At 45.2% G+C, this 272162-nt stretch overlaps 31 protein-coding genes and 6 long non-coding RNA genes across 59 annotated transcripts; 15 read left to right on the forward strand and 22 right to left on the reverse strand.

Annotated features, from left to right (window-relative positions):
• Positions 1 to 768: 768 nt before the first annotated feature.
• LOC113140147 (low affinity immunoglobulin gamma Fc region receptor II-c-like) lies at positions 769 to 51991 on the reverse strand. Of its 3 annotated transcripts, none has more exons than XM_033325696.1 (8): positions 51774 to 51991; positions 4863 to 4898; positions 4238 to 4498; positions 3916 to 4158; positions 3535 to 3666; positions 3262 to 3336; positions 1886 to 1972; positions 769 to 1182 (listed from the first exon to the last, which is right to left on the reverse strand). In XM_033325696.1, the coding sequence occupies exons 1-8, from the start codon at positions 51802 to 51804 to the stop codon at positions 1139 to 1141; spliced, it is 909 nt and encodes a 302-aa protein (XP_033181587.1). In that variant the 5' UTR covers positions 51805 to 51991; the 3' UTR covers positions 769 to 1138. The 3 variants fall into 3 exon arrangements, with proteins under 3 accessions (XP_033181587.1, XP_026179687.1, XP_026179678.1); XM_026323902.1 differs by lacking the exon at positions 51774 to 51991 and adding an exon at positions 5678 to 5772; XM_026323893.2 differs by lacking the exons at positions 4863 to 4898; positions 51774 to 51991 and adding exons at positions 8117 to 8152; positions 23968 to 24047 and having other exon boundaries at positions 1124 to 1182.
• On the forward strand, positions 13079 to 17206 carry LOC113140375 (butyrophilin subfamily 1 member A1-like). Its single transcript, XM_026324149.2, has 4 exons — positions 13079 to 13183; positions 14089 to 14427; positions 14677 to 15003; positions 15223 to 17206. The coding sequence occupies exons 1-4, from the start codon at positions 13111 to 13113 to the stop codon at positions 15333 to 15335; spliced, it is 852 nt and encodes a 283-aa protein (XP_026179934.1). The 5' UTR covers positions 13079 to 13110; the 3' UTR covers positions 15336 to 17206.
• LOC113141941 (uncharacterized) lies at positions 17751 to 19859 on the reverse strand. Of its 2 annotated transcripts, none has more exons than XR_003296878.2 (5): positions 19800 to 19859; positions 19607 to 19711; positions 18941 to 18996; positions 18596 to 18776; positions 17751 to 18452 (listed from the first exon to the last, which is right to left on the reverse strand). It is a non-coding gene; the product is annotated as an uncharacterized LOC113141941 (long non-coding RNA). The 2 variants fall into 2 exon arrangements; XR_003296877.2 differs by having other exon boundaries at positions 18596 to 18790.
• On the reverse strand, positions 19855 to 23690 carry LOC113141938 (uncharacterized). Its single transcript, XR_003296876.1, has 6 exons — positions 23127 to 23690; positions 22944 to 23047; positions 21467 to 21656; positions 20409 to 20519; positions 20141 to 20188; positions 19855 to 20058 (listed from the first exon to the last, which is right to left on the reverse strand). It is a non-coding gene; the product is annotated as an uncharacterized LOC113141938 (long non-coding RNA).
• LOC113141900 (uncharacterized) lies at positions 28440 to 34298 on the reverse strand. The gene is made up of 2 exons (XR_003296859.2): positions 33986 to 34298; positions 28440 to 31315 (listed from the first exon to the last, which is right to left on the reverse strand). It is a non-coding gene; the product is annotated as an uncharacterized LOC113141900 (long non-coding RNA).
• LOC113139969 (coxsackievirus and adenovirus receptor homolog) lies at positions 34633 to 38890 on the reverse strand. 3 transcript variants are annotated; one of them, XM_026323637.2, is made up of 4 exons: positions 38701 to 38885; positions 37444 to 37782; positions 36884 to 37210; positions 34633 to 35317 (listed from the first exon to the last, which is right to left on the reverse strand). In XM_026323637.2, the coding sequence occupies exons 1-4, from the start codon at positions 38771 to 38773 to the stop codon at positions 35085 to 35087; spliced, it is 972 nt and encodes a 323-aa protein (XP_026179422.1). In that variant the 5' UTR covers positions 38774 to 38885; the 3' UTR covers positions 34633 to 35084. The 3 variants fall into 3 exon arrangements, with proteins under 3 accessions (XP_026179422.1, XP_026179413.1, XP_026179429.1); XM_026323628.2 differs by having other exon boundaries at positions 38692 to 38885; XM_026323644.2 differs by lacking the exon at positions 34633 to 35317 and adding an exon at positions 35453 to 36258 and having other exon boundaries at positions 38692 to 38890.
• LOC113140068 (uncharacterized) lies at positions 46422 to 48818 on the forward strand. Of its 3 annotated transcripts, XR_004463304.1 has the most exons (3): positions 46422 to 46589; positions 47217 to 47303; positions 47998 to 48175. It is a non-coding gene; the product is annotated as an uncharacterized LOC113140068 (long non-coding RNA). The 3 variants fall into 3 exon arrangements; XR_004463302.1 differs by lacking the exons at positions 46422 to 46589; positions 47998 to 48175 and adding an exon at positions 48319 to 48818 and having other exon boundaries at positions 46981 to 47303; XR_004463303.1 differs by lacking the exons at positions 46422 to 46589; positions 47217 to 47303; positions 47998 to 48175 and adding exons at positions 47733 to 47934; positions 48319 to 48818.
• Positions 51992 to 54221: 2230 nt separating the features above from the next.
• LOC113139918 (low affinity immunoglobulin gamma Fc region receptor II-like) lies at positions 54222 to 75848 on the reverse strand. 3 transcript variants are annotated; one of them, XM_026323561.2, is made up of 8 exons: positions 75803 to 75848; positions 75131 to 75166; positions 74764 to 75027; positions 74442 to 74684; positions 74107 to 74271; positions 73864 to 73971; positions 72310 to 72396; positions 54222 to 54413 (listed from the first exon to the last, which is right to left on the reverse strand). In XM_026323561.2, exons 1-8 carry the CDS (start codon positions 75831 to 75833, stop codon positions 54352 to 54354), a joined length of 996 nt encoding a protein of 331 aa, XP_026179346.1. In that variant the 5' UTR covers positions 75834 to 75848; the 3' UTR covers positions 54222 to 54351. The 3 variants fall into 3 exon arrangements, with proteins under 3 accessions (XP_026179346.1, XP_026179337.1, XP_033181586.1); XM_026323552.2 differs by having other exon boundaries at positions 54223 to 54413; positions 74415 to 74684; XM_033325695.1 differs by lacking the exon at positions 54222 to 54413 and adding an exon at positions 69888 to 70394 and having other exon boundaries at positions 74415 to 74684.
• Positions 64004 to 68568, reverse strand: LOC113140459 (Fc receptor-like B). 2 transcript variants are annotated; one of them, XM_026324271.1, is made up of 7 exons: positions 68523 to 68568; positions 67373 to 67408; positions 66927 to 67190; positions 66605 to 66847; positions 66371 to 66529; positions 66131 to 66242; positions 64004 to 64021 (listed from the first exon to the last, which is right to left on the reverse strand). In XM_026324271.1, exons 1-6 carry the CDS (start codon positions 68551 to 68553, stop codon positions 66142 to 66144), a joined length of 834 nt encoding a protein of 277 aa, XP_026180056.1. In that variant the 5' UTR covers positions 68554 to 68568; the 3' UTR covers positions 64004 to 64021; positions 66131 to 66141. The 2 variants fall into 2 exon arrangements, with proteins under 2 accessions (XP_026180056.1, XP_026180048.1); XM_026324263.1 differs by lacking the exon at positions 64004 to 64021 and having other exon boundaries at positions 65954 to 66242.
• Positions 75849 to 77855: 2007 nt separating the features above from the next.
• On the forward strand, positions 77856 to 80017 carry LOC113140091 (V-set and immunoglobulin domain-containing protein 8-like). The gene is made up of 3 exons (XM_033325705.1): positions 77856 to 78238; positions 78758 to 79114; positions 79334 to 80017. Exons 1-3 carry the CDS (start codon positions 78178 to 78180, stop codon positions 79489 to 79491), a joined length of 576 nt encoding a protein of 191 aa, XP_033181596.1. The 5' UTR covers positions 77856 to 78177; the 3' UTR covers positions 79492 to 80017.
• Positions 80018 to 82168: 2151 nt separating this feature from the next.
• LOC113140599 (low affinity immunoglobulin gamma Fc region receptor II-like) lies at positions 82169 to 88193 on the reverse strand. Its single transcript, XM_026324506.2, has 9 exons — positions 88015 to 88193; positions 87332 to 87367; positions 86968 to 87228; positions 86646 to 86888; positions 86376 to 86570; positions 85943 to 86192; positions 83932 to 83987; positions 82499 to 82834; positions 82169 to 82300 (listed from the first exon to the last, which is right to left on the reverse strand). The coding sequence occupies exons 1-6, from the start codon at positions 88043 to 88045 to the stop codon at positions 86179 to 86181; spliced, it is 780 nt and encodes a 259-aa protein (XP_026180291.1). The 5' UTR covers positions 88046 to 88193; the 3' UTR covers positions 82169 to 82300; positions 82499 to 82834; positions 83932 to 83987; positions 85943 to 86178.
• Positions 88194 to 90348: 2155 nt separating this feature from the next.
• Positions 90349 to 97688, forward strand: LOC113141252 (CD276 antigen homolog). Its single transcript, XM_026325555.1, has 3 exons — positions 90349 to 90370; positions 96438 to 96794; positions 97014 to 97688. The coding sequence occupies exons 1-3, from the start codon at positions 90364 to 90366 to the stop codon at positions 97166 to 97168; spliced, it is 519 nt and encodes a 172-aa protein (XP_026181340.1). The 5' UTR covers positions 90349 to 90363; the 3' UTR covers positions 97169 to 97688.
• A 2608-nt stretch (positions 97689 to 100296) lies between these two features.
• Positions 100297 to 108136, reverse strand: LOC113139143 (serrate RNA effector molecule homolog). Its single transcript, XM_026322157.1, has 21 exons — positions 107991 to 108136; positions 107125 to 107247; positions 106153 to 106263; positions 105939 to 106082; positions 105773 to 105833; positions 105321 to 105618; positions 104952 to 105175; positions 104412 to 104507; positions 104204 to 104336; positions 103958 to 104085; positions 103807 to 103868; positions 103475 to 103553; positions 103233 to 103397; positions 102648 to 102818; positions 102421 to 102574; positions 101901 to 102013; positions 101728 to 101808; positions 101495 to 101645; positions 101185 to 101286; positions 100695 to 100809; positions 100297 to 100616 (listed from the first exon to the last, which is right to left on the reverse strand). Exons 2-21 carry the CDS (start codon positions 107241 to 107243, stop codon positions 100541 to 100543), a joined length of 2583 nt encoding a protein of 860 aa, XP_026177942.1. The 5' UTR covers positions 107244 to 107247; positions 107991 to 108136; the 3' UTR covers positions 100297 to 100540.
• Positions 108137 to 108637: 501 nt separating this feature from the next.
• Positions 108638 to 112547, reverse strand: znhit1 (zinc finger, HIT-type containing 1). 3 transcript variants are annotated; one of them, XR_003296689.1, is made up of 9 exons: positions 112414 to 112547; positions 112127 to 112224; positions 111607 to 111838; positions 111359 to 111528; positions 110374 to 110958; positions 110000 to 110146; positions 109797 to 109919; positions 109319 to 109446; positions 108638 to 108848 (listed from the first exon to the last, which is right to left on the reverse strand). XR_003296689.1 is itself a non-coding variant. In XM_026324832.1 (6 exons), the coding sequence occupies exons 1-6, from the start codon at positions 112436 to 112438 to the stop codon at positions 110937 to 110939; spliced, it is 471 nt and encodes a 156-aa protein (XP_026180617.1). In that variant the 5' UTR covers positions 112439 to 112542; the 3' UTR covers positions 110795 to 110936. The 3 variants fall into 3 exon arrangements, 2 of the variants coding, with proteins under 2 accessions (XP_026180621.1, XP_026180617.1); XM_026324832.1 differs by lacking the exons at positions 108638 to 108848; positions 109319 to 109446; positions 109797 to 109919; positions 110000 to 110146 and having other exon boundaries at positions 110795 to 110958; positions 111607 to 111686; positions 111763 to 111838; positions 112414 to 112542; XM_026324836.1 differs by lacking the exons at positions 110374 to 110958; positions 111359 to 111528; positions 111607 to 111838; positions 112127 to 112224; positions 112414 to 112547 and adding an exon at positions 110269 to 110373.
• A 421-nt stretch (positions 112548 to 112968) lies between these two features.
• plod3 (procollagen-lysine, 2-oxoglutarate 5-dioxygenase 3) lies at positions 112969 to 121479 on the reverse strand. The gene is made up of 19 exons (XM_026322367.1): positions 121257 to 121479; positions 119437 to 119528; positions 118696 to 118832; positions 118037 to 118200; positions 117840 to 117952; positions 117691 to 117754; positions 117290 to 117387; positions 117060 to 117161; positions 116842 to 116973; positions 116626 to 116747; positions 116236 to 116340; positions 115937 to 116062; positions 115687 to 115828; positions 115491 to 115604; positions 115335 to 115406; positions 115148 to 115252; positions 114923 to 115069; positions 114323 to 114448; positions 112969 to 114152 (listed from the first exon to the last, which is right to left on the reverse strand). The coding sequence occupies exons 1-19, from the start codon at positions 121339 to 121341 to the stop codon at positions 113997 to 113999; spliced, it is 2202 nt and encodes a 733-aa protein (XP_026178152.1). The 5' UTR covers positions 121342 to 121479; the 3' UTR covers positions 112969 to 113996.
• Positions 121480 to 122774: 1295 nt separating this feature from the next.
• cyb5d1 (cytochrome b5 domain containing 1) lies at positions 122775 to 124107 on the forward strand. The gene is made up of 4 exons (XM_026324897.1): positions 122775 to 123007; positions 123153 to 123229; positions 123392 to 123610; positions 123719 to 124107. Exons 1-4 carry the CDS (start codon positions 122887 to 122889, stop codon positions 123947 to 123949), a joined length of 648 nt encoding a protein of 215 aa, XP_026180682.1. The 5' UTR covers positions 122775 to 122886; the 3' UTR covers positions 123950 to 124107.
• Positions 124108 to 124643: 536 nt separating this feature from the next.
• On the forward strand, positions 124644 to 128132 carry asgr1a (asialoglycoprotein receptor 1a). Its single transcript, XM_026324159.2, has 9 exons — positions 124644 to 124862; positions 125357 to 125432; positions 125538 to 125645; positions 125900 to 125998; positions 126481 to 126546; positions 126723 to 126815; positions 126897 to 127051; positions 127467 to 127576; positions 127746 to 128132. The coding sequence occupies exons 2-9, from the start codon at positions 125375 to 125377 to the stop codon at positions 127900 to 127902; spliced, it is 846 nt and encodes a 281-aa protein (XP_026179944.1). The 5' UTR covers positions 124644 to 124862; positions 125357 to 125374; the 3' UTR covers positions 127903 to 128132.
• A 285-nt stretch (positions 128133 to 128417) lies between these two features.
• Positions 128418 to 130903, forward strand: LOC113140000 (asialoglycoprotein receptor 1-like). The gene is given in 9 exon segments (XM_026323708.1): positions 128418 to 128597; positions 128759 to 128866; positions 129127 to 129216; positions 129306 to 129371; positions 129472 to 129564; positions 129798 to 129952; positions 130196 to 130305; positions 130577 to 130688; positions 130690 to 130903. Coding segments are annotated over 9 exon segments (975 nt in total). The 5' UTR covers positions 128418 to 128440; the 3' UTR covers positions 130774 to 130903.
• A 386-nt stretch (positions 130904 to 131289) lies between these two features.
• Positions 131290 to 137640, reverse strand: LOC113139184 (RPA-related protein RADX). Of its 3 annotated transcripts, none has more exons than XM_026322231.1 (19): positions 137557 to 137640; positions 136881 to 136992; positions 136577 to 136766; positions 136413 to 136501; positions 136044 to 136181; positions 135728 to 135894; positions 135487 to 135643; positions 135203 to 135311; positions 134790 to 134881; positions 134496 to 134612; positions 134112 to 134216; positions 133816 to 133989; positions 133410 to 133534; positions 132874 to 133109; positions 132742 to 132789; positions 132478 to 132521; positions 132112 to 132357; positions 131732 to 131866; positions 131290 to 131631 (listed from the first exon to the last, which is right to left on the reverse strand). In XM_026322231.1, the coding sequence occupies exons 1-19, from the start codon at positions 137617 to 137619 to the stop codon at positions 131504 to 131506; spliced, it is 2475 nt and encodes an 824-aa protein (XP_026178016.1). In that variant the 5' UTR covers positions 137620 to 137640; the 3' UTR covers positions 131290 to 131503. The 3 variants fall into 3 exon arrangements, with proteins under 3 accessions (XP_026178016.1, XP_026178008.1, XP_026178026.1); XM_026322223.1 differs by having other exon boundaries at positions 136413 to 136507; XM_026322241.1 differs by lacking the exon at positions 136044 to 136181 and having other exon boundaries at positions 136413 to 136507.
• Positions 137641 to 138096: 456 nt separating this feature from the next.
• ift46 (intraflagellar transport 46 homolog (Chlamydomonas)) lies at positions 138097 to 140525 on the reverse strand. Its single transcript, XM_026323572.1, has 5 exons — positions 140081 to 140525; positions 139616 to 139914; positions 139324 to 139417; positions 138913 to 139044; positions 138097 to 138706 (listed from the first exon to the last, which is right to left on the reverse strand). The coding sequence occupies exons 1-5, from the start codon at positions 140207 to 140209 to the stop codon at positions 138347 to 138349; spliced, it is 1014 nt and encodes a 337-aa protein (XP_026179357.1). The 5' UTR covers positions 140210 to 140525; the 3' UTR covers positions 138097 to 138346.
• Positions 140526 to 143007: 2482 nt separating this feature from the next.
• Positions 143008 to 162846, reverse strand: camta2 (calmodulin binding transcription activator 2). Of its 2 annotated transcripts, XM_026321748.1 has the most exons (25): positions 162811 to 162846; positions 161645 to 161736; positions 160869 to 160972; positions 160413 to 160480; positions 160195 to 160330; positions 159991 to 160062; positions 159573 to 159720; positions 159366 to 159494; positions 159077 to 159284; positions 158002 to 158992; positions 157213 to 157866; positions 156522 to 156648; positions 155950 to 156084; positions 151949 to 152109; positions 149197 to 149393; positions 148921 to 148999; positions 148519 to 148801; positions 148205 to 148438; positions 147929 to 148125; positions 147168 to 147349; positions 146857 to 147061; positions 146382 to 146453; positions 145588 to 145781; positions 145213 to 145287; positions 143008 to 145110 (listed from the first exon to the last, which is right to left on the reverse strand). In XM_026321748.1, the coding sequence occupies exons 2-25, from the start codon at positions 161676 to 161678 to the stop codon at positions 145056 to 145058; spliced, it is 4740 nt and encodes a 1579-aa protein (XP_026177533.1). In that variant the 5' UTR covers positions 161679 to 161736; positions 162811 to 162846; the 3' UTR covers positions 143008 to 145055. The 2 variants fall into 2 exon arrangements, with proteins under 2 accessions (XP_026177533.1, XP_026177543.1); XM_026321758.1 differs by lacking the exons at positions 160869 to 160972; positions 162811 to 162846.
• Positions 162847 to 165253: 2407 nt separating this feature from the next.
• LOC113141782 (stress-associated endoplasmic reticulum protein 1) lies at positions 165254 to 168685 on the reverse strand. The gene is made up of 3 exons (XM_026326323.1): positions 168414 to 168685; positions 167489 to 167564; positions 165254 to 166786 (listed from the first exon to the last, which is right to left on the reverse strand). Exons 1-3 carry the CDS (start codon positions 168495 to 168497, stop codon positions 166746 to 166748), a joined length of 201 nt encoding a protein of 66 aa, XP_026182108.1. The 5' UTR covers positions 168498 to 168685; the 3' UTR covers positions 165254 to 166745.
• Positions 168686 to 169781: 1096 nt separating this feature from the next.
• Positions 169782 to 170924, reverse strand: LOC113141625 (C-type natriuretic peptide 2-like). Its single transcript, XM_026326164.1, has 2 exons — positions 170820 to 170924; positions 169782 to 170154 (listed from the first exon to the last, which is right to left on the reverse strand). The coding sequence occupies exons 1-2, from the start codon at positions 170922 to 170924 to the stop codon at positions 169840 to 169842; spliced, it is 420 nt and encodes a 139-aa protein (XP_026181949.1). The 3' UTR covers positions 169782 to 169839.
• A 4807-nt stretch (positions 170925 to 175731) lies between these two features.
• On the reverse strand, positions 175732 to 181460 carry eno3 (enolase 3, (beta, muscle)). The gene is made up of 14 exons (XM_026323028.1): positions 181303 to 181460; positions 178561 to 178650; positions 178367 to 178462; positions 178226 to 178284; positions 178058 to 178127; positions 177846 to 177979; positions 177561 to 177677; positions 177338 to 177443; positions 177047 to 177244; positions 176760 to 176836; positions 176446 to 176570; positions 176248 to 176356; positions 176108 to 176166; positions 175732 to 175999 (listed from the first exon to the last, which is right to left on the reverse strand). The coding sequence occupies exons 2-14, from the start codon at positions 178643 to 178645 to the stop codon at positions 175930 to 175932; spliced, it is 1305 nt and encodes a 434-aa protein (XP_026178813.1). The 5' UTR covers positions 178646 to 178650; positions 181303 to 181460; the 3' UTR covers positions 175732 to 175929.
• A 1634-nt stretch (positions 181461 to 183094) lies between these two features.
• Positions 183095 to 187335, reverse strand: pfn1 (profilin 1). The gene is made up of 4 exons (XM_026326152.2): positions 187175 to 187335; positions 186879 to 187014; positions 184237 to 184426; positions 183095 to 183517 (listed from the first exon to the last, which is right to left on the reverse strand). Exons 2-4 carry the CDS (start codon positions 187011 to 187013, stop codon positions 183420 to 183422), a joined length of 423 nt encoding a protein of 140 aa, XP_026181937.1. The 5' UTR covers position 187014; positions 187175 to 187335; the 3' UTR covers positions 183095 to 183419.
• A 5615-nt stretch (positions 187336 to 192950) lies between these two features.
• On the reverse strand, positions 192951 to 197034 carry slc25a11 (solute carrier family 25 member 11). The gene is made up of 9 exons (XM_026323859.2): positions 196816 to 197034; positions 195435 to 195587; positions 195220 to 195337; positions 194951 to 195039; positions 194774 to 194864; positions 194374 to 194464; positions 194194 to 194293; positions 193932 to 193983; positions 192951 to 193573 (listed from the first exon to the last, which is right to left on the reverse strand). Exons 1-9 carry the CDS (start codon positions 196878 to 196880, stop codon positions 193418 to 193420), a joined length of 915 nt encoding a protein of 304 aa, XP_026179644.1. The 5' UTR covers positions 196881 to 197034; the 3' UTR covers positions 192951 to 193417.
• A 608-nt stretch (positions 197035 to 197642) lies between these two features.
• Positions 197643 to 200157, forward strand: LOC113140608 (motile sperm domain-containing protein 1-like). Its single transcript, XM_026324518.1, has 6 exons — positions 197643 to 197690; positions 198149 to 198474; positions 198603 to 198678; positions 198892 to 199166; positions 199539 to 199694; positions 199789 to 200157. The coding sequence occupies exons 2-6, from the start codon at positions 198237 to 198239 to the stop codon at positions 199815 to 199817; spliced, it is 774 nt and encodes a 257-aa protein (XP_026180303.1). The 5' UTR covers positions 197643 to 197690; positions 198149 to 198236; the 3' UTR covers positions 199818 to 200157.
• A 243-nt stretch (positions 200158 to 200400) lies between these two features.
• Positions 200401 to 217206, reverse strand: LOC113140351 (Fc receptor-like B). 3 transcript variants are annotated; one of them, XM_026324147.2, is made up of 7 exons: positions 203532 to 203768; positions 203011 to 203123; positions 202309 to 202350; positions 201672 to 201932; positions 201350 to 201592; positions 201118 to 201276; positions 200401 to 200723 (listed from the first exon to the last, which is right to left on the reverse strand). In XM_026324147.2, the coding sequence occupies exons 2-7, from the start codon at positions 203039 to 203041 to the stop codon at positions 200608 to 200610; spliced, it is 852 nt and encodes a 283-aa protein (XP_026179932.1). In that variant the 5' UTR covers positions 203042 to 203123; positions 203532 to 203768; the 3' UTR covers positions 200401 to 200607. The 3 variants fall into 3 exon arrangements, with proteins under 3 accessions (XP_026179932.1, XP_026179931.1, XP_026179933.1); XM_026324146.2 differs by having other exon boundaries at positions 203011 to 203127; XM_026324148.2 differs by lacking the exons at positions 202309 to 202350; positions 203011 to 203123; positions 203532 to 203768 and adding exons at positions 216053 to 216088; positions 217050 to 217206.
• LOC113140904 (uncharacterized) lies at positions 203874 to 207335 on the forward strand. Its single transcript, XM_026325020.1, has 4 exons — positions 203874 to 204092; positions 204506 to 204640; positions 205392 to 205649; positions 206185 to 207335. The coding sequence occupies exons 1-4, from the start codon at positions 204044 to 204046 to the stop codon at positions 206373 to 206375; spliced, it is 633 nt and encodes a 210-aa protein (XP_026180805.1). The 5' UTR covers positions 203874 to 204043; the 3' UTR covers positions 206376 to 207335.
• Positions 217207 to 218648: 1442 nt separating the features above from the next.
• On the forward strand, positions 218649 to 221331 carry LOC113141284 (butyrophilin-like protein 2). The gene is made up of 3 exons (XM_026325612.2): positions 218649 to 218789; positions 219832 to 220170; positions 220682 to 221331. Exons 1-3 carry the CDS (start codon positions 218729 to 218731, stop codon positions 220786 to 220788), a joined length of 507 nt encoding a protein of 168 aa, XP_026181397.1. The 5' UTR covers positions 218649 to 218728; the 3' UTR covers positions 220789 to 221331.
• A 1894-nt stretch (positions 221332 to 223225) lies between these two features.
• On the forward strand, positions 223226 to 225474 carry LOC113125542 (uncharacterized). The gene is made up of 5 exons (XM_026299064.1): positions 223226 to 223319; positions 223994 to 224059; positions 224426 to 224536; positions 224674 to 225021; positions 225332 to 225474. The coding sequence occupies exons 1-5, from the start codon at positions 223226 to 223228 to the stop codon at positions 225472 to 225474; spliced, it is 762 nt and encodes a 253-aa protein (XP_026154849.1).
• A 4607-nt stretch (positions 225475 to 230081) lies between these two features.
• Positions 230082 to 234113, forward strand: LOC113140690 (RLA class II histocompatibility antigen, DP alpha-1 chain-like). 3 transcript variants are annotated; one of them, XM_026324626.1, is made up of 4 exons: positions 230082 to 230221; positions 230300 to 230548; positions 232465 to 232749; positions 233035 to 234113. In XM_026324626.1, exons 1-4 carry the CDS (start codon positions 230149 to 230151, stop codon positions 233133 to 233135), a joined length of 708 nt encoding a protein of 235 aa, XP_026180411.1. In that variant the 5' UTR covers positions 230082 to 230148; the 3' UTR covers positions 233136 to 234113. The 3 variants fall into 3 exon arrangements, with proteins under 3 accessions (XP_026180411.1, XP_026180402.1, XP_026180421.1); XM_026324617.1 differs by having other exon boundaries at positions 233079 to 233328; XM_026324636.1 differs by having other exon boundaries at positions 230120 to 230221; positions 230327 to 230548; positions 233079 to 233328.
• Positions 234114 to 234896: 783 nt separating this feature from the next.
• On the forward strand, positions 234897 to 240237 carry LOC113140522 (H-2 class II histocompatibility antigen, E-S beta chain-like). Of its 4 annotated transcripts, none has more exons than XM_026324384.1 (6): positions 234937 to 235006; positions 237122 to 237394; positions 238267 to 238480; positions 238577 to 238644; positions 240003 to 240116; positions 240209 to 240237. In XM_026324384.1, the coding sequence occupies exons 1-6, from the start codon at positions 234952 to 234954 to the stop codon at positions 240220 to 240222; spliced, it is 738 nt and encodes a 245-aa protein (XP_026180169.1). In that variant the 5' UTR covers positions 234937 to 234951; the 3' UTR covers positions 240223 to 240237. The 4 variants fall into 4 exon arrangements, with proteins under 4 accessions (XP_026180193.1, XP_026180169.1, XP_026180179.1 ...); XM_026324394.1 differs by lacking the exon at positions 240209 to 240237 and adding an exon at positions 235137 to 235205 and having other exon boundaries at positions 240003 to 240163; XM_026324403.1 differs by lacking the exon at positions 240209 to 240237 and adding an exon at positions 235936 to 236001 and having other exon boundaries at positions 240003 to 240163.
• A 5767-nt stretch (positions 240238 to 246004) lies between these two features.
• On the forward strand, positions 246005 to 258756 carry LOC113138965 (transmembrane protease serine 9-like). Its single transcript, XM_026321879.2, has 17 exons — positions 246005 to 246056; positions 248335 to 248355; positions 248593 to 248755; positions 249010 to 249278; positions 250136 to 250281; positions 250377 to 250644; positions 250737 to 250899; positions 251610 to 251878; positions 251971 to 252116; positions 252212 to 252479; positions 252572 to 252734; positions 254990 to 255494; positions 255590 to 255830; positions 256077 to 256248; positions 256417 to 256670; positions 257508 to 257605; positions 257703 to 258756. The coding sequence occupies exons 1-17, from the start codon at positions 246005 to 246007 to the stop codon at positions 257982 to 257984; spliced, it is 3480 nt and encodes a 1159-aa protein (XP_026177664.1). The 3' UTR covers positions 257985 to 258756.
• Positions 258757 to 260788: 2032 nt separating this feature from the next.
• On the forward strand, positions 260789 to 261189 carry LOC117152759 (uncharacterized). The gene is made up of 2 exons (XR_004463293.1): positions 260789 to 261100; positions 261132 to 261189. It is a non-coding gene; the product is annotated as an uncharacterized LOC117152759 (long non-coding RNA).
• Positions 261003 to 263612, reverse strand: LOC117152760 (uncharacterized). The gene is made up of 2 exons (XR_004463295.1): positions 263288 to 263612; positions 261003 to 262387 (listed from the first exon to the last, which is right to left on the reverse strand). It is a non-coding gene; the product is annotated as an uncharacterized LOC117152760 (long non-coding RNA).
• Positions 263613 to 263954: 342 nt separating this feature from the next.
• On the reverse strand, positions 263955 to 270858 carry LOC113125545 (uncharacterized). Its single transcript, XM_026299067.1, has 6 exons — positions 270690 to 270858; positions 268803 to 269147; positions 267377 to 267490; positions 267207 to 267214; positions 264166 to 264397; positions 263955 to 263977 (listed from the first exon to the last, which is right to left on the reverse strand). The coding sequence occupies exons 1-6, from the start codon at positions 270724 to 270726 to the stop codon at positions 263955 to 263957; spliced, it is 759 nt and encodes a 252-aa protein (XP_026154852.1). The 5' UTR covers positions 270727 to 270858.
• Positions 270859 to 272162: the final 1304 nt, after the last annotated feature.

The raw sequence follows: 272162 nt of genomic DNA on the forward strand, positions 1-272162 counted from the left end.
TACTTTATATACCGCTGGGTAGCTGACGTTAACTACCTTATATACTTCTAATTTGAAGTACATTATATACCGCTGGGTAGCTGACATTAACTACCTTATATACTTCTAATTTGAAGTACTTTCCATACTGCTGGGTAGGTGACGTTAACTACCTTATATACTTCTAATTTGAAGTACTTTATATACCGCTGGGTAGCTGACGTTAACTACCTTATATACTTCTAATTTGAAGTACTTTATATACCGCTGGGTAGCTGACATTAACTACCTTATATACTTCTAATTTGAAGTACTTTCCATACTGCTGGGTATCTTGGGAATTTCCCCTCAGGGATCAATAAAGTTTGATGATCAGTCTGTATTTTGTTGGATCCATCTTATTCTGAAAAGGAACTAAAGTTATCAGATAAATGTAGAGCAGGAAAAAGTCCAAGGTTTGTCTCTGACATGGAGTGAAGTACAAGGATGAAGTAGCACAACATGGAAATACTCAAGTAAAGCACTAATACCTCAGAGTTGGACAGAAATATCAGTCTGTGGTCTCAGTTTTTACGTTTGTTCTTTTGTGCACAGCAGAGAGGTGTGGATCAGTTAGACACAACCAAACCAGAACAAGTCAAATTTTCCATCTGACGCCTTTATGAAACCCACAGAACCACACGAGAACAACAACAAAACCAGACCAAAGTTTAATGATCCTGCAGAGAAACCAGATCGCTGCTGCAGCAACAAGAACGTAGTCCAAAAACCATCAATAAAACATAAATAACAGTAAAGTCACTGAGGACATTATCCACAAAACAGCTGGATTTTATCATCAGATTCTGTTAAACAGGCTCATATGAATCAAAGTCTGACAAAACAAGTAACTTGATGTTGTCGTGCACCAAACTAAAACTGAAAGAGGCTGAGGGACTTAAAAATACTTTAACAGTTTCTTTAATCTTTGGTTTTAGTTTTTAGTTCCAGTGGTTTGTGCTGAAAAATGCATCTAAACGTTTCCAAAAATAAGAGACAACAACAACAAAACACACAACCTGTAAAATGTTTGAAAAAATGAATGGAGTCTGGTGTGAGAGTCTCTGGGCACCAGTTACAGACCAGCAGGACGTCAGTGGGTGGACTGGTGTCTGACAGTCTACCTCAAGGACGAGTAGACGACATCTGGCTCTGCCTGAAACTCTGACACACACACACACACACACAGTTCAATCCATATCCACCATCAGAGACAGCGTCCTAATGTGTCCTCACCTTCATTCATGTGTTCTGTGTATCTGGGTCTGGTCTATGGGCCAGAGGCTCCTTTAACAAACTGGTTTCCAGTGAACTGTCCAGACTCCAGTCACTACTAACTGCACACGTCACTGTGAAGGCTGGACTGAGCCACTATCCACCTGTTCAACGTGCACATTAAGACCTGAATGATCCACATTTGGTTTTGATGATTTTCTCTGACTTTGGTTCCAATTTGAGCTTCAGGTGGATGGAAACCAGACGACTGTCAGAGTAACCTCTGTTCTCATGGCACAGCACGTTTGGTATCATCACATTCACACTGAGCCTTTAAAGAACATTCCTGCTCTAATTAGATCTGAGCAGACAGAAACCTGTACAGGTCCAGACTCTCCTCAGGAATGATGCCAAGGTCTTTAAGGCCAAACTTCAGCTGACTGACACTTTTATGCTCCTGTTCTTCTCTAAATGAACAGCCCAACATTTCTGGGAAAAACAGTAGTTTTAGTTTCAGACCTGAGGGGACTCAATGAAAACCAGTCTCATGTGTGTGTGAAGTCCAGAGCTGGAGTCAGGATGCAGTTAGCTTAGCTTAGCATAAAGACTGGGAGCAGGGGGAAAGTGTTAGCCTGGCTCTGTCCACAGTTACCTCTGCTCCTGTTTGGTCCGATGACGATTTGTCCATAAGTGATGTCTTCAGTTCTCACTGCTGAGTAGACTGGAGCTGGATCTCTGTCTGCACAGGGAGCACATGGAGGTCACATGACTCATGCTGCTACAGGAACATGAAGTTATTTCTCAGGTACAGATATAAAGAGATGCAGTACTACTTCATAAATGGCAGCAGGGTTTAAGTATTTGTTTGTTCTTCACACCTCTGCTGAAACACAGTGAGACCAACCAGAGGTGGAGGGAACTGAACAGAAACAGGAAACTGTACGACCACAGAGCTGCTCACTGGTGTTAAAATAAACTGACACTTTTCACCACATGACTTAAAACAAACAAACCTGTTGTCACATCATGTTCACAGAATCATCCCCCACAGTGGAACATGCTATGGTCAGAAACCAGACCAAGGTTCAGGGGAACCAGCAGAAAGAAGCTGCTGCTGTGGTTTAACATGCAGAGTTAAAAACTACAAAGTTATGAACAGTGTTTTTGGTCAGTGTGAGATGCAGAAAACAAACAGTTGAGGATCTTTGTTTGTTGATTCTGTCTCAGATCAGAATCTATTTGTTTTATTAAAGGATTAGTCTGATGACTTTCTATGGTTTTCTTCTTCTGCAGAGTCAAACTGGTTCAGTTCAGAACCTTCACTTTGACTCAGCGACTGAATAAAATGGTCTGGAGTTAAACAGAGAAACCTGAGAACTGAGTCCTGCACCAACCAGATGAAAACACCAACAGCTGCCTAAATAACTCAGAGCCTGTTTCATTAACAGGCTCTGACAGTCTGTTGACCTGTGTCATCACAGGAAAGACTTTCTCTGAAACTGGATCAGCCTGATTCTTCCTCCCCTGTGTTCACAAACTCTCCAGCTCCAGGACCCTTTGGAGGACCCCACAAACAGCTGGGTCTTTGTTCTGCTGTGAAGCTTCCTGCTCCATGTTCAGCTGAAGCTTTGGTCCCAGACAGGAACCTGGACGACCACAGAGCTGTGAGCTTCTGTTAGCGGCTTCACCACAGGCTCAACTACACACTGACTGACACGCAAAGCTCAACACACACTGTGTGAGACCAGAATAGAACAACAGGTTTGAAGAGAAGCTTCAGGCTGGTTCACAAACATCACAACACTGATGTTAAAGCATCAGTCAAGGTCGTAAAGTGTCAAATCAAATGAGTCCAATGTCTTTGCTTTAAATACGACACATTTCACCGTCACAGTTTTATTACGTCCTAACAATCCATTGTATAATCCATCCTGCTGGGGAGTCCTGGGGTCTGGACTCACTGTGACGCTTCAGGACCGAACCAGGTTCTGATAAGATCCAAAGCCACACACACAAATACAGACTCACCTGTGATCCTCCTGACGGGCTGCTGTTGTTGACGTGTCTGACACGTTCGGACGTCACTGATCTGATCTTCTCCAGCTGCAACCAACCACAATGATCCACATCATCATCTACTCACTAACATTGTTATGGACATTTGAGCTCAGTGGAAAAATTCATACACAGTCAGGAAGAACCATAAACCTGAGGAACATAAATAACATGTTAAACACAACGTCCATGTTTTATTTTGAAAAACAAAAGCTTCAGTGGAAAATCCAGAAGTTTGTGTCTGACCTTTAGGTTTCCTCTGAACATGTCGTCTCACCAGGAGAACCAGTAACACCAGGAGAACCAGACCACAGACTGATGCTACAGGCAACACATAAGGAGGTGCAGTGGTTGGTGCTGGTGCAGTGGCTGGTTTCTCTAAAACGAAGCAGAAATAATGATGAAAACCATCAAAGGACAAAGCTTCAGTGATTTAGCTGCTCAGTGAAAAATGAGATGAAACAGAAACTGGAGTTTCTTCTTCTTCTGATCTTCTCCAACACATTGAACATGAATGAAGCTGCTGATTGTAAAGTTGAGAGAACGACGACGCCGATCAGAGCAGGAACCTGTTAACATCAGCACACACACATACACTGATTCAATGAGGAGTCTGTGACCTCTGACCTGTGACAGAGATCCAGCTGGGTGGAGACTCTCCATGGCCCCTGATGTTACACCTGTAGACGCCTTCATCGGCCTTGGAAACATGGAGGATGGTCACGTGACCCGTAGGCCGATCGATGATGAGGGAGCCGTGTTTATAGAAATCAGCCGGGAGGTCGGAGGATGTCTGGGTTCTACAGATCAGGGTGATGTTTTCTCCCTCCATCACAGGGAGGACAGGACTCTGCAGGATCACTGCTCCACCTCAACACAGAGACAAACTACAGCATTTCATCCATTTCCACACAGCTTCATCAATACTAACTCCACAGGCTCATCTTACCACTGACAGTGATGTTGATGCTCTGACTGGTTGCTCCCTCTCTGGACTCACACCAGTAAACTCCACTGTCTGATGGGACGATGTAGCTGATTTTACAGGAAGAACCATCTGATGTTCCCCAGCCAGCTCCACACTGAGTCCTCTGTTTGGTTGTGTTCCTCCTCAGGGTCCATCCAGCAGAGCTGTCGTCCTCCTCACAGCTCAGAGACACAAAGTCGTCTTTAAAAAACTGGGAGCTACTGGGACTCAGAGTCAGACGAGCTGTTCAACAACAACAACAACAACAACAACAACAACAACAACAACAACAACAACAACAACCTTAGTCTGTTAGTCTCTTAGTTCCTGCAGCAGAAAAAGTGTTTTAAAGCTGCAGCTGCTGAGTGAAGATCTTCATGTGTGTTTGGTGGATCAGACAGTTTCTCACAGCAGCGACTCTCCATCAGCTCAGAGTCAAAATTTAAGACTGAATGTAAAGTAATAGACAGTTTTTCTCCCCAACATCATCAGACAACAACAGGTTTTACAGACCAGGGTCAGACCAGGATCAGGGCTCTGACAGACTATCAGGACCAGCTGTCTGACCTCCATGTGTAAAGTCAGATGATCAGAGAAGCTCACTGACCTTGGTCTGTTGTGCAGCTCAGCACTGACAGCAAAGCTGCAGAGAAATGAGAGTCAGGTCAGTGTGAGGTTTAACATGGAGCAGAGACACAACTTTAACAATCACACACCAGATATTTACTGTCATTTATTATTAACAACAACAACAACAAGACAAAGATCATCCATCATTTTTAGATGTGAGTTTTTAATCAGTTCAGTTGATTCTCCAAACTGTTTCTATGAATGAACAGGAAGTGATGATAGTCTAAGAATAATAAAGATAATAATCATGGTGAGAACAGATTATTGTTGCCTGGAACTAAAAGAATCTTTCTGCATTAAGTTAATGAGTCAAAGAAATTTCTTCAAATGATGTTTTGTTCAATTTTCCTGCTGGTTTTCAAAAACCACCTCAGTGGATCAATGAACTAAAAACAGTAATCGATAAAACCTGATCCAGTCTAAGGTCTGACTGACACCAACATCCAACAGTCCTTTAATTCTTCCTCACAGATCAGTGTTAGTTTAACAGATTATTTGTTGATATTGATCATCAATGATCTGAACCATATTGATCTATTGATTTGGATCAAAGTCTATGTTCCAGGTGAAGTCTCAGCTTCTCACTGATCAATATTTCATGGACTGATGAGGGTTTTTCTGGCTGTTTGTTGTATTTCCCTCCAAACTAAAGTGGCTGTGTATTTTCTTTCAGCTGCCTGATCTTAAACCTCCCTCGGTTCGGTCCTGGCCTTTCATTAGTATCTGACTACAGTCCTACTGAGCTGCTCTAAAACAGAAGCTGGATCATTCAGACCAACAGACTGTACTTACAGAGCAGCAGCTGCAGAGACGTTTGGTCCATGGCCCCACTGATGCTATGAGACCAGCCTGAGTCTGGTCTCAGCAGTTAATCCCACTTCCTTCTTCTGCAGGTGACGATTTCACGTTTTGTGAAACACAAACAAAAAAAAAAAAAACCAAACACGTTTGGTGCAGCAGCAGCAGACGCCTCCTTCACTTTATATTATTACTACGTTATTTACTTTATTATTATTTATCATTGCTATTGTTTATATTGTTTCATTTATATTGTTTCTCACAGTCACGTCTTCATATATTGGGACAATGTTTTTTGTTTGTTTTTGCCATTTGGCCTGAATCCACAGTCACTTTGAACTGAAACTCTCAGGATGTGAATAAAGTGAAGACTTTCAGCTTTAATTCAGAGGGTTGGATAAACATGTGACAATAAACATTTAGGAATTACAGCTGTTTTATAGTTTTATTTTATATTATTATATTATTGTATTTATATTTTATATCTTTTTATATACCATTTTTGTGTCTCATGAATGATGAGACAAATGGCGGCCAAACAGTTTCCTGTTCCCATGAGGGTCCAGGACAAATCAGGCAGATGAAACAGGCACAAACTGACACAGTGTTGAATTAAAATAATTTATATGTGCACTTGTTTTATTTCAGCAGAGTTAGAGCTTCATTAATGTGTTTCACCACCTCCCTGCAACGACTGTCTGTTGACCCTGTAGGGGGCGTGGCTTATCCACACGTCACGCACACACGCCAAAGAGGAGCCAGGTGGACTGAGAGAAACCAGTGGTTTAGTAACGAGTAAGTCATTACGTGCAAAAAAGAAATAAGAAAAAGGCAAAAAACTCCCACACCTGCAGTACACCAGGCTGTTTTACTTCATTTGATGTTTTTTGTTTGGCAGACACAGCTGCCAGTTATGAGAAGATATTTGTACATATCCCCCTGAAAAGTGAGTTATTTTGAGGGGACAGCAAATTTACACTGTTATACAAGCTGCACACTCACTACTGTACATTGTAGCAAAGAGTCATTTCTTCAGTGTTGTCACATGAAAAGATAATGATAAACTATTTACTAAAATGTGACGGGTGGACTCACTTCTGTCAGATACTGTGAATATATATATATATATGTATATATATAGTGTGTGTGTGTGTATGTACCAGTATAATGTTTTGCCTAAACAGCTTCTAACAGTCAGTCTGTTAAGACTCGTACGAGTCTATGATAAAAGACGGACTCAAACACATCAGTTGTCTTTACATTATGTTACTGTCACTATGATAGTTCATGGTGTTTGGTTTAGCGTAGTGTGGTTTGTAAATGTGTAATGTGGTAAAGTGTGTTTTTGACCACCTGTTACAGTGACATGATTCTGTCTATTCAACATAATAGCTGTGTTTACTTTAGACACTGTGTGTGTGTGTGTGGTCACTTACAGCCATCATGATGTAACTGTTGTTTATCTACCATCAATGGTACATGAGTGTTAGTATTTGTTCTATTTAATCCATGTGGTTCAGTAAATGTGTTGTCATGTCCTGTAGTTGATGTGTATGTGAAGTTTATTGTACAGTATCTGGTTCATCAGTGAGTTCATTTGGGTCGTTGCTTCTTTATTGATGGGGCCAATGTCAGTTCAGTTTATTTGTATAGTGTCAAAATCACAATAAACAACCATCTCAGGACACTTTAGGAAAATCCAACATGGGAGACTGATCCTTCACATTTTCTCTCCTCTCTACTGATTCAATGAGGAGTCTGTGACCTCTGACCTGTGACAGAGATCCAGCTGGGTGGAGACTCCCCATGGCCCCTGATGTTACACCTGTAGACGCCTTCATCGGCCTTGGAAACATGGAGGATGGTCACGTGACCCGTAGGCCGATCGATGACGAGGGAGCCGTGTTTATAGAAATCAGCTGGGAGGTCGGAGGATGTCTGGGTTCTACAGATCAGGGTGATGTTTTCTCCCTCCATCACAGGGAGGACAGGACTCTGCAGGATCACTGCTCCACCTCAACACAGAGACAAACTACAGCATTTCATCCATTCCCACACAGCTTCATCAATACTAACTCCACAGGCTCATCTTACCACTGACAGTGATGTTGATGCTCTGACTGGTTGCTCCCTCTCTGGACTCACACCAGTAAACTCCACTGTCCCACAGTAGGACACCACTGAAGTTACAGGAAGAACCAGCTGATGTTCCCCAGTCAGGTCCACACTGAGTCCTGGTTTCTCTGGTTGTGTTCCTCCTCAGGCTCCATCCAGCAGAGCTGTCGTCCTCCTCCCAGCTCAGAGACAAAGAGTCTCCTTCAAAAAACTGGGAGCTGCTGGGACTCAGTCAGACGAACAATAGTCAACACTAACAATCCAATCAGGTTTGTAAATGACTTTACATTATAACTATCACAGTAACAGCTCACTGACCTTGGTCTGTTGTGCAGCTCAGCAGAGACGTCACAGCTGCAGAGAAATGAGAGTCAGGTCAGTGGGAAGTTTAACATGGAGCAGAGACAACTGGACCAACACTGGAGAGGGAACACAGCCATGCTGGTTTGGTCTGATGCCTGAAGTCTCATTGTCTCATGAACCAGGACTAAATCATTACCACCACACACAGCACAAGCTGCCATATCTGATAATGTCATCAAAATGTCATCAGGCTGAGTAAATTGTACCATTATAGAAATGTGACTGCACAAGGAACGTAGTAATTTAGGAGGTGAAAATACTGTGAAGGTTCCTACATGGGCCTACAAAAGGCAGGAAGTTCATCAGAGGAATCATCATGAAGAAACTATAACACCTGAACGTCTAGGAAACGTCAGTCCATAAAGCATTTTAAACAAAGGCACTTAGCCTACATTTGGAAACTACATTTTATTGGAACCATGAAGGAACGAAAATGCTGATTTTTCAATGAATAAAAACTTAGAGTGTGTGGGCTGCTTCTGGATTTGGAACTACCTCAATAATGAGGTCCAAGTTTAAGAACCCGTTAGGAGTCAAAATATCATGTAAATATATTTATTATGTCATGCATCAGTACACAACATTTTACTTTTACATCTACAATCCAGGGCGTGAACATCCAGCTGTGACCGCAGCTGGAGGGACTGGGCCGCCTGTGAGGACTTTGGGACGGGGAGGGAGTGTGAGAACTGTAGCAGTATAGACACATCAGAGTCTCCAAAAGTCTCCGGTAACACCGGAAATAGTCGCTTTGTTATAAATGTGTCGCTAGAGGGGTCTAAAAACCCGCTGAATATAAGTTAAGTTGGCGACACTGGGTGGAGCTCAGAGCTGGACTCCAGCTTGGACTCCTCCGTCATGTACAGTTTGAGTGGACACAGGCCAACCGCGTAAACCTCCGTGAAGAACCAAACCACCCCAACTTCGCAAAAATAGTCTCGTTTGTGCGGTTTTGGTTTTTTAGATATAAAAGATTTATTTAAAGGTCATTGTCCGGTCACTCAGCCCCCCACATGCTGCAAACTTACAACAACTAGTCTCAGTCGTTTGTGCTGCTTTTTATTTTGCTTTTATTTTGGGTTGCTCACTTGTTCACTTTCTTACCAACTTGTTTGTTTCTAGTGATGTTTTAATAGAACAATATCTTTGTAGTCGTTGTGTTTATTAAAAGCAGCTCAATGTTCATCTGCTGTCAGACTCTTTTTCTCTCACCGTCTTACTTAAAATAGATTTGTGCGACAGCGCCATCAAGTGGTGGCTTCATGTAACTTCAGCGCTTTAGTTCCCACCTGATTGACCTTATTGACCTTATTTACGAGGAGTATCGTCTGATACCACGAGGTTCAAGATGCTGTTGTGAAAGTCAAGTTAGAGGAAAAGTGGATAAAGTTACAAATAGTAATAAATATACAAATAATAAAAGTTATGGTACTTGGTTACTACTCTTACGATACTAAAACAAAGGTTGATTTTTCTAAGGGTAACTTCAAGAACAACGGTACAGAATTAGTGAGCTAAGATTTCCAATGTTTACTGAACAAAAACACATTGCTAACACTTATATCACTTATATCACAATTAAATGCTAATTACAGTTGTACATATGACCCATGTTAGTTTGAGAATATGTTCAACATTACTCTATTGTTAGTAATATGAGATATAACAGATTATTACTATATTGTCCTTATATTAGGGACAATACAGTAATACAGGTTTATACTATACATGACATTTTTGGAGTCAGGATTATTTAAGTGAGTAATTATGTTTTGCTTATGCCAGACGCCCAAGAAACCAGCAGTCCTGTGTTCATCAAAAGAGGCCACAGTCAAACATGGCAACACAGCTACTCCTGATCAAACATCTGGACAGAGCTTAGTGAGCAACTAGAGAACAGGATCACTGCAAAGGCTCCATACACACAACATCTGGACTGCTTTAGGGTTTACTCTTGAAAGTGATAGAAGTGATGAAACAAGTGTCAGTAGTGATGACACTGGTTTTGAGCCAGGGTCCCTTTCCCCCAGACCTAAAGAGTGCTGGACTTTTGATCTTGAAGTTCCATTTCAGAAATGGATTGAATTTATGCCTGAAACAGTTCAATACAAAAACAAGATCTCTAAGACCTTTAACAGAGCCAAGGTCTATCCATCAGCCACAGAGAGACACATAGAGATCAGAGGCAGGTGTAAGGAGTGTCAGCCCAATGTTGCTAAAGTGCTTCATGAAAAACACAGATGACTCCCTGCACACTGGCTGTTCCAAGCGTCCGATGTCTGGTAACCTGCGTGAGCAGATATCCAAAGACCTGTGTGGGGGTAGAATGGAACCCCATGTGTGGGGGGCACCGGAGGCAACAGAGCTGATGGATTTTGGAGATCCTGAGCCAAGCCATCTACCTAATTTGGCCACCCTGCACAAAGCAAAGCCAGAGAGAAATGCCCTAGAACTAGGTGACAAGGATCCTGTTTTGTCACTGCAGATGTTAAAGTACAGCCCACCTCACAGTGGTAGCATTAAAGACACTGGACTGGACAAGTCTTTCTGTCACTATTGGAGTCAAACACAAATGTATATGTACAAGTCATTATCAGAGACTTCTACTGACCCCACTGTGAGTTCTGATGCACCTGGCTCAGTAGTGAGGAAACTACAGAGACCAAACAGGATGTCAGGCCATGTCTTCTTATATCAGGGCGTTCTGGCAGGTAACGTGAGCTCAAGTGTCCCAGTCGTGCAAATGTTGTCAGAGAGACATGATGTTAATGCAGTAACACACTGGCTGACAGAATGGATACGTGCAGGTGCACCAACTCCAAAAGAGGTTTGCTCGGAGCTTTGGTCAAGGCTTTTACTTCTCATCCTGATCTGAAGACCTACATCAATGTGTGTGTTGTGGCGTCTTACTTGGTAAGTCTGCAAAAGTGCCACCTTGTTTTGTCCGGGCTTGAAGAAAAAAACACATCGCATTAAAGATTTCTTTGTGAGATCAATGGCACAGCTTCTTAAGTCACAGTCCATGGACGATGCTAAAGAGCTACTACTACGCAGCATTACCACTGTGGCTCTCAGTGAAGCAGAGGGCAAGGACGGCTCTGGAGTCCCCCTCATATCAGAAAGGTGCAAGAAATACCTGAAAGCCTGAAGTGCAGAAGAGTGTGTCATCATTCCAGATGTAGAGGGTGAGGAACTGGAAAAAGCAGGTCAAACGCAGTGGGTGGGCGACCAAACACAGACAGACCTATAGCAGTGGGTGACAGAAATATGTGAAGAAAGCAGGTCACTTGTCGTGGCTAATGGAGATGGTGATAATATGCACTTCCTCCCTGAGATCATTCCCAAAGTAATCTGGCTTGCAAGCTACTTACCACTCTGGACAGGGGTAATGATCCCTCACTGCCAAAGCACCAACATCATCACAAGTTCAGCCAATGTTGAAGCAGAGTTCAAAAACATCAAACGTGGTCTTTTCAAGCATGAAAACTTGCTGATTCGGGTGGATCGATTCATTGCTCGACAATTGTCCTTCATTGAAGGCAACATGCACATTTGTTATGCAAAACAAAAAAGTAAAGAGGGTGAAGAAGATGCAGCTGTTGCAACAGTGATTGTCAAAGAAGCCAATCAACTATCAGCCATAACTTGCAGTGTAGATGTAAAACCAGGAATGGATCCTTCCTGTTCTGGGAAGTCTGACTTTGTCACAAACATCCATCCAACAGAGGACGACTCTGTTGAAAACTGGAGAGGCCTAGCTCTTCCACCCAAAAAGAGAAAGAGGAATTCCTATCTCTCTCCTTGTCCTGAGTGGCTCCATGCAGATCCATCTGTGAGGGGGGAAAGACTGTCAGTGCTTATGGAAGCACTTGTGTGCTTGTGGAAGAAGGCCTTAACCTTCCGGAGTCCCCCTGCCTCAGGCCAGTCCAAAGTCCATCACAGTGTCCCTCTGCATTCAAGACAGACTCTACATCAGGACAAGAGGTCTGTGCAGGGAAAGTGTCTCACAGTTACAGTCTGGGAGAACTTCTGTGGATTGACACTGACCTGGGAAGTAATTCCATAGAATTTCCATTGAGTGAATTTCCCCCCAGTCTGATGCTCCAGGCAGAGAGACTTACTTTAAGGACAGTCATCGCTTTCAGAGGAGGCTTAACCCAGGCTAGTCTTGGACCTTATGTAGCCTACTGCAGGAGGTCTCCATGAGTCTGGGAGACTTATGATGACCTGAGAAGTGGAGTGACAGGAGTGTCAGAAAAAAACTAAATCTGCCCACATGCAGTGTAATACACAAAAGACTGACTGCACTGTTTACATTTAATCTCAAGTATTTTGTTATATGTCACCCTTGTTTTCCTTTTCCTGTTTGGAGAAGCTGTTTCTGCTCTTCAGGAAGTCAGTTTTGGTTTGAAGACAGTCATGGCCTGTCAGTGTTTTTAAGTGTTTAAAGGTCCATTATTTGTGTTAATGGATGTTAAGATGTTAGTTCACTTTAATTCAGTTTCACAGTAAAATCATTTTGGCTTAATTCATTGAGTCATGAGGTGCATTTCTACATACATGCATATAAAACACATACAAAGCTTATGTGTGTATAAGCACAGAGACACAGCAGACACATTGTATGACATGCTGTTGTTATTAACATAATGATATACAGTAAGAACATTTACCTTGGAGTTGGTGCTACAGTCCGTCTTCCGGTGAGTCGCTGTGTCTGCTATAAGTTGGAAACACACAGTCCATCGGTAACTTAACTAAGTTAGGATCCGTTTGGGTCTCACCTTGTTACTTCAACTGTACTAAGAAAAACCAAACCAGCACAAACGACTGAGACTGTTTCTGCGAAGTTTTGCGTTGGGTGGGGGGGGAAACTGCTCCTCAGGAGTTTGCGCAGTCCGACAACTTCCTGTTCCTGTATCAGCGATAACTAAACAACAACAGACAAGATGTCTGCCTGTCTAACATGGATGGTTTCTGTGGGTCTGATCAGATCCTTGGTGCTGGGTCCTGTCTATGGAGGTAAGCTGGGTCAGTGAATGCACCACGTTATTGACAGCTGTGTGCGGTTCGCCGGAGGCAGGGGCCGCTCATCGCCGCTTGTGACTATAATCCACTTTACATTTTCACTGACTGGGTCTGGACCCTTCACCCTGGCGGCTCCAGGACTGGGACCGACTGAGCTGCATTTCTGGGCCCCATTAAACCACGACAGGTTTAGAAGAAGTGCAGGTCAGAACCTGTAGAGCAGCTTCAGCAGCATCAGACTCACTGTCATTATATTATTCTGTTGTTGTTATCAGGCTCTTTTCATCAGGACCAGGTAGACATGTGGGTTTTTGGCTCTGACCTGTTCATGGACACTGACTGGACTGGTTTCTGGACTCTCCCACCAGGAGACAATCAATCAGATCCATGGACAATATTTTCCTATTGAACACATTATTAAAGGTTTCTAATGTACCCCCCTCTCAGTCCCATTGAAAAGTCCTGATCGGACCAGTCTGGACCCACTGAGGTGGTCCCATGATGCAGTTCTGATTATCAGGCTCCTGTTGGATGATGAGCCCAGTGAGTTTAGACTGTGGAACTGTCACATCTTATCAAAGCTGTTTCAGCTGCAGGTCCACCAGGGACCAGACTCCACCTCTGGATCTTCCTTTAGAGAAACTGCTACACCTGGTGGGGCCTGTTCTCCACTTCCCCTCAGGCTGTTTCTACAAACTCTGGTGTTCACACATGCACTTTTTTCTACTTCCAGTCATTTGTCGATTCTCTTAGAAACTCATAGGTTTGGTGTCAAACTCAGTTTAATGTGCACAGACTTGGTCCAGACAGCAGAGCTGTTTGATGAACAGATGAAGATAAAAATGTTTCCCAGAGAGCTGTGGTACTGATTCCTGCTTCTGTTTCCTTTTGTGGTCCAGACCCAGAACAGATCGAAGCCAAACCTGGAGAAGACGTCACTCTTCAGTGTCGAGGATCCAAAGATGATAATGTTGTAATGTTAAGGTGGGTCAGACCTGATCTGGAGTCACGGGGTTATGTCTTCGTCTTCAGAGACCACATGATAGATGAAGAAGCCCAATATGAAGCTTTTCGTGGTCGAGTGGATCTGAGAGATCCAGAGATGAAGGACGGAGACTTTTCTGTGATTCTGAAGAACGTCAGGATCAGTGACACTGGATCATATGAATGTTACGTTGGAACCAACGGAAACAAACCAAAGCTCGTCAACAACATCAGCCTGAAGGTGGAATATCCAGGTGAGTCCAGACTCAGGTGAGTTTAGAGTCCAGACTCAGGTGAGGGTGAATTGCAGTTTCTTCCTGTTTGATTTTGTTCAGGTCAGACTGAATAATTCAGATCCAGATCCAGTCCCTGCTGTCCCCTCTGACCCAGTTCAGCAGAGACTAATGTCCCCTCTCTGACAGCCCCTCACTCTGATTGGCTGCTGTGGAAGTTACACCTGGACCCTCTAACCTCTGGTCTCTGTCTGTTCCTCTGTTCTTCAGACATCACAGCTGAACCTGGAGACACTGTCACTCTGCCATGTCGAGCTCCCAGCAGCTCAGAGATCAGAACTGTGGAGTGGACCAGACCTGATCTGGATCCAGACTATGTGTTCTTGTACCGGAATGGGAGGTCTGACCCAGACAACCAGCATCCATCTTTTAAGGAGCGGGTGGAGCTGAAGGACTCACAGATGAAGGATGGAGACGTGTCTGTGACTCTGAAGGATGTGACGTTTACTGACACTGGGACATACGAGTGTCGTGTCTTCCAGGGTCAATCAAAAGCACCTGAACTCATCAGCACCGTCCACCTGAGAGTCTCAGCAGGTGAGTGTGTGTTTGTCTGAGCAGCAGAGCTGAAGCTGCTTCCTGGTTGTTGATGTGAGACCAGATGTTTGTGTTTTCTCCAGATGTTGTTGATGAGACTTTGTAGAAAACAGCTGGATGAGTGATGTGGTCAAAGTGCAGGAGATAATGTCTGACAGGAGTTTGTTCTGTTCTTCAGTCATCACCTACCTGACACCTCACACCTGTTCTCTCCTGCAGGTCACAGAGAAGATGGAGGAGACAAGGGTGGACATGTTGGACTGACTGTGGGTCTGACAGTCATTGTGTATTTTGCTTCTTGTTGCTGCTGTTGTTGCTTTTATGTTCTATAGAAAACGATGCAGACCCACAGACCAGAATCCAAACCCACGTCCTGAACAAACACCAGTGAACCCAAAGTGAACCAGGTCAGACCAGTTGGGTTCTGGTCCTGCTGTCAGGGACCAGTCCAACACAGTCAATGTTGAGAGCATGTGCTGACATCTGGTTATGATTATATGGTTCTGTCAACATGAGCAGACACGTCACCAGCAGGTATTTTTGTTTGAGGTGTGTCTGTGATTAGACAGTTCAAACAAGAAGCTTCTGTTCCCAGAAACGTCTCTGAAAGTGAAACTTACATGTTTTATATATTTGAAAATGTTTTGCATTTAGTCAAATCCCAGTTGGACCTGGAGTGAGTCCAAACTGAGCCAGTTTCTGTGCAGACCAACAAAGTGAACTGTCTGTTGTTCAGTCTGTGACTTTTCCTGGAGCTGCTGTGACTCAGTGTCTGTGATGATGGAGCTGATTGTTCTGGAAACTTCACATTTCTCATTTTCTCCTTCTGGGACCTTAAAGTGGCAGCACGGTGGTTCAGTGGTTAGCACTGTTACATCTGCCTGTCACCCAAAGAGAGCTGGGATAGGCTCCAGCAGGTCCCTGGGACCCTGGTTAGGACTAAGGGGGTACAGATGATGGATAGTTGGGCCCTTAAATGACTGAAGTGTCTGTGCTGCCCCCTGCTGGTTGGTCCTGGTCACTGTGTCCACCATGTTCACATGAAGCTTTTATCCATATTACATGATAATATTTCAGACCATGACTCTGTGTGATGCTCCATCATGTATTAGCTACATGGAAATATGAAATACATCCCATAATGCACAGCATGATACATATATGAAGACATTTATGTGAGGACTGACTGAGTGAAGACATGAGCTGTTGTTTCTTTAATCTGACCCAGCCTGCAGGTACCTGAGAGTCCACAGATTCAGATTAAACCTGTTTCCTGTACAGACTCAGAGAATCAGCCACCAGGTAAAACTTAAAGCTGCTGAGTGGACCACAAAGAAACGACACAACGACTAGAAAGAGACTGAAAACCCCCCAAAGATGATAAAATGACAGGAACACACTGAACAACATGAAGACACTGAACAACTGATGCAAAACAAACACAACCTGAGTCTGAACAGACAACATGATGAGAGATCATGTGGTTACTCAGGTGGGGGCTTATTCCAGGTCTCTGCCCTTAGTGGGACTGACTCATGGTGGAGCAGCTGCTCTTTTTGTTTTCACAGCAACAAAAGGGTTTGGATCTTTTTCTTTTCAGTGGGTTTCTGTCTCTGTCGTCTCTGGGTTCTTTGTTGTTCTGTGTCTTTGTGTGAACATGGTGGACACAGTGACCAGGACCAACCAGCAGGGGGCTTTAAAAGGCTGTTTCGGCAGCTCATGTGAATCCACAGATTAAACCTGTTTCCTGTACAGACTCAGACAATCAGCCGCCAGTGAAAACTTATTACAGACCGTCTGTGGATCAACAGGACCAGACGACAGAAGAGAAGATGAACAGTGGAACCATGTCCCTGCTCTTTGTTTGGTTTTCATTCTGTCTCCTGGTCTATGTGTCTGGAGGTGAGTCCAGTTGATTCACAGCCCTGAAAGTGTCACACATGGACTTTACTCTTTACCTTATTATGAGTTGAGGACAGTACTTCTTACTATTATTATTCATTAGTTGTAGGTGTTTGATTATTAGAATACTACAGTCTGAGCTGCTGGACTGTGCTGAACCTTAAAGTTTGATTCCTCCTAAAAGTCCTTCAGACCAACACTGCTGGCCCAGAGTCAAGATCCAGGGTGGTTTGACTCCTTTAAACTATGTTACTGTGGATGTTGAATGTAAAGCAGAAATAAATGTGAGGCTGTGCTGAAACTGTCCTCGTTGCTGTGTGAAAGGAGCCGTTCGTTAGGAAACTCTTTAGGATCAACAGCTGGTGACAGTGTTTTTATGTTTCCCACTGATGGAGGATCTGAGTCAGTCCTCCACAGTCCCTTTGTACTCTCAGACTAAAACAGGCCACTGTAACGTCTCTCGCCAACAAGCTGGATGAGATGAAGCTGCAGATTCATTGTGATGGACGATCACAGACCTGCCTCAGGAAACATCAAATACATGTTGGACGTGTGTCCGTCCACGTCGTTAGAAACTTAATGACTTTTTATAACTTTTATATTCTGTCTGTCTGACGAGGCCAAACCACACAAACCAACCAACCACACAAATAACTGCCCGACCAACACGACACACAGTCCGTCTGTCCAGTCACACCTGTAGCTGCTCAGGCTTTGGAGTCTGAGTGGATTATGGGAACAGGGTCTGCAGGACACAGCTGGACTTTTCTCTGACACTGCTGGTATTTCCCAAAGCATAAAGTCAAAGATGAGTCTCATACCCAGACCAGAGCAAACCAGCCTGTGGTCTCAGCAGCTGTACAGCTGTGTCCAGGTGTGACACCAAAGCTGGATTTGCATGTGAACATTTACACACAGTAGGTCTGGGTGCTGATGACTGACAGTTCATCAGCAGGAGACAACATCAAATCCTGCTCTATCGGTGAAAAGGGCCAGTCAGGATGATGCAGTCCACCTCAGAGTCCACAGTCATCTCGTTTTCTTCACACTGATGCTGGTCGTCCTTGCACCGAGTCCCCAGTTCATCTGGAGCTGAGTCCAGCTTGTTGCTATCGGAGGAGCAATAATGTAATTTGATGTGTTTACTAGGTGAAGGCCACACCTGTAAACTGAATCTGATTTAAATGTACAGGTGTGAGGGAGGGCCGTCTGAATCTTCCTGACACTGGACAGCAAACACCACATCGGTCCTCTTTGTTTTGGTATCTGGTCTTTAGGGTGAACCAGTCTCTGTCTCAGTGCGTTGTTGGGTTTGAAGTGGACTGGTATCTGATGTTTCCCAAAAATCCACTTAAGCCTCAGAAACACCTGCTACATATGGAATGACCAGGTTCTTTCTCTGTGGGTCTTGAGGCTCAGCTGTGTCTCTTGTTTTTCTGCCTCATGTGGATGTTGCCTTGTTGAAGGTCCACTTGGAACTTGGTCCAGACGAGTCTTTCCTAAGAAAAGGTCTGATGTGTGCAGCTTCAGTTTCAGCCTGATATGTCCTGGAAAGATTTATTTCAATAATAAATCAGCTCAGCTCAGACTCTGTGTCTTTCTGTCTGATTCACTGTCACTAACACACACAGATCATGTTTGGGTTTAGTTTTGTGCTGATGGACACAGACCAGTGGTACAGTCCACGTACCTGTGTGGACAGGTGAGTCTGAAGGAGTCTGTGTCTGTGGGAGCAAAATAAAAGCCTCAAGTCTCATCACTGGTGTTTATGTGCAGACACACAGGTGGAACCAAAATGTCCCAGGGGAAGAAACACTGCAGGGCGCTCAGGTCAAAGGTCACAGGTTACTCTGGTCCAGGAGTGCCCCCTGCTGGAATAGGTTTACTGAGGTAAAAGTACATGAATGTAAAAATGATCTTTTAAAGAAAAACTCCACAGAAGTATAATCAGAAAAAGTACTATTTGTTTAAAGTAAAAGTACTCATTGAGCAGTAAAGTAAAAGTACTCATTGAGCAGTAAAGTGTAGTAAGTACCTGCTTCTCTCTGACTTCATTCATCCTGAACCACCAACATCATTTCACTGCTGCAGCTGCAAAGGAGAGAAAATCAAAACACAAATTCAGATGAATTTTTCCTCCAATCTGATGTTGAAGCTGCAAAACTGTAAATTTTTGAAACATACCAACCGTTGCATTTTCTTAATCTTAGAATGAGCCTTTTAAATCTACATGAGGAGCGGGTCTCCTTTCATGGAGGCAGCCATGTTGCAGCTTCATGTTTCTACAGTAGCCCAGAAGGGACAAACCAAACTCTGGCTCTAGATTTTAACTTCAGACCGGAATGTGGTTTAACATTATTGTTTGATAGTTTCACACAGCACATATATCGTTTTCTATTATGTAACAAGCTACATAAGTTCATGAAAGCCCACCTTGATAGTTTTAGGTTCTAAGTAGTTCTCCAGTCTAACCTGAATGTGTTTAGTGGTACTCAGGAAGGATGACAATCCTGACAGTGTGTTTGTGCTCACCTCACTAATAACTAAAAACCTGAAAATCACCCAGAGTGTTGTTTCTAGTCAGGTCTGGAAACTCTACTTTGTGTAATTTATAATTTGTAGTGATATTTTTGTTTATCTTCATTCCAGGATACTACATGATTTTTTACTTTGTGTGTGCGTGTGTGTGTGTGTGTGTTACCTGGCGATGATCAGGGTCCAGTTGTATAAGACGGGGACGGTGATGACAAACAGCCAGTAGTAGTAGGTGTTTCCTGCCGGATCAATGACTGTGATCTCCTGAGGACTGGACCCAGAGACAATAATCACTTTGATTGATTAGAATTAACAGCTACAGTCTGCACAGCTCAGTGACTCATGAAAACCAAACCTACACCTCCACTTTGGCCTTCTTCTCTTTCTCCTCTTCCTTCTCCTTCTTCTCCTGTTTCTCCTTCCTGCCAGAGAAGAAGACTTTGTCAGTTTGTCTCCTCACTGGCTGATGAATTACCTGATGTTTTATTCACCAGAAACCTGAACAGACCTGACACAGCTGAGAAAACCTAAACCTGAACCTTTGAATCAGCAGAGAAGAAGAATCCAACTTACTCTTTTCTCTCCTTCTTCTCCTTCTTCTTTTTCTTCTTCTCCTCCCTGGAAGAAAACAGGACGTGCATCACACTGAGATGAGGCGTGTGCATGTGTGTCTACGTGCACGTGTTTGTGTGTTTCTTACTCGTTGTTGTTGACGTTGAACAGGAGTCCTGCTGCTGCTCCCTGGGCCCTGACGCACAGACACAAACACAGTCAGATAAAACACGTCACCAGCAGCTGAGTCCTTCACAGGAGCCTGGAACATGTGAGGGACTCCTGAAACCAGCAACAGAACACCCCCCACCCCCCAGCCACAGCTGCCTGACAGGCTGAATTCTGGGTAAATATATGAACATCTCCACAGACAGCCACAAATAACATTTTCAAGATGCTCTTCAACAGCCACTCACCTGTTCCCTTCCCTGACGTCACCTGGCTCCTGAAGAATGATGGTGGGCGGGGCTAACCTGGAGACAGGTGCAGGGACTGGCGGAGCTACTTTAGCCATGTTGGTGGACTTCCTGTGGGCACACAGACAGAAACTAACAGAGCTTCATGTTGATTTATCTAAAGTCTCCACCTGTGCATGGAATCACCATGGGACACTCAACAACTACAACTCCCATGATGCTTTCACAGCTCTCTGTAGAAACCACATGTTAGTCTGTAAGACAAGAGTCGGGTCTTGGGTGAATTTTTAACAGTTGTTAAAACAGCTGCTGGGTCTGATAAGATTTAAACACATCAGTCTGTTCCTGAGACTGGACCAGTACCTGACCAGTTTGACCAGCACCTGAAACAACACAGCCCAGTGTGTTTAAATGTGTGGCTCATGCTGACATTCAGCACCAGCTCTGCACAACAGTGACACGGACTCTGGAGGTCTCACTGATGGGTCCACATGAGACCTTCTGTCCACACGGAGGCGCTGCAGGTTCATCAGAGATGTGTTGTTGAGGACGAGCTTCACTGCTCCTCTTCATGGACGCATGAACGGCATTTTGTCAAAACATGGAGTTTTTATGCTGCTGGTGGAGACGGGAGGAGACATGTCTCAGATGAGTCACTGAATCAGGTCTGAACACAGGCTGCACTTGTTCTTCTTCTCTTTCAATCTGTGTCTCCTGAAAATCACCAGCTTTTATTCTTGAATTAAAATGTAAAACAATACATCACACATCCTGCACCTTTATTGTGAAAGGCACAGGAATCAGAGCAGCAGGTTAAAAGTGAAATCAATGTTTGGGGATCATTGTGTTGTTTGCAGTGAAATAAAAACCGTCACACAACAGATGGGAAAATGTAAAAAACTGAATTTGTAAACAAAACACACACACTCCAGTTATTTTAACACAATTAAACATCATTTAAATTAAAAGTCTTTTATTTTTTCTTTATTTATATGAATATTCTGATTATGGGCTGTATCATAATCACACCTGCATCCTCCACCAGCTTCCTTACTCACCTGCCAGCTGCCAGCTGATTATCCGTCGCCCTCGGTTACGTGTTCTAAATCCACCAACTGCCCATCAAACTCATCGCCATGGAAACAGGACACACACCTGGCCCCTTTAAATCCAGGTGTGTGTGTGTGTTTGGAGTCCAGAGAGAAACGAGGAGAAAGTGGACGGAGTGAAAGCGTCTCCTCCGTCACCCTGACAGGGATAAAGAGATTAGACAGAGATGATACGTCTGACCAACCTACACCTGGGCACACAGGTGGGGGAGGAGCCTAATTCATGTTTATCTCACCTGTTCTCCTGCTCAGCTGCAGTTTAACCTTAATTTTAAGGTCCTGCACATGTGCACAGTTCACAGCTGGAACATTTTATTCAACAGATTAAATGATAAAGGTGGTGATGATGAGGATGTAAAGGAAAGGAAACAAGGAAACACTGGAGGAATCAAGGGAAGGAGGAGGAGAGGAGTGAAGGGAAGACTGAGGAGGGAGCAGATTATGAACTGGTTTCCTCTGAGTCAGCAGACTGACCCTAATAACACACACACACACACACACACACACACACACACAGAGGCAGCTTTAATCAGATTATCAGAATTTACTCTGTAGGTGTTTGTGAGGACTCGTCTTCCACCTGAAGACCAACAACAAACGACTTATTAGTATTATTAATTTATTATTGTATAATATAATATTTATATTATACTATATTATATATATATTATATTATAATATTATAAATCATTAAACCACAGACTCAGTTTAAGGTTGTCTTTTATTTATTGTTGACTGTTCTTTGACTGTGTGTTAGTTTATATTTATTGTTGGGCCTCTTGTTGGTAAGGTTAGATGAAGGTTAGGGTGAGGTTAGGTCTGATGTCCTCAGATGGGACAAAAACAAGACTGTGTGTATTTATGTCTTTCTGTGTTTGTGTGGACAGACTTTAGCTGAAGACCATCATTGTGAGGACACGTAGGTGAGAACCAGGTTCAGTTTCAGACCAGTTTCAGATCAGGCTTAGGGTTATATGTATTTACTTATGATAGTTAACCTTTCAGGAGGCTTTGAAATAAATAGTAACATGCTAACAGTGACAATGCTAACATGCTAATGTTTAGCACCTGTAATGTTTATTGTGTTCACTCAGGCACATTAGCATGCTAACATGCTAACATTTGCTAACCAGCAGCAAACAGCTGAAGCTGATGGGAATAACATTAGTTTCACTCATATCTGGTCAAAAAGTAAATGTTATAAAGGTCAGAGGATCATCAGAGTTCAAAGTTCATCCTGGGAGGAACACGCAGAACACATCACTCAGTTACCAGTTTATTAGGTACACCTAGCTAACACTGGTATCTGGTCACAATAACTGAAGGTTTTTTTGTTGTTTATCATATCCTATTGATATAAACATGGTGTAAACACATTAGAGACACAATGAACATCCAGGTAAATAAACAAAATGAACTTTATCACCTTCATGGAGGAGGATCTTCTGCTGGATTAGCTTTAGCTGGGTTTTCTTAAAAAACAGGAAAATGTCACAGGGAGGACAGGACTCTGCAGGATCACTGCTCCACCTCAACACAGAGACAAACTACAGCATTTCATCCATTTCCACACAGCTTCATCAATACTAACTCCACAGGCTCATCTTACCACTGACAGTGATGTTGATGCTCTGACTGGTTGCTCCCTCTCTGGACTCACACCAGTAAACTCCACTGTCGGATGGGTCAATGTAGCTGATGTTACAGGAAGAACCAGCTGAGGTTCCCCAGTCAGCTCCACACTGAGTCCTCTGTCGTCTGGTTGTGTTCCTCCTCAGGGTCCATCCAGCAGAGCTGTCGTCCTCCTCACAGCTCAGAGACACAAAGTCGTCTTCAAAAAACTGGGAGCTGCTGGGACTCAGAGTCAGACGAGCTGTGGTGCAGACACAGTTTCAGTCCAACTAAACCTTTAATGACCTGCAGCTCAAACACTTTTACAAAAACTGATCAGTGGGTTTTCCTGGTTGGCTGCAGCCTGTCGTGGCCTTAATGGGTCTCCTGGACTCTGTCAGTACTAATGTAAACTGTGTCTGACTCATTGGCAGGTTGATATACTTTACATTATGAGGACTACATGGAACATCTACTGTATGTTGCTTTGAATGATGGGTAATCTCTGTCTAGTCCTCTGCCATGTGTTCTATGGGAGGTTCTCCTGCAGGTTCTATCAGAGATGAGGAACATTCTGGCTGGGAACCAATAAGTGCTCTGACACATGCAGCCTCCTCCAGAGTAACTCCACACTAACTGGGCTCTCAGGGGATCTTGGACAGAACCAGAGAGTCAGACTGGGACTAACAGACAAACTAGAACAAACTAGAACAGAAACATAAAAATGTTGTGCAGAGGAAAAGAGACAGAGAAGAAACTAAACATCAGGACTCCAGTCGTGTTGTGGTGGAATCTGAACTATCTGAAGTTATGAGACACAAACACAGAGAGTTACTCACAGAGCAGACGGAGCAGAGACGTGGCCTCCATCCTCAGTAGGTAACATGAGCTCTGATCTCAGATCAGGTTGGTGTCCCAGTTAAAGGCTGAGCCTTCCTGTGTGGTTGATGTGGTTTGAGTCGACTATGAGACACGTTTATGATTTAGACAAAAGTTTCTCTGTGGTGACGATGAAACTGAGACTGAGAAACAGAAGAAAGACAGAAACAAAATATGGAAACACTTTCCATGTTACACAGATACTGAGGAACAAAATAAAACAGTGAATGATTTAATTATTACCTGTATAATAGATGATGATGAGGGACGACAGGACAGACTGAGGTCATTTCATAATTTTATTGTTTTTATTTAATTTGTCTTTATGTTTAGTTGATTCATGCGTACAGCACTTTGTGTCAGTTGTTGCCTTATAAATAAAAGTAGTTAATAATTAGTTTAACCTGCTGGTCCACAGTGCGGACAACAAACTTAGTAGGTCTGTTGGTTGGACCCTGACTAGAGTCTGTAGGACTTAGGAAAACCAGTTCTTAGTGAAGCTACAGTCCCATAAAATATGAACTTTATAATTTCAGTGAGACATTTGTGTGAGACAGCTGCATCTTCCTGTAGAAGTGAGCTGTGGGTCGGCAGAGAGGAAGTGAGACCTGAGTGTCTGACGGTAACCACTGAACTAATGTGGGTGGAAAGAGACTGGACCCAGTCTCAGACTTTAACAGGAGGTGAATGTTCACAGTGATGATATTCAGTCATGAACATTTTAAACTCACTGTAGCTGAACTCACCTGATGTGACTGTCACCTCTTGGTTGTCTGGTTCTGACACTGATCGGATCACTGTGTGGTCCTGAGTCTCTGCTGCCATGTGCTGTTTCAGGCTAACCTGAGTCCAAAGTCCACTGGAGTCAGGAGCAGCTGCTGCCTCTGGGAACAAACGTGATGATGTGGTGAGGTCCCTCACAGCTTCACCTGTTCCCAGTCCACAGTCAGCAGGTTGTGTCAGTGGCTGCAGTGGAGCTCAGAGCTGGACTGGCAGCAACAGGGATCCTGTAGAGCTGATCTCTCTGCAGGATCCAACAGTCACCAGGTCTCTGTTCACCAAGTGTGCATGTGCCTGTAGGGAAACCAGCTGAGGACAGCAGAGATCACTGCAGCAGCAAAGTGTGGTCCTGGTTCAGATCCTTCAGGTTTCCTGTCCCTGGACCACATGGACATGAGTTCACACCCTGAGCTGACTGAAGCAAACTGCACTGCAATAAACAGGAAACTGTGTGTGTGATGGGTCATATGTGGCACAGTGACTTTATAACGTCCCATCATCATCATCATCATCAGAACCTGTTCAGCTCAGCTGTTTCCTGTAAACTCTGTTTCATTGTAAATCACGTGACTCCTCTGTCACGGTGGTTTGGGTGTGACGTAAACAAACCACATCAAGTCAAACTGCTGCTCAGGAAGTCAGCCAGTCTGACAGGATCTGGTCTCTGTGACTTTCTGCTGCACGTTGTTATTTTTCTGTCCAGATATCAGAGATAACTAAACAACAGACTGGATGTCTACCTGTCTAACATGGATGGTTTCTGTGGGTCTGATCAGATCCTCGGTGCTGGGTCCTGTCTATGGAGGTAAGCTGGGTCAGTGAATGCCCCACGTTATTGACTGTTGTTGTGCTGTTAGTTACTGAGCTGAAAGAAACCAGTTCCAGTGAAACAGGTTCAGGTCTGGGCTCAATGACTGGAGTTCCAGAACAATCTGGTATAAATCATTATCAACTGTTTATCGATGGTTCAGACTTTGTCCGTGTGTCTGCAACGGAGCAGAGACGTGTCTTCATTTCCTCTTTCCAACAGTCGATAATTAGACGCAAAGAAAACACATTTTCAGAAGTTTCTCTGAGGAGAAAACCTGAATCCTGTTAAATGTCAAATATTTTCTGAAAACTAACAGACTTCTGGTCTTACTGAGGTTTTATTCAGAGTGGGGGCCCTGAGTCATGGTCATGTCATGGGGCATTGTTGTTCTTCTCTTCCGCCTCTAAAGGCGGAGTTCATGTCGTTTACTCGAGCTGTAATGGAGGATGGTTCCTGTTGCCATAGTCCAGAGTCCGTGACCTGTTTTACAAAAACTGGATTGTTTTATCAGTTTGTTTGTGTAATGAGCAGTTTCTGACTCTGACCATCACTGTCCATACGTTTAATGTTGGTGTCTGAATAACAACCAAACTGTCCAGGCCCACATTTAATTGACACAGTGTGATGGTAGACCTGGGTCATACCACAGAATCTGGTTCTGGTCCGATACCAAGTGGGTCCAATAACAACACAATCAACAAGGCACTTTACAAAAAACAAAAACCCAACAAATCCCTTATGAGCAGCACTTGGTGACAGTGGAGAGGAAGAAAAAACCTCCAGCAGAGCCAGGAAGAGACAGTAGCAGTTCTAGGCCAGTTTTACTGTGGGGGCCTCTGGGGACCAGTGTTTAATCAGAAGGGCACGTTAAAAAATGCAAAGATGATATTTAAGCATTTGGAACTTTTATTTTACTTTATATTAAAATGTCACTTCAGTTTATTTTGAACCAAAATGCTTTGGTGCAATGAAATATACTTCTAATATGAAGTACTTTATATACCGCTGGTATGATGTTAACTGATGTTAACTACCTTATATACAGTGGGTACGGAAAGTATTCAGACCCCTTTAAATTTTTCACTCTTTGTGTCATTGCAGCCATTTGCCAAAATCAAAAAAGTTCATTTTATTTCTCATTAATGTACACTCAGCACCCCATCTTGACAGAAAAAAACAGAAATGTAGAAATTTTTTATTAATTTATTAAAAAAGAAAAACTGAAATATCACATGGTCATAAGTATTCAGACCCTGTGCTCCGTACTGAGTAGAAGCACCCTTTTGAGCTAGTACAGCCATGAGTCTTCTTGGGAATGATGCAACAAGTTTTTCACACCTGGATTTGGGGATCCTCTGCCATTCTTCCTTGCAGATCCTCTCCAGTTCTGTCAGGTTGGATGGTGAACGTTGGTGAACAGCCATTTTCAGGTCTCTCCAGAGATGCTCAATTGGGTTTAGGTCAGGGCTCTGGCTGGGCCAGTCAAGAACGGTCACAGAGTTGTTCCGAAGCCACTCCTTTGTTATTTTAGCTGTGTGCTTAGGGTCATTGTCCTGTTGAAAGGTGAACCTTCGGCCCAGTCTGAGGTCCTGAGCACTCTGGAAGAGGTTTTCTTCCAGGATATCTCTGTACTTGGCCACATTCATCTTTCCTTCAATTGCAACCAGTCGTCCTGTCCCTGCAGCTGAAAAACACCCCCACAACATGATGCTCCCACCACCATGTTTCACTGTAGGGATTGTATTGGGCAGGTGATGAGCAGTGCCTGGTTTTCTCCACACATACCGCTTAGAATTAACGCCAAAAAGTTCAATCTTGGTCTCATCAGACCAGAGAATCTTATTTCTCATAGTCTGGGAGTCCTTCATGTGTTTTTTGGCAAACTCTATGCGGGTTTTCATGTGTCTTGCACTGAGGAGAGGCTTCCGTCGGGCCACTAAGCCATAATGCCCCGACTGGTGGAGGGCTGCAGTGATAGTTGACTTTGTGGAACTTTCTCCCATCTCCCTACTGCATCTCTGGAGCTCAGCCACAGTGATCTTTGGGTTCTTCTTTACCTCTCTCACCAAGGCTCTTCTCCCACGATCGCTCAGTTTGGCTGGACGGCCAGGTCTAGGAAGAGTTGTGGTCGTCCCAAACTTTTTCCATTTTAGGATTATGGAGGCCACTGTGCTCTTAGGAACCTTGAGTGCTGCAGAAATTCTTTTGTAACCTTGGCCAGATCTGTGCCTTGCCACAGTTCTGTCTCTGAGCTCCTTGGGCAGTTCCTTCGACCTCATGATTCTCATTTGCTCTGACATGCACCGTGAGCTGTAAGGTCTTATATAGACAGGTGTGTGCCTTTCCTAATCAAGTCCAATCAGTTTAATTAAACACAGCTGGACTCCAATGAAGGAGCAGAACCATCTCAAGGAGGATCAGAAGAAATGGACAGCATGGGAGTTAAATATGAGTGTCACTGCAAAGGGTCTGAATACTTATGACCATGTGATATTTCAGTTTTTCTTTTTTAATAAATTTGCAAAAATTTCTACATTTCTGTTTTTTTCTGTCAAGATGGGGTGCTGAGTGTACATTAATGAGAAATAAAATGAACTTTTTTGATTTTGGCAAATGGCTGCAATGACACAAAGAGTGAAAAATTTAAAGGGGTCTGAATACTTTCCGTACCCACTGTACTTCTAATTTGAAGTACTTTATATACCGCTGGGTAGCTGACGTTAACTACCTTATATACTTCTAATTTGAAGTACCTTATATACCGCTGGGTAGCTGACGTTAACTAACCTATAACAGTTGTAAGCTCGTTCGTTTTCTGCAGTGAGGACTCGTCTCAATAAATCAATTCAGAAGATTTATTTGCGTTGAAGAATCATCATGTACATGAACTTCTCTTTGTCCATAAAATCGCAGCCTCCAACCAACTTCACAAAGAGAGAAGTGTCTAACTGAGCATTACACAAACTTATATATGGGAATGTGTTTCCATCTATTTAATCTAAACAGTTGGGGAGGCACCGTGGTTTAAACTCAGCCCTCCCATCGTGGTGGCCCCTCGGCACGATATGCATCCCACCCGATGAGCCTAGACCCTGTAGGTGGCTTCAGTCTTCTTCTGTCCATCAACCCTGTCAACTAGAACACTATGCATTCTAAGAAATGAATGCTAACTCCGTGTTCCACCCTATGGAGCAACAGTTCTAACTAGCTGGCTATAGCAGATTACACTAGTGAGACTACACCTTCCCTGTTTATGCCCTCACACAGGAGCTCACTGTTGACTGTTGCTTCCCTATGAACATCTATAGAGTTACTTAATACAATCAGTAACTTAATACTATTATGACCCCAACAAATCCCTCCTTTCACACTTTTCGGTGTGAATTCTATTTTTACTAAAGCAAATAAAGTAAGTGTATTCCTTCTTGAGGAGGCCCCCCGAAACTCCATCATTGTTCCACCCCAGTCACACCGTGGGGGCAGTGCTCTAAACCACTGATACTCTATGGGGCATGCAACTATGTCAGAGTATCCTCCTCAGCTACTGAGTCACCTGAACCATCTGAAGGGATAGCCTGTAGCAACGGCATCTGTATCGTAGACCTAGGCTCCCCTCCTTTAGTTACAAACTGCGGAGACAAGAGATACAGCAACAGCCACAACAAACAAGAATAGCAGCAAACACAGCTACTGACATTAACAGATAAAATCAAATTAGAATACTGACCAAATATACCCTGTATCCAGTTTGTAAAGGGGTCATCTATACCTGAGTTTCCAGCCAGCTCCTCAGACAGCACAGTGAGTCCCGCCAGCGCTTTGGTAACACTTCCATCTGGAGCAGTATTGTTTGGAATACAAGTGCAACAGAAGGCGCCAAACATTTTACACACCCCACCTTTCTCCGCCAATAACATATGTAGGGCCATACGATTTTGCCAAGTCATTAACGAAGTAGGCCCTAGCTGTTCAGCTAGTCCTCTTATGGCATCCCTGCAGTAGCTGACAAATCGTTGTTGATTATAATAGAGATAGTTAATCCAATCCACATTTTTGTTAATTGTGCTCCACCAAAAAAGCAAGGACTCAAACCCTGTGCTTATCTGATTTCGAGCCTTGAACTCGTCTGGAACTCCCTGTGGCACATCTATGGCATCTATATATATTCTACGATCAAAAGAGTCTCCTGGGTTCCCCACCGACCCTACCAATGGAAGCATTGCATAAAGCTTCAGTCCGCCACACAGCCACCACAGCTCAGCTCTTCCTGTTTTCTGATCAACAAAATCTTGTTTAGTTAAATTTGCATGGTTAGTTTTGAATTTAACATAGTGGGTGCAGTAGCTGTGGGGAAGGAAGCCCAATTTTGTCCCGTTGCCAGTCAAATTAAAACAGGTATAATTCACCTATAGCTCACCACAGAGGGCGGTATGGAGGCCTGTTTGGGGGAGATTGGTGGATAAAGATGCTGGAATGGCTGACAGGAGCCCATTCCTCCAGTGGGGTTGTGGAAAAGAGCTACAGCACACCTAAGACCTTCTGGGCTGGTGTTTTCATCTAATGGGTAGGGGGATGTGGATAGCTGCGGCCGAGCTGATGCACGTGCTATGCAATTACTAACATTAGTCCGTTTTGCTGTATACCCAACCCATTCCAACCACTCATTTCTATCAGTGTATCCAGTCTCTATGGCTAACACGTCTTCCTGGGTCAAATCTGTGAGGTATTTTACTGAATTAGAGATCCCTGGAATCAAACCTGGTGAGGGAGTAGAGGCAGGTGGTTTATTAGGCACTTGGGTGGCATTTTCAGTCACCTTAATATGAAACAACCCCAGCGGGTCGGTTCCTAAGACCCATACCTCCAATACATATGTTCCAGAGTCAGATAGTTTAGGTCTCCTTATAGTGATGATCAAGGGATTACAATTTTGGTCAGCACAGCTGGAGGTAGTACTGCTTGCTTTTATTACCGTCAGTCGTGGTTTCAAATCATCATCGAGATTATAACCCCAGTCCTGTTCACCCATATTGATATATTGATATATTCATACCCACTGCCATTCTGAACAATCACACCCCCAACTTTTCCACCCTCCTTCCTTCCAGTTTGTTTCAGAACACTTGAAACGTGTCACACATATATACTTGTCTGTCCACCACCACTGTGCCTGTCTGCCACTTCCACATTCCACTACACTACAAAGGTCTACCTGGGCTATGCAGTCCAGTCCCTCTATACATTTGATTTGCAACTTTCCCTTGCCCTCTACTTCTGATCCTGGTACAGATCGTTTGGACCGTGAATGATCGTTTTGCACCTGTTCCTTTCTCTCCTGTAGTTCCCACCACAACAAAGGCAACACTATTATTGTGGTGACCACTACCTGATGCCTAAAAGGATGCCATGGCTTTCCTTCAACTGTGGCCATGGTTGGGGTGGACGTGTGTTATTCCTGTCAATTTCCTACTGCTTTGGCGTCCTCCCCTACTTTTGCCAAGGGCGGAGATGCAGGTGCACAGTGTGTCAAGGTGGTGCCAACTGGCTCCAGCTTTACCTTTTACCTGGACCGCGTGTGAGGTTACCTCAACAACTTCATAGGGTCCGGTCCACCTGGGTTCAAGCCACTTTCTCTTGTGGACTTTGACACGCACCCAAGCTCCTACTCGTACAGCTGGAGTCTCAGTTGGAGTTGCTTCTGGCTCGGCCAGCTGCACCTGGGTAGACAAAACCCGAGTCAAATTATTCAGAGTGGTCATGTAATCATCACAACCTACTTGCCACACATCCAGAGAGGGCATATGACCTCCCTCCCTGGGTGGTCCAGGCATTGGCCTTCCGGTAAGCAACTCATGTAGTGTCAAATGTGTGTTTGGACCTGGAGAGTTCCTTATTGACATAAGAGCAAGGGGAAGTGCATCTACCCATCACAGCTTCGTGCCATGGCAAATCTTTGCAATCTTTCTCTTTAATGTCTGATTTGCTCTTTCCACTGTTCCCTGCGATGCTGGGTGGTACACTGCACCAAACGGTGAGTGATCTCTAGTGCTTTTTCTACTGCAGCTAGTTCCTTATTACTGAAATGTGACCCATTATCTGACCTAATGCTACGGGGAACCCCATGTCTAGGACTAAGTTCATTTCTTAGCCACTTAACTACAGTTTGTGCGTCTTCTTTTTTTCTTGGTATTGCTTCTACCCACTTTGTGAATCGGTCAACCATCACCAACATTTACAGTGGGGCAAAAAAGTATTTAGTCAGCCACCAATTGTGCAAGTTCTCCCACTTAAAAAGATGAGAGAGGCCTGTAATTTTCATCATAGGTCTACCTCAACTATGAGAGACAAAATGAGAAAAGAAATCCAGAAAATCACATTTTTTTAAAGAATTTATTATTTAGTATTTGGTCACCTACAAACAAGCAGGATTTCACAGTCCTGTAACTTCTTCTGTAAGAGGCTCCTCTGTCCTCCACTCGTTACCTGTATTAATGGCACCTGTTTGAACTCGTCATCAGTATAAAAGACACCTGTCCACAACCTCAAGCAGTCACACTCCAAACTCCACTATGGCCAAAACCAGAGAGCTGTCAAAGGACACCAGAAACAAAATTGTAGACCTGCACCAGGCTGGGAAGACTGAATCTGCAATAGGCAAGCAGCTTGGTGTGAAGAAATCAACTGTGGGAGCAATTATTAGAAAATGGAAGACATACAAGACCACTGATAATCTCCCTCGATCTGGGGCTCCACGCAAGATCTCACCCCGTGGGGTCAAATTGATCACAAGAACGGTGAGCAAAAATCCCAGAACCACACGGGGGGACCTAGTAAATGACCTGCAGAGAGCTGGGACCAAAATAACAAAGGCTACCATCAGTAACACACTATGCCGCCAGGGACTCAAATCCTGCAGTGCCAGACGTGTCCCCCTGTTTAAGCCAGTACATGTCCAGGCCCGTCTGACGTTTGCTAGAGAGCATTTGGATGATCCAGAAGAGGATTGGGAGAATGTCATATGGTCAGATGAAACCAAAATAGAACTTTTTGGTAAAAATTCTACTCGTCACATTTGGAGGAGAAAGAATGCTGAGTTGCATCCAAAGAACACCATACCTACTGTGGAGCATGGGGGTGGAAACATCATGCTTTGGGGCTGTTTTTCTGCAAAGGGACCAGGATGACTGATCCATGTAAAGGAAAGAATGAATGGGGCCATGTATCGTCAGATTTTGAGTGAAAATCTCCTTCCATCAGCAAGGACATTGAAGATGAAACGTGGCTGGGTCTTTCACCATGACAATGATCCCAAACACACCGCCCGGGTAACGAAGGAGTGGCTTCGTAAGAAGCATTTCAAGGTCCTGGAGTGGCCTAGCCAGTCTCCAGATCTCAACCCCATAGAAAATCTTTGGAGGGAGTTGAAAGTCCGTGTTGCCCGGCGACAGCCCCAAAACATCACTGCTCTAGAGGAGATCCACATGGAGGAATGGGCCAAAATACCAGCAACAGTGTGTGAAAACCTTGTGAAGACTTGGAGAAAACGTTTGATCTCTGTCGTTGCCAACAAAGGGAATATAACAACGTATTGAGATTAACTTTTGTTATTGACCAAATACTTATTTTCCACCATAATTTGCAAATAAATTCTTTAAAAATCAGACAATGTGGTTTTCTGGATTGTTTCTCTCATTTTGTCTCTCATAGTTGAGGTATAGCTATGATGGAAATTACAGGCCTCTGCTACATAGGAGGCAACACGTCCATGTTCCCCCTCAGTATAGAATGAGATATGTGTCTGCACCAGGTTTAGCGGACACTCTTCATTACCTTTGCGTCAAAGTTCCTTTTCCCAGGCTCCTCACTGGTGTTCGCCCATGCAATTTTAAAATTTACCCAATTTGCAATCACAACCAAACTTGTGCTGAGTTCGGCTGTTTCATGTGCACTTTAACTTTCACACTATAAATACAGGTTTAATGTACTTAAAGCAAACCTCAGTTAACCAGCATGGATATCCGGTGTACACTTAGACACTCAAGCCGTGCGTTTGTTTTCAATCAGGTTACTGGCAAACCTGAACTTCTCAAGGACTATAAGACCAGGACGACCGGCTGTTTCAATACAGCGATCTATAATCCGGTGTCAAACCAGTTTCCTATGTTCGATAACCTATTGTTATCAGGCAGTTTAACTCTTATCACTACTTTACTTTATTCTTCATTTTAAAATCCCACATATAGTTAGTTCTTCGATGCAGTACTCTCACATTATAAAATTAATCCCACGACAGTTTTGATCGTTCGCTCCAACACTCACTTATAATAATTTATCCATTGTCAATGCACAGAATTTGGTTCATTAGAACAACAGGTTCTGCCTCTTACCTTCTTCTTCTGTCCATCAACCCTGTCAACTAGAACACTATGTATTCTAAGAAATGAATGCTAACTCCGTGTTCCACCCTATGGAGCAACAGTTCTAACTAGCTGGCTATAGCAGATTACACTAGTGAGACTACACCTTCCCTGTTTATGTCCTCACACAGGAGCTCACTGTTGACTGTTGCTTCCCTATGAACATCTATAGAGTTACTTAATACAATCAGTAACTTCATACTATTATGACCCCAACACAGTCCAGTCCGATCCCACACAGCACAGGTGGATTGATGCATGTAATTATGATGGTCCTCACTTCTCCTACTCTCCTCACTGACCCTGAACGTCTCTGCACTGGAACCCATGAGGGACAAACTGCACGACTTTGATTCTGAGCAAAAACTCACTGCAAAGTTTGTCTGAGGCTCAAATGCAGCTTCTCTTGAGTCCGGATCTTCTGAGGCCGTGGTGCGTTTAGGACAAACTGGGACTTTCTCTTCCCTGAAGAACAAACCTACTTCTTTGCTGAGCACAAACTACAAGTAGGTCCAATCCCTCTGTCCCAGCTGGGTCCAGTACAAATGTTCCACCAGTTACTGGGTCACTACTGGACCAGAAAAAGCTGGATCAGACAGAAAGACCCAGAGTCAGAGCTGAGTCCAGTCAGACTTTATTAAAGAAAAGCTTTACAGACCATATCAGGCTGAAACTGAAGCTGCTCACATCAGATTCAAACATAAAGGACAGATTTAAAATAAAACATGGATTAAACAGACTGAAGTTTTCAACAGGTCATAGTTTGGACTTTAGACCAGCTGCTGGAATAAACAGCTCAGGACCTGCAGCAACATGTTCAGTCAACAGCTTTTAGGATCAAACCACATGGACCTGCATCATGAATAAAAACTGAATTTAGAAATAAAAACATTATTTACAGAGTTTTCAGCTTCATGTTGTGGTTAAAGCAACTGAAGCTTCAGAGCTTTGAAGTTAGAAAATGAAGCAGCTGAAACAAACAGTGAGTCTGACTCAGGAACATGCGTCTCATGTTAGTTCACGTCACAGTTGAGATAAATACACATGTTGATGTGTCTGCAGACTGAAGTCAAGACTCTGGGCTGACTGTGTTGGACTGGTCCCTGACAGCAGCAGGACCAGAGCCCAACTGGTCTGACCCAGTTCCCTTTGGGTTCATTGGTGTTTGTTCAGGACGTGGGTTTGGATTCTGGTCTGTGGGTCTGGATCGTTTTCTATAGAACATAAAACCAACAACAGCAGCAACAAGAAGCAAAATACCAACAACTGTCAGACCCACAGCCAGTCCAACATGTCCATGACCTGCAGGAGAGAACAGGTGTGAGGTGTCAGGTAGGTGATGACTGAAGAACAGAACAAACTCCTGTCAGACATTATCTCCTGCACTTTGACCACATCACTCATCCAGCTGTTTTCTACAAAGTCTCATCAACAACATCTGGAGAAAACACAAACATCTGGTCTCACATCAACAACCAGGAAGCAGCTTCAGCTCTGCTGCTCAGACAAACATGTAGCGATTTTGAATTTATTAATTTTCTTATCAATCATTTCTGAAAATCATCAACGAATTAGCTCGGAGCACCAAATCGTTTTCATGGCCTGGCCGTTTAAATTATATGAATGCAATTATCAATTTGGAAATCTGAAGAATGAGTTCGATACCCAACAGTGACCTTATATCTTCACAACCCACAGAGACCAGGAGAGAAGGACTGAGGTTTCCTCCATGTATTAAACTGAGCATAGATGATAGGATTGTATACTTCAAACGTTACTGCAAATAACATGAATAACAATTTAACTCATCTAATTCTAAGTGATTTTGATTGTTAGTAGTCAAAGTGGCAGTGTAGGTTGATCACTGACCCTGCAGAGGAACTAGTGACAGTAATTACTTAATAAACGTAGATACTTTGGAAAATGATTGGGTGCAGCAGTAAGTGAGACACCAGCTGATTCAGAGGATAGAGAGGCAGGTGCAGCCTACTTTGATGTCGTTTCGTGGAGGCTGGCTGACACCCCACGATGTCATCAGTCTGGTGTTCCCGAGGCGAACTTCTGGTTAACGAACCCGAAACGCCTCTTCGTCACACGGAGGATTAAAAAGGGGCCCGTAGATGCCTTGTGCCTGACGGTGCAGCTGCTGGAAACTCAGCTGGGCTGACGAGTTGCTGCTGTACGTCTTCAATTAGTGATTGAAAGGAATGCAAAGACTTTGCCATCTAACTTGTCACTGGTAACTTGAACATTAAAGAAAAATAAGTTATTTAAAGTTTGCACGCAAACGTACAAAAACTAAGTAAGAAAAAGGATCAAGAATTCAAATTGAAGCAAAACCGTAAAAAGAGAAATTGTTAAAAAATGAACGAGCAAAAAGCAGCAGAAAGATTCAGAGGGGAGAGCAGAGGACACAAAAAGAGAGTGAGAGCGAACACAGGTTTATCTACTTTTGCAGAGAGACGGGGAATTCAAAGTCATAAACTGAATCAGAGATTTGCCTACAGAGAGGGAAAATATTAATCCTTTGTCCAAAACTGTGGATTTCAGAGGATATCATTAAAGGCGTGATTACTTCACTGCCACCTTGACTGTACTTCATTACTTTCAGTACTTTCATTATCTCCTGTTCATGGACGCTGGTTCTGTGGTTATAGCTCGGTTAGAGTGTCTTGTTTCAGGTTTAGCTGGAGTTAGATAAGATAGTCCTTAGACTGTTTGCTTAAATTGAAATTTCTTGAAAATCACTCAGTTTGTGGTGTGTTTAAGGCAGGGGTCTGGATCCTGGAATGTTGAACCCCCACCACTTGGAATGTTTCAGGCCTAAATCAAAGTGGGGTTTTCCTTTTGCTACAAACACACACTCACCTGCTGAGACTCTCAGGTGGAAGATGCTGGTGAGTTCAGGTGCTTTTGATTGACCCTGGAAGACACGACACTCGTATGTCCCAGTGTCAGTAAACGTCACATCCTTCAGAGTCACAGACACGTCTCCATCCTTCATCTGTGAGTCCTTCAGCTCCACCCGCTCCTTAAAAGATGGATGCTGGTTGTCTGGGTCAAACCTCCTGTCCAGGTACACAAAGATTTCTTCTGGATCCAGATCAGGTCTGGTCCACTCCACAGTTCTGATCTCTGAGCTGCTGGGAGCTCGACATGGCAGAGTGACAGTCTGTCCAGGTTCAGCTGTGATGTCTGAAGAACAGAGGAACAGACAGAGACCAGAGGTTAGAGGGTCCAGGTGTAATTTCCACAGCAGCCAATCAGAGTGAGGGGCTGTCAGAGAGGGGACACTGGTCTCTGCTGAACTGGGTCAGAGAGGACAGCAGGGACTGGATCTGGATCTGAATTATTCAGTCTGACCTGAACAAAACCAACCAGAAAGAAACTGCAATTCACCCTCACCTGAGTCGGGACTCTAAACTCACCTGGATATTCCACCTTCAGGCTCATGTTGTTGATGAGCTTTGGTTTGTTTCCTTTGATTCCAACGTAACATTCATATGATCCAGTGTCGCTGATCCTGACTTTCTTCAGAATCACAGAAAAGTCTCCGTCCTTCATCTCAGGATCTCTCAGATCCACTCGACCATGAAAAGATTCATATTGGTGGTCTTCATTTCTGCGGTTCTCTCTGAAGTAGAAGACATAACCCCCTGACTTCAGATCAGGTCTGACCCACCTTAACATTACAATCTCATCATCTTTGGGTCCTCGACACTGAAGAGTGACGTTTTCTCCAGGTTTGGCTTCGATCTGTTCTGGGTCTGAACCATAAAAGGAAACAGAAGCAGGAATCAGTACCACAGCTCTCCGGGAAACATTTTTATCTTCATCTGTTCATCAAACAGCTCTGCTGTCTGGACAAAGTCTGAGCCAGGAGGCTGAGACAGTAAGGACATTAGAATCATTATTATTGGGTCAGTCCAGACTTTGGTCCAGACTGAAACAATTCAACAAAGAATTAATTTCTGACATTAATGAGGGAAACCCAGGGACTTTAATTCCAGGACAGTGAGACCAGTAAAGTTTTTCCTTCTCAAATTAACTCCCTTGTCCAACGCAGCCTGGGAGAGACTCAGGTTGGTCCAAGAACTTCTACGTCAAGTTGTTAACCTTGGATAATGTGTCCAATAGGAAAATATTGTCCATGGATCTGATTGATTGTGTCCTGGATCAGGACCATGTGGGAGAGTCCAGAAACCAGTCCAGTCAGTGTCCATGAACAGGTCAGAGCCAAAAACCCACATCTCTACCTGGTCCTGATGAAAAGAGCCTGATAACAACAACAGAATAATATAATGACAGTGAGTCTGATGCTGCTGAAGCTGCTCTACAGGTTCTGACCTGCACTTCTTCTAAACCTGTCGTGTTTTAATGGGGCCCAGAAATGCAGCTCAGTCGGTCCCAGTCCTGGAGCCGCCAGGGTGAAGGGTCCAGACCCAGTCGGTGAAAATGTAAAGTGAATTATTTCAGGGCTTGTTCTGCAGCTGACGCCATGACCGCAACAGAACAAAAACGACAGCACCCAAACCAGGAAGCAAAGACCAGCAGGACATGTGATGTGTCCAGTCCGTGTCTGAGCCCAGACCTGAACCTGTTTCACTGGAACTGGTTTCTTTCAGCTCAGTGACTAACAACACAACATCAGTCAATACCGTGGTGCATTCACTGACCCAGCTTACCTCCATAGACAGGACCCAGCACCGAGGATCCGATCAGACCCACAGAAACCATCCATGTGACACAGGCAGACATCCTGTCTCTGTTGTATAGTTATCGCTGACCCTGGACAAGAACAGGAAAACTGTCGGATTGCGGAAACTCCTGAGGACAAGGGCCTGTGTCCCACCCAAACTGTTCCGATTTTACGACATCCGGTCTGATACCTTTTTCCGGTCTTTTCGCGGGCATTGATGTTAGCGATGAACCGGTAAGTCATGAAACTATTTCTATGCCAAAGCCCATATGTCTTTATGGATCTGTTTCCCTGGTTAAAGTGCTAGTTACCTTTATTTTTGCTACACTCGGAAGATCTGCTCTCTGCATTTTGTAGCTTGAGGCCGTTTTGTCTTTAAAGCAGAGGATAAAGTCACATAAACCTGCTTGGAAACAAGTAGATGAGTAGGATGACTGGAGGAAGGTTCTTAAAGAATCCACCCACCTCCCTCACTGAGTCCAGAGGACAGCCTAGGACAGAGCTGGACTTCTTGACGACCTTGTCCAGCTTCTTCCTCTTCCTCTCCCTGATGCTGCTGCTCCAGCAGACCACACTGTAGAAGATGGCTGATGCCACCACAGAGTCATAGAAGGTCCTCAGGAGTGCCCCCTTCACCCCAAAAGACTGCGGTCTCCTCAGGAGGTAGAGTCGGCTCTGGTCCTTCCTGTACAGTGCATCTGTGTTATGAGTCCAGTCCAGTTTGTTGTTCAGGTGAACACCCAGGTACTTATAAGAGTCGACTCTCTCAGTGTCCATTCCCTGGATGTTCACTGATGAGGGGAGAGTAGACCAACATCTGTGTAAGTCCACCACCACCTCCTTGGTCTTCCCTGCGTTGATGAGGAGGTGGTTCTGCAGAAACCAGTCCACGAAGTCATGCATCAGTCCTCTGTATTCTGTGTCATCGTCATCAGCGATGAGCCCGACAATCACAGAGTCGTCAGAGAACTTCTGCAGAACACAGCCGTCCGTGTTGTTTCAGTCCCCTGGGGGGTGTCCAAAGGGTAAAGGGTGAAGAGGAAGGGGTCCAGGACAGTCCCCTGGGGGGCCCCCACACTGCAGGTCAGGATGGCAGACACACCGTCCTGGACTACCTCACAAACTGGGGCCAGTTTGTGAGGTAGTCCAGGATCCACTCCGCCAGGTCCAAGTCCACACCAGCCCTCTCCAGTTTGTCCCTTAGAAGGACCGGCTGTATGGTGTTGAAAGTGCTGGAGAAGTCAAAGAACAGGATTCTCACAGCACTGCCGGGCTTCTCCAGGTGGGCCAGAGCACGGTGAAGCAGGAAGATGATGGCGTCCTCCACTCCGATGCCGGGTCGGTAGGCGAACTGCAGCGGATTCATCCCTGAGCTCACCACGGAGCGGAGGTGGCCCAGGACCAGTCTCTCCAGTGTCTTCATCAGATGAGATGTGAGAGCCACCGGCCTGAAGCTGTTGAGGTCTTTAGTGTGCGGTGTCTCGGGCACTGGTACCACACAGGAAGTCTTCCAGAGCTGTGGTACCACCCTCAGCTTGAGGCTCAGGTTGAAGACATGCTCCATAACTCCACACAGTTCACCTGTGCAGGACTTAAGGAGCCTGGAGCTGATGCCATCTGGTACAGCTGCCTTTGTAGCCTTGATCATCCTCAGTTCACTTCTCACCTGGGCTGGTGTGAGGAACAGGGGGGGGGTGAGTCCATGGAGCTGTGAAGTGGTGGGTCCTTCAGAGAGAGCTTTGATATCAGGGATAATCCAGGGCTTTTGCTTTGAAAACACCGTCCGGGAGGGCACGGTGTTTTCAAAGCAAAAGCTTCTATAGTCCGTGATGCAGTCTGTGTATGAGGGTGTGTGTCTACTGTTTTTTCACAGAAGCATCAAGATGTTACTGAAACTAAAATGGACTCCTTTAAGTTAAACATCCACAGCTACTCTTGTGGTAAATATGGGGGCTGTGTTTGGTACTATTTAAAACTGTATTTGTCCATATACAGAACATGAATTTAGTCTTTTCACCAAAGTTTGTATTGTTCATTTATAGATGCCTAACATCCACCAGCTCAGGAAGAGGGAGAGGAAGACAAGGAAGTGGACTCTGGAGGCCATGGAACTGGTGTTACAGGAGGTGGAAGCAGGCAGGCTCAGTGTGAGGCAGGCAGCCAAACAGTTTGTCATTCCCAAGACCACCCTGAGAAACAGAGTCGATGGAAGGGTGTCCTCTGATTGTGCATCAGGACAGAGGACACTTCTCACCCCTGAAGATGAGAATTCCCAGGTGGAGTACTGTTTGTATTGTGCCAGTCATGGGTTTCCTCTGACAAAGCCTCAGGTGAGGAAGGTCGTGGCCCACGCTCTGGCCCTTTACAACCTCCACCACCCAGAGGCACCAAAAACGGCGCTTGGCCAGACGTGGTGGATTCATTTCAGGGAGCAGCATCACCATCGCCTTACATCCAGGACCCCAGGCATCATTGACCGTGGGAGGGCATCCTGTGCCAAGAGGGGGCCCATTGAATAGTACTTCAGCCTCCTCACCACCACCCTGGAGGAGCACGGGTTGAGGCACACCATCACCCATGAGCCTGCCTGCAGGAGATCCTCCATGTTTTCCACAGACCGTAAGTTACATCTGTTTTATGCTTTGGGGTATTTGATTATTCAAATCTAATAATATAAAGATGGATAACAATTAGCTACATGTTATTTTGAGTAATTGTTTGGATGTTAAAATATTAACTTTTTTCTTTTTACAGCCATCCACATCAGTGCAAACATGTGGTCTCCAGGGCTCACAAATGTCCTCCTCTCCCTCCCACCAACCTCCAGGAAGTTCAGAGGGATTGGTGTCCTGGGTCCAGTGTGACAACCGGCAGACATGGGAGCAGGAGGAGCTGGAACAGGGTTATTGGTGCTACTGGTGCCAGGACATTTAACCTTTTTTTAATTATTATTTTAGTTAGTATATTATTTTTTTTATATATTAATATATTAGTTTTTAAAGTCAAATTTTTAATAGAGTGTTTTTGATAAAAAGCTTCATGAGCCACTTTGGGACAGCTGTCCTGAAAACACAAACTGCTTCGAAGCCTTTGACAGTCAGAGAGTGACATCTGCTGGTTGTCTTTGAGAACTGCATCTTTTTATTTAGAAAAAGAATCATTTCTACAGTCTTGACTTTAATCTGCTCCTCTTGGGGCTCACTACCTCTCCAGCTTTGGAGAAGACCTGCTCACATGGCACTGATGGAGCTGCCATTTGAAGGTAGATCTTGGCCATCCCAAAAACATGGGGGTCCATAGCTGCAGGTGTAGCCCAGTAACCGAGCAGGTCTTCTCCTCTGGAGGGGTCGGACTCAGACGGGTAACAAAGGTCACAGTTCTTCCAGCTCTTGTTCTAATATCAGTTAATGCAGGAGTTTGTTCTGGGGCCTTTTTCACAACAAGCTGAAACTATGTGAAGAACATGGGACAGTCCTCACATTAAGAAGGTCAGCACCAAGAATCATATTGGACCATTATCTGTAATCAAGCAGTGGACTTCCATTTCCTTTATAAACATCTGTGATCCAGAACATATTTCACAGCCAACAGTCAGAAACGTGCCCCTTGCTCGGGTGTGTGCACTAACATCCACCTCCCTCTGTCCCACCATCCATGTCTCTGTGTGTGTATTAAACATTAAATGCATGCTCTCCTTTTTACAGTCAGTCTCATGGTCTCCTCCTTGGTGACAGAGATTCCCCTGGTCCATGCATGAAGACTCAGTATTCATATGTAAAACACAGGCGGTGACTTTGAACGAACCAGGTTCTGGTTCATTAAAAGTCACCGTGTGTGTCCCGAGACCAGCTGCTGGTGGAAGAGTCCAGGACTTAGCCAGACTCTTGTCTAAACATTATCAGGGTTTCTACTGTGAAAGTCCCAGTGACTGGCCCCGCCCCCTGACTTCCTTTATCCTTATTTTATATTGAGAACACGTGACAACTGTTTGCGTGGTACCAAGTTCCTCCCAGAAACAACAGCGTTAAAAAGGCATTACCCAAAGTCTGTTTTACATATGAATAATAAACTGCACTTCATGCACGGACCTACCCCTGCCAGACACATCCTTTAACACCTTACTACTGATCCTGCACCTCCTGGCCCACAGCAGGACACAGGCCAGAACTGAAATGATCATAGCCATAGTCAGGGCCCAGTTCCAGTGCCTTCACAGGCTCAGGGTCAGACCAGACAGGGCCTATCACATTACTGTTGTGTGTGTGGTTCTCCACAACATAGCAACAATGTGAAAAGAGCAATGTCCTGCACCAACAGGAAGTGAAACAGACTAACCTCCAGATGTGCCAGAGGGCAGGATAATTAGGGACATAATAAAATAAAGAGAACATGTATGTATGTATCAAGTCTTCTTTATTTCCTGTAAGTACAGATGCAATAAATGGTCATTTTATTAGGTTAAATCCATCATACACCACTTAACCACTGTTAACTAGTGTTCCAGCAGCTGGATTTGTAGTTGACATCAAACGTGAAACTGTTTTCCAGCCATTTGTCCCATCACTGACGAGGCTGATTCTATAAAATGGCTGTGATTGAATTAAAGCTTGAAACTTAAACTCAACTTAAACCTCCAAAGTCTTGTGTTTCAATTCAAAGTCAATGTGGTGACAGAAAGAGGCCAAATTCCAAATAACAACATCTCACTGCTCCAATAAATACAAACCTAAATGTAATAAAGATGAGATGAGCCTTTATTTGTCCCACAGTGAGGAAGTTACAGCAGGACATAAAGAACTCAAGAAAGAAAGAACAACAATACTTTAAAAGTAACCAGAAAGGTGTTTACAAGGTATACACAATAAGAATATAGAAAATAATAATAATAAATAGAATCAAATTAAGTAACAAAATATAATAAAAATAAACAAACACAATATAAAAATATTTTATATGAGATACATTTATGAAATAAAAATAAATGGGAACTAAGAATATATTTAGACAATGTAATAATATTGTGGATAATGCAGCAGTAATAAACAATATGAAGTAAATAATGCAGTAATGATGAATAATATAAAGTAGAAAATCTAGTAATAATAATATATACAAAATAACGTAGTAATGATATAAAGTGAAGGAGGCGTCTGCTGCTGCTGCTGCTGCTGCTGCTGCTATAAACCAACCCCATCAAGAACTACAGGCCACCGTCGTCAGCTACAGAAGAAGGAAGTGGGATTAACTGCTGAGACCAGACTCAGGCTGGTCTCATAGCATCAGTGGGGCCATGGACCAAACGTCTCTGCAGCTGCTGCTCTGTAAGTACAGTCTGTTGGTCTGAATGATCCAGCTTCTGTTTTAGAGCAGCTCAGTAGGACTGTAGTCAGATACTAATGAAAGGCCAGGACCGAACCGAGGGAGGTTTAAGATCAGGCAGCTGAAAGAAAATACACAGCCACTTTAGTTTGGAGGGAAATACAACAAACAGCCAGAAAAACCCTCATCAGTCCATGAAATATTGATCAGTGAGAAGCTGAGACTTCACCTGGAACATAGACTTTGATCCAAATCAATAGATCAATATGGTTCAGATCATTGATGATCAATATCAACAAATAATCTGTTAAACTAACACTGATCTGTGAGGAAGAATTAAAGGACTGTTGGATGTTGGTGTCAGTCAGACCTTAGACTGGATCAGGTTTTATCGATTACTGTTTTTTTATTCTACCTTCATAGAAACAGTTTGAGCTGAACTTATTTAAAAAACTCAACTATATTATTTTTATTGTTTCTCTGTCTCTGTTGTTACATGTCAAAGCTGATTGTCTTCAGTTGTAACTACAGAAAAACATCTGTGTTTCCAGTTATTTTCATAATAATAATAATAATAATCCATTTTATTTGAAGCACCTTTCAATAAACTTAAGGATGCTTTACAAAGACAATAAGAAACACGGATGAAACACAATAAAAGAAGAGTAAACATGGAGCAGAGCAGTTTCAGGGAATATGATATTTTGAACAGGTGAGTTTTGAGTCTGGATTTGAACAATGGAAGAGAGTTGATGTTGCGGATGTCCAAAGGTCGTGAGTTCCAGAGTTTGGGAGCAGAGTGACTGAAAGCTCATGTGCTGAGACGAGCAGAGAGCACAGTGAGGTGGATGGAGGAGGTCAGACAGAAAAGGGGGGGGCGAGGTTATGGATGGCCTTAAAGTTGTGTCTCTGCTCCATGTTAAACCTCACACTGACCTGACTCTCATTTCTCTGCAGCTTTGCTGTCAGTGCTGAGCTGCACAACAGACCAAGGTCAGTGAGCTTCTCCGATCATCTGACTTTACACATGGAGGTCAGACAGCTGGTCCTGACAGTCTGTCAGAGCCCTGATCCTGGTCTGACCCTGGTCTGTAAAACCTGTTGTTGTCTGATGATGTCATAGTGACATCATCACATTGACTTAGACTAACAGAAATCCTGAGTTTCAAAATGTGTGAAGTTTAATTTGTCTTGTCACAAAATATGTGATTAAAACACATATTAAAAACACATTTTTTGCAGCAGGACAACATGACTGTTTACATTTACATTGAACTGAACAGCTCGTCTGACTCTGAGTCCCAGCAGCTCCCAGTTTTTTGAAGGAGACTCTTTGTCTCTGAGCTGTGAGGAGGACGACAGCTCTGCTGGATGGACCCTGAGGAGGAACACAACCAAACAGAGGACTCAGTGTGGACCTGACTGGGGAACATCAGCTGGTTCTTCCTGTAACATCAGCTACATTGACACATTGGACAGTGGAGTTTACTGGTGTGAGTCCAGAGAGGGAGCAACCAGTCAGAGCATCAACATCACTGTCAGTGGTAAGATGAGCCTGTGGAGTTAGTATTGATGAAGCTGTGTGGAAATGGATGAAATGCTGTAGTTTGTCTCTGTGTTGAGGTGGAGCAGTGATCCTGCAGAGTCCTGTCCTCCCTGTGATGGAGGGAGAAAACATCACCCTGATCTGTAGAAACCAGACATCCTCTGACCTCCCGGCTGATTTCTATAAACAGGGCTCCCTCATCATCGATCGGCCTACGGGTCACGTGACCATCCTCCATGTTTCCAAGGCCGATGAAGGCGTCTACAGGTGTAACATCAGGGGCCATGGAGAGTCTCCACCCAGCTGGATCTCTGTCACAGGTCAGAGGTCACAGACTCCTCATTGAATCAGTGGATGTGTGTGTGCTGATGTTAACAGGTTCCTGCTCTGATCGGCGTCGTCGTTCTCTCAACTTTACAATCAGCAGCTTCATTCATGTTCAATGTGTTGGAGAAGATCAGAAGAAGAAGAAACTCCAGTTTCTGTTTCATCTCATTTTTCACTGAGCAGCTAAATCACTGAAGCTTTGTCCTTTGATGGTTTTCATCATTATTTCTGCTTCGTTTTAGAGAAACCAGCCACTGCACCTGCACCAACCACTACATCCACCTCTCCTCCTCCTCCTCCTCCTCCTCCTCTTCTCTATGTGTTGTTGCCTGTAGCATCAATCTGTGGTCTGGTTCTCCTGGTGTTACTGGTTCTACTGGTGAGACGACATGTTCAGAGGAAACCTAAAGGTCAGACACAAACTTCTGGATTTTACACTGAAGCTTTTGTTTTTCAAAATAAAACATGGACGTTGTGTTTAACATGTTATTTATGTTCCTCAGGTTTATGGTTCTTCCTGACTGTGTATGAATTTTTCCACTGAGCTCAAATGTCCATAACAATGTTAGTGAGTAGATGATGATGTGGATCATTGTGGTTGGTTGCAGCTGGAGAAGATCAGATCAGTGACGTCCGAATGTGTCAGACACGTCAACAACAGCAGCCCGTCAGGAGGATCACAGGTGAGTCTGTATTTGTGTGTGTGGCTTTGGATCTTATCAGAACCTGGTTCGGTCCTGAAGCGTCACAGTGAGTCCAGACCCCAGGACTCCCCAGCAGGATGGATTATACAGTGGATTGTTAGGACGTAATAAAACTGTGACGGTGAAATGTGTCGTATTTAAAGCAAAGACATTGGACTCATTTGATTTGACGCTTTACGACCTTGACTGATGCTTTAACATCAGTGTTGTGATGTTTGTGAACCAGCCTGAAGCTTCTCTTCAAACCTGTTGTTCTGTTCTGGTCTCACTCTGGTTTCTGACCATAGCATGTTCCACTGTGGGGGATGATTCTGTGAATATAATGTGACAACAGGTTTTTGTTTTAAGTCATGTCGTGAAAAGTGTCAGTTTATTTTAACACCAGTGAGCAGCTCTGTGGTCGTCCACTTTCCTGTTTCTGTTCAGTTCCCTCCACCTCTGGTTGGTCTCACTGTGTTTCAGCAGAGGTGTGAAGAACAAACAAATACTTAAACCCTGCTGCCATTTATGAAGTAGTACTGCATCTCTTTATATCTGTACCTGAGAAATAACTTCATGTTCCTGTAGCAGCAGGAGTCATGTGACCTCCATGTGCTCCCTGTGCAGACAGAGATCCAGCTCCAGTCTACTCAGCAGTGAGAACTGAAGACGTCACTTATGGAGAAATCGTCATCGGACCAAACAGGAGCAGAGGTAACTGTGGACAGAGCCAGGCTAACACTTTCCCCCTGCTCCCAGTCTTTATGCTAAGCTAAGCTAACTGCATCCTGACTCCAGCTCTGGACTTCACACACACATGAGACTGGTTTTCATTGTGTCCCCTCAGGTCTGAAACTAAAACTACTGTTTTTCCCAGAAATGTTGGGCTGTTCATTTAGAGAAGAACAGGAGCATAAAAATGTCAGTCAGCTGAAGTTTGGCCTTAAAGACCTTGGCATCATTCCTGAGGAGAGTCTGGACCTGTACAGGTTTCTGTCTGCTCAGATCTAATTAGAGCAGGAATGTTCTTTAAAGGCTCAGTGTGAATGTGATGATACCAAACGTGCTGTGCCATGAGAACAGAGGTCACTCTGACAGTCGTCTGGTTTCCATCCACCTGAAGCTCAAATTGGAACGAAAGTCAGAGAAAATCAGCAAAACCAAATGTGGATCATTCAGGTCTTAATGTGCACGTTGAACAGGTGGATAGTGGCTCAGTCCAGCCTTCACAGTGACGTGTGCAGTGAGTAGTGACTGGAGTCTGGACAGTTCACTGGAAACCAGTTTGTTAAAGGAGCCTCTGGCCCATAGACCAGACCCAGATACACAGAACACATGAATGAAGGTGAGGACACATTAGGACGCTGTCTCTGATGGTGTGTGTGTGTGTGTGTGTGTGTGTGTTCAGAATTTCAGGCAGAGCCAGATGTCGTCTACTCACCTTTGAGGTAGACCTTCAGACCTTCAGACCTTCAGAACTTCAGACCTTCAGAACTTCACACCTTCACACCTTCACACCTTCAGACACCAGTCCACCCACTGACATCCTGCTGGTCTGTAACTGGTGCCCAGAGACTCTCTCACCAGACTCCATTCATTTTTTCAATCATTTTACAGGTTGTGTGTTTTGTTGTTGTTGTCTCTTATTTTTGGAAACGTTTTGATGCATTTTTCAGCACAAACCACTGGAACTAAAAACTAAAACCAAACAGTAAAGAGTGTGTGTCAGAGTTTCAGGCAGAGCCAGATGTCGTCTACTCGTCCTTGAGGTAGACTGTCAGACACCAGTCCACCCACTGACGTCCTGCTGGTCTGTAACTGGTGCCCAGAGACTCTCTCACCAGACTCCATTCATTTTTTCAAACATTTTACAGGTTGTGTGTTTTGTTGTTGTTGTCTCTTATTTTTGGAAACGTTTAGATGCATTTTTCAGCACAAACCACTGAACTAAAACCAAAGATTAAAGAAACTGTTAAAGTATTTTTAAGTCCCTCAGCCTCTTTCAGTTTTAGTTTGGTGCACGACAACATCAAGTTACTTGTTTTGTCAGACTGTGATTCATATGAGCCTGTTTAACAGAATCTGATGATAAAATCCAGCTGTTTTGTGGATAATGTCCTCAGTGACTTTACTGTTATTTATATTTTATTGATGGTTTTTGGACCATGTTCTTGTTGTTGCAGCAGCGATCTGGTTTCTCTGCAGGATCATTAAACTTTGGTCTGGTTTTGTTGTTGTTCTCGTGTGGTTCTGTGGGTTTCATAAAGGTGTCAGATGGAAAATTTGACTTGTACCTGTCTGGTTGTGTCTAACTGATCCACACCTCTCTGCTGTGGACAGACATAAAAAGCATGTCCACAGACTGATCTTACCAAAAGTTACTGTGGCCACTTTGAAAACGAAGCTGAAGACGTTCTGGTTTGGTTGTGTCTAACTGATCCACACCTCTCTGCTGAGCACAAAAGAACAAACCGAGACTGCAGACTGCAGTCTGTGTTTGTATCTTTTTATTCTTCAATCAATGAAAAACTGAGCATCACAGATCAAAATAAGTCATTAGGTTGGTCAGTTTCCACATGGGGGGGGTCGAGATAAACTGTAACAGTCTCAAACTGGTCCTGAATCCTCACAGGGACAATCTGAGCAGGTTGGTGTCTTTTCTGCACAGACAGGATCATTTTTATTGAAGAACTTACTTAGCAGTAAAGTAAAAGTACTCATTGAGCAGTAAAGTAAAAGTACTCACTGATCAGTAAAGAAAGTACTTATTAAGAAGTAAAGTACTTATTAAGAAGTAAAGTAATAGTACTCATTGAGCAGTAAAGTAAAAGTACTTATTGAGCAGTAAACTAAAAGTACTCATTGGGCAGTAAAGTAAAATTACTCATGGAGCAGTAAAGTGTAGTAAGTACCTGCTTCTCTCTGACTTCATTCATCCTGAACCACCAACATCATTTCACTGCTGCAGCTGCAAAGGAGAGAAAATCAAAACACAAATTCAGATGAATTTTTCCTCCAATCTGATGTTGAAGCTGCAAAACTGTAAATTTTGAAACATACCAACCGTTGCATTTTCTTAATCTTAGAATGAGCCTTTTAAATCTACATGAGGAGCGGGTCTCCTTTCATGGAGGCAGCCATGTTGCAGCTTCATGTTTCTACAGTAGCCCAGAAGGGACAAACCAAACTCTGGCTCTAGGTTTTAATTTGGGGACTCTGGACCTGCTGCTTCACACTCCAGCTCAGCTGGTGGCAGTAAGGAGCTGCTGAAACAGTTCTACTCTGCCATCATCGAGTCCGTTCTGTGTCTGGTTTAGCTCAGCTACAAAAGTAGGCACCAAGATTACAGAGAACGGTTCGGACTGCCGAGAGGATTATTGGAGCTCCCCTGCCACCTTTCAAGAACTGTAAACAACCAGAGTGAGGAAAAGGGCTCAGAAAATCACTCTGGATGCTTCACATCCAAGTCGTCCCCTTTTCGAACTTTTGCCATCTGGCCAGCACTACAGAGTCCCATATACCAGGACAGCCAGGCACAAGAACAGTTTCTTCCCCCAGACAATCCACCTTATGAACAGTTAAATGTTCCCCCCATTATTCAACAGAAATGTACAATAACCTAATTTAACCTTATTTGTTACCACCTCCATCCTAGTACATCCCTGCATCTCTTTCTATTCTATTCCATTTTATCATCTATAGCACATCTGTACATACTGTTTATTTTTTGTCTATTTATATTTACATATGTGTATTTTATTATAATTGTTATTCTCATCTCATTTTTATTTTTATTGCCTGAGCGTTGTTGTTGTTGTCTCAGTGAACTGGAAGCTTATGACACCAAAACAAATTCCCTGTACACACAAACATTTTTGGCAATAAAACTGATTCTGATGTTTCCAGAGTGACTCTGCTTTCTGCTGGACAGGTACTTTGACCTTTAACCTTTAACTTCAAAAACAATCTGAGTGTGATTTAAATAGTGAATATAGAAACATAGGGAGGAGCTCATGGTGAACACAATGAGGTCGGGAAGATAAGGATCCATAAAGGTCCAGACTGGGTCTACTTGTTATTCATCCCCATGAAATCCAACCATCAGTGTCTGGGTCCGTGTTCAAAATGAACTTCCTGTTCAGTGTCATGTTCACCATGTCAGAGAGGATCCAGCAGGTGGTGCTGTTGTCTGACTGCTCACATGATGTGTTCAGCTCCACGATCAATAACCGATCAGAACACTGTGATCACACAGTTTGACAGAGACCTGGATTCTGTGTCCCTGTTCAGACAGATCATGGTTTATTTTTCAGATGATGCTCTGGTTTCTTTCAGGAACAAATACTGCAGTACTACCCTACTATTGTCAGTACTACTAATGTTGGCAAAGTACACTGAGAATACTGCAGTACTACCCTACTACTGTCAGTACTACTAATGTTGGCACAGTACACTGGGAATACTGCAGTAGTAGTAGCAGCAGTAGTACCACTACAGAGGAACATGAAGTTATTTCTCAGGTACAGATATAAAGAGAGGCAGTACCTTTCCTGCTGTAAACTGTTGGGTGGCTGAGTGGATGGAATTGGCCCCTTTTAGGTTCCGTAGTCCCATTAAAGAACCGACTATATTATTACATAAAGATCAGGCCTGGTTTAACATCCAGGTCCAGCTCGATGCTGGAAACAGCTGACCACATTTCACACAAATATGATAAAATTATGATGTTAGGACACTTTCCATCCAAGGTCAAAGGTCAGCTTCACTGGCAGCTGATTAAGCCTTTTCTGGCATCGTTCAGAAACACAAGGGGAGTCTGGGACCACATGGAGACCCTCAGCTTGGTGCCCCCACCTTGAAATTGCACTGACAGAATAAATTGTCTGTGCTGTGAAGTAAAAGTACTTCTGTTTTCTCAGTACAGCCAGAAAGGTTTCCTAGTTGTCGTCAGCAGCAGCTCACACTGTGTTTTCTGAGCCTCACAGTATTTTACATCTTCTTCAACTGACCAGAGCATTTCTCTTCCTGCATGTCGTCACATCTTTACACTTGAAGTCTTTTCCCCACACGAACCAATAAAATCAGATTTTTCTAGATGTTCTTTTATAATATTTGAAGCTCTGACCATGCAGCTCCGATCTAAGGCTGGAACGACTGAAGTGTGACAGAAACCACGGTACTCACAGATCAGACACTGAAGACGGGTTTGTCCCATTGCACCTCTTGGTCCTTTGACATCAAACTCTTCTCAGTCTGAGCAGTAAAAACCACAATTTCCTCCATGCAGGGCGGTGCAGCAGCTGTGTGGTTTCTCCTCCTGCAGCTGGAACATGGTCACTGATTTTTAGAATCACACAGATCCACATTAGTGAACGACCTCCTTCAATCCTCAGCCACAGTCAGACATTAGTTCTGTATCTAAACACAGTCAGTTGTCGTGAAAATGTGGAGAAGCTGTTCTCATCTGCAGGGACCAACGGCTGATCAGCTGATCATTTCTCCTGCTCTCATTGGCCACGACTGTCACCACGTACTGTGGAGTTAGAGCTGCCACAAAGATGGAGGATGTGACCTGAACCTGCCCACAGCACCTCTCTGGACATGTGTGCAGGTGATTACTGGGATCTTCTTGGTCTGAAGGTGAAATGTGTGTGGGAGTCTGGATCAAAGTCTCCTGCTGTGAGCCTGGATCCCTCAGTCCTGCTCTGTGCTGCTGTACTGACAGTAACTGTCCTGCAGAGGTCAGAGACACTCTGGGTCTTTTCCACACTGTCGGCCATGTTCTCTCTTCTATCGTGTGTCCAACGACCCACGGCCTCCTGGAACAGGTGCATGTGTCTCTGCCAGGTGACTGCACACACTCTAACATCTGGTCTCAGTCCCTACATGATAAAATGACTTTGTCCTGAGTCTTTGGTCCCCTTTACTGTGCTAATGCAGTATGTTTTAGTGTGCCTTGTTATCAGGCTTAAACTACAGAAAACCAGACTGGACCTCCCCTGACACGACAGCAGAACCACTGGAGCTACAGGAGAAACCATCAGAGCTGACATGAGCTGAGCTGGACCAGCACCACAGCTGGCAGACATTCCTCTGCACATTATTTCACCTGTTTAACAACAAAATGCTGCAGTTGATTTATTTCATAGACAAAGACAATTCAAAGAGCTTCACATAAAGCAAGAATAAACATCACCAAATCAACAAAAAGATAAAATGATGTAGAATAAAAGATAAAATGTAAAATAAAACTACAGATACAGAGATGGAAATTAGTTTAAAATGAAAAACAGTTGTCATGTTTTCATCTTCACATCGTTCAGAATTTAAAGGGGCCTGTTAGTTGAGACGCTGTAAAAAAAAAAAGAGAGACGTCTTCAGCTTCGTTTTTAAAGTGGCCACAGTAACTTTTGGTAAGATCAGTCTGTGGTCGTGTTTTTATGTCTGTCCACAGCAGAGAGGTGTGGATCAGTTAGACACAACCAAACAGGTACAAGTCAAATTTTCCACCTGACGCCTTTATGAAACCCACAGAACCACACGAGAACAACAACAAAACCAGACCAAAGTTTAATGATCCTGCAGAGAAACCAGATCACTGCTGCAGCAACAAGAACGTGGTCCAAAAACCATCAATAAAATATAAATAACAGTAAAGTCACTGAGGACATTATCCACAAAACAGCTGGATTTTATCATCAGATTCTGTTAAACAGGCTCATATGAATCAAAGTCTGACAAAACAAGTAACTTGATGTTGTCGTGCACCAAACTAAAACTGAAAGAGGCTGAGTGACTGAAAATACTTTAACAGTTTCTTTAGTCTTTGGTTTTAGTCTTTAGTTCCAGTGGTTTGTGCTGAAAAATGCATCTGAACGTTTCCAAAAATAGGAGACAACAACAACAAAACACACAACCTGTAAAATGTTTGAAAAAATGAATGGAGTCTGGTGTGAGAGTCTCTGGGCACCAGTTACAGACCAGCAGGACGTCAGTGGGTGGACTGGTGTCTGAAGGTGTGAAGGTGTGAAGTTCTGAAGGTGTGAAGGTCTGAAGGTCTACCTCAGTGGCGAGTAGATGACCTCTGTCCGAAACGCTGTACACACACAGACACACACACACACACACACACACACACACACACAGTTCAAACCATATCCACCATCAGAGACAGCGTCCTAATGTGTCCTCACCTTCATTCATGTGTTCTGTGTATCTGGGTCTGGTCTATGGGCCAGAGGCTCCTGTAACTAACTGGTTTCCAGTGAACTGTCCAGACTCCAGTCACTACTAACTGCACACGTCACTGTGAAGGCTGGACTGAGCCACTATCCACCTGTTCAACGTGCACATTAAGACCTGAATGATCCACATTTGGTTTTGCTGATTTTCTCTGACTTTCGTTCCAGTTTGAGCTTCAGGTGGATGGAAACCAGACGACTGTCAGAGTGACCTCTGTTCTCATGGCACAGCACGTTTGGTATCGTCACATTCACACTGAGCCTTTAAAGAACATTCCTGCTCTAATTAGATCTGAGCAGACAGAAACCTGTACAGGTCCAGACTCTCCTCAGGAATGATGCCAAGGTCTTTAAGGCCAAACTTCAGCTGACTGACATTTTTATGTTCCTATTCCTCTCTAAATGAACAGCCCAACATTTCTGGGAAAAACAGTAGTTTTAGTTTCAGACCTGAGGGGACACAATGAAAACCAGTCTCATGTGTGTGTGAAGTCCAGAGCTGGAGTCAGGATGCAGTTAGCTTAGCTTAGCATAAAGACTGGGAGCAGGGGGAAAGTGTTAGCCTGGCTCTGTCCACAGTTACCTCTGCTCCTGTTTGGTACAGATATGAAGAGATGCAGTACTACTTCATAAATGGCAGCAGGGTTTAAGTATTTGTTTGTTCTTCACACCTCTGCTGAAACACAGTGAGACCAACCAGAGGTGGAGGGACCTGAACAGAAACAGGAAAGCTGACGACCACAGAGCTGCTCACTGGAGCCAACGTGCTGCAACACTGTCACACCATTTTACACAGAATCATCACCTACAGCAGAACATGCAGTGAGAGGAGGCTGCTGCTTCAGCTTTGACATGCAGGGTCTGAACTGTGACCCTGTTAGTTGTGTTCAAGGTCAGTCTGAGGAGCTGAAAACACAGCGCTGAGTATCTTTAGTCTCTTTTTATACTCTGCAGTACTACACACCTTCATATTGTTGTTAAAATATAAAGTAGAATATCTGACTGTGACTGTTGTCCTGGTGACTTAGATCATGTGAGGTAAAAAGAAGATTTTATTAAAGATATGTACATTAAGGAGAAAATGTTATTTATCAGCCATCATCAGTTTCTTTTACATTTCCATGAGACTAAATTTGTGCTGTTCTTTTGTTTTGTGCAGCCCAAGTCTTTTCCCTGATGATTTTATTTTCACTTGAACTTAAATTGATGTATCACCTCTAAACAAACCTGCTTACACACTGGGTTTATAGTTTGGTCTGTAAATGTGTAAATGTGAATATTTCCATATGAATATAATTAAAAACAGATTTGTGCTGCCTTCCAGTCCCCCAGTACTTGATGTGATTTGATCATTTTATGTGGAAAATAATAAAGTTTTATATAAAGATTTAATTTCTACAGAAACTAATTACAGATTGTAAGTTCAGTTTAAATATTATATAAGCATTAACCTACTGTTATAGCTTTGGAAAATAAGGTATTTTGCATAAAACCTGCATTTTCTGTTTAACCAGGCCTAAGTAGTGATGTGTAGAGTCACAGCACCACAACATCTGGAATGTTTTCAACATCTGCTGTCTTTTAGTTTCCCATGAGCCTCGGCTGGACTTTGTGTTTCCTGCTAACCAGCTAAAGTTAGCATGCTAACATGGTGTAGACACATGAGCATGTCATCATGGCTGCAGACTGTAGTTCAGTTGATGGAGCCTGATGGAGCAGCAGGTCACATGACTCATAGTACTACTGTCAGTACTGCTACTGTTAGTACACGTACTGCTCGTACTACTGCAGCAGCCACTGTACAACCTGCTTATTGATGCTCCTGCTACAGTCACTGAAACTGCTGTTGTCAGTTCTTGTTTTCAAAGTTACTTTATTTTGTCGTCGTCTCTATTGGTGTAAAAAATATTTAAATATTTATAATAAAGTTTGATAAAACTGGGTCTAACCTGAACCTTAAACCAGGTGTGACCTCAGACAACATCAGTACCTCTGCTCCGTTTGATTGGCTGCTGTTGGCGACGATTCTGATTTAATATGCTGACATCACTGTATGTGACGTCACGTGTGATGTCATCACCACCTCCCGCTTCATTGGCTGAAATGGACCAATGGGAACAATCACTGACATTTAATGAATGAAACTCTTCAGACGTTGAACTTAAACCATGTTGAGCTGAACTTTCATCATTTAATAATTTATTATTCTGAAAAACAAAACCAGGGCACTAACCTTTGGGTTTCCTCTGAACACATCCCACCAGTACAACCAGTAACACCAGCAGAACCAGACCACAGACTGATGCTGCAGTCGACACCACATAGAGAAGAAGAAGAGGAGGAGAAGAGGTGGACGAGGAATTGGATGGAGAGGTGGGTGGAGGTGCAGTGATTGGTTTCTCTATAACGAACCAAAAATATTAATGAAAATCAATTTTAAAAAAATGACACATTCACTAATTTTACTGTTGAGACATTTAGAAAGTGAGAAACTGAAAACGCTTCTTTTGGTCTGAATTTAGTTAAAATATCAGCAGGAACCTGACCTGAATGAGGAGTCTGTGACCTCTGACCTGTGACAGAGATCCAGCTGGGTGGAGACTCTCCATGGCCCCTGATGTTACACCTGTAGACGCCTTCATCGGCCTTGGAAACATGGAGGATGGTCACGTGACCCGTAGGCCGATCGATGATGAGGGAGCCGTGTTTATAGAAATCAGCTGGGAGGTCGGAGGATGTCTGGGTTCTACAGATCAGGGTGATGTTTTCTCCCTCCATCACAGGGAGGACAGGACTCTGCAGGATCACTGCTCCACCTCAACACAGAGACAAACTACAGCATTTCATCCATTTCCACACAGCTTCATCAATACTAACTCCACAGGCTCATCTTACCACTGACAGTGATGTTGATGCTCTGACTGGTTGCTCCCTCTCTGGACTCACCCCAGTAAACTCCACTGTCCCAGGGGACTGTGAGACTGATGGTGCAAGAAGAACCAGCTGATGTTCCCCAGTCAGCTCCACACTGAGTCCTGGTTTCTCTGGTTGTGTTCCTCCTCAGGGTCCATCCAGCAGAGCTGTCGTCCTCCTCACAGCTCAGAGACAAAGAGTCTCCTTCAAAAAACTGGGAGCTGCTGGGACTCAGAGTCAGACGAGCTGTCAGGGTGAGAATCAAACACTGATCATCCTTTTTATTGTTGTCAAACTGAAATAGAGGAGAAACCTGTGAGGATCAGACAGAAGGGAACAGCTCACTGACCTTGGTCTGTTGTGCAGCTCAGCACTGACAGCACAGCTGCAGAGAAATGAGAGTCAGGTCAGTGGGAGTCAGTTCTGCACAAACACAAAAACACAAACATGATCCAGCATGAAGAACCAGGATGAACATGAGGCACCAGGTTCCTATAGCACACATGGGAACTGGGTTTTACTGCTGGTTTATAAATCCCTCAGTGATCTGGATCAGATCTCAGACCCAGCAGGACTCCACAGAGCCCGGGTCAAAACCAAAGTCAGATGGAAGCAGCTTTATGATGCTGCTGAATCAAAGTGACCAACGTTCAAAACCTGTTTTCCTGCCGTCGACTCATCAGTTTCTGTCTGATCCAACTGAACAGTAGAAAAGTCCAGACCTGCTAAATGTTGCTGGTCTGAAGGTGACCAGGTCTCCACGTTTGGGACAACGTCATGACATGAACTGAACTCACAGAAAAACCGCTTTCACCATCTTCCTAAAGTCTGAACGTCCTTCTCAATAACACAGACGAGTTTATTCCAAACTGACCCAGAAACATCAAGACTGACCTGAATATTTCAGACCTTTAACAGAGACGACACTGTGACGCCTTGAGTTTGTTAGAATGACAATAATTATCAGCAGCAGCAGCCGAGCTGTGAGCAGCAGAAGGTAAAACAGACAAAGTCTGGACTTACAGAGCAGAAAGTGCAGAGACGTCTCCTTCATTGTCCTGTTCCCTGATCACTGATCAGCTTTTTACATTTGTCTCAGTGACACCAGGGGATCCCGCCCACTTCCTGTGTGTCTCAGGCCTTTTCTCTTCTCCGGGTACAAACACCATGTTTCCTCACATGTCTCTAACATCCACCTCTAAGGTCCACCATAGATAAAGGTCCACCTTAAACCCAGGTCCACCTTAAACACAGCCATATAAAGACGTGCACATATAACCAGGGGTGAAGGGCTGTTTCCACAGGGTCCCAGCAGCTGCAGGACTTTATACCATGAACAGTGGATCACACAGAGGAAATGAGGAGAGATGCCAAACAAACAGACGTTGTAGTGAATGAGCCTGAAACTGTCGATATAATTCTTGTTGTAACACCATCTGAGTCCTCAAATGTTCAGTCCAAATGATCCAATCAGATGTGAACTACTTTGTCCAGCTGGTTTCTCAAAGTCCCTTTGCCCAGACGGTTTCAGCTGATGGTCAAGTTTGCTCTGATGTAAACAACATATTGTTCAGTTGTTGTAAATAAAAAACACTGTGCTGAGGACAGAAGTCAGCTGGATCTGGATTAATGAGTCCAGCAGAGGGAGCTGTTTGCTTAGAGACTGGTCTGTAGTCTATTATATTAAGAAACCCTGTGTCGGACCCAGTCAGTTTATTAGGAACCCCAGTGTCGGACCCAGTCGGTTAATTAGGAACCCCTGTGTCGGACCCAGTCGGTTAATTAGGAACCCCAGTGTCGGACCCAGTCGGTTTATCAGGAACCCCTGTGTCGGACCCAGTCGGTTTATCAGGAACCCCTGTGTCGGACCCAGTCGGTTTATCAGGAACCCCAGTGTCGGACCCAGTCGGTTTATTAGGAACCCCTGTATCAGACCCTACTCGGTTTATTAGGACCTCCTCTGTCGGACCCAGTTGGTTTATTAGGAACCCCTGTGTCGGACCCTTTTTATTAGGAACCCATGTGTCGGACCCAGTCGGTTTATTGAGACGTCCTCCTCCATTATTCCTCCATGGCTCTATGGAGCAGTGGAAACAGACCTAGGGTTATTAGAGAACAGGAAGCACAGGTTGGATAAGGACTCCTTCTGACTGGAGGACACCAAAGTCTGAAGATGCTCTGAGTGTGGTATCATTCAGCCATGCCAGGTAAGTCCTGTGTTGGTCTCAGACCTGTTCTGACGTCCATGCCCAGCTGTGTATTTGCTATAAACGAATCCCTGTGACAACAACACCTGTGTCTTTCATTACAAACACTGTCAGAGCATGGGGCCCATGTTTGAAGCTCTCATTACCAATAATCAGGCCCAGTCTGTGTTAGAGACCACTATAAAGACTAGGACTAGGACTGGTTACAACACTCAGCCTGCTAAAGGGGCTCAGCCCGACCTCGTGGCCTGTCTGGTCTCTCAATGGTCTGAGGTCCGTGCCGTGCTATCTGTGGTCCTGGTGGTTTGTGGCCTCTATATAAATGCATGTTATTGTGTTAAAACTCACAATGTGATGTCACACTAAGCAGGATTTCACAGACAGTCTGGTAACTGTGAATGTGAATTAGAACTAGACGCGTTTATAAGGACGGGCACTGGCAGGAAGTTCGTTATGACCCTGAGCCAGCACACATGGGGAAGACGACGCCAGCGTAACGCTCTACGTCAGAACTTTGACAAATGTGTTTCCATCTTCCATTAGTCGCATAAACCAAAAACACTTCATGCCAGCTGGAAACATTTTTGTGAATTAAGTTTTTTTCTTTAAATTTGGTGTTTCCATCATTTTTGATGTGAAACTTCAAAATGTGCATAAAAACAAGGCGATGGAAACCAGACTAGTGTTTGTGGGACCAACAGAAACCTAAACTAGATGGTGTCTGGAGACCAGACAATAAGGCAGACACAACTATATAACCACGGTTAATGCTATGAATATTACGTGATTCTGAATATTGGACTGATATAAACACCAGGAGGTTTGTTGCCATTGGAACCAGCTCAGACCACAGAACAGCTCCCCTAGAGTCGGTCCCTGTAATGGTCCGTGAAAATTATGAACAGACGTTTAAGTTACACCTTTTAAAAAAACATTCGGGGAGAGATAAATTAATTTTTACCACTAAATTATTAAAAGAACAAAAAAAACAAGGAAGGAACCGGAAGTGACGTCTACATGCGCCAGCAGCCCGTGTTACGTCATAATCTGCGACAGAGAAAAAGTAGTGGGTACAGGTCCGAAACTTAGATATTTGAGTCCAGTCTATATAGTACAGCAGTCTATATAGTGGACTATATAGTGACTGAGGGGTCGGGACTAGGGTGGACATTCAGACACAGCCCGTGTTACCGAAGGCTGACGGACGAGGCGTGTCCGGTTGGTCTTTCCTGTAGATATTATTAATCATATGAGCCACAGTTTGAGAAATATCACCGATAAACAACTTTCAGACGACAGAAGAGAAAATGGGGGTTAAAGAAACTGCGTCCCTGCTGAGTCTTTGTCTCCTGGTCTGTGTCTCTGAGGGTGAGTCCAGTTTATCCTCAGGCCTTTGTGCTGTTGGAAAACACTACCCTTTGGTTATGTTCGGGATGAAAACATCCGCTAAAATAAAGTGCTGTGAAAATATTTCAGATAAATCCCTTTTATATTGAAATATGTTCTATATTATTTATATCTACAGTAAAGTTGTGGCCACATTCACAGTGAAAAATGACCCTTGGTGGATGAAAACATCCCCAACAGCACATGAGGGTCACATGGATGTGGTCTGGGCCAGTCTTGGCTGATGAGGGGGCCGACCTCCAACTGTAGCCAGGCCCACTGCCATAGAAAACTGATGGGTCTAACAGTCAGATAGGTTCCTGTGTGAGGAACAGCTGGGCACTGTGTTGGAACGTTCCACGCTGATCTGAATCCTTCCTGTCCAACCACAGTCCCACTTTGGAGGAACACACATCAGGAATAACTTCATCATCTTTGCTCAGGCTGTAAACACATTTCATTGGATTTAGGCTGCTCTCTGTCTGTTCCTCTGTTCTTCAGGTCAGAGAACCATCACAGCTGAACCTGGACAGAACGTCACTCTGCCAGGTCGAGCTCCCAGCAGCACAAAGATCTTAGCTCTACAGTGGACCAGACCTGATCTGGATCCAGAATATGTCTTTGTGTACCGGGATGGAAAATTTGATCGGATAAACCAGCATCCATCTTTTAAGGAGCGGGTGGAGCTGAAGGACTCACAGATGAAGGATGGAGACGTGTCTGTGACTCTGAAGAATGTGACGTTTACTGACACTGGGACATACGAGTGTCGTGTCTTCCAGAGTCAAACAAAGCGCAGGAAGAGAGGTGTTTTAAAGACTGAGCCAATCAGCACCGTCCACCTGAGAGTCTCAGCAGGTGAGTGTGTGTTTGTCTGAGCAGCAGAGCTGAAGCTGCTTCCTGGTTGTTGATGTGAGACCAGATGTTTGTGTTTTCTGCAGATGTTGTTGATGAGACTTTGTAGAAAACAGCTGGATGAGTGATGTGGTCAAAGTGCAGGAGATAATGTCTGACAGGAGTTTGTTCTGTTCTTCAGTCATCACCTACCTGACACCTCACACCTGTTCTCTCCTGCAGGTCATGGACATGTTGGACTGGCTGTGGGTCTGACAGTTGTTGGTATTTTGCTTCTTGTTGCTGCTGTTGTTGGTTTTATGTTCTATAGAAAACGATGCAGACCCACAGACCAGAATCCAAACCCACGTCCTGAACGAAGACCAATGAACCCAAAGTGAACTGGGTCAGACCAGTTGGGTTCTGGTCCTGCTGCTGTCAGGGACCAGTCCAACACAGTCAGCCCAGAGACTGGACTTCAGTCTGCAGACACATCAACATGGTGTGTTGATCAGGTGGTTTATCCAAGAAGACTGGCAGCAGCACAGTGTGTGTGTGTTTTCATGTTGTTTGTGTTTGTCGTCTAAGTCCCATGTTCCTGTGTCAGACTCACTAACTGTCTCAGCAGCTGGTTTCAGCTTCATTATGTTACTCTGGCTTTAATATACTGACGTTTCCACGGCATGAAGGTCCAGCCTGATCATTTTTGGGTAATGGACAGGACCTCCTGCACTGACCTGGACTTCAGGAAGGTTCTGAGGTTCTGATCCATGTCCTGGCTCATCACGGTGTACAGTGGATTCACAGTAGGAGAATTCACGATATGTTTATGACACTAAAATCCATTTCTGCTAATAGTTCTGTCTAAATATGAGACTATGTCTGTAAAGCTTTTCTTTAATAAAGCCTGACTGGACTCAGCTCTGACTCTGTGTCTCTGTCTGATTCAGCTTTTCCTCATGGAGCCCAGAACAACAGGTGAACACATGTGATGAGTGTTTTCATTGACCTGTTACGTTTTTGGTCAAAGTTCAACCAAATGGATGAACATCCAGGCTCCGATCAGTTAAATAATTAACACAGGAACAGGAGAGGTGCATCGTGGGAAGTCCCCTCTAGTGGTCTGGATTTGGGACAGAGTGAGGATCTCCAAGAGGATCTTTGATAACGGTCCTGATCAGTGATTTCTGATCAGACTCTTTGGTTCATCTTTGTCTAAACTCTGTTGTGCAGCATGAAAACTTCAGGCTGTCACTTTGTTCCTGCAAAGACAAACTAAAGTCTGACCTCATGGGTCCAGAGAAGCTTTTGATTCTGCACACAGATGTTTGTGAGCAGCTGCAGCAGAATAAAACCAGCATCTCCTCACAAACTGTGCAGAAGAACAAACATTATTCCTCATATCAGTCAGAAAAAAAAACCCTGATGTGGATTTTTTATCATCCTAAAACCCAAACTCAGACAGAAGCAGAGACAGGAGGCGTTCACTGACCTTGCTCTGTCGTGCAGATCGGCACCGACACCACAACTGCAGAGAAATGAGAGTCAGGTTTTAGTGGAACAGAACAACTTTCTAGCAGAGAGAAAGTCCAGGCTGTGGGTGGAGTCGGCACTAAATCCTCTCAGCATGTTCAGCTGCTTCTCTCTCCTCTCTTGAAGAGAAGTGAGCTGGACTCATCATCCAGCCCTTTGGTCGGAGCTGGTACCACGTACACTTCCCATATTTCTGTGTTTCTTCAATTAAAAGCCCAAACCCATGCAGTCCACCTGAGAGGATGTGAAGAAAGAGCAGTTTCTAATCTCCAGGCCTGAGGGGAAGCAGCTGAAGGGGAAGTTTGAGACCACAAGCTGTTATTTTCCGTTAGGAGCTTCACTGCTAAAAACCCACAGACACACAAAGTCCTCATGAACAAAACAGACACACAAAGTCCTCATGAACCAAACAGACACATAAAGTCCTCATGAACCAAACAGACACATAAAGTCCTCATGAACCAAACAGACACACAAAGTCCTCATGAACCCAACAGACCCACGAAGTCCTCATGAACCCAACAGACACACAAAGTCCTCATGAACCTAACAGACACACAAAGTCCTCATGAACCCAACAGACACACAAAGTCCTCATGAACCCAACAGACACACAAAGTCCTCATGAAGCAAACAGACACCAGACTCACCTGTGTGGACAGGTGAGTCTGAAGGAGTCTGTGTCTGTGGGAGCAAAATAAAAGTCTCAAGTCTCATCGCTGGTGTTTATGTGCAGACACACAGGGGGAACCAAAATGTCCCAGGGGAAGAAATGCTGCAGGACACTCAGGTCAAAGGTCACAGGTTACTCTGGTTCAGCAGTGCCCCCTGCTGGAATAGGTTTACTGAGGTAAAAGTACATGAATGTTAAAATGATCTCTTAAAGAAAAACTCCACAGAAGTAAAAGTACTTATTATGTCTAAAGGAAAAATACTTATTAGGTCAAGAGTAAAAGTACTTATTGAACAATAAAGTAAAAGTACTCATTGAGCAGTAAAGTAAAAGTACTCATTGAGCAGTAAAGTCAAAGTACTCATTGAGCAGTAAAGTAAAAGTACTCATGGAGCAGTAAAGTCAAAGTACTCATTGAGCAGTAAAGTAAAAGTACTCATTGAGCAGTAAAGTAAAAGTACTCATTGAGCAGTAAAGTCAAAGTACTCATTGAGCAGTAAAGTAAAAGTACTCATTGAGCAGTAAAGTCAAAGTACTCATTGAGCAGTAAAGTAAAAGTACTCATTGAGCAGTAAAGTGTAGTAAGTACCTGCTTCTCTCTGACTTCATTCATCCTGAACCACCAACATCATTTCACTGCTGCAGCTGCAAAGGAGAGAAAATCAAAACACAAATTCAGATGAACTTTTCCTCCAATCTGATGTTGAAGCTGCAAAACTGTAAATTTTGAAACATACCAACCGTTGCATTTTCTTAATCTTAGAATGAGCCTTTTAAATCTACATGAGGAGCGGGTCTCCTTTCATGGAGGCAGCCATGTTGCAGCTTCATGTTTCTACAGTAGCCCAGAAGGGACAAACCAAACTCTGGCTCTAGATTTTAATTTGGGGACTCTGGACCTGCTGCTTCACACTCCAGCTCAGCTGGTGGCAGTAAGGAGCTGCTGAAACAGTTTAGCTCAGCTACAAAAGTAGGCACCAAGATTACAGAGAACAGTTCAGACTGCCGAGAGGATTATTGGAGCTCCCCTGCCACCCTTCAAGACCTGTAAACAACCAGAGTAAGGAAAAGGGCTCAGAAAATCACTATGGATGCTTCACATCCAAGTCGCCCCCTTTTCGAACTTTTGCCATCTGGCCAGCACTACAGAGTCCCATATACCAGGACAGCCAGGCACAAGAACAGTTTCTTCCCCCAGACAATCCACCTTATGAACAGTTAAATGTTCCCCCCATTATTCAACAGAAATGTACAATGACCTAATTTAACCTTATTTGTTCCCACCTCCATCCTAGTACATCCCTGCATCTCTTTCTATTCTATTCCATTTTATCATCTATAGCACATCTGTACATACTGTTTATTTTTTGTCTATTTATATTTACATATGTGTATTTTATTATAATTGTTATTCTCATCTCATTTTTATTTTTATTGCCTGAGCGTTGTTGTTGTTGTCTCAGTGAACTGGAAGCTTATGACACCAAAACAAATTCCCTGTACACACAAACATTTTTGGCAATAAAACTGATTCTGATGTTTCCAGAGTGACTCTGCTTTCTGCTGGACAGATACTTTGACCTTTAACCTTTAACTTCAAAAACAATCTGAGTGTGATTTAAATAGTGAATATAGAAACATAGGGAGGAGCTCATGGTGAACACAGTGAGGTCGGGAAGATAAGGATCCATAAAGATCCAGACTGGGTCTACTTGTTATTCATCCCCATGAAATCCAACCATCAGTTTCTGGGTCCATGTTCAAAATGAACTTCCTGCTCAGTGTCATGTTCACCATGTCAGAGAGGATCCAGCAGGTGGTGCTGTTGTCTGACTGCTCACATGATGTGTTCAGCTCCACGATCAATAACTGATCAGAACACTGTGATCACACAGTTTGACAGAGACCTGGATTCTGTGTCCCTGTTCAGACGGGTCATGGTTTATTTTTCAGATGATGCTCTGGTTTCTTTCAGGAACAAATACTGCAGTACTACCCTACTACTGTCAGTACTACTAATGTTGGCACAATATACTGAGAATACTGCAGTACTACCCTACTACTGTCAGTACTACTCATGTTGGCATGATACACTGAGAATACTGCAGTAGTAGTAGCAGCAGTAGTACCACTATAGAGGAACATGAAGTTATTTCTCAGGTACAGATATAAAGAGATGCAGTACTACTTCATAAATGGCAGCAGGGTTTAAGTATTTGTTTGTTCTTCACACCTCTGCTGAAACACAGTGAGACCAACCAGAGGTGGAGGGAACTGAACAGAAACAGGAAAGTGGACGACCACAGAGCTGCTCACTGGAGCCAACGTGCTGCAACACTGTCACACCATTTTACACAGAATCATCACCTACAGCAGAACATGCAGTGAGAGGAGGCTGCTGCTTCAGCTTTGACATGCAGGGTCTGAACTGTGACCCTGTTAGTTGTGTTCAAGGTCAGTCTGAGGAGCTGAAAACACAGCGCTGACCAGATCAGGCCTCTCAGGACCAAACTCCTCCAATAAAGCAAGAACCAACAGGCCTATCAGAACCAGAACAAAGGTCACTGACCTGAACACTTTCAATACACCAGCTACATTTTATTAATATTTTTATTGTCTCTTTCAGCTGCTGCTGCACCTCCATCATCTCCTTCAACAACAGGCCTGAGGACGAGACAGAGGTTCCCAATCAAATGTCCTGTATGGATGGATAGCTGAGGTCCAAAACACACTGAGGCTCAAACAGGTTCTGACCAGAGAGCCAATCAGAACTGATGCTCTGTGGTGACGTCATCATGGTCATCCTCCAATCCCTGCTCAGCATGGGTGGGCGGGGTCATCACCATGGAGACAGACAGGTGATTTCCTGCAGTCAGAGCAGGTGAGAAAGAAAATGGAGAATTTATCAACATTGGACACAAGAAGAGTCAGACAACTGGTATTGATGGATTGATTGATTGATTGATTGATTGATTGATTGATTCAGAGTGTTACCTGTGGGTCTGTGTCGATACAGAGACACCATGAGGACAGTGGAGATGACGTAGGGACAGAACACCACCAGGTAACGGACCACTGTGAACACCTGCTGGACGGGGGCGGGGTCTGGGGGTGGGGCTACAGTGGTGGGCGGGGCTGTGGTTGTAGGTGTTCCTGCAGACAGAAGCCCACCTGGTCAGATGAACATGTGGCTGAAATCAGAGTGTCAATCAAAGTGAAGCTGCTGACCTGTGACAGAGATCCAGCTGGGTGGAGACTCTCCATGGCCCCTGATGTTACACCTGTAGACGCCTTCATCGGCCTTGGAAACATGGAGGATGGTCACGTGACCCGTAGGCCGATCGATGACGAGGGAGCCGTGTTTATAGAAATCAGCTGGGAGGTCGGAGGATGTCTGGGTTCTACAGATCAGGGTGATGTTTTCTCCCTCCATCACAGGGAGGACAGGACTCTGCAGGATCACTGCTCCACCTCAACACAGAGACAAACTACAGCATTTCATCCATTTCCACACAGCTTCATCAATACTAACTCCACAGGCTCATCTTACCACTGACAGTGATGTTGATGCTCTGACTGGTTGCTCCCTCTCTGGACTCACACCAGTAAACTCCACTGTCCAAAGGGACTGTGAGACTGATGGTGCAGGACGAACCAGCTGATGTTCCCCAGTCAGGTCCACACTGAGTCCTGGTTTCTCTGGTTGTGTTCCTCCTCAGGGTCCATCCAGTAGAGCTGTCGTCCTCCTCACAGCTCAGAGACACAAAGTCTCCTTCAAAAAACTGGGAGCTGCTGGGACTCAGAGTCAGACGAGCTGTCAGGGTGAGAATCAAACACTGATCATCCTTTTTATTGTTGTCAAACTGAGTTTGTCATTTCCTGCTGTAAAGTTCAGGGTCTGAAACTTTATTGCTCCAAACCTTCTTTTTCACCAAGTTTCTATCAGAGTTTAAAACATCAGTTCTAATGAGGATCAAAAGGGAACAGCTCACTGACCTTGGTCTGTTGTGCAGCTCAGCACTGACAGCAAAGCTGCAGAGAAATGAGAGTCAGGCCAGTGGGAGGTTTTAGTGCAGTCACACAGGACTGTAGGAACCACATCATCAACTGAAACAGATTTTCTGTAGAAATTATACTGAGAAACTGTAAATGCAGATCAAAACGATAAAGTGTTATTCCATCCATCATCTACAGTTTTCCACTTAAAATGTCACAGGGAATTTATTATTATCATTATTAGTTTGACTCCAGGGTCATGTGATCATCATGTGACCAGGCCCTGTCCCTGTACTGCAGACCCACAACAGGAACTAGGTCGCAATGTGTCAGTCACTTTGTGGAAAGTTGTTAACTAGAAAATATTTCCATTAAGACCAGGAGGATCTCTTGCAATGCATGCTGGGATATCCTCCAGCAGCCCTGCAGGTACAGACACAGCTGAGACTGTTGGGTGGCTGAGTGGATGGAATTGGGACCTTTTAGGTTCCGTAGTCCCATTAAAGAACCGACTATATTATTACATAAAGATCAGGCCTGGTTAAACATCCAGGTCCAGGTCGGTGCTGGAAACAGCTGACCACATTTCACACAAATATGATAAAATGATGTTAAAACACTTTCCATCCAAAGGTCAAAGGTCAGCTTCATTGGGAGCTGATTAAGCCTTTTCTGGCATCGTTCAGGAACACAAGGGGAGTCTGGGACCACATGGAGACCCTCAGCTTGGTGCCCCCACCTTGAAACTGCACTGACGGAATAAATTGTCTGTGCTGTGAAGTAAAAATACAGCTGTTTTCACCGTACTCCACAGAATACTGGCACCACATACTGCAGTAGTGTTTGCTGCTGTTTGAAGTCGAGCTCCAAACAATAAAAAACTACACAGCCAGAAAAGTTTCCTAGATGTCGTCAGCAGCAGCTCACACTGTGTTTTCTGAGCCTCACAGTATTTTACATCTTCTTCAACTGACCAGAGCATTTCTCTTCCTGCATGTCGTCACATCTTTACACTTGATGTCTTTTCTCCACACGAACCAATAAAATCAGATTTTTCTAGATGTTCTTTTATAATATTTGAAGCTCTGACCGTTGCAGCTCCGATCTAAGGCTGGAACGACTGAAGTGTGACAGAAACCACGGTACTCACAGATCAGACACTGAAGACGGGTTTGTCCCATTGCACCTCTTGGTCCTTTGACATCAAACTCTTCTCAGTCTGAGCAGTGACAAACCACAACTTCCTCTGTGCAGGGCGGTGCAGCAGCTGCGTGGTTTCTCCTCCTGCAGCTGGAACATGGTCACTGATTTTTAGAATCACACAGATCCACATTAGTGAACGACCTCCTTCAGTCCTCAGCCACAGTCAGACATTAGTTCTGTATCTAAACACAGACAGTTGTGAAAATGTGGGGAAGCTGTTCTCATCTGCAGGGACCAACGGCTGATCAGCTGATCATTTCTCCTGCTCTCATTGGCCATGACTGTCACCACGTACTGTGGCGTTAGAGCTGCCACAAAGATGGAGGATGTGACCTGAGACTGCCCACAGCACCTCTCTGGACATGTGTGCAGCTGATTACTGGGATCTTCTTGGTCTGAAGGTGAAATGTGTGTGGGAGTCTGGATCAAAGTCTCCTGCTGTGAGCCTGGATCCCTCAGTCCTGCTCTGTGCTGCTGTACTGACAGTAACTGTCCTGCAGAGGTCAGAGACACTCTGGGTCTTTTCCACACTGTCGGCCATGTTCTCTCTTCTATCGTGTGTCCAACGACCCACGGCCTCCTGGAACAGGTGCATGTGTCTCTGCCAGGTGACTGCACACACTCTAACATCTGGTCTCAGTCCCTACATGATAAAATGACTTTGTCCTAAGTCTTTGGTCCCCTTTACTGTGGTAATGCAGTATGTTTTAGTGTGCCTTGTTATCAGGCTTAAACTACAGAAACCAGACTGGACCTCCCCTGACACCACAGCAGAACCACTGGAGCTACAGGAGAAACCATCAGAGCTGACGTGAGCTGAGCTGGACCAGCACCACAGCTGGCAGACATTCCTCTGCACATTATTTCACCTGTTTAACAACAAAATGCTGCAGTTGATTTATTTCACAGACAAAGACAATTCAAAGAGCTTCACATAAAGCAAGAATAAACATCACCAAATCAACAAAAAGATAAAATGATGTAGGATAAAAGATAAAATGTAAAATAAAACTACAGATACAGAGATGGAAATGAGTTTAAAACGAAAAACAATTGTCATGTTTTCATCTTCACATCGTTCAGAATTTAAAGGGGCCTGTTAGTTGAGACGCTGTAAAAAAAAGAGACGTCTTCAGCTTCGTTTTCAAAGTGGCCACAGTAACTTTTGGTAAGATCAGTCTGTGGTCGTGTTTTTTTATGTCTGTCCACAGCAGAGAGGTGTGGATCAGTTAGACACAACCAAACAGGTACAAGTCAAATTTTCCATCTGACGCCTTTATGAAACCCACAGAACCACACGAGAACAACAACAAAACCAGACCAAAGTTTAATGATCCTGCAGAGAAACCAGATGGCTGCTGCAGCAACAAGAACATGGTCCAAAAACCATCAATAAAATATAAATAACAGTAAAGTCACTGAGGACATTATCCACAAAACAGCTGGATTTTATCATCAGATTCTGTTAAACAGGCTCATATGAATCAAAGTCTGACAAAACAAGTAAGTTGATGTTGTCGTGCACCAAACTAAAACTGAAAGAGGCTGAGTGACTTAAAATACTTTAACAGTTTCTTTAATCTTTGGTTTTAGTTTTTAGTTCCAGTGGTTTGTGCTGAAAAATGCATCTAAACGTTTCCAAAAATAAGAGACAACAACAACAAAACACACAACCTGTAAAATGTTGGAAAAAATGAATGGAGTCTGGTGTGAGAGTCTCTGGGCACCAGTTACAGACCAGCAGGACGTCAGTGGGTGGACTGGTGTCTCACGGTCTACCTCAAGGATGAGTAGACGACATCTGGCTCTGCCTGAAACTCTGACACACACACACACAGACACACACACACACACACACACACACACACACAGTTCAAACCATATCCACCATCAGAGACATCCTGTCAAAAAGCCCAGAAAGATGAACGTTGATGATAAAACTGAATACATGCAGTATAAACCATGTACGCCTCAGAATGAAGAAGAGCAGCACTGTGGAACAAGTAGTAAGTGAAGATGGAGGTTAGATAGAAAAATAAATCAGAAATATTGATTAAAACCATGTAAAGTAAGGTTAAAGAGCTAATTTAAAGAGAGAAGACATGATTTCATAATAACTGCATCATGATTTAACTGTGAGTGACTGTATTATGATTTTATTGTGGTTGATTTCAGACATATAAATGTGATTAAATACAAGAACCAGTTTTACAGGGACATAAATCAATGTGTGAATGTGATAATGGAACTAAAACAAGTTGTGTCCACAGGTCAATAGGGAAGTGAAAGAAGACTGGATGAACAGATGGCTGGGAGGAAAAAGGGAAGTACCTAAACTAAAATAGCATCAATACAGGGAAATTATTAAGATCTGAAGTGTCACGTATTCAAGTTGTTGGCCACGCACTGATCACGCCATCTGACCAGACTTTCAACAACTAATTTTACCTTTTTGATTCTTCTACTCATCAACCAGCCCTGTTCTTCTCAGACCAAGGAGGTTGTGAGTAGGATGATAGTAAGACAGGGGAAGAATAGAGATTATTGATTTATTATTGAATTCTTGGTTTTTATTGATTTTTAATACATTTACTGATTTAAACACATTTATTGTTTGCTGTTGCTTTTGTATCTGCTAAATAAAGAACATCTGCAGTTAAAGTAAAAGCTTATTTGCTTTAATTGTAAATTAATGAGGTTTCTTTAAAGTGTCAGCAGCCTCTTGAGTGTGACTGAGTCAGGTTCACTAGATGAAGGCTCTAGTCGGTTTAGTCTAGACCCTGACATTAATCTCTCCTGAGCAGTAAAAGTATATTCACAGCTTAAATATCTTCCAGCAACCATAACAGCTGGTACTATAAGAAGGAAGCTGCTGTTAACCAGTGGGACTTCACCAGTATCTGTAGTTTCAGGTCTATGCAGGTGCTGGTGAGGAGGCAGCAGGGGAACGTTGGGATGAAGGTAGAAAACAGCTGGATGAATTTCTTTGCCCCAGTCTAGAGTAGAAACGTGATCCGTAGAACCTGAGGCAGACTGGTATTTACCACTTTAATGTGACGGCTGAACTGGACTCCTGGACTGGAGTGCCAGGGCGACAGTCCTCACCTTCATTCATGTATTCTGTGTATCTGGGTCTGGTCTATGGGCCAGAGGCTCCTTTAACAAACTGGTTTCCAGTGAACTGTCCAGACTCCAGTCACTACTCACTGCACACGTCACTGTGAAGGCTGGACTGAGCCACTATCCACCTGTTCAACGTGCACATTAAGACCTGAATGATCCACATTTGGTTTTGCTGATTTTCTCTGACTTTGGTTCCAATTTGAGCTTCAGGTGGATGGAAACCAGACGACTGTCAGAGTGACCTCTGTTCTCATGGCACAGCACGTTTGGTATCATCACATTCACACTGAGCCTTTAAAGAACATTCCTGCTCTAATTAGATCTGAGCAGACAGAAACCTGTACAGGTCCAGACTCTCCTCAGGAATGATGCCAAGGTCTTTAAGGCCAAACTTCAGCTGACTGACATTTTTATGCTCCTGTTCTTCTCTAAATGAACAGCCCAACATTTCTGGGAAAAACAGCAGTTTTAATTTCAGACCTGAGGGGACACAATGAAAACCAGTCTCATGTGTGTGAAGTCCAGAGCTGGAGTCAGGATGCAGTTAGCTTAGCTTAGCATAAAGACTGGGAGCAGGGGGAAAGTGTTAGCCTGGCTCTGTCCACAGTTACCTCTGCTCCTGTTTGGTCCGATGACGATTTGGCCATAAGTGACGTCTTCAGTTCTCACTGCTGAGTAGACTGGAGCTGGATCTCTGTCTGCACAGGGAGCACATGGAGGTCACATGACTCCTGCTGCTACAGGAACATGAAGTTATTTCTCAGGTACAGATATAAAGAGATGCAGTACTACTTCATAAATGGCAGCAGGGTTTAAGTATTTGTTTGTTCTTCACACCTCTGCTGAAACACAGTGAGACCAACCAGAGGTGGAGGGAACTGAACAGAAACAGGAAAGTGGACGACCACAGAGCTGCTCACTGGAGCCAACGTGCTGCAACACTGTCACACCATTTTACACAGAATCATCACCTACAGCAGAACATGCAGTGAGAGGAGGCTGCTGCTTCAGCTTTGACATGCAGGGTCTGAACTGTGACCCTGTTAGTTGTGTTCAAGGTCAGTCTGAGGAGCTGAAATCACAGCGCTGAGTATCTTTAGTCTCTTTTTATACTCTGCAGTACTACACACCTTCATATTGTTGTTAAAATATAAAGTAGAATATCTGACTGTGTCTTACTCTGTTGTCCTGGTGACTTAGATCATGTGAGGTAAAAAGAAGATTTTATTAAAGATATGTACATTAAGAAGGAGAAAATGTTATTTATCAGCCATCATCAGTTTCCTTTACATTTCCATGAGACTAAATTTGTGCTGTTCTTTTGTTTTGTGCAGCCCAAGTCTTTTCCCTGATGATTTTATTTTCACTTGAACTTAAATTGATGTATCATCTCTAAACAAACCTGCTGACACACTGGGTTTATAGTTTGGTCTGTAAATGTGTAAATGTGAATATTTCCATATGAATATAATTAAAAACAGATTTGTGCTGCCTTCCAGTCCCCCAGTACTTGATGTAATTTGATCATTTTATGTGTAAAATAATAAAGTTTTATATAAAGATTTAATTTCTATAGAAACTAATTACAGATTGTAAGTTCAGTTTAAATATTATATAAGCATTAACCTACTGTTATAGCTTTGGAAAATAAGCTATTTTGCATAAAACCTGCATTTTCTGTTTAACCAGGCCTAAGTAGTGATGTGTAGAGTCACAGCACCACAACATCTGGAATGTTTTCAACATCTGCTGTCTTTTAGTTTCCCATGAGCCTCGGCTGGACTTTGTGTTTCCTGCTAACCAGCTAAAGTTAGCATGCTAACATGGTGTAGACACATGAGCATGTCATCATGGCTGCAGACTGTAGTTCAGTTGATGGAGCCTGATGGAGCAGCAGGTCACATGACTCATAGTACTACTGTCAGTACTGCTACTGTTAGTACACGTACTGCTCGTACTACTGCAGCAGCCACTGTACAACCTGCTTATTGATGCTCCTGCTACAGTCACTGAAACTGCTGTTGTCAGTTCTTGTTTTCAAAATTACTTTATTTTGTCGTCATCTCTATTGGTGTAAAAAATATTTAAATATTTATAATAAAGTTTGATAAAACTGGGTCTAACCTGAACCTTAAACCAGCTGTGACCTCAGACAACATCAGTACCTCTGCTCCGTTTGATTGGCTGCTGTTGGCGACGATTCTGATTTAATATGCTGACATCACTGTATGTGACGTCACGTGTGATGTCATCACCACCTCCCGCTTCATTGGCTGAAATGAACCAATGGGAACAATCACTGACATTTAATGAATGAAACTCTTCAGATGTTGAACTTAAACCATGTTGAGCTGAACTTTCATCATTTAATAATTTATTATTCTGAAAAACAAAACCAGGGAACTGACCTTTGGGTTTCCTCTGAACACATCCCACCAGTACAACCAGTAACACCAGCAGAACCAGACCACAGACTGATGCTGCAGTCGACACCACATAGAGAAGAAGAGGAGGAGGAGAGGTGGACGAGGAATTGGTTGGAGAGGTGGGTGTAGATGTAGTCGTTGGTTTCTCTAAAACGAACCAAAAATATTAATGAAAATCAATTTAAAAAATAACACATTCACTAATTTTACTGTTGAGACATTTAGAAAGTGAGAAACTGAAAACGCTTCTTTTGGTCTGAATTTAGTTGAAATATCAGCAGGAACCTGACCTGAATGAGGAGTCTGTGACCTCTGACCTGTGACAGAGATCCAGCTGGGTGGAGACTCTCCATGGCCCCTGATGTTACACCTGTAGACGCCTTCATCGGCCTTGGAAACATGGAGGATGGTCACGTGACCCGTAGGCCGATCGATGATGAGGGAGCCCTGTTTATAGAAATCAGCTGGGAGGTCGGAGGATGTCTGGGTTCTACAGATCAGGGTGATGTTTTCTCCCTCCATCACAGGGAGGACAGGACTCTGCAGGATCACTGCTCCACCTCAACACAGAGACAAACTACAGCATTTCATCCATTTCCACACAGCTTCATCAATACTAACTCCACAGGCTCATCTTACCACTGACAGTGATGTTGATGCTCTGACTGGTTGCTCCCTCTCTGGACTCACACCAGTAAACTCCACTGTCTGATGGGACGATGTAGCTGATGTTACAGGAAGAACCAGCTGATGTTCCCCAGTCAGCTCCACACTGAGTCCTGGTTTCTCTGGTTGTGTTCCTCCTCAGGGTCCATCCAGCAGAGCTGTCGTCCTCCTCACAGCTCAGAGACAAAGAGTCTCTTTGGAAAAACTGGGAGCTGCTGGGACTCAGAGTCAGACGAGCTGTCAGGGTGAGAATCAAACACTGATCATCCTTTTTATTGTTGTCAAACTGAAATAGAGGAGAAACCTGTGAGGATCAGACAGAAGGGAACAGCTCACTGACCTTGGTCTGTTGTGCAGCTCAGCACTGACAGCACAGCTGCAGAGAAATGAGAGTCAGGTCAGTGGGAGTCAGTTCTGCACAAACACAAAAACACAAACATGATCCAGCATGAAGAACCAGGATGAACATGAGGCACCAGCTTCCTATAGAACACATGAGAACTGGGTTTTACTGCTGGTTTATAAATCCCTGTGATCTGGATCAGATCTCAGACCCAGCAGGACTCCACAGAGCCCGGGCCAAAACCAAAGTCAGATGGAAGCAGCTTTATGATGCTGCTGAATCAACGTGACCAACGTTCAAAACCTGTTTTCCTGCCGTCGACTCATCAGTTTCTGTCTGATCCAACTGAACAGTAGAAAAGTCCAGACCTGCTAAATGTTGCTGGTCTGAAGGTGACCAGGTCTCCACGTTTGGGACAACGTCATGACATGAACTGAACTCACAGACAAACCGCTTTCACCATCTTCCTAAAGTCTGAACGTCCTTCTCAATAACACAGACGAGTTTATTCCAAACTGACCCAGAAACATCAAGACTGACCTGAATATTTCAGACCTTTAACAGAGACGACACTGTGACGCCTTGAGTTTGTCAGAATGACAATAATTATCATCAGCAGCAGCCGAGCTGTGAGCAGCAGAAGGTAAAACAGACAAAGTCTGGACTTACAGAGCAGAAAGTGCAGAGACGTCTCCTTCATTGTCCTGTTCCCTGATCACTGATCAGCTTTTTACATTTGTCTCAGTGACACCAGGGGATCCCGCCCACTTCCTGTGTGTCTCAGGCCTTTTCTCTTCTCCGGGTACAAACACCATGTTTCCTCACATGTCTCTAACATCCACCTCTAAGGTCCACCCTAGATAAAGGTCCACCTTAAACACAGGTCCACCTTAAACACAGCCATATAAAGACGTGCACATATAACCAGGGGTGAAGGGCTGTTTCCACAGGGTCCCAGCAGCTGCAGGACTTTATACCATGAACAGTGGATCACACAGAGGAAATGAGGAGAGATGCCAAACAAACAGACGTTGTAGTGAATGAGCCTCAAACTGTCAATATAATTCTTGTTTTAACATCATCTGAGTCTTCAAATGTTCAGTCCAAATGATCCAATCAGATGTGAACTACTTTGTCCAGCTGGTTTCTCAAAGTCCAGCAGAGGGAGCTGTTTGCTTAGAGACTGTTCTGTAGTCTACTATATTAAGAACCCCTGTGTCTGACCCTTTTCATTAGGAACCCCTGTGTCAGACCCTTTTCATTAGGAACCCCTGTGTCGGACCCAGTCAGTTTATTTGGAACCTTAGAGTGGTTGGAGATACGTCATTATGGAAAGTCAGAGGTATGAGCAGGAAAACAGCAGATGAAGATCATGAAAAGGACTAAAGTGAATGAGTTTAGTTCTAGATCCAATCCAGAAAAACCAAGTGGAGTAAATAGGATTTTATTTAAGTATCTAGACAGAAAAGGTTTTGAGTGTTAGAATTTATATATTGGTCAATATTGGCCGTTGCCAACTGCTGTTGAAGAAGAAGAAGAAGAAGAAGAAGAAGGAGGAGGACTTCCTCCTCCATTATTCCTCCATGGCTCTATGGATGACTGGAAACAGACCTAAGGTTATTAGAGAACAGGAAGCACAGGTTGGATAAGGACTCCTTCTGACTGGAGGACACCAAAGTCTGAAGATGCTCTGAGTGTGGTATCATTCAGCCATGCCAGGTAAGTCCTGTGTTGGTCTCAGACCTGTTCTGACGTCCATGCCCAGCTGTGTATTTGCTATAAACGAATCCCTGTGACAACAACACCTGTGTCTTTCATTACAAACACTGTCAGAGCATGGGGCCCATGTTTGAAGCTCTCATTACCAATAATCAGGCCCAGTCTGTGTTAGAGACCACTATAAAGACTAGGACTAGGACTGGTTACAACACTCAGCCTGCTAAAGGGGCTCAGCCCGACCTCGTGGCCTGTCTGGTCTCTCAATGGTCTGAGGTCCGTGCCGTGCTATCTGTGGTCCTGGTGGTTTGTGGCCTCTATATAAATGCATGTTATTGTATTCAAACTCACAATGTGATGTCACACTAAGCAGGATTTCACTGACAGTCTGGTAACTGTGAATGTGAATTAGAATTAGACGCGTTTATAAGGACGGGCACTGGCAGGAAGTTCGTTATGACCCTGAGCCAGCACACATGGGGAAGACGACGCCAGCGTAACGCTCTACGTCAGAACTTTGACAAATGTGTTTCCATCTTCCATTAGTCGCATAAACCAAAAACACTTCAAGCCAGATGGAAACATTTTTGTGAATTAAGTTTTTTTCTTTAAATTTGGTGTTTCCATCATTTTTGATGTGAAACTTCAAAATGTGCATAAAAACAAGGTGATGGAAACCAGACTAGTGTTTGTGGGACCAACAGAGACCTAAACTAGATGGTGTCTGGAGACCAGACTATAAGGCAGACACAACTATATAACCACGGTTAATGCTATGAATATTACGTGATTCTGAATATTGGACTGATATAAACATCAGGAGGTTTGTTGCCATTGGAACCAGCTCAGACCACAGAACAGCTCCCCTAGAGTCGGTCCCTGTAATGGTCCGTGAAAATTATGAACAGACCTTTAAGTTACACCTTTTAGAAAAACATTCGGGGAGAGATAAATTAATTTTTACCACTAAATTATTAAAAGAAAAGAAAAAAACAAGGAACGAACCGGAAGTGACGTCTACATGCGCCAGCAGCCGTGTTACGTCATAATCTGCGACAGAGAAAAAGTAGTGGGTACAGGTCCGAAACTTAGATATTTGAGTCCAGTCTATATAGTACAGCAGTCTATATAGTACAGCAGTCTATATAGTGGACTATATAGTGACTGAGGGGTCCGGGACTAGGGTGGACATTCAGACACAGCCCGTGTTACCGAAGGCTGACGGACGAGGCGTGTCCGGTTGGTCTCTCCTGTCGATGTTATTAATCATATGAGCCACAGTTTGAGAAATATCACCGATAAACAACTTTCAGACGACAGAAGAGAAAATGGGGGTTAAAGAAACTGCGTCCCTGCTGAGTCTTTGTCTCCTGGTCTGTGTCTCTGAGGGTGAGTCCAGTTTATCCTCAGGCCTTTGTGCTGTTGGAAAACACTACCCTTTGGTTATGTTCGGGATGAAAACATCCGCTAAAATAAAGTGCTGTGAAAATATTTCAGATAAATCCCTTTTATATTGAAATATGTTCTATATTATTTATATCTACAGTAAAGTTGTGGCCACATTCACAGTGAAAAATGACCCTTGGTGGATGAAAACATCCCCAACAGCACTTGAGGATCACATGGATGTGGTCTGGGCCAGTCTTGGCTGATGAGGGGGCCGACCTCCAACTGTAGCCAGGCCCACTGCCATAGAAAACTGATGGGTCTAACAGTCAGATAGGTTCCTGTGTGAGGAACAGCTGGGCACAGTGTTGGAACGTTCCACGCTGATCTGAATCCTTCCTGTCCAACCACAGTCCCACTTTGGAGGAACACACATCAGGAATAACTTCATCATCTTTGCTCAGGCTGTAAACACATTTCTTTGGATTTAGGCTGCTCTCTGTCTGTTCCTCTGTTCTTCAGGTCAGAGAACCATCACAGCTGAACCTGGACAGAACGTCACTCTGCCAGGTCGAGCTCCCAGCAGCACAAAGATCTTAGCTCTACAGTGGACCAGACCTGATCTGGATCCAGACTATGTGTTTTTTTACCGGGATGGAAGATTTGATCGGATAAACCAGCATCCATCTTTTAAGGAGCGGGTGGAGCTGAAGGACTCACAGATGAAGGATGGAGACGTGTCTGTGACTCTGAAGGATGTGACGTTTACTGACACTGGGACATACGAGTGTCGTGTCGCCCAGAGTCAAACAAAGCGCAGGAAGAGAGGTGTTGTAGAGTCTGAGCCAATCAGCATCGTCCACCTGAGAGTCTCAGGAGGTGAGTGTGTGTTTGTCTGAGCAGCAGAGCTGAAGCTGCTTCCTGGTTGTTGATGTGAGACCAGATGTTTGTGTTTTCTCCAGATGTTGTTGATGAGACTTTGTAGAAAACAGCTGGATGAGTGATGTGGTCAAAGTGCAGGAGATAATGTCTGACAGGAGTTTGTTCTGTTCTTCAGTCATCACCTACCTGACACCTCACACCTGTTCTCTCCTGCAGGTCATGGACATGTTGGACTGGCTGTGGGTCTGACAGTTGTTGGTATTTTGCTTCTTGTTGCTGCTGTTGTTGGGTTTATGTTCTATAGAAAACGATGCAGACCCACAGACCAGAATCCAGACCCACGTCCTGAACGTAGACCAATGAACCCAAAGTGAACTGGGTCAGACCAGTTGGGTTCTGGTCCTGCTGCTGTCAGGGACCAGTCCAACACAGTCAGCCCAGAGACTTGACTTCAGTCTGCAGACACATCAACATGGTGTGTTGATCAGGTGGTTTATCCAAGAAGACTGGCAGCAGCACAGTGTGTGTGTGTTTTCATGTTGTTTGTGTTTGTCGTCTAAGTCCCATGTTCCTGTATCAGACTCACTAACTGTCTCAGCAGCTGGTTTCAGCTTCATTATGTTACTCTGGCTTTAATATACTGACGTTTCCACGGCATGAAGGTCCAGCCTGATCATTGTTGGGGCATGGACAGGACCTCCTGCACTGACCTGGACTTCAGGAAGGTTCTGAGGTTCTGATCCATGTCCTGGCTCATCACGGTATACAATGGATTCACAGTAGGAGAATTCACGACATGTTTATGACACTAAAATCCATTTCTGCTAATAGTTCTGTCTAAATATGAGACTATGTCTGTAAAGCTTTTCTTTAATAAAGCCTGACTGGACTCAGCTCTGACTCTGTGTCTCTGTCTGATTCAGCTTTTCCTCATGGAGCCCAGAACAACAGGTGAACACATGTGATGAGTGTTTTCATTGAACTGTTACGTTTTTGGTCAAAGTTCAACCAAATAATAATAATAATAGTAATACATTTTATTTCATGGCGCCTTTCAAAGTCTCAAGGTCACCTTACAGAGAGAAAAGAGTATCTAAGAAGTGGGTGATGTACAGTAAAAGTAAATTGAAACACAGAAACCCAGATGACAGAACAACAAATGTCAAACAATATTAAAACAATATTAAACAATATGAAATAGGCGGAGGGTGCTGAAGGATCTAGCGCCCATGGTGGCCAGGCGCACTGTAGGGGTGCAGAGGAGAGTGGAACTGGAGGAGCGGAGAGTACGAGGCGGAGAATAGATATGAAGTAGATCAGTGATGTATGGTGGGGCAATAAAGTGGAGGGCTTTGTAGGTGAGAAGGAGGATTTTATAGTTTATACGGAAGGACACAGGGAGCCAGTGAAGTTGTTTAACGACAGGGGTGATATGATGTGAGGATGGAGCTCTGGTGATGATTCGGGCAGCAGAGTTCTGGACAAGTTGAAGTTTATGAAGTGATTTGAGAGGTAGACCAGTGAGGAGTGAGTTACAGTAATCCAAACGAGAGGTGACAAAGGCATTAACGAGTATGGCCGTGCTATCGGTGGTGAGTGAAGAACGGATGCGGTTTATGTTTATGTTAAGATGGGAGTAGGCCGACCGGGTAGTGGTATTGATATGCTGAGTGAAGGAGAGGGTACCGTCTAGGATGACACCCAGGCTTTTAACTTGGGGGGAGGGGAGGACAGTGTTGTTGTCAATTTGAATGGAGAAGGTGCTGGTTTTAGAAAGGATGGATCTGGTGCACACGAGGAGAATTTCAGTTTTATTGGGGTTGAGTTTCAAAAAGTTATGGGTGAACCAGGATTTGATATTATGTAAGCAGGTAAGGAGGGAGGGAGGGGGGAGGGTAGAAGATGGAGCAGCAGAGAGGTAGAGCTGGGTGTCGTCTGCATAACAGTGGAAAGTGATGTTATGTTGCCTAAAGATATGTCCGAGAGGAAGGAGATAAATAATGAAGAGGAGGGGCCCCAGGACAGAGCCCTGGGGCACGCCACAACTGACAGTAGAGGGCTGGGAGTGGAAGTTCTGGAGATGGACGGACTGGGTGCGGTCAGAGAGGTAGGAGGTGAACCATGAGAGGACCGAGCCGGCTATGCCGATGGAAGCAAGGCGATGGAGGAGAATATTGTGCGAGATGGTGTCAAAAGCTGCAGTTAGGTCAAGGAGGATGAGGATGGAGACAAGGCCAGAGTCTGCGGCTAATAGGAGGTCATTGGTGATTTTGACCAGGGCAGTTTCAGTGCTGTGAAGTTGGCGGAAACCAGATTGAAAGTGTTCGTATAGGCTATTGGCGGAAAGGTGGGTATGGACCTGGTGCTGAACAACTTTTTCGAGAATTTTGGAAAGGAACGGGAGATTGGAGAACTAAACCAAAATGGATGAACATCCAGGCTCCGATCAGTTAAATAACTAACACAGTAATAGGAGAGGTGCATCGTGGGAAGTCCCCTCTAGTGGTCTGGATTTGGGACAGAGTGAGGATCTCCAAGAGGATCTTTGATAACGGTCCTGATCAGTGATTTCTGATCAGACTCTTTGGTTCATCTTTGTCTAAACTCTGTTGTGCAGCATGAAAACTTCAGGCTGTCACTTTGTTCCTGCAAAGACAAACTAAAGTCTGACCTCATGGGTCCAGAGAAGCTTTTAATTCTGCACACAGATGTTTGTGAGCAGCTGCAGCAGAATAAAACCAGCATCTCCTCACAAACTGTGCAGAAGAACAAACATTATTCCTCATATCAGTCTCTGTGAGCTCCTCATTTCAGGACTAAACCATTCAGCCAGCCCTTCAAATTAAAAGCCTCCAGAGTGACATCATGTCCCTCCATCACAGGGAGGACAGGACTCTGCAGGATCACTGCTCCACCTCAACACAGAGACAAACTACAGCATTTCATCCATTTCCACACAGCTTCATCAATACTAACTCCACAGGCTCATCTTACCACTGACAGTTATGTTGATGCTCTGACTGGTTGCTCCCTCTCTGGACTCACACCAGTAAACTCCACTGTCCCACAGCAGGACACCAGTGATGTTCCTGGAAGAACAAGCTGATGTTCCCCAGTCAGGTCCACACTGAGTCCTCTGTCGTCTGGTTCGTTCAGCTGAAGGTGAACTGGCTGTAATCTGGTCTGTGAGAAGTAGAAACACTGAGTCATTGAGATGTTGATGTGAGGAACGTTGCATATCCACACCTGTCTCTGCTTTGTTTATTTGACATATTTCACATAAACTAATTTCTTATCACAGAAAAAAAACCCTGATGTGGATTTTTTATCATCCTAAAACCCAAACTCAGACAGAAGCAGAGACAGGAGGCGTTCACTGACCTTGGTCTGTCGTGCAGATCGGCACCGACACCACAACTGCAGAGAAGTGAGAGTCAGGTTTTAGTGGAACAGAACAACTTTCTAGCAGAGAGAAAGTCCAGGCTGTGGGTGGAGTCAGCACTAAATCCTCTCAGCATGTTCAGCTGCTTCTCTCTCCTCTCTTGAAGAGAAGTGAGCTGGACTCATCATCCAGCCCTTGGTCCGAGCTGTTATCACGTACACTTCCCATATTTTTGTGTTGGTTGTTTCTTCAACTAAAAACCCAAACCCATGCAGTCCACCTGAGAGGATGTGAAGAAAGAGCAGTTTCTAATCTCCAGGCCTGAGGGGAAGCAGCTGAAGGGGAAGTTTGAGACCACAAGCTGTTATTTTCCGTTAGGAGCTTCACTGCCAAAAACCCAAAGACACACAAAGTCCTCATGAACCAAACAGACACACAAAGTCCACATGAACCTAACAGACACACAAAGTCCTCATGAACCCAACAGACACACAAAGTCCACATGAACCTAACAGACACACAAAGTCCTCATGAACCCAAAGACACACAAAGTCCTCATGAACCAAACAGACACACAAAGTCCTCATGAACCCAACAGACACACAAAGTCCTCATGAACCAAACAGACACATAAAGTCCTCGTGGACCAAACAGACACACAAAGTCCTCATCAAGCTGACACCAGGAGTCTGAAGGAGTCTGTGTCTGTGGGAGCAAGATAAAAGCCTCAAGTCTCATCACTGGTGTTTATGTGCAGACACACAGGTGGAACCAAATTGTCCCAGGGGAAGAAACGCTGCAGGACGCTCAGGTCAAAGGTCACAGGTTACTCTGGTTCAATAGCGCCCCCTGCTGGAATAGGTTTACTGAGGTAAAAGTACATGAATGTAAAAATGAACTTAAAGAAAAACTCCACAGAAGTAAAAGTACTTATTGTGTCTAAAGGAAAAGTATTTATTGAACAATAAAATGAAAGTACTTATTGAGCAGTAAAGTAATAGTACTCATTGAGCAGTAAAGTAAAAGTATTTATTGAACAATAAAATAAAAGTACTTATTGAACAATAAAATAAATGTACTCATTGACTAGTAAAGTAAAACTACTTATTGAGCAGTAAAGTATAAGTACTCATTGAGCCGTAAAGTAAAAGTACTCATTGAGCAGTAAAGTAAAAGTTCTCACTGAGCAGTAAAGTAAAAGTACTCATTGAGCAGTAAAGTAAAAGTACTCATTGAGCAGTAAAGTAAAAGTACTTATTGAACAGTAAAGTAAAAGTACTCATTGAGCAGTAAAGTAAAAGTACTTATTGAACAATAAAATAAAAGTACTTATTGAACAATAAAATAAAAGTACTCATTGAGCAGTAAAGTAAAAGTACTCATTAGGCAGTAAAGTAAAAGTACTCATTGAGCAGTAAAGTGTAGTAAGTACCTGCTTCTCTCTGACTTCATTCATCCTGAACCACCAACATCATTTCACTGCTGCAGCTGCAAAGGAAAGAAAATCAAAACACAAATTCAGATGAATTTTTCCTCCAATCTGATGTTGAAGCTGCAAAACTGTAAATTTTGAAACATACCAACCGTTGCATTTTCTTAATCTTAGAATGAGCCTTTTAAATCTACATGAGGAGCGGGTCTCCTTTCATGGAGGCAGCCATGTTGCAGCTTCATGTTTCTACAGTAGCCCAGAAGGGACAAACCAAACGCTGGCTCTAGATTTTAATTTGGGGACTCTGGACCTGCTGCTTCACACTCCAGCTCAGCTGGTGGCAGTAAGGAGCTGCTGAAACAGTTCTACTCTGCCATCATCGAGTCCGTTCTGTGTCTGATTTAGCTCAGCTACAAAAGTAGGAACCAAGATTACACTGAACGTTTCGGACTGCCGAGAGGATTATTGGAGCTCCCCTGCCACCCTTCAAGAACTGTAAACAACCAGAGTAAGGAAAAGGGCTCAGAAAATCACTATGGATGCTTCACATCCAAGTCGCCCCCTTTTCGAACTTTTGCCATCTGGCCAGCACTACAGAGTCCCATATACCAGGACAGCCAGGCACAAGAACAGTTTCTTCCCCCAGACAATCCACCTTATGAACAGTTAAATGTTCCCCCCATTATTCAATAGAAATGTACAATGACCTAATTTAACCTTATTTGTTACCACCTCCATCCTAGTACATCCCTGCATCTCTTTCTATTCTATTCCATTTTATCACTTATAGCACAACTGTACATACTGTTTATTTTTTGTCTATTTATATTTACATATGTGTATTTTATTATTAGTCTCATTTTTATTTTTATTGCCTGAGCACTGTTGTTGTTGTCTCAGTGAACTGGAAGCTTATGACACCAAAACAAATTCCCTGTACACACAAACATTTTTGGCAATAAAACTGATTCTGATGTTTCCAGAGTGACTCTGCTTTCTGCTGGACAGGTACTTTGACCTTTAACCTTTAACTTCAAAAACAATCTGAGTGTGATTTAAATAGTGAATATAGAAACATAGGGAGGAGCTCATGGTGAACACAGTGAGGTCGGGAAGATAAGGATCCATAAAGATCCAGACTGGGTCTACTTGTTATTCATCCCCATGAAATCCAACCATCAGTTTCTGGGTCCATGTTCAAAATGAACTTCCTGCTCAGTGTCATGTTCACCATGTCAGAGAGGATCCAGCAGGTGGTGCTGTTGTCTGACTGCTCACATGATGTGTTCAGCTCCACGATCAATAACCGATCAGAACACTGTGATCACACAGTTTGACAGAGACCTGGATTCTGTGTCCCTGTTCAGACGGGTCATGGTTTACTTCTCAGATGATGCTCTGGTTTCTTTCAGGAACAAATACTGCAGTACTACCCTACTATTGTCAGTACTACTAATGTTGGCACAGTACACTGAGAATACTGCAGTACTACCCTACTACTGTCAGTACCACTCATGTTGGCACAGTACAGTACACTGAGAATACTGCAGTAGTAGTAGCAGCAGTAGTACCACTATAGAGGAACATGAAGTTATTTCTCAGGTACAGATATAAAGAGATGCAGTACTACTTCATAAATGGCAGCAGGGTTTAAGTATTTGTTTGTTCTTCACACCTCTGCTGAAACACAGTGAGACCAACCAGAGGTGGAGGGAACTGAACAGAAACAGGAAAGTGGACGACCACAGAGCTGCTCACTGGAGCCAACGTGCTGCAACACTGTCACACCATTTTACACAGAATCATCACCTACAGCAGAACATGCAGTGAGAGGAGGCTGCTGCTTCAGCTTTGACATGCAGGGTCTGAACTGTGACCCTGTTAGTTGTGTTCAAGGTCAGTCTGAGGAGCTGAAAACACAGCGCTGACCAGATCAGGCCTCTCAGGACCAAACTCCTCCAATAAAGGAAGAACCAACAGGCCTATCAGAACCAGAACAAAGGTCACTGACCTGAACACTTTCAATACACCAGCTACATTTTATTAATATTTTTATTGTCTCTTTCAGCTGCTGCTGCTGCTGCACCTCCATCATCTCCTTCAACAACAGGCCTGAGGACGAGACAGACGTTCCCAATCAAATGTCCTGTATGGATGGACAGCTGAGGTCCAAAACACACTGAGGCTCAAACAGGTTCTGACCAGAGAGCCAATCAGAGCTGATGCTCTGTGGTGATGTCATCATGGTCATCCTCCAATCCCTGCTCAGCATGGGTGGGCGTGGTCATCACCATGGAGACAGACAGGTGATTTCCCGCAGTCAGAGCAGGTGAGAAAGAAAATGGAGAATTTATCAACATTGGACACAAGAAGAGTCAGAGACAACTGGTATTGATTGATTGATTGATTGATTGATTGATTGATTGATTGATTCAGAGTGTTACCTGTGGGTCTGTGTCGATACAGAGACACCAAGAGGACAGTGGAGATGACGTAGGGACAGAACACCACCAGGTAACGGACCACTGTGAACACCTGCTGGAGAGGGGCGGAGTCTGAGGGTGGGACTGCAGAGGAGGCTGTAGTTGGTTCTGGGGGTGGGACTGCAATGGTGGGCGGGGCTGTGGTTGTAGGTGTTCCTGCAGACAGAAGCCCACCTGGTCAGGTGAACATGTGGCTGAAATCAGAGTGTCAATCAAATTGAAGCTGCTGACCTGTGACAGAGATCCAGCCGGGTGGAGACTCTCCATGGCCCCTGATGTTACACCTGTAGACGCCTTCATCGGCCTTGGAAACATGGAGGATGGTCACGTGACCCGTAGGCCGATCGATGATGAGGGAGCCGTGTTTATAGAAATCAGCCGGGAGGTCGGAGGATGTCTGGGTTCTACAGATCAGGGTGATGTTTTCTCCCTCCATCACAGGGAGGACAGGACTCTGCAGGATCACTGCTCCACCTCAACACAGAGACAAACTACAGCATTTCATCCATTTCCACACAGCTTCATCAATACTAACTCCACAGGCTCATCTTACCACTGACAGTGATATTGATGCTCTGACTGGTTGCTCCCTCTCTGGACTCACACCAGTAAACTCCACTGTCTGATGGGAAGGAAAGGCTGATGTTACAGGAAGACCCAGCTGATGTTCCCCAGTCATCACACTGAGTCCTGGTTTCTCTGGTTGTGTTCCTTCTCAGGGTCCATCCAGCAGAGCTGTCGTCCTCCTCACAGCTCAGAGACAAAGAGTCTCCTTCAAAAAACTGGGAGCTGCTGGGACTCAGAGTCAGACGAGCTGTCAGGGTGAGAATCAAACACTGATCATCCTTTTTATTGTTGTCAAACTGAAATAGAGGAGAAACCTGTGAGGATCAGACAGAAGGGAACAGCTCACTGACCTTGGTCTGTTGTGCAGCTCAGCACTGACAGCACAGCTGCAGAGAAATGAGAGTCAGGTCAGTGGGAGTCAGTTCTGCACAAACACAAAAACACAAACATGATCCAGCAGGAAGAAGCAGGATGAACATGAGGCACCAGGTTCCTATAGAACACATTGGAACTAGGTTTTACTGCTGGTTTATAAATCCCTCAGTGATCTGGATCAGACCTCAGACCCAGCAGGACTCCACAGAGCCCGGGTCAAAACCAAAGTCAGATGGAAGCAGCTTTATGATGCTGCTGAATCAAAGTGACCAACGTTCAAAACCTGTTTTCCTGCCGTCGACTCATCAGTTTCTGTCTGATCCAACTGAACAGTAGAAAAGTCCAGACCTGCTAAATGTTGCTGGTCTGAAGGTGACCAGGTCTCCACGTTTGGGACAACGTCATGACATGAACTGAACTCACAGAAAAACCGCTTTCACCATCTTCCTAAAGTCTGAACGTCCTTCTCAACAACACAGACGAGTTTATTCCAAACTGACCCAGAAACATCAAGACTGACCTGAATATTTCAGACATTTAACAGAGACGACACTGTGACGCCTTGAGTTTGTTAGAATGACAATAATTATCAGTAGCAGCAGCAGCAGCAGCCGAGCTGTGAGCAGCAGAAGGTAAAACAGACAAAGTCTGGACTTACAGAGCAGAAAGTGCAGAGACGTCTCCTTCATTGTCCTGTTCCCTGATCACTGATCAGCTTTTTACATTTGTCTCAGTGACACCAGGGGAACCCGCCCACTTCCTGTGTGTCTCAGGCCTTTTCTCTTCTCCGGGTACAAACACCATGTTTCCTCACATGTCTCTAACATCCACCTCTAAGGTCCACCCTGATTACAGGTCCATCTTAAAAACAGGTCCACCTTATATAAAGGTTGACCTTAAACACAGGTCCACCTTAAACCCAGGTCCACCTTAAACGCAGCCATATAAAGACGTGCACATATAACCAGGGGTGAAGGGCTGTTTCCACAGGGTCCCAGCAGCTGCAGGACTTTATACCATGAACAGTGGATCACACAGAGGAAATGAGGAGAGATGCCAAACAAACAGACGTTGTAGTGAATGAGCCTGAAACTGTCGATATAATTCTTGTTTTAACATCATCTGAGTCTTCAAATGTTCAGTCCAAATGATCCAATCAGATGTGAACTACTTTGTCCAGCTGGTTTCTCAAAGTCCCTTTGCCCAGACGGTTTCAGCTGATGGTCAAGTTTGCTCTGATGTAAACAACATATTGTTCAGTTGTTGTAAATAACAAACACTGTGCTGAGGACAGAAGTCAGCTGGATCTGGATTAATGAGTCCAGCAGAGGGAGCTGTTTGCTTAGAGACTGGTCTGTAGTCTATTATATTAAGAACCCCTGTGTCGGACCCAGTCGGTTTATTAGGAACCTTAGAGTGGTTGGAGATACGTCATTATAGAAAATGAATGAGTTTAGTTCTAAACAGTGTTAATTTCGTTGACGAAGTATTTTCGTTATAATTTTCATCAACGACAAGTTTTCACTAACAAAAACGAGACGTTAACTAAATAAAAATTAAGTGATGATGAAATCTAAATAAAAATATATTGACATTTTCGTTGACTAATAAAAACAAGACGAAAATGTGAGTGAGGGACGTTTTTAGAAAAGATCCAATCAGAATTAATTTTCTTAGACGCACATTTGAAAAGTAACTGATCCACCTGGTGACGAGGGATGTGCGAGTACACGACATCACCATCATCACCATCACCATCATCATCATCATCATCATCACCATCACCATCATCATCATCATCATCATCATCACCATCATCATCATCATCATCATCACCATCACCATCACCATCATCATCATCATCATCATCATCATCACCATCACCATCACCATCATCATCACCATCACCATCATCATCACCATCACCATCATCATCATCATCATCACCATCACCATCATCATCACCATCACCATCATCATCATCATCACCATCATCATCATCATCACCATCACCATCACCATCATCATCATCACCATCACCATCATCATCATCATCATCATCATCATCACCATCACCATCATCATCATCATCATCACCATCACCATCATCATCATCATCATCATCACCATCACCATCATCATCACCATCACCATCACCATCACCATCATCACCATCACCATCATCATCACCATCACCATCATCATCATCATCATCATCATCATCATCATCATCATCATCATCATCATCATCATCATCATCATCATCATCATCATCACCATCATCATCATCATCATCATCATCATCATCATCACCATCATCATAGCCTACACTGGGTTTGTGTCTGACTTAAACTATAATGAAATGGAAACAGCTGGAGAAAACACAGAGAAGACATATGGGTGAGTTTCATGTTTGATGCAATGTCATTTCTGCCAAATACAGTTTTTCTCTTAAATATGTTGGAGTTGACCTTTGGCTTTAAAGAATGAAGAATATGCAGGTTATAAACGGTGCATATCTCATTTTTGGTCTTTTATGGAAAGACCATATTCCATATATATTTAATGAAACTTGTTTTTCTTTTAATTTTAATTTAGAATATTTTGTATATTACAATAGTTTAACTAAATTACACTTAAATTAAACCCAATAGATTTTAGTCGACTAAAACTAAATTAAAATCTGCTGTCAAAATTAACATTGGTTCTAAATCCAATCCAGAAATACCAAATGGAGTAAATAGGATTTTATTTAAGTATCTAGACAGAAAAGGTTTTGAGTGTTAGGATTTATATATTGGTCAATATTGACAGTTGCCAACTGCTGTTGAAGAAGAAGAAGAAGAAGAAGGAGGACTTCCTCCTCCATTATTCCTCCATGGCTCTATGGAGCAGCGGAAACAGACCTAAGGTGATTAGAGAACAGGAAGCACAGGTTGGATAAAGACTCCTTCTGACTGGAGGACACCAAAGTCTGAAGATGCTCTGAGTGTGGTATCATTCAGCCATGCCAGGTAAGTCGTGTGTTTGTCTTAGACCTGTTCTGACGTCCATGCCCAGCTGTGTATTTGCTATAAATGAATCCCTGTGTCTTTCATTACAAACACTGTCAGAGCATGGGGCCCATGTTTGAAGCTCTCATTACCAATAATCAGGCCCAGTCTGTGTTAGAGACCACTATAAAGACTAGGACTAGGACCGGTTACAACACTCAGCCTGCTAAAGGGGCTTAGCCCGACCTTGTGGCCTGTCTGGTCTCTCAATGGTTTGAGGTCGGTGCTGTGCTATAATAATGATAATAATACTAATAATAATAATAATAATACATTTTATTTCATGGCGCCTTTCAAACTCTCAAGGTCACCTTACAGAGAGAAAAGGAAGCATACAGCATGAAATACATAGAGTGCATTAAAACAACAGTAACAACAATGCATAAACAGAGGGAGAGAATGTAAAGGCAAAAGTGTAGAGTATCTAGGAAGTGGGCGAAGTACAGTAAAAGTAAATTGAAATACAGAAACCCAGATGACAGAACAACAAATATGAGACAATATGAGACAATATGAAATAGGCGGAGGGTGGTAGAACATCACGGGCTGCTTTGAGAAGTTGAGAGAGTTAGGTGAAAAACGCTATACGGAACAGATACGTTTTGAGTGATGATTTAAAAGTTGAAAAGTCCAGAGACGACCGGATGTGATGACGGAAAAATGTTCCAAAGGCGGGGCGCAGTGTGGCTGAAGGATCAAGCGCCCATGGTGGCCAGGCGCACTGTAGGGGTGCAGAGGAGAATGGAACTGGAGGAGCAGAGAGTACGAGGCGGAGAATAGATATGAAGTAGTTCAGTGATGTATGGTGGGGCAAAGTGGAAAGCTTTGTAGGTGAGAAGGAGGATTTTATAGTTTATACGGAAGGACACAGGGAGCCAGTGAAGTTGTTTAAGGACAGGGGTGATATGATGTGAGGATGGAGTTCTGGTGATGATTTGGGCAGCAGAGTTCTGGACAAGTTGGAGTTTGCGAAGTGAGAGGTAGACCAGTGAGGAGTGAGTTACAGTAATCCAAACGAGAGGTGACAAAGGCATTAACGAGTATGGCCGTGCTATCAGTGGTGAGTGAGGAACGGATGCGGTTTATGTTACGGAGATGGGAGTAGGCCGAACGGGTAGTGGTATTGATAGGATGATCTAGGATGACACCGAGGTTCTTAACTTGGGGGGAGGGGAGGACAGTATTGTTGTCAATTTGAATGGAGAAGATGCTGGTTTTAGAAAGGATGGATCTGGTGCCGACGAGGAGAGTGGAAGTTCTGGAGATGGACGGACTGGGTGCGGTCAGAGAGGTAGGAGATGAACCATGCGAGGACCGAGCCGGCTATGCCGATGGAAGCAAGGCGATGGAGGAGAATCTTGTGCGAGATGGTGTCAAAAGCTGCAGTTAGGTCAAGGAGGATGAGGATGGAGACAAGGCCAGAGTCTTTTGGAGAGGAACGAGAGATTGGAGAAAGGGCGGACGTTGTTAAGGTCGGCACAATTGAGACCAGGTTTTTTTAGAATTGGTGTGATGATGGCTGTCTTGAGTGATGGGGGTACGATGCCAGAATTGAGGGAAGTGTGAATAATGTGGGTAAGATGAGGAAGGAGAAAGGGGAGACAGAGCTTGACGAGGTTGGTTGGTAGGGGGTCAAGTTTGCAGGTTGAGGGTTTGGATTTGAGGATCAGGGAAGAGATAACCGTGGTGGGTGAAACGATAAAACTCGAGAGCAGGGAAGATACTGATGGACAGGGTAGGGGTAGGGTACAGAGGAGACAGTTCGCATTATCACAGATGGGGGGGGGGGGGAAGTGCTGGTGTATATTTTCGATTTTTGATGAGAAGAAATTCAGGAAGTTATTGCACAAGGTGGTGGAGAGTGAGGGGAAGAGAGGAGTATCGGGAGGGCCCAATAAATTTTTGACAGTGGAGAAGAGGGAACGCGTGGAGCCAGAGGCGGATACAATGAGAGAGGCATAGAAGTCAGATTTTGTTTGGGTAATGGTTTGCTTGTACTTCAGTATGTGGTTTAGGTATAAGTCCTTGTGGGTGGATAAACCGGTTTTTTTGAGGAGACGTTCAAGGCGACGGGCGTGGGTTTTGAGGAAGCGGAGTTCGGGTGTGTACCATGGAGCAGAGTGCGTAAAGGATACAGATCTAGTTTTGAGTGGGGCGAAGGTGTCGAGTAGATTACGTAACTCACAGTTGAAATTGGATAACGTTGGAGAGGGACGGTGTATAATTAGTACATGAAAGGTTGTTGAGAGCAGCAGTGAAGGAGGGGAGGTCGGTGTTCTTTAAGTTACGGAAAGTGATGGTGGGGGAGAGGTGGGTTTTGAAGAGAGGTAGTTTGAAGTTAAAGCAGACTAGTTTGTGGTCGGAGAAGAAGGTGTCGAAGGTAGAACATGACTGAGCTGTGACGCCAGAGCAGCAGACTAAGTCAAGGGTGTGGCCTAGAGAATGTGTTGGGGAGGTGATGTATTGTTGGAGCCCAAAGCTGTCCAGACAGGAAATGAAGTCTTTTGTTGTGGTGTTGTTGGGATTGTCGAAGTGGATGATAAAATCACGAAGAAGAATTATGTTGGCTGACAGAGAGATGAGGTTAGCTAAGAGGTCTGACAGTTCGTCCAGGAAGGTCGGGTTAGGTTTTGGTGGGCGGTAGATAGTGGCCAAGAAGGTTGGTGTGTGACCGTGAATACCTGCTATGAGAGCTTCGAAGGACTGGAAGGTGACAGTGGGGTGGATGGATATTTTGTATTTAAGGTTGAACAATATGGCGACAAGGCCAGACAAGGCATGTGGTCCTCGTGGTTTGTGGCCTCTATATACAGTGGGTACGGAAAGTATTCAGACCCCTTTAAATTTTTCACTCTTTGTGTCATTGCAGCCATTTGCCAAAATCCAAAAAGTTCATTTTATTTCTCATTAATGTACACTCAGCACCCCATCTTGACAGAAAAAAACAGAAATGTAGAAATTTTTGCAAATTTATTAAAAAAGAAAAACTGAAATATCACATGGTCATAAGTATTCAGACCCTTTGCAGTGACACTCATATTTAACTCACATGCTGTCCATTTCTTCTGATCCTCCTTGAGATGGTTCTGCTCCTTCATTGGAGTCCAGCTGTGTTTAATTAAACTGATTGGACTTGATTAGGAAAGGCGCACACCTGTCTATATAAGACCTTACAGCTCACAGTGCATGTCAGAGCAAATGAGAATCATGAGGTCGAAGGAACTGCCCAAGGAGCTCAGAGACAGAATTGTGGCAAGGCACAGATCTGGCCAAGGTTACAAAAGAATTTCTGCAGCACTCAAGGTTCCTAAGAGCACAGTGGCCTCCATAATCCTCAAATGGAAAAAGTTTGGGACGACCAGAACTCTTCCTAGACCTGGCCGTCCAGCCAAACTGAGCAATCGTGGGAGAAGAGCCTTGGTGAGAGAGGTAAAGAAGAACCCAAAGATCACTGTGGCTGAGCTCCAGAGATGCAGTAGGGAGATGGGAGAAAGTTCCACAAAGTCAACTATCACTGCAGCCCTCCACCAGTCGGGGCTTTATGGCAGAGTGGCCCGATGGAAGCCTCTCCTCAGTGCAAGACACATGAAAACCTGAATAGAGTTTGCCAAAAAACACATGAAAGACTCCCAGACTATGACAAATAAGATTCTCTGGTCTGATGAGACCAAGATTGAACTTTTTGGCGTTAATTCTAAGCGGTATGTGTGGAGAAAACCAGCCACTGCTCATCACCTGCCCAATACAATCCCTACAGTGAAACATGGTGGTGGGAGCATCATGTTGTGGCGGTGTTTTTCAGCTGCAGGGACAGGACGACTGGTTGCAATTGAAGGAAACATGAATGTGGCCAAGTACAGAGATATCCTGGAAGAAAACCTCTTCCAGAGTGCTCAGGACCTCAGACTGGGCCGAAGGTTCACCTTTCAACAGGACAATGACCCTAAGCACACAGCTAAAATAACAAAGGTGTGGCTTCGGAACAACTCTGTGACCGTTCTTGACTGGCCCAGCCAGAGCCCTGACCTAAACCCAATTGAGCATCTCTGGAGAGACCTGAAAATGGCTGTCCACCAACGTTCACCATCCAACCTGACAGAACTGGAGAGGATCTGCAAGGAAGAACAGCAGAGGATCCCCAAATCCAGGTGTGAAAAACTTGTTGCATCATTCCCAAGAAGACTCATGGCTGTACTAGCTCAAAAGGTGCTTCTACTCAATACTGAGCACAGGGTCTGAATACTTATGACCATGTGATATTTCAGTTTTTCTTTTTTAATAAATTTGCAAAAATTTCTACATTTCTGTTTTTTTCTGTCAAGATGGGGTGCTGAGTGTACATTAATGAGAAATAAAATGAACTTTTTGGATTTTGGCAAATGGCTGCAATGACACAAAGAGTGAAAAATTTAAAGGGGTCTGAATACTTTCCGTACCCACTGTAAATGCATGTTATTGTGTTAAAACTCACAATGTGATGTCACACTAAGCAGGATTTCACAGACAGTCTGGTAACTGTGAATGTGAATTAGAATTAGACGCGTTTATAAGGACGGGCACTGGCAGGAAGTTCGTTATGACCCTGAGCCAGCACACATGGGGAAGACGACGCCAGCGTAACGCTCTACGTCAGAACTTTGACAAATGTGTTTCCATCTTCCATTAGTCACATAAACCAAAAACACTTCAAACCAGCTGGAAACATTTTTTGTGAATTAAATTTTTATTCCTTAAATTTGGTGTTTCCATCGTTTTTGATGTGAAACTTCAAAATGTGCATAAAAACAAGGTGATGGAAACCAGACTAGTGTTTGTGGGACCAACAGAGACCTAAACTAGATGGTGTCTGGAGACCAGACTATAAGGCAGACACAACTATATAACCACGGTTAATGCTATGAATATTACGTGATTCTGAATATTGGACTGATATAAACATCAGGAGGTTTGTTGCCATTGGAACCAGCTCAGACCACAGAACAGCTCCCCTAGAGTCGGTCCCTGTAATGGTCCGTGAAAATTATGAACAGACCTTTAAGTTACACCTTTTAGAAAAACATTCGGGGAGAGATAAATTAATTTTTACCACTAAATTATTAAAAGAAAAAAAAACAAGGAAGGAACCGGAAGTGACGTCTACATGCGCCAGCAGCCCGTGTTACGTCATAATCTGCGACAGAGAAAAAGTAGTGGGTACAGGTCCGAAACTTAGATCTTTGAGTCCAGTCTATATAGTACAGCAGTCTATATAGTACAGCAGTCTATATAGTGGACTATATAGTGACCGAGGGGTCCGGGACTAGGGTGGACATTCAGACACAGCCCGTGTTACCGAAGGCTGACGAACGAGGCGTGTCCGGTTGGTCTCTCCTGTCGATGTTATTAATCATATGAGCCACAATTTGAGAAATATCACCGATAAACAACTTTCAGACAACAGAAGAGAAAATGGGGGTTAAAGAAACTGCGTCCCTGCTGAGTTTTTGTCTCCTGGTCTGTGTCTCTGAGGGTGAGTCCAGTTTATCCTCAGGCCTTTGTGCTGTTGGAAAACACTACCCTTTGGTTATGTTCGGGATGAAAACATCCGCTAAAATAAAGTGCTGTGAAAATATTTCAGATAAATCCCTTTTATATTGAAATATGTTCTATATTATTTATATCTACAGTAAAGTTGTGGCCACATTAACAGTGAAAAATGACCCTTGGTGGATGAAAACATCCCCAACAGCACATGAGGATCACATGGATGTGGTCTGGGCCAGTCTTGGCTGATGAGGGGGCCGACCTCCAACTGTAGCCAGGCCCACTGCCATAGAGAACTGATGGGTCTAACAGTCAGATAGGTTCCTGTGTGAGGAACAGCTGGGCACAGTGTTGGAACGTTCCACGCTGATCTGAATCCTTCCTGTCCAACCACAGTCCCACTTTGGAGGAACACACATCAGGAATAACTTCTTCATCTTTGCTCAGGCTGTAAACACATTTCTTTGGATTTAGGCTGCTCTCTGTCTGTTCCTCTGTTCTTCAGGTCAGAGAACCATCACAGCTGAACCTGGACAGAACGTCACTCTGCCAGGTCGAGCTCCCAGCAGCACAGAGATCTTAGCTCTACAGTGGACCAGACCTGATCTGGATCCAGAATATGTGTTCTTGTACCGGAATGGGAGGTTTGATCGGATAAACCAGCATCCATCTTTTAAGGAGCGGGTGGAGCTGAAGGACTCACAGATGAAGGATGGAGACGTGTCTGTGACTCTGAAGGATGTGACGTTTACTGACACTGGGACATACGAGTGTCGTGTCGCCCAGAGTCAAACAAAGCGCAGGAAGAGAGGTGTTTTAAAGACTGAGCCAATCAGCACCGTCCACCTGAGAGTCTCAGCAGGTGAGTGTGTGTTTGTCTGAGCAGCAGAGCTGAAGCTGCTTCCTGGTTGTTGATGTGAGACCAGATGTTTGTGTTTTCTCCAGATGTTGTTGATGAGACTTTGTAGAAAACAGCTGGATGAGTGATGTGGTCAAAGTGCAGGAGATAATGTCTGACAGGAGTTTGTTCTGTTCTTCAGTCATCACCTACCTGACACCTCACACCTGTTCTCTCCTGCAGGTCATGGACATGTTGGACTGGCTGTGGGTCTGACAGTTGTTGGTATTTTGCTTCTTGTTGCTGCTGTTGTTGGTTTTATGTTCTATAGAAAACGATGCAGACCCACAGACCAGAATCCAAACCCACGTGAACGAAGACCAATGAACCCAAAGTGAACTGGGTCAGACCAGGTGGGTTCTGGTCCTGCTGCTGTCAGGGACCAGTCCAACACAGTCAGCCCAGAGACTGGACTTCAGTCTGCAGACACATCAACATGGTGTGTTGATCAGGTGGTTTATCCAAGAAGACTGGCAGCAGCACAGTGTGTGTGTGTTTTCATGTTGTTTGTGTTTGTCGTCTAAGTCCCATGTTCCTGTGTCAGACTCACTAACTGTCTCAGCAGCTGGTTTCAGCTTCATTATGTTACTCTGGCTTTAATATACTGACGTTTCCACGGCATGAAGGTCCAGCCTGATCATTGTTGGGGCATGGACAGGACCTCCTGCACTGACCTGGACTTCAGGAAGGTTTTGAGGTTCTGATCCATGTCCTGGCTCATCACGGTGTACAGTGGATTCACAGTAGGAGAATTCACGACATGTTTATGACACTAAAATCCATTTCTGCTAATAGTTCTGTCTAAATATGAGACTATGTCTGTAAAGCTTTTCTTTAATAAAGCCGGACTGGACTCAGCTCTGACTCTGTGTCTCTGTCTGATTCAGCTTTTCCTCATGGAGCCCAGAACAACAGGTGAACACATGTGATGAGTGTTTTCATTGACCTGTTACGTTTTTGGTCAAAGTTCAACCAAATGGATGAACATCCAGGCTCCGATCAGTTAAATTATTAACACAGTAACAGGAGAGGTGCATTGTGGGAAGTCCCCTCTAGTGGTCTGGATTTGGGACAGAGTGAGGATCTCCAAGAGGATCTTTGATAACGGTCCTGATCAGTGATTTCTGATCAGACTCTTTGGTTCATCTTTGTCTAAACTCTGTTGTGCAGCATGAAAACTTCAGGCTGTCACTTTGTTCCTGCAAAGACAAACTAAAGTCTGACCTCATGGGTCCAGAGAAGCTTTTGATTCTGCACACAGATGTTTGTGAGCAGCTGCAGCAGAATAAAACCAGCATCTCCTCACAAACTGTGCAGAAGAACAAACATTATTCCTCATATCAGTCAGAATAAAAAACCCTGATGTGGATTTTTTATCATCCTAAAACCCAAACTCAGACAGAAGCAGAGACAGGAGGCGTTCACTGACCTTGGTCTGTCGTGCAGATCGGCACCGACACCACAACTGCAGAGAAATGAGTCAGGTTTTAGTGGAACAGAACAACTTTCTAGCAGAGAGAAAGTCCAGGCTGTGGGTGGAGTCAGCACTAAATCCTCTCAGCATGTTCAGCTGCTTCTCTCTCCTCTCTTGAAGAGAAGTGAGCTGGACTCATCATCCAGCCCTTTGGTCGGAGCTGGTACCACGTACACTTCCCATATTTCTGTGTTGGTTGTTTCTTCAATTAAAAACCCAAACCCATGCAGTCCACCTGAGAGGATGTGAAGAAAGAGCAGTTTCTAATCTCCAGGTCTGAGGGGAAGCAGCTGAAGGGGAAGTTTGAGACCACAAGCTGTTATTTTCTGTTAGGAGCTTCACCGCTAAAAACCCACAGACACACAAAGTCCTCATGAACCCAACAGACACACAAAGACCTCATGAACCCAACAGACACACGAAGTCCTCTTGAACCAAACAGACACACAAAGTCCTCATGAACCCAACAGACACACAAAGTCCTCGTGGACCAAACGACACACAAAGTCTTCGTGAACCAAACAGACACACGAAGTCCTCATGGACCAAACGACACACAAAGTCCTCGTGAAGCAAACAGACACACAAAGTCCTCGTGAAGCAAACAGACACACAAAGTCCTCATGGACCAAACGACACACAAAGTCTTCATGAACCAAACAGACACACAAAGTCCTCATGAACGAAACAGACACACAAAGTCCTCATGAACGAAACAGACACACAAAGTCCTCATGAACGAAACAGACACACAAAGTCCTCATGAACGAAACAGACACAAAGTCCTCATGAACGAAACAGACACACAAAGTCCTCATGAAGCAAACAGACACACGAAGTCCTCATGAACGAAACAGACACACAAAGTCCTCATGAAGCAAACACACAAAGTCCTCATGAACCAAACAGACACACAAAGTCCTCATGAACCCAACAGACACACAAAGTCCTCATGAACCATGAACCCAACAGACACACAAAGTCCTCATGAACCAAACAGACACACAAGAGTCAACGTGCATGAACTGAAGTTGTTGAGGAGAAATGCACCAAAGCAGAAACAGAGTTTGGATCCAAGGAGCAAAAGAAAAATGTAAAAGCTCAGTCTCACTGTGGTTTTAAGGTAAAACTCTTTACTATACTCACTCCTACATGTCATACCAAGGGCTCCCACATCCCAGCTCTGGATCAGGACCAGTCAGAAGTCAGGCATCATAGTGACAACTTTATTTCCAGCTTCTTCTTCTCCTCTGCTCATTATCTCTGACCACATAACGCCAACATCACAGCTGTGGATGACCACCCTGCAGCATGATGAAGCTTTTCTTTTCTTGAAGGAGGTTCTGTCAGAACTGGACTCGGTTCCAACTGAAACATCATGACACAGTGACGATGAAGGACGTCCTTACAGTGTTCCAGCTCCAGTCATGCAGGCCGTGTCATGTCATGACTCAAACCAAACCTGCAGACGCAGTCAAAGATATCAACATTTCCAACAGGCTGTTCCAAAAGCAAAACCCTTCCATCAGCAGCTTCACTGGGCTGTGGTCACAACCAACTTCCTGTTCAAACCCCGACAGGTGTGATTTGTGTGTGAGCTTTTTGTCCTGTGGGCCCTCGGCCTCGTGTTTCATGGCTTCCAGGTTTTTCTTGTGGAGACGACAGACGCACATTTGGCTCCTCCTGTGCTGATTCTGTTTTCTATAGAACCAAACTGAAGTTAAATGTCATTGGACAGTCAGTGGACCAATGAGAACAAACAGTGCGACATGTTTTAGACCATCAACTATTTTTTCTCCACAAACTTACTGTCTATTTATAACATTCATTTAACTGTTCAAAGAAAAGCAGAATGAAAGTGTCTGAGTGTAAAATGCTCCACATCTTTGACATGTGAAGGTCTGAGGTCCCACCTTCAGTTTTCAGTGATGTCAAAATAAAGAAGAAGAAATGAGCTGACCCCAAACATGAACACACACAGTAACCATAGCAACAGCCTCCTGTATTGATCTTTATTGGAAAGTGGAACGAATCAGATCAGCATCACTAATGACAGTTATTGGTCCTGCTCTCACACACACATATACACACACACAGCCCTAGTTGAAGTCCTAAATCCAAAACATGTAAGACAAATAATGGAGGGAAGATAAAGGGGATCATGGGAAATGTAGGAATAAAAAAAAAAAAAAAGTTAAAAAAAAAACAAAACATCCTGTGATTTGACTTAAAAGGTTTAAAAGAAGTCGAGGTCGTCTGGAGCATCGAGGTCTCTGTACTCAATGATCGATCGAGGGTCCCCTCGCACGCCCCTGCAGACACACACGCACACAATCAATATGTAATCAATACATTTGGACATGAACTGTCATCTTCAGTCTTTTCTCTACCTGTTGTTTCGTTGTTTCCCAGGAAACCCTCCTCCTCCTCCTAAATGACCTCTGAAGTTGTCATAGTTACCACGCCCCGCCCCAAACTGGTTGGGGGGATAGGGAGGTGCTCCACCTGACACACACACACACACACACACACACACACACACACACACACACACACACACACACACACACACACACACACACACTTACTTTAAATCACAGTTTTACAGCTAAACTCTCTTTGGACATAAACACCTTCACAGAAACATAAGCAGCAGCTGCATTTTACACAGTAGGATCATCAGGCACCATTAGGCTGTCTGTCCACCCGCCCGTCCACCCATTCCTACCCATCTATAAAGCACCGTCTGATCAAATCAAGTTTCAACCTGTCACCTCATGACTCTTTTTATATATTTTCTATGTTTCATGTTATAACAATTCAAATCAGAACAATTTGTGTTATAAATATTATATATTGAGCTGCTGAATGTGTATGTACCAGGGAAACCGGGCATGGGAGGTCTGACTCCAGGTGGATATCCCAGGAGGCTTTGCTGCTGTGGCGACTGAGCAGGAAACCCTGGCACCCCGGGGGGAGCGGCTGGAAGAGGGAGACACGACGTGAGGATTTCAGCTCAACACACAGGAAATGCATTTTGTCCTCTGCACCCTGAACCATCTCTAATTCTGCACCAGTCTGGTCCCTACATTTCCCACAATGCCTTTCAACAGGCCACAGAAGAGATGAGCCTGTTGTGTTTGTGTAGATAACAATGTTACAGGATACACTGTGTGACTGTGTGTGGCACCTTGTGCTGGCGGTGGGAGGGGCTTGTTCTCAGGTAGAGCAGGCCTTTTGGCGTCCAGCAGGAAGTTGTTGAAGAACTCGACCTCCTGTCTGACGGCGGCAACTTTCTCTCCGTGTTTGTTCAGGATGTGTTTACGCACAAACTCTGGAGCCTGAACGACAAAATCAAGATGCCAGTTGCCATGGAAACCAGCGAAGGAGGCAGCGCACACACACACAGGTGGTAAAACTCACCTTGAACTTCTTCCCGCTCAGAGGACAGAGCCATTTGTCTTTACTGAGCTCCTGAGTGTTGGCTGACAGGAACTTCTCCACCTGCACACACACACACACACACACACACAGGTGTTACAGACTGGTGTCAAACAGTCGGTCAGACACAGTCGGTCAGACACAGTCGGTCCTACCTCCTGTTCTGGGTCCTTCTTGCCCAGTTTGGCAGCTTCGTCTTCGCTCAGAGTCTCTGATGGAGACAGCAGAGGAGCCAGTCGCTCCTCACACATCCTCTGATGTTCGCTCACTGTCCAATCAAAACACAGAGCTGGATTACATCAGCAGCTTCATCATCAGCGGCTGGAGGTGACACAGCTTCTTACACACACTCGGGGAAACGGATTCAAGTCTCTGTCTGGTTTTTGGTCCCAAGCAGTGAAAAACAGTGTGCTGGTATTTACCCAGGAGACAAGCAGCACCACTGCAACTTCCACGTGTTGTTGCATGTGATTCATATTCTAAGACGTTCTCAGTTGGATATTTGTGTGAGCCCTGTCAGCACAAGCTCATAGATCTGAGCATCTGTGTTATTACCAGCATCAAGTTCATTTAATTTAAAACACAGTATTTTACACAGCTGACAGGGTCGTAAATATCCTCCTGTCTGACTCCTTGGCACTGTGTGTGAGTGTGTGTGTGTGTGTGTGTGTGTACCCTCAGCTGCAGTGATCTTGCCCACAGGCAGGGGCCCTCGCACGTGGATCAACCCACAGCGATGAGGCATCTCGTCCTCGGCAGGATACTCACAGAAGTTATAATAATCTACGGAGTGGACCAGACGCAGGTAGAGCAGCAGCCTGTCCAGGACCTGCACACACACAGTCCACAACCGTCACAGTGAAAACTGGAAGACGGATTCAGACAGACGAAGCTCCTCCCACCTTCAGCAGTTTCTCATCTGTCTCCACAGTAACCTCAGAGGAGGAGGCGGGATCTTTGGTGCCCGTGTCGTCACCGTTGCCCCCGGAGGCGCCCGTCAGCTCCTCCTCCTCAGCGCTGACCTCCTCTATCAGGTAATCTGTGATGTTCTTCAGAACAGGGTTGGTCTCCATCTGCACACACACAGCAACACCTAATTACTGAGGGATTGTGGGTAATGTAGTGACCTGAGCCGTGTTAATATGCTGCTGTCAGAGAGTTTCCTCAGGGGTCAGACCATAAACAAACTGAACAGCAGCTACTCCTCAGCACCATTTTGGTCTTAATTTGTTTACACTTTCTAAAACAGTCCCAATCCAAAGCAGCTGAATTGGCCGACGGCACCTTGTGTTTCAGTGACCACTGGATTAACGTGATACTGAGGAAACCTTTAAAACAGCAGGAACGTGAATGGAGTTCTGCAGTTAAAAGATTAAAGATGGACACAACAGACTGACATACATCATGTCAGTCTGTTGTGTGTGTGTGTGTGTGTTCAGTCACAAACAGCTGCAAACACACTGTTACTGCGACATGCTGGACTGTACCTGTCCGGCCCACAGCTCCCCCCTCTGGTCCAGACTGTGCACGAGACGCGCAGACAGACGGATGTCGTTCCTCACCACCGGTTTGTGGTGAGTCAGACCGTTGACGCTGCGAACCCGCCGACACAGATCTCTGTTGACCACCGGGGCCAGCTCGCAGTCTCTGAGCTGACAGAAGGAAATGACATCATCACCACATCTGTCCATCAGGCTGCGTTTAGGATTGAGACGAGACGTTTGTTTACCCTGATGTTCTGCAGGTTCCAGCACGTCTCCTTTATGTTCACACTGCGGTCAAATGTCACCCAGCACCGCCGGAAGAACCTGACACACACACACACACGCACGCACGCAGCACGCACGCACACACACACACACACACACATTAGCTCCACAGCGTCGATGCCGAGCGCTACATGAAAGGTCAGAACACACTTCTGTCTGTCTGAGACTCAGACGTTCACTCTGATCCACTGTCTGATCAGCAGATATGAACCCACAGCTGCTGTTAGCTTAGCTTAGCATAAAGACTGGAAACAGATGGAAACTGTTAGCCTGGTCTGGCCTCTGCCCTCACCTCCTCTCAGGCTGGGGGTCTGATAGCGCCACCCGCAGGAAGCCCGGGTACCTGCGACACAACTACAGACACGGACCAAGTTAGTACAGGCACCAGGCTGTGGAGAGGTGTGTGTGTGTGTGTGTGTGTACAGGTGTGTGTGTTTTCTCACAGCAGTGATCTCCTCCTTAGACACCTCCGGCGGGATGCCCCTGATGAATAGGGAGGTGGTGAGGTGAAGGGGGCGGGGCTTTGGCGGAGCCTCTTTTTCTCTCTCCTTCCCTCGCTCTTTACGGCGCTCTGACACACACACACACACACACACACACAGAATCAGTCAATGTGATCACACGTCCCCTGAGCTGCTCTGTCCGTGCACCAGAGTTTCTGTCCTATTTGTAAATAAAGTTATAAATACCATCTTCTCCGTCCTCCTCCTCTTCCTCCTTCTCCTCGTCTTCCTCCTTCTCTCCATCAGAGTGGGAGGAGTCCGAGTCGGAGGCGCTGCCCTCCCCGCTGTCGGCCGACACGCTGCGTTTCCTCTTCCTGCCCTGAGAGAAGGAGGCAGGATTAACACCAAGAACATTAATGTTCATCAACATCAGGACTTTCAAGAACTGACTCACTTTCTTTGTCGTCTTCTCTTCCTCCTCCTCCTCTTCTTCATCTTTCTTCTCCTCCTTGTCCTTCTCTCCGTTCTGCTTGGCCTCGTCTTCGCCGTCCTAAGAGGGAATGGAAAAAGTGAAACCGAGGTTTCATGGAATATTTCTTGGATTTCTTCTTCAGTTTCAGGGGAAATGAGCAGTGAGTGAAACAACTGTCAAACCATCAAATCACCTATGAACTAAAAGTCAGGTGTGTTTAAGGACACTGGTGTTCTGCTGCACACACACATCAGATCAGTGTGTCCAGCACCGTTTTCAACGTCCACACTCTGGTGGTTGGGGCTTCTCACTCATTTTAGAGTTGACACCTGCTCTGACAGTGGACTTATAGAGCGAAGGCAGGTAACACTGCTGTTAGAGGCCAGTGCTCCTCAGTGTAGACAGAGAAATGTGCCTCTTCGCTCATTAACATTGTTATTAACAGCTGACGTTAATTATCTACAGCTGATGTGCTGCACATTAATCATCACTGCACATCTGGACTCACGTCACTGTTCTGACCTTATCAGAGTCTTTAGTCTCGCCTGTGTCCCCACCGGTCGTCTCCTCTGTCCGACTCCGGTTCATCTCCGAGCTGTGACCGCTCACGCTTCCTCCGCTTGGGTCTCCCTGACTCTTCTCACCACCGCCGCCAGCGCTCAGCTCCCCGACCGACGCTGTAGGAGCAGCTGGTACCTCCAGGACCTGCAGGTCAAGGTCTGTACCACCCTCCATCTTTATTACCGCTGCAGAGAAACAGAAAAACTCATTACCCATAAACCCCTACAAAGTGATACCAGTAAACTGCCAGTAACAGAACCCTACACCCAAGTCCCTAACCAGTTTGAGGAAGGTATATTCTCATTTACTTCCTGTCTCACCTGTCCTTACCTGCATCAAGGAGTTTGATGATGGCAGGGGCGTGGTCCATGTCCAGTGACATGTTATCCAGCCAATTATTGTCCAACAGGAACAGGAAGACGCTCAGCCGAGTTTTGAGGGCAGCTAGAGACTCCGCCTTCCTCGCCGTGATGTCATCAGGGTGGTACTTTGAACGAAACCACTCCTGCTCTTTGTGTTGCAGGAAAAAGTCCTGCAGCTGCTGTCGCCTGAAGTCCAGTTTGTACTGGTTGTAGCGCTTCACTGCCTCCGTCTCATCGACACTGTCCTCCATGTTCAACAGAAACTCCTGCAGAGACGCACAGAAACTTTATTTACAGGAAAAACAAACACACAAAGAAACTTTATTCAAAAATGAACAAAACCAATTTTTACACATCACATCTCCAACAGTGGCTTCCAGCTCCCACTTTGTTCTTACGTTGTGTTTTAGTGTGGCTCACCTTAAAGCTCCTCATGACGGGGGGACCAGGAGGAGGGAGGTCTGGATCCACAATCCCCAACCTGACAAAGTTCATTCCAAACCATTATTTTAAACTTCGCTAAATGTGAACCAGAGAAGACGTTCATGCCTCAAATGTCTTCAATGATCGTCATTCACGAGCTCACCTGCCCTGCAGCAGGTGACCTCCATGATGTGGGTGAAGCTGGGGGAGGTCGGGGTGCCAGCCCTGAGGCCCCGCCCCTGGAAACGGACCTCCACCTCCTCCATACGGCAGGTCGTAGCGGTACGGCTCCCCGCGGTGGTCGTCCCTGGAAAAGCCAAACGTCAGTAATCGAACACATGGTCATATGTGACCGAGACGCAGACCATCACACTCACCAGTCTCTCCTCATGCGTTTGTGCTGAGGGCTGATGTGGCGGGGCGGAGAAAATCTCTCTCTGCGCCCGCGATCATAATCCCTCCGTCGCTCTCTGCCGCGTTCCCAGTCCCTGACCACAAACACACGTCACAAAGGTCAGGTGTGTTTCCCAGCATCCACCTCTCCATTAGAAACAATAAAACACCCTTGATGATGTGACTAGAAGTAATTACAGGACAGACAGCTCTGTTAATAAAAGGTGTTTTTATTCAGCCACGTTCCGTCTCTTTCCTCATCAACCATATGAACCTTGATGGATGGTCCCTACAGAAACATCACTGTGCTGTCTAGGGCTGGGTATCGCTCCTGACTTCATGAATCGATTCCATCCAATATTGACTCATTGATGATGATATTTTGTTTTTAAAACCAATTCTGCTTGGTAATGACAGATTCATGTTGAGGGATGTCTGTTCAAATGATTTTGGAGATTCGTGGTATTTGTGGCACAGCTTGCAGATGGTTTTGTTTATGAGCAGATCAAAATGCTGCCACACATCTGCCTTCAGGCCCGTCTGTGCTCTCGCTGTCACGTTTTGCTTCTCTCTCACAAGCAGACCAATGTCGTTGCGTCTCATGAGACCACGCAACGCAATTCAAGTCTGCAGAGCATGCCGGAAATGGCACATATTTAAAAAAAAAAAACGATCCATGAATTTGATGAATCAAAGATCGATTTGAATCGGAAAATCAATAATTTTAAACCCAGCCCTAGTAATGACAAGTGCTGAGGGCCTAATGGAAATGTTACTTCAAATGTCTTTTCTTCACCAGCCACAGAAACAATTCAATTCATCTGTGTTGTCCAACACTTCAGCTGCAGGTAAACACAGGACTTCAGTGAATCAGCATCTGAATGATCAGCTAAAATAAACAAACTGTGTCTAAAGATTCAAAGCGACTGGAGCTCAGGTGCGTCTCAGGTGCGTACCTGTCGGGCCACTCGTCCCTCCTCCTCTCCTCTCTCTCTCTTGACCGCTCCATGTCGCTCCTCTCCCTCCTGAACTTGTCCCGCCTCCTCCTGTCAAACTCATCATCGCTGTCTCCCATTGGTCTAAACAAACATCAGCAGAGTCACAGGAAGGTTAGTATCAGGGGACCAGCTCGGTACTGGAGACCCGAATGACATTCAGAACCACCAAGTGTTTCACACTGCAGCACAATATTTATTATCATGTCACAGTCAAAGAGTCGATGGTCACAGTGTTTGGATTTTATTCACACTATAAACCAGCACGAAGAAGAAACCAGATCATCTTCATGTGTCCAGGTCCAGGTCCAGGTCCAGGTCCCACATCACAAACATTAACAGACACTTCACAGGTTAAAGTTCTGATTTACCGTCTTTTTGTTCGTCAGATCTGGCAACCAGCCTCTAGTTAGAGCAGCTGTAACAAGTTTATCTTTTCCACAACAAACTGACAAACTTGTTTTTTTGGGTTTAAAGGCAGAAAGTTTGAAACAACAGTTTAACGTTTCAGACACGTCAGTGTTTTCCTTTAAAACCAGCCCTGAGGGTCCGATTATTCGGAACCAGCCTGTTAGCTCCTGCTCTGATTAACATCTTCCCCACAGACTGAACCAAAACACAAAGAAACGTCTGAAGAAACAGAAACAGCAGAAACAAAGAAAAGTTTCAGCAGCGTTAGCAGCTAGCATGCAGCAGCTAACCGAGGCTAACAGGGGCTAAAGGCTAGTTAGCATGGGAGCTAGCCTGACTCAGCCTGACAAAGGCTTCGGTCTGTGTCGGCTCCTGCGCTAACAAACACTACGACTGAGTGTGTGGTGTCGTTTTACCTGCAGCTGCAAAGTTAAAATGTAAGAAAATCGGCTCCGCAGCTAAAACTGCAGCACCTTTATCCCGCCGCCACTCGGAGACAACAATGAGCCAAAGAGACTTCCGTTTTTCTTTACTTCCGCTCCGTCTCCAAGTGGCGCCGCCTGGAGGCGAGGAGGGAAACAGCAGATACCTACGGTGGCCCTGAAGCTCAAACCAGACAGGTGATTTCACTCAATAACGTCCTGAAGTATAACTCTGAGGTACTTGTACTATAGGTGAGTATTTCCATGTTGTGATACTTCGTACTTTACTCTGACAGGTGTAGTTAGCAGATACCTGGTTCATGAGACACATGAGCTTTAAAAGCATGGTTGGTTTCCATTACCGCAGTTTTCCTCTGTAACTGGCCTTTGGCAGCACCGACAGATAAAACCACGTTTTACTGACAGGAATAAACGAAGCTTCAGGTCTGTCCGACCCCGTTATGTCACTGACAGGAGCCTGCAGGTGCTGATGGTTGTACTGACACTAGAACTGATGGAGGCCGGTTCAGGGAGAGCAGCTCTGGGTCCATGTTGATGGACTGAGACTGATCCTTTTTCAGGGTTGGTGCCTTTCACTTGAAATAAAATAATTTTGAAATAACTTCAAACTGTAAACGGTGTCAACTTTCCCCAGTTTGTATTTAACAGACAGTTTGTGGTTTTCAATGTAACAACAATAAACAGTTTTAGCTCTTCTTCTTCTTCTGCTCCTGTTAAGCTTGAGTTTCACATTTTTCATAGATCAGGACTCAACCGCACTTCAGACCACTGATGAATTCAGTGGGAAGGCTTGTGATTGGCTGGTTGTGTAGAGGGGGTGGAGTCAGAGACCTGGAAGAGAATGACATTAAATAAATCATCATCATCATCATCATCATCATCATCATCAGACTGTATTTGTAAAACGTAAATTTCAGAATCAATAAAACACCTTGATCAAACATTCAGGACAACTGTCTCTGGATCACTGTGACACTGACGGGAACTTAAAAACAGTAGGATTCTGGACGAGGTTCTGCAGCCTCTGTTTGCTCAAAGTGGATTTATGGAGCTTTATTGTGGAGGGACACCAGAGATAATGAAACCCTCAGGAAATGAAGGTCACACTGAATCACATCAACGTGTTTCATGTCTGTGTTCACATTTGACCCAGTTCAGACCAGTTTTTACTGCCCCCCTTCAGCTGTGCCTGACCACAGACCACACCGTGTCACTTCAGGTCCAGAGCAATGTGGGAAATTACAGATTGAGGACTTCACTCCCACCTGAACACTTGAGTCACTGGGTTTGTCTCTGCTCACCTGCCGTTGTCCTCCTCGTCCAGAGAAGACCCTGGTCAGGCCTCTGTGGGGGGACACATGCCGGAGGGACCGAGTCCCGGTCTCCTTCAGCTCAGAGAGGAGCTCGGGGCTGGACAGGGACAAACGAGCTGCACACAAACAAAATGCATGAATCAGTTTCAGACACAAAGAAAATGTTCAGTGTTTAATCTGAAGAAACTCCGAGGGGCTTCAACCAGGGACCAACGGATATAGTGAATCATTAAAAAGTTTAAGACAATGAAAACTGTAAGTCCAAACATGGTGAATCAGAAAACAGTTCAGTTCTCAAATATTCCCATTTGAGATGGAATAAATTCACATCAACCAGTCACAGCCTCATTTAAACACATACACAACCTGGTCCAGGTTCTTCTCTCAAACCAACCGGACCAGCTGCTGTAGTGATTCCCAGGCTGTGACGTCACACAGGCTGATATGACTGACGGGTCCAGCTCACCTGGTCTGCTGCTGCTGCAGCCGAGGGGGGATGAGGAGGACGAGGATGGAGTGGGACTGGAGGGGGAAGAGACCACATCGGATTCACTGAGGTCACTATCAGGCTGAAATTTGCTGAGACAATCTGGAAACAAAAAGAAAAAGATTTAGTTTTGCATCTTTTAGTCAGTCTTCAGTCTGTCTACACGAGGTCTCAGGTCTCACCTAGGAACTTGGCCTGCAGCTCTGGACTTCGCAGAGACAGACAGGGTGGAGGAGACGATGAAGAGGAGAGCAGCAGGGTTTCTGGTCTAATTGAGGTAGAAGTTCCTGATGATGATGATGAAGACTTCATGCCTGCAGTGGGAGGAGCTTTAAAGAGAGTTTGTTAGCAGCTGCAGGCAGAAAACTCTAATGTCCATGTGACACCTGAATGCATCGTGTTAGATAACCTGACTGTGGCTCAGTTTTAATTGTTTCACGTTCACTCTCACCCCCCGTTGGTCAAAATCCAGTTAGAACCAGTTCCGTGGCTCCAGCTGATTCAGTGAACCTGAATCTGAGCTGCAGGTCTCCCACTGTTCCCAGTTCATACTTACTGACTGGTGTGAAGCTGCGGCTCCTCGGCCCAGAAAGTCAGTCCAGCTCTGCCTCGCTCTACCACTCTCTCTCCAAAGTGTCAGAAAAACTTCATCCGTGCAAATCGCACGGCTCAAAAGTCCACTTTAATAATTGACATGCTTTACGAGCTGGTCGCCATGGATACCAGGAAGTCCAAAGACAGAGCGGGCTGAAACTTTCAATCACATTCAAAGCCGTGACAGCGACCTGACATTTCCACATTAATGATGAGAAGAAGAAGAACCGGTTTCACTGAGGTCACATTTTATTGATAAAGCAATGTACATATATACACACACACATATACACACACACACAACCTGATCAGTCAGAAAATCCTCCTGCCTGATCCTGATCCTGATCCTGATCCTGATCCTGATCCTGCTCAGTTTGGGTTCATTCACCCGCAGCTGGAGCTGCTGTTGGACTGGACTCTACAGAAACATCATTAACCACCTCATCCTCGGACTCGTGGTCCTTTTTGTTTCTAATAAACAAATGGAGTCTGAGAACCATCGTGACCCCGTCACCGTGGCAACAGCTACAGCGTCCACTTCAAACACCTGCACAAAAAACAAAAACAACAGCTGAAGGTCTTCATCAATACGGAGGCTTCAGTCTGTGTGTGTGTAATATTTTTATTTAACATCATGACCTTTGTCAACAGAATTTACTTTGTTACCTGAACTTCACTTTAAAAGTTTAATAAAATTTATCTTATTTATTTTGTCTTAGTCGCCTTCAGGAAACAGTTTCTAATATTTTAACAAACTAAAAGCATAATCAATAAAAAACAAATCACCTGCTGCAGCTTTAAACCTTCTGCTGATGTGACATGAGGATAATTATGAGAAACGTTTTTTAAAACACGAGAACATCTGGACCGGACCACAGGACTGGACCGGTTTCATGGTTCAGACCAGGAGCTACAGGACGCATCATGTGACACCTCGAGTACAGTACCTGGTCTCTCGGTGCGTGCACAGACACTTGCTGCTGCAGTAGCGCCCCCCGCAGGTGGTGCAGGTGTAGTGTGAGGGGAAACCACAGACGCAACAGAAGTGTCGGGGGGGCAGCGATGAGGGAGGGGCCGCCGCCGACAGGTAGTTGGGCTCCGGCTTCTCCGCCAGGTTCTGCCATTCAGAGCGAAGAGCGGGAGTCAGCTGACAGCCAATCAGAGAGCAGCAAAAGAGAACAGGTGTGTGACCCACCTCCTCCTCCAGCAGGGTGGTGAAGTTCTTCCTGAAACGCTGCTTGAAGTGGTCGCCCCTCGTCTTCCTCTTCTTCTTCTCTGGAAACAAACACAGACAGACGGGAAGCGCTCACGACCTCCGACCTGTTGAACGAGGAAGCAAATAAGACCTCACCTGGTTCTTCGGTCTCACTGAAGGCGGGTAGGCGGGCGGTAGGACCTGGGGGAGGCAGCGAGGACAGAGGGTCGTCCTGGAAACACAAAACAACAACAACATCATGTCACAAACAAACAACCTGCTGACAACAGCTGAAGAAGGTTCAGACGCATAAAACAGACTGGCTGAAAGGTATTGATTAGATCCAATTATTGATTAGGCTCAGTATTGTGTCCATTATTATTATTGATTATTGTGTCTCAGCTGCTGCTGTAAATCAGAAGACTCACCTGGTCCCAGCTCTGACTTTACTGAACCAGGTGTGACTGATTATTAAAAACCTCAGAACAGGTGACCAGGTAAACAAACCACGTGGTCTCACCTGGAAATTGTCTTTCTCCAGAGCCTCCAGCTGCCTCGTCAGTCTCCTCTGTCTGGTGGCTTCATCCAAAACCCTGCGCTGACCCGCCTCCACCCGGGCTGACACACACAAACACACACGATTATTAACAACAACAAAGAGGCATCGATTAAAATATGAGAGAACCGTTTCGTCCGGAGCCAACAAAAGAAAATATTAAATATTGTAACATCAAACCAACACTGAAGGTTTAACAGGAGAAAATCATATTTTAAAGTCAAGTTTTGTTAAAATTAAAGAAAACTCACCGGACACTTTCTTCTCGAGCACCATGTTGTCTATTGTTAACTTCCTGTCTACGGCAGCCGCAGAGGATCCTGCCAACCGAACAAAGCGAGTATTTTTTTTAGGGTTTCTGTTGAACAAACATGTAACCGTCTGGGCAGCACAGAACAAAATTACAGGATTAGACAAACAGTAAAGATCAAACATAAAGTCCCAGAGAAAATGTCACTTTATACTAGGGCAAGCAAAGGGGGACATGAGCGTTATTAAACGCATTTCCTTTCCTCTATCGCCACCTGGTGGAGAAATTAAACCACCCCTGCCCTGACATCACTGGGGTATTAAAGTTATTCTGCTACTGATGGTAACAATAAACCTTGAGTAACTTTTAAACAATTAAATATCGATCAATATAAATCTGTGGTAACGTACACTATTTTATTTTAAACTATAATGTTACGTGCATTAAAAATTCACAAAATAAAATAAAAGTAATTTTACACCAGACCAGAAATCAAACAGTTTTTCATTATTATAAATCAACACAATGTCACCATCAAACCACAGAGACAGTAAAATTATTAAAATCTCAAACTTTATTCTCATTAACCAATAATTTAATGCAGTTTGTACAAAGCCAGAGACTGATGGGAAATATTCTATGACATGATGGAAACAGAAACTCTTAAAGACACGAAAAAATTATTTTAAAAACACTAAACAGTGAAGAATAAAACCTGAAAATATAAAAGGCCTTAAGTGGAAACATCTTAAAGTGGAGTTTTTCCAATTTACACACTTTTCCCAAACGCACCACCTGCCTGCCACAAACACACTTTGTCTTAAACTTATTTATTTCTGTCCTGGACTGTTTGTAGGTCACTTCTGACTTAACGTTCACCGTTACTGGGAATCAAACAATAATGGCCCATCATGCACTGCAACACTGCTGGTTGCCATGGTAACCCCCGTCGTGTGTTTTGTCGTCGTGTGTTAAAACGTTTCCTGCTTCAGAAGCTTCAGACGACAAAACGCTCCAGATGGTGATGGGATCACTGTTACCGTGACAACTGAGGCAAGAGCGCCACCTGGAGGACAAATCTGCAGCGACTGATATGTAACAGCAGACACACACACTCACACACACACACACACACACTTATATAAAAACATGGAGCGTATTTTTACTTGCATAGTGAAAAAGATAAGGCAGCACAGTGACAACTGAATTCATATCCATAACAGACTCTTAATTTGAAATGCACATAGACGATCGTTTTTACTGCATCTTTGCACCTTTCCGTCGCCTCCTGTTCTTGTCAAAGAAGCGTTCAGGGTCCTCTGTCTGACTCATGAAGTCAGTCTACTCTGTGGTGGCATGAGGACGGGCTGAAACGATCGCAGCTCGCCATAGATAAAACTGCGTAAACGCAGGTGAAGTGGATCATCCAATCAGGAATAAAACAGACATCTATAAAAAACCAGGCTGGAAATTGTTCTGAGAGGATGCGTTTAAGGCCATCGTGTCTTTTCTACCGTCTGGTCTGGCTCAAGCTGTGATGATGAGGTTGACTATGGTTCATGCATTCTCGCTGGCTCAAAGAGTCTACGGGTCGACGAAGGACACCATGATGTATCTGGTCCCTTTGGTTGTGGGCAGACCCTCGTGGTAGTGCGTCAGTCGGCCGGGGTGCATGAAGGACCAGCCTTTCCTGGGAGACTCCACGTTACAGTCGTAGCGCAGGAACCTGCAGCCTCCACCCTGACAGGTACAGGATCAGACAGGTGAACGCTGTGTCTCCAGCTTTGATCAGTGCAGCAAACATTAGTCTGAAGACCTGACGACACACAGCTGATACAGGGAAGACGAGCTGTTGGCTGTTGGCTGTTGGCTGTGTGTGTGTGTGTGTGTGTGTGTGTGTGTGCGCTCACCTCGTAGTCGATGTTTTTACTGTTCAGGGCGATGTTGATGGTGAAGGTGGACGAGTCGTGATGCGGCCGCAGAAACGGCTGTTCGTCCGGACGGTAACGCACCACGAAGTTCATGATGGCCTGGGCCTGAACACACAGACACAGTCAACAGGATGTAACTCAACACCAACATCAGCTCAGTAAAATACTGTGTATTAAACTAAATTAACTCCTCAGCAGTGACGCTCAGAGCGATACAGCTGCAGCAGAAAGTTTCCTGCTGCTGAGCTTTGATTTTGTTGAACTGAACCATCTTTCCTCTGGCTCAGTAACAGAAAAGCCTCTCCCAGTCTCCTCTGGTCTCCCAGTCCCAGAGACGTGATGGAGAAACAGCCTCTGCTTCCTCACGTGATCTCAACACCGAGCACGGCTCAGATTGAGACCAGCTCTACGTTTTAAACCTGATGCTAAACATCAGCCACAGGTCCCTCTGCTGCAGAGCTGGGACACCAGCTCCTCAGGGGGTTTGGACTAATCTCCATTCCCTCCTCTGTATTTTATGTTTCTGCAGCATAAAATAAAACACCCCATGTGTATTGATACGCTGTGTGTGGACTGTACCCTGGGGTAATATCCAGGGTAGAGTTTCTCTGTAATGGGGACGATGTACTCTTTGAGGAATTTGAGCCACTCCTTCTCAAAGCCGATCTGGTTCATGTGGATGTCCACAGTCGGGACGTTTTCGTAACCACCAGTCAGACGCTCGTCCTGCACACACAGAAGAGACAAACCTGTCAGAGCTCACTGCGACTCCTGGCCCATCTGTCAGACAGGTTAGTACCTCACCTTGTGTGATCCCATAGACCACTGGCCGAAGTCCTCCATGGTCTCCACCAGATGGTCGCACATCTTTTCTGAGAAAGCTGGGAACCAGTAAACATCTGGACAGGGCTGGAGGACAGACAGAGGTCAGCGAAACAGCTAATGAGAGACAGGATTTATTGTCTGCTGCTCTGGTGTTGTGTCGTGTCACCTGATCCACAAAACTCTTCTCATCCTCAAAGATCTTGGAGTAGTTCTCATGGATGTACTTCTCCTTCCAGTCCTGCGAACACAGACACACTGAGCCTGAGCTTTCAATCAGTTGTCTCTGCCTTCATGTGAGCGTGTGCACGTGAGTTTGTCTGACCACAGGGTTGTCGAAGATCTGCCACATGTCCGGGTGCAGCCTGGACGTGTTGAAGTTGGATGACGCCACCAGACGCCCGAACTCATCGCGATTCGACACAAACATGAAGACTCCCTGTGGACACAGAGCATCCTGGGATCTGTGTCCCAAAACTAATGTGTATGGAAAAGGGCTGAAATCCCGTCCGACGTGTTACCTGGTCTCTGACACTCCTGCAGAACACCATGTCCGGGTCCATGGCCTCGTTCACGTACAGGCTCACCTGGGCTAGTTTGGAGTGCAGCACGCTGCCTTTGATCATGTAGGCCTGACTGATGTACGGCACGTTCCACAGACCTCTGCACACACACAGGTACACGTTCTCACAGGTTCTCACCTCAACTGACCAGGCTGACACAGAAACAGTCTGACAGTCTGACTGTGAGTGTGTGTGTGTTTGCACTCACATCCTCTTTCCCTGAACGATCTCGATGTAGTCCTCAGACCGGGAGTAGAACCCGTCAGGGTTCAGAGCGCCCCAGAAGTTACTCCACAGTTTCCCATGTCTGGACAACATGGGAGCTATAACAGGCCTGGGAGAGAAACCGGACGAATGACACAACATCACAGACTGATCTGCCTGTACAGAGTCCACTGTTTCTACAAAGTCCATGTTAGTGCGTGGATGTACAGCAGAGTACTAGTGTGTACTTGTTAGGATGTACAGTACATGAAAGTACTAGTGTGAATAGTTTTGGATACGTACTTGTTTTCCTCGATCAGAATCCTGATGGTGTCGGGGTTCGTCAAAGCCACAGCTGAGTCGATGCTGAAGTAATAATCGCACTGTGGATCCTTCTTACACGCCTCGCTACACGCACACACACACGCACACGCACACACACACACACACACACAGACACACACACACACGTTTTAGCTTTACTTTCTGAACGTCTTTGTGTTTGAACAAACAAACCATCACCTTGAAGTCTAAAATATTAAGGTCACATTCTGTTTGTCCGTGGTGACGTTTTCCTGCACGGTGCAAAGTCTCTATAGGGATTTTGGAAAAAGCAGCAAACAATAAAAACATTGCGTGATTCTTAAAACTATGTTTTGTCCTCAGAGGATCCCTGAATGGTTCTGCACTCACATAGCCATGGTTCTGGCCTTGTCCTCCTGCAGGTTCTCCTCAGGACCGACCAGACGGGCATCAGGGAACAGAGACTTGTGACGCTCCCAGAACGTGTGGATGTGACGCTCGTGGAACACCACCTGGATCACAGGTAGACCACAGCACAGCAGAACCCGTCAGAAGATGTTTGGTGGAGTCTGAGTTTAAGTCTGAGTCTGTGTGTGTGTGTCGTACGTTGTTGTGGATGAAGAGGCGGATCCTCGCCGTGGGGTAGTTCAGAGTCGCCAGTCGGTCCAGGAATTCCTCCATGAAGGGGGTCGCGTGTTCGATAAAGACAGCTATGTAGACCAGAGGCATCTCCTCGTCCTGAAAACAGGATTTAAACATCATGAAAGGTGAATCGGTGGTTACAGCGTCAGCATCGCCAGGTCAGCACAGGAACAGGTACGTACAGGTACGTCGTCGAAGAACAGCAGGTCATCGTCACAGATCCCACAGCCGTTCTCGTAGGTCCAGGCTGTGGGGACGTAGTTTCCCAGGTAGTTCAACTGCAGCTGCAACGACACATTTCTGATGTAAATGTCCCGCGTCAGAACACAAAGTGTCGTTATGAGGCGACGCCAAAACACTATTTTTAACTCCTGTCACATGATACGGCTGGAAGTTGTGATTGGTCACTTACCTTGGTGGGCCCGTTACCATGGATGACAACAGGAAGTGTGTCGTAGGCGACGTTCCTGACTCTGACCTTTGCCCTCTCAAACTTTAAGACGACTTCATCTGAGAAGCAAAGAGACTCAGCTCAGACAGAACAGGAACAGACCACCTGTGACTGTTCTCTGATCAGCACAGGAGAACACGTGTTCTGTAAACTGTTTTACCGCTTTGACAACTTTTTGTAGTCGCTCACGGCTGCAGTTCTCTGTGACCCCTGTTCAGAGGTCCACACTCGGCACATACTGAACATACAACTAAAAACACTGGTACCAGTGTCTCCTCATGGTAGCAACATGCACCAGGCTGAAACTGGAATTCACAGGTTTACTGGTTTCTACTGGTTCAGCCAATGGGAAAGTGTCTCACCAACAGCTCCATTCAGGTTCTGGAAGATTCGGGAGCGATGGTCCAGAGTCATGTTGAACTTAGTCTGAAGAGAAAAATCAACATGATCTGGTTTGGTTTCTTAGTGGCAGGGTCCTAAAATCAAGACGCAGTGCTTGGTGCTGGTTTACCCTCTGGGTCTTGTCCAGGTAGATCCTGGTGTAGAAAAGCTGGTCGTCGTCGTTGTCTTTGTATTTCCACTGCTGCACGATCTCGCTGAGTTCAGGAGCGAAGCCGATAAAGCCTGAACACACACACAAATAAACACAGATTCAAACCAACAGAAAAAGTGAGAGCGGTCATCAGAATCACAGAGTTGAGCTCTCACCTCCTGAGTTGAGGTACCGTTTCCCAGAATGCACCTCTGGGTATTTGGAGGCCAGTCTCTGGTCGGGCCAGCAGAATCCCTCAGCTGAGAAAACCACTCTGTGACCCAGACGGGAAAACTTGGACAGCAGCTCGCCCGGACCCGAAGCGAAGATCACGTCGTAACTGCACAGACGGGAGGCGAAGGGTTAAAATTGGTCTCAGCGAACATCGGAACAGGACTGGACCGAGCAGAACCACGAGCCATCCTGAACTGGGCCGTGTTTCTGAGCGTTGGCCGTTCGCTCCAAGTATAATCGCTACGTTCTGTCACAGCAAAGAGAATCTGTCACATTTTGTCCTGTCTTTAATTTCATAAACAAAAAATATTTACTGATGACCAGTTTTTCAGGTAACCATGGTAACTGGACACAAAGATGGTCTCAAAAGGCCGAGATCATAAAAACATTAAAGACACGTGATGAAAATGACAAAACTAGACACGTTTTTTTATTTTCATGGACCAGAAATCAACATTTGACTCAAACTGATCAGTTGTTCTCTCGTCTGACCGACCATCGATCACACGCAGGCAGCAACGTAAAAGCATCGTCTTCCACAGGAACGAGCTTTGAAACCACAGTGTGTGTGTGTGTGTGTGTGTGTGTGTGTGTGTGTTACCTGTCCACGAACATGACGACCATGTCCTTCTTCTCAGAGTGTTTGATCAGCTCCTTCTTCAACCATCTCACCTTCTGACCTCCACCCACGGTCCGAGCCACGTCACCCCCCTTCCAGTCCTGCCCCAGACCCAGCACCTGTCCCACGCACACGCACACACACCATCATCATCATCATCATCATCATCATCTTCGTCTCAACCTTGTCACCAGTGTCTGTGTTTACATTTGTGAAGAATAAAGGTTATTAAATCACCGTCTCATTAAAACACATTACTGCATGAACACACACACACACACACACACACACAGTCATGTCTCACTATAGCTGTGAGGACACTCAGACATAATGCATTCCTGAGACCCTAACCTGAACCCAAGTCTAACCCAAACCCCAAAACCCCCAAAAAGCACCTCACATTACTGGTATCACAAATGTCCTCACAATAATGGTATCAGAGTAAAACGTGTCCTCCCAACCATAGAAAAACAGACACACACACACTCTGACAATCCAGTTATTACAACAAGCAGAAAAACAGTCTGATTTCTCCAAAAGTCCAAAACCAGAAAAATACGATTCGTGGTCAGATTGAAGCAGCAAGTGAAGAAGCTGAACAGTTTGATTTTTATTAAATGAATCGATGAACAAACACTGGAGACGTGTGTGTGTGTGTGTGTGTGTGTGTGTGTGTGTGTGTGTGTGTGTGTGTGTGTGTGTGTGTGTGCGTGCGCGCGTCACCTTCACGGTGTAGTTGAACTCCTTGGCCGTCCTCATGAAGCGGCTGAATCCATCAGTTTCCTCGGTTGCTGCTGTGATCACCAGCAGGTTTTCTACAAAAGGAAACAAAATCAGTCGTTTTCTTTTTCTTTTGGCTCCAAGTTTTGTTTGTTTTCTAAAAAACCAAAGCTGAAAAGGCTCCACTGTGTTTGTTCCATCACATCACTGTGGTGATTCACTGCTGCTGTCACTTTAATCTGCTCTGTGTGGGAAGCACATCTGCAGGAAACCGTCTGGTCTGCACATTATTCATAAAGTCCAAACATCAAACTGCTCCAAAGTCCAAAGTCTTCAGTTTCCAAACAGTCCGGACAAAGAAAAGCACCATCTCTTCAGATCTGAGACGTTTTCAGACACTTTGCTTTAAAGTGATTTCATCAACCAACCGATCAGTGAACATCGGTGACCCTGTGCTGCAGGCGGAGACGAACCCGACTCAGAGACTTAATCTGTGACGCCCTGAATACTTTCCTGCTCCCTCCCTCCCCCCAGGCTTCTCAGGGATTCTGGAGGAATTTGGTGAGAGTGAAATTCCTTAGAACAAATGTGGGAAGTTGGGGGGGCGGGCAGAGGACAGCAGGCTAGGACAGAGACCTCCTTGTCCTCCAGGTCAACCATGTATATACATATATATATACACACACACACACACACACCATAATACCATATATATATAAAATCAATTTATTGGTAAAGTCAGAAAACAATCGTCCCCCAGTTTCTCCAAAGTGACAGACACTGACAGGAAACATTTTTAGATTTAACACTGATATTGAACAGCAGGTCAGACCTGACAAAGACCAGAGGGAGAACCTCAGAGAATTTCTGGACTTGTTTCAAACCGATGCAGATCAGTTCTGTCCACTGATTGATGGATTTATTGACTAATTGATCCAGATATGCTGGTTTTTTATATTTCTGAGCACATTTACACAGTGAAGCATCAAACTGTTGAGCTGCAGCGAGTCGCACTTTGGTTTGTTCTGAGACGCAGCAACAGGTTTGACCAGAACTGTTTCATCAAAATACTAGGAACCCTGAGACCACACAGCTGTACGTACACACACACACACACACACACACACACACACACACACACCTCAGTAAACACCACATTACACTGAACTAATGTACAAGAGACAAACAGTCTGTTCACATAAACCATATAATTCAGTATTTACAGGAACTGGTTTCTCCTTTTCTGTCAAATTAGTTTGAACCTTTCAGTTTTCACAGAACAAATCAATTGATCAATCATCTGTGTATTGATTAGCACCACTTTCTAACCCATCAATACTTATCAATACTTCAGGGACATGCTAATCTGATCACTTGTCTCTAACGAATAAACAAAACAATAAACAGTTCAAGACTAAAAAACATGAATTTAAAATCAGCCATTTGTCAGAACCACTTTGGGTCCTGAAACCTGCTGGAAGACTCAAATCAACTCAACAACTAATCGCTTCTGAAAACAGTTTAATGGGATTAACGATCAATAATCTCAGATCAATGTGTGAAACAAACTGAATTGTTTTGTATAAATGCTAATTAGCCTCCGGGCTAACGAAGGTAAAAGTTGGTCAGATCCGGATCCGAACTTCATAAAGTTTCCATGACCCCCGTGTCCAGACAGTTTTGACCTGTTGGACTGTTCCTGACATGAAAATATGAACTTCAGGACCATTTTAATCAGCAACATTAGCTCAGAGACCCGGGGCAGCTCCATCGGGCCATGGTGGTCCCGCTGGCCGGGAGGGGAGCCTCTGGAGCGGCCTTACCTGGAGACAGCCACCGCTGTTCGGCCGAGACGGAGCCCTGGAGCCAGAGGAGAACCAGCAGGCAGAGAAACCGGCAGAAAGCCATGGCTGCTTCTCTAAAACGCTAAGACCTCAGACTGGACCGAACCCGTCACTTTATTCCGGTTGTGGTCTTCTCTCCATCAGCTTCCTCTGAATCCCACAGCGGCCAAATATCGCGATACCTCTCACTCCGAATTTTCCCGAACATGATATCAACGGAAAAAACGAGAAGAACGAGCCCGCCTGTTTCTCTGCAATCAGCCAATGAGAAGCGTCACAGCGTTGATTGACGGGGAGAGCGAGCAACCAGAGCGACGGAGAAGCTCCGCAGGAACCAATCAGAGAAGGACAAATGGAAATGAGGGCGCTGAGATTTTTGTGGCCCCGGAATAAAGAAAGTTCGGGAAAAGGGGAAGGTTTGCCACGTGTGACACTTCCTGGAGAGAGAGAGGGAGAGAGACTTAGAGACTGAATGGACTGAGAGACAGAGAGAGAGAGAGAGACAGAGAGACTGAATGGACTGAGAGACAGAGAGAGAGAGAGACAGAGAGACTGAATGGACTGAGAGAGAGAGAGAGAGACAGAGAGACTGAATGGACTGAGAGACAGAGAGAGAGAGAGAGACAGAGACTGAATGGACTGAGAGACAGAGAGAGAGAGAGAGACAGAGACTGAATGGACTGAGAGACAGAGAGAGAGAGAGAGAGACAGAGAGACTGAATGGACTGAGAGACAGAGAGAGAGAGAGAGAGACAGAGACTGAATGGACTGAGAGACAGAGAGAGAGAGAGAGACAGAGACGGAATGGACTGAGAAACAGAGAGAGAGACAGAGACTGAATGGACTGAGAGACAGAGAGAGAGAGAGACATAGAGACCTATTAATCATCTATTAATAATCACCTATTAATCCAAATCCTAACCTCTTATTTTAAGTTTTCTTTAGGGGGCGACATTAGGATGTTTTCTATTTTTGTCAGACCAACAGTCTTTGTATCAAAGTGGAAGAGGCCTGACACCACCTTCATATCATACAGTGTGTTTACAACATGATACTGTAAATAATTATTTATTTATTTTATAGATATTTACTTTTTATTTTAGCCTAAAAATAAGCAGAATATATAAATAAATCAATATATAATTCCAATCGGTTCGTTATTACTCTAATTAATTACCTGACTTTTATCATGTTGATATTAATTATTTTGATATTGATATTAATCAAATAGATTAAAATGAATAAATCAAGTAATAATTTCCTGTATTGTAGTTTTAATATTATATTTCGTAAATTTGTGCAAATTTACAAAAACAAATACATAAAAACATTTTTTTTTAAAAATCTTTCGCCAATAAAATATCCTCATGCATCGACAGTCTGTGGATCTTTACGGTAAAAATAAACAAATTAATATCATATCGATATTTTGATTTGTTTTTTTGAACGTGTCTGACGTCAGCGGCCCCGCCCCCTGACGCCTCGTTGCCAGGGCAACGTGTCAACGCCGCAGCCCCAGACAGGAAAGGACGGAGCTCGTGTACGGCGTTAAAACCAACTAGACGCGGTTTATTTGCGTGTTTTAACATGCGGCAGGTGTCTGTGCGGGATGGGCAGACCCAGGTACTTCACCCCCGCTGAGGTGGCCGCTCACAACACGGCCCAGGACCTGTGGGTGTCGTTCCTGGGCAAAGTGTGCGACCTGACGCCCCTGATGAACCAGCACGAAGGTGAGAAGTATTTCTTGTGTTTCAGGTGTTGAGTATTTCATGTTACTGCAGTTTTTACTGCAGTACATTTGTTTGACAGCTTCAGTCAATAAACATATGACTGCAGTACTTGTGATGCAGTACTGGTACCCTGTTGTACCTGCAGGCGACGCTCTGCTCTTGCCCATCATGGAGTTTGCAGGAAAGGACATCAGCTCCTGGTTCGATCCTGAAACCAAAGATGTGAGTACTGAAACCAGAAACTACACACAAGTACTCACATCCTCCAGTAACAGCCTGGGGAAAGTCCCTCGCTGGTAAAAATCAATCTGAGGGGTCATCGGGTGATTTGTAGAGAGGAAGAAAAACACCAACTCGCTGATTTGTCTCATTCTGGGTCCTCAGGTCCTGAAATACGTGGACCCACAGACTACCTGTGTGAGGTACTACACCCCCAGGGGCCGCTTCGTGCACATTCCCCCCGCCGGCCCTCGCTCCGACTGGGCCACTGACATCGGGCGGCCCTGGTGGAGGGACGAACGCTTCGAGGTGGGACTGCTGTCTGCGAAAACCAGGTGGATACGTGTCGTCAACACACTGACGTCACAGGAGCAGCGGCTGCAGGTGAACTGTTCACGCCAGGTGCACTCTGGGTAACTGAGTCACAAACAGTTAAAGATATTTAATCAGTCCAGGCCTTTGGGGACCTGAGTTTCTCGCTCTGCTCCTCAGGTGTGTTCAGAGGAGACTGTGGCCGAGATCCTCCAGCGCTACCTGCGCTACAACTCTCACGCCTGCAGCTACACCTGGAAACACGAAGGCGTGAGTCTGGACATGAGCAGGACGCTCAGCGAGAACAACGTCCCAGACGACGACCTCGAGCTGGAGCAGCTGCGACTGGACCGAGACCTCTTCACCCCCGCCATCCTCCTCCACTTCAACGACGACCTGACAGAGGGTTGACCTCTGCGATCAACAGGGTCCAAGTCCAAATGTGTTAAAAAAACAGTGTCCTCTGAAAACTCTAGAGTCTTCATGTGACCATAGGTTTGACTCAGCAGAATAAAGAAATGTTCGTTATGTTATGAAATGTTGTTATTAAATGGACTAGAGAAGCTCACGATGCAGAGTATTATTGGTAACAGTCTCACTTTAATCCCAGAATTATTACTTTAATCTTAAAGGTTGACTTTATTTGAATTTGCAGAATATTAATATTCATCTTTAAACCTGCATGGACTGTTTTCTGTTCGTGTCTTCGGCCTAAACAAAGAGTCAACACCTCTGACACGTCATCTCTCTTCATGCACTGATGGGGTGAACTTCCCTCATTCTGGTGTTCGCTCTGGGTTTGGTCTCCACCACCTCCTGAGGAAAACCTCTGGCTCAATAATATTCACACAATAACAAACGAGCGCTAATTTATTTGATTTGACCGTTTGTGCCTTCACTGTGAACTCGAGCTTCGAGCTGAAGATGCGGGGACTTTCTCTGTTGTATTTCCACGGCTGTGATTTTGTTTATGTGGGTTAATTTAGAGAAGTGTCCACCAGTTTCTCTGAAATGTGCCAAATTAAAAGGGAAGTTGTTTGGTTTTTTTTTTAATCATTTCTGTAAATCCTGCTGTGCTTCACTTAGAAACAGAAGAGAAACATGTACCAGCAGAACCGTGAGCATCTAAGAAATGTTACGAAACGTTGAACTGGATCCAGATGTGTGTTCGACTTGATGACTGGACGTTTTTTATAGCGTGATGAATCATGAGAGGAAGGAAGCAGGAGAGGAAAAGTAGAATAAACCAGAGTGTTCCTTGTTGCGCCTCAGTCCAGAAAACAACCTGCGGCTGCGTCTTCTCCCCTGCAGAGACGTGAACAAGGTGAGGACGTGTTTTATCTTTGGGGTTTAAACAAGTGGATGATCCTCGGATGAAGTTCAGACGGTTTTAACAGAAATTTGTTTATTTTCAATCGGATTCAGTGACACTTTCAGCTACCAACATTATTCATGTTCTCCTTATCGCAGGAATTAATTTCTAATGTTTTCTTGGTTTTAACTTTATGATTTTATGGGACTAGTGACGTTTGACTTATTATAACCACAGACTTTATTCTTAGAGATGCAGTAACATGAACAGTTTTGTTTCTCTAAAAACCACAAAACCACATTACGTTAAAAACCGCAAGTAAAACGTTCAGGGCAAATTCACGTTTGGCTTATTAAACTGTCCATGACTGGAACAAACAAAAACACCAACAACCTTGTAAATATCAGTCAACAGCTCAGAAACAACCAGCTGGGAAAACCAGCAGAAACTGGAAATACTCAGGTCCAAGTAGTTGATCAATCACAGTCACTGTCTTCATCATCCAGTGCACAGGAAGTGGCCACATGATGGCAGACAACCAATACGACAACAACATAGACACCACCGCCCTGTGGATCAAAGGTACCTGTCCCTGCTGGAAATAGTTTTTTAACTGTAGTACTGTTGACATTCATCCTGACTGACTGTTTGTCTGACTGACTGTTTGTCTGACTGTCTGTCTGTCAGAGCCTCCACATGTCTTTTTCTCAGGTGTCTACAGGTTCAGGCGCTGGCTGTTTCCAGCTCTGGTGGCTGTAGTGATTCTGGTTCTGATCATAGCAGTGGGCGCCAGCAGTGAGCACACACACACACACACACACACACACACACACACACACTTTGATAGTTTTGAAGGTGTTATAACTTGAGCTGAGATAAGAAAAATCAGTTTTGCATGTGTAAATGTTAATAAAGCAGCAGCTATAAAACTAGTCAAACTAGTCCACTAGTCCCTTTTTTGGGATCTAATCCTCCAAAGTCCTCAGAGTTCAGGTTTTCCAAATGTGCTTCCTGTCTGTGTTTGTCACCGTCTGTATGTGTGTGATCAGACACAAAGACGTCCAACCACCTGTGGACTGTGGAGCAGAGTGTTTCCAACCTGAACAACGTCATCCAGTCCCTGAACGCCTCCCTGCAACACACCCAAGGTAACACACACACAGCACAGCACCCATGGGTGACGCAGCCTGGGGCATATCAGCCTTCAGGCCTGTGTCGGACCCTCTCTGTCAGGCTGAGAGGAGTCACGCGAATCATGTTTGGGCTGAGCTGCTGTGCACAGAACAACAACTGAGCCTCAGCATTTTGCAATTCAAGGTTAAAATGAGAAATTCAGATGTTGGGAAGTGAAAATGATATTAACAGAAAACTGAAAGCCATGTGGCTCCATGAGTCACATGGCTTCAGTCCAGTGTCCATTAGTCCTGTGGCCCTGAGGGTGTTCTGCCTTTATTTACACTGAGTAACACAATGAGTATCTCATTAAAGCACTAAGGTGCATGGGACTGTGCTGAGGTTAGTCTGCAGCTTGAATGAAAACTGACGCTGAGCTACGTGACGTCCACAGCATTAGTGTCTGAACCAAGTTCTTCTAAACTCTGAACCATGTAAAGACTGTGTTGTGTTTCAGAAACAGCTAAGGAGGTTAAGCAGCTGCAGGCTGCTGTGGACAGCAACAAGATCCAGATGACCTCAGGTCAGAAGAAAGAGGTTTAGTACACTGTAGAAACCAGTATCTACAGAAATACTTGGACTACAGTGACTTCCTCTTCTCCTCTTTTCCCGTGTTCTCGTGTTTACATCAACATGTAAATCATGACTGCACTAAAGAACGTTACGTGCTGTGTTCACTGTCTGCTCGTGTGTGTTCAGTGGCAGAGGCGCTGAAACAGCTGTCGGTGCTGGACTCTCTCAGCAACAGCATTGCTGGGCTCAAGTGTTCCCTCGAACGCATCATGAACAACAGTACGTAAACACACTTCAGGTCACTGAAGCAGTCGCCCACAGACGCACAGCCGCTCACAGCTGTACCCGTCTGTCCCTCAGGTTCGGCCGAGGGCAAGTGCTGTCCTCTGGGTTGGGATGGTTTCGGCTCCAGCTGTTATTTCTTCAGCAAGGTGGCTCTGTCCTGGGACGAGGCCAGAGTCTGGTGTGACAACCATGGATCTCACCTGGTCATACTCAGGACCGACAAGGAGTGGGTGAGTCTGTGGCAGCTGCTGCCGTGTGGCCACGTTCTTTTCCGAGACCATAAGAAGCTTCCCATTTGTCAGTGAGCTCGTTAAAGGACAAGAAATCCAGATGTTGCCTGGCGCAAAAATTCTCAGGCACAGCTGGATTAACTCCTAAGGAAACCAGCCAAAGTCCAGACACGTTATATCTGTCTACACACGTGACTCATGACACGACATCAGCGTGTCACAGATCTGTTTAGCTGAGCAAACGTTTGAATTTGTTTTAAGATTATTTTGAATAAAGTTGATCATGTTGTCATATTTGATTTATCGTCTCAGGCAGCCAGGGGAACCAGATGTGAGTCCATCAGTCCAGCTTCATATGCAGCATCACACATGAAACTACAAAATAAAAATTCTCTTTGTTGTTTTGCTCGTCAAGGATTTTGTGACCAGTCGTTCAGCTCCTGATTCATACTGGGTCGGTCTGACTGATGGGAGAACTGGGAAGTGGGAGTGGGTGAACCACACCCCGTACATCATTGAGCGCAGGTACTTCACACACACCTGACAGCAGAAACCATCAGCCAGAAAATATATTTGAATGAACATTTCTAGAGTTTAACATTTAGCTCTGATTCCCACTGTGAGCAGGATGTACAGTAACTCTGCCAGGACCTGGGTCCAGCATTGTAACAGTGGGTGTTTGTGGGGCCTACAGGCGCTGGGAACCCGGTCAGCCGGACAACTGGACGGAACACGGCCTCGGACCCGGAGACGAAGACTGTGCTCATCTTCGCTACAACGGGCGGCTCAACGACCTGCACTGCTCCACCAAACTACGCTACATCTGCCAGAAACACAACCAGAGCTCCTAAACCGACCCGCCGCCATCCTGGCTCCACCCACTCACTGCTCACCTCATTTACTGCCAACCCGCTGTTATAAACACCACAGCCTGATGTGAACGCTTCCAAACGCATCACAGACCGGACAGAAACCGTCCTGACCAGCTGCTGCTGAGACTCATAATAAAAACAATATTAAAGTAAATCAGCCTGACGTCACTGTTTGTTGAAATAAATGTGATCTGATGCATGAACACGGACACTGTGCTTCAGTTCTGATGTCTGCAGCTTGACACAGCTCCACATGCATCCAGGTTAAAAATGGCTAAAAGCCTCAGCTGCCACACTGTGATACCTAGAATCACTTTAACACATTCACAGTTTTCAGCTGCAGCTTGTTTCCAGTTCTTGTTACTGCTTCCACAGATGGATCAACAGAGAGCTGATAAACTGACATATAGCACACACACACACACACACAGACGCACACACACACACACACACACACACACACACACACAGACACACACACACAGTGTTTTCCAGTTCAAAGTGCGTTTTGTGGCCGATGACCCTCAGCTCAGTGTTTGGACAGTCAGGCTATTTGTCAGTCTTCATCGTGACAAAGAAGAAGACACAGCAGGTGAAGAAGCACGGAGACATCACCATGACGACTGAATACCACGACGACGCTGAAGACGACAGCAGCTCCTTCTGGAACAAAGGTACCTCTCACCTGTCTGCCTCCACACACGGATCAAAACAATGTGTGTTTTGTGAATGTAGAAAGTCTGAAAAAGTCGCCTCCTGTCTGACTGACTGTCTGTCTGTCTGTCTCTCTGTCTGTCTGTCTGTCTGACTGTCTGTCTGTCTGTCTGTCTGTCAGAGTCTCCACCTGTCTCTTTCTCAGGTGTCTCCAGGTTCAGGCGCTGGTTGTTTCCTGCTCTTGGGGCTGCAGTGATTCTGGTTCTGATCATAGCAGTGGGCGCCAGCAGTGAGTGCACGCACACACACACACACACACACACACACACACACACACATTGCTGTCATGAGCATGTGTGTGTGTGTGTGCACTGTTCTGGCTGAGTGTTGACAGGCAGGTTGACCTTTGTGTCAGACAGCAGAGGTTCAGTGTGGGCCTCCTACCACATCCTATCAAATATACAGTGGAAACACTGGGAAACATAACGTCAATGTTAACACAAACACATGAATATAAACATATCTGTGTGTGTGTGTGTGTGTGTGTAGACGCGAAGACGTATAACAGATTGTGGTCTATGGAGAAAAGTGTTTCCAACCTGACTGAATTTCTGGGCGCCACCCAGCAGCTCGCTGAAGGTAACACACCTGTCTCTGTGGAGGCAGAGAGGACACCGTCAGGTTCCTCTTCAGAACTTTGTCTCCATCGTCTCGTTTCTCCGACCCAGATGCAGCCAAAGACGTCCGCCGGATGAAGTTTGCAGTGGAGAGCAACAGGGACGAGCTGAGCTCAGGTGGGACACACCACAACGATTCCTCCTTCAGCAACACTTAACATACATCAATGTCTGTATAATCTGGACCTGTGCATCTGTCCTACATGTGTCTGTTAAGTATCAGAGGCCCTGAAGCAGCTCTCGGTCCTGGACACTCTCAGCAGGACGGTGACTAAGCTCAAATGTTCCTTCGAACGCTTCACCAACAACGGTACAATCACACGCTGGGCTTTTACTGTGAAACTCAGTTTCCTCCCAGTTCAAAATCTCCATTTCCAAACAGGTTATTGCTGATGTGGTCAAATGTCCTCACTTCTTTAAGTCTTCACATCCCATAGAGGATCACTACTTTACAGAAAGGTTCCAAGATGTCCTCGCTTCATATATTGTCCCCAGCGTACAGACATGTCCTCACTAAACTAACCGTCACCCCGTCTGTCCCAGGCTCAGTGTCTGGCGGCTGTTGTCCTCTGGGCTGGGAGGCTTTCGGGTCCAGCTGTTATTTCTACAGTAAAATGTCCCTGACCTGGCACGAAGCCAAAGACTGGTGCAACGGACACGAATCCCACCTGGTCATCCTCCTCACTGACGAGGACTGGGTGAGTCTGTCTCGGCCTGTTGGGCCTGTGCCGTCCTTCCACATTCTGTGTTTCCAGAGACGGCAACAAGTTTGACATTTGTAAAGAAGGTCATTAAAGGCAGACTGTAACCTGGAGAGAGCTACTCTGTAAAATTAGTGTCACCTCTGGGTTTGGTGTTGATCCGTGTGATTTTAAGATAAAGATTCAAAAGAGTTTGGCAGAGATCAGCTACAGCTGCGTGTGTCTGTCTCTCGGGTCCAGGACTTTGTGACCCAACACACCATGGGTGCGTTCCACTGGGTGGGTCTGACTGATGAGAGAACAGGGAAGTGGGAGTGGGTCAACGAGACGCCGTACATCATGAACCGGAGGTGGGAACCTGTGTGCTGTTTTTTCTTCCTCCATTAGTTTTGGTCTTTAAACCCTGAGACAAACAGAACGTAGAACAGTTTTAATTCAACAACCAGTCCAGGAAAAATCCTAAACAAGTACAGTATCATGTAATGGAGTATTTGTATTTTGAGTAATAGTAGTACTTCCTCCAGCACTGTTGGATTGTGGGTACATTACGATGAATTATATCACGTACATAAAGCTTAATAATCTTTTTATAACTATGCCATGTGTTTCTGTGGTGTCCAGGCGGTGGAAACCCGGTCAGCCTGACAACTGGACCGGTCACGGTCTTGGTGCTGGAACCGAAGACTGTGCTCACCTTCACCACGACGGGCGGCTCAACGACCTGCACTGCTCCACCAAGTTACGCTACATCTGCCAGAGACACAACCAGGGCAGCTGAACGGCAGGAGCCTCAGAACGCGGCCTGGAAAAGACCTTGACCACATCTGTGCAGTGAAGGATGGAAGGTGCTGCATGTTGTTCTATTTAATGAGGAGCTGATGGAGTCACATTCTTACACCGTCAGTCTTGTGATGTTTATCTTATTGTTAATAAATCAGACCAACGTCTCCTGCGTGTCCACAGATCAGTTTAGATGCTGCTGCTTCATCAGCATCAACACACACTGTAGTTTATTCTGTCCCGGTCCAACACACACCGTCCTGCTGCCACCAAGACCCACCACAGACAGAACGTGGATTCATCCGCCGCTGAAAGTAGTCCACGACCAATGACCTGTGTCTGGTCCAGGCCACTACTGAGACTTTTTACAAACAAAACAAAATATCTCTGAGTTGATTTTAAAGATTTACTTTTTGAACAGTTCGGAGCTGAACGACACAAACAGAGTAGAGAACGATCAAAAGAACAACAGGAAGAAGATGACATGATTATTTGTTGTCACCTGCATGAAGCACAGACGAACAAACTCTTTACTTTTTTTAAAACAGCAGCGGAACAAACAAAAGGTCAAACAAATAAAATATGAAACTATAAATATTACAAAATAAACTCTCTTCATAAACCAAACTTTACATGTTTCTTAGGAAAACAAAAGCAGATGGTGCTGAACACAGAAGGTGAGAAACCAGCTCTGAAATCTTCTGAAAACATCTGAGACACTCATGACACCCAAGGGTCCTCACAGCTACAGGAAGACCCACATGTATTTCACCCGTCCCTCAGGTGAAACGCTCGGCTCAGGACGAGCTCACTTCTGGCTCCGCCCAGGTGACACGCCTCCACCACACACACCAGCCTCTGATTGGTCAGCTGGGCCGCCATGGAGATGAGGTCACCTGACAGAGAGAATAAAAACAAACCTGTGTGTGTGGACGCTGAATCAGGATGGGTTTAACGTTCAGGTGTGTTCACAGGTGTGTGTGTGTGTGTACTGACCTGGTGAAGGGGGAGGTGCGTGTGAAGAGAAGGCGCCGTGTGATAATATAGACGCCCAGGTGTTGGCGTGAGGGAGGAGGGGAGAGGAGGAGTGGGGGAGGAAGACGACGTCGACCAGCACGCTGTCTGAGAGAGCTGAGGGGAAACAGTCAAACCACAAAATATCCCAAATCAAGTTGATCTGCTGGATAATAACCATAAAATAAAGACATCAGCATTTAACTGATGTCTTTGACGTCGGCGCGGTTTTCTCTCAGCAGCCAGGCCATAAATCTGTTTGACAGATGTTTTTATCTTTTGCTGCACAGTTTGAAAGTTGGACACTTTAGTCAGAAATAGTGTGTGTGTGTGTGTGTGTGTGTGTGTGTGTGTGTGTGTACCTCTCAGTCTCAGTGTGTAGTAGTCCTCGAAGGCGGAGTCAAACCTCCCGGGTATGACCCTCCCACCCATCGCCACGGCGACCGCCTGCTCCTCCCTGCGCGTGTGGTCATAACGCAGCGGTAGTGTTTCCATGGCGACAGGTGAGAAGGCAGGGAGCAGGGGGGCGGTGACGAAGGACGAGGTGTCATTGTCATCGTCGCCGTCGTTTGTCCGTAGAAACTCCATGGAGGCTTCAAACAGAATCACTGCAGAAACCACAGGTGTGTGTATGACACAGGTACTGTCAGTACTTTAGTACTTTAGTACTTTTCAGTACTTTAGTACTGACAGTACTTTAGTGTTACTGCAAACGTCACCGCTCTCACCTGTGTTGTTGTTCTGCTCGGGCTGCAACGTGGCGGTCGGGTGTCTGCAAACACACAGAGCTGAATTAAAACCACAAACACAAGCTGCTGATCGTTGTCAGAGCCTGTTTCTACAACTTCAAACTGGAGCATCTGGACTTTTTAATCTTTTTACTGTTATTGTGTTTGAAAACATGCTCTGCTGATGCAGTAACAGTGTCTGTGCAGGTTCTAAGTGTTAATCAGCTGTGGGACAGTTCAGGATCCGGTTTTACGCCTCTTCACCTCTTCTTAGGAGTCTCCGCCTGCAGAGGCTTCCTCTTCCTCGGCGCCCTGCAGACACAAACAGAGTCCGACTGTAAATGCACAGTTTCCAGGGCGGCGTCCTGACGTCGAACAGGGATTTTACTGTCTCACCCTCTGAGGTGCACAGGCGTCAGCTGACTGACAGCGGAGGACGGGGAGGAGGAGCAGGACGGAGGTCTTCGCCACCAAGGGGTGGAGGAGAGAGGGAGGAGGGAGGACGGGGAGAGGGAGGGGGACAGGTGAGGAGAGGATTTACAAGGGCGGGGGGTGGAGGGGGAGGAAGAAGAGGAGGAAGGGGACGGGGGGAGAGACGAAGCTCCGTCGGTCCAAAACAAACTGCGGTCCTCCTGAAGGAAACAGGATGGACAGGGAGGACAGGTGAGTTCCCACTTTATACCTGTTCTTCCTATTGGCTGACTGGTCACATGACTGGTCAGCGAAGGAACAACCAATCAGAGATATGGATCGACCCCACACCTGCCACATTGGACATTTTTTTAAAGCAGGAAAACAGAGTTACAGGCTCAAAGATCAGGCAGAAAAAGGAAAAGACTGAGGCCACAGATCAATAACAAATATTTACCTGCCTTTTTAATCACTCAGACATTTATTTGTGACAGATATTGTTGTGTGTGTGCAGCAGTCACCTCTCCTCTCCGACTGTACGTCACCATGGTAACAGTTGCCTGAACACACAAGGTGCGTCGCTCTCGGTAACAGAGCCTCTCCACTTCCCTCTTAAGCTCCGCCCCTCGCAGGAAACCTGGCTCACCTGTAAACAGCATCCCTCTGAATAAAGAACGACTGACGACAAACAAGTTTGTTTATTTATTTACGGGAACGTCTTGATATTTACAACTGAGACTGATTTAAAAATTATTCCTGTTAAGAAACTTTATCAAGAAAAAAAATAAAACGAACAATAAAAGTTCGAACTAACGTCGCAGAGTTTTAACCTTTCAGAGGCTTTTGAATCTTTGATGCAGCTTGTTCCACTGTCTGTCTAAGTATTGTTTTCAGTAAACGTTACAGACGCACACACACACCACTGACCTCTCCTGTCCTTCATGTACATTTCCAAGGAGACGGCAGGAGGCGGGTACACAAAGAATCCTCCAATCAGAGCCCTGCTCAGCACCTGTTTGTCATCCTGGCTCCTCACCCACTCGAGGAACTGCTGAACTGGCCGGAGCCGACGATAACTCATCTCTGAGTGGTGGCCCAGTCCTGCCAGCCAATGAGGAGAGAGCTCAGTCAACCAACTTCCTGCCACCAACGGCAGGAACGGAGATCCAATCCTAGCGAAACATGACCCACATACAAACAAAGACCTGTGCACCGTGCGGTACCTGAGCCATACACCTGTGTGTACGTCGTATTTGTCAGGTAGAAGCCGACATCTTTCTGATCCGCAGCTTTGACCAACTTCAGCCTGGTGCAAACAACCACAGACACTGGGCAGACAGAGGGAGAGGTTTTAAGTATTTCCTGTTTTCTAATGGAAACAATGACACGACACGGGACGGACACAGCAACAGACAAAGACAAATAAAGATCCGAACAGTTATGAAGTGCAGGATTAGTGTGTGTAGGTGTGTCTGTAGGTGTGTGTGTGTGTGTGTGTAGGTGTGTCTGTAGGTGTGTGTGTCTGTAGGTGTGTGTGTCTGTAGGTGTGTGTGTGTGTGTGTGTAGGTGTGTCTGTAGGTGTGTGTGTCTGTAGGTGTGTATCTCACTTGGGTGGAGGTTGCGGTGGGTTTCAGGTTGAGATGTGGAGAAGAGCTTCACCATGATTGGCTGATCACTGGCCCCATCCTCCAGTCGCAGCCAACGATACTCCAAAAGCTCCGTCCCTTCTCACACACACACACACACACACACACACACATTTATTATCACTGGGGTTAATCTGCAGATTCTTCTCACCATCATCCATTAGGTGATTAATGACCTGCAGTAATCAATCAATTTTCTAATGGCTGCTGTTCTAAACATTGATATATGGTGATGGTTACCATGGCAACCCTCACCCTTGCTCCTCATTCGCTCTGTTCGTCCTGAGAACGTCAGCACGCCGATGACATCACACTCGACACTGTGAGGAGAGTCCAGGAGCTGTTTACTGAAAAAGACAGAGACCGGGATGGTACAGCTGCGTCAGGACCGGTTTCAGTTTCAAACCATCAACACCAGGACGTGTCTGCATCACGAGGACGTGTGTGTATCACCACGCAAAGATAGACAAAGTCTGCAGACACGTCCTATGTCTGCAGACTTTGTCTATGTTTGCTTTGTGTAATGTAAACACATACAGGCCCAATGAGAACGTCACACTTCCTGTTTACAGCTCCGTAACTGTAGCTCCAAAACACTTGAGCATCCATCAAATAAACAAAAGACTTGGCCAACAAAGCAAATTGTGTGTGTGTGTGTGTGTGTCTACCTGTCATAGAAGTTGTAGGAAGCTGCAGGTGGGAGATATTCAGGTAAAACCGAGGATTCTGGGAGGACAGATATCCATGCAGCAGGATTCCTGCTGTTCACACTGATCTCTGGACAGAAGAACAGAAACAGAGTGATCATCTTGTCCTCGTGGAACCTGAGTCACAGGTGACAGTTACACCAGTTACACCAGTTACACCAGTTACACCAGCGTCACATTTTATTTTAAAGCAGTAAAATATTTAACACAAATAAGATCAGTTCATTGTTGAGACGGGTCTGTACCGATGTCGTCCAGCTCAGCCTGGTACTGCTGCTTGACTCGGTAGCGTCTCAGACCGATGAGGTCCCCAGGCTTCAGACCGCGGTACCAGCTGAGACACACACTGTTCCACAGCACCACGCTCACAGTGCCCGTCTGATCGCACACCTCCAACACGGCCTGGACGGACACAGAGACAGGAGGTAAAATAAACTGTCATATCTGATTGTTGTTTATTGTGGTGAATATTTTGACCTCACTGACCTTATAAGGACACTCACAGTTACGGTGTGATCTCCCATAATACATCAGGTGCGACTTGTTGATGATGCGTACGATCAGCTGATGCTTGACGCTGCCCCTGAGGGCACTGAGGTGACCGGACAGGAAGGCGTCACGCAGCTCAGACACCGTCACGGCAGGACGCCGCCCTGTTAACACACACACACACACACACACACACACACACACACACACACACACACACATTTTAGCAACATTTAACATTAACAAAACTGAACCTAATTTATTGACTTAATGTTCAAATGTAAACAGGGACCGTTCAAAAATCCATTTCCACCTTCCTCCTCCTCTTGTTCTTCGTCATCATCCTCTTCCTCGGTGGGCGGGGCTTCACTCCAGACCTCCCCGCTGTAGTCCACATTGTTCCACAGAGGGAGGAACACACTCCTATTGGCTCTCAGAGGAACCAGAGGGCCTGTCAATCAAAATCATGATGGGCAGTAAACAAGCTGCAGGAGCTACGACAGGAAGTTGTGAGTTAACTGGGACTTCACAGGTGGAAGTCGACCTGGACCAACAAACCCAAGCTGAGACTAATTAGTTTCCTTTAAGCCGTAACACCTAATGAAACGGCCTCGAACAGCTGGAGTGTTTTTAAAGAACCTGGTCAGGATGTGCTGACCAGAAGAATGTGCTCTCACTGTACCTGCAGGTTCTGAGGATCCAAACCAGGGGAGGGAGTCCCAGTCCACGTCTCCACCTGGGCCTCGGTCGCTGACCTCTGCACTCACCAGCCTGTAGCTGCAGGAACAGAAGCTTAGAGCTTGACTGATTACATCAACGCAGCAGGGTTCACCTGTCCTAACTCACCTGTCTGCCTCTCTGCAGGCCCCGGTGGATGATGGGAGCTGAGCCGTCATGGCGGGGGCGAAGGTGACGTTGCATAGCGTCGATCCAGGGTGCAGGACATTCCGCTCCACCAGCCGGTTCAGTCCGGGATCCAGAGTCACCTGAAGCCTGCAGTCCCCGTCTGCCAGCGTGACGTCATACAGGTCCTCACCTGGAAACACGAAACCAGCCCAACAAAAACCAGTCAGACCAGCGGACTGGACTACGGCCAATAACTCATTCATGTTTTGTTAATTGGGTCCGGTCTGGTCCTGCAGTGTCTGACCTTTGAGCACAGCCTGATGGAAGTAGACCGAGGACCCCTGGTCTCTGCTGTAGCGCCTCAGGTCCACCACGTACAGGAGCTCCCTGCAGACTGCAGGAGGGGGCGAGGGGCCCTGCGGGACCAACACACAACAACAACAAACAGACAAACCCGTAGCTCAGACCGGTCCCTGTTTAATGTGATGAGACAAACTGCAGTTTCCTGACGCCAGACCTCGTTCAGATATTTCAAAATTTAAGGCTGAGGTACTTTTCTACAGATGAACCGTGAGCTCGGCGCATTTATTCACCAGGCGGAAGTTTGTTGATATAAAACTCATTTCTGCACTGACCATGTGTGGAAATCTGAGACCTGCACGCTGGTTTAGGTCCAGACTGACCCGGTTCACATTAACACATCTGGACCCAACCCTCCCGTCGCTGAACCGATAACGTTAAAGTGACGGTGTCAATGTGAACCGGGGATTTTCACACAAACCTACGTTAAACTGTGTTCTGGAACCGAACCGAACCGGACCGTTTGTGCTCACATGCAAAGCGACGTTAAACCGGCGGGTTTTTGAACGGAGTCTGGTGGATCAATCGTGAGCAGGAACACGGAGGCAACACACACAAACACAACAACACACACAAACATCACAACGACTATTAAATAAACCGCTGCGGTTTGTTCGAACCTTGTTGGGACCGGGTCTGGACCGGGCCAGGGTTCTCTGGAAGACGCAGCCAGAAGCCGCCATGTTGGATAGCTAAACAATAACAGTGCGGTGCATTGTGGGAGAAATGGAGAGGGAGGTTGGAGCAGTGTTTATTGATTATTGATTATTACTGTGGTCAACAGCTTCAATCATTTCACCTTTTCATGTATTTGTTGATGTTCTCCTGATCTGATCTACGGTCCAATTAAAGGGACAAACCTCTGTGGTTCTCTGGTTCTGCGGCAACTTTTACCTGTGGAACCTGTCATTGCTCACACCTGCATGGAACTGACGCCATATTTCCTTAGTTACTCTGGGAACAGAAGAGAACGGAGGGGAACCCTTCATCTAACTGTGCTCTAAAATATAATGTTCTGTTCACGCTCAGCAAAGTCAGTCAGACACTTCGGGTTGACACCTGGACCGTCTGGTTTTATGGATCCTTGTAGGACGAGTGTGTGTGTGAGAGAGAACCAACACAGCCGCAGTGTAAGAACCAAAGCTGCTTCAGTTTTCTTGTTTATCCAGACACTGACACGTCTGTAGTCTCTTTATTTCAGAGTGTCATGGTACAAAGCTCAGGAAACACTGGGACAGTAGCTGATGCCTTATTTTACACTTATACAGAACAAACACAAGCAGGTGAATCTAAACAAAGCACAGCCTGGAACCGACCAGGTGGTCTGGAGCAGGATCTCTCTGATCGAACATCTGTCTCAACATCTGTGGTGTGGTCAAACACAGCCAGTCTGTGGTTTCTGCTGGGAGCTCAGGGCTGGGCTCTGCGAGTGAAGTGCTGCGAGTCTCTGAACTCCAGGTAGAGGCTGAACAGCAGGTGCAGCGACTGGATCCTGCTGCCGTAGACGGGGATGTCCAGCAGGCTGCAGATGATGTCCGCGTACTGCGGCAGGCTGCAGTGCAGGCGGGCGGGCGGCAGCTGCAGGCGGCCCAGCAGCTCCTCCAGCTCGGCCGGCCACTCCTGCATGAGGCTGTCGATGTCGGGCATCGGACGGGCGTAGTGAACGCTGGCCGGAGGTTTGGAGCGGTGCAGGGCGCCGATGCTCTCCACCCAGCTGTCCACCACCCGGGGGTTGGACTGAGGACTGGCCACGCTCGTCACCTTCGTGAGCTGGAGAGAGAGGGAGGACAAAGGCTGAGGAGTTTCTCACGGTTCAGTTTTCAGATTTTATTGGCACTTTCCTGGGGGAGCTGGTGTTGCAGTATTTCCTGACATGTTTGCGTGTTCACTCAGCCACAAACACCGTTTGTTTAGCAGCACGTCATATTCATTAAGGGTGTGTGTGACACAGGTGTGGGTGACACAGGTGCACGTACCTCGGCAGCCCCGTGCTGTTTGGTCTCCTCCGATAGCCAAAGCGACAACACCGTGGGGTCCGACTGTTTCACGCTGGGTTCATCCAGGAGCAGTAGACCCAGACCGTCTGGTTTACCATCCGGCCTCGGTACCTGAATGCCACACAGGCCACAGTAAGGTCAAAGGTCATTAAACTGGACCTCGGAAGTGGAACATGTGACGGGGCTTGTTGTGCTGATGGATTTGTGCTGTGAAAATGTTCATTACAGTAAACAGAACATGAAACCTGGAGGAGGTTTGGGTTCAAACAGCAGAAATTCAAGCTGAACCTGTTTCTTGCTGCCACTCAGGTAAACACGGACTCTGGCTGCTCAGGGGCCAAAGTGAACACTTGTGTACTACTTCCTGTTAATGCAGTAGAGTGTTTGTACCTTGAGGAAGGCGTCGATGTCGCCCACAGCTGGGATGAAGTCTGGGATGAAGGGCTTCAGGCTGTGCTCCAGCTCGATGTTCTGAGGAGTGTACCTGAGAACACAACACAGGTGACGTTCCAGAAGATCCTCCATCATCAAACCTCATTTCATCAGGATCGTGGACCAAAGTCCACATGTGAAGGCCCCTTTGCTACGGTCTGGCATTTTAGAGACTAAATAATTAACAGAAACCATAAGACGCTGCAGCCGACATGTACGAAGCAGGTGGTTCTGACTTTAAGGTCCTCACCGGGTGATGTACTGGAACATCTCTTTGATGTCGGTGCTGACGGGCAGGTTGGCGTAGTCGGCGGGGTCGTACGACCCTTCCAGAACTGGTCCGGACTCATCGTCGTCATCTGTATCGTCCTCATCAGAGTCTTCGTCGTCATCATCCTCCTCCTCCTCGTCGTCTTCGTCCGGACTGAACCCAGGCTTCCTGCTGATTGGCTCCTTGGTCCTCTGAGGCTTGTGGTCCTCATCTAACTCGTCGCTGCTGCTGTTGGCCGACATCAGGCCACGAGCCACCTGGCTCCTCCTGGACCCTGGCTGAAAGGACAGAGACCTGAGAGGTAATTCCCCTGACAACAAAGTCCTCTGGGTGTTTATGTTACACACCAGATTCCTTTAGCTTTACTGGTGATCAGTACACATGACAAACTGGGGTTTCTGTCTCACGCCAGTAAAACCAGTGGCTGGGCCCGCTGGCAGTTACCTGGGGCTGGCTGTGCGGGGTCGGGGTGTAGATGCTCGCCACCTCCTCCGAGTCGATCACGTCCAGGCTCTCGTCGTACGGCTGGTTCTTCAACAGGGTGGGGTCCTTGCCCGGGTCAGTCCGCTCCATAAGACGCTGACGGATTACCGGGGGACGCAGGATCGGTCATCTATCTGCCGCTTTCACCGACAGTGTTTATCCCGTTTCCAGGCGTCAGGCCCAGTTAGCAGTTAGCCACCTAGCAACAAAGAGCTAACAGCAAAGCAACCACCGGAAGGGTGGAAACGGTCCCTGAGCCGAACCCGGACCCTGAACACACGGAGTCTGCCCTGTAAACGATCTAAAATAAAGTCTGTATTGGTCTGAGATCAGTTTAAACGCGTTTATCCGCATCAACACGGAGCCGCTAACGTTACCGGACCGACTGAGTGGAATGTACCGTGTCCTAGCAACGGCCGTGCAATGCACCATGGGTATTGTAGTACGAGTTCAGTGACGAGTCCTTCTCTAGTTCAACTTTTTTTATACGAGTTTGTAATAAAATATAATGAAATATTTAAGTGTCCACTTGTATGAAAATGTGTTTCACTGTGGACCCAGTGAGTTAGAGAGTCCTGGGTCTACAGACTGGATCAGTCTGCCCCTGAATAAGTTCCCAGTCATGAATCCCAAACTCCAGATTCTGCACTCAGTGAAGGAATAAATCAGATGTGTATTAAAATCCTGTGAAGGCGTCACGATGTGGACTGTGAGACCAACATTCACATCATATCTGCCTCTGCACAACGTCTGGACCAGATGTGAGTCCAGACCAACCCCCAGCAGGTGGCGCTGGAGCTCTGTCTTTCTACCCAGATGGGCCTGAACATGTTTATTATTGAGGCACCAGAGCAGCTACATCATGTCTCACCCGTTGTAATAATTAAAGTTCAGATCCTGTGATTTGTTCTTACTTCACTTAGAAGAAGAGGAAGAAGCAGGGAACCATGTTCATTTATACAGATTTATTGAACCCACCATAATAAAAGTCTTAAGTTTCCTCCAAAATAAAAGTACATGAAAACAACCGAGTTCAGCTGCTTGGACACAGGCCAGGAATCAGAGGGTCAGTCACACTGACACCACTGCACTGTTTTTAAAAAACAAACCCAATCACAACAAAATGAACAAATCAAACATGGAGAACACGTTACTACAAATGATAAAACAGAGTGTTGTACAAAGAATGCTCCATCCTTTTAGAGTAAAATGATATAATGAATATATTCAATTATCAATATGACGTAGAACATAATTTCCCATGGGTCAAAGTGTTGACTTCAGGTCAGTTGCTCTGTTTTCCAAACAGTTCAAAACACCAATGTACACCACCAATGTACTGAATATATAGAACTACAGCAAAAAGCAAATCCTCATCCCATTTTTGACTGAATCATTATCAAACTTCAGTTGGTTGATTCTCAAACTAATCAGCAATAATGACATCAAGATCATAAACATGAACCTTTGCTATAAACTCCACATAAACAGCCTTGAAGAGACAAAGGCCAGAACTGAAGAAAAACCTTGTGTTACCAGGAAAGGACCATCTGAGCACACACTAACAGGCAAAAAGAAACACCACAGGAGAAATGTGGTCAAAGCACCTTTCATGGTCCATATTGTAATGTCTTCATTGGAGGACTGATGCCCTGTTGGACTTTTCATGTTTCAAACCACTTCATGTAGACCAGGTCTCCTTACCTTATCCACCAGACTGTTTCCATCTCAGATTCCTTTGGTGGGTCATTTGGTTTGGTTTTGGGAAAAGCAGCTGTTTTCGTACAGATAGTACCACTGCTATAGTCATTCTTTAGGATCATCCAGGAAAAAGAGTGGGTGTAGCTGTTGTGTAGCATTTTGTGTGTGCCAGTAGTGGTTTCCAACAGCAGCCATGGAGGAGTCTCTGCAGCTCAAAGTGGGAACCAGTGGCTGCCAGAGCCAAGAGGTGGCGTTCTTTAGCACAGAGAGAGTGGGACAAAGAAAGACCAACAACCAGGGTTAACATGGCTTTGGCTTTTTCACATGGAGAGTAGCAGCCAAAGGACTCACATTGGATCCACATGGGGCCTTCTTCCGTTGGATGTGTTAGCATCTAAGCTAACCTGTTGGTTCTGGTAGCATTAGCCACCTAGCATGGTCCTGATTGGACCTTTGGACTGAATGGATCTGATGTGTATTTGGGAGGAAGTGAAGCTTTGGGTAACGTTAGTGCTTTGGGTCACATTAGCAGGAACCAGAGTGTCTACTGGACTGACACATTTACTCCTCAGTCAGCTAACGCTAGCTTTGGACTGGACACTTTGTCCCAGCCTGACATTGGTAACCCACACCTTCCTGGTTGCTGTTGCTAAGGAACGAAAACCATAATAATAGTAAATAAAAATCTGCAATAAAAAATAACCGTGATATTTAAGACGGACCAAACACTTCCGGTCACAGTGTTACATCTCCAAACCCCAGACTCAGAGCATAGCACTAAGACATAAAACATTCCTATTCTCCACAAGGTCTGGAGGCAAACTGTGGACCTGAGCCTGGATCCAAGCTCTGGTACACGTGTGGCGTAATGAACTTCAATAATACAGTCAACCATTTCATTAGGTCTCTCTGTGGTGGTTTCCTGTCTTATGTCTCTAGTGGTTTCTGCTTTCTGTGCTGGTTTGTGGTCTCTGTGTATGCAGGTTTTGTGTCTGTGCTGGTTTGTGGTCTCTGTGTATGCTGGTTTTGTGTCTGTGCTGGTTTGTGGTCTCTGTGTATGCTGGTTTTGTGGTCTCTGTGTATGCTGGTTTTGTGGTCTCTGTGTATGCTGGTTTTGTGTCTCTGGTGGTTTCTGGTCTCTGTGTGCTGGGTTTGAGTGTCTGTGGTGGAAACAGGACCAAGACCAGTAGCAAACAGCTGATTTATTCGTCCGACTTGTAGAATAACATGAACAATCTGATGTTAAAGGTTTTGAAATGCAGACAGTTAAATACAAACTCATGCAAAGCTTCACTGCAACAGCTGCAGAACAACTGCACATCTTCTCAGTTCAGGTCAGACTGAAGTCAGACAAGTCGTGACAAACAAAGCTCATGCTCGGAGCGACGCAGCATCGCTCGGTCTAGAGAAGCACGTTATAAAAACAGGAGGACGTGTGGGGCAGTGGTGACGGGAAACAGCAGCAGAGTTGCGGTGATTTCTGAAGCGACGTGTTGCTCCAGCCAAAGTGCTGTCGGAGCTGCTGCTGCGTCGACCGCCAGTGTTGCCTTGAACAGTTTCTGGACAGATTCAAACACAGTTTGAAGGGAACCCCTGATCTGACCTTTGACCTGTGAGGCCATCAGCACAGTCACGACGTCATTCGCCACGTGATCGGTTTCTCCTGCTCAAACGTCAAATTATTTATTAAAACAATTAAACCCGATGACACGTCAGCAGCTGATCTGACTGGGACCAGTTTGCAGTGAACCCATGGGTGTCCCTGGATCCCTGTGACGCTGAAGGAAACTTAAAAACAGCAGGATTCTCAACGAGGCTCTGCAGCCTCTGTTTGCTCTAAGTGGATTCATGGAGCTTTATTGTGGAGGGACACCAGAGATAATGAGACCCTCAGGAAGTGAAGGTCACGCTGAAACAGAAAATTCAGAGGACCAGTTTTACAACCAGGTACTTAGTGTTTTTACGCAGCTTAATCTCAAGTTTGACATTGAAATCTGATTCTGTTGTGTTCTGGTTTGCCTGAAAAGGCCAGAGGTCAAAGGTCAGGGGGTTCCTTAAGACTCGACCTGTGCAGCACACACACACACACACACACGCATACGCACACATACAGACACACACTCATTAACAGTTCATGCTGCAATAAATAAAAACACCCATAGCATCTATAAAGTCCCACTTTAGAATATATCTTTATATATATATATGTTTATATATGTGATTGTGTTTAAATATATTTGTAAGTAGCTTTGTTATGATCATGTACATTTTGAAGTACAATGTGTGTACTACACAGTACTTGTACTCCACATGAAGAGCTCCGTTCAGAAACGTTATGCAGAAGATTCCAATTCACTGCAGTCTGAAAATGCTTTGTACAGACGACACTCGAACACACCGTCCTGATTCTCACTTTAAAGGAAAACAGCAGAGAATTATGGGAAGGAGGAAACACATGACCTCCTGGGCTTGTCTGTCCCTGAGCTGTGCCTCCCAGGTGACCCGCTGCTCCCGAGTCCACATCTGGACATGTTCCGTCCTGAGCGGCTGCAGCCTTCTTACTCTGCTGCTTCATGGTCTGACCTGGGCTCTCAGCCGCTCGGACTTCAGTCCTTAACACCACCAGAGGACGTTCAGGTGCATTAACCCTGTTCGCCTCCGGACCATCAATGGTCAAAGAAACAAACAAACAAAAAAATAAACCATCTGTAAACAACAAAACGAGCTGAGAGCTGAAATGAAAGACCTAAATATGTTCAGAGCACGAACGAATCCAAACATGTTGACTCGTTTTAGGATAAATATGTTTTGTTAACGCTGCCCCTGTACAGGTGGCACCGCATCAAAGACTAATTGGCCGATTACAGAGCCACGTTGAGGTTCCTCAGCTGGGCCTCCTGCGAGGAGCAGCTCAGAGCAGACAGGCTACGAAGAGGCAGCACGACGTTTGGGAGCGGAGCTCTTTGTGCTGCAGACACACAGCTACATTCAACCAGAAGAGAAGACAGACGATGGGCCGACAGACGGACGGAGGACAGAGGAAGCAGAGGAGGAAGAAGGAAGCGTTGGCGTGGGCTAAGGCATCTCTCCGTCATCTTTCTCTCCATCAGTCGTTTCCTTTGTTGGGTTCCTGTAAACCTGCTGACGGATGACGTCAAATCATCTCTGTGGTCAATCCGTCTCTCCTCCGTTTTCTCCTCCAGGAGATGGAAGCAGAGATGACATGAAGAGATGTTTACGTGGTCAGTCCTCTCCTCTCCAGCTCCCTGGTCTGCTTCAGCTCTTTAATCCTAAACAAAGACACAACCAGACCAGTTAAACCTGATGTGTGAGGACCTTCCTCCATCTTTCAGTTCTCCAGAAGAAAAACGTGCAGGGCCTCAAACCTGTACCTGTGTCGGCAGCGTCGCAGAAACCTCATGATCTTCCTGGCAGCCTGGTCCTGCTTCTTCGTCAAGAACGACCCCCTGATGGACACACAACCAACACCTGCTGCTTACAACCACACACACAGGCAATAATCAATATCCCCGTCTGCTGATCACTACGTGCCCCTGTTTATGGCACTAAGCCGGTCACCAGCACCAGCCCTCCAGCTAAAGCCAGGTGTAAGGCCAAGGGTGTTACAGCAGGGGCTGATGGGAAGGTCACTGCTGCTTCAGGTAAATAACCCTGATTGATAGGTGACCCTGATCAATTAGTGACCCTGACAGGTAAATAACCCTGGTCAACAGGTGACCCTGGTCTCTGTGTGGACGAGCTCTTACTTGATCTTGGCGTTGTGGCTGGCGGCGCTGCGAGGCGCCTGCTTGAGCCGCTCGTACTCCTTGTAGCTGCGGTAGTACTGCTGGATGAGGACGGCCGCACGCCGGCTCTGCTGGAAACGCTTCTGCTCGTAGTACGACCTGAACTTGGACTGGATCAGGATGGCCGCCTGGGTCATCTTCTTGTAGAGTGCGTACTGCGGGGACAGACCACGGCGTCAGTGTTGATGTGCAGCCCGAGGGCAAACGACAGGAAGTAAGTAGTCTGCGATGAAGGAGCGATCACAGCAAGCTCCGAGATCCATTAACCACATGGCCAAAAGTCTGTGGACACCTCTGTCCAAGACGCACTGAATAGGAACAAACTCCTAAAACCAGTTTTTACCATCTGAGCTCAGTTCAGCCAAATCTTCTGGAGAGACAGCGAACGCACCACGAAGCCCGAGCAAAAAAGGTTTCCTGTGAGATGATCTGAGTAACTAACATTCAATCAGACAGTTCAGCTGTCCACATACTTCTGGCCATGCAGTGTCACTTTGATCATGTGAATGATTGACAGCTCTCAGCTCCTTCAGCATCTAATCACAGTAAAACAGGAATTCACACACACACACACACACACACACACGGGGGTGGACTGACTACACATCACTACTTCTACTGGTCAGCCATATTACCTTCAGAGCTATCCATGTTAGCTAGCCAGAGAGAGAGAGATGAAGACACAGCAGGTTAGTCCAGGGTTAGTGAAGCCTCAACACACATCAGTACAACACGACACACACATGATCACACACCTGTTTGTACTTCCTGTAGCATCTCTGTATGACGGCCGCGGCCATGTCCTGCTGCTCCTTCAGCCTCCGACCCTGCAGACAGAGCAGCGTTCAGCTTTAACGCTCATCAGTGACAGATCCTTCAGGTTTCAGTGACCCCTAAACGCCTAGACTGACCCAGTGGTAGCTCTGGAAAGTGATGAGTGTGTGGTCTGTCTGTAATCAACACACACAGCGTCCCATGACCCTCGTCTCAGCGTTTAACTGACAAGACCAGCTGGACCAAGTCTGGGGATGATGAATCTAATCTCATCTAATCCTGTTTAATGTGTGGAAATAAATGTGGGAACTGGATTCTGGAACTGAACAATGGGACTCAATCAGAATTTTAAAACAAATGGACTGAACCTGGGAACTAAACTAAACTGAACTGAAGTCCAGCTAAGGACTAAATTTCGACTCTAGGGTGTTATAAAGTGATCATGTGGTCTTGGACCTTGTATCTCCTGAAGGCGTTCTGAATGATCCTGGCGGCCTCATACAGCTCCCTCTGCTCGCCATCTGTCAGCGTCAGCAGGGCAAAGTCCCTCTCCATCTTCCCATTGGCCGAGGCGTTCAGAAACTCTGCCCATGCTGCAGATGACGGGGGGCGGAGCCTCTGGAGGGCCAGTGCACTGAGGGGGGAAGGGGGGCACATCCTTCTGCAAGTGTACACACACAGACAGAACCATGCGCACCTGTGGTCTCACCTGGTTTCTACAGTAACTTCTTATTGCAATGTGGGGCATCCTTTGGGGCGGAGCTTACCTGGGCGGGGAGTGTGTGTGGGAGTCGACCGTGTCCAGGTAAGTAGCCAGCCATGTGTCCTGTATGGCAGGGTTGTCCCGCCTCTCTCTGAGCGGTGACTCCGCCCCTCTGGAGAAGTCCTCCTGTTTGATTCGCTCTGGGGTCGCCTCGATGATTTGCTCCGCCAGTGTTGCCATGTCGACCTGTTGTGTGTGCGTGGGGAGGAAACCATAGCAACAGGAGGTCAGGATGTCCTTGGTTACTGGAGATTTGATGGATGTGTTTTTAATGTGCCTGAAAACTTTTTGTTTGATCCTTCTTGTCACAAGGACTGGGTCTAGGGACTAATGAGGACTAGGTCTGGGGACTAATGAGGACTGGGTCTAGGGACTAATGAGGACTAGGTCTGGGGACTAATGAGGACTGGTTCTGGGGACTAATGAGGACTGGGTCTAGGGACTAATGAGGACTAGGTCTGGGGACTAATGAGGACTGGGTCTAGGGACTAATGAGGACTAGGTCTGGGGACTTATTGAGGACTGGTTCTGGGGACTAATGAGGACTGGGTCTAGGGACTAATGAGGACTAGGTCTGGGGACTAATGAGGACTGGTTCTGGGGACTAATGAGGACTGGGTCTAGGGACTAATGAGGACTAGGTCTGGGGACTAATGAGGACTGGGTCTGGGGACTAATGAGGACTGGGTCTAGGGACTAATGAGGACTGAGCCTCTGCTCTAACGAGGACTGAGCCTGGGCAGTACCAAGAACTGTACTGTGTACCTGCAGCACCTCCTCCTCCAGGTACGCCTCCTCCTCGCCTTCGTTCTCGGCGTTCTCGCTGTAGCTGAGCAGCTGCTCCTCCAGCGTCGTGGCGGCGTGCGGCCGCCGCCCGCCTGCCGTGTGTGTGTGACCAGGGGAGGTGCTCTCATAGTCCATGAGGTAAAGAGGAGAGTCTCTAGAGCTACCGGGGATCAAACCTGTGAGATTGATCAGTGGCCATTAGGATGAGGAAGCAGAAACGCTAATACTGATGAACAGAAGTGTTACCTGTGTTACCTGTGCTGAAAGTGGCGTCTGGCTCCTCCCCCCACATAGACACAGGTGGAACAGAGGAGAGGGGGAGGGAGGAGGGAGAGGGAGGGGAGACAGACAACCTGGAAGAGGAGGAGGAAGGAGATGAGGGGGAGGAGGGGCATGTGTCCATGGGGGTAGGGCCACTAGAGTAGGCGGAGCTTGGCGAGGGGGAGGAGCGGTCGCTGGGGGAGGGAAGGCTGCTGGAGCAGCTCAGACCTGGACGGGGGAGAAGGAATATGGTTACAGCCAATCAAAGTGCTGGCATTTGGTCACATGATCAGCAGCAGAGGCGTTACCTGTGTCAGGGCTGGTGGACAGAGGAGACAGGGGCAGCTGTGGCTGCGGCATGACTGGAGTGTGTGTGTCTGCTGGAGGCGTGTGCACGTCTCTGGGCGCCACATGTATGTGCGTGCGCTGCGTGTGCAGCTCCTCCAGAGCCGTGGCGAGGCGGGTGTGCCCTCTGGAGCGAGCGACGGCGAGCGGCAGGCGTCCCAGCGAATCAGGAATCCCCAGAGCCAGACTGTTCCAGCTGTACAGCAGCTCTGCCGCCCTCTGGTGGCCCAGAGCACACGCCCACATCTGAACACGCACACACGGGAAACACAGGAGACGCTGCGTCTACAAACACAACCTCTGATCTCTGTATTGACTCTGTGTGTGTGTGTGTGTGTGTGTATGTGTGTGTGTGTGTGTGTTACCAGCGGGGTGCAGGAGAAGTGATCAACGTTCAGAGGATCAACTTCCTGTTCCAGGTCCAAACTGTCGCTGTTCACACTCCTACAACAACAACAACAGTGTGAGCGGCTGCAGTGGCTCAGTGTGTCCATCAGGTGTGTTCAGGTACAACTACACACTAGGACGACAAGTTCTCTGCTCCTCACACTTCAAATCAATGTTTGAGGGTCAGGGTCAGAACCAGGGTCAGGGTCAGGATCAGGTCTGTGTTCTCACAGAGATAGCAGAAACGTGTGTACCTCCAGTGGATCAGAGTGTGGATCAGGTGTGTGTATCCCTGCGCTGCGGCCAGGTGGAGCAGCGTCATCCCACGGTGACGGACGGAGTGATGAAGCCTCTCTCCTCCTCCTCCTCCTCCTCCTCCTCCTCCCCACCGTCCTCCCCTCATCATCCGCTCACACACTCCCACAATCCTCCTCTCAAACCACTGGGAGGACTGGGACACAGAGAGACAGTTAAGTAACACACCTGCAGTGACATCACGTGGAACACCTGTCAGCACAGCACCCAGAGCACCCAGAGCACCCACAGCACCCCTGCTCTGAAGCTGAATCATGGAGAGAGTGTTTTAACCTGGACCAACCCAACTGGGCTAACTGGGCTAACCTGAACTAATTAGTGGCTAACTGGTCTCAAGCCTGAAATAAATGGGTTCAACAGGGACAACGAGGCAACCTGGACTAAAGTAGCCTGGACCAGCAGAACCAGTCATGTGAGCTTGCTGGGGGTGATGATTTATCTTTTCTCTGATTAACCGACTGTTTGACTGAAGACGCAGAAATGTTTCAAACTGATCACAGCTGATCAATTTTCTGATAATTGATGAACCATCTGAAGACTCTACTGGCTCACGGTCTGCCCTGACCCCCCCACCTCCAGCTGGTAGGAAACATTGCATTCATAACTGCCCCCCCCTCCAGTTTTTCCCTGCCTGTCCCTGGCATGTGCTGCTCCCTGTGACGCAGGTGGGCGAGCGAGGCTATAAATGACCGAGGGCAGGGAGAGCGAGCAGTCAGTTCTCTGAGACCAGCTGCTGGTCCTGCCACACCAAGACCAAGGCCCCGAACAGTAAGTGCAGAGAAACAGCCTCAGGAGAATGTGGGACACAGACTTTCAGGTCTGACTGTTTTGCTGACAGAACGAACTGGCAGCTTGTAGCTGTTTGGGTCACAGGTCATGGGTCCTGATCCAGCACATGATTTCACGTCTTCCGCACAAAGGCAGACATGGTTTGTATCAGCGTGTTGTGTTACAGAGCGAGGACACAGCTGTTGCTTGTGTCCGTCTGAGGAACATCCTGAAAGAACCGTTAAAACTCATCGTCATACACTCTCACGCTTCCTGCACAAATGGCCCGTTTCTGCGTACTGAGCGGCCCGGCTGTGCACCGAGGCAGCACCCTCAGAAGAAATCAATAATCACTGGGGATCCTGCTAAGGATATCTCCTCAGTACAGATTATGACCAGTGTAACAGAGCTGTGGTCAGTGCTCAGCAGCTGATAATGTAAAATATCATAAACCAGTAAAACCAGTGTGGAGGAAAAGTCCTAACAATAACTGAAGCTGCAGCTTCATGTAAACACAGATCAAACTAAAACTCAACCTGAAGCCAAAACCAACGACGACACATTTCACATCATGAGCTGGATATATTTCACTAACGGCTCTTGGCTCGTTTGGACAGTTACTTATTGAAACGATGGCATGACGACCACCTGTTGTTCTGTTCAGGTGTGTAGAGAAGCTCTGTCAACAGCTTTAACACACACCAAGTAATTCAGTGTGTGTCCATGAGGAGCAGCAGCTGACAGCAGGTCTGGGACTAGAGCAGGTCTGAGACCACAGCCGGTCTGAAACCACAGCAGGTCTGAAACCACTGCAGGTCTGAAACCACAGCCGGTCTGGGACCACAGCAGGTCTGAAACCACAGCAGGTCTGAGACCACAGCAGGTCTGAGACCACAGCAGGTCTGAATCCACAGCACGTCTGAAACTACAGTCGGTCTGAGACCACAACAGGTCTGGGACCACAGCAGGTTTGAGACCACAGCAGGTCTGAGACCACAGCCGGTCTGAAACCACAGTCGGTCTGAGACCACAACAGGTCTGAAACCACAGTACGCCTGAAACTACAGTCGGTCTGAGACCACAACAGGTCTGGGACCACAGCAGGTCTGAGACCACAGCCGGTCTGAAACCACAGCAGGTTTGAGACCACAATAGGTCTGAGACCACATCGGGTCTGAAACCACAGCCGGTCTGAGACCACAGCCGGTCTGAAACTACAGTCGGTCTGACACCACAGCAGGTCTGACACCACAGCAGGTCTGACACCACAGCAGGTCTTCAGCTCTAATTGTTTTGCTTTAGTCACTTCCTTCTCTGTCTGTCTCAGTCACACTGAGTCTATTTTAGCTCCAGGACCTGATCTGCCAAAGTCCCCATGACATCAGAGGTAAAGGCAGCTCAGTTCAGCAGAGGTCACGCTGCAGAGATGTTTTAAAGGGATTTTCCATTCAGGTTAGTTTGTTCTCCCTAACCTGTTTACCAGCTCAACCAACGTCTCCAATCACCTTTACGCAACCGGCCTGAACGCCTGCTGTCTGTGCAGCTCATGTTTCACTGCCACACTCGCATTTACAGTGTGTCCAGTTAGACACAGGAAAACCTGTTCGGCTCATCTGCCATCACGTTCGTACACTGGCTGGACTATGAAATGTCAGAGGATAGTAAAAAATAATAATCACAGTTTCTCCATGTTTGACCAACCGTCCTAACCCGAAAAGACTCAGGACATCCAGCACAGGAACACAGAGAACGCTCCGACCCTCAGTAGTCGTCTTACTTCTCTTTGGGGTCAGTTTTCTGTCTGAACCCTGAGCAGCAGCAAACCAAACCAAAGACTTTCAGTCTGGCCTAAAGCTGTGCGGACATTTTTGACCCGTCCTACTCTCTCTGATGTCGACTCCACTGCTCGAGCAGCGTCCTCACCTGTTCGTGGTCCTCAGGTAGAGGTGGTGGAGGGGGCGTGGCCAGCTGGTTGCCATGCTGCTGCTGCTGCTGGTGCTGGTTGTGGTCGCGGGCGGCCATCTCCACCATCCTGCGCTCCATCTGCTCCAGCCGCTCCAGGATGGACATCCTGAACTGGTTATCTGCAGACAGAAAACACAGTGAGACCTTGTGTGTCTGCGTCGTGGATTCATTTCAGATGAAAAACAGAGGGAGACAGATGGAACGACGTTCTGCCATAAATTAGAGTCACCACCTGTTTTTCTGGACAAACCAGCTCCAGATGTTGACATTATTCGTATATATTCATGAATTTATGTCTTCACTTCTGCTACATGTGGAAGGAAGCTCAGTCATCCTACATTTCCCACGCTGCACCAGACCGTATGGAAAACAGCAGTCTGGTGACATCATCCGTGACATAATACTCTCCATCTGCCGCAGCTTTAAACGCAGGAGGACGAAGGTCAACCATCAGTAACCTGAACTGGGACAAACATGAAATCTTCAACCAATCAGCTGCAAGTCAGACACCCAAAAATCTATCTGATTGGCCGTGAGGGAAACTCCACAAGGTCAGTGTGTCGACAGCTCTAAGCAGGAGGCCCATGGAAACTGGCTTCCTAAATAACTGTTTTAAGAGAGGCTCTTTAACACACCCTGTGTCAAATGGAAACTATCTCGACTGACTTCAATCGCCCTGCCGCCTGGCACCGCCGCACTGTGAGGGGATAAAGCAGACTCCTAATATAGCCCCAAACACCGTGACCTGGACACACAGGGGATCCCTGCTCTCCAACAGAGCTGCAACACCTCCTTCACTACTCGTCCGCCTGTTTCTCTGGAGGCATGGATTGCTTCCCCTGGTCTGTACAGGTACCTTTCCCAAGTGCATGTCGGCACATTCATATTCCATGTTTGTCTGAGAAACAGAGCAAAGCAACAAAAAATAACATCAGACCATCAGGGAAAATGAATTTTTACGTGTGTTACTGGTGTGACAACCTTCTGCAGCGATGTCAGCACTGTGTATACAGGTACTGTGTATACAGCTGTATACAGCTGTGTACCTGTACACACAGCGCTGTGTACCTGTATACACAGTAACCTGTAACTCTGTGTACCTGTATACACAACTCTGTGTACCTGTATACACAGTAACCTGTAACTCTGTGTACCTGTATACACAGCACTGTGTATCTGTATACACAGCTCTGTGTACCTGTATACACAGCTCTGTGTACCTGTATACACAGCTCTGTGTACCTGTATACACAGTAACCTGTAACTCTGTGTACCTGTACACACAACTCTGTGTACCTGTATACACAGTAACCTGTAACTCTGTGTACCTGTACACACAACTCTGTGTACCTGTATACACAGTAACCTGTAACTCTGTGTACCTGTATACACAGCTCTGTGTAGCGACGCAGTCAGAAAAATTAAGACGTGACCAAACAACAGAAACATCAACTTGGGGTGACGACCTAAATCACGCAGCTGCAGCCACAGACTCTTGTTCTTTCACTTCCTCAACCTCACCATCGATTTTTCAGCTGTAGGTCGTTGCTGTGGTTACGGAGCGGCTGTGTAACCATGACAACCACTACAGAACTACACACACACACGCACACAGAGCTGGTCCTACCGACACCATCCTGCTGCTGCTGCTTCTCATCCCCCTGTCGTTCGTCCATCTTCTGTTTCTATCCAAAAACCATCCTCCTCTCTCTCTCAGTCTGTCTGTGTGTCTCTCGCCCAGTGTCAGAGAGGGTGAGCACAGGTGAGGAGCATTCTGGGTACGTTATGGCACCACAGGATATGTTAACACACACTCGATCTTAAAATGTGCAGTGACGACGAACTGATGAGAGATTTAACACACACACACTAAATAAAGTCTCACACAGACTGAGCGAGCGTGCGAGGATCAGACCAACTTAAAGCCAGAGAGAGAGAGAGAGAGAGAGAGAGAGAGAGAGAGAGAGAGAGAGTGTGGTCGGTTGTCCTGTCTGGACGTCCAAACACAGCACCAAGGCATGGTGGGAAATCCACAGTGAAGGAAGGAGGGGTGTGACTGATGGTGTGTCTCAACTGACTGTGTGACATTCCTGGATCTGATCCCTCCTGCCCCCCCCAGCAGAGTCCAGAGGGAGTGGAAGGGCAGGCAGACAGAAGAGTGAACTAAACAAAGAAAAAGATCTAATGCACCAATAACATGAAGAAGAGAAGTAAGGTGTGAAAGAAGAAGATGGCAGCTTCTCAGGGGTTTTCCCCAGTAACCCCATGGACATACAGACAACTGTCCCTGGATCACTGTGATACTGAAGGAAACAGCAGGATTCTGAATCAGGTTCTGCAGCCTCTGTTTCCTATGATTTCTAAGTGGAGGTTTATTGTGAAGGGACACTGAAGCTCACATTAAAGCATAAACCTGCTGATTCTGTGTGTTACTGAGTCCAAATCCCACACAGAGCCAGACCACTGCCCTGGCTCACATGGTTCTTCCTAACCAACAATGGGAGGCCCGTCTTTTTCCAAAAACCAGCTCCAGAGGATGAGATGGGCCGTCACCGTTTACAGTCTCTGTTTCCAGTGCAGCTTCTCTCTGCTCACAGCAGCGACTGGAGCAGCAGCACTAAACCCAGCAGCTGCTATCCCACAGGACAATACAACAACAAACCCTCCAGAGGGTTTTCATCAGAACCGCTCTTCACACAACAACCTCCGCGCTGACGAAACAGGACCCCACGTGTGTTTCTGAAACCACACTAATTATCCCTGTAGCATTTCATTATATTCACACTTTCAAAAACGTCTCCCTTTACATGTTTCCAGCTGTTTTCCAGCTGTGCTCTCCCTCACGGTGGTTCACAGTTTACTCATTGGGAGCTTGTTTAACATGTTTGATAAGAACCAGGTATAACAGTCAGTCAATCGGTAATCAGTATTTCAGATCTTCTGCTGCAGGCTGGTCAACATTATTTAGCCTAGATTCATTATGTTAGTTTTAATTCAACAGCAGCTGACCCCAGGTCAGAAAAGGTGCATGATACCAGTAAAGACTTGATGCTGGATTCACATTCAGTCAAGAGCTGCAGAACCACAGGCCTGTGTGTGTGTGTGTGTGTGTGTGTGAAGCTCCAGCAGCTTCAGTCAGTCAGAAATAGCAGTGAGTCCTGATGACTGTGTGTGTTTGCAGGCGATGACAGTGGAAAACAGCTCCCCACCATCAATCACTGACGGACAGACGCACAGAGATGAAGGGATAAAGTGGATTCCTGAGAGGAGAGCGCAGAGGACAGGCAGCCTGCCAGCACACGCCACCTGTCCGTCTCTGTCCCCACCTGGTGGTGGCGCTGCTGCTCGATCAAATGCTGCCTTCATCCCCGAACCACAACGTAAACACATCCACAAGTTTCCACCATGCTGCAAAGGTCTGAACGTGAACAGACACTGGGATGTTGTTATTCTTTGTGTAACTACAATCTGAACCACAATCATGTGCTAAGGGTTGAAACTACTGTTCCCATAATGCCTTGGGAGGTTCAAGGAGTTAACTACGAGTTACAGCATGAGCCTGTATAAACTGCACTTGTTGTGTCAGTAGCAGAACTGACTGTTCGGATGTACAGACATCTGTCCCTGAATCACAGGAATCTGAATGAGGTTCTGCAGCCTCTGTTTGCTCTAAGTGGATTTATGGAGCTTTATTGTGGAGGGACACCAGAGATAATGAGATCCTCAGGAAACGAAGGTCACACCGAATCACATGTGTTTCATGTCTGTGTGTTCATTTCTCACTGAAGTAGGACTCTGAGGAGGAGAATTCTCCACCCAAGCCGTCACTGCAGTTTTTATCCACCCGACAGAAGGAGACAGGGATTTTGCTGCTGCTCTGTCACTTGTGGATCACTTGGCTGCTGGTTTATTGTGATGTCTGTGCAGGGGGTGGTGTGACGTGTGAAGCTGTATCTCACCGTCCAGTGAAAGCCAGTCGAGCTGAGAGCTGGGCAGGGAGCTGGCATTCCTCGCTCGGTACTCGAACAGAACAGAAGAAGAAACTGAACCTCCGGACTCCAGAACCTGCAGACACACCAGGCCAGCCTCGTGGGCTGTGTACGGGGGACACAAAACCCACCAGGTCAGTGATTATTCAAAGTGAATACAGAGTCAAACATTTGTCATCCCAGCAGTGTTTCAGCTACAGAGAGCTAAACCATAACTCAGCTGAGCTAAGACTGATCTGTATCTGCAGCTACACCAGACTCCTGCTCCGACCAAACTTCTGTAAAACAGAAGGAGACCTGGAGCTTTCACAGCGTGTAGCTGCTGCGGCTTTGACCCTGTGCACAGTGTTACATGATTCAGTGTCACGTCTAAAACAGGTAACGGCGGGTGAATGAGAACCCTGGATCTGTTGGAATCATGAGAGACTGTTCACAATGTTCAGTCTCATTTCTGCTGTCATGAAACATCACCTTAGGATGAATAACTGTGCAAACCAAATGTGGAACTAATGGATGACCCAGAATAGAGTGTGAGTGTTTACCAGGACAGTAGCAGCGCAGCACTCCAGGCTGGATCAGCGAGGCAGGGACGGTACTCTGGTCAAAAACACACGAGTATCGACCCGACGGTTCACTCCACGGTCCCGTTATCAGCACCTTCACGCCTCCCTGAACACACACACGCCCAGAATCAGAGCAGCAACAAGCTACGGGCCGAACAATCACACACCAGTAACAAACTAAGAGACATTCTAAACCAGGACAGCTGAGTCCTGTCAGTTTAACAGCAAACAGACTGTGCTGCCCTCTGCTGGACAGGAAGTTGTGCAGCAGTGCAGTCAAAGCACATTCATGTCCTCTGACAACTGATCGCAGTTATCAGGCAGAAATACAAACATCAACTGGTTCCAGTTTTTCCAGCTGCTGGTTTTATTTCTCACATTTCACATTAAACTGCTCATAAATAAAAATAAGACTTTGCTTAATAAACTGTAAATAGAATGACTGAAGCTACAACTAATGATTATGTTCATAATTGATTTTGTTGATTAGTCGATGAATCATTTGATCTGTAAAATATATATATATATATTTTAAATCACTAAAGTTTGAGGCAAACACCAAATATTTGACATTTTCACTGAAAATCTAATCAATGACCTGGTCTATTGATCGATTACATTGACTGACTAATGTTTGCAGCTCTGGAACTGATCAGTAGTGATTGATTACCTCGGGGTAGGACCACTCTGGGGAGAAGTCCGTGATGGAAGCGAGGCGGGTGGAGGAGGAGGAGGCCAGTGGGTGAGGGAAGGGGAGGAAGGAAGAGGAGGGGGAGGGCTGGGGTGGAACCATGTATCGGACCCCTGCTGGGAACACAGGCGGGTTTGGTGTGGCGGCAGGGTGAGCACTGGCCTCCTCGGTGATGAGGTCAGAAATGAGGTCAGGAAACTGGCTGTCGAAAGAGATATCAAGCTCCTCCCCTGCACGCTCACTGGGCTCCGCCTCCTCTTCCTCCAGGTGTGTGTCCATGCAGGTGTCCTCTGAGTCATAGCCCCGCCTACTCTCCTCCTTCACCTGGATCGGCGGTGTTGTCAGGGGAGTGGTAGCCATGACAACAGCAGCAGGGGTGGATGTTGCATTAGGTTTAGCAAACAATGACATCTGTTGCAGCAGGGACTGATGGGATATTTGAGTTGGGGGCAGAGCTTCAGGTGCAGACAGGTAGGACTGTTCCAGGACCAGTGACTGCTGTCTGTCGGTCTGTCGCTGCTTCTGATTGGCCGGCTGAGTGGGCGCTGAATCTTTGCAAACCAGGAGCAGTGCAGAGCCACTTCCTGTTCCTGTCTGTTGCTGTGGCGACGGGCTGGAGGAGGTGTGGTTTGTCTAAATGACAAGATAAAATGAAAATGAGACCTGTGGCGGATGGATACAACTGAAGAAAGTGGTGCGACACTGTGCGATTAATAATATCAAATAATCAGCTTCACCCAAACGTGATCAGTCTCTTTAAAGCCTCACCTGCAGCAGAGCCAGCTTGGTGGGAGGAGCACTGCCTTCATCATCATCATCATCATCACCTCCTCCTCTCCCATCTTTCACATGCTCATCGTTTCTCCTTGCCCCCTCCTCCCCCCTCCCTCCTTGTGACTCCCCCAGGGCTCCCAGCTCCAGGCACAGGGGGAGGAGGGGCGGGGCCACAGAGGAGGTGAGAGACAGGGAGAGGGAGGGGGGGAGAGAGGACAAAGGAGGCGTGGAGGAGAGAGGGGGGGCCGAGTCTCTCCTTTCTGCTTCAGACGAGGAGAGAGAGGAGAGCGAGGAGGGAGGGGAGACAGAGGAGGGAGGGGTGGAGGTGGGGGAGAGAGAGAGAGCGAGAGAGGGAGGAGAGAGAGGGGAGGAGGAGCAGACGACAGGGGAAGGGTTGGATGACGAGGAGGAGGAAGGAGGACCGCCATACGTCTGGCCTTGTTTGGGGGAGTTGAGGAAGGAGTCAGGGTCAAACGCTGGGGGAAGAGATGGGGCAGGTGGTGGAGGTGAGGGAGAGGAGGCAGGAGAGGGAGGGGAGGTTGCAGCAGGAGGAGGGGGGGAGCAGAGGGATGTGGAGGAGGCGCTGGAGGAGGAGGGGGTGAGGAGCAGGCCTCCAATGACAGGGGAGGGGAGGAGGGTGAGGGAGAGAGTGGCCACCCCTGGTGCCTGGACAGGTGGAGGGGGGAGCGAGGGAGGGCCCGGCGAGGTGGAGGAGGGAGGGGAGGGGGAAGTGGAGGAGAGCAGCAGCTGGCCAGAGCAAGTGAGGGATAGGCTCCTGCCCGGCCCCGCCTCCTCTCCTGTGGCCCCGCCTCCTCCTCCACCCTGCCCTCTTCCTCCACCCGCGATGGTCGTCGCCATGACAATCACGGCGTTCTGGGGCAGCGCCACCGTCGTCAGGTTGCCATGGTGGTTGCCATAGAAGCCGTTGGCCGGGTTACTCACAGCAATAGCGGCTCTGTGAGGCTGGGGGGGAGACGAAGCTGAGCTGTAAACGTAGAGCAGAGTGAACTGGGTGAACTGGGTGAACTGGTCCACACAAACAGATGTTAGCGGCCTGAGTTTGACTCACCTGGTGGGGCAGGGAGATGACACGGGGCTGCTCTGGGCCTGCAGGTGAGGCAGTTTGGCTTCTTCCCCTCCTCCTCCCCCTGCCACCTCCCCCACGTCCGAGGACAGTGACGAGGGGGAGGGCCTGCAGGAGGAAGGGGGCAGTTTGGGGGAGATGATGCGGTGTTTGGTGCTGTTACAGCGGTGAGGAATGTTCACTCCTGAAGACACTGCAGACACAGACACAGGCGTTAGCTCCGCTCAGTGATGTCACGCCGATGTCACGGTGATGTCACAGCGGCAAGCGTTACCCTGGGCGGTGTTGCAGAGGCAGGTGTGTGTGCGCGGCTGTGGTTTGGTTCTCTGTCGGTCCAGAATGTGCTGAACCAACTCCTCAATGCTGAAATCCCCTGAACCCAGCGAACACTTCATGCTGTGGACTGAGGCAGACACACGTTAACACACGACAGACGACACCAACAAACACATCCACCAAATTGACTGTGTGTCCTTCATACACATGGGCTTCAGCTGGTTCAGCAGGTCGTCTCGGCTCCACCTCACATTGTCGTGGCGGTCAGCCACAGCACACAGCAGTGGACTGCATTTCCCAGAATCCTCCAGGGACGGCACGTTCAGGTAGTGGACCAGCACGATGTCTGGGTTCTGTCACACACACACACACACAGACACACAGATCAATTCTCATTGGCCGGTTCTCTCTCCCTCCTCGAAGAGCGACTGCAGCTTCAGACCAAAAGCAGTTTGAGGTTACAGGAAGGATTACTGGTTAAGGAGGGCACAGTGTCAGGGAGGGACCTCACAAGGTCAGAAAGAAGCTACACAGCCCCAGGTGACACTAAAGGAAAAACACACATTAGATCTCAGTCAGCTGGTGGATCGTGTGTGTGAGCGGTGCACAGGTGTGGTGTGTACCTGCAGCAGCCAGTAGCATCGCCTGTGGAATGTTGGCACAATGGAGGAATGGACGTAGCAGCCGTACAGGCACTGAAACAACACAAGGCCGTTAGCATGGATCAGCTGGGCATCAGTAAGAGTCAACCTCCTGGCAGACTGTGACAACACACTGTGATGTCGTGTGTGTGTGTGTGTGTGTGTGTGTCCTCAGGTGCAGCTGACCTCCATGCCCTGAACCTTCAGCTTCATGTGGTCCTCTCTCGTCGTTTTCCCATCTTTCCTTTTCTTCCAGCAGTATCCGTCCTTCCTGTACTTCACCTTCTTCCTGTTGTACAGGATGATGCTGCCGTTCTTCGGCCTGAGACACAAACAAGCAGCAGAGTGAGGGGGGGGGGCACTGCTCTGAGTCTCCAGATGTTCTGCTGGGAGTCACTGTGTACCTGGTTTTCAGGGTGCAGGAGAGCCACTCATCATGTCTGTCGAACGATATCAGGTAAGAAGCGATCTCCTGCAGAAACAAAGAGAAGCCTTTTACTTTTAGATCTGCTCTCCACAAACACACCTGAGCTCCACAGAGTGTGGACATGAGCTGTGAGTCATTTACATCCTCCATTAATCTGCTGACTCCTCTCTGCCTGCATGGGTCAGATGTCTGACTGTGTCCAACAATAATCCAAATCCAATCCAATCCAGGAAGCATCAGCTGTTTATTACACTTATTGTTCCATGTGTTTGTTACACCTACGTTTTTACATTTCACTTTAAAACTGCCTGAAATAGTGCACTGATTATCATAATGCAGCTGTGTGTGTCTGGCCCTGCAGTGCTATCTGCTGTTTTATGGTTTAACTCTGGATCCTGTGTTTCAGCTCGTTTCAGTTCGCTGTCGTACGAACCTCGTTTGTGTTCCATCGCAGCCGCTCGTTAGGCAGAGTGGTCGAGCGAGGGAGACACTCCAACAGCTTGTTAGGAACAAACACCTTCCTCTGCCCTTTGTTCTCTGCACACAGACACAGCTCAGGCTCAGGTTCTGATGAACAACTCACTGAGAACACCTGTCATCATGAATGCTCCGTCTACTTTAGGAGAAGTTTTGTTTCTCCTGTTTGACACTTCATATTTACTTTGTTTATAGATGAAGCTAAAAACTTTTGAGGGCACTGTGATGGTTTCCCTGTGAACTACCTCCTGTACCTTGAACTGGATGAACCAGCTCTGATTACACTACTGTAAAGCTGTAACACCAGTCGTAAAACTGTAAACAGTGACGGCCGTTCTCAGAGACTGGACCTGGTTTTTGGAAACAGACCAGGCCTCCCATTGTTGGTGAGGAAGAACCATGTGAGCCAGGTCAGCAGTGTGGCTCTCTGCTGGGTTTTTAATAGTTTTTGGACAAACAATGGAGGTCTACGGCTCAGACCCATAATCTGAACCAGGTTCTGGATTCTGTTCTCTGGATGGGATTTGAACTCACTAACCCATACAGAATCCTCCATTAAAACAGACGTTCATGATACCACAGGTGTCAGTGAAGCCAGGTCACCCAGAGAGCCAGGCTCAGGTGAAGGTCCTGGCACAGACATGTGGGGTGGTTACTATAGCAACAGGGCCAGAGCCATCTATCAGTAGCTGCAAATGTCTTCATGATATCAGCCTGGTGGTTGGGACTCACCTGTCTCCGTGGAAACCATCTCCTTGTTGCTCATGGTGACGTGTCCATGCAGGATGAGTCTCACAAAACGCACGGCCGCCCGCACAGCACAGCTACACACACACACACACACACACACACACACAAAAACCCCACAGCTAGTTAATAGTCTGATCCACAGGAAGCAACAAGGTGCACAGGACACCAGCATCACTCACACACCTGAAATCCAAGCTGGTTCCCTCAATAGCTCCCTGTTGCCTAGCAACAGCAGAATTTGCACCCACTCTAAATGGAGGGTGACAGTGTTTGTTCAGACTGATGCTGAGTCCATGTGTGGACTCACAGAACACGCTTGGCTTTTACAACCTGCACCACTATTGTTACTGTGTGTGTACGTGTGTCAGCCAGACGTGCACAAACACACACACACAGTATCTCAAGCTGCAGCCAATCCTCACGGTGTATAATAATAAATGACTGTGTTTGTAAAGACATTTGAGGATGTGTCCAAACATCTGGTCCAGTCCAGACCCACAGACCAGCTCAGTTTGCTGTCGAATATAAAACCCAGAGAAACGAGTTAAAATGATTTATTTGATTAGCTACAAGTTCAGTTTGTTTTAAGCAAACTCGTGTTCGCAGCGTTAATAAATGATCATTCCCAGTCTCTGCAGACACAGGATCCACCCACACAAACACACTCATGTCCCGGAGGCCTTGCTCAGACCACGGACTCGAGTGGCAGCTGTGGCCGTCTCCTGGAGCCCCTCCCTCGGTCGCAGAGGACCAACCGCTCTCTGCCCGCTTCAGCTAACGACAGGACGGTTGTCCGTTTGGCATCATTACATAACCTGACAACGAATCAGCAGCTTCCACCCCGACACTAACTTCATCAGCCCTCACACTTTTATAGGAAACCAGCTGAATAAGTAACATTTATTCATGAATGTGGGATTTAGCAGCGTTAGCGCTTTAGCTGCGCGGCTAGCCGGCTAGGCTAAGCTCCCTGTGATTAAACACCCCCGAGAGCCGGGCTGCACATCCGGGTTAAATCGTGCTAGACTGGGCCAATCGCAGGCACTCATCTCCGGGTATATCACGTAAAATAACCCGGTATAGGGAAGAGCGGACAGAAGCGAAAAGGAGACATTCAGGGGTAAAACAGCCCGTTAAAGCTCATTTACCTTCCGCCTTCAGCACAGCCGCCATCTTCTCTTACTGTGACGTCACTACGTAGTGACGGGGCGGGGGTGTGGAGGTGTGTGTGTGTGTGTGTGGGGTGGCAGTCTATTATAAAGTACTATAATATACTATACTATACTATAATATACTTCTAAATTGAAGTACTTTATATACTCCTGGGTAGCTGACGTTGACTACCTTATATACTTCTAATTTGAAGTACTTTATATACCGCCGGGTAGCTGACGTTAACTACCTTATATACTTCTAATTTGAAGTACTTTATATACTGCTGGGTAGCTGACGTTAACTACCTTATATACTTCTAATTTGAAGTACTTTATATACCGCCGGGTAGCTGACGTTAACTACCTTATATACTTCTAATTTGAAGTACTTTATATACCGCCGGGTAGCTGACGTTAACTACCTTATATACTTCTAATTTGAAGTACTTTATATACCGCTGGGTAGCCGACGTTAACTACCTTATATACTTCTAATTTGAAGTACTTTATATACTGCTGGGTAGCTGACGTTAACTACCTTATGTACTTCTAATTTGAAGTACTTTATATACCGCCGGGTAGCTGACGTTAACTACCTTATATACTTCTAATTTGAAGTACTTTATATACCGCTGGGTAGCCGACGTTAACTACCTCATATACTTCTAATTTGAAGTACTTTCCATACTGCTGGGTAGCTGACGTTAACTACCTTATGTACTTCTGATTTGAAGTACTTTATATACCGCTGGGTAGCTGACGTTAACTACCTTATGTACTTCTAATTTGAAGTACTTTATATACCGCCGGGTAGCTGACGTTAACTACCTTATGTACTTCTAATTTGAAGTACTTTATATACCGCCGGGTAGCTGACGTTAACTACCTTATATACTTCTAATTTGAAGTACTTTATATACCGCCGGGTAGCTGACGTTAACTACCTTATATACTTCTAATTTGAAGTACTTTATATACTGCTGGGTAGCTGACGTTAACTACCTTATGTACTTCTAATTTGAAGTACTTTATATACCGCTGGGTAGCTGACGTTAACTACCTTATATACTTCTAATTTGAAGTACTTTATATACTGCCGGGTAGCTGACGTTAACTACCTTATGTACTTCTAATTTGAAGTACTTTATATACCGCCGGGTAGCTGAGGTTAACTACCTTATATACTTCTAATTTGAAGTACTTTATATACCGCTGGGTATCTTGGGAATTTCCCCCCAGGGATCAGTAAAGTTTGATGATCAGTCTGTATTTTGTTGGATCCATCTGATTCTGAAAAGGAACTAAAGTTATCAGATAAATGTAGAGCAGGAAAAAGTCCAAGGTTTGGATCTGACATGTAGTGAAGTACAAGGATGAAGTAGAACTACAAATACCTGGGGGCCCCCTTGAACAGCAGCTGGACTGGAGGAACGACAGTGATGCTGGGTACAAGAGGGGCATGAGTAGACTCTACTTCCTGAGGAAGCTTAGGTCTTTTAAAGTCTGCGGCAGGATGCTGGAGCTCTTCTACCAGTCTGTGGCTGCGAGTGCCCTCTACTCTGCTGTGTTTAGTTGGGGGAGCGGCACCACCAAGAGGGACATCAGTCGGATCAACACACTGATCTGGAAAGCAGGACACATTATTGGCAGGGACATGGAGACGTTTGAGCCAGTGAGGGACAGGAGGACACTGGACAAACTGCTCTCCATCATGGACAATCCTTCACACCCACTTCACCAGATCATAGAGGGTCAGAGGAGCTCATCCTCCAACGGACTCATCCAGCTCTGCTGTCACAGTGAACGGTACAGGACTTCATTCATACCATCCTCCTCCAGTCTCCTCTGTGGTGTTGACTATTTATTTTCGTATATAGTGTATATTTACTTCTGTGTGTGTATCGTACATATTCAAATGTTGTATTTTCTGCTCACATTTTTCTATTTTATTATTTAATAGTTTTCAAGTGTCTGTGTGTAACTGAGCTACTGTGACCAAGGAATTTCCCTTGAGGACCAATAAAGTTTATCTAATCTAATCTAAGCAGCACAACATGGGAACACTCAGGTAAAGTACTAATACCTCAGAGTTGGACCAAAGAAACTGAGGAAACATGTTTAGTTACTTTCCACCAGCTATAATTTAAACAGCTTCTTTGAATGTTGTATTTTCTTGAAATCTCATCAGTGAAAGTTGTTTTGTTATTGTTTTGTTCCTCTTCTGTCCAACAGGAGGTGCTGCAGCTTAGAAAGAGCTGAAACCAGATGCTTCACGTTTTTACCACCAGGACAGTTTGAGCAGTTTCATGCCCAAAGTCAGAAACATGTTCCACCATAGAGGAAGCTTCACTCTAAAAGGAGTAACGTATAGAAAAGCAGTTTCAGGGGTACCCTCAGTGTTTTCCTGCTGAAATCAGACCCAGAGATCAGACGCGAGTAGAGAAAAATATCAGCAGTTTATTTTGTATAAAAGCGGAGCACATCGTCCAGCTTGGACTGCTTCATCTTTCCAAAAGTAAACCTGCAGAGCTGCAGCTCGACTGAAGGTTTGACTGATGGAGCTTCTGCTGCTGTGCAGAATTTTCTTCTTAAATCTGGTGACTGAGAACTACCTTTGAATTATTTACATCAAAACAAGAACTAATTCTGTCATTCTGGACTCAGCTGCTGGTTTGAGTTCATTAAGTACAAATCCTGTGTTAGACCACTGATGCACAGAACTCTCGTTTGTGTAGATTTAAGGTTTTTAAGTCTGTTCTTTTGCATCCTTTAGTTCTCATTTTAAATGTTCAGAAACGTGATGAAAATCCATCGTAACTCTGCATTAACTCACATTTATTCTAACAGAATTTACACTGATGTTTCAGTGTTGATCACGTGTCTCTGTCACAAAGGTCCATCAGTCTGCAAAGTGATCATCACCTCATCTGTCAAACAGCCTGAAATTCAACAGCTGTTTGAGACTTTAAAACTTTAAATATTGTAGCTGAACGTGACATCCAAGTTAGCGATCAAAAGTCTGAGCACATGTGAGATGAAATGTTTAAACCTGAGCTGCAGGCGGCTGTCACAGACACTGTCGAAACATGGAGAAAAGCTCGAACAGCTTCAGACTCTCAGTGGCGTTCACATGAAAAATGGGGCTTTTAATGTGAAATATTGACAGGAATTGTTGAATTTATGGCACAGTGAAATAAAAATCCTCACATCTCTCCAACCCCATGATCATTTTTCATGTTCTTTTATCATGTTAACTACAAGTGAAACAAAATGACAGACTTCTGTTAAAATCAAATCTTTTTGACCAAAAGCTCATTTGTTTTTCGCAGTTTCCTGATATTCAAATATAATATTTTCACACTGGGGCTTCTGTTTGAGTGAAGGAATAAAAAAGCAGCTTATCTGGTCCTGCCACAGACAGCTCAGTGTTTGCACACGGTTTGTTAAAAGAAATCCTGCTCTGAAGGATGAGCGGCACGACGAGGACGGCTCACAGGATTTGTAGTTAAAGACATTGAAAACTCAGCGGAATGGTCCTTTAAAGGAAATACAGCATGAGCTTGACCTTCAGTCGAGCACGGCCGCAGACCAGCATGGACCTGCACTTCCCTGCTGGATGACTGACCCCAACTGACAGGAGGAGTTAAGACTTCATCTGACAACAATTAATCAATAACTGATAACTGATCAGCTTCATCGACAGTGAGGAAAGTAAAAAAACAAAAGCTGTTTACTGCAGGGTGGGAGGGGCTGGGGCTGTTTACAGTGAGACGGAAAAAACAAGCTCAGATTTAAAATCCACAGGAACATGAGTGTGTGTGTGTGTGTGTGTGTGTGTGTGTGTGTGTGTGTGTGTGGAGGGCAAGGTCAAGATGGCAACAGGCCCCTCCCCCTCCATACAACAGGCTCAGCTCTGGCGTCGGAGGTCATCACATGCCCTGCCTGATGCTCTGGATGATCTGGAAGATGGCTGCAAACACAAACACAACCGTTTTATACCACAGAGCAAGAAGTAACAGCAAACAGTCACAGGAAACAACCGGTAACAGGAAACAACGTCTACTTTCCCTGGAGCTGCAGTCGCTCTGAGGGTCAGTGAACTACTCTCTCTACAAACAGCTGTTCTGTTACTGTCAGTGAAAACGTTCACTGTCCTCATTTGTAGAACAAAACACAACCTGGAACCTGAACCCTGAGAGGTTCTTAACAGTTCAGGTTCAGAGACGACCCAGGTCCATGAAAAGGAGTGAACCATTTCTTCAACATGTAACACAAACCTGGAGCGTTTTACCAGAAAAATACTGCTCAATAATCTCATTTTAAATTCTGTAACATCCAAAAGTCAAAGACATTTGTAGATGTAGAACAGATGTAGAACTGGAACAGGAAGTGGTGCGATTACTGTAAACCACAGAAACGTGTCTTATCTTCTCTCTGAACATGACAAGATGCTAAAGTGATGTTGAAATGTGTGAAGGAGCGGAACTGTAACATGTCTGATCTCACACACACCAGCTCTGAGACTCAGCTCACACAACAGCTCACACAACAGCTCAGCTGGTTTTACTGGTTTCTACACATTTATCACACTCACTCCAAGAGAAATCTCCATCTCCACCTGGCTGCTATCATGTTACGTGTAAATGCAGAGTTACAGTCAGGTGAAACTCACCTGATCCACAGACAACAAAGACAAACAGGGCGAGCAGCCACGGCCCCACCGGAGACTTCTCATCGTTTACTGGCCTCTGGAAAACACAAACACGCCTGTGATGTTTGCAGCTGCAACAAGACGTCCAGTGACAGAAACACACTTGACCTTTAACATTTAGACAGAACAAAGTGTTTCCTCAAGTGTCTCTGTCAGATCCACACTGAGCTCAGCAACCCATCACAAAACTCCACTGAGAATTTTGCATATTTACTGCTGTTTTTCACATCTATTAAAGTAAACACCGCATGAAGTCAAACCACAACCTTTCTTCAAACCGGCTTAAGCCCTTATTTAAATCGTCCTGTGTCAAACTCGTGACGTATTTATATCAGACTCATCATTTGTATGTGATTGTACCTGCTGGCCTCCGCCCATCAAGCACAAAACTTCAGTTAAAAACTACCCTGTGTGTTTTATGTACGTGCCGAACTGAAGGCTTTGTGTAGGACATTCAGACAGCAGTCACAGGTCATATGTTTACAGCTTCTGGAAATAAAAACAACTGAATTTAGCAGATTTTTGAACGGAGTCTGGTTGTTTCCCTCAACGTGTATTTGCCAGCCCATAGACGACTGGCTGACCAGACATGGGTCAAAATTTGTTTTCGGCACATATACAGTCAATAAACATTTTATATTAAATACGTAATAAACTGTAATAGTTTTAATTATGGTTATTTAAAAAAAAATCACTAGAATAACTAAAGCCAAAGCTACAGCTAGCCGTTGCTAACAGCTAGCTGTTCACGATCTAACTAACTACAAACCAAATTACAGCTCGATTATTGCACATTTACAACAACACAGACATAAAACGGCCCCGGGCTACAGCTGACAGCACCAGAACCAGTCAGGGTAGGTCCAGTTCGCCCGGCGGTCAGTACCGATGTCTTCTGGACATGTCCCCGCTGTGTGATGGTCTTGCTGTGCCGCTCGTTCGCCACTTTCATCCGCTGCACCGCCGACATGTTTTGGGTTTAACGACCGATCCGGACCAGGAAAACCGGGAACAGCCAGAAGGAGGCGTAGACAAACCCGATACCGGTGAAGTGGAACCTAAGCGGGTTCGTTTCCGGGACGTTGAACGGGTATTATCCGAATGCTAACTGTTAGCCTGCTGCTAACTGAATGAGCTAAGCCTCAAGCGGAAGACCCCATCACGTGACAAGGGACAATTAAAAGCCCTCTGCTGCCCCCTAGAGGCTCCCAGGTGCACCTGTACAAAGGTGTATAATCCTAATTCAACAAAGGATGGTCGTCAGAGTAGAAAACCGTACTCTTCGCACCTTATTGTGAATAACACACTTTTACAGAACCACTATGGAAAAGTTTTCCTCTTTTGCTGATATGTTTCCATGTGACCTTCACTTCCTGAGGATCTCATTATCCCTGGTGTCCCTCCACAGTAATGTTCCATAAATCCACTTAGAGCAAACAGAGGCTGCAGAACCTCTTTCAGAATCTTGCTGTTTTTAAGTTTCCTTCAGTCTCACAGTGATCCAGGGACAGTTGTCTGTGCACCCATGGGTTCACTGCAAACAGCAGCTGGTCACAGTGAACTCTGCTACTGGTAATTGGGCCAAGTTGAGTAAATACAGGATAAAATCTCACCTAAATGTGATTAAATGTGGCTAAAATGAAACAAAGTGAACCCAGTTGTCTTTTATTTTTATTTGTTGCAGCCTGCATTCAGACTGTAGTTGGTCCACAAACACACACAATCATTATCACACACATATCTCCACAATGAACACATGGTTGTCACACACATTTTGTTACTGGCTGTGCTGTAGCCAGGGGTCAGAGGTCAGAGGTCATAAGTAAGACCTGCGTCTGCCTGCAGTGCTACGCCAGGGCCCAAACTGCTGAAATAAATTCTGGACTTCAATGAAAGAGAAAAGTCAAAATTCTTCAGTTTTTGTATGTTCTTGGAGAACATGAGCCAGTGATTGTTGTCCTTAGAGTCATTCTCACCAGTTTGACCAGTACGGGCCTTGGTTTCTTTACATTTAGTATTTCATTAGTAAAGTTTCAACATGGAGTCTCTGACTGATGGACCAGGTGATCCTAGAGGTCAGAGGTCATGCAGGGTCAGCTTGAGGTCGCCTGTAGTAATATCACCTAGGTCAAAAGAGTCTGTGGACCTAAGGTGGAGTCAGGCTTTCTTAATGTTACGAGTTGTTACCATGGCAACACACCTGAGATCAGCATCTGAATTGATGGTGAATACCATGGCATCATCGTGCCTGCTCCAGAATCCGAATCTGAAGCTGCGGTGATGGGGTCACCACAATACCACCCAGTCCAGCTCTAACAGCCGAGTCCACTGATGGAGCCGATGCGGTCCATCTTCATCCCAAAACATCCTCTTCCTCCAAACATCGATTTCCGGCTCCACCTCCTCATCTTGGCTTGTTGCTGCAAGAAGTCACGGAAGAACCGAGGGACTGCCTCCTGCCTGGCAGCCAATCCCCTCACAGCACCGTGATTCACAGCCAATCCCATAGAAGGTGGTGAGGACGAGGAGGGTGTGGGGTGTCCAGCTGACCCCTCTGTGATGTCATCAAGGGCGGGCGTGGCCAAAATGAGAGAAGAGAGATGAGAGCCAAACAAAGAGTGTAACACCTGAGAAGAGAGAAGTTGTTAAAGGAACCTTTGTCAGTTTATTGAAATTATTATCATTTTGCTGTCTGACAGCAGACCCACACTAAGTCCCCACACACAAACTTTACTGAACACTAAAGCTCCATAAAATAATATTTGATACCATAAATAGTCAAACAGTAATAATCTGTAATAATACATTTTCCTCCTTTCATAGAGAAATGTCCTTTCAGACCAATCACATGACAGAAATGATGGTGTTTGTAAACAACAATGAGGCTCAGTTAAGCTGTAAAAAGCAATGAGCTGATTCTGGTCATGGAGGTCCACAGGGCTCTATTATTGGACCTCTGATTTATGTTTGATTTAATGATGAAGAAGATGAGCAACGGTTCTCCACTCAGAAGCTCAAGGGGAAGATGATACCGCTGATGAAACAGATAAAAATGATGAAGAAAAAGGAAGAGAAGAAATAAGAATGGAAGGCCTCACATAACTAAAAAATAAACTGATGATGAGGATAAGGTAGATGAGGATGATGAAGGTGGGAGGGAAAGAATGAGAAGGGAATGCTGAGGAAGATGAGCATAATAATGATGATAAATAGTATAATAACAAACAAATGCAGGTACTTGGGGTGTGACGATGAAGAAACAATAAAAATGATGATGATGGTCTTCACTGACCTGCATGTCATCTTGGTGAGGTGAAGGTCTCGACTCCACGGCGACCATGAGGAAGAGGAGGAGAAGAGGAATGAAAGAAGAGAAGGATGAAGAAAAAGAAGCCATCTTTGTTTGGACCAATAACAAAAAGAGAAAACAGATTAAATAAATAACTCCATGGCAACAGACTGATTGTCCTGATTGACAGGTGTTTTGGTTAGCTTAGCTTAGCATGAAGAAGGAAAACGGTGAAACTGCTGGCCTCAGTCTACTACCAGCAATACTGGTTTCACCAAACCAGATCTGACATGAGCTTTCAAGGAGGTGGATTCTCCTGGCAGAGCTAGTCTAGTTGAGATTGAAGCTTTTTGGTGATTTTAACTATTGTTTCCGTGTATTCCTACTGATTTTCAGCCTTAGGTGACAACCTGGAAGATATTTTACCTGCCATGTCTCTGTTCCTGCCTTTAGAGTGACCCAATTGTACCTGTTCAAGACTGAACCTAAAGTAAATTCAGGTATATAAACATAAATCAGCTGTTGATGTGGCTTTTCCTATTGTTTCTCACAGTGATGGCGATCCTACATTCAGCCCTTTACTCTGCTGTGTTTATTGACCTCTCACTTTTTATGGCCTTGGTCCCAGAACTCCATCGGCATCGTGCAGATTTTGAGCTTTTGTGAAGTTAAAACCAACAACTTCATTTATCAGTAGTTTGTTGTTGCTCCTTAAATTAGATTTATCTCAATTTATATATCGGATTAGTTGAATGTGCAATAAAAATCATTTAAGATTTGATTGTATTAAGCGAGAATGGAAAGAGTTAAAACTGTATGAGATGATGTGTAAATTTTGTTTATGATGTAGAACAATTTTATATCAATATTAGATACATTTACAGATTAGATGACATCAGTGTTGAAAAACATTATTCAGTCATTTTATTATTATGAATTAAATTAGATTCTTAAAAACATACTAAGTTTATACTTAGACTAGACTTGATGTTTTTTACAAATTAAATTAAGGCACGATAAACATTTGTAAAAATTAAATGAAGACGTCTAAATGAGACATTAGATTATTAACTAGAATATTAATAAACATGTAGCTGAGATAAGACTAGAAATGTTTTATTTGGATTAAATTAGACTGTGCTCAGTAAAGATCAGCATATCATAGTTTTATTTTGTTTGATTATTTTAAAAACCAGCTCTGACTTTGAGATTCAAGTTAAAATTGGGTGTTTTAGATCAAATCTGATTGTTGAAATTGTATCAGTTTAGTTACATTTAATTAATCTTTGGTCATATTGTGTCAATTGGTCACAGATTTGATTGATGAGAGTTTATTGATCTTTTTAAAGTTGAACTTTACATTTTTAAAATCGAACTTTGAGTGAAAATCAAACATATAAATCTACGAGCCTTTAACAATAAAACAGCAGAACTTACAGCAGAGAAATATTCCAACGAAAATCCCAATTTAAACACAAAAATCCCAACAAACTCCAGAGGATCCTGCTGGTTGTCGTTCAGTCACGTGACCGGCTAAAACGTTTCCAATCAGAATGATATCGTCAATAAAAGTGATTGATTATTTGTGATGTTCTATGAATGGAGCCTGGTGTGTATCTGTCCTGTATGAGGACTGGTCTGGGCTCGACCTGCTCGTCGACCTTTATGTACCCTGAGGCCCGTGATGTCACACATTCTCACTGTGGTTGCCCCGACGACACACACACACAGTAACACGTGTGTGTGTGTGTGTGTGTGTGTGTGTGTGTGTGAGATGTATGAATACACCGAAACAAGGACTGAAATATCGACCAATCAGATGCTGTGATTCATGTTCATTCACAAAGAAAAATGACCTGGAGTCCTTGAAAAAGATCCAGGGGTCCTTGCCAAGGTACCAGACCCACATGAGGAGACTCAAATGGTCCTTGAAAAAGGTCTATGAGACCATCGGCGATAAGGTACCACAGGTCTGGGGGGGTGGAGGGATAAGATCTAAGAGGAGGAGCAGGTTCCTGGGCTCCTTGGGGACTTGAAGGTCCCAGAAAAACTATAACAGGTCTATGAGGAAACTCAAGTGGTCCTTGTGGTGGGCCCAGGGTCAAAATATACCTGATGCACCAGAGGAAGCTAAAACTGTTCCAGGAGTCCGTGAGAATGTACCAAACCTGGTTCTCATTCTTAAAGAGGTTGGCAGGGAGTTCCAGGTGACTCTGGGACAGGCTCCATTGATGGGGACCCACAGTCCTCTAGAAGGTATCACATGTTCTTGGGGAACCTTACATGCTCATTAAGGAGGTTGCAGTAAAGTTTAAGGAGGGTCCTGGAGTCCTTGAGTTAGCTAACAGCTAACATGCAGCATCACCCTGTTGCCATGGTTACCTGCAAATTATGACACCTGTAGCTCCTCTTCACCATCATCTTCATTATCTTTCAGCCAATCAGAGCCCAGCCTTATCCAGCCATGAAAACAGTCCCCCTCTCTCTCTCAGACCCCAATGACCTCTGACCTTGGTTGTCCCACATCCTTGTAAACTGTCACCGTGGCGACCGGGCCGGTGCTAGCAACTATTTCCTGTGGAGAGGTTGGGGCTACAGGGGCGCAGAAGGTCTGAGCAAAAGGTGTGTGTGTGTATGTGTGTGTGGTTGATGACGTCAGAGGTTGAATGGGGGGCGGGGCTTTGTCTGTCCAGGACAATGACTTGGGGGGGGGGTCATTAAACCCACACTCATCAATCAATTCATTAGAGGGATCGCAGGTTATTATTCTGTCTGTGTGTGTGTGTGTGTGTGTGTGTGTGTAAGAGAGATGCAGACCACATTCCTACCCCCCACCCCTCCACACACGCACATATGCACACACACAATGACACACACTCTGCCAACTTGCCTCACGTCCTTAGAAACCAGGTTAAATCTGGAAGGTTCCAGGATTCCCAGTACCAGCAGCCCTGGAAAGCATTCCAGGATTCATCAGTGGGCTCCAGGGCCCCTGGAGAAGCTTAAATATGAACGTCCTTAATAACCAGACTGAGCTAGAGAAACCAGCAAACAATGAGCCTGATGCCCCTTAGAAACTCCAGAATCCTTCTCAAGGACCATGACAGCCTCCTTAGCGACCTCTCAATGACCTGTGGCAACTCTGCAAGATTTAAAACCCCAGTTGAAGCCCTTCCAGGACCATTCTAGCTTCCTCAAGAATATCTGGAGGGCTGTAAAACCCCATTGGAGACTGCTCATGCACGAGTGACTTCCTCGAAGACATGTGAAAACATCTTCAAGAACAAAAACCACTTTTGGAATCATCCCAACGACTTGTGGAACAGCTTCAGCTTCCTCTGCTGCTCAGGTATATTTTGAAAGACCTCTGATTTTACTGAAATAAATGTCCTAAGTCTATGAACATTTGGGTTGGAGAAGCTTCCTGTGCATGTACATGTTGTTCATTTGTGTGTGTGTGTTGTACTTGTGTGCACGAATCAGGTGACTCGTGTTCGGAGGAAAACCAGCCGACACAGACACACGTGCGTCTTTATTTAGCCTGGAGTCTACGTGACAGTGTTGGTGTAAAAGCTAAAGCCACATGACTCCAGAGTATGAAGACACTGGTTCACACCTGTCAATTAGAAAGCCACCTTCCACATGTTGAACTTCCACATTCAAAGTTGTAATGTCTGAGTTTTTCAGCAGCACATAAACGCAGCACTCATTAGAGCAAAGGTCAGTGAAGAGGTTGGTCGACAGGTCCATGAGGAAACCCAGACAATGCTTGAAGGTTCTTGGATTGTCACTTTGCGTTGCTCAGGAGGTTCTAGGGATAGATCTTGAACCGTAAAGATCCCTGGAGAGGTTTTGTGGGGTCCTTGAGTAGGTTCTGGGACTTTGGGGAGTTTTGTGTCCTCACAAACCAAGTTAAAAAATCTTTGTTTGGAATATGAGACAGCTCTGATGTCACAGCTGTAGAGTTGTCTCCATAGCAACAGCTGCAGAGGTTCATGGGTAGTGCAGTTTTTAGAGTCACACACAGAGGAGAATAAATATTAAATATACTGTGTAAAGTACCATAACGTGACATTATTGGCGGAGACACGATGCAGACTCCAGCAGCTCTGATGGCTGAGCAGGCTGAGACCATTCACACAACACTCGGTGAAGCTCATGTGAAGGGTTCGTCCTTTCAGAGCAGCTCAGCACGGCGGCTGCTCCTCACCAGGCAACAGGCTGCCTTCAGCCCAAACTCCTCATCGTGCAGCTCTGACGTCAGAGAGGGGACGGGAATAATGGACCCGGGTCCAGTGTGAGAAACGTCAGCTCAGACATTCACATCTACTTATCTGAATATTTTACTCCCACGCTGGAGTATTTCCACACCAGCAGACACACAAGTGGAACTGTGCAAAGTTTTTAAACCAGAATGTTTCCTTGTTTAAGACCCGAATCTTTCAGCTACACCTACGGACTCTAGTCAGGGTTTTAGAAACAGCGGTTTCCAGTCAGACTCCTCAAACCCTCCATCTTTATAATGTGACTTCTCACTTTATTCTAGTCTACACAGACTCAGACGTGAAACACATGTTGATGTGATTCAGTGTGACCTTCACTTCCTGAGGATCTCATTATCTCTGGTGTCCCTCCACAATAAAGCTCCATAAATCCACTTAGAGCAAACAGAGGCTGCAGAACCTCATTCAGAACCCTGCTGTTTTTAAGTTTCCTTCAGTCTCACAGTGATCCAGGGACAGTTGTCTGTGCACCCATGGGTTCACTGCAAACAGCAGCTGGTCACAGATAATTTGGTGTATTTATTTGGCACAGTGAAGAAGAATAAAGACTAAACAGGTAGACAGGAAGTTACCTGTACAACCTGTGGTTGTAGGTCACGTCCACATGCTGTTAGTGAAGGAAGTCAGTCATGTTTGTTTGACTTTTGATCTTTATTGAATCTTTGTGTTTTATGTAGAAAACATCTTTAATGGAATTATGGCTAGGAAGAGGGGGCATTCCCGCTGTGACCTCCGACCTCTCACCCACAGCTGCAGAGGGGACAGTGGCTTCAGGGCCCTCTAGGTGTCAGTCAGTTGTCATAGCAACAGAGAGGAAGAGAGGAAGGGGCTTAGTGGATCTTTGGGTGGCGGAAGTCTTTGCCGGCAAACTTGGCTTTGTCTCCGAGCTCCTCCTCGATCCTACAGGTCAGAGGTCACAGAGGTCAGGATGTTTGCTCTCTAAAGGCACTTTTATTTTGTAAAGCTAATGTCTGTGCTTTTACTGTGTAAATGACAGGACGTTCTCACCTCATCAGCTGGTTGTATTTGGCCAGACGCTCCGACCTGCAGGGGGCGCCGGTCTTGATCTGAGAGCGAGAGGCAGGAAAGACATTGAGTGACTCAGAAATTGTTGTGGTGTGTCATAATCTACCTGTCCGTCTGTTTACCTGTCCAGTGCACAGTCCAACCACCAGGTCAGAGATGAAGGTGTCCTCAGTCTCTCCGGAGCGATGGCTGACCATCACACCCCAACCACTGCTCTGAGCAAGCTTACACCTGAGAGACAGACAGGTGGGTGGGGAGAACATGTATGGAGTGTTTCTTTAAACAGATGCACAGTCAGACAGACAGATAGGGTGTCTTACGCCTGGATGGACTCGGTCACGGAGCCGATCTGGTTCACTTTGAGCAGCAGACAGTTGCAGGCCTTCTTGTCCACAGCCTGTTGGATCCTCTTGGGATTGGTCACCGTCAGGTCGTCTCCGACAATCTGATTGGTTAAAACGCACAGTGAGTCAGTTTAATGTTGTAGCTTTCTTTAAATCTGACAGAACCTGATTTGGGTTCTGGTTCCTGATTCCGCAACACTGAATTATCAGGAAGCTGATAACTGACCGATAACATGTCTAAACAGTATGAATTCGTCCTGACAGAGACCTCACCTGTCTGTCTGTCTCACCTGGATGTCTACAGAGGCAGTAAACTTTGCCCAGTGCTCCCAGTCATCCTGGTCAAATGGATCCTCAATGGACTGGACTGGAGGCAGAGACATGGGACACCAAAGATAAGGAGGACTTTATTTCAGATAGCAGTTTTTTTACTGCCCCCTACAGGGGAAAAAGCTTGGTTGGGGGCAGAGGGGGTAATACAGCTGGGAGACACAGTTTGCCTGCAGTTATCAAACTGTCTGCAAAGTCTTGGCTCATGCTCCTTCAAAGTCTTGCAATACTGTGCGAGTGTTTTTACCAGGGTAGTTCTTGATGAAGCTGCGGTACAGGTCTCCCAGCTTCTCTCCAGAGATGTGTCTGGATGGGTCATCGGGGGACTTGAAGTCCAGGTCGTACTTCCCGTTGCGGAAGAACTCGGAAGCAGCCACATCCATGCCGATGATGATCTTGTCGGGATAACCGGCCTTCTCGATGGCCGTCTTCAGCAGCTCCAGAGCTGCAGGGATGGGATCAGAGAAAGGGGAGTCGAACACATGAGGGGGCAGTGTGAAGAAATGACATCAGACAGACTCGCAGGTCGATGACTCACCCTCATTGTTCTCCAGGATGTTGGGGGCAAAACCTCCCTCATCTCCCACGTTGGTGGCATCCTTACCGTACTTGGCCTTGATCACGTTCTTCAGGTTGTGGTAGACCTGAGCACACAAACAGCAGCACTACAGTTTCCTGAAGCTGTACACAGCAGAGCTGATGCAGTAAAACCAACCGGAGAAATACAACAAAGTCCATCTGACATTAGGACAAATCCGCACCTCAGCGCCGATCCTCATGGCCTCGTGGAAGTTGGCGGCTCCAACTGGAAGAATCATGAACTCCTGCATGGCCAGTTTGTTTCCAGCATGGCTTCCTCCGTTAATCACATTAAAGGCCTACACAAACAGGTTCTGAAGTTACACACTGTAGTACTAGACAACTGCAAACAAACTGCAGTATAGTTTCACCTTTGGTTGGTAAAATTACTGAGGATTCACTTCACAAGAGTTATCACTATTACGTTTAATTAGGAATTCAAAATTGTTTCAGCCCCTCCCACTCACAGGAACAGGAAGTATGACATCCTTGTGTCCGGCGAGGTCAGCGATGTGGCGGTACAGAGGAACTCCCTTCTCTGCTGCTCCGGCCTTACAGACGGCCAGCGACACACCCAGGATGGCGTTAGCACCAAACTTAGCTGTAGAGAGAGAAAGACAAGTCAGGGTCAGAGAGACGGGTCAGAGACAGAGAGGCGGGTCAGAGACAGGAAACTTACATTTGTTCTCAGTGCCGTCCAACTCCAGCATGAATTTGTCGATCTTCTCCTGCTCGACAACGCTGAAGTTCTGGACAGACAGACAGGTTATGTTTATAAACCCAGAGAACTGATGTCCTGTTGAGTCTCACAGAATTAGTAATAAGTTCAGTTTCCTGATGCTGGTACCTTCTCGATCAGCTTGGGGGCGATGTCTTTGTTCACGTGCTCCACGGCCTTCACCGTACCTGCAGGAGGAACACAAACATTAACAGGTACAGGTGCGTTTCATCTCACAGCTCAGCCTGTAGCGCCACCATCGGCTCGTACCTTTGCCCAGGTAGCGGGTCTTGTCTCCATCACGGAGCTCCAGAGCTTCATGGACTCCAGTGGAGGCACCGCTGGGAACTGCAGCCCTGAAAAGACCTGTGAGACAGACATCATGTTTAGTTAGCCACACAGGCTAACTCTGTCTCTGTGCTGGACTCTAGAACATCTCAAAACACGTTTGTTATGTCGCTCACCCTTGGCGGTCCACAGGTCCACCTCTACTGTGGGGTTGCCTCTGGAGTCCAGGATCTCCCGAGCGTGGATCTTAGTGATCGACATCCTGACTGAAGCAGACAGACAAAAAACAACATAGGTCAGGTCTGAAATGTTTGCTGATCAATCCACATTTTGACATCTGGACCCATCGTATAAGGTCTCCAGTGGATCTGCTGCTGGAACAACATGGTGGACACATTAAAGTAAACTTGAACTATGAGAAGAAGTCTAGGAACCTGAAATGTGCCAGGATTAGTACAACACGACAGAAACCAGATTGGGTCTATGAGAATGAGACCCGGCACTGGACTTAAAATAACAGAAACACTTTTTAAGATAATTAGAGCAGGACAAACCTTGGACTGGGATGGGGTCCTGGATTATAGGACGAGGGGTGGTAATTGTCTGTGGCTTAGAAGATTCAGTCTTTATCTGTTTGTTTAGTGAATCTGTCAATAAAGGTTATTGAAATTTAAATGCTGGCCTAATTGACCTTGAAAATGAGAAACACCTGTTTTGAACCAGAGATCAGTGAGATTCAGTGTGTGTGCGTGTGTGCGTGTGCATGTGTGTGTGCGTGTGTGTGTGTGTGTGTGTGTCAGACCTGCTGCAGAGATCCGGTGTAACGCCATAATGTGTCCATGAAACAGAAAGCCCTGCCCCACTGTCAGACCCCACCCACCCCTTCCCACACAGCCAATCACAAACCATGAGACATGAGCGACAAGTAAAGGGACCAATAGGAGCGAGGGAGAGACCATTCAGCTGCCACAGCGGGGGGGGGGGTTAAAGTCCCTTGTCTTCCTGTGTGTCCTCAGAGAAAGTTATTAATACAGCAGGTCTGGAGTGTAAAAGCCTTTGACCTTATCCCTGACCTTTCTACTCAGGTCATGACTTCCTCCTGGCTGTGATAGAGTTACAGTACGCTCTCTCACACACACACACACACTCATATTAATGTTCTTGACATTTGAAGAGGTATTTGTGGCTGTGAACTGATATCAGCCTCTTCAGACTCTGATAACTGAAGGCTCGTCCTTGTATCCAAATTTATTCTTGTGCTGTGGCCTCAGTGCAGTCTGCTCCTTCACAGGTGTACCTAATAAAGAGGTCACTGCTAACTAATTAAAACAAAGCTATATTATAAACAAGAACCTCATCCTGGACTGATAGTCGGACTGAATTAGCTTGAAGACACTAGACGGAGTAAAATGAGCCGCTTTTTTAGAAACAGGTGAAAACACCGACCCCTTGACCCCCTGACCCCTGACCCCGACTCAGTATGTTTTATTACGAGTGTCCACGTGAGCACCCAGCGTGCACGACACCTTAACATTATAACGATAGACTCTTATGGTGCAGATACATAATAATAGCACATGTGTTCCAGCTGTGATGTTACAGGAAACACACTGTAATGCCACTATGACCAATATTTACCACACACACCGCATGACACTAACTTCTGATGCTGCTTGCAGTAATACTGCAGTAGTTCCAACAGTACTACTACTGCTAAAACTACTGTTAGCACTTCAGCTAATACTAAAATTACTATCTCGAATGCTATTCCTAAAACTGCTGGTACCACAGTGTACTATTGATGGGAGTATATGATATTTGCAGTATGAACAATAGCTGTAGTTGTTTTAATAGTAGTGGTAGTACACAGAGTATCTGCAGTAAACAGATTTAACTTCCTTTATGTCTTATGTCTGCTGTGTGTGTGTTATGTAACAGTGTGTGTGTGTGTGTGTGTGTGTGTGTGCAGCTGCGTAGATATACTGCGTATACTGCTACTGTGGCTGGCAGTACTATTATGTTTATATGCTAATGTGATAGAAATAAGAAGAAGAATTAGAGGAAATATATTTTTACCACAACAATAATTCGTCTGCAGTTTTTCCTTCATTTGGTGGGAAATGTTGGTTTGTCCTGTGGTTCTGTCAGTTCTAGCAGTTTTTATTCTATGAAGGTTTTGGCTTTGCTGCCTGGACGCAGAGTAAAAACTGAGGTCCTAACTCAAACACATATTTCAGACTCAGTGAGACTTAACGCCGCACAGTGTCCATCTAGAATAAATGTCCCACAAAGATGCTGCTTGTACCTGCAGAACCTGCCTGAGAAGGTTCTTCAGTGTGACAGTAATCCAGCTGCCTGCACATCTGTGGGTTCACTGCAAACAGCAGCTGATCACAGAGAATCAGTGGATGTTTGAAATGTGAACAAATAACAAGGCTCAGCTCTGAAGTTTCTATCTGGTCATGTTTATCCAAAATGCTTTGCAGAAAAATAGAACCTCCCTGGACTGAGGCTCCTGTCTGAGCTCCTGACTGTCAGACACTGTGTGTCTGCCTGGACTTTGTTCCTCTGCTGTTTGTCAGATTTCAGGCATCCAGCTCAGTGTTTCAGCACTTTGACCTTCAGGCTGCTGAAAGTCAAAGCCCCACAGGCTGTTTTAGGCTTTTGGTAAAAATGACCAGTGTGTACAGAGTAAGAGCTTTATCGTGACAGCCAGTGTGTCAAACGCCCTCTGTAAAGTCCTGCAAAATAAGACTTTCAAAATAAAAGTGGGAAATGAATCAGGTTTTGCAGGTTACCAAAGGAGGAAGAGTTTTAGAGCAGAGTCAGAACATGAGAACAAACAGGAACAGTCTGAAACAGCAGCTGGTTCAAAATCTGACCAACCAGAGCTGAGAGCTGGTCCTGCTCCAGCCTACCTGAGCTGTGCTGTTAGAGAAGAACAGGGCTGTCGTCTGTCACCGTCTGTCTGTCCGTCTGACTGTCCGACTGACGTGGAAAGTGTCCGCCTGTCTCGCTGCAGGGTTTTTATAGACGCTCCCTGGTGCGGGGGAGGAGGCTGGGTGCAGAGCCAGGGAGCGTCTGCCTGGGTCAGGCCTGCAGGAATCAGAAGAGCGGCAGGCCAGAGAGCTGACACAGGCATTACTCTGACTCCGTAGGGCAGCACTGGAAAAACACAGTTTTATTTCATTTACAAACTCAGCCTCACTCACATCGACAGAAAGTACTGAACAACAGTATCAAGTTTATTTCCATGAATTTGCTTTCATTTTCAGAATAATCTGAAGATTTGACTTTCAACCGAAACCATTTTTACCTGTATTTCCCACAGAACAGCCTCTTTAAATAAACTGTGCAGCAAATAATCCACAGAGTTACTGTAATTTTACTGTGCAGTACTGCAGTACAGGGGCGGGTTTACTGCTGAAAGGGGCCAGACTGCAACAGTTTTAAAAAGGGGAAACATTAATTAAATCTAATGTATGAGTTACAAAATATCAGCCATCATGAAATCATTCAGAGTAATGAATGAATAACTTTATAGAACTTGAAATATTCCAATATGAAGGAACAATGATCAGAGCTAATAGGAACATCAGCAGAACTGGTTTTAGAAGCTGTATTAGTCTAATGGAAGTACTACACAAACAGTATGAGCATAGGATTAGCAGCAACAGCCTGAGCGGTACAGGTTCTAGAAGTACTATCTGTTTCCATAGTGATGCACTGGGAGAAACCAGCAGGATGAGTCTTCAGTCTAACTTTGTTTAAGTAGATGACGATGCACAGAAACCAGACGATGTTTCCTGAGCCCTTGTGTCTCTGAACAGTCGGACGGTCCCTAACTGTCTCAGAGAAGGTCAAAGTTCATGTAAAGGGGAAATGTGAGCCCGGCTCAGCTGTCACTGCAAAGGCCAGTCACCCCAACACACACACACACACGTACACAAGACACCTTACCCTTTACACTCACCTTTAACTGTACTTCACAGTACACAGACCGAGTACTGGAGTCTAAATATAACCTCACATGACTGGGGGGGTCAACACAGACTGGGGGGGGGGGGTCATCTCATCTTATACACACTCTTCATCTGACACTCTACAGTAGGTCTTTGTACTATTGTAGTACACTGTGTAGTAGTATAGATGTAGTTAACCTGCTGTCACAAGCTGCTGTATCATTTGAACGTATATTTGTACGCAAGGCATTAGTTACAATGTACTGTAACGGAGTAACTGTACTACAGTTTAATATTAGTAATAGCAGCAGTAGTAGTGGAAGTAGTTATTGTAATAGCAGTACTGATATTTTTAGTAGCAGCAGCAGTAGTCACAGAAGTAAGAGTAGTATTAGTAGTAGTCATGATATCATTAGTGGTAATAGTATTACTGGTAGTTGTGATATGTTAGCAGTAGTAGCAGCAGTAGAATAAGTATTAGTAGTGGTAGCAGTCATTGTGGTAACAGGAGTAATGGTAGTTAAACTAGTAACAACATAGTTGTAGTGGTAGTAAGACCATTACTAGTAATGATGGAAGTAGTAGGAATAGTGTTCGTAGTACCAGCCGTAGTAGTAAGAACTGATGGTGGTAGTTGTAATGCTAGTAGTAGACATTACCCCTTCATGTGTTTCTTTGTAGAGTTGCAGTAGTACAGTGTGTACAGTGTGTACAGTGTGTACTTAGTAACAGACTCAGACGCAGAGTGCAGTCGCTTTTTATTTTCCAGGTATGTGATTATAGTTTCCAGAGCTGTGATTGGTGCAGCTGCACCTCCACCATAAAAATCTTAACACTGGCGCCACATGTTAAACAACAACAGCACCGCGGGCCGTCGGACGTGCACGTTCTCCGTTCTCACTTTTGTCATTCACTCGTTACATGAACTAAAACTTTATTTAAACACTTTATTATCCTCAAAGACACAAACTGAAAAAGTAAAGATGGTCGGAACATGGCCGCATAGCACAGGGAGGGAGGGGTGGCGGCCGTCTTCTTTGGCGGAAACAGGAGGGAAGGGCGGCCATCTTGACTTACATGCTGAGCTTCCTCAGATAGTCCAGGATGGTGTGCAGCTTTGCTGAAATCTGCCCCCCAGAGGCTTCTTTTGTGCCCTTAACAATAATTATACCTGTGGAGACAGAAGAGTCCAAGCATTTGAAAACACTCCGTGAGCTACATGCTAAGTGCTAACATCACATTTACACTAATCACTGCTGAGTACTCAGCAGTAAAAGTACTTGAGTTTTAGATATTTCCCACTGCTGACTTCTAAAACCAGCTCCAGTACTTATACATGTAGAAATCTCATTGCGTCTGGAATTATGTCTGCAATCTGAGAGACATGCTAACTGCTCTGTGAGCTAAGCATCAGGACTAAGGACTAACATTGCTAAGGGCTAACATTGGCTAATTAGGAGTAAACAAAGTCCAGGTGAGGCTGATGGGCATGTCCCTCAGGTGGTTCTACTGGTGTTTGCTCATAAACCAAAGTGCTGACACAGTAAAATCTTGACCCAATGAAGAGTCTGAGGATCAGCAAAGGTCTTAAAGTTCATCCTGAGGGGCCATGACCATGTGAACCAGCTTTAGCCACAATCCATGCAACCATTTTGTGACATATCAGGTACAGACAGTATCATCTACGATGAACACATTGTCTTCAAACTAAAATCAGATGGACCCCTGTGGCCTGCTGCTAACACACTAGCTAATCTACTTGCTCGTAAGGGATTTGTTGGGTTTTGTAGGTTTTGTAAAGTGCCTTGAGATGAGTGTGTTGTGGTTTGGTGCTATGCAAATAAACATAAAAATAAAATAAACTTCCCCTTTAGGGAAGCATGCTCTTACTTTGGAGGGTCTTGCCAATGCATACACTGTAGGTGTTGCCTTGTGCGTCAGCTGCAGTCTTTAAGTCCATGACGTGCATGCCTTCGGTGTCTAGGTTGTCTCGAAGTAGTCGGCACTTTATGCCTGCAATCATAGGGCCACTCTGGGCGAAGTCGCTCCTGTTTCCGGCCAGCCTCTTAATCTCATTGGGCTGTGGGAGAGACAGACAGCAGACTGTTACCACAACATCTGGACTGACGGGTCAGCTGCTGCCAAACCTTTTATTGAGATCATAAGCTCATTACATGTTTTATTGTGTATCTTTGTTACTAATATTTATTCAATGCAGTTTCTCAGCTAACTAGGAAAAATGTGTCTAAGTCAGTAACAGTGAATTACAGGAGTGTTACATGAATCTTAGCAGGAAAACCTGTTTAGCAGACACCTGAAGTGGAGGTGATCATAACTCTCATAACAAACTAATCTGTCTCAATGAAAACTTCACGTCGACTTGTCACCAGAGGAAACTGCTGTTTGGGTCCACTCTCCATGTGTGGCTCCGGCTGCAGGTCAGGTGTCCATGAATTCTCTAAAACTGGTTTGTCTGGTTTGTCTGAGTGTTTTTGAACTGACTCACTGCCTAACATACTGTGTTACAGCTGAGACCACCTGATTATTGATCTTTGATCAGTAGAAACAGAATTTGTGTCTATCAGGTTGAGCTCTGGCTGCTGTTTAGCCACGAGCACTGATGAAGTCTGGGTTATTGTTTGACACGACATTTTAAATGAAGCCTCAAGAATAAAACTATGATGTGAGCAGCATTTTATTGTTGTAGTCGGTCGAGCTGGAGCTAATCTGAAATATTTTGCAGGCTATGATTATTTTCTGACTGTTTTCTGACTGTTTGAAGAAGAGCAGCAGAGCCTCCGATCACTGAAGCTGGAAGCACGAACAGTTTTTTGTTTGAAATGAAAAGTTACTTCGATGATTATTTAAATATTTGACAACTGATTTTCTCAACTGAACATTTACTGTTAGTTTGGTTTGTTCGTGTCATTCAGGTGCTTCATGTGTCAAATAGCTCTCAGGTAAAGGCCGTGGGGTAAAAGTAGCACGAGAAGAAATACCTGAAGTCAAATACTGAACTACTGGACTATTTTCACAGGTGACAGAAGTTTGTCGATGATTTCACAATGAAATCGTGTATGAAGAGAAAAACTGTGGGAGGGTGAAAGGTCAGGTGACTGGATTGATCAATACGCCCGATCGATCAGCAGGACACGTTCAAACTGAGTCTGAGCTGCAGGAGAAACGAGAGGAAAGAGCGAAGAAGGAGAATGTGGAGGACAAGCCGGGACATGAGTGCACACTCTGCTGCCTGCAGAGGCAAAACCACTTCCTGAAACCTGCCAGCCAATCAGAGTGAAGCCTACTTACCATGAGTGTGAACACACACACACACACACACACACACAGCAAAGCCTGTGTTGTCATTCAAAGATTAAAACCTGGTTGCAAACAAACAAACAAACAAACCAGGTGTGTGTGTGTGTGTGTGTGTGTGTGTTCACCTCACACACACCTTAAATGTGTACACTGAGTGACAGCAGCTGTTTCTCCACCCTCACCTCAGCGGGTGAGACACAGAAACGAGAAGTGATCGTCTCCACTTCCTGAATTTGCCGCTTTTTGACGTCTCCTTATAAGGCAGTTGAAGCGACGCTCGCACTGCAGCCCGGAAGCCGCAGAAACACCCGGAAACCACGTGTAACTGCTGCTGCTCGACAAAATCGCACAGAGAAAATGTATTTCTGACAGCAAACTGAGCTGCCACTCAACATTAGTCAGACATCAATTGACTCCTTTCAGCCCGCCAGGACTAGTTTTATCTCAGTCCCCAGAAATAAGAAAAATCAGGTGGTAAATGTTTTCTCATTCCCTGTCAAGTAAAAATCGATTGAATTTAACCAGAGTCCATCTCCTCACAGCAAAAAACCATATCAGATTTTATTAAAATCGTTGGAATAAGTCAGAGGCTCATAATTTCTTCACATGCAGCTATTTCCTTTTTGCAAAGCAGCAGCTCGCTGCAAACCTGCACCACCTGCTTTTCTCATGCAGCAGCAGCTCCGCCCGCCTTCACTAGCCGGGTAACAAATCAAACACGCCCAAACCTCGACCAGAAAGAAAACCTGATGGGATGCTGCCGACAAAACGTTTTTAACCTGCTGCTAAACCCAGTAGACATTTTTGTAAAATTAGGGGGAAATCAGCCAATGGGGTGACAGCTTTGGCAGTGAGGTCATCAGTTGCCCTCCAAAGGATTTTCAGCAGCTGAGGCTCATAATGCTGGTTTGTTTATATTTCCAGAGTAAACAAATAAAAGAATAAACGTGTGATGGGTTTTGAGCTGACTGACTTAGTTTCAGTCATTCTTTGGGCTGCAGACTCAAAAGTTTTGGTCAACGGGGAAGTGGAAATGTCTTCCTCCTGCGGCTACACGTTTTTGAATAAAACCTCTTCCTGGTGACTGATGAATATACGACGTGCACCCGACAGCTGAAGGCTCTCAATGTTCTGTTTCGTCTGATCAGTGTGAAGAATAAAGTGTAAATCGAGTGTTTCCTGCAGGAAGCTCTGGTGTGTGTGTGTGGATTTACCTGTATCTGTTTGAAGGCAGGCGTGCCGGCCCACACAGTGCCGTCTGCGATGCCGCAGATGGCCGCATCTTCGATCGGACATTGCCCGCTCTGATCAGGTGTCTTCAGGTTGGTGATGTAAGAGTCCCACGACATTCTGGCAAATAACCAGTACGCACACTGATCAGTCTCATGCACACACACTCGGTGTCACACTGACTGCCACAATCTGTATCACAACAATCAACAGTCTGCACAGAAAGAGCCTGATTAATACCCAGTCAAAAACCCGTGAGCGTGAGACTAAGTCAGCTTACCTGGCCAGGTAGAGTCTCAGGTGTGAGTAAGACGGGGGAGAGAGAAGCTGAGTGCAAAAGAAGGAAGACAAGTTGTCTTTTATACATGTGACCACTCCCAGGCTTCAGGCTTCCTGTCTCACTCGCTAACACCCAGTGCCCCTCTCTCTCTCTCTCTCTCTCTCTCTCTCTCTCTTTCACTGTCAGACTGTGAACACAGACTACCTCGCTCGCTCCTCTCTCTCACCTGGGAAGTGAAAACAAGGAAGTGGAGGCAGTGAACTGATGTCAAGTGTTGCTAAGCTCTCACATAGCATGTCACTGCTGGTAGCCCCAAACCATACCTGGACCTGAAAACCACGTCTGTACTCCCAGACTGTCGTCTGCATTGTAAATCTGACACAGTCTATGTCCAGTCTGACACAGTTTGACACAGTCTGTGTTCAGGGTGACACAGTCTACTGTATGTCCAGTCTGATAGTCTATATCCAGGCTGACACAGTATATGTCCAGTCTGATACACTCTGACACAGTCTATGTCCAGTCTGACACAGTCTATATCCAGGCTGACACAGTATATGTCCAGTCTGATACACTCTGACACAGTCTATGTCCAGTCTGACAGTCTATATCCAGGCTGACACAGTATATGTCCAGTCTGATACACTCTGACACAGTCTATGTCCAGTCTGACACAGTCTATATCCAGGCTGACACAGTATATGTCCAGTCTGATACACTCTGACACAGTCTATGTCCAGTCTGATAGTCTATATCCAGGCTGACACAGTATATGTCCAGTCTGATACACTCTGACACAGTCTATGTCCAGTCTGACAGTCTATATCCAGGCTGACACAGTCTATGACCAGTCTGACACAGTCTATGTCCAGTCTGACAGTCTATGTCCAGTCTGACACAGTCTATGTCCAGTCTGACACAGTCTATATCCAGGCTGACACAGTCTATGTCCAGTCTGAAAGTCTATATCCAGGCTGACACAGTCTATGTCCAATTATGCAGTCTATTTACTGTCTGATACAGCTGGACACAGTTTATTTCCAGTCTTCTACAGTCTGAAATGGTCTACGTCCAGCCTGACACGGTCTGTGTCCAGTCTGAGACAGTCTGACCAGTCTTACATGGTCTATGTCCAGTCTGAGACAGTCTGTCCAGTCTTACACGGTCTATGTCCAGCGTACAGTGTGACAGACAGAATGTGAACAGAGAAACTGCCTCAGTACTGGCTGAATGCATGTGAGCAGGAAGCTGCAGTGGAAATTGTTTCCACACAAACTTCCTCCTGACCTGTTTCAGTTTGCATCAGCTCTAACTGAAGCTGCCACTGCCAAGGAGGGGTCATCAGACTGCAAACAGGTCCCAGACCCCCTAGCACCATGACATAAGAGAGAAAGAACATAAGATCCCTCCAACCTGAAGAAACGACTGCAAACTCCTCTCATTAACACTGTGGTTGTTTGACATCTCTAGAAGCAATAGGCCCGTTCACTGATCCGTACCCACAGCGCTGTGGCTGCAGTGCATCGTGGGGTTTGCAGTTCAGTGCAGGTCATCATTAAAGCAGCAGGACAGGCAGAGAAAGCTGATGTTGAAGTTCCTTGATGTGTTTCTGAAGCTGTGGCTGATGGTGAACATGTTTCTGCTCATACACGCTGCATTCCTCAGAGCAACACACACACACACACACACACACACACACACACAGAAATGCCAGAGCCAGTTTAGACCTGTGGGTGTCGGGAGGCTGACAGAGTCTGAGCCACATGTTAAAACATGGTCCGTCTACCTCGCTGAATGCAGTAACACTTTGCAGTACTTCCACACTGCAAAGTATCACAGGTATTGGCCAGCAGTGATTTGAGACATGCAAAACAGGTACAGGCCAGACAGGCAGAGAGGGAAGAGCAGTACTAGAAGTAGTAGTAGCAGCAGTAGTGGCATGAGTATTCCTGGTGTCAGCACTATATGCTTAGAAGTATCAAGCATAGTAGCAGCTTTAGTATCAGCAGTATTACTAATAGTTGCAGTGGTGCTAACAGAAGTAGTAATAACTTTTGCAGTACCAGTAATAATAGTTGTTGCAGTAGTACTATGTTTAGAGGTACTAAATACCTTTAGCAGTTGCAGTATTAGTGGTAGCTGTAACACTAGTGACAGTAGAGACAGCAGTAGTATTTGGAGTAGCTGTACAGAAGTTGCAGTAGTGGTTTTACTACTAGTAGTGGAAGTTTTTTAAGTTGTAATATTAGCATTAGCAGTATAAGCAGCAGTAGTCGTAGTAGTAACAGTAGTAAAGCTGCACTGCAATTCAGAAATATACTGTACATTGTGTGTGTTGTTGTATCTCTGTGAGGACCAGTATCAGTGCTGTGTAGGGGGCAGGACGGGACTCAGGTCTAACAGGTCCAGACAGGCCCTGTACATCTGTAAAACCTGGTCTGCCCGGACAGAGGCAGGCAGGGCTCTGACCTTTAACCCCAGGGAAGGTTTGAGAAGAATGTGAGAAATTCAGAACCTTCAGGCTGCTCTGAGCAAGAGAGGGAGCAAAGGAGTGGTCGATCAGAGGCCGACAAGTTTATACAAGCAGCTGCCTACAGTATGTATACCCTCAGGGAAAACACACACATTAAATCTGCGTTAGCATCACACACACACTCTGTTTGTCTTTGATGACAGGAAGTAGAAAGTCAACCAAGCCTCCTTCACTACATGTCAGAGTCAAACCTTGGACTTTTTCCTGCTCTACATTTATAAGGTGGTTAACGTCAGCTACCCGGCGGTACATAAAGTACTTCAAATTAGAAGTATATAAGGTAGTTAACGTCAGCTACCCGGCGGTATATAAAGTACTTCAAATTAGAAGTATATGAGGTAGTTAACGTCAGCTACCCGGCGGTATATAAAGTACTTCAAATTAGAAGTATATGAGGTAGTTAACGTCAGCTACCCAGCGGTATATAAAGTACTTCAAATTAGAAGTATATAAGGTAGTTAACGTCAGCTACCCAGCGGTATATAAAGTACTTCAAATTAGAAGTATATATGGTAGTTAACGTCAGCTACTTAGCGGTATATAAAGTACTTCAAATTAGAAGTATATAAGGTAGTTAACATCAGCTACCCAGCGGTACATAAAGTACTTCAAATTAGAAGTATATAAGGTAGTTAACATCAGCTACCCAGCGGTACATAAAGTACTTCAAATTAGAAGTATATGAGGTAGTTAACGTCAGCTACCCAGCGGTACATAAAGTACTTCAAATTAGAAGTATATGAGGTATTTAACGTCAGCTACCCAGCGGTACATAAAGTACTTCATATTAGAAGTATATAAGGTAGTTAACGTCAGCTACCCAGCGGTACATAAAGTACTTCATATTAGAAGTATATGAGGTAGTTAACGTCAGCTACCCAGCGGTACATAAAGTACTTCATATTAGAAGTATATGAGGTAGTTAACGTCAGCTACCCAGCGGTACATAAAGTACTTCAAATTAGAAGTATATGAGGTATTTAACGTCAGCCACCCGGCGGTACATAAAGTACTTCATATTAGAAGTATATGAGGTAGTTAACGTCAGCCACCCGGCGGTACATAAAGTACTTCATATTAGAAGTATATGAGGTATTTAACGTCAGCTACCCGGCGGTACATAAAGTACTTCATATTAGAAGTATATAAGGTAGTTAACGTCAGCTACCCGGCGGTACATAAAGTACTTCATATTAGAAGTATATGAGGTAGTTAACGTCAGCCACCCGGCGGTACATAAAGTACTTCATATTAGAAGTATATGAGGTAGTTAACGTCAGCTACCCGGCGGTACATAAAGTACTTCATATTAGAAGTATATGAGGTAGTTAACGTCAGCTACCCGGCGGTACATAAAGTACTTCAAATTAGAAGTATATGAGGTAGTTAACGTCAGCTACCCGGCGGTACATAAAGTACTTCAAATTAGAAGTATATGAGGTAGTTAACGTCAGCTACCCGGCGGTACATAAAGTACTTCAAATTAGAAGTATATGAGGTAGTTAACGTCACTTACCCGGCGGTACATAAAGTACTTCAAATTAGAAGTATATGAGGTAGTTAACGTCAGCTACCCGGCGGTACATAAAGTACTTCAAATTAGAAGTATATGAGGTAGTTAACGTCAGCTACCCGGCGGTATATAAAGTACTTCAAATTAGAAGTATATGAGGTAGTTAACGTCAGCTACCCGGCGGTACATAAAGTACTTCAAATTAGAAGTATATGAGGTAGTTAACGTCAGCTACCCGGCGGTACATAAAGTACTTCAAATTAGAAGTATATGAGGTAGTTAACGTCAGCTACCCGGCGGTACATAAAGTACTTCAAATTAGAAGTATATGAGGTAGTTAACGTCAGATACCCGGCGGTACATAAAGTACTTCATATTAGAAGTATATAAGGTAGTTAACGTCAGATACCCGGCGGTATATAAAGTACTTCAAATTAGAAGTATATAAGGTAGTTAACGTCAGCTACCCGGCGGTATATAAAGTACTTCAAATTAGAAGTATATAAGGTAGTTAACGTCAGCTACCCGGCGGTATATAAAGTACTTCAAATTAGAAGTATATAAGGTAGTTAACGTCAGCTACCCAGCAGTATATAAAGTACTTCAAATTAGAAGTATATGAAGTAGTTAACATCAGCTCCAACATTAAAGTGATCAACACAATAATCACCAATAATTATAATCCAATAATATCAGATCCATTCATGTGAAATCGGCCATTCTGCACAATGAGTACTTTTACTTTGGATACTTCAAGTACATTTGGATGATGGTATTTTTAGGCCTTTACTGCAGTAACATTTTGAATGCAGGACTTTTACTCTGTGGTATTTCTACTGTTACTGCATCAAGTGATTGCAGTATTTCTTCCAGCAGCGCTACAAAAGGGAACATTACCACATTTAATTGCCTGTACTTCATAAAGACAGACCTGGCTGTGTTGAAAGTAGTACGACAAAGTATTTGAACAGCTGTTGAACTAGAAAACTACAGAAATACTGCGAACGGCCTCTGACATGGTCGTCAGCAGGTCGTGAACATTTGAGCTGCCATGTACAGAAGCTGCAGCACAACATGGAGGAAGAGCTGAAGGTCACAGTGTTCATATGGAAACACACACACACACACACACACACACACACAGTTCGACGGTAACTGAACTCCCATTTTCTGAGTCAAGTCGAAAGGAGCCGACGCAGTGACAGAAGAGGAAGTGGCGTCTCGGTCACATTTTACTGCAGCCGCCATCACAGCAACATGTGTGTGTGTGTCCTTATATGGAAACACACAGACGTGAGTGTGTGGCTGAGGCGAAAAACGCTGTTATGGTGAGAACTGATTAAAATTCATATTTATCACACTGAAGCCACAGTCCTATGTGCACACCCACTTCCTGTCACACACTCGTACTTCCTGTACACAGGATTAACACACACACTCCCCCACCCTTCAGCTTCACGCTAAACTGATTTCTCCAACAAAAGCACAAGCTGTTTGCTCTGTGCTGTGTTTTCAGACACGAAGGCCGCCAGTCCCGAAAGATGAGTCCTACAATCCTTCAGCGCCACCTGCAGCCACGTCTGCATCGCTGAGCTTCAGCCCTGACACCAAAACAGACCCTGAGCGGTCAGAGGCCTGTGGACACACACACTCATTCAGGTTGTTTAACAGCTGACGGATTTTTATTTTTCAGTTTTATTCACAGAAAACAAAGCGACACAAAAACCACCTGAGGTCGAAACCGTTTATTCCTCCACTGTTACCATGGTGACCCATGCATCCCATGATGCTTTGTGCTGTCAGGGTGTAGGGGTCATAGTTTTACAAATAAGACTTATGGATCATTTGTTATTGTCAACATCACTAAAAGATGTTTGAACTCCTTCAGTTTATTTTACATTCTTTTCTTTACAAAAAGAATTTGAAGTTAAGTGTGTGTGGACCGGACCATGTGGGGGTGAGAGGGGGGGCGGGGGTCTGTCAGTAACATGGTTCACTCCTGTTTCAACACTGGCTCAATTCAGTGTGTGTTTAAAGGCGCAATCCCCCATTTGACTCAATGCCTGGAGACCAGGGGAGGTCAGTAAATGTGGGACTGCTCCTTTAAACCATGAATAGGTTTGTGCTGGAGTCCGTGTGTGTGCGTGTGTGTGTGTGTGTGTGTGTGTGTGATTGCTGTGCGTGTGTTTGCCGAGCGTTAGCGGTCCAGGACATAGGTCTTGTAGAGGCGGTTCATCTGCTCCAGGAAGATGAAGGTGAGGACGGTGTGAGGGCCGAGGCGAGCGTAGTACGGAGTGAAACCTTTCCACAGGGAGAAGAAACCCTCTTTGCCCACGACCCGGACCAGAACCTCCTGCCAAACACACCCAAACACAAAAATCACTCCACAGACCAGGAAACCGTCACGGCTGAGCTCAAACCTCAGACATTTAAAGCTCTGAGGGAAAACGTTCGAGGTAAAAGCTGGACTTACAAAAGGTTCAGGTCAATGTTCTAATTATGAGACAGTTTAAAAAGAAATGTCGTGTTTTTATTATTTAAAATGTGATTTACACAAAAACATTCAAGTTTAAAGTAAAATTTCATTTGAAGGAAATAAAAAAATGTTCTAATGTAAAAACATTTGGTTATTTAAATCAAACTAAAGATTTGACTGAACCTCTGAGGTCAAAGGTCAAACTGCAGCAGCACGGGGTCTCTACTGAACTCACCAGACCGTTCTTGTACTCGGGCTTCCCGTCGATCATCCTCATATTCTGGATCCTGAACACAAAAACACAGAGACAGGTCCCGTTAACCTCCAGGACCAGGTCCAGCACAGAGCACTCAGGTGGACTGGTTTTACCATCCACTGAATGAACCGGCTTTTTAAACGTTTCTCTGACGAGATCCTGAGAGTTGCTTCTTGAAGCTCACAGTGAACGCCCCAACCTCTAACTGAACCAGCAGCAGATGGACTTGTGAGACTCTCACCTGGTCTTCACGATGTCGACGGGCATGGAGGCCGCGGTGGTGACCAGGCCGCTGATCATACTGGCACAGAAATGACACAGGATATCGTCCCTGAAGTACCCTGAAACACACAGAGGCGGTTAGAGCTGAGCCGGTTCAGCCGGAGCCTGGTGCGGCTGAAGTACTGCGGCGAGCCGGTACCTGAGTCGAGCAGCGCCTGTTTGGACTGAGAGTACGAGGCCAGCTGGGCGGCGTTCACCACCACCGCCCGCGCCATTGTAGGAACACAGCCCTGTGACAAACAGTGAGCGTGAAACACAGCACGTCACTGACCTGTGACACACACACACACACACACACACACACAATCTCCCCATAAAACATTAGATAACACAAAGAAAACCTGCTGTTGGACTCTGACTGTATTTTCCATATTAATTGATTGATAATTATGGGACTCGCTCTGACCAAGCCAAACAGGGTAAAGTGTAATATTTGAGAACAAGACAAGGTTCCTCATTTGTTCCACAGAAGTTAAGTTCGGAGGTCAGAGTAGAACCTAAATATTCCAGTGAAACATCAAACCTGTGTGTGGACTCACCCTCCACAGTGTGGTCAGGCCTTCTTCTCTGGTGATGCGAGCGAGAGCGTTGAAAACGTTTGTGTAACCCCTCCTCTGGTCTGGAGGAAGCCTGACACAGAGACAGTGATGTTTACACTCTGTTTACACCACCAGCAGGGCAACAAACAAACACACACACAGCCAATGGAAACACACCGTCCATCAGCTGTCATCCTGATCAGAGCGACCTCTGCTGGCGTCCCGACAAACGCTCCTGTAGCTCCGGCTGTCATTCCAATCAAAGCCTGCAGGGGGAGCACTTCTGTTAGTGCAGTGCTGCTGCAGTGGTACTGCAGTACTACTGTAAAGACCAGTATTAAAGTGGTTCCAACACTTTCAGTACTTTGACGTTAGCAGAGCTTTCCCAAATAAATAAATCAGAACAGTAAACAGTTTTCCAGAGTAAACAGTTTTCCAGGCTGTACCTTGAGGAAAAAGTTTGGCGGCCTTCCGTCACTTCCGGTCAACTTCTCAAACAGGATGGTGTAGATTCCCAGGCGAGTCGTCGTGTAGGTCGCCTGCCGCAGCAGCCCTGCGGACAGACTGACACAGGTTTTCAGTAAATATCATAAACAACAGACGCAGCAGCAGAGGAAGGAACAAAGGAAGCGGCAGCCGCAGTAAACGAAGTGGTAGATACCCAGTGTAGATTCCCTGGAATCCCTCGTTCTTCAGGATGGAGAACAGAGCGTGGAAACTGGTTCTATATTCTCGAGCCTTCGTTCCCTGACCGCTCAACTGCATCCGGTTCTTCACCAGGTCCAAGGGCTGCACAAAGACCGTAGCACCCATCCTGGACAGATGCAGTCAGTCAGAAACGTTATGACGAAGCAAATATTCTTCTCTGAAACAACAGACAAGGATACGCAGACTGGATCTCTGGCTGTAGGATAAAAACCACTTTATGAGGAGGGTCAGCCTGAAGAAGGAACTGGAAGAGTCTGTGTGACTGACTGTAGTTTTCAGGTTTGTTATTTAACTGTTTAGATTCTTTACATTTGGAGTTCCTTCTGTTGTGTTAATAAAAACAGTCTCTGCAGGACTAAACGGTCTCCTGACGTCCCACATCAACAGATATTTGGCATTTCTGCTTGAAAAATGACAAAACAAGTATGTGATTATGAAATGAGTGACAGGCAGCTAAAACAGGTTCCTTATGTCGTGTCCTTGTTTCTAACCTTTATTAACAACACTGAGCACATTAGTTCCTAAATCTGGCCCCTGCTCTGATTGGTCAGGACAGAGCTGTGGAAACGTTCGCCTGAAGGAGGCTGGAAACACACACACATCACATCAGCCTTACTCCTTATTAGTTAGCTGTTTGCTGAGTCCGGACCTAAACCAGGACAAGTTCAGCCTCCAGACCTCTCAGGCCGCCTTAACTTAGACCAGGGGTTCCCAACCCTGGTCCTCAAAGAACCCTGCCCTGCTTCTGATTGGCTGAACACACCTGATCCAGGCAATCAGCTGTAGGTACAGCGGGGACAGCTGGAAACCAAGAAGAGCAGGGGGCCTTGAGGACCAGGTTTGGGAATCAGACTTAATACCCACTGTTAACTCTGAACAAACCCTTATGTTTACTAGTGACAGCTAGCGTTAGCCTGTTAGCATCACTGATTAGCCTACACACTGGAGAGGAGGGGGCTCCACAGATTTCATTTCAATAAACAAACTGTTCTAAACTGTTCTATTTACTACAATGTTCCCTCCGAACAACAAAGCACGGTTCCCCGTTCTGCTCCCTGGTACCAGCCCGCACACGGCTAGCTGCAGAGATGCTGGGGGGGTGCAATATTCTCCGTAACACCGGTGTGATGCCGAGCTCTGCTTCCAGTTTCAGTCGTGCCCTGTGGGTCAGCTCGGGTCACCGCTGGGTCTGGTTTGAACGTCACTCAGATAACTAACTGGGGCAAACGTCGGTTCGGGTAAATTCTGTGGGAACACGAATCGATGGGGCGCAGATTTCGACACAACACCATGACAGCTAACGCTGGCACGTTAGCAGGCTAGCTAGCACCTACCCGGCCAAACCCCCGAACAGGAACTTGATGGCCTTCGGAGAAGTCTTGGGCTTTGCCTCCGCCATGTCTCCCACAGTCGGTCAGTGGCGGCAGAGTCCCTGCTCGGATTCCCGCTGCCTGTAAGTCTCTGGGCCGCACGGTCAACGACTCCGTCACCGGTGCAGCAGCCGGGGCAAGGTGACTCTCTGGAGCGGGCACGTCCGGAGACACAACACCAGCGGACCAATCAGGAGCGAGCACGAAGAGTCCCGAAGATCAACGAACAGTGACTGACGTTTTGTAGAGTTCAGGGTCTTATTAGCAGCTCGTAAATCTGAACACCGTCATGTAATCGTCATCCGAAATTGTTTTTGTCATCGCTAATATACAAATATATAATAGAACCTAAATAGTACCTAAAAGCAACATCCGATTTAGCACAGATCAAATTAATTTACAAAAATAGAAAATAAATAATTTGACAAATGTGTATATAACAGGAATAAATAAATGAAAAAGAGATGTAGTCTATTGTCACATTTTTATAAACATCAAGGTAATTTGGGTTTATAAAACAAGCAAGTTCATTATCTTCGAAACAACTGAGGTTATCTTCTATATTAAGTGACAATAGAATATATTCATCAAATGTAAATTTAATCAAAAATGATTCTTTATTGGCTCCTATCATTTAACTTGATTATAAAAACATAATTATTTATATTATATATTAGCTCTTTCAAATGAAAACGCAGCGTCCCTAAAGTGACTGACGTCCTGACATCCAATGGAAAGACACGTTACTCTCTCCCGCATTCTGATTGGCTGAGAGCGTCCGGACGGGGTGGGATCTTCCGTCTGTAAACAGCTTGTTGAGGAAGAGGAAACATCTGTCGGTGAGTCGAGTCACAAAAGTCGTTTGTACCGGAGAAAGCTCAGCTCTGACACCGTTTGGCTCCTCTTTAAAAGCCGCTGGACGTTTCCAGCAGCACCGCGTGCTGTCTGCTCCGTCAGGTTTACGTCATTTACCGGTTATTAGACCGGTCGGTGTGACGTAGCAGCCAGCAGCTAGCAGCTAGCAGCTAGCTAACGTCAGCATCGAGAAGACATCCACCAACAGCACACTTCACTATTATTATTGTTGTGGTTGTTGTTACAACAGTGAACTACAGACCTTATGGCCTGTGTTTGTGTTTTTAAAAACAGATTTAACACGTTCAGTCAAACTGAGTTTAACAGCATTGATCAGTTATCAGTGAGGACCATAAAAACGATGCTCTGGAAATTCATTGTAAAACACATAAATTATAAACAATTATTAAAATATTAAATACAGGTTGTTTCTCTACAACAGGTGGGGATGCTGTGACATCACTCTGCGAGGCATCCAATGACAGTGCTCAGATCATGGCCGTGGGTGGGGCACCACACAGGACGGACCAATGAGGAAGAGGGAGAGCCATGACGGACAGGGACAGGGCGGGACGGCACAACAGGGGGGGAGGAGAGGGGTCAGAGGGCAGGAGGGGAGGGGGGAGACGGCAGGTGAGACAGGTGTTGCGTCCCCGCTGCCGGTCTTCCTGTTCCCCTCTGAGCTGGTGTTCTACCCTGAGCAGCGGAGCTCCCACAGGAGAGTGTTAACTCTGTACAACCCGTACAGCTTCAGGATCAGCTTCAAGAGTCAGTACCTGTGTTCACCTGTCTGACTGTTTACCTGTGTATTTACCTGTTCACTTGTCTGTGGATATAGTGCCCTCCTCTGGCTGTACAGGAGATAACAGTCAGTCTCTCTCTCTCTCTCCCTCCAGTGTTGTGTACTGCTCCCTCGCTCTACAGAGTGGTGGAGGCTGAGGGATGCGTCCAAGCCAAGTCCTGTGTTGACCTGTAAGTAACTGACAGGTACTTTATTAGTACTTTATTGGTGTTACTACTTCTGTTACTAGCATTAACTGCAGTAGAACTGTGCTGTTACTGTAAATCATTCAGTCTGGCTTCCTCCATAGTCCCCTGGTCTGGGATCAGCTTTTCAGTTTGTGCAGCCTCATGTCAACATGACTTGGACAAAACGTGACCTGTGGTGTCTCCTCTTCCTGTCAGGGTGGTGCGACACCTGGACGTCTCACCTAGAAACTGGGGCCGCAGAGACCGGTTCCGCATGGAGGTGAGAGGAGGAGGTCAGGTGGGAGGACGGGAGATCTGGGCTGAGCTGAAAGGGGGAGGAGGAGAAGAGGAGGAAGAAGAAGAAGAGGAGAGGAAGAGGAGGAAACAAAGTGGAGAGGAGAGGAAGATGGGGAGGCAGCAGAGGACGCTGTCTCCTCTTTCGCCTCTGCTGGTGCCCACACACGCAAACCTACAGCTGCCTACCTGTACAGGTGAGACTAACAGAGAGAGGAAACTTCCTGTTAAGCCACATCGTGCTTCATTCAGGGAGTGGAGGAGACAAATAGGGAGTGGACGTGGAAGAGGAGGAGACAAGGGGGTAAATAAGGGAATGAGGAAGGAAAGGAGGAAAGAAGAAGGTGGATAAGTAGACAGGGAAGGGCTACAATACTACATTACCCATGAGCCTCAGTGGCATTAGGAAGCCACTGTTTTTTTTTTTTTTTGAAGCTCTGATTGGATGTTTTTTCTGGCATTGCACTCTGGGATTTGTAGTTCATGTGGTTTGTTTCCTTCCCGTGTGTGTGTGTGTGTGTGTGTGTGTGTGTGTGTGTGTGTGTGTGTGTGTGTGTGTGTGCGCGCAGCTGTGCGCAGTGTGTCTCAGTGGGTGGTGTGTGTGTTGATGGCGTTGCTGTGTGTCACAGTGTTGATGCTCCCCCACCACAATGAGAGCAGCTCATTGGTTCCACGCTGCCTGCATGTGTCCACCAATCAGAAACTGGCCTGTGCCTACACCCTAGGTAACACACATACACACACACACAACACACACACAACACACATACCTTTAGTTTTTCAATGTGGGCGTAGTCTTATTCCTTGTCTGTCCCTCAGGTCTTCTCACCATGATGTTTCTAAGGTAACCAGTGACATCACTCCACCATCGCTGCCTCCCGTTTGATTGACAGCTGCTTATGGTTGCCATGGCACCACCCATCTGGCCTCTGACCTCCATGTGGTGCACCGGAGGGATCACACAGACACAGACTGTGTTCATCAACTCATCACACACATGAATGTAGTCCGACCGCTGGACGAGGTCCTGGTCAGTGCTGAGGGACTTAACTGACTCTATTGGTCGTCTCATGGGATTTAAAGAGTCTGAAGCAGGAGAATCGACCTGACAGAGGTCACTGCTTCAGACTCACAGGTCACCTGATGACTATAATGATGTGAAATAAAAAGACACATTGATGAGCTGTGGGACACTGAGTCCTTTTATTCTTTACTGTCAGAGACAAAAACAGCTGCAGGAACCAAAGGAACAGTCCTTTATAAAACAATATCAGAGAAAATACAGCAAACAGATGAACAGATGTTTATGAAATACTTATTTACCTGCAGAGACATGAGTGGAAGCAGAAAAACATTAGATATAGTAGAAAATACTTTATGCAATAGTGAAAATTTCTAAATTTATATATTTATAAGTTTTTCAAAGGGGCCCTGACTCAAAATACTGACTTTAACTCTGTGCTGTCGACTCCAGAGACATTTAGATTAGATTCAACTCTATTGTCACTGCATATGTGTGCAAACAGCCCATATAATCAGTATAAAATAATTTGCAATATGCAGAGAAGGAGTTATGTACCATCAGTGCAATGATTTAGATGTATTCACACATTTACAGTTACTGTTAATATAAAAATATTATGCATCATCGTTCATCTTGGTGGAGACTTCAGCAATTTCATCACAGTCCTCAGCCAAAACCTTCTGCGCCCAGGTGGGTGGGAGCGTTGCCATGGAGACAGGTAGTCCATCTCCTGCAGTCAGAACAGGTGATGGTTTAAAAATATTAAAATCTGTTCTATAAGCGACACCAAAGTATTGTTATCTGATCACATTGGCAGATGAAGTGATCAGTTCAATGTTGGTAACAGGGAACTGATCAAAAGGAACGTTAATATTTTATAATATTAAATTGTAGAAACATTATAAAAGCAGAATGTGTCTGTAGGAAAAGGTTTTAAAATTACTTCTCAAACCTTTAAATTTAGTCATTTTCTGCTGTATTTTCTCATTAAATGACAAATATTTTTAAAAAATCTTAAGAATTTTGTCTTTAAGTAAATTTGAGTATTTTTAAACATCAAAACAAAACTTTGCATTTTACAGGTAAAGAAAAGTTGGATGTAGACCAGTGTGAGTCAGTGTTACCTGTGGGTCTGTGTCGATACAGAGACACCATGAGGACAGTGGAGATGACGTAGGGACAGAACACCACCAGGTAACGGACCACTGTGAACACCTGTAGGGGGGGGGCGGAGTCTGTGGGTGTGGCTGCAGTAGTGGGCGGGGCTGTGGTTGTAGGTCTTCCTGCAGACGGAAGCCCACCTGGTCAGGTGAACATGTGGCTGAAATCAGTGTCAATCAAAGTGAAGCTGCTGACCTGTGACAGAGATCCAGCTGGGTGGAGACTCTCCATGGCCCCTGATGTTACACCTGTAGACGCCTTCATCGGCCTTGGAAACATGGAGGATGGTCACGTGACCCGTAGGCCGATCGATGATGAGGGAGCCGTGTTTATAGAAATCAGCCGGGAGGTCGGAGGATGTCTGGGTTCTACAGATCAGGGTGATGTTTTCTCCCTCCATCACAGGGAGGACAGGACTCTGCAGGATCACTGCTCCACCTCAACACAGAGACAAACTACAGCATTTCATCCATTTCCACACAGCTTCATCAATACTAACTCCACAGGCTCATCTTACCACTGACAGTGATGTTGATGCTCTGACTGGTTGCTCCCTCTCTGGACTCACACCAGTAAACTCCACTGTCTGATGGGACGATGTAGCTGATGTTACAGGAAGACCCAGCTGATGTTCCCCAGTCATCACACTGAGTCCTGGTTTCTCTGGTTGTGTTCCTTCTCAGGGTCCATCCAGCAGAGCTGTCGTCCTCCTCACAGCTCAGAGACAAAGAGCTCCACTGGAAGAACTGGGAGCTGCTGGGACTCAGAGTCAGATGAGCTGTGGGAAATTGGTTAAACTGGGATCTGACCTCTGATGGAGGTGAGGTGATTAAATGTCCATTAAATATGGTTTTCTACCATCAGGGTGAAGAGCTTTACCTGCGGGATTCTGTGGACCTCTGATAAAGAAGCTGCTTTTAGCCCTAAGTCCCACTAATATGTTAGGAGGCCTACATTTAGGGCCTACACCCCCTTTATTTTCAGGAGTGTCTAGTGACTTGGTCACACAGCAGGTACGTTTAAGCTCAGGGTGTTTTATCAACTTATATTTGATTGAAACTTGTTTTATATTCTGACTTGTAGACACTCAGATTGGCTGCTTTGTTTTCTGCTCCTTTAACTAAAGGTTTCCGTGCTGTGACAGGTATACCGACCTTCATACCGACCTTGAGTGGGTTTGCAGCTTGTGGTCAGCACTGCAGAGGAACAGCAGAGAAATATGTCTTTAGGCTTTTGTTCACAGCACCTTGTGCTATACAGACATATCGCTCTACTTAAAAAAGGAAAGTTTTTTTCTTTTGCAAACACAGCGTTAAAAAAAAGTTAAAAAAAATATTCTTATAAAATTTTAAAATTACTGCAAAATATCTGCAAGATGTAGTTTTATGTATAAAGGTCCACTGTGCTTTGTGATCTGTTCATAAATAAAAACATTTCAAACCCCCTCCCCTTGGTTTTTCACAAATTGTGCCCTGCGTCCGACCAGGTAACATGCACTAAAAGTGATTTTAACACAGAAGGAGGTCGTCCCACAGAAACATGCAGCAGCTGATGTGATGTGATTATTATTATGTCATTTAGCAGAAACTGCTGTAGCTGCCGACTCTTAATAAATGACCTGATCCATCGTCTGTTCTACTGTAAAGTAAATGGAAACATGAACAATCACTGAGCTCGTTTGTCTGATTTATTCTCTGCTTCAGTAAAGTGACTCATCTGTTTTAATAACAAGGTTCCTAAAATGCATGGTCATACCTGGTACACATATATCATATATACATATATATATATATATAAATATATATATATCACTGCTGTATAACACTGATGACCTGGACAGTGTAGATTTTACTCACAGAGCAGACACAGAAGAGACGTTTCCTCCATGGCTTTGCTGACACTGTGTTTCCTCTCTGTGCAGGTGTGAGGTTTGGTCTGTAGCTGTCAATAGATACGACGATGATGATGGCTGACTGGAAATAGAGCAGGTCGTGGTTAAAGTGTCTTAAATGATTCTCTAAACTCTTGTTACATAAATAAACTTATTCACTAGGTGGTTATAGTTAATGACCTTATACACAAAGCCCTGGTTTAGTGCAAAACTTAGTGTGTAAGTTCCATTTAGTGGACATCAGGTCACAACAAGGATCAGTCTGATAATAATGGTGATGTTTCATTTTCTGTGAATTTCTTTTCTTCTTCTTTTCTCTTTTACAAGCATTGGAAAATATAAAACAAATTGCATGATTACAAAATGTCATTTCTCAAAAGTCTTCATTAAAAAACTATTAGACCATCTCCTTATATACCATTTCCTTTAAGGTCAAAGGTCTAAGGCCCCCCCCTGGTCACTGAACACAACATCCTGACGACTCACCTCACTGAGCTGCAGGACTGAACCACACAGGAGATCCTTCATCTGCACTGGCATCAGGCTCTACAGCACCTTAGACAGTGGTGGATGATGACTGACTGCTCTCTAGTGATGTGACGCTCGAGCCCGTATGCTCGACACAGTACTGATCTTTTGAAGCGGCCACTTTATTATTTCCAACATGGAGCCTGGAAAGTGTCTGTCTTGGTGTGGACATTGGACACACTCCCACACAGCAGAGACAACCTGTAGAATATAAAATAAAAGAAAACATATAGAGAACTTTTATTTTGAAGGTGATAACCGGATCCTCTGCATGTGTTACCGTAACTGATCAGGGTGGGGCGTCCTGTTGAAACCGAAACTAATTTTTCTTAGTGCGTATCTGTTGAAGGAGGAGAGCTGTCCGCGGACCAAGGTTTCTTTACTTAGTCAGTTAGTTGGTTACTTAGCTAGTTAGTTAGTTAGTTAGTTACTTACTCAGTGGCAAAGTAAGAAGCGGGTCTAACGGGAAGATGAAGTTGAAGATGAAGGTGTCTGTGGTGTTTGTGATCGTCCTGCTCAGTAAGTCAACGCCATTTTAGTGAGGACACAGTCTGGTTGACCGGACTAACTTAGTTAGTTAACTGTTATTAAACTACAGGACTGTGATGTAGAAGTCCTTCAGACAGGCCCACATTAAGGACCGAGCTGGAAACGGACCGTTATTCCAGCTTCCGGGTCTGACTTTGGGCGGTTCCCGGGTTGACTCTCAGACAAATGTCGTGTTTTATTCCTGCACAGACAAATTATCGATATTTAGTCCATGTGGTTTGTTACAGATGATCAGGTCAGTCTGAAGTGAAATGATTGAACTGGTTTGTTCACACATTTATGTGAATTTATGACATAATAACTCCACAATACGTCATTACTGTGGGTGCAGGTGGGTTACATGTGTGTATGTTTCTGTTTCTTGTTTTCCTTTGTCTGTGCAGGACTGAGTGAAGCTCAGTGGTCATCAGGGTCTGGGTCCTTTCTTCAGCACGATCAGCAGGCACGAACAGGATCGATAGTAATGAAGACAGTTTACTTTGTCCTGGCTGTCACTGCTGTGGCCTCCACCTCTCCTGGTGAGTGTGAGTGTGTGTGTGTTACAGAATCAATAATCAATAATCAATGTGAGTTTATATGTTTGACAAAATTAAGTCCCACACGTTTCTGTTTGTATTAAAGGTCAGTCAGTCTTCCTGAGTGTATGTAGATGTTGTGTATCTCACTGGAAGAACACACTTGAGTCAGAGCGTCTGGATTGAGCAACAGCTTTACCTTTTCCCATCATGCCTCAGTACCCTGAGCTACGGAGCTCCCATAGGTTCAAATAGAAAAACTGCAAACATAATGTATCACAGTCGACTTCCGACCTCAGCTGCACTGTAATAACCATCAATCAATGCTGTCTGTGCTGATTGATGGTTAACAATGATGTTAGCTTTCTTCCTCACTGGACGCTGTGAACCATAAGCATGTCTGAAGAAGGGAAATGTCTGTAGGACCAGGACTAAAGATGACCCTGATAATGCTGCTCAGGTTTGAATTAATTTCTCCAGCATGTGTCGTCCCAAAACATGATCAAATATCAAAATAAGAAGCGTTTGCTAGTTTATAGAAGACTCAGTGGATCAATGAGAGTCAGAGGTTTGAGTTTCCAGTGTTGATTCTTTGTGAAGCTTCAGTCTGTGGCTCCTGCAGCTGCTGCTCAGATGTTGTACTGACAGTTAGTCTGTAGCTGGTCTGTAGCTGGTTAATGTGTGAGTCACCTACTGTGGAAAAATACTTCTGTCCAAACTGTCACTAATGTTTGCTTCTCTCTTCTGTTTCTAGAACCTCAGGAGCTGAAAGTTCATCCTGGACAAGATGCTGTTCTACATTGTCTGACTCCCAAACCCACCTCCCCCAGTCTTCTAGTGTGGGTCAGACCTGATCTGGAGGATCCAGAGATGAAGGACGGAGACATCTCAGTCATCCTGAAGAACGTCACCTTTACTGACAGTGGGAGATATGAGTGTCAGACTGGAGATGGCTCTACAGAAGATGGACCCAGACTGATCTGCACCATCATCCTGAAGGTTGAACACTCAGGTGAGCGTGTGGACGTCTTTGTGTCCCTGCAGCTCCAGTCAGCTGGTTCCTGAGCTGGGTCTGGCTCTGTCCCTTCAGGAGACAGTGAAGATCTTTCAGGCCCCTCTGGGCCCCAGACATGTTCCTGCTGACTGACATGAAACCATCAAAGTCTTTAAGCGTTCAAAAAAAAGTATAAAAACTAGTTGAGGAAAGTCAACTACAAATCCCATGGTGCATTTCACTAACCAGCAGCCTAGCATGGCTGTTTACATTAACTGGGTGCAGACTTTACACAAACATTTTTTTTCTTGTTTTACACAAAAGTCAAACTGGACACTGAGCTGGTAAAAAGAACCTGCTGCTGGATGATCAATAAACTGATCAGCAGGTTAGTCAGTAATGGAGATAACTGACCAGATGTTGTTGATGAGACTTTGTAGAAAACAGCTGGATGAGTGATGTGGTCAAAGTGCAGGAGATAATGTCTGACAGGAGTTTGTTCTGTTCTTCAGTCATCACCTACCTGACACCTCACACCTGTTCTCTCCTGCAGGTCACACAGGTGGACACAAGGATGGAGGAGTCCAGGGTGGACATGTTGGACTGGCTGTGGGTCTGCCAGTTGTTGCTGTTGTTCTTCTTGTTGCTGCTGTTGTTGGTTTGATGTTCTATAGAAAACACCAATCTCAAAGATCCAGAGAGCAGGTTTCAGTCCAGCAGCCTGTTGACGGAGAAACTGTTTAACATCTGCTGTGAATCCTAAATGGACAATGGATGAATAGGCCACTTTAACTTGATGCACTCTGATCTTTCCATGACAGCCAGTTTAGCACTGTGTTGACATGTTTTTCTATTTTCTTAAGGTAATTAGATTTTTATTGCTTTTCGGGTCGAGAACATTTGTAGTTAACCTGATGCTGCTTTACAAACCTACCAAAGCTCAATGTTTACTGGACCAAAGACTCTGACCCATGTGCCTTTACCTGACCTGAGCAGCAGGTGTGTTTTATACCAGATGTTTAAGCTGATGTTTTCTCTGTGTGCACTTACCTTGGTCTTAATTATCAATAGTGGGGCTGATGTAAAACTTGAAGCTAAAAAGAAAAACACCAAAGCTGAGCCAGTATTTCCCCATGTCAGCAGACCTGTCCAGCACTACTGCAAATTATACTGTGTGTACTCTTTTTTTATTGAAGGGAACATGTTTATAGTGACCAAACTTTATATCTTGAAAATTTTTAATGGAAAACCTCTAATGACCTGAGCCAAGTACTGAACAACTAAACACAAGCTCTGAGCGACCAACATTTCTCATCAGGTACCAGTCAGCTCATCACCAGCACAAGTTCTCAGCTTTATTTATTTTATTTTAACAAACACTAACCTAACATGATATTTATATATGTAGCAATGTCTAAATGTGTCTGAGTCTTTGTTCCTGCTACATCAGCTGCAGTTTTCACCACTGTCACTTTATATTATGTTCAGTGTTAGTCTGTGATCAGGATATTGAGGCTCATCATGACAATCAGTCTTCAGTCTGTTGCTGCTTTAAAAGCTACAGGCAACGACTTTATTTTCATTACATCATATTTACTGTAATGTTCTTATTGTACAGATGTTTATGAGAACCAAGAAGCTGCCTGAATGTGTTTTACTGCCAAAGGGAACTGGAACCACAATAACAGCTGGATGTGAACTTTATAATTAACTGGATTCACTAATTATCAGAGAAACTGTGAGAAAACGAGCAGCTACCTCTGTTTGCTGCTGGATCACACTGAGAACCTTTAGCAGTTGAAGGAGGAGATCTCAGTGAAGAGAGAAGACGCACTTGTTCTGCGTGATTTCTCTATCGTTGGGCACCAGGTATCGCCTTTGTCACCTTTGCTCTTGAGTATGCCATTCTGTCATTCTATCGCACCTGCACTCTGTGGACGATAAGAGCAATGGTATTTGAAATCAAACCCAAAGTAGTCAGATCTTTTAACACTTTGTTGGCGAACCCAGGACCACTGTCACTGCTGATCTTCAAACTCTACCCACTTGCTGAACATGCAGACCATCGTCAGACTACTCACCGCGCCCCCTGGGATTTTCCTCTCTAACGTGCGCTCACTTGGCAACAAAATGGACGAGCTGACCCTGCTGCTGGACAGAAACAGAGACTTTTCCACATCCTGTGTTTTGTGCTTCACGGAAACGTGCTGTGTGATGTTAGTGGATTTCAACCCTCTACAAAGCGGACAGACACACCGAACTTCCCGGTGTTCCCGTTGCGGGAACGCACATTTCAAGATAGTCGCCTTATACGAAACCAAACGAACAGCAGCCATCTCTATCATTAGTGTTATCATTCAACATCATATTTAGTTCTCAATGAAATTCATATATAACTAGAAAGTGTATCTGAATATTGTTTAGCAGCAGAGAGGACTTCTTCCAAACACAGAGGGCAGAGCCTGCAGTGCTGTTTCTGTCCACTAGATGTCCTCAGCGTGTCAAACACTGTCTTCATCTTTATTTTCAGCTACAGAAGAAGTTTGGTAAGTGGCCTGTACTGTCACAGTCTAACAGCTTAAAAGACATTAGTATTTTGTATTTTTTAAAATGTTAAATAAAATATATTGACTTTAGATCGAAGGTTATTTCATAAATAGTCTTTTCTGAACTCGCACACTTAAATACAACAAGTGCTCTGCAAGAATAGCTTACTAGGAAAATGTCACATCCATGAAACTCACCCCACTTAACCCCATCGGTCCTATAAGTATACACTGAAAATTATTTGATGCTGGGACATATAGAGGCAAATTTTGGAAGTGAGTGCTTTTTGTGGCAAACCAGACTGCCAGGAAAAGCACCTGCTCATTTCTCCGAGACTCTTGGAGTGCTGCAGCAACCACTCTGCTGAGAAGGTGATCGGCTGCAGTCTGCCATCTCTCCAGGAACTGCACGTCTCCAGGACTTGTAGACATGCAGTCAAGATCGCAGACGACCCCTCTCATCCCACTCTTTTTAGTCAGTGAACAATGGCCCTCCCCCTCAGCTCACTTCCACCATCTGAATTGCACTACTTTTCACACAAACTCACTTTTCTGTATGTATTTATTTAGTTTTATTTTATTGTGAAGTTGTGCACATACTTCATATTTGTATATATCTTTGCAGGAGACGCTAAAACAAATTCCTAGAACTGTAAAGTTCTTTGCTGTACCTGCCAATAAAACTGATTCTGATTCTTATAAATAGGAATCACTGTCATCTAATGACCCTCCTAATGTGTGGGTGTTGTCTGTAGGTCAATGCAGATGGTTCAGATGAAGTTTTTTTTATGTCTGTGCACAGCAGAGAGGTGTGGATCGGTTAGCCACAACCAAACAGGTACAAGTCAAATTTTCCATCTGACGCCTTTATGAAACCCACAGAACCACACGAGAACAACAACAAAACCAGACCAAAGTTTAATGATCCTGCAGAGAAACCAGATCGCTGCTGCAGCAACAAGAACATGGTCCAAAAACCATCAATAAAATATAAATAACAGTAAAGTCACTGAGGACATTATCCACAAAACAGCTGGATTTTATCATCAGATTCTGTTAAACAGGCTCATATGAATCACAGTCTGACAAAACAAGTAACTTGATGTTGTCGTGCACCAAACTAAAACTGAAAGAGGCTGAGGGACTTAAAAATACTTTAACAGTTTCTTTACTGTTTGGTTTTAGTTTTTAGTTCCAGTGGTTTGTGCTGAAAAATGCATCTAAACGTTTCCAAAAATAAGAGACAACAACAACAAAACACACAACCTGTAAAATGTTTGAAAAAATGAATGGAGTCTGGTGAGAGAGTCTCTGGGCACCAGTTACAGACCAGCAGGACGTCAGCGGTTGGACTGGTGTCTGAAGGTGTGAAGGTGTGAAGGTCTGAAGGTCTACCTCAGTGACGAGTAGACGACATCTGGCTCTGCCTGAAACTCTGACACACACACACACACACACACACACACACAGAGTTCAAACCATATCCACCATCAGAGACAGCGTCCTAATGTGTCCTCACCTTCATTCATGTGTTCTGTGTATCTGGGTCTGGTCTATGGGCCAGAGGCTCCTTTAACAAACTGGTTTCCAGTGAAATGTCCAGACTCCAGTCACTACTCACTGCACACGTCACTGTGAAGGCTGGACTGAGCCACTATCCACCTGTTCAACGTGCACATTAAGACCTGAATGATCCACATTTGGTTTTGCTGATTTTCTCTGACTTTGGTTCCAATTTGAGCTTCAGGTGGATGGAAACCAGACGACTGTCAGAGTGACCTCTGTTCTCATGGCACAGCACGTTTGGTATCATCACATTCACACTGAGCCTTTAAAGAACATTCCTGCTCTAATTAGATCTGAGCAGACAGAAACCTGTACAGGTCCAGACTCTCCTCAGGAATGATGCCAAGGTCTTTAAGGCCAAACTTCAGCTGACTGACATTTTTATGCTCCTGTTCTTCTCTAAATGAACAGCCCAACATTTCTGGGAAAAACAGTAGTTTTAGTTTCAGACCTGAGGGGACACAATGAAAACCAGTCTCGTGTGTGTGTGAAGTCCAGAGCTGGAGTCAGGATGCAGTTAGCTTAGCTTAGCATAAAGACTGGGAGCAGGGGGAAAGTGTTAGCCTGGCTCTGTCCACAGTTACCTCTGCTCCTGTTTGGTCCGATGACGATTTGTCCATAAGTGACGTCTTCAGTTCTCACTGCTGAGTAGACTGGAGCTGGATCTCTGTCTGCACAGGGAGCACATGGAGGTCACATGACTCATGCTGCTACAGGAACATGAAGTTATTTCTCAGGTACAGATATAAAGAGATGCAGTACTACTTCATAAATGGCAGCAGGGTTTAAGTATTTGTTTGTTCTTCACACCTCTGCTGAAACACAGTGAGACCAACCAGAGGTGGAGGGAACTGAACAGAAACAGGAAACTGTACGACCACAGAGCTGCTCACTGGTGTTAAAAGAAACTGACACTTTTCACCACATGACTTAAAACAAACAAACCTGTTGTCACACCATATTCACAGAATCATCCCCCACAGTGGAACATGCTATGGTCAGAAACCAGACCAAGGTTCAGGGGAACCAGCAGAAAGAAGCTGCTGCTGTGGTTTAACATGCAGAGTTAAAAACTACAAAGTTATGAACAGTGTCTTTGGTCAGTGTGAGATGCAGAAAACAAACAGCTGAGGATCTTTGTTTGTTGATTCTGTCTCAGATCGGACTCTGTTTGTTTTATTAAAGGATTAGTCTGATGACTTTCTATGGTTTTCTTCTTCTGCAGAGTCAAACTGGTTCAGTTCAAAACCTTCACTTTGACTCAGCGACTGAATAAAATTACTCAAGTACAAAAGTACAACATTTTCCAATGACAGTTTTTCTGTCCAGGTAAAACTTCAAACATGTGAGATCTTGTAGAACATGATGCTCTGCTGCAGATGAAGTTACCCACCGTTTATAAAGTACTTCAAACTGGTCCAACTACTGCAGTAAAGTTTAACATGTACTTTAATGCAGCAGGAATATTCATCAGATATTACAGTCAAACACTGACAGGGACCAGTACTTTTACTGTGATACTTGAAGTACATTTAGCTGATAATACTCAGAGGAGCAGCTGTACCTTGTTTCTTTGCTTTGGTGTCTCTGATGACGATTTGTCCATAAGTGACGTCTTCAGTTCTCACTGCTGAGTAGACTGGAGCTGGATCTCTGTCTGCACAGGGAGCACATGGAGGTCACATGACTCATGCTGCTGCTGTCTGTACTGCAGCTGTCAGTACTGCTGTTAGTACTACTACTGTCTGTACTGCTGCTCTTAGTACTACTACTGTCTGTACTGCTGCTGTTAGTACTACTACTGTCTGTACTGCTGCAGCAGCCACTGTTCAAACTGCTTATTGATGCTACAGTCACTTATCAAACAAACAAGTATCTGATTCTTTTTAGTTGATTTCTGAAGCAAAAAGAAGCAAACACACATTAAACATGAGCCTTTCTGCAAATGTTCAAGCTCAGTTTCTTCTTTTTATTCTACAAACTTTGTGTGTTTGGAACATCAGACTCTTTAGGTCTGAACTGAGACAGAAACTTGTTAGTCAGGACTAAAAATAAAGTTTCTGCTGTTTGAAATGTCAGAAGACGTGAGAGGAAAGAACAAGTGAGGGAGTCGAGAGAAGTTTGAGCTGCAGCTGCAGGACAGAAACTAAACTAAACCTCCAGACTAAACGTTTGTCCAGAAATTCTCTCTCATGTCGTCACTTTGACGTCCATCTTATTAAAAATCCTCAGTCTGTAAAATCTCCTTTCTCTCTGAGGACGTTCCCTGTGTCTAAGAACAGACTCTTATTGTCCTTTCTGATGTCTCCACTTTCTAAAAACACAAAAACCAACAGCTTCTCTCACTTTATGAAAATGTCCTAAAGGTTCCAACAGGTTCCAAACCAACAGAAACAGGAAATAGAAACCTCACCTCTGCTCCGTCTGCTCCTCTGCTCTTTTTGATTGAATGTGTTGACCTCACTGTACGTGATGGGATGTTCTCCAGCATCATCTTCAGCAGCTGCAGGGAACCAAGATAAATAATAATGAACTGTGATGAGGAACCATTTGTCAGTGGATAATAAGCAGGAACATGCACAGACACAGGATGGAGAGAAAAATGCAGCTGTGATGATCTGGAGAACATCTGTATAAAGGTTTGAAATCCAGAAGTTTGTGTCTGACCTTTAGGTTTCCTCTGAACGTGTCGTCTCACCAGTAGAACCAGTAACACCAGGAGAACCAGACCACAGACTGATGCTACAGGCAGCAACACATAGAGAAGAGGAGGAGGAGGAGGTGCAGTAGTTGGTGCAGGTGCAGTGGCTGGTTTCTCTAAAACGAAGCAGAAATAATGATGAAAACCATCAAAGGACAAAGCTTCAGTGATTTAGCTGCTCAGTGAAAAATGAGATGAAACAGAAACTGGAGTTTCTTCTTCTTCTGATCTTCTCCAACACATTGAACATGAATGAAGCTGCTGATTGTAAAGTTGAGAGAACGACGACGCCGATCAGAGCAGGAACCTGTTAACATCAGCACACACACATCCACTGATTCAATGAGGAGTCTGTGACCTCTGACCTGTGACAGAGATCCAGCTGGGTGGAGACTCTCCATGGCCCCTGATGTTACACCTGTAGACGCCTTCATCGGCCTTGGAAACATGGAGGATGGTCACGTGACCCGTAGGTCGATCGATGATGAGGGAGCCGTGTTTATAGAAATCAGCTGGGAGGTCGGAGGATGTCTGGGTTCTACAGATCAGGGTGATGTTTTCTCCCTCCATCACAGGGAGGACAGGACTCTGCAGGATCACTGCTCCACCTCAACACAGAGACAAACTACAGCATTTCATCCATTTCCACACAGCTTCATCAATACTAACTCCACAGGCTCATCTTACCACTGACAGTGATGTTGATGCTCTGACTGGTTGCTCCCTCTCTGGACTCACACCAGTAAACTCCACTGTGCCAGGGGGTGATGTAGCTGATGTTACAGGAAGAACCAGCTGATGTTCCCCAGTCAGGTCCACACTGAGTCCTCTGTCGTCTGGTTGTATTCCTCCTCAGGGTCCATCCAGCAGAGCTGTCGTCCTCCTCACAGCTCAGAGACAAAGAGCTCCACTGGAAGAACTGGGAGCTGCTGGGACTCAGAGTCAGACGGGCTGTTTGTGAGGGAAATTTACACCTTGACAGACATCATGTTCATGGAAGTAACAGACGATATGTCTGCTACTTCCCTGTCCTATGTTAACAAAGACTTTTGACACAGCTTTGTATTCATTAGGAAGCAGACGGAAAGTAATAGACACGCCAATTATTAGTGTGAATGCTGCTTCAGCAGAGTGACTGCTCAATCTCTCATTCACTCCCATTATAAAGGAGGTCCACTTGTGTTCGTGAAAAACACAAATGAAGGCTGTTTCTAACTCGCCACCAATCCTTGAGTTAATGGAATATCTTCACAATAGCAGGACTGACTTAGAATGTTTTCAGTGTCAGCTGTTGTGTCTTCTCCCAGGAGGCCATATTCAGCCTTTCACAATAAAAGACTACAGTTATTTGTAAGAAGTTATTACACCTTTGGAAAGTGTAATGAATGTTGAAAATAAATTTAGGATTGTAATCTATGATCACGCGAGTCTCCTGCAACACCCTCTCCTTTCAAAATAAATATTATGGTTTTTGTAAAGTATAAGGAATATTCAAAATAAAGTTCAGATTCTAATATAAGGTCCCAGTAGTCTGCTGCAGCACTTTGTCCTTTCAAAATAAAAGCCATTTTATAGCATTCTTTCAATATAAAAGCCCTGAAAGCCCTGAAACAGCAAGGTGACATTAAAATAGACTTTTGTAATTGGCATACAGCTGTAGGCACTGTCAGGATCCTGCCATGGACTTCCTTTGTTGGACTTTTAGTTTGAAGGATCAGACAGGATCCACTCTTTCTGTTCGTTTTACCTTGTTTTGACTTTGATTGTTTTCACCTGCGCCTCGTTTTCCTCCCTTAGTTTAAATATCCCTCCTGTTCCGTCACTTCTTTGCTGGGTTGTTTGTCGTCGCTTGCTCCTGTGTTGCTACCCTTGATGGTTCGTCCAAGCATTTTGTTCACTGGACATTCCCTGCCTTTTTGTTCCTGCCGTGTATGTGTTTCCCCTGTCTGGATTCCTGTCTGTGGAGCCCTCGTGTGTTAAGTAACCTTGTTCCTGTCTCGTGGAGTTTTCTTCTCTGTGTCTTGTGTCAGTGTTCTGTCTGTGTCTGTGTAGCCTGGTGCGTCTGTGTGAGTGACCCAGGCCGTGTTCCTTGTTTCGTGTCTGTATGTTCTGTCTGCCTGCGGTGTCCCCAGTGTGTGCGTGACCCTGGCAGTTCTGTGTGTGTCTGTTAGCGTCCCCTGTTGTGTCCCCGAGTGAGTGTGTGACCCAGGGTTGATGCCCCGTCCCGAGTTTCCTGAGTGAGTCTGTGTCCCCCGTGAGTGTGTGACCAGACCCTCTTCTGAGTCCCCTGTTTGAGTGTGTGGGACCCCCGTGTTCAGTGTATTCCCGAGTTGTGTGTTCGTGTGTTGTTTCCCAAGTTCCGTGTTGTCTGGTGTTAACCCCTTGTTCTCTCCTAACCCGAGCCTTTGTTCAGTATTTCTGTTAATAAAACCCTGTCTGCACTGAGTACCGATCCTGTGAGCGTTTTTGGTCCTTTAAAAACAAGAACCTTCGGGTTCTGACAGGCACCAACTTTTCCCTTTCAGCCTTTTTACCACTGCACATTTGTTTATTCTTTATTCATACTGCTTCATTTCTTCCTTTTTTTTCAGTCTGTCCTTTCTTCTTCTCCTCTTTCTCTCAGAAAACCGTCCTTCAAATATTCCTGGTTTAGCTACACAGGCTTTACCTTCTGTATTTTTCAGCAATATTAATTGGTTTTTAAACTATACATTCTTTCTGTCTATACAGTCTTTCTGCAATTTCATTTTTTTGCCGTTTCATTCTTTAACTCGTCATGTTTAATTCCTTTAGTTATTCCATCCTTCACTACAGCGTCTTCTTTTATATTAGTATAACACTTCTTTCTTTAGCAATTGAAAGCCAATTTATTTCTACTTCATTATATCATTCTCTTTTCACCTTTTTCAGCAATTTTGAGTAGTTTTTAATTTAAACAAGTTAAGCTTCCAACTCCAGTTTTACATTTCAGCTTCTAGGATTCTTCAGGATTGCTTTTCAGCATTCACACGCATCTTCCGCAGGGAATGCAATTTTCTAGTTATGTATGCCATCCTGCCAGCATGACTTACGTGAGTGACTGATGTGTAAATTAATGCTGTTCAACTAATATAAAAGCTGATCACTTTCTGTGTTTGTGGTCAGTTGGTATTGACTCGTCCAGCAGAACGTATGTTCTGTTGTGACTCTGTTCCTTCACCTATTAAATTTGCCATCCTTTGACCTGAGATTTGCCTCCAAGTGCCTTTTTGCCATGACACTGTTCAATCCAATGTAAATTTGGGTAAAACAAAGAAAAGGTCTAAAAAAAACTTTAGTCTCTTAGTTCCTGCAGCAGAAAAAGTGTTTTAAAGCTGCAGCTGCTGAGTGAAGATCTTCATGTGTGTTTGGTGGATCAGACAGTTTCTCACAGCAGCGACTCTCCATCAGCTCAGAGTCAAAATTTAAGACTGAATGTAAAGTAATAGACAGTTTTTCTCCCCAACATCATCAGACAACAACAGGTTTTACAGACCAGGGTCAGACCAGGATCAGGGCTCTGACAGACTATCAGGACCAGCTGTCTGACCTCCATGTGTAAAGTCAGATGATCAGAGAAGCTCACTGACCTTGGTCTGTTGTGCAGCTCAGCACTGACAGCAAAGCTGCAGAGAAATGAGAGTCAGGTCAGTGTGAGGTTTAACATGGAGCAGAGACACAACTTTAACAATCACACACCAGATAAATAATAATAGTAATAATATTTACTATTTAATATTTATTTTTAATATTTACTGTAATTTATTAAAGTGTAAAGGTACAGAGGCTGATAATGGTCTTTCCTGTAATTATTTGTCTTAATGTTGTTACTGAGATTATGAGTCTTTTATTATTTTCATGTGACAAAACAAATGCACAGAGTGAAGGATCAATGACTGATCAATGTATCAGATTGAAAGAAAGTGTCTTTATCAATAATATTTAGATCAGTCCTGGTCCAGTGAACCAGACACTCAGTTCTCTCTAATTATCCTCATCTCAAGGAAACAAAAGAAACTTTATTAGAATTTATTTTGTAATTTGACCTTTTGTTTTAACAAGATAACTGACATTTTCTCAACATATTGACATTATAAAAGTAACTGGAAACAATAGTGACCTGAACGGAAGAACAGATTTGACATGTAATGACACTCGGATCAAAGAACTAATACAAAAATACTAAAACAGTAATCAATAAAACCTGATCCAGTCTAAGGTCTGACTGACACCAACATCCAACAGTCCTTTAATTCTTTCTCACAGATCAGTGTTAGTTTAACAGATTATTTGTTGATATTGATCATCAATGATCTGAACCATATTGATCTATTGATTTGGATCAAGGTCTATGTTCCAGGTGAAGTCTCAGCTTCTCACTGATCAATATTTCATGGACCGATGAGGGTTTTTCTGGCTGTTTGTTGTATTTCCCTCCAAACTAAAGTGGCTGTGTATTTTCTTTCAGCTGCCTGATCTTAAACCTCCCTCGGTTCGGTCCTGGCCTTTCATTAGTATCTGACTACAGTCCTACTGAGCTGCTCTAAAACAGAAGCTGGATCATTCAGACCAACAGACTGTACTTACAGAGCAGCAGCTGCAGAGACGTTTGGTCCATGGCCCCACTGATGCTATGAGACCAGCCTGAGTCTGGTCTCAGCAGTTAATCCCACTTCCTTCTTCTGTAGCTGACGACGGTGGCCTGTAGTTCTTGATGGGGTTGGTTTATAGCAGCAGCAGCAGCAGACGCCGCCTTCACTTTATATCATTACTACTTTATTTATATCTAGTAATGATATAGTCAATACGTGAGAGAAGACTTTCAGCTGTAAGTTAAGGGGTTTGACAAAAGTGTAACATGAACATTTAGGAGTCACAGCCATTTTATACACATAACTCAATAAATACTACTAATACTACATCAATACTATATACAATACCAGAACGCAAGAAAGACGACGAAGACGACAGCAAGACTAGGACAAGACACATAACGCAAGAAAGACGACGAAGACGACAGCAAGACGAGAGACAAGACACAGAACGCAAGAAAGACGGCGAAGACGACAGCAAGACGATAGACAAGACACAGAACGCAGAAAGACGACTAGACGACAGCAGACGAGAGACAAGACACACGAACGCAAGATAAGACGGCGAAGACGACATCAAGACGAGAGACAAGACACAGAAGAAAGACTATACGACGACCACGAGAGAGACAAGACACAGAACGCAAGAACAGACGACGAAGACGACAGCAGACGAGAGACAATACACAGAACGCAAGAATACGAAGACTACAGCAAGACGAGAGACAAGACACAGAACGCAATAAATAGCTAAGACGACAGCACAGATACTAGAGACAATACACAGATACGCAAGAAATACGACGAAGACGACATCTACAACAATACACAACAATAACGCAAGAATACTACTAATACGACAGCAATACATAGATACAATACACATAACTCAATAAATACTACTAATACTACATCAATACTATATACAATACACATAACTCAATAAATACTGCTAATACTACATCAATACTATATACAATACACATACTCAATAAATACTACTAATACTACATCAATACTATATACAATACACATAACTCAATAAATACTACTAATACTACATCAATACTATATACAATACACATAACTCAATAAATACTGCTAATACTACATCAATACTATATACAATACACATAACTCAATAAATACTACTAATACTACATCAATACTATATACAATACACATAACTCAATAAATACTACTAATACTACATCAATACTATATACAATACACATAACTCAATAAATACTGCTAATACTACATCAATACTATATACAATACACATACTCAATAAATACTACTAATACTACATCAATACTATATACAATACACATAACTCAATAAATACTACTAATACTACATCAATACTATATACAATACACATAACTCAAGAAATACTACTAATACTACATCAATACTATATATGTATATAAGTTATGTCTGTGTGTTTGATGTATGTCGCATGTCTCTGACGTCATGTGGTAAAACAACTCTTCTTCCGGGTGGAGGTGGTTCAGGGTTACTGCTTCACAGTTTTTTGGAAACAGGTGAAATCCAGCTTTAAATATTATATTTAGGTTTGTTTACAGTAAAGCTCAGTAAATACCAGCGTCCTTGGAAATAACTCCAAGTACCGTAACTGTCCTTCAACAGGAACCGACGCCAGAAGAGAAAATGTTCGATAACAAACCTGCGTCACTGCTGAGTCTTTGTTTCCTGGTCTGTGTGACTGAAGGTGAGTCCTGTTTCTGGACTGGTTTTCAACTGAAGACTGAGTCAGTTCATTGAAACGTTGTTATTGTTGTTGTGGACTCTGAGCTGTTGTTGCTGCGACACTCCCCTTCGATGATGACGCAGCCGATTGTTTTATCGTTTCTACGACAGCAGGACGTCCCACAAACAAACAGACAAACAAACTATATCATGTCCATGCGAGAAGACAAAGTAATTTGACTGAGCTCTGCCAATTCTGCCAAGAGATGGAAGTGTAGAAGGACCATTTAACCAAATATTGAGTTTACTAAAGTGTTACAGAATTAATAATCAATGTGAGTTTATATGGTTGACTCTGTGTTGATATGAGGAAAATACAAAATTAAGTCCCACACGTTTCTGTTTGTATTAAAGTCAGTCAGTCTTCCTGAGTGTATGTAGATGTTGTGTATCTAACTGGAAGAACACACTTGAGTCAGAGCGTCTGGATTGAGCAACAGCTTTACCTTTTCCCATCATGCCTCAGTACCCTGAGCTAAGGAGCTCCCATAGGTTCAAATAGAAAAACTGCAAACATAATGTATCACAGTCGACTTCCGACCTCAGCTGCACTGTAATAACCATCAATCAATGCTGTCTGTGCTGATTGATGGTTAACAATGATGTTAGCTTTGTTCCTCACTGGACGCTGTGAACCATAAGCATGTCTGAAGAAGGGAAATGTCTGTAGGACCAGGACTAAAGATGACCCTGATAATGCTGCTCAGGTTTGAATTAATTTCTCCAGCATGTGTCGTCCCAAAACATGATCAAATATCAAAATAAGAAGCGTTTGCTAGTTTATAGAAGACTCAATAAGAGTCAGAGGTTTGAGTTTCCAGTGTTGATTCTTTGTGAAGCTTCAGTCTGTGGCTCCTGCAGCTGCTGCTCAGATGTTGTACTGACAGTTAGTCTGTAGCTGGTCTGTAGCTGGTCTGTAGCTGGTTAATGTGTGAGTCACCTACTGTGGAAAAATACTTCTGTCCAAACTGTCACTGATGTTTGCTTCTCTCTTCTGTTTCTAGAACCTCAGGAGCTGAAAGTTCATCCTGGACAAGATGCTGTTCTACAGTGTCTGACTCCCAAACCCACCTCCCCCAGTCTTCTACTGTGGGTCAGACCTGATCTGGAGTCAGGTGGTTATGTGTATTTCAGACGAGGGACGAAACCAAGTCACTGGCATCCATCCTATGATGGTCGAGTGGAGCTGAAGGATCCAGAGATGAAGGACGGAGACATCTCAGTCATGCTGAAGAACGTCACCTTTACTGACAGCGGGAGATATGAGTGTCAGACTGGAGATGGCTCTACAGAAGATGGACCTAGACTGATCTGCACCATCATCCTGAAGGTTGAACACTCAGGTGAGTGTGTGGACGTCTCTGTGTCCCTGCAGCTCCAGTCAGCTGGTTCCTGAGCTGGGTCTGGCTCTGTCCCTTCAGGAGACAGTGAAGATCTTTCAGGCCCCTCTGGGCCCCAGACATGTTCCTGCTGACTGACATGAAACCATCAAATTCTTTAAGCGTACAAAAAAAAAAACTAGGTGGGTAACTGGGTGCGGACTTTACAGTTTGGTTCCCAAACATAAGGATATTCTGGTTTCATCAATTATCAAAAACATTTTTTTTCTTGTTTTACACAAAAAGTCAAATTGGACACTGAGCTGGTAAAAAGAACCTGCTGCTGGATGATCAATAAACTGATCAGCAGGTTAGTCAGTAATGGAGATAACTGACCAGATGTTGTTGATGAGACTTTGTAGAAAACAGCTGGATGAGTGATGTGGTCAAAGTGCAGGAGATAATGTCTGACAGGAGTTTGTTCTGTTCTTCAGTCATCACCTACCTGACACCTCACACCTGTTCTCTCCTGCAGGTCACAGTGGTGGACACAAGGATGGAGGAGACACTCATCGTCATGTTGGACTGACAGGGGGTCTGCTGATCTTCTGGCTGCTGCTGCTGCTGTATTTATTTATGTAAAACATTGAAAAAGATCCCAAGAGCAGATTCCAGTCCAGCAGCCTGTTGATGGAAAAAGAACCAACATCTGGTGTGAAACCTGATTCCTAAATAGAACATTGACTGTATGAATGTGTCGCTTTAACTGGATGCACTTCCAAATCTTAAATTGTGAGTTGTGCTGGGACCACCCTCTAAAGTTTACTGAACCAAAGATGACACAAACCCTTACTGGACATAAGTGCCTTGCTCATGCCCGGGACAGTCTTTCTGTTTGGTACGGGTTAAAGGGAGGAAAAGTAAAATAGTTCTCAATTAGTCTGTCAAAATTATAAAAGAGCTGCACTGCACACATTATTTTCTTACTGTTTTTACTTTTTTATTTTGTTGAAGGGAACATGTTTATAGTGACCAAACTTTATATCTTATTATTGATTAGAGACCAGTGAAGTGTTTTAATGGAAAACCTCTAATGACCTGAGCCAAGTACTAAACAACTAAACACAAGCTCTGAGTTAATAACATTCCTCCTCAGGTACCAGTCAGCTCATCACCAGCACAAGTTCTCAGGTTTATTTATTTTATTTTATTTTGACCTTAAGCCCCTGAATGTACCACTCCAAGTATTAGTATGTTATTAATCCTGAAACAAACACTAACCTAACATGATATTTATATATGTAGCAATGTCTGAATGTGTCTGAGTCTTTGTTCCTGCTACATCAGCTGCAGTTTTCATCACTGTCACTTTATATTATGTCCTATGAAGCTGATTTGTCTTTATCAATGTTAGTCTGTGATCTCAGAACCATTCATGCCCATTATCATAACCAGTATCACAAGCAGGTACTTGAAAAACTACAAGCAACAACTATTTTCATTGTGTGATCTTTGCTGTAATATTCTTGTTGTTGTACAGATGTTTATGTGAACCAAGAAACTGAATGTGCCTTAATGTGTTTTACTGCCAAAGGGAACTGGAACCACAGTAACAGCTGGATGTGAACTCCAGAATTAAATGGGTGCTTATCAGAGAAACTGGGAAAATGATCCAGGAGCAGATAGAAGTCATTTTCTGCTGCTGTGTCGGAAAACTTTCTGAACCACTGACTGTTGTTTTTACTTGGTGCTCCTCAATAAAATGATGAACCTCTATGTCTGTGGTCGTCCTGCTTTAGACTGTTCACACACACACAAACATCATTTGTAATCTGAGTTAAATCAGTCACGTCCAGGTCTGGATCATCAGCTGGTCCAAGTGTCCGACTGCTCCAGGTTCACCCGTCCCTGCTGTTACCCCTTTACAGCTGGTCTGAACTATTTATTTCTAGTTCTGTTGTTGAATCCACTGGTTCCATCCTGGGGGTCGGGCTCCTCCAAAGGGTCACCTGATAAATCTGACGGGTGTGAGACGAGCAGGAGGAAAAACTAAGGTCTGGTTTCACTGTTGGGGGGACGAGGTTTGGGATCTTTGCTGCACAGTTAGTGAAACTCAAGCCTCAGTTAGCGACACCTGTCACATCGGTCCAACTCAACAGGGACCTGGTCGGACCCCACTGGTTTATTTACTGTTAGTGTTGGAGCTAGTGCTGCAGCGCCCTCCACAGGAGACCAGGGTCACTGCAGGATGGAAAACTATTTGTTGGACCTTCTCAAAGTAAAACCTGCCAGGGTGTCGAGTCCAGACTGAACCACTGAGACACAAACACAGACGACGACAGGCTGTTAGAAACATTTCATCTGGACTGAGTCCGTTTCTCAGTCTCACACAGGAATCAAGACTTTCCCTTCAGAGTCTGAGAACTGACCTGACAGGGGTCCCTGTTTCAGACTCACAGGACCAATGTCAAAGGTCACCAGATGACTATAGTGATGTGGAATAAAAAGACATAATTCAGATGCAGATCGATGAGATGTGGGACACTGAGTCCTTTCATCCTTTGCTGTCAGAGACAAAAACAGGACTAAGAAGCAGGAACCAAAGGAACAGTCCACAGGTGAGGCCTCCTCAGGTGATTCCACAGGCGAACAGGATGTAGGGAAAGACCAGGATCAGAAAAGTCCATTTCATCCTGGCTGGACTTTTGTTTTCTCTCTGTCCAAACACGGAGAAATAATCAATAATAATCAATAATCACTGAGATGTCTCCGTCCTAATCATCTGAGGGTCTGATCTACAGGCGTCAGAGGAAATGACGTTTATTCCGCCATGTTGGTCCAGGGGATTGATCATGTGACTTCAATCAGCAGAAAAACATCTTTATTCTTCTTTGGGACCAGATTTGAAAAAACCCAGTTTTCTTTGGACCCTCAGTCCGTTTGCACCTGTGGGACTGTGACGTCACGCCGGATATAAAGACCCGGGAGGGAAAAAAACAAACCGGAAATCGAATCTCGGTGCAGCCATATATGTGAGCCCACCTGAGCAGGTGAGCGGAAGTTGGCGCTGAATTTGAAGATGAGTCCGGTCAGGTGGTGTCAGGTGGCGGCTGTGCTGCTGCTGCTGCTGGTCGGTGTCCCGTTCACGGTGCTGCTGCTCTTTCCAGCTCACGGTGAGTCCTGTTGGCACCGGAAACACTGACGGGGTTCTTTACCGTTACAGCCGCGGTCTGACCGCTTTTATTGAAGTTATCGCGAGGTTTGCAGCCTGTCCCGGTGCAAAGTGAAGCTGCGGCAGGTGAAGTTGTCACGCACTTTTTATTTTGCGGGCGATTGAAATGAAGGTTTTTGTGCATCAGTGACGGAAACGTGTTTTTGGAAAAGTCAGTAAGTGACTGGAAAGAAAAGGTGCTTCCTGTTGGCGCTAATTAAACTGGGCCTGTTCACCTGGGGCTCATTAAAGTCCAGAAACACACACCTGCTGGCCTGCGTTGGTCCAAACGGGGTTTCTGGACTTTAGTTTGACTCCCTAGTGTTTCTGGGCTGATGTTTGGGTTCGGAGCTGTTAGACATGGACTGATGTGTCTGCTGGGAGTGTGTCAGTGTCTGACCGGGACTCATGAGTTTGTTTGGAGTGAACCAGGAGAAAATAATGTGTGACAAGTGTTGGCATCATCCTAAGACGACGTTCTGTTTCTGGACTGGCTCTGGGCTTCTTCTTGGGTTTCTTTGTGTTCCGTCTTTTGAATGAAATCCTGTCGACATGCAGCCTCAGCTCCGGTCGTTTGTCTCTGCCGTTTCCTCGGACTCGTCATATCATGTGGTGATTTGAATGTGTGTGTTTCAGGGTCGGTGCTGGTGGACAGGAGGCAGCTGGACCTGCGCAAACTGACCACTGGGACCAGGACCACAGGTGGGCCCGACTGCAGCGGTTTGTGACCAAATGTTGCACATTAGATTGTGGCTCATAGTTAATGTTGACCCAGCCCACAGTCACTCTGGGACTTCAGTCCACTAAGAAAGTCTTTAGTGGACTGAAGTGGGTCTGAACTGTGTGAAGTCACTGTGTCGTAGCTGCTGTGAGTTTCCACCCACAGATGTTCTCGTGCTTGTTTAGGTTGAAGGTCCAAAGCTGCTTCTTCTCATTGGTGTTGGTCTGTAACAGCTTTCATTGTCCCGTCTGTCGTCCTGTGGGCGGCGCTGGATTGATGGACTCACACTGTTGATTTGATGAAACAGGTTTTCTCTGCAGACTGATCAGATTTTGCTGCTGTTTCAGTTTCTACAACGGTGGACAGGAGGCAACAGGAAGTTCACAGGCCGAGCACAGCGCAGCATGCCGTCACCCGCTGGGCCGTCACCCGCCGGGCCGCCAGCAGCAGAGCCGCAGGTGGGTTACAGAACAAGAAGGGGAACCAGTCATGGCTGCAGTTGGTTTAAAGTCTCTGCTGGATCATTTCAAGTTGTTGAGTCGACCGAATCCTTCAGGTCTGAGGATGAAGGGTCTTTTCTGCTGTTTGTTTTCAGTGCAGAGAAACCTGACGGCTGAGCTCGGACAGACGCTCACGCTGCCGTGTCAAGTTCCCGCCAACAACAACATCGTGGCCGTGATGTGGACCAGACCCGATCAGAAGCCCAAACACGTCCTGTTTCTCCATGGCGGGCAGCGGGACCTGAACAACCAGCACCCATCCTTCAGGAACAGGGTGGAGCTGGTGAGCAGGCAGCTGAAGGACGGGAACCTGTCTCTGATCCTGAGGAACTTCAAGACGGGCGACAGCGGAAAATACGAGTGTCGCTATAAAGAGAGAAGAGGGGGAGTCTTTGTTTTGTCTGAGTCCGTGAGCACCATCAACCTGACGGCAAAGCGCTCAGGTGAGTCAAAACTGGAATGTTTCAGTTTGTACGTCCCACGTTTCCATCCCAGGTCTGTGTTTTCTGCACAGATAGAAAATGTGGATCCAGAGTGTTGGATGGAAACACACTGAGGTCCAACATTTCCACACACAACAACAACAACAACAGAGTCAGAACAGTCCTCATGCAAGAGTCTGTCGGAGCCTGTTTCCTGGAGCTTTCAGCCACGTGAGGGCTTCATCAGCTGCTCAGCTGTTCATGGCAGACTGACACATGAGGTGATGATTCAGTTCTGGTTCAGTGTCACTAACTATTGTCTGCTCCTCAGGGGACCCGGCTGGAAACAGGAGTCGGGGCCACGATGCGGTGCTGATAACTCTGTCCGTTATCGGGGCCTTTGTTCTGCTGGCGGTCGCCGTCGTGTGTTTTGTGCTGTGCAGGAAATGCAAACGGAGAGGGGAGCAGAGCTGATGGGGAAACAGACGGGGTCCAGGGTCTGGTACCGATCTGTACAGTCGGCGGTTCTGAAGTGTCGGTGAGCAGTAAAGGCTGTGGATTGTGCAGAGCGGGGTCAGAGGTCATGGCTCAGGTGGACTGTGTGTGTGTGTGTCGGAGGATGAAAGTCGTCTGACTCGTGTGGCCAACGACAGATGTGTGTTCTGACACACACTGACTGATTGACTTTAAAGCCGTTTGAAATGTTCTGTACTGTAGTATTACTGTAGTATCACTGTGACTATACAAAGTATTTATGCAGAGACATGTTGATGTTGTTGCTGTATTTTAATGTCAGTTTTAAAAGAGAAAATAAAGTTCTGATAAAGGTCCTTTTGGGTTTGGATCATGTTGTCTTTGCTGGTTCAGGTAACAGCATCTTCAGCTCCCAAGAGTTTGGACTGAGAAATGATCAGGGTCCTGATTTCCAGGATGTTTTAACAGCAGAAATCTAATTTTTTTAAAAAAGGGTCCAATGTTGTTTGCCAGGTGCCAAATGGACCTGGAGATATTTCCATGTCAGAGCTGATCAAAGTCAGTCACAGTAGAGACATGGGTCATGTTGTGTAGCTCAGTAAACACACAGACACACACACAGCAACACAAACAGCAGCTCCACTAAGTCCTTCCTGTGGGAACATGTTGAAGCTGATGGTTATTGATCCTGGACTGTAGTGCAGCTGATTGTGTTACTGTGATGGCTTTGGAAAACACAATGACACAGTCACATCTGGTCACGTCTTATTCAGAGTTTGTGGAGAATCTGGTGGATTCACTGTTGGTTGGTTTCCTGCACAATCAGACTCAAAGGTTTTGACCCACAGAAACTGGATCCTGTTGGCACAGGCCTGATGGGATCTGACCCCATTTCCAAAGAAACCACATCAGACTCACCTGAGTGATGGCAGAAGGGTAATGAGTGTGTGTGTGTGTGTGGCAAAGCCCTAATAAGACAAACTCACTGATTTAGATGTTGACATTAGTTCTGACGACAATGGAGACTGAGGGTTTGTTCATCTGATGACTGTAGCAAACGGGACATGTGAGCTGTTACTGCTGCTGATTTCAGAAAAGTCCATTTCTCTTTTTCTACACACAGTTTTGTTGAACACACATACCTGCTTCTAAATGTCATAATGAACCTGGAGCTGTGATTTAGTCATTTCTGCCTGTTCCTTTAACAGGACTAGTCACATCCTGAACATTTAGAACACTCGAAGTATATGAAGGCAACAAATCTAACAACATTGGAGAAAGTGGTATTTTCAACCCTAATCATCTCCATAAACAGTTTCCTGGTGTCATTTCTGGGTCTTTCTGGACAAGTGTAGGTCCAGCTGCGTCTTTGGGAATTATGGACAAATCAGCAATGATCAGACAGAGCAACATCAGTCAGTGACATTAGAAATGTTAACACCCTCAGTGATGACCAGGTCCAGAGTGTGACCTCTGGTCTGGGTCGGCTCACTAACGTGCTGACTAAGGCCGTAGGTTCCATGGACAGCAGAAAGTCCTTTGGTGTTTCTGTCACAGGTCTTATCCACGTGGACATTAGAATCAGCTGTGATAACTAAAGAGTCTTGAAAAAAAGATTATTGATTAAAAATGATTTGTTCCCATCACACTGTCTCTCACATGGACCTAAACCATTTCCAACAATGATCGGCTGTGACTGAAGTTTCACCTGTCAGTGTTTCATCAGACAGTAACACTTTCTGTCTCCTGCATTTGGCCACAAGTTTCCTTCAGCGTCATCACAGCAGCACAGGTGAAACATCAGTCGTCTTCTTCTTCTCTTCCTTTGGGCTACTCCCTTCAGGGGTCTCCCTTTTTAGTTTTTAGTTTTTGTAAAGTTTCTTGAGATGTTTTGTATTGTGATTTGGTGCTATACAAATAAAATTGAATTGAATTGAATTGAATTGAACATCTCCTGTCTTCTCTAGCCAAACATCTGAAAACTGTCTCCTGGGATGTCTAATCCAGCCCTGGCAGCATTCAGGATCAAAGTGTCCACAACCTGTATCCAGCAGAGGCCTGTGGTCCTGTGGGCGTGGACAAAAACCTCCACACAGAGACAATCTCCTTGGTCTATGTTTCCAAACCAGGTCCCCTTTTACAGGACTAAACTCAGGGTCCTGGGGATCTTCCAGCTGTGTCTGGAGTTATTACTTTCCACTCTACTGTAAATGTTGTGTCTCCACATGGTCCCTGCAGAGACGCCTGGACTGTCCCAGCTTTCTGTCTGAATGTGTTTGAACAACCACGTGTCTGGAAAATATTTAATGTTGGAGAATGAACGAGACCAGGGCTAATGACTTTTGGAAGAGGTTTTTACTGGATGGTTCTGTGTCGAGACAGTCTGGTCCACACAGACTGCTGTTCCACTGACTGACTGAACAGTTTGACAATGTAACTTCAGGTTTGACTGACGCCTGTTAGTGACTGAGAAAAACCGTAAAATATGAGCCCGTAAGAGAAAAAGATTTCTGACTGTCTGGATCCACAGACCCGACCCCCCTTATCCTGGGTTATTTAACCCTGACCCCTAATCCTGCCCAACCCTGAGGAGGTCAATCTGGCTATGATGGAGAACAGGCAGCGAATGACTTGTGATGAATTGAATAATTTATCTTAAAATTTAGAAAAATGTTTGCTGACTTGACAGAAACAAATGCATCACATTTTTTATTAATTTCTGTGATTAATAAAATAAACTTTATTAATCACAGAAATTAAATTATTTTCAATTTTTTATTTCATTGTCTCTTTTCTTTCTTTCAGTGGGTCAAACTTTATTTTTAAAAGACTTTATAAACTATTGATTATTGAGCCATCCATCCGTCCATCTTCTTCCGGGCCGGATCGCGGGGGCAGTAGCCGAATCAGGGATACCCAGACTTCCTTCTCCCTGGACACTTCCTCCAGCTCTTCCGGGGGGACACCGAGGTGTTCCCAGGCCAGCCGGGAGACATAGTCCCTCCAGCGTGTCCTGGGTCTTCCCCGGGACCTCCCCCCGATGGGACATGCCCGGAACACCTCCCCAGGGAGGCGACCAGGAGGCATCCGGAACAGATGCCTGAGCCACCTCAACTGACTCCTCTCGATGTGGAGGAGCAGCAGCTCTACTCCGAGCTCCTCACCCTATCTCTAAGGGAGCGCCCGGCCACCCGGCGGAGGAAGCTCATTTCAGCCGCTTGTATTCGCGATCTTGTCCTTTCGGTCATGACCCAGAGCTCATGACCATAGGAGAGAGTAGGAACGTAGATTGACCGTTAAATCGAGAGCTTTAACGGACCCCATACTCCTGGAGCACCTCCCACAGGATGTCACGAGGTACCCGGTCGAATGCCTTCTCCAGGTCCACAAAACACATGTGGACTGGTTGGGCAAACTCCCATGAACTCTCGAGCACCCTCGAGAGGGTGCAGAGCTGGTCCAGCTGGATCCTCCTCTCCAGCACCCTGGCATAGACCTTCCCCGGGAGGCTGAGAAGTGTGATCCCTCTATAGTTGGAACACACCCTCTGGTCCCCCTTCTTAAAAAGAGGAACCACCACCCCGGTCTGCCAATCCAGGGGTACTGTCCCCGAGAGCCACGCGATATTGCACAGGCGTGTCAACCATGACAACTGCTGGACTCTCAGCCCAGTTGACAGTTCTGCCTCGCTCTTAACCCGAGTGTCCGAGACATACGGCCGAAGGTCAGATGACACGACTAGAAAGTTGATTATTGACCTCTGGCCTAGGGTGTCCTGGTCCCATGTGTACTGATGGACACCTTTATGCTTGAACATGGTGTTTGTTATGGACAAACTGTGACTAGCACAGAAGTCCAGCAACAGAACACCACTTGGGTTCGTATCGGGGAGGCTGTTCCTCCCAATCATGCCCCTCCAGGTTTCACTGTCACTGCCCATGTGAGCGTTGAAGTCCCCCAACAGAATTATGGAGTCCCCAGTAGGAGCACCTTACAGCAACCCCCCGAGAGACTCCAAAAAGGCCGGGTACTTTGCACTGATCTGCACAGTCTGAGTACCTATCGGGGATAGGTCAGTGAGAGACCTATCCCTGACCCGATGGTGCAGGGAAACAATCCTTTCACTCTGGGGGGGAAAACTCCAACATGTGGCGGCTGAGCTGGGAGCTATGAGCAAGTCCACACCAGCTCGCTGCTTCTCACCACAAGCAACTCCAGAGTAGAAGAGAGTCCAGCCCCTCTCAAGGAGCTGGGTTCCAGAGCCCAGGCTGTGTGTGGAGGTGAGCCCAACTATCTCTAGTCGGTACCGCTCGACCTCCCGCACAAGCTCAGGCTCCTTCCCCCCAGTGAGGTGACATTCCATGTCCCTAAAGCCAGTTTCAGCATCCAGGGATCAGGTCGCCGAGGTCCCCGTCCTCGACCACTGCCCCATCCACTAAGCACCGGCCCTTTATGGATCCTCCTGCGGGTGGTGGGTCCACAGAAGGGCTGATTATTGATCTCCAGGTGTGTGTGATGAAGCCTCAGGTGTGTGCAGCAGCTGCTGCTGTATCTACCTGGTAACCGGTGATGTCATGTGGTCTCTGCGCTGTGATTGGCTGCTGTGTGAGCAAGAGCTGAGCAGTCAGTTCCTGAGAGTCTTCCTCACAGACTCAGTCTGAGTCACAGACACTGATGATGATGATGAAGGTGAAGGTGTCAGAGCTGGTCCTGGTCCTCTCCTGGGTCCTCTGTGTCTCTGCTGAAGGTAAGAGTCTGTTTACAGTCTGGACTCAACAACAAACAAACAAACAAACAGTTTGTGATCAGGTTCCTTCTGTTTCAGTTCAACATGAGAACATTTATATCTCAGGCTGTTCAGACTCTGATGGAGAGCAGATGTACGGACTGGATGGTGAAGAGCTGTGGTACGCTGACTTTGTCAACAAGAGAGGAGTTTACCCTCTGCCCAGTTTTTCAAATTCTTTCAGATATGAGGAAGGAGTTTATGAAGCAGCTGTGGCTGATGAACATACCTGCAAATTAAACCTGAACCTTGCTCTTCGTGGAATGAAGGACTACCCAATGGAAAATGGTAAAAACAAACATAAGCAGAATATATATAACATATAAGCATAAACATTTTTCTGTCACTTCTATTTAACTATATAAACCGTAGGAGAGTTTGCGTTGACATTGGATGAAGTAATTAGATCAAAAGGTGAAGAACTCAAATTTCCACACTAAGATCAACTTTTAAATACAACACACTACTAAAATTATGTCATTCATTTTTTTTTATATAGTTAAAAAAATTTTGTTTAGATAAAGAAAAAATGATTTTGATCCTAAAATGTCACTGTTGATATTTTAAAACTGAACCTCAGGAGTTTCAGTCCAGGTTTTTTAAGCAGAGGGACGATCATAGCGTTAAAACACCCTGAGAAATGTGGAAAATGATTTTTAAATAACCAAATAGAATTTCTATCTGACGGGCCAAATTAAATGCCTCATGACTTTGTACAGGTGAACAGTTTAAACGTACCTGACACCTGTAGTTCACTGTGAACATACGTTTACTGAGCCGCTCAGTGCAGCCAACTACATCAGTTACCTGACGTCACTCCTAAACTCTACAGGTGTCGTCACATGACAGGCTGTACCTGCAGATGCTGTGAGGAAAACTCACTAGCCTCAGTAACTAACAGTCTGAACAACAGTTAAAATGACCAGTGTGATGCAAACAGTAAAGTGCTGACGATAGTGACTGAGGAAAAATCAGAGGATCACAAGTTTACAGCTCTTCCTGACAGACCAGATATCACAAGAAAAAAAATGAGTTAACTCCACAGCTACTGAGAATATAGAAGCAAAAATCTACGTTTCATTTCTCAGTTTTCTTGGTTCAAGTCAGTTTCATCACTTTAGGTCCATTTTGATTTTTCCTGTAACCTCCAAAAAAGCAGATGTTGCCTTCCAACATTCAGCACTGACAAAGGCCCAACCTTCTCCGGTGTATTCAGTGCATTTACACTGTTACAGCCAAACAACTTTCAAACCATATGTGATATGTCTGTGAAGATGCTCAGTTGTCCAGGTGAAGTTATCTAGAGGTTGAGTCATGGCAACTGGACTAAGGTGAAGCTATTTGGGTGAGTAGTGAAACTTTTCGACCTAAAAACTAGAAGTCCAGTTGTCATGGCTCAACCTCTAGATTTACGGTATTAAAACTCCAGTGTGTTTAGATCTTGAATCAGTACAGGTAGTGACTGACGGTTTACTGTGGCTCTATGTGTTCACCGCTAACACTGTTCAGTAGTCAAACCTGCACAATCTCATACAAACCGTGGATGTACAAAGGAGAACATGCACACTCTAAAACATTACTGGCCATAGAAATGACAAACTACTGCCCTGACTTACTTCCTGTTGGCTCCCGGACCACATGCATCTGGTAAAATAAAAATAATGAAAAATCTCTTCTAGACTTTCCAGTATATTGGAGGCAATGGATCAAATCAAAAGAGTCCACATATACTCCTCCACTTTTTCCAGTTCGATTCCTGCTGCCTGTGGACTTTGGAAAGACTATTAATCAGGCTGTAGAGATAAATAAATTCAAACTTAGTCAATCACATCACTGCTCTGTTAACTTGGATGTTAGCAATGACATAATATACGTTTCTTAAGAGCAATTTAGCATCATGTCCACACTGAGCAGCTGTTTTCAATGTCGACAGTTTGCCTCCTATATTTCCTGCAGCAGCTCAAAACCTTTGCACTTTCTGGCACAAACGTTGAGATATAGCCATTAGCTAACATTAGCTAACACGTTTGCTGTACCTGCCTGCATGTAACTGGCTCCGCCCTCCTCATTGACAGACAAAGAGCACAAAGAGCACATATGCATGTTTTATACAGTGTGACAAACAACTTTTCAATTGTGGGGACCATAAATTGATATATTAGTTAAACTCTTGACATAATGATCTGACCCATGTGTCTGTTCAGATCCTCCTTCCAGTCCGATCATCTACAGCAGAGACGACGTCGAGCTGGACCAGCAGAACACCCTGATCTGTCATGTGACTGGTTTTTATCCTGCTCCTGTAAAGATCCACTGGACCAAGAACGGACAGAACGTGACTGAAGGAACCAGCATCGACGTTCCCTTCCCCAACAAAGACGGTTCCTTCAGACAGACCTCCAGACTGGAGTTCACACCACAGCTGGGAGACGTTTACAGCTGCACAGTGGATCATCCAGCTCTGGACCAGCCCCTAACCAGGATCTGGGGTGAGACCACTTTATTTATAGTCACGTCATGAACATTTGGTTAGTGACATAACTGAAGCCTTTGTTTTCTGCCTCCAGATGTGGAACTGGTTTTAATGTCTGTGAAGATTCTCAGTCATCCAGGTGAAATTATCTACAGGTTGAGTCATGGCAACTGGACTTTCAGTTTTTAGGTCCAAACGTTTCACCACCCATCCAAGTAGCTTCATCAGTCTGAGAAAAAGCTGGACTGGAACCTCCACTTTATCTCCCAGGTTAACATGTCTCTGTGTTTTCTGTGTCCAGATGTGGAGCTGATGTTGACGTCTCTGTGTGTTTTCTGTCTCCAGATGTGGAGGTCCAGCAGCCCAGTGTTGGACCTGCAGTGTTCTGTGGACTGGGTCTGACTGTGGGTCTGCTTGGTGTGGCAGCTGGAACCTTCTTCCTCATCAAAGGAAACGAGTGCAGCTGATTGGTCGGAGCTGATGATGTCATCAGGATTGTATATAAAGTTTTTGCATAGAGACAAATCAGAATGTGCAGCTGGTTATTAAAATATCACTGAGTTGTCTTGGCCTTCAGAGACAATCTCAGGCTGATGCTCAATGAAAAATAAAACCATCAGTTATCAATTTATTTTTTGTATGTATGACATGACATGCATATGCACTCTGAGAGCAAAGTGGTCTCTTGGGATAATATGGTACTATGAGGTCTTCAAAGTATGAAGGAGCTTGATCATGAAGGGATTTGTATGTAATAAACTGACTCAGTCTGACCCAGAGTTGGGACTTGATTGTTTTGGTGTATAGTGTCCAGAAGAGAAGTCAAACAGTTTGTGACCAGGATGTGAGGGGTCTGCAGAAAACTTCTCTACCCTCCTCTTGACCTCTGAGGTGTACAAGTCCTTGATTGAGGGCAGGTTGGAGTCCTGTTAAGCCTATTTCTGTCGTGAACAGACTTGATGGACCCTTGTAGATAATAAGGATAAAGTCTGTTAATGAAAATACTGTGAACCAGAACTGACACAGAGATTAAATTTAAAACCACTTGCCCATAGGCAGAGTTTGACAGCAGGGACAACCCTGCTCCAACTGTTCCACTGTGTGTTGCACATAGAGCAACAGAACAGCGCCAAACACAGCACAGCAGGAAGATGTTGGGCTGGTCCAGGGCTGCTCCTGGCTGTTCCTTTCAATTTGATGATGGTGGAACTAGCACCTATAAGTTCACTTATAGTTGCACACTTCACAGTATACCAGAGTGTGGGAGGCTGGCCTACTATTGTGTGTGTTCACATTGTTCCTTCTGTTGTGTGTCTGTAGCAGTGTATGTGTTATTATACTGTATCATCCTGTGTTGTATTAAATGATGTTGTTGACTGATTTGTAGCTGCAGCCTGAGTGGACCTGCTGGTGTGAGGAAACTTTCTTTGAACCTTCAAAACAAAAGAACATTATTAAAAAGGCAAATTTGTCATAGTTCCTGTCCAGGCCTGTGCTGCTGCTGTAGTGCAAAGTACAAATTAGGGGGAAAGTAATATACTCAAAGTTTACCAATACATCCATCCATCATCTGTACCCCCTTATTCCTAATCAGGGTCCCAGGGATCTGCTGGAGCCTATCCCAGCTCTCTTTGGGTGAAAGGCAGGGGTCCACCCTGGACAGGTCACCAGCCCATCACAGGGCCTGGTTTACTAGCAAAGTATATAAGTATATTTAAGCAAAATAAGTATATTTAAGTATACTTTTATAAACTGAAAAGTTTGGGAGTCTTATGTGACCAGCAAACTAACAGTATTTAGTAGGGTACAAGTATATAACTAGTACCTGTGTACTCAAAAGTTTACTACTCTTACACCTAAAATAAACTTTGTGTACTTTTATAAACTAAAAGTGGTCCAATTTATTCCCAATGTTCAAATAGTACATTAATATTAATATACTTTGGACCTAAAGTGTACCTGGGAAATATACTCTAACTTTATTTAAGTTTACTTAAAATATACTTTAAATATACATTTTTTAAGGGAAAACATGGATATAAATTACAACTTTATCAATACCAAAATCTACTATTAAGATTTTTGTTAACATATACCTATGCCTTCATCAGACTGTGAGAGTCGTCTGCCTGGTAACAGCTGATGCTGCATCATGTGACATGTCTCTTGTTTTTAGAGCAGCTGAGTCAGACTGAGTCAGTGAAGGGACCAGAGGAACATGGCTTCATCCTTTCTCAGCTTCTCCCTGCTCTTCCTGGCTGTCTACACAGCAGGTAGGATCAATACTCTGATCACTGATCAATACACACTGTTAAACTTCATCGCTGTCTACACAGCAGGTAGGATCAATACTCTGATCACTGATCAATACACGCTGGTTACACTTCATCGCTGTCTACACAGCAGGTAGGATCAATACACTGATCACTGATCAATACACACTGTTACACTTCATCGCTGTCTACACAGCAGGTAGGATCAATACTCTGATCACTGATCAATACACACTGGTTACACTTCATCGCTGTCTACACAGCAGGTAGGATCAATACACTGATCACCGATCAATACACGCTGGTTACACTTCATCGCTGTCTACACAGCAGGTAGGATCAATACTCTGATCACCGATCAATACACACTGTTACACTTCATCGCTGTCTACACAGCAGGTAGGATCAATACACTGATCACCGATCAATACACGCTGGTTACACTTCATCGCTGTCTACACAGCAGGTAGGATCAATACTCTGATCACCGATCAATACACACTGTTACACTTCATCGCTGTCTACACAGCAGGTAGGATCAATACTCTGATCACCGATCAATACACACTGTTACACTTCATCACTGTCTACACAGCAGGTAGGATCAATACACTGATCACCGATCAATACACACTGTTACACTTCATCACTGTCTACACAGCAGGTAGGATCAATACACTGATCACCGATCAATACACACTGGTTACACTTCATCACTGTCTACACAGCAGGTAGGATCAATACTCTGATCACCGATCAATACACACTGTTACACTTCATCACTGTCTACACAGCAGGTAGGATCAATACTCTGATCACCGATCAATACACACTGTTACACTTCATCACTGTCTACACAGCAGGTAGGATCAATACTCTGATCACCAATCAATACACACTGTTACACTTCATCGCTGTCTACACAGCAGGTAGGATCAATACACTGATCACCGATCAATACACACTGTTACACTTCATCGCTGTCTACACAGCAGGTAGGATCAATACTCTGATCACCGATCAATACACACTGTTACACTTCATCGCTGTCTACACAGCAGGTAGGATCAATACACTGATGACCGATCAATACACACTGTTACACTTCATCGCTGTCTACACAGCAGGTAGGATCAATACTCTGATCACCGATCAATACACACTGGTTACACTTCATCACTGTCTACACAGCAGGTAGGATCAATACTCTGATCACCGATCAATACACACTGTTACACTTCATCACTGTCTACACAGCAGGTAGGATCAATACTCTGATCACCGATCAATACACACTGTTACACTTCATCACTGTCTAGACAGCAGGTAGGATCAATACACTGATCACCGATCAATACACACTGTTACACTTCATCACTGTCTGCACAGCAGGTAGGATCAATACACTGATCACCGATCAATACACACTGTTACACTTCATCGCTGTCTACACAGCAGGTAGGATCAATACTCTGATCACCGATCAATACACACTGTTACACTTCATCGCTGTCTACACAGCAGGTAGGATCAATACACTGATGACCGATCAATACACACTGTTACACTTCATCGCTGTCTACACAGCAGGTAGAATCAATACTCTGATCACCGATCAATACACACTGGTTACACTTCATCACTGTCTACACAGCAGGTAGGATCAATACTCTGATCACCGATCAATACACACTGTTACACTTCATCACTGTCTACACAGCAGGTAGGATCAATACTCTGATCACCGATCAATACACACTGTTACACTTCATCACTGTCTACACAGCAGGTAGGATCAATACACTGATCACCGATCAATACACACTGTTACACTTCATCACTGTCTACACAGCAGGTAGGATCAATACACTGATCACCGATCAATACACACTGTTACACTTCATCGCTGTCTACACAGCAGGTAGGATCAATACTCTGATCACCGATCAATACACACTGTTACACTTCATCGCTGTCTACACAGCAGGTAGGATCAATACTCTGATCACCGATCAATACACACTGTTACACTTCATCACTGTCTACACAGCAGGTAGGATCAATACACTGATCACCGATCAATAATTTGATCACTGACTGTTCTCTGTTCCTCAGATGGATTTCGGAATTTTTTCTTGTACCGTTGTCTCTTTAACTCGTCTGAGCTGAACGACATCGAGTTCATCTTGTCTTGGTATTTCAACAAACTGGAAATCACCAGGTTCAGCAGCAGTTTGGGTAAATTTGTTGGATACACTGAGTTTGGAGTCAAACAGGCCGATCACTTCAACAACCTTCCTGCATATCTGAGCAGGATGAGAGCTGCAAAGACCAGATACTGCAAACCCAACAGTGACATTTGGTACCAAGAGTTTCTGACTAAATCAGGTGAGTTTGTGTCACATGGTCAGATTTTCATGTCAAGTCTTTATCAATACAAACACTGATCAATGTGTCTGATCAGACTCGATCAGGTTCAATTAACAAACATGGTGAAAACATTTGAGTTTGTTTCACATTCAAATGAAACTGTTTATTGAAATATTGATTATTGATTATTGGTCAGGGACCAACAGAAATTATATCAGTGTAAACATCAGATTGTTGGTAAATAATCAGTTTATTAATTATATCAAACATCATCAGTGATTATTGATCAATGTGGATTTAACTGAAACAGACCAGAGTCTCTGTCTCCACCTGCTGGTGAAACTAGTGAATTAATGTTTTTTAAATTTTAGAGAAAACACATAAAAATATTCTGACTGTTCCTGTTTAAACAAATAAATAATAATAATTAATAAGTCACCTTGAAATGTGTAAAAATCAAATCATTGATCAATGATTTTTAATGATTTTTTCCCTCAGTTTTTCTCTCTGCTGGACATTTCTTAATTTTTATTGTGAAATAAGAAAAATTATAATAGTTCTGCATATTTATATATTAATTACATAATATATTTATATTTTCATTGAAGATTTATTTTATCATCATCTCACAGTGAGAACAAGCTGTTAAATATTTGACTATAACAGATTTATTACTTTGTGTCTAAAATCTGAACCAGAAGAAAAAGTTAAAACTGTTCAGTCAAACATGTCAAACTAAACGAATAAAACCAGGGTAAAAAAAATAAAAGCAAAGTAAAATGGAGATCAGTATTGGACGATACAGCTTTCAGCGATCAGTGATCAATGATATTTGTAAATTATTAATAATTAAAATATTAATAATGCTCGTCATAACGTCTGTGTTCCAGTTCAGCCCTACGTGGTGCTGTACTCTACGACCCCCCCTGCTGGGAAACATCCGGCCATGTTGGTCTGCAGCGTCTTCGACTTCTACCCCAAACGGATCAGAGTGAGCTGGACCAGAGACGGACAGGAAGTCTCCTCTGATGTCACTTCCACTGATGAGCTGGCAGACGCTGATTGGTACTACCAGGTCCACTCCCACCTGGAGTACACACCTAGGTCAGTCCAGGTTCAGATCCACATCCAGTCTGGTCCAGTCTGGTCCAGGTGGATGAGCAGTGAGACAGAAACAGTGATGTGTTTGTGTTGAAACAGGTCTGGAGAGAAGATCTCCTGTGTGGTGGAGCACGCCAGCCTGAACAAACCTCTGGTTACGGACTGGGGTAAATACCTGCCTGTGTCTACACCTGTCTGTCTACACCTGTCTGTGTCTCATCTCTGTGTCTACACCTGTCTGTGTCTCATCTCTGTGTCTACACCTGTCTGTGTCTTCACCTGTCTGTGTCTACACCTGTCTGTGTCTCATCTCTGTGTCTACACCTGTCTGTGTCTCATCTGTCTCTCTCTATGCCTGTCTGTGTCTCACCTGTCTGTTTCTACCCGTCTGTCTACACTTGTCTGTCTCACCTGTCTGTGTCTTGTCTGTGTCTACACCTGTCTGTGTCTCATCTGTCTCTCTCTATGCCTGTCTGTCTCACCTGTCTGTTTCTACCCGTCTGTCTACACCTGTCTGCCTCACCTGTCTGTGTCTACGCCTGTCTGTCTACACCTGTCTGTGTCTCGTCTGTCTGTCTACACCTGTCTGTGTCTCGTCTGTCTGTGTCTATGCCTGTCTGTGTGTCACCTGTCTATGTCTTGTCTGTCTGTGTCTACGCCTGTCTGTCTACACCTGTCTGTGTCTCGTCTGTCTGTGTGTCACCTGTCTGTGTCTTGTCTGTCTGTCTCTCAATGGTCTGTCTCTATGCCTGTCTGTGTCTCACCTGTCTGTTTCTACCCGTCTGTCTACACCTGTCTGTCTCACCTGTCTGTCTTGTCTGTCTGTGTCTATGCCTGTCTGTCTACACCTGTCTGTGTCTCACCTGTCTGTCTACACCTGTCTGTGTCTCACCTGTCTGTCTACACCTATCTGTGTTTCTGCCTGTCTATGTCTCCGCCTGTCTGTCTACACCTGTCTGTGTCTCACCTGTCTGTGTCTACGCCTGTCTGTGTCCCACCTGTCTGTCTATACCTGTTTGTGTCTCGTCTCTCTGTGTCTCACCTGTCTGTGTCTCCGCCTGTCTGTGCCTACACCGGTCTGTCTCACCTCTCTGTTTCTCACCTGTCTGTCTTGTGTGTCTGTCTCAGCTGTCTGTCTATACCTGTCTGTGTCTCGTCTCTCTGTCTCGCCTATCTGTGTCTATGCCTGTCTGTGTCTCGTCTCTGTGTCTCATCTGTCTGTGCCTCGTTTGTCTGTGTCTCACCTGTCTGTGTCTCACCTGTCTGTGTCTTGTCTTGTCTGTGTCTACGCCTGTCTGTCTACACCTGCCTGTGTCTTGTCTGTCTGTGTCTCACCTGTATGTCTACACCTGTCTGTGTCTCACCTATCTGTGTCTCGTCTCTGTGTCTCGTTTGTCTGTGTCTCCTCCTGTCTGTCTCTACACCTGTCTGTGTCTTACCTGTCTGTGTCTACACCTGTCTGTGTCTCAACTGTCTGTCTCTACACCTGTCTGTGTCTCACCTGTCTGTGTCTCTCTGTCCTCAGATCCGTCCCTACCTGAGTCAGAGAGAAACAAAATCGCCATTGGAGTCTCAGGACTGATCCTGGGTCTGATCTTATGTCTGGCTGGATTCATCTACTACAGGAGGAAGGCCAGAGGTCAGAGCACCTGGACCTGATTCAAAACCAGTCCATATAGTTTTGATGATGTGGTGTCTCGTTGCTGACTCTGTCCTTTTCTCTTACAACAGGATCCTGGTTTTGACTGACTGATGCTGGACCTGATCCTGGACCATTTGCTGCTTCAACTTGTTTCTGTTTCAGGCTCAGCAAACCGTCAATGATGCTGCTGATCTGAACCCGATCCTGTTCAGGACAGTCAGAGTAAACTGTCCTGGATCAGATTTAGTCTGGACTGCATCAGCTGGATCTGGACTCTGACGCTTTACTGTGTAAAACCAATATTTTGGTTTAAATATCTGCTTCTCTAAACAAACTGAGTAATTCTGGGTTTGTGGATGATTATGGGCTTGTAGGTTGTGTGATTGTCAGACTGATGGATTTTTCCTGCTCTGGGAGGTTTTCCAACCACAGTACACCTCCAGAAACCAGTTGGACTCTGTTTATTTATTGTTTATTATTATTGTTTATTATTTATTGTTTATTATTCTGTTCATATTGTTCTGGATTAGTCTCAGGCCAACACTGACTGGAACCGGCTCCAGTTTACACCAGCAGATAAACCTGGTTGCACCAGTTCTGGTGAATCATAAACCACAACTGATTCAAACATGAGTGAAAACCTGTGTTAGAGAAATTCTTACATTCACTTCTGAATGGGGCCTATTGTGCATTGTAGAAATATGATTGTTGCTCTCAGTGAGCACAGTTTGCTCTGACCTTGACTATTTGATAAGGGCCCAGATGTCTTTCTGTGTGAAACCACCTCCTTTTGTGTTTCCATGAAAACTGATGTGTTAGGCTGCAAGCAGCCAGTGATCCTCATGCTGTACCAAGGTGCTGTGTGACTGTTGCTCCTTGAAAGTAAAACTTCTATATGATCTGACCGAAGTTCGTCCTCTGAGTCTGTTTATTAAAGGATTTACCTAAGAACCAGTTTGTTTTGTAGAAAAACACAAAAAACACGTGACTCACAACAAACAAACATCACAGTAAATTAGAAATAACAGAGTCCAGATGTTCCAGATGTTTGACTCATAAAAAACACAGGACTAGTTCTTTCATGTCCTCGTTGTGTTTTATCATATTTTCCTGTGACAATAATTAACAGAGTAAGTTCAGGGTTTGTGGACCAGCTGTGGGTGTCAGGTCCATTTAAGTTGCTGATGTTGCTCAAACGTTACGAGAATTTCTCCTGAACAAAGTCAGTTAACTCGATTCAACATGTTGAGTCTGTGGTGGATCCATTTTATTAACCTGATGAACACAATAACCTGCTGTTAGCGACTGGTGACACATATGCAGCTCTGCCTCTGATTGGCTGCTGAGTTACCTGACGTGGCCTCGAGTCAGACGGTCACATGACTGCTGCCTCTGACTGTGGAGACGTTCACCTGTTGAGTTCATGAAGCTGCAAAGACACAAATATTTGACAGTTTCATGTGTTAAAGTCTTTTCCTTCATCCATGCAGTGGGTGAGAGGAGGGTCCCCCCTGGACAGATCAGCAGCCAATCACAGGGTTGACACACAGAGACACACACAATTTAGAGTCACCAACCAAATCTGCATGTGTTTGGACTGTGGGAGGAGAAAACCCACACAGACACAGGGACAACATGCAGACTCCACACAGAAAGGCCCCGGGTCCACCTGGGTTCAGACCCTAATCCTGACCTGCATGTGTTTGGACCGTGGGAGGAGAAAACCCACACAGACACAGGGACAACATGCAGACTCCACACAGAAAGGCCCCGGGTCCACCTGGGTTCAGACCCTAATCCTGACCTGCATGTGTTTGGACTGTGGGAGGAGAAAACCCACACAGACACAGGGACAACATGCAGACTCCACACAGAAAGGCCCCGGGTCCACCTGGGTTCAGACCCTAATCCTGACCTGCATGTGTTTGGACTGTGGGAGGAGAAAACCCACACAGACACAGGGACAACATGCAGACTCCACACAGAAAGGCCCCGGGTCCACCTGGGTTCAGACCCTAATCCTGACCTGCATGTGTTTGGACTGTGGGAGGAGAAAACCCACACAGACACAGGGACCACATGCAGACTCCACACAGAAAGGCCCCGGGTCCACCTGGGTTCAGACCCTAATCCTGACCTGCATGTGTTTGGACTGTGGGAGGAGAAAACCCACACAGACACAGGGACAACATGCAGACTCCACACAGAAAGGCCCCTGGTCCACCTGGGTTCAGACCCATAACCTGCTGCTGGGAGGAGACAGTGCTAAATGCTGCCAGTCTGTTAAGGTCTTTCTGATGGACAGAATTAATCTAAGAAGTCGACAGGAAGCAGAACTCTTCCTTCCTGATCGTACCTGATCATTTGATACTGTGGGAGGATTTTCTGGAAACAAAATCTGAGTCACCTGAATGTGTGAACGGTCCAATGGGCCGACAGCATCAATCAAACCTGTAACAGAAGATAAGAAATAAAGAGACTGTTGTAAAGTAGCTCGACACTGTTTGTGCTGATCTGTGATTCATGTTACTGGTAATTTCACAGAAATTCTCCTGTGAAGACGAACAAAAACATTTTCAATGTCACATATAATATTATATAAAATAATAAAATATCTAATTATAATAATATTTACCATAATAATTTATAAAATCCACTTTTGTAATTTTGAACATCTGCTGTTGCACATTGAAACATGTCAGACACTAAAAACCTCAGACCATCAGGGGCCGGTCAGGACGTGACTGTGGAGCTGAGTCTTGGTAGAGTCATTTAACAATAACACATTTTATTTATACTTTACATTTGGACACCAACATGTCAAAGTGCTACAGCCTGATTCAAACCAAACCTACAGTCTAACATCAAACTAAAGAGCTTTTTGAAATAAAAACGTTTTAAGATGCTTTTTAAAAGACTCCACAGTCTGTGGTTCCCCCAGGTGGTCAGGCAGGACGTTCCACGACCGAGGACCAGCAGCCTGGAACGCCAAGTCTCCCATGGTGTGTAAGTTAGTTCTAACTGTAACCAGGTCTGGACCAGAACAGGTCCATGGTCACGTTGGACCCTCTGCCTTCATGGAACTGGGTCACATCTAAACTCATCAGGACAAATGGAAAGTCTCGGTTTCATCCACTAACTGGGTTTGTCAAACTAATTAAAACCAGTGAGTCCCAGTGGTGTTACTGGTCTACAACTGGCTCAGTCCCACTGATGGTTGGTGTTCACAGTCCAGCTGACAGGTGAGTGACGGAGCCACAGCTGCTGTTTGTCTCATTGTTTACGTCAATTAAACAAAAATGTTCTAATCAAAGTGTCAATCACCTGCTGAGGGAAACGTTTCTGCTCTTTGATCCACATTGTTCTTATTGTTTCCTGCTTCTGTTTCACCAAAACGAGGCCGCACCTGTAAACACACCTGTAAACACACCTGCATATCTACCTGTCCCTGACAGATCATATCATCAGTATCAGAGTTATGATCAGGACGGTTTTACCAGAATCATAACCACATTTTTATTTGTCGTTTCCTTGTGAACAGTGACGAGTTTATCATGACAACAGGAGCATGAGGGACTTTCTGAGCTGAATCCACCACAGAGCTGCAGCCCCAGGTGACCCCTCAGGTGTATCCACCTGCACCTTGACATCAGTGAGACACCTGATAATTTACTGGCTGAATTAAAACATGTTTAATTACGTTTAGTTCAAACCTGCAGTTGTTTGTTCAGACCTGAGCTGAAAATATGATTTTACCTTCTTGGCTTCATCGTCATTTATCATGTAGTCGACAGTTTGTCTCTGTTAGTTTAACATGAACTGTTTTCTAACCAGCTCGTCACCCACTGCTCCCTGTTCATCAGCAGGACGTTCACATTGAGACACCAGCTCATCGTCCTCACCGACAGACGTGCAGCATTGCATTGTGGGATTGTTAGCAGAGAGTGGCCGACAGGTCATGGACGTTTTCTGTTCAGACACAGAACAAAAGTCAGATTGAAAATCCATCCATCATCTGTACCCCCTTAGTCCTAACCAGGGTCCCAGGGACCTGCTGGAGCCTATCCCAGCTCTCTTTGGGTGAAAGGCAGGGGTCCACCCTGGACAGGTCCCCAGTCCATCACAGGGCCACATAGAGACCAACAACCTCACACACTCACACTCACTCCTATGGGCAATTTAGAGTCACCAATCAACCTGACATACATGTTTTTGGACTGTGGGAGGAAACCAGAGTACCTGGAGAAAACCCACACAGGCACAGGGAGAACATGCAGACTCCACACAGAAAGGCCCCTGATGGGTTTCAGACCAGGAACCTTCTTGCTGTGAGGCAACAGTGATAACCACTCATCCACTGTGCTGCCCAGATTGAAAATCTTTAAGGTTTAATCAAACAGCTGCAATAACACACTGATCCAACTACAGCAGCATGAACAACAGTCCACAGTCCTGTGGAAAACACCTGCACATCTACCTGTCCCTGACAGATCATATCATCAGTATCATAATCAAGGTCAGGACGGTTTCACCAGAAACATAACCACATTTTTATTTGTCGTTTCCTTGTGAACAGTGAGTTTATCATGACAACAGCAGCATGAGGGAAAATGTGAGTTGCTCTACAATAAAGACCTGATTGTTTTTTTCCTTCTATTAAGTTTAAGTTATTAAGTAGCTATTAAATCAGCAGCAGGTCAGACCTGATTCCTCACAGGTCACACAGACAGATCAGGTCACAGTTTGTCTGCACTTCCTTCATAGTTTCATAATCAAAGATTAAATAAAACCTGTTTCCTTGTACTCGACCAGTTTTCTGCCTCGTTCACACGGTTTTAAAGGACCAGTCCACGTTTTTGTGTGTTCACAGTTGGTCCTGTTCATTCTGACCCACAGGGTCCAGACTGAGAACATGTTTCAGTATTATCTTATTAACTATTATTATGACAGACTCAAAGTCTTTTAGTCTCCAACGCTGTTTTTATTAGAGAGACAGAGTGTTTGTCTATGAAGGAATAAAAACACTTTCTAGTTTTACTGTGACTGCAGCTTCTTCTCTTTCACCTGTTTTATCACCTGGTCCAGAAAGTTTCAATCAGTGTGAACCTTCTTCCTCCTCTGAGGCATCAGCTCCTTCCTCTGCAGGACAGAAGGTTTTAACTGGACCAACACAGACTGGGGGCCAGTCAGAGCTGCCATCATGCAGGACTGGACTAACAAGACCTGTCGCCTTCACACCCCTGCTCTGTAACAAACCTGTGCATCAGGATTCTTTTGGATCAGGATTTAGACCAGGATCAGGAGTCAGATCAGGATCAGGTCTTAAATCTGGATTTTTTCCTCCTGCCTCTGGTTTTGCTCCAGCTCTGGAAAAGATAGACTGAAAATGAAATAAATCAAACAGGTGAAAAAGTGACCAACAAATAAACTGTGATGTATTTTCTGAGTGAAACTGCAGATCAGGACATAAACCAGGTGAACTGGGCTCCAGCTGATCCTGATCCACAACATTCAAATGCTGTTTACATGATAATCAATAATCATCATCATCAATAAATATCTATTAGTAAACACCAGAGTACTTCTCTCTCTCTCTCTGCTGTGAAACAGAAATAAAAGTTTTTATAACAGAAATGAAGGAAACCAGCCCAGTGGTTCCAAACCTCTGGATCAGGGCCCCCATAGGGCCAGCAGATAAACCTAAAGGGTCATCACAAACACACAGTGATTCATTAAAGTGTTGACACTTTGCTCTGACAGTGTCTGACAGACAGGTGGGGACAGGTGGAGTCAGGTGGGGACAGGTGTATTGACGAATGAGGGCGGAGCCAGAGAGCAGAGGTGTATTTATACCTGTACAGGTGAGCTAAACTAGATTCACAGTCATGGCTTCGTACAAATTGACTTGTGTGCTGCTGCTACTGACTCTGCTCACAGGTAAGGACACACCTGAACACACCTGGACCAGCAACATGCAGGAATAACCTTCGGCAGAGCAGGAAAAATATTAAAAGTAGTGACTGTGGAGGTTGAGACATTTGACATTAATGTAGGAAACACTTTATAATCAGTGCAGACTGTGAAGGTTTAGTTAAACCTGAGTAAATAATTAATTCATCATTTATAAAACATTAATCTACATGAATAAACATTAACAGTCTATAAAAACACAAAAAGCATATTTATAATGTTTGATAACTGTACTTACATTGTTTAATGATCAAGTTATCATTTTTAAATTTAGTGTGAAATGATCCAGAACATAGAAAAATGTATTTCAGTGGGAACTGAACTTTACACTCAATATAGAAATGGAAAATAAACATTTTCAATCTGATATAAAATGAACATAATGAACTTATGACAGTGGTCAGTGGTCTTTCTAGTAAGGTTGAACACGACTGAGTGAACTGAGTCACAAAAAGACAAAGTCTCAGTGTTGAACAACTCAAATAAATGACATATTTCAAACTGAGACACATACACAACATATTGAGGTCTGGAGATCCCTCAGGGAGCAGACCTGGGCCCGGATTCAAAAAGCTTCCTGAGGCTAAAAGTTGGTCCTGGTTACAAAATGCAAAGAAAATTCTTAGAATTATGACGTTTTTTAGAAAAACGGCTCCTAAGGTAAAAACTGTTGAGAGTAGAGAGGAGGACTTTTAAGAGGCTTAAGAGTTTCTTTAGTAGAGGACAAAATGGCTGAAAGAGGAAACATTCTCCAAACTCTGAACCATCGTGAGTTAATTAAACTCTGCAGGTTGGATCATGACGGGATCATGTTTGTGGTTGAACTTGTTAGAGATGTGCTCACATCCTCCACCCAACGTAGTGATGATAATAATCAGGAACACGATCACAGCACTGAGGTAAAAATACAACAGCAGTGATGACTTGTGTCTGTCACAACCTCCCGTCAGCAGAGTGACCACACAAACTACTGAAACACTTTCACAGCCTCATGTAGTGACACAGGAACCTCCTGGTTTCTGTCTCTTCAGTCCAGTTTGGTTTTCTTCTTCTTTTACTTCCTTCCATCTGTCTTGGATTGTTGACCACATGCCATCCAACAGTGCAGCTTGGACAGACAGTCCTGCTGTCATGTTAATTGGTAAAAGCTGAACCATGTTGCTCCCATCAGTCTCTATTGGATTATAACTAATAAAACCAGTTTGGTAAATAAATATAAACACTTAAACATAGTAACTACTGTGGAAACTGGTTGACACATTTTCAACATTTGTCTGATTTAATTACCTTTAAGATATTTGGCCTGTAACAGGAACTTTACATAAAGTAGCCTGTGTTCATGATTAATCAGTTTCTTACTACAGACATTTGATGATTTGACTGTTCATCCTGTTATCATTGATTCTATTTTCACTAAGAGGCACTTTAAGACCTTTACAGGTAGTTTTTCATCAACCAATCACAGTCCTTGAAATGCTGCCTCACCCCTATCAACAGGCTCGACCACACCTCCGCACTAAGACAAAGGTTTTAGTACTTTCCTTACTCAGAGCTGGTCTGAGAAGTTTCCTAAGCCACTTTTAGTCCAGGACTCCCAGCTTGGACTTTAGGCTGAGACAGGAGGTCTCTGAGGACTCTAAGAAGCTTTGGGAATATGGGCCCTGGAGTTTAAGGGAAATCAGATGGAAAGTTTGTTTTCTGACCAGTTTGTCCTGATTGATTCATGAAGTTTAAAGGACGTACAGTCGTGTCCAGTCACTGCAGAAAAACTGACATGGGATGAACTGATGTTTTTCTATGGGGCAGAAAAAGTTAGTTTATATTGTTGTCATGAAACGTAAATGTCATATTGTCTGATCATTAATTTAAGTTTGAAATATGTTGTTTATTTGAACTGTGCCACACTGAAAGACTTTGTGTGTTTTTGTGACTCACTTCACACTGAAGTTTCCTGTAAAATGATAAACGCAGTAAAATATTTCAAAATAAAAGTCCAGTACTTTAGTAAATGTAGTTTCCACCATATTTGAGTAAAACCTCTGAATCTGTTTATCTTCACCTGTTGAATGTTTGGAGAAAGTTTTGTAGACGACAAACAAACAAACTGTGCTCAGGAGAAATTTTACAGACAAATATGTAAACAAACCAGCTCAGGACATGTTGTGTAGTGTAACAACCAGCAGGGGGCGCTCACAGACCAAATATCACAAATACCAATAAATACACTTTGTTTTCTGTTTTCCAGAGTCCGACTCACAGCTGAATGGTAAGTCAGAGCTCATTTGCTGTTGGACACAAATGTGAATAATCTGATATCGTTGGTGTTTTCTGTCAGACCTACAGTCCCAACAGGTGGAAACACCTGGACCGACTGTTAAACCAGTTTAGTCTGAGCCTCCAGCAGATTCCCAGCATCATCATCCTCAAGAACACTTCATGTCCTCAGAAACCACAGTGGGGACGGGGCTGCTCACTCTGTGCTGTCATTGTGTGTCTGTCTCAGTGTGTGGGAAGGCTGGGTTCAACACCAGGATCGTTGGAGGACAGGAAGCCGCTGCAGGCAGCTGGCCCTGGCAGGTTGGACTGTTCAGAAATGGGCTTCTGTTGTGTGGAGGATCACTCATTACCAGGGAATGGGTGCTGACTGCTGCTCAGTGCTTCTCCAGGTGAGAATGTGAGGTGGACTTGTTAAAGAACCACAAACTGAAGTTCTGATGCAGTGGGTCTGCATCTGGGCTCACTGGATAAATGAGAATCTGCTGCATCTGAATCTTCACTGAGGAGCTGTAGCTCCATTTGTCCTTTACTGGACTCTATGATCCATCAAGTCCTGGACAAACTCAACATCCCCTGAAACTTTGTAAACTGCTTCTGACCACAGTTCTGGTTTTCATGTCTTTGTTGTCGGTTCTTACTCCAGTGACGACACAAACAATCTGCTCGTGCTCCTGGGTGGTGACGCTTTAGAAACCCCAAACCCCAATGCGATGATGCGGACAGTGAGCCAGATCATCAATCATCCCAACTTCGACTCCACTACTCTTGACAACGACATCTCCCTCGTGAGACTCTTCTCACCTGTGAATTTCACCACCCACGTCCTGCCCGTCTGCCTGGCAGCCTCAGGCAGCACCTTCTACAACGGCACCAACACCTGGGTCACCGGATGGGGCGACATTGAAAGTGAAGGTGGGTCAATCAGAAACTAGGTTACACTTGTCTTCAAACACAACAAACAGAAAAGTACAAGCAACAAGAAAAATATTCTGGGACACCAAGGGGCTCCATGAGCTCCATTTGGATCCAGTTAGTCCAGTACTCAGTGTGGACCCTACCAGACGTTCTGGTGTCTGGACAGAACCTGAGACTTTTTGCAGCATCTTCCTTTAAGGTTCCTCTTCTGTAGGTGTTTGAATTAGTGTTTCATTATTGTGGAGTAACGAGTCCATTACTGCATCACAACAACTAGACACAGTCGGACCATTAGTTTCCATCAGAGGTTGTTATTCAGGTACAGGTGAGTCACTGGAGGGAGGAGCTTCAGTCAGAACAGTTACCACCAATACATGTGTTCAAGGACGACATCACAACCACTGGCCCGTGTGCAAAGATGAGGAGCAGGTACAGGAGCTGAGACTGATGGTGTTAAAAGCAAAGAGGCGTCAGGCCTCCAGACAAACCCAGTGTGCCAATGTGGGACCGGACGGTCCAGCAGCTTGTGTGTAATGTAGGACCTTATGGTTCTGTTGATCTGCCTGGTTCGCTCCGTCTGTGGTGCAAAGCCAGAGCAGCTGGACTCGTCTGTTAGTCTGAGACCTGGTCCCACTACATGAGGCAGCAGCTCTGTAAAAGATTTGAACAGTATCAGTCAAAACATCTCAGGTTCGGGGTTTGGGCCGGTACCTGTGTCGACTGAACCTTTAATGGGTCACGATATTTTCCAACCACACACCCTCATGCAGACTTCCTGATGGTTTCACCTGCCAGTGTCACTGGTCCATGTTGTGTTTCACATGTTGCTCATCAAACTGCCTGTGTGTCTCCAGTGGCCCCTCCTCCCCCGAACAAACTCAGGGAGGTTGAAGTGCCAGTTGTGGGGAACAGAAGGTGTAACTGTGACTATGGAGTGGGTTCAATCACTGACAACATGATGTGTGCTGGGTTACAGGCTGGAGGGAAAGGCATTTGTCAGGTGATCATTTCTATATTTGATCATGTCCATGTGTCTGATTCTGTCAGGATCCACTTCCTGCAGATTCTTCCTCCTAAACTATTCTTTCCTTTAAGGGGGACGGAGGTGGCCCACTGGTGAGCAAGCAGAGCAGTCGCTGGATCCAGGGGGGAATTGCGATTTTTGGGATGGGTTGTGCTCTGCCTAATTTTCCAGGAGTCTACACCAGAGTGTCCCAGTACCAGTCCTGGATCACCAGCCAAATCACCACTGACCCACCAGGCTTTGTCCCCTTCATGTCCACTGGGCCTGACAGTGACCTCAATGTCACCTGTCCGACCCTGCCCCCACCTGTGACCCTCCCTCCACTGCCCACGGCCACATGTGAGTGTCATGTCCAGGCTTTGTCATGTCCTCAGAAACCACAGTGGGGACGGGGCTGCTCACTCTGTCCTGTCATTGTGTGTCTGTCTCAGTGTGTGGGAAGGCTGGGTTCAACACCAGGATCGTTGGAGGACAGGAAGCCGCTCCAGGCAGCTGGCCCTGGCAGGTTGGACTGTTCGGAAATGGTTCTAGGTTCTGTGGAGGAACCCTGATTAACCGGGAATGGGTGCTGACTGCTGCTCAGTGCTTCCCCAGGTGAGAACGTGAGGTGGACTTGTTAAAGAACCACAAACTGAGTTCTGATACTAATACCCTGTGCTGAACTTTTAGCCAGTCAAGATTAGTGCACAGTATTTATACTGGTCTGACAGGAACAGTTCAGTGCTACATGGGCCGTCTTAGTCTGCATCATTGGACGTTTCTCTAGAGCTTTTCTTTTCTCATGGGCCCATGTTATCTGGCAATAGTCCAGCTGTGAAATAAAAACCTGAGTCCTCAGCTAGAGCCCTGCCCATGTTCTTTACTACAAAACTCAAACGCTGCAGAAAAACCACGTATCATTTCACTCGTCAGTCATTTGTGCTAAAGCCGTACATGTGGAGTTTCCTTCTCTGTGAGCTTGGTGGAAGTTTGGTAGATTATTTCCTGAGAAGTGTGACTGTGTTTGGTTAAATATCGTCTTCTCAAAACATGTCTGACACTATTTCCCTCAGATTACAAACCTCATCCCTGGAAAACTCACTTCAGTGATTCACTATATCCTTTGGTTTCCTGATAAGAATCACATAGGATCTTTCTGCTCAGCACATTATTGATAGTTTTCCAAAGTTGTTTCTGATCAGCCTTTGTTCTGTTTTACTGTTGCGAAAATTTAATTGTCAACCCAAGGTTATCTATCTATCTATAAATCAATCAATCTCCAGCTGTCGTTCACGTCTTCTCACCGGTTTGTTTCTCTTCTTCAGCAACGACACAACCAATCTGCTCGTGTTCCTGGGAAGCCACACCCTAATAACCTTAAGCCCCTATAAAGTGTTTCGGACAGTGAGACAGATCATCAATCATCCCAAATTCAACTCCACTACTCTTGACAACGACATCTCCCTCGTGAGACTCTCCTCACCTGTGATTTTCACCACCCACGTCCTGCCCGTCTGCCTGGCAGCCTCAGGCAGCACCTTCTACAATGGCACCAACACCTGGGTCACTGGCTGGGGCGACATTGAAAGTGGAGGTGGGTCAAACAGAAACTGGTTTCACCTGCCAGTGTCACTGGTCCATGTTGTGTTTCACATGTTGCTCATCAAACTGCCTGTGTGTCTCCAGTGGCCCCTCCTCTCCCGTACAAACTCAGGGAGGTTGAAGTGCCAGTTGTGGGGAACAGAAGGTGTAACTGTGACTATGGACTGGGTTCAGTCACTGACAACATGATGTGTGCTGGGTTACAGGCTGGAGGGAAAGGCGTTTGTCAGGTGATCATTTCTATATTTGATCATGTCCATGTGTCTGATTCTGTCAGAATTCACTTCCTGCAGATTCTTCTTCCTAAACTATTCTTTCCTTACAGGGGGACGGAGGTGGCCCACTGGTGAGCAAGCAGAGCAGTCTCTGGATCCAGGGGGGAATTGCGATTTTTGGGATGGGTTGTGCTCTGCCTAATTTTCCAGGAGTCTACACCAGAGTGTCCCAGTACCAGTCCTGGATCACCAGCCAAATCACCACTGATCCACCAGGCTTTGTCCCCTTCATGTCCACTGGGCCTGACAGTGACCTCAATGTCACCTGCCCGACCCTGCCCCCACCTGTGACCTTCCCTCCACTGCCCACGGCCACATGTGAGTGTCATGTCCAGGCTTTGTCATGTCCTCAGAAACCACAGTGGGGACGGGGCTGCTCACTCTGTGCTGTCATTGTGTGTCTGTCTCAGTGTGTGGGCAGGCTGGGTTCAACACCAGGATCGTTGGAGGACAGGAAGCCGCTCCAGGCAGCTGGCCCTGGCAGGTCGGACTGTTCGGAAATGGTTCTCTGTTGTGTGGAGGAACCCTGATTAACAGGGAATGGGTGCTGACTGCTGCTCAGTGCTTCTCCAGGTGAGAACGTGAGGTGGACTTGTTAAAGAATCACAAACTGAAGTTCTGATGCAGTGGGTCTGCATCTGTGAGTTTGGACCCCTGCAACCACTCAGTGGACAGATCTGAGAGGTTCTTATGGTCTGTTTTGCTGGAAATACACAAAGGGTGCAGAAAAATCCTGAATTTCACAAAAGAGCATATGCAAAGGTGTAACTCAGGGTTCAGCACTGGGGGGGAGGTTAAAATCTCCAGGTATGTAGACTGTCCCTGACGTGTCATCAGTCCACTAGTAAAGACATAAGAAGAAACTATTTCACACACCATAACTTTATATTAAATAATCTTAACTTTAACTTTCTCTCTACCTGCCCTGACCCTGACCCCCTGTGAGGAAACCACATGATACAGAATAAGGATGTTATATTTCAAAGGGCAGCTCTTCTTTGTCTTTTAGCCTACTCAGCATTTTAACTCTTGACCTGATTACCTGTTCACTTGGGCCTCCTCTCCTGATACTTTCACCTTCCTGGATCTGACAAAACATGACCCCCAACTGAGGAATAAAAACCAGCTGTACCTGACTGGAGAAGATCATAGCGAACAGCTCAGCAGCTCCGACAGCAGTTGTTAGCCTAACTAGCTAACAGCTCAGCTAACACAACTGGAAATTAGACTTTAATTCAGGTGTTTCTCTCCTGAGTGGCAGCGACAGCATCAGGCCTGCTGATGGGAAGAGACTTCTCCCTCTTCCTGTTGACCAAAACAGCAGCTTCAAACTGTTGGTTGGTCTTGTACTCTTTCATTATTTACATGCTGCAGTTGCCCATCCTGCAGTTCCTGCTGCACCTGGGAACAGCAAAGGAGGGTTGGATGAAACCAGGTCTCTCAGGAGCAGGGGAAATGTTTTTGTTTGCCAATTACACTGAATCAAGAACAGCAAGAACTGTAGGCCTACCATGTTTCATATCAGGTAATAATATTAATTCATCACTATATGATACATGGGGTGGTTGTGCTGGCTGGTCTGGATTACTGAGGTTACAACCCCTCCATTACTCCTGAGACTACATGCTCCTTCACTTGCTGTACCTGCAAACCAATTAGACTGTTCCCCTAAACTAAAGAGCTGTGTTCAGTCATGACTAATCTATTATTGTCACCACTGTTCAATACAGTTTAAAACATCTAGTCCGAACTTGTAGTGGACCTCAATGTCTCCTGGTTTCCTCCTGGAGCCAGACTTGGGAGGGGAGCTCACTGTTGAGCATTTTTTGGCAGAGCCTTAATTCATCAGACCGGATTGGGCACAGCACCACCTACAGGTGATTGATGGTGGGTGGACTGTAAACCAGGCAGCAGGTACAGGCTCAGCCAAATCATAAAGTGTCATTCACTTTGTTGGATTTCTCCCCGGAGAACAACAGGGTCACCTCCTGGTGGCTCTTACAGTTCGTCTCTGCTTTGACACCAACCAGAGGTTCAGAGTATTTGGTCATATTAGAGTCTCTGGGTGATTCCTCATAGGGGTCATGTCTAGGTTCTCTATTTTTCTGTGGGGGACTTCTATGCTGAAGTAGGTACCAATGGTGATGTTATCTGATCTGACCCAAAGTGGTGTTGAGTTATTGGACTCATGGTGGTTGTGGATTGATCATAAACACCATGTACGAGCATAAGGTGGTCCATGAGTATATCTGGTCCCAAAACACCATGGGCCAAACTGATGATTGTGGTTGATGAGATGACTGTGGAGTGCAAGGCACATCTGGTGAATTCAAACCCATAGTGACAGTGAACTGGGAAAGTCTGGCTGTTTCATGTTTGTGAGATCTGTAACATCCACTTCCAGAAGAATTTTTTAATCATCCCCGGCTGGACTGAAAGGGGTCAGAAGAACAAGTGCAGGTGTCTGATCTCTACTGGACGCCTTTGACTGGAGGTTTTCTGAGTACATCCAGCTGTTCTGTACAGACCAGAACATGATGAACAGATTATATATCTCAGTTGGAATGGGACCTTTCCGGGGTCCAGCAGTTGGACCTGGAAAATGCTGTTGGAGAGAGGGAATGTCTGGACTGACATTGTTGACCTGCTGAACGAGGAGTTCAAACTATAACTGGAAGATACAAATGACCAACTTGTCCTAATGTTAATTCCTTGTTCCAACATCCATCCAGCTCCGTATCATCTAGACCTGATGTGACTCTTTGCAAAGTACTTTGACCACAGTTCTGATTTTCTCGTCTTCTCACCGGTTTGTTTCTCTTCTTCAGCAATGACACAACCAATCTGCTCGTGTTCCTGGGAAGCCACACCCTAATAACCTTAAGCCCCTATAAAGTGTTTCGGACAGTGAGACAGATCATCAATCATCCCAACTTCAACTCCACTACTCTTGACAACGACATCTCCCTCGTGAGACTCTCCTCACCTGTGAATTTCACCTCCCACGTCCTGCCCGTCTGCCTGGCAGCCTCAGGCAGCACCTTCTACAACGGCACCAACACCTGGGTCACTGGCTGGGGCGACATTGAAAGTGGAGGTGGGTCAAACAGAAACTTTTCACCTGCCAGTGTCACTGGTCCATGTTGTGTTTCACATGTTGCTCATCAAACTGCCTGTGTGTCTCCAGTGGCCCCTCCTCTCCCGTACAAACTCAGGGAGGTTGAAGTGCCAGTTGTGGGGAACAGACAGTGTAACTGTGACTATGGACTGGGTTCAGTCACTGATAACATGATGTGTGCTGGGTTACAGGCTGGAGGGAAAGACACTTGTCAGGTGATCATTTCTATATTTGATCATGTCCATGTGTCTGATTCTGTCAGAATTCACTTCCTGCAGATTCTTCTTCCTAAACTATTCTTTCCTTAAAGGGGGACGGAGGTGGCCCACTGGTGAGCAAGCAGAGCAGTCGCTGGATCCAGGGGGGAATTGCGATTTTTGGGATGGGTTGTGCTCTGCCTAATTTTCCAGGAGTCTACACCAGAGTGTCCCAGTACCAGTCCTGGATCACCAGCCAAATCACCACTGACCCACCAGGCTTTTTCTCCTTCATGTCCACTGGGCCTGACAGTGACCTCAATGTCACCTGTCCGACCCTGCCGCCACCCAAACGTGAGGACATGTCCAGGATACATAAGTAGATCAACAGATTTTCACTGTGGCACAATTAGTCTAAGACGATCAGACTGATGGTCTGCCTGCAGTCAGACCTCAGACTGAAATAGTAAATAAATGTTTCTATAAAGTTTCCCCAAACTCAGCAGACACGTTTGAATCACTGTGATATCCACTGCCATTTAAATAACTGACGTGTTTCCCATCCTTAATACATCGTCCACCTGTTGCTCTTCTGTCCAGCGGTTTATTGTGGACAAGCCCCGATGAACTCCGGTCAGCTGGGAGGAGGCTCTGTGGAGTCGGCAGGTGTGTGGCCGTGGATGGCGAGTCTACAGAAGAAAGGAAGTCACGTGTGTGGGGGGACTCTGGTGGACGTGGATGCTGTGCTGGGCGACGCCAGCTGCTTCTCAAGGTGAAACACCTGCACACGTTTTGGATGGAAAATGCTACAAGGTGCTGAACTGTGCTGTCGTTAAACTCTACACCTTTAGGACCCACTTTAAAAATGAAACCTGTATTTGTGTAAAGATTTTTGTCGTCAGCACAATGGGGTCCTGATTTGGTTTTTCATCTCCTACAGTTCACCCATTCCCTCTGAATGGACCGTGGTCTTGGGTCGGTTTAAACAGAAAGGCTCCAACCCTTTTGAGGTGACACTGAATGTGACAAACATCACTCTGAGCAACCAGACTGGGCCCAATGTAGCGGTGCTGCGTCTGGCATCCCGACCCCCCCTGTCCAACCACATCCAGCCCATCTGCCTGGACAGCGGCCAGAACTTCAGTGTGGGCTCCACGTGCTGGGCTGCTGGTTGGAGCTCCGGGCAAGGAGGAGGTAAGTTCTTGGTCTGGATATGACCTCTGACCTCATGATCCACTTCACACAGAGGAGACTCATTGATTTTAATTCAGTGTTATTTAGCATCAGCTCCTGGCAGGAACAGAGTCCACTCTGTTCACTCCATGTATCACACCAGAGATGGTCTCTTCAACACACCGAGCTCAGATAGAGTCCAGTCCACTGTAGAGTCCAGTTTCAGTCAGATCCTCCCAGCCTCCCTGCTTTCTAAATTAAAATATCCTTTTTGCGTCAACAACTCATTTTTCTACAAAGTTGAAAGTTTTCATGCAACAAGTAACCTCAGCATACGTGAAGCGTTTAGCTCAGATGTGACATGTTTACGGGAGAAAAGGTCCCGACACTATTTTCATCCAGCCCCCGTGAGCCAGCAAAAACAAGAAAAGTCTCATTTCTAATTCTACTAATTCTGGTCTGAATGAGCCCATGAAGAACGTAGGGTGGACACAACAACCAAGCAGAGGTGGATTATGAAATTCACTCATCTGTTTCAAATAACGTTAAACAACTGCACCAACATCAGGGGGAGATGAAGCAGCGTCTCCTCTTCCTGTCTCAGGTTGTCTGAATGTTGACACTCAGTCCAAACTGTGTTTCAGCTGCAGACTTTATTACCTGAAGCATCAACTCTGCAGTTTAGCTCTTTGTTGTGGGGATTTTAACTGGTCACACTGGGAGTCAGAGTTTAGTGTCAACATATATGTTTATATGAGTCGCAGGAAAAGCCAGAGGAGTAAAAAAAAGTGACTTATAATCTGGAAAATACGGTACATGCACTGACCTTCTCATCACTTTCTTATTGTCCAACTTCAGTGGAGCAGGTTCTGCAGCAGTACCAGACAACAGTGGTCAATTGTGGTTCCACATCTTCAAACAGCAGCATTTGTGTGGAAGCGTTCAGGCTGGAGAAGGTGAAAAATAAGATTATTGATGCGTCTGTATGTCTGTCAAGCCGTTTGTTGGTCCTCATCATCCAGAGAATGAACTGTGAACCTCTCTGTTGTTCAGGAGGATTCAGGTGGTCCGCTGATGTGCCAACTGGCCGGCTCTTGGTTCCAGGCGGTGGTGTTAACGGTCGACAACAGCACCAGCACTCGAACACGAGCGAGTGCTATGATGGTCTTCACCAGAGTGAGCGCTTTTCAGGACTTCCTGTCTGGGATACTGGGAAAGTATTTGTCTCCAGCCCCCTCCAGCAACAGCACCAGCACCCCAAACAGCACCAGCTCTCCTGGTCACTTCTTCTTCTTCCATCTTGTTGTCTTCTATATGTGTCTCCTCTTCTTCTAGAAACCTCCACGTTCGCCCATGACCACTGACTGACATGTCGTGAGAGGCACAAACAGATCAAATGTTAAAGCTGCACTAATCATCCACAGGACAGTCTGTAGAGTAGCTGCTCCTGCAGACACACTTCGTTTTCTCTACCCAACAATATTTCCTGGCTCAGTGAATCATCAGCACAAACAATGAGGTGCAGGACAGTGTCCAGAACATCTGTAACAGGGAAGAACTACAAGTCCCAGAAAGCACTGCAGGAAGAAACACATCCAATCAGTTCTGCAGCTGGTGTTTGGTCCAGTTTTAGACAAATTTAGCAAATATTTGTGTTTTGTTCTGATTATATGATGAATAATGTGTTGGTAGATGCTGGCCCTGAGGGTTCTGGGTAATGTAGTATATTGACTCACTTTTTAAACATCCTGTGTCCCACTTCCACATCAATACTCATGTACAGAGCCTGTACTAACTAGAGGTTGACTATGTTTATATTAAGCGGAGCACTTTGCCTCACATGGTTAATTTGCATATATCAACATGATCACATGACTAATTATCAGCCCACAGTTCTTATAATGAATTACACAGGAAGTATATTTACACCATGTATGGACAGTGAAGTGAGGGACTGGGCAAACCTCACTCTGCTCTTCCATAGACGATATATATGATTTGATATATGATTATACATGAAAACAACCAGGTTCAGCTGTGAAAGTAATAAAATAACCAATATTCAATCAGATTAATGTTATAAGTCAATAAATCAATTGATACCAGATCATAGATTCTGTGATTGGATGTTAAGTTTGCTGTTTGGTGGACGGTCCAGAGGAGGATGGAGTCAGCAGGAAGAGCACTGGGCACCAGGTCCTGTATGAAGGTCACATTCACCCTGAGGAGCTGAGCCCCTGAAACCCTGATCCTAGACTCCCCCAGACCTGTAGACAGAAAATGTAAAGACCCAGTCAAAGAAAACTAGTATCAGTCGACCTCTAGTCCTGTCAGATAAAGATTCCTATTGTTTTATAGAAACAGGAAAAGGTACGATACATGTTTAACACAGTTTTCACAGTGACCAGACAGACAAACAGCACATCACTAAGGTGACAGTTTCACTGTGAACGTGTCTGAACGGGACACAAACTAAAACCTGTTTCAATGAACCAGTGACAGCAGAAATAAGAGTTTCTGTGCTAAGGAACAGGAAACTTTAAACGTTATGAAAAAGTCACAGCAGCGTCAGAGTTTAAACGTGGAAATGAAGAGAAAACACTGTTTCATGGTTAGTGCAGCCACAGGAAACACAAACTTTAGAGCATTTAAACCCACAGCCTGACACAGTCTGTTCACCTGTACAGGGGGGAAAGTTCACCTGTGGGCACAGACCTGAGAGAAGCTCTTTGTTTAAATGAAGTGAGACTGAAACCTGTTGGGCTGAGACTCAGCTGAGCCAGGACCAGGAGAAGGTTCTGAGTCCAACCTGAGAGGAAGCAGAGGAGATAAAAGTGAGTCTGAGCACAAAGAGGAAGTTGATGTGATATAAAACACAGTACTAGACTCTAGAGGTATCTGTACTTCAGAAGAAAACATAGTACTTTTATTTTTTACTTGGCTCCACCTTTCCCAGTTAGACCCAGAGCCAGACCAGTTCACTGTGGAGACTGAACAGTAAATCACATGTTACCAGTGAAAACAGATGTGATGGTTTAGGTCACGTTTATCAGCTTGGACTCACCTGGACTCAGACTGAAAGTGGATCATTCACTACATTAAATCACATTCATCTAGGGTTCCAGGTCTACACTGGGTCAGAACCAGGACCAACAAGACATGGTACTAGTACTGGCCCATTTAACAAGAATGGATCTGTTATTATGGGATTCTAATTATTAATCAGTTATTGATGGATTGTTGTATTGATCACTTTAATGTTGGAGCTGATGTTAACTACCTTATATACTTCTAATTTGAAGTACTTTATATACCGCTGGGTAGCTGACGTTAACTACCTTATATACTTCTAATTTGAAGTACTTTATATACTGCTGGGTAGCTGACGTTAACTACCTTATACTTTTACACCTGCAAACATCAACATTTTAACTTAAGAGTATTTACATGATTATACTACGTACCAACATATATTCCATTTCAACATCAACATCAAATATCTCGGACATTTGGAGGTTAGAGCTGCCTGTGATTGGCTCGTTGGGACATGATGACTGACGTCATTGGTGACCCTGATGTTTAATCATTTCCGGTCTGACATGGACCCAAACCTTCAGCCTCCAGGACAAAAGAAACAGACCCGCCTGTGTTTTATTGGTTTGATTTTCTATATCTGATTTCCCTTCAGCTGGACTGAACCAGACGTGGTTCTGGTCCATTTGGGAGAAGGGCCCAAACTGTAGTTTCTGCCTCAGAGGAAACATGAGAGCGTCCTTTACTGCAGTTTTGATGAAAAACCTGTGGACTGATGGGAAACTACATCACAGCATCACTGCAGCTTGACCCTGAAGTGGACCGACACCAGAACCCGTTTCAGGTCCACGGTCAGGTGAACAGCAGTGGATCTGTGAGGACAAAGATGTTTCCTTTGAGTCCCAGAGAGGACGACAGTCTGAGCCTTTCAGATCCAAACTGTGGGAAATCAATAAGAAATCAATAGAAATCAATGTGAGAGCAGCAGCTGAAGAACAAACCACATCCAGGCCCACGGGACCGGGGCCCGCAGGACCAACCGTCCTCGGCCCCGTCCGGTTTCTGACCGACACCGAAACACGATGAAACCAGATCAGTCTGATTTGCAATAATGTGAATTAGAGCAGTGACTGTAAATACACAACAATCAGCTGAGAGCTCTTCTACTCTCCACCTGTTTCTTTCTGCTTCATTCTGACTGTCTGACCTTGTTGGGACTGAGCCCCCGGACCACGGTCCCAGTCCTCGTGCGTCCATAAGACCCGTTCTGTCTGCGGACGTTCTCCGGCCGATGGAAAAACAAAGGCGTCAGTCCAGACGTGGGAGGTCACGGCTCTTTATTCAATGCAAAAGCAGCAAAACAGCTTTGAGTAAATGAACAGGACGTTAAAACTTGTGTGGTTGTTGTGGTCGTGTCGGTCTGAGTGTGTAACAGTCCCAGAGTCTGAGGTCTGAGTGTGTAACAGTCCCAGAGTCTGAGGAGCAGAGTTACCGACACACACACACAGAAATAAAACCCATTTTCATCCTGGGTCCTAAAACAAAGTCCAGGCCCCTTTTTCTCTTTGGCTTCCAAAACCAAACGTCCATCTGATTATTACACAGCAGCTCAAACACCAACTGGAACTCAATGATTGTTGATATGTCTGCAGATGTTATCCAGCTGTTGGTGCAGCTGTGGGGACAGATGTGGGGCTGGTTTCTGTCGCCGAGTCCACGACAAACCGACTGAGACCAGTTTGACGTGAAGAAGCTGCACACACACACTGAACACACACTGAAGCTCATCTTCACTGAAGCCTCCTGACTGGCTGCAAACACACACACCTTCATTTTAAAGTCACGTCACCGACAACGAGTCCAGGGACGCACAGCTGGAATATTCCACCTGATGGAGCCTGAAAACATCTGTCTGAATGTTTCATGTTGTGTCAACAGGCTGTTTCCACTTTCTGCTCCTTCTCCAGCCCTGAAACAGCTGGACTGCAGGGAAACAGCTGGATCTTCTGGGTCGACACAAACCAAACGTGGTGTGTGACGTCCTGCTGATCATCAGCCATACTGATCCAGGACCAGAACGGAGAGAGGCCGCTCCGCACGGTCCCATCGGTCCTCAGGTTCACGTGTGTCCACAGTGGAAACATCAGAGGCTTCATGAAGCTGCAACAAGCTGATACACAACGTAAATACTGTAAATACCACAGGTGTTACAGGCTGAGAACACCTGTCAGGTTATAGTTCACATCTAAACATGGAGGGAGAGTCAAAGAAACTGATTGTCATCAGAGTGAGACCTCTGTCACAGTTCACAGGATCTAAAGCACAAGTCTCTGATCAAGTCTAAGACTCGTTAGTGACAGGGTCAGGACTCGTTAGTTGCAGGGTCAGGACTCGTTAGTTGCAGGGTCAGGACTCGTCAGGGGCAGAATCAGGACTCAGACACAGGGTCACGGATAGTCAGGGTCAGTTCTTGTTAGTCACAGAGTACAGACTCATCAGTTGCAATGTCAGGACTTGTTAGTCAAAGGGTCATGACTCGTTAGTCATAGGGTCAGGACTCGTTAGTCACAGGGTCAGGACTCGTTAGTCACAGGGTCAGGGTTTGTGATTGGTCAGACTGGATCAATCCTCAAAGACTGATTAACTGTCTGATCTAACTTCCAGCAGAGGAACAGTGGTGCTGTTGTTGGTTGGTCCCAGTCGACCTGCAGAGGAGACAGAAAAACTGATCAGAGTCCTGATGAACATGTTTCTATCACACACAGTTGTTAATAAGTGATGCAGTGATTTGAGTCACTGGATCAGGATCATTGTGATCAGCTCAACACTGGATTTTACTGCTTAGTTATTGATCCTGACTCAATAGAATCTAATCACTTCATCAATTATTTCACTGACACTTGTTTCATGTATCTACAGATTTAAAGTGCAGTTTGATGAACATGAGTCTGAGCTCAGATAAAACCAGGGACCCTCAGATATTTCACATGTATCAGAGCAGAGTTTGTCCACTGAAGGACTCGGGTAGTGATCCAGCTCCAGGATTTAGTTTTGGACAAGGTGCAGGTCTCTCAGCACCTGATGGAGGAAGATCCAAAGCCTGGAGCACCAACAGCACCTGGTCTGTTTCAGTTTGGACTCTGCTCTAAGAACTTAGTTTAGTTTGTAAGTTGGTCGTCAAACACTGAGATCAGAGAGTCTCAGCTCTGACTGTGTTCAGTCTGTGGATGTTGGGACCATGTGATGAGTCTGAGGTCGACTGAGACGGAAACATGAGGGACAGTTTGGCTGCAGAGACAGAACATCAGCACTGATGTGGTTTTAATGGACAGTGTGTAAATATCTAAAGGTCCAACTCCTGAAGAACCAAGACAAGAGACTGAGCTTTGATTTCCAGCTGCTGAGGAAAAGTCAGTCCTGTGTTTCCTCAAACTGGAGGCTGAAGAAGAAAGTCTCAACAAGTCTGGACACTGACCTGAGACTGTGTCACAACTTTTCTGTTTGAGACCAACCAGACAAACAAACAAATACAAGAATTTATGCTCAGAACTGACAGACATCAACCTGACATGGATTATTATCCTAACACTGATATTAATACTGACCTTTGACTTTGAGATCCACTAGTTTCTCTCTCAGGATTTTTCCCTCCCTGTAGACTCTGCAGGTGTAGATGTTTGTGTCTGTGACTGTTGGATGTTTCAGGGTCAGACTGAGGTCTCCAGTTCTCAGCAGGTCTTTCTTCATCTCTGTTCTGTTTCTGTAAAACACGTCCTGTTCTTCAGGTCGGTCAGAGTCGTTCTCATACACATTTGTCTGATACACATGGACCTTCCTATTGTTCCAGTCCTTCCACTCCACTGTGACGTCTTCAGGCAGGTCAGCTGTGGTTATGAAGGGCAGCTGGACAGACTCCGCCCCTGATTCCACCTCCACCTGTGGGTCTGAGAGGACAACAGACACAACATGAGCTGGACAGACAGCAGCAGCAGCACTGACACATTTTCTTTGACTGTATGAAGTGAAATATTTGTAGTGGAAACAGGTCTGACTGGTTCCAGTCTGGAATCTGTCCCATTGGTCCATTTAACAGAGACAGAGTCTGTGGTGTGTGAACAACCAACAGCACAACTCCCTGTTTCTTCACTAACTTAGTGTCATTGTCAAATGTCCAGATCAAACCTTTATTTACTGGCTCTGACTGAGGATTAGTGGCCCATGATGGGACTCCACTAACTGGGAGGACAAACTGAACATTTCCATGTTTCTGTGTCATTTTGGTTTGTTGACGTTTCCTTTGAGACACAAATGAACAAGGACAAAGAAATGATGGTCTGATTTGGATTTACAAACACAATGAAGAAACAAATAAGCAATTTAACATAAAGACTGAACTGACCTTTGACCCAGAGCTTCACTTCTTTCTCCATCAGGACTCTTCCCTCCCTGTAGACTCTGCAGGTGAAGATGTTTATGTCTCTGCCTGTTGGATGTTTCAGGGTCAGACTGAGGTCTCCAGTTCTCAGCAGGTCTTTCTTCATCTCTGTTCTGTTTCTGTAAAACTCGTCCTGTTCTTCAGGTTGGTCAGAGCCGTCCTGATACACATGGACCTTCCTGTTGTTCCAGTCCTTCCACTCCACTCTGACGTCTCCAGGCAGGTCAGCTGTGGTTATGAAGGGCAGCTGGACAGACTCCGCCCCTGATTCTACCTCCACCTCCTCCTGTGGGACTGAGAGGACAACAGACACAACATGAGCTGGACAGACAGCAGCAGCAGCACTGACACACATACAGACTGGCAATGGCATATTAGCATAAAGACTTGAATTAGCTTAGCTCAGTGTTTCTCAAACTGTGGTTCCAGGGGGCATCGCTCCAGGGTGTGTTTCCCCCTTTCATGTCAGTACATGTTACAGGCAGAACTATTTTTTTGGTGTCTAAGCACCACAAACTTATTTTAGGGATGTACAAAAACAAATCCAATGATCTGGTGATTTCTCCCCCTCTCTCTGTTTCTCACTGGGGCAAAAAGGAAAACATGGGGCTTTTTCCGAAACTAACAAGACGATGAGGCCAATGTGATCAGTGACTCACCACCAAAATCCAGGACGAGAAAATATGACGATGCGTATCTGAGTCTTGGATTCACAGTGAATGTGGCAGGAGATGAAAGACAATTCTGTGTGTTGTGTCTCAAAACTCTGGCAGTCGACAGTATGAAAGGTGATACAGTGATGAAACACTTAGACTTTACACCCGTCACGTCGATAAGTGGCTCACTGCAGCCACTGATACTGTTAAAATTCTTCGTCTTCTCCTTTGGGCTGCTCCCTTCAGGGGTCTCCACAGCCAATCATCTGCCTCCATTTAACCCTATCCTCTGTATCCTCCTCACTCACACCAACTATCCTCATGTCCTCCTTCACTACATCCAAGAACCTCCTCTTTGGTCTTCCTCTAGGCCTCCTTCCTGGCAGCTCTAACCTCAGCATCCTTTTACCAATGTATTCACTGTCCCTCCTCTGAACATGTCCAAACCATCTCAGTCTGGCTTCCCTGGCTTTTTCTCCAAACCATCTAACATGAGCTGTCCCTCTGATGTCCTCATTCCTGATCCTATCCATCCTCGTCACTCCCAGAGAGAACCTCAACATCTTCAGCTCTGCTACCTCCAGCTCTGCCTCCTGTCTTTGTCTCAGTGCCACTGTCTCTAAACCAGACAACATTGCTGGTCTCACCACTGTCTTGTCCACCTTTCCTTTCATTCTTGCTGACACTCTTTTGTCACACATCACACCTGACACTTTCCTCCACCTGTTCCAACCTGCTTGCTCACGTCTCTTCACTTCTTTTCCACACTCTCCGTTGCTCTGGACTGTTGACCCTAGGTACTTAAAATCCTCCATGGGCACCAGTGCACTTCTCCATTCCTCAGGCATCCTCTCACTCTCCAAGATCTTTTTAAGTAGCCCAGTCAAAAACTCTACTGCCACCTCTCCTAAACACTTCCATACCTCCACAGGTATGTCATCAGGACCAACTGCCTTTCCACTCTTCATCCTCTTCAACACCTTCCTCACTTCATCCTTACTGATCTTTGCTACTTCCTGCTCCACAACAGTCACATCTTCTACTCTGTGCTCTCTGACATTTTCCTCATTCATCAACTCTTCAAAGTATTCCTTCCATCTTTCCATCACACTTGTGGCACCTGTCAACACATTTCCATCCCTGTCCTTGATCACCCTAACCTGCTGCACATCCTTCCCATCTGTCTCTCTGCCTCTGTTTTTTTTATTGTTTAGGCCAAAACTTTGTTTTAAATTTGCACAAAAAATTATTCACAAAAAATTCTATTTCTCCAAAGGGGTTCTGACAAAAAAAGTTTGAGAACACTGGATTAGTTTAGCATAAAGACTCTGAACTGACCTTTGACCCCAAGCTCCACTTGTTTCTGTCTCAGGACTCTTCCCTCCCTGTAGACTCTGCAGGTGAAGGTTCCTCTGTCTCTGCCTGTTGGATGTTTCAGGGTCAGACTGAGGTCTCCAGTTCTCAGCTGGTCTTTCTTCATCTCTGTTCTGTCTCTGTAAAACTCGTCCTGTTCTTCAGGTCGCTCAGAGCCGTCCTGATACACATGGACCTTCCTGTTCTTCCAGTCCTTCCACTCCACTGTGACGTCTTCAGGCAGGTCAGCTGTGGTTATGAAGGGCAGCTGGACAGACTCCGCCCCTGATTCCACCTCCACCTGTGGGACTGAGAGGACAACAGACACAACATGAGCTGGACAGACAGCAGCAGCAGCAGCACTGACACATTTTCTTTGACTGTATGAAGTGAAATATTTGTAGTGGAAACAGGTCTGACTAGTTCCAGTCTGGAATCTGTCCCATTGGTCCATTTAACAGAGACAGAGTCTGTGGTGTGTGAACAACCAACAGCACAACTCCCTGTTTCTTCACTAACTTAGTGTCATTGTCAAATGTCCAGATCAAACCTTTATTTACTGGCTCTGACTGAGGATTAGTGGCCCATGATGGGACTCCACTAACTGGGAGGACAAACTGCACATTTCCATGTTTCTATGTCATTTTGGTTTGTTGACGTTTCCTTTGAGACACAAATGAACAAGGACACAGAAATGATGCTGTTTTGATTTTCAAACACAATGAAGAAACAAATAAGCAATTTAGCATAAAGACTGAACTGACCTTTGACCTGGAGCCACGTTTGTTTCTCTCTCAGGACTCTTCCCTCCCTGTAGACTCTGCAGGTGTAGATATTTGTGTCTCTGTCTGTTGGATGTTTCAGGGTCAGACTGAGGTCTCCAGTTCTCAGCAGGTCTTTCTTCATCTCTGTTCTGGTTCTGTAAAACTCGTCCTGTTCTTCAGGTCGGTCAGAGCCGTCCTGATACACATGGACCTTCCTGTTGTTCCAGTCCACCCATTCCACTGTTGAGACTTCCGGCAGGTCAGCTGTGGTTATGAAGGGCAGCTGGACAGACTCCGCCCCTGATTCCACCTCCACCTGTGGGACTGAGAGGACAACAGACACAACATGAGCTGGACAGACAGCAGCAGCAGCAGCACTGACACATTTTCTTTGACTGTATGAAGTGAAATATTTGTAGTGGAAACAAACAAAGCCCATAGAACCAGTTGAACTAGAGCTGATCACTGTGACACACACACACTTACTTGTTTTGTCCTTCAGCTCCTTGTATTTACGACACATGATGAAACCACCAACAGCAGCAACAACAACCAACAGGAGAACCAGGACAATCCAGGGCCAGACTGGAGGAGGAGGTTCTGTAGTCGACAGAAACAACAACATGAACATGAACATGATCCAACATCAGACACACGGTGATCCTCTTCTACTCTGAGTCCACTGAGGATTCACCTGATCCTGGATCAGTTTGACCCTTCAGAGGAAAAACGTCTTATTTCAGTCAAACTGATCCATCGATCGATTATTGTTTGACCTGAAGCTGAAGTTTAGTTTCAGTCAGTTCTGACAGAGTCAGTCTGGTTGTTTCCATGGTGATGACCCTCTGACCTTCAGGCTCCAGACTGACCTGAACATAAACCTGATGAACACAGATAAATGTGAGAGCTGCTGTTGGTTCATCAAACTGTGACTGATACTTTTATTACTGCAGATCAAACTGCAGCATCAGAACAACCTGATCTGAGAATCTCCTGTGTCCTGTTAGAGACTAATGTAGGTCCAGTTCAGACTCAGGACCTTGAGCACCTGCTGTGTCTAACACCATCGTAACAAAACTATGGAGTCAAATCCAATATGAGCAGTGTTGGGTAGTAACATAATAACTAGTCATGTTACAGTAACACTACTGTTGTTTTCACTAACCAGCAGTGTGAGGGTTAACCATTTCCAACACAGTACAAATCCTACAGTTACTGATCCAGGTAGTGCTGCCTGAAGGTCTCAGGTGGTCTAGGTCCTGGTGTGTGGCAGGTTCACGTCCAGTCAGCATTTGGCAAAGAGCTAGTGAAGTACTAGTAGTCAGACAGGACATTATGGGATGTTGTAGACTAAAGTTCTGTAGTTCATTAAGAGCAGCACAGCAAAGGAAACATGTCAACATGTTGAGAACTTCAGACAAACAACAGCAGGTCACACTGAGGGACAGATGTTGAGGATCTGAAGAAACTGGATGCTGAGTGTATGGTAGAGGAGAAGTGACCGAGCTCCACAGCTGGTCCACCTTCATTTAGACCATTATAGAGAAAAGTCCACACAAGCTGCAGGACTGATGCTCTTCCAGGGGTCAGGCCTGGGCTCCCAAACTTCCTGTCCTGTCACTTTAAGAGTCTGAGACAACACGTTAAAGAAAACACACGTTTGTCTCCCTGCATGTTTCACTGCTGCAGGATTCATGATGGTCATTTCCAAAGGAAGTTAGTGTCATGATGTCAGGACTGACCCTAGGTCAGAGGTCACATCCACCAAGTACATTTCACAATGAAAACTGGTCGTCCGGACTTACATGGACTAAATTCCTGCCTCAGTTTCAGAAAATGTTTGTTGATAAACTGAGGAAGAAAATTTAATGAACTAATATTCAGACTCTGTTGAATCGACTACGTTACTGACCTTTGACCTGCAGCTTTACTTCTGTCTCTATCGGTTTCTCTTTAGCCTTGATGACGCTGCAGGTGTAGTTGTCGCTGTCAAAGATGTTGGGTTTTCTCAGACTGAGGCTCAGGTCTCCAGTCTGCAGAGCGTCAGTCCTCATCGAGGTCCGGTTCCTGTAACGCTGGTTTTGGTCACGGAGGTCATCATCACCTGGGTACACGAACCTGTGGACGACTGGGAGCTTGAGATCCGCTCGGCTCCAAACCACGATGGAGTCCATCAAATTAGAAGCATTGACCTGACAGGGCAACACGACTGGCTCCTCCCCCTGATACACCTGCTCACCTGTGGCATGCTGGGAAACTGTGAGGGCACAGAAGCAGATCAGGGTTAAAGACACTAAGACAGAAAGAGTGAGGAGCCTTCAGGCTGAGAACAGCTCAGACTGGGACAAACAGGACACAGTGTTTTAGTCCAAAGACTCTGGACTGTTGATGTCAGGACACTGGACAGTGTCAATTCAAAATGCACAATCAGAAACAGGACTGTCAGTGGGCAATTCATCGATTTTGGCTCCAAACGATCAGAAAAACTATATAATGGAGAAAAATCGATGAATTACAGCCTTTTTGAAGTGTGTCCTGTGTGAACGTTCACTCCTGCCCCTCCCAGAGCCTGAACTCAGCCTGTCAGAGAAGCTGATATTTATAGGTCTGGAGGAGGAGGAGGAGGAGAAGAAGAAGAAGAAGGAGGAGAAGAAGGAGGAGAAGAAGAAGGGCTTGGTAATCAGACGAGACAGAACAAATTCTGTTGTTTGGGTTTGAGGAGGCAGATGGAGAGACAAGACACATAATGTGCAGGATGAGCTACATGTCTGAGCCTGTGGACAACACCACAAATCTTTATAAGCTCCTCAAATATATGATCGAGCTACTTATGACAAACTTGTTGATCGTTTTCTATATTTGATCAATAAACTGATATAATTGATCATTATTTGATCAATAAACTGATGTAATTGATCGCTCTATATTTGATCAATAAGGGCAGAATCAGGAAATGGTTCCTGTCTGTAACAGAATATTTATTTCAGCTGCTGATCGACTGATCAATATTACCGATATCCATCGGGATGGTTCTGTTCGGGATCCAGTGGTGAACCAGGTCAGTCAGTGTAGCCGCGTGTGCGCGCACGAACCTCCCGACATGCACGGAACCGAACCAGGTGTTACTGCCGCGCTCCGCCTGCACCTCGCGGGAGCGCGCTTGACCAAAGCGCAAACCCCCAACTAATGAATCCTGAGACCAAGTGTTTGAAGGCAGAAGTTCCGGTGTCGGGTTTATCAGTAATGAGACCTGATCCGGTCTGACTGTAGATTTTGGATGTTTCATGTCATCTGGGCTTTACTGGGCTAAACTCTGTTTTAAGGAGCGTTTCCTCTTTAAGAACTCAGGACTTGTTTGTTAAGAACAGCTTTATAGACTGGTTCTTATGGTGGACTGAGGTCTTTAGGGAGGACCACGGGATGTTTTGGGTCCAGTATCTGCTCATGAAACACATGGGACCTGTTCAGTTTGAGTGGCAGGGACAGATTGTTACTATGAGACTGGACCTGATCCAATGTCTGAAATGAGTCAGGACCAAACGGGCCCAGTTATGACTAAAACCATGAGACTGGTCAGTCTGATCATTTATGTCTGTATTGAGGTTTGTCTGAAGAACAAACTAAGAAACAACTAAAACAAAGCGGAAATACATGAAACAACTCCACGTTGACGTGGTTTGGTCCTGACTGATGCGGCATCATGGGTCCGCCACAGTATCAATAATCGGAACCACCAGTCCAGAAACTTTCCTCGGTCACACCGCGACATCAACACCGGACCGTCAGACGGAGAACTCACCGGACAGGAGGCTCAGAAACACCACGAGCATCTTCATCTTCTGCAGAAACCACAGGAAGTCCCGGTAGACCCGCTGCTGCCGGACCCGCTGACGGTTTAACTAGTGATGCGACGATCGAGCCGGTATCGATCTTCCGAACTGAAGCGTCTCTGATCAGTGTTTCGATCACCGCTTAAATACCCCCAGTCACGTGACCGCTGCGAGCGAGCTCTCGTTACGTCACGTGACGTCTCGTGAATGTTGAAGGAGCTGAAAAGTTTGAAGGTGTCAGGACTTTAAAGGTCCGAGTCTCTGATCAGACTGAGGGTTTTGTTAGCGACATCATTATTATTGACGTCAGTGGTTTGAGTTACAGCCAGGGAAGGTGTGATCACACACTCACTCACACACCAGACAGACAGAGGACAGGATTAGGAACAGGTCAGTCAGAGAGGGAGGTTGTGTGGGTCAAAGGTCAAAGGTCAGTGATATGGAGGAAGAGCCAAAAAGAGCTGGATCATGGGCCTCAGAGAACTTTGGTCTGATTAAGACCCCAAACCTCTTCAGGTCTGAATAAATCAAATAATTTCTATCCGTCATCATCTCCACCTGCTTATTCCTGTTCTAGGCTCAGCTGCTGGAGCCTGAAATAATTTATATGATTATTAGGATCTTGACATGAGGCCTCGTCAGGACGACCCCTCACATGCAGGTCTCAGACCCAACCAGCAGGTGTCGATCTTCTGACTGTGTCAAACACTTCGAAGCAGCGAGTCGTTTTCAGACCAGTTGTTGGTTCATGAAGCTTCGATTTCTCCATCACTACCGATCACAGAAACTACGACAATGGTGAAATGAGGTTTATGGCTCAGATTCACTTCGTTTATTTGTGTTTGTTTATGAAGCAGATCTGAGGCAGAAAACTTATTTCAGCATCAACATATTAGTGTAGATCTCATGTTATTTTTCAGACTGGAGTTGTAGATGTTGGTGCTGCAGGTTGTTTTCAGTTGAGAACTTCATTTCCCAGAAGGCTTTGACTTAGGAAAAGAGAAAGCGAGTGTGATTAAAAATGAGCACTGACCCTGCCTTTGGCTGCAAATACGGTTATTCATTATTTCTTATTTACAATTTTACCAAAGGTAAACAATAAAGATGTATAACACAACAATGTATATGACAAATATTTCTTCCTACTGCAACATACACACACGTAGCCCCTGTTTTCAAACTTTATTACCGTTTGATCTCCACCAGTAAGCGAAGCTGGGGGCCCATCCAGCTGGGCAAAGCCCGAAATGGCGAAGTGGGGCCGCCCCTCTGTGGGCTCATCATTCGCAGTGGGATCCATAGGGGGCCGGGGAAGTTTTCCCCTTGTTGAATGGGTCATTTCGCTGCACCTTTGTGTTGGGGGGACAGCTCTCTTACTGTTGCTTGGACCTATGGGTCGAAAAGCAATACAGAGTACCTGGCCTTCTTGGAGTCTCTGTGCT

Source organism: Mastacembelus armatus, chromosome 18 (genome assembly GCF_900324485.2).
Source record: "Mastacembelus armatus chromosome 18, fMasArm1.2, whole genome shotgun sequence".
NCBI lineage: Eukaryota > Metazoa > Chordata > Actinopteri > Synbranchiformes > Mastacembelidae > Mastacembelus > Mastacembelus armatus.

Excerpts from the sequence above, each read along its gene's own strand:
- LOC113140375 (XM_026324149.2), top strand. The coding sequence starts at position 13,111 with ATGTCTGCCTGTCTAACATGGATGGTTTCTGTGGGTCTGATCAGATCC. Across the intron at positions 13,184-14,088 it reads GCTGGGTCCTGTCTATGGAG|ACCCAGAACAGATCGAAGCC; the intron begins GTAAGCTGGGTC and ends TTTGTGGTCCAG. Across the intron at positions 15,004-15,222 it reads CCACCTGAGAGTCTCAGCAG|GTCACAGAGAAGATGGAGGA; the intron begins GTGAGTGTGTGT and ends TCTCTCCTGCAG.
- LOC113139969 (XM_026323628.2), bottom strand. The coding sequence starts at position 38,773 with ATGTCTGCCTGTGTCACATGGATGGTTTCTGTGGGTCTGATCGGATCC. Across the intron at positions 37,783-38,691 it reads TGTCTATGGAGGTAAGCTGG|ACCCAGAACAGATCGAAGCC; the intron begins GTCAGTGAATGC and ends TTTATGGTTCAG. Across the intron at positions 35,318-36,883 it reads CCACCTGAGAGTCTCAGCAG|GTCATGGACATGTTGGACTG; the intron begins GTGAGTGTGTGT and ends TCTCTCCTGCAG.
- LOC113140147 (XM_033325696.1), bottom strand. The coding sequence starts at position 51,804 with ATGGGACAAACCCGTCTTCAGTGTCTGATCT. Across the intron at positions 4,899-51,773 it reads CCGTCTTCAGTGTCTGATCT|CTTTGCTGTCAGTGCTGAGC; the intron begins GTGAGTACCGTG and ends ATTTCTCTGCAG. Across the intron at positions 3,667-3,915 it reads CAGCTGGATCTCTGTCACAG|AGAAACCAGCCACTGCACCA; the intron begins GTCAGAGGTCAC and ends GCTTCGTTTTAG.
- LOC113140459 (XM_026324271.1), bottom strand. The coding sequence starts at position 68,553 with ATGGGACAAACCCGTCTTCAGTGTCTGATCT. Across the intron at positions 67,191-67,372 it reads GAGCTGCACAACAGACCAAG|CTCGTCTGACTCTGAGTCCC; the intron begins GTCAGTGAGCTG and ends TCACCCTGACAG. Across the intron at positions 66,848-66,926 it reads CATCAACATCACTGTCAGTG|GTGGAGCAGTGATCCTGCAG; the intron begins GTAAGATGAGCC and ends CTCTGTGTTGAG.
- LOC113139918 (XM_026323552.2), bottom strand. The coding sequence starts at position 75,833 with ATGAAGGAGACGTCTCTGCACTTTCTGCTCT. Across the intron at positions 74,685-74,763 it reads CATCAACATCACTGTCAGTG|GTGGAGCAGTGATCCTGCAG; the intron begins GTAAGATGAGCC and ends CTCTGTGTTGAG. Across the intron at positions 72,397-73,863 it reads GCCAATCAAACGGAGCAGAG|ACAGAGATCCAGCTCCAGTC; the intron begins GTACTGATGTTG and ends CTCCCTGTGCAG.
- LOC113140091 (XM_033325705.1), top strand. The coding sequence starts at position 78,178 with ATGGGGGTTAAAGAAACTGCGTCCCTGCTGAGTCTTTGTCTCCTGGTC. Across the intron at positions 78,239-78,757 it reads CCTGGTCTGTGTCTCTGAGG|GTCAGAGAACCATCACAGCT; the intron begins GTGAGTCCAGTT and ends TCTGTTCTTCAG. Across the intron at positions 79,115-79,333 it reads CCACCTGAGAGTCTCAGGAG|GTCATGGACATGTTGGACTG; the intron begins GTGAGTGTGTGT and ends TCTCTCCTGCAG.
- LOC113140599 (XM_026324506.2), bottom strand. The coding sequence starts at position 88,045 with ATGAAGGAGACGTCTCTGCACTTTCTGCTCT. Across the intron at positions 86,889-86,967 it reads CATCAATATCACTGTCAGTG|GTGGAGCAGTGATCCTGCAG; the intron begins GTAAGATGAGCC and ends CTCTGTGTTGAG. Across the intron at positions 86,571-86,645 it reads CGGCTGGATCTCTGTCACAG|GAACACCTACAACCACAGCC; the intron begins GTCAGCAGCTTC and ends TTCTGTCTGCAG.
- LOC113141252 (XM_026325555.1), top strand. Across the intron at positions 96,795-97,013 it reads CCACCTGAGAGTCTCAGCAG|GTCATGGACATGTTGGACTG; the intron begins GTGAGTGTGTGT and ends TCTCTCCTGCAG.
- LOC113139143 (XM_026322157.1), bottom strand. The coding sequence starts at position 107,243 with ATGGGAGACAGCGATGATGAGTTTGACAGGAGGAGGCGGGACAAGTTC. Across the intron at positions 103,398-103,474 it reads GGAACCTGCAGAACATCAGG|CTCAGAGACTGCGAGCTGGC; the intron begins GTAAACAAACGT and ends TCCTTCTGTCAG. Across the intron at positions 102,014-102,420 it reads CAAGATCACTGCAGCTGAGG|TGAGCGAACATCAGAGGATG; the intron begins GTACACACACAC and ends TTGATTGGACAG.
- znhit1 (XM_026324832.1), bottom strand. The coding sequence starts at position 112,438 with ATGGTGCTCGAGAAGAAAGTGTCCG. Across the intron at positions 112,225-112,413 it reads GCTCGAGAAGAAAGTGTCCG|CCCGGGTGGAGGCGGGTCAG; the intron begins GTGAGTTTTCTT and ends TGTGTGTGTCAG. Across the intron at positions 111,839-112,126 it reads TGGAGAAAGACAATTTCCAG|GACGACCCTCTGTCCTCGCT; the intron begins GTGAGACCACGT and ends TTGTGTTTCCAG.
- plod3 (XM_026322367.1), bottom strand. The coding sequence starts at position 121,341 with ATGGCTTTCTGCCGGTTTCTCTGCCTGCTGGTTCTCCTCTGGCTCCAG. Across the intron at positions 119,529-121,256 it reads ACAGCGGTGGCTGTCTCCAG|AAAACCTGCTGGTGATCACA; the intron begins GTAAGGCCGCTC and ends TTCCTTTTGTAG. Across the intron at positions 117,162-117,289 it reads ATGGTAACGGGCCCACCAAG|CTGCAGTTGAACTACCTGGG; the intron begins GTAAGTGACCAA and ends GTGTCGTTGCAG.
- cyb5d1 (XM_026324897.1), top strand. The coding sequence starts at position 122,887 with ATGGGCAGACCCAGGTACTTCACCCCCGCTGAGGTGGCCGCTCACAAC. Across the intron at positions 123,008-123,152 it reads CCTGATGAACCAGCACGAAG|GCGACGCTCTGCTCTTGCCC; the intron begins GTGAGAAGTATT and ends TTGTACCTGCAG. Across the intron at positions 123,611-123,718 it reads CACAGGAGCAGCGGCTGCAG|GTGTGTTCAGAGGAGACTGT; the intron begins GTGAACTGTTCA and ends TCTGCTCCTCAG.
- asgr1a (XM_026324159.2), top strand. The coding sequence starts at position 125,375 with ATGATGGCAGACAACCAATACGACAACAACATAGACACCACCGCCCTG. Across the intron at positions 125,999-126,480 it reads CTCCCTGCAACACACCCAAG|AAACAGCTAAGGAGGTTAAG; the intron begins GTAACACACACA and ends GTTGTGTTTCAG. Across the intron at positions 126,816-126,896 it reads CGAACGCATCATGAACAACA|GTTCGGCCGAGGGCAAGTGC; the intron begins GTACGTAAACAC and ends TCTGTCCCTCAG.
- LOC113139184 (XM_026322223.1), bottom strand. The coding sequence starts at position 137,619 with ATGGCGGCTTCTGGCTGCGTCTTCCAGAGAACCCTGGCCCGGTCCAGA. Across the intron at positions 135,895-136,043 it reads AGAACAAGAGGAGGAGGAAG|GGCGGCGTCCTGCCGTGACG; the intron begins GTGGAAATGGAT and ends GTGTGTTAACAG. Across the intron at positions 135,312-135,486 it reads GGCTGAGCTGGACGACATCG|AGATCAGTGTGAACAGCAGG; the intron begins GTACAGACCCGT and ends TCTTCTGTCCAG.
- ift46 (XM_026323572.1), bottom strand. The coding sequence starts at position 140,209 with ATGGAGCGGACTGACCCGGGCAAGGACCCCACCCTGTTGAAGAACCAG. Across the intron at positions 139,915-140,080 it reads CCCCGCACAGCCAGCCCCAG|CCAGGGTCCAGGAGGAGCCA; the intron begins GTAACTGCCAGC and ends CTGTCCTTTCAG. Across the intron at positions 139,045-139,323 it reads ACATCGACGCCTTCCTCAAG|GTACCGAGGCCGGATGGTAA; the intron begins GTACAAACACTC and ends TGTGGCATTCAG.
- camta2 (XM_026321748.1), bottom strand. The coding sequence starts at position 161,678 with ATGAGCAACAAGGAGATGGTTTCCACGGAGACAG. Across the intron at positions 159,721-159,990 it reads GATGCTACTGGCTGCTGCAG|AACCCAGACATCGTGCTGGT; the intron begins GTACACACCACA and ends TGTGTGTGACAG. Across the intron at positions 148,126-148,204 it reads AGACGCCACTTTCAGCACAG|GTTTGATCCCCGGTAGCTCT; the intron begins GTAACACAGGTA and ends TCAATCTCACAG.
- LOC113141782 (XM_026326323.1), bottom strand. The coding sequence starts at position 168,497 with ATGTCGGCGGTGCAGCGGATGAAAGTGGCGAACGAGCGGCACAGCAAG. Across the intron at positions 167,565-168,413 it reads GACATGTCCAGAAGACATCG|AGGCCAGTAAACGATGAGAA; the intron begins GTACTGACCGCC and ends TGTGTTTTCCAG. Across the intron at positions 166,787-167,488 it reads CTTTGTTGTCTGTGGATCAG|CCATCTTCCAGATCATCCAG; the intron begins GTGAGTTTCACC and ends TTGTGTTTGCAG.
- LOC113141625 (XM_026326164.1), bottom strand. The coding sequence starts at position 170,924 with ATGGCTTCTTTTTCTTCATCCTTCTCTTCTTTCATTCCTCTTCTCCTC. Across the intron at positions 170,155-170,819 it reads CTCACCAAGATGACATGCAG|GTGTTACACTCTTTGTTTGG; the intron begins GTCAGTGAAGAC and ends CTCTCTTCTCAG.
- eno3 (XM_026323028.1), bottom strand. The coding sequence starts at position 178,645 with ATGTCGATCACTAAGATCCACGCTCGGGAGATCCTGGACTCCAGAGGC. Across the intron at positions 178,128-178,225 it reads CCCCCAAGCTGATCGAGAAG|AACTTCAGCGTTGTCGAGCA; the intron begins GTACCAGCATCA and ends CTGTCTGTCCAG. Across the intron at positions 176,000-176,107 it reads AAATACAACCAGCTGATGAG|GATCGAGGAGGAGCTCGGAG; the intron begins GTGAGAACGTCC and ends TCTGACCTGTAG.
- pfn1 (XM_026326152.2), bottom strand. The coding sequence starts at position 187,013 with ATGTCGTGGGACTCTTACATCACCAACCTGAAGACACCTGATCAGAGC. Across the intron at positions 184,427-186,878 it reads CTGCCTTCAAACAGATACAG|CCCAATGAGATTAAGAGGCT; the intron begins GTAAATCCACAC and ends TCTCTCCCACAG. Across the intron at positions 183,518-184,236 it reads CATTGGCAAGACCCTCCAAA|GTATAATTATTGTTAAGGGC; the intron begins GTAAGAGCATGC and ends CTGTCTCCACAG.
- slc25a11 (XM_026323859.2), bottom strand. The coding sequence starts at position 196,880 with ATGGCGGAGGCAAAGCCCAAGACTTCTCCGAAGGCCATCAAGTTCCTG. Across the intron at positions 194,465-194,773 it reads GCCTGACCACACTGTGGAGG|GGCTGTGTTCCTACAATGGC; the intron begins GTGAGTCCACAC and ends TGTTTGTCACAG. Across the intron at positions 193,984-194,193 it reads GTCGACATCGTGAAGACCAG|GATCCAGAATATGAGGATGA; the intron begins GTGAGAGTCTCA and ends TTTTGTGTTCAG.
- LOC113140608 (XM_026324518.1), top strand. The coding sequence starts at position 198,237 with ATGAGGAAGAGGGAGAGCCATGACGGACAGGGACAGGGCGGGACGGCA. Across the intron at positions 198,679-198,891 it reads GCCAAGTCCTGTGTTGACCT|GGTGGTGCGACACCTGGACG; the intron begins GTAAGTAACTGA and ends TCTTCCTGTCAG. Across the intron at positions 199,167-199,538 it reads ACAGCTGCCTACCTGTACAG|CTGTGCGCAGTGTGTCTCAG; the intron begins GTGAGACTAACA and ends GTGTGCGCGCAG.
- LOC113140351 (XM_026324147.2), bottom strand. The coding sequence starts at position 203,041 with ATGGAGGAAACGTCTCTTCTGTGTCTGCTCT. Across the intron at positions 201,593-201,671 it reads CATCAACATCACTGTCAGTG|GTGGAGCAGTGATCCTGCAG; the intron begins GTAAGATGAGCC and ends CTCTGTGTTGAG. Across the intron at positions 200,724-201,117 it reads GTATCGACACAGACCCACAG|GAGATGGACTACCTGTCTCC; the intron begins GTAACACTGACT and ends TTCTGACTGCAG.
- LOC113140904 (XM_026325020.1), top strand. The coding sequence starts at position 204,044 with ATGAAGTTGAAGATGAAGGTGTCTGTGGTGTTTGTGATCGTCCTGCTC. Across the intron at positions 204,093-204,505 it reads GTTTGTGATCGTCCTGCTCA|GACTGAGTGAAGCTCAGTGG; the intron begins GTAAGTCAACGC and ends TTGTCTGTGCAG. Across the intron at positions 205,650-206,184 it reads CCTGAAGGTTGAACACTCAG|GTCACACAGGTGGACACAAG; the intron begins GTGAGCGTGTGG and ends TCTCTCCTGCAG.
- LOC113141284 (XM_026325612.2), top strand. The coding sequence starts at position 218,729 with ATGTTCGATAACAAACCTGCGTCACTGCTGAGTCTTTGTTTCCTGGTC. Across the intron at positions 218,790-219,831 it reads CCTGGTCTGTGTGACTGAAG|AACCTCAGGAGCTGAAAGTT; the intron begins GTGAGTCCTGTT and ends TTCTGTTTCTAG. Across the intron at positions 220,171-220,681 it reads CCTGAAGGTTGAACACTCAG|GTCACAGTGGTGGACACAAG; the intron begins GTGAGTGTGTGG and ends TCTCTCCTGCAG.
- LOC113125542 (XM_026299064.1), top strand. The coding sequence starts at position 223,226 with ATGAGTCCGGTCAGGTGGTGTCAGGTGGCGGCTGTGCTGCTGCTGCTG. Across the intron at positions 223,320-223,993 it reads GCTGCTCTTTCCAGCTCACG|GGTCGGTGCTGGTGGACAGG; the intron begins GTGAGTCCTGTT and ends TGTGTGTTTCAG. Across the intron at positions 225,022-225,331 it reads CCTGACGGCAAAGCGCTCAG|GGGACCCGGCTGGAAACAGG; the intron begins GTGAGTCAAAAC and ends TCTGCTCCTCAG.
- LOC113140690 (XM_026324617.1), top strand. The coding sequence starts at position 230,149 with ATGATGATGATGAAGGTGAAGGTGTCAGAGCTGGTCCTGGTCCTCTCC. Across the intron at positions 230,222-230,299 it reads CCTCTGTGTCTCTGCTGAAG|TTCAACATGAGAACATTTAT; the intron begins GTAAGAGTCTGT and ends CTTCTGTTTCAG. Across the intron at positions 230,549-232,464 it reads GGACTACCCAATGGAAAATG|ATCCTCCTTCCAGTCCGATC; the intron begins GTAAAAACAAAC and ends GTGTCTGTTCAG.
- LOC113140522 (XM_026324394.1), top strand. The coding sequence starts at position 234,952 with ATGGCTTCATCCTTTCTCAGCTTCTCCCTGCTCTTCCTGGCTGTCTAC. Across the intron at positions 235,206-237,121 it reads CATCGCTGTCTACACAGCAG|ATGGATTTCGGAATTTTTTC; the intron begins GTAGGATCAATA and ends TCTGTTCCTCAG. Across the intron at positions 238,645-240,002 it reads ACCTCTGGTTACGGACTGGG|ATCCGTCCCTACCTGAGTCA; the intron begins GTAAATACCTGC and ends CTCTGTCCTCAG.
- LOC113138965 (XM_026321879.2), top strand. The coding sequence starts at position 246,005 with ATGGCTTCGTACAAATTGACTTGTGTGCTGCTGCTACTGACTCTGCTC. Across the intron at positions 248,356-248,592 it reads GTCCGACTCACAGCTGAATG|TGTGTGGGAAGGCTGGGTTC; the intron begins GTAAGTCAGAGC and ends TGTCTGTCTCAG. Across the intron at positions 256,249-256,416 it reads GACGCCAGCTGCTTCTCAAG|TTCACCCATTCCCTCTGAAT; the intron begins GTGAAACACCTG and ends CATCTCCTACAG.
- LOC113125545 (XM_026299067.1), bottom strand. The coding sequence starts at position 270,726 with ATGAAGATGCTCGTGGTGTTTCTGAGCCTCCTGTCCG. Across the intron at positions 269,148-270,689 it reads GTTTCTGAGCCTCCTGTCCG|TTTCCCAGCATGCCACAGGT; the intron begins GTGAGTTCTCCG and ends GTGCCCTCACAG. Across the intron at positions 267,491-268,802 it reads AGTAAAGCTGCAGGTCAAAG|AACCTCCTCCTCCAGTCTGG; the intron begins GTCAGTAACGTA and ends TGTCGACTACAG.